At 44.6% G+C, this 286,273-nt stretch overlaps 7 protein-coding genes, 1 long non-coding RNA gene and 1 other non-coding gene across 13 annotated transcripts; 6 read left to right on the top strand and 3 right to left on the bottom strand.

The window, feature by feature from the left end:
- Nucleotides 1–61,411: 61,411 nt before the first annotated feature.
- rnf7 (ring finger protein 7) lies at nucleotides 61,412–65,175 on the top strand. The gene is made up of 3 exons (XM_041875840.2): nucleotides 61,412–61,705; nucleotides 62,183–62,230; nucleotides 64,768–65,175. Exons 1-3 carry the CDS (start codon nucleotides 61,531–61,533, stop codon nucleotides 64,884–64,886), a joined length of 342 nt encoding a protein of 113 aa, XP_041731774.1. The 5' UTR covers nucleotides 61,412–61,530; the 3' UTR covers nucleotides 64,887–65,175.
- Nucleotides 65,176–68,234: 3,059 nt separating this feature from the next.
- LOC121564553 (rhodopsin kinase grk7a-like) lies at nucleotides 68,235–75,888 on the top strand. Its single transcript, XM_041875832.1, has 4 exons — nucleotides 68,235–68,969; nucleotides 70,700–71,137; nucleotides 74,160–74,437; nucleotides 74,641–75,888. The coding sequence occupies exons 1-4, from the start codon at nucleotides 68,376–68,378 to the stop codon at nucleotides 74,975–74,977; spliced, it is 1,647 nt and encodes a 548-aa protein (XP_041731766.1). The 5' UTR covers nucleotides 68,235–68,375; the 3' UTR covers nucleotides 74,978–75,888.
- A 52,189-nt stretch (nucleotides 75,889–128,077) lies between these two features.
- LOC121564545 (frizzled-9) lies at nucleotides 128,078–131,069 on the top strand. The gene has a single exon (XM_041875825.1). The coding sequence runs from the start codon at nucleotides 128,586–128,588 to the stop codon at nucleotides 130,338–130,340; it is 1,755 nt and encodes a 584-aa protein (XP_041731759.1). The 5' UTR covers nucleotides 128,078–128,585; the 3' UTR covers nucleotides 130,341–131,069.
- A 27,802-nt stretch (nucleotides 131,070–158,871) lies between these two features.
- baz1b (bromodomain adjacent to zinc finger domain, 1B) lies at nucleotides 158,872–186,182 on the bottom strand. Of its 2 annotated transcripts, XM_045213333.1 has the most exons (21): nucleotides 185,400–186,182; nucleotides 183,897–184,013; nucleotides 182,475–182,619; nucleotides 182,061–182,271; nucleotides 180,375–180,496; nucleotides 179,902–180,099; nucleotides 178,540–178,719; nucleotides 176,813–178,346; nucleotides 175,681–175,819; nucleotides 175,295–175,440; nucleotides 171,067–171,181; nucleotides 170,798–170,896; nucleotides 170,427–170,607; nucleotides 169,990–170,175; nucleotides 169,148–169,295; nucleotides 165,351–165,491; nucleotides 164,437–164,584; nucleotides 163,976–164,094; nucleotides 162,078–162,214; nucleotides 161,845–161,951; nucleotides 158,872–161,552 (listed from the first exon to the last, which is right to left on the bottom strand). In XM_045213333.1, exons 1-21 carry the CDS (start codon nucleotides 185,516–185,518, stop codon nucleotides 160,913–160,915), a joined length of 4,932 nt encoding a protein of 1,643 aa, XP_045069268.1. In that variant the 5' UTR covers nucleotides 185,519–186,182; the 3' UTR covers nucleotides 158,872–160,912. The 2 variants fall into 2 exon arrangements, with proteins under 2 accessions (XP_045069268.1, XP_041731703.1); XM_041875769.1 differs by lacking the exon at nucleotides 165,351–165,491.
- An 11,732-nt stretch (nucleotides 186,183–197,914) lies between these two features.
- LOC121564666 lies at nucleotides 197,915–199,470 on the top strand. The gene is made up of 3 exons (XR_006000226.1): nucleotides 197,915–197,941; nucleotides 198,411–198,539; nucleotides 198,722–199,470. It is a non-coding gene; the product is annotated as an uncharacterized LOC121564666 (long non-coding RNA).
- A 2,965-nt stretch (nucleotides 199,471–202,435) lies between these two features.
- Nucleotides 202,436–205,031, bottom strand: LOC121564593 (B-cell CLL/lymphoma 7 protein family member B-B-like). The gene is made up of 6 exons (XM_041875837.1): nucleotides 204,853–205,031; nucleotides 204,352–204,427; nucleotides 204,132–204,219; nucleotides 203,095–203,265; nucleotides 202,797–202,900; nucleotides 202,436–202,655 (listed from the first exon to the last, which is right to left on the bottom strand). The coding sequence occupies exons 1-6, from the start codon at nucleotides 204,942–204,944 to the stop codon at nucleotides 202,584–202,586; spliced, it is 603 nt and encodes a 200-aa protein (XP_041731771.1). The 5' UTR covers nucleotides 204,945–205,031; the 3' UTR covers nucleotides 202,436–202,583.
- An 11,903-nt stretch (nucleotides 205,032–216,934) lies between these two features.
- LOC121564486 (huntingtin-interacting protein 1) lies at nucleotides 216,935–259,266 on the top strand. Of its 4 annotated transcripts, none has more exons than XM_041875787.2 (32): nucleotides 216,935–217,192; nucleotides 232,806–232,869; nucleotides 233,553–233,695; nucleotides 234,803–234,859; nucleotides 239,105–239,185; nucleotides 239,632–239,708; nucleotides 240,052–240,113; nucleotides 241,192–241,332; nucleotides 241,612–241,669; nucleotides 241,845–241,920; nucleotides 242,155–242,304; nucleotides 242,594–242,694; nucleotides 242,991–243,063; nucleotides 243,230–243,413; nucleotides 243,789–243,877; nucleotides 244,231–244,347; nucleotides 244,479–244,490; nucleotides 244,787–244,888; nucleotides 245,736–245,930; nucleotides 246,036–246,183; nucleotides 246,443–246,529; nucleotides 250,139–250,246; nucleotides 250,690–250,826; nucleotides 254,019–254,129; nucleotides 254,293–254,351; nucleotides 254,592–254,685; nucleotides 255,651–255,751; nucleotides 255,960–256,065; nucleotides 256,273–256,396; nucleotides 256,651–256,712; nucleotides 256,791–256,908; nucleotides 257,056–259,266. In XM_041875787.2, the coding sequence occupies exons 1-32, from the start codon at nucleotides 217,073–217,075 to the stop codon at nucleotides 257,064–257,066; spliced, it is 3,168 nt and encodes a 1,055-aa protein (XP_041731721.1). In that variant the 5' UTR covers nucleotides 216,935–217,072; the 3' UTR covers nucleotides 257,067–259,266. The 4 variants fall into 4 exon arrangements, with proteins under 4 accessions (XP_041731721.1, XP_041731727.1, XP_041731729.1 ...); XM_041875795.2 differs by lacking the exon at nucleotides 216,935–217,192 and adding an exon at nucleotides 217,696–217,927; XM_041875801.2 differs by lacking the exon at nucleotides 216,935–217,192 and adding an exon at nucleotides 223,355–223,638.
- Nucleotides 246,600–246,735, top strand: LOC121567221. The gene has a single exon (XR_006001072.1). It is a non-coding gene; the product is annotated as a small nucleolar RNA SNORA16B/SNORA16A family (small nucleolar RNA).
- A 6,520-nt stretch (nucleotides 259,267–265,786) lies between the features above and the next one.
- LOC121564651 (protein yippee-like 2) lies at nucleotides 265,787–282,882 on the bottom strand. Its single transcript, XM_041875842.2, has 5 exons — nucleotides 282,746–282,882; nucleotides 277,801–278,038; nucleotides 276,266–276,309; nucleotides 275,892–276,000; nucleotides 265,787–267,676 (listed from the first exon to the last, which is right to left on the bottom strand). Exons 2-5 carry the CDS (start codon nucleotides 277,915–277,917, stop codon nucleotides 267,587–267,589), a joined length of 360 nt encoding a protein of 119 aa, XP_041731776.1. The 5' UTR covers nucleotides 277,918–278,038; nucleotides 282,746–282,882; the 3' UTR covers nucleotides 265,787–267,586.
- Between the last annotated feature and the right edge of the window lie 3,391 nt (nucleotides 282,883–286,273).

The following is a 286,273-nucleotide window of genomic DNA, read 5'->3' as shown; positions in this document are numbered from 1 at the left end:
CAAGACCTTTAAACAGGTCAACATTCACAAGGCCGCGGGGCCAGACAGATTACCAGGACGTGTACTGAGAGCATGCGCGGACCAACTGGCAAGTGTCTACACTGACATTTTCAACCTCTCCCTGACCGAGTCTGTAATATCTACATGTTTCAAGCAGACCACCATAGTCCCTGTGCCGAAGAAAGCGAAGGTAACCTGCCTAAATGACTACCGCCCCGTAGCACTCACGTCAATTCGCATACCGCCCCAACAGATCCACAGATGACGCAATCTCAATCGAACTTCACACTGTCCTTTCCCACCTGGACAAAAGGAACACCTATATGAGAATGCTGTTCATTGACTGGATCCTGTACTTCCTGAAGGGCCTCCCCCAGGTAGTAAGGGTAGGCAACAACACATCTGCCACGCTGATCTTCAACACGGGGGCCCCTCAGTGGTGTGTGCTTAGTCCCCATCTGTACTCCCTGTTCACCCACGACTGCGTGGCCAAGCACGACTCCAACACCATCATTAAGTTTGCTGACGACACAACAGTGGTAGGCCTGATCACCGACAACGATGATGTGGTGCCAGGACAACAACCTCTCCCTCAATGTGAGTAAGACAAAGGAGCTGATCGTGGACTACAGGAAAAGGAGTGCCGAACATGCCCCCATCGACGCGGCTGTAGTGGAGCGGGTCGATAGTTTCAAGTTCCTTGGTGTCCACATCACCAACAAACTATCATGGTCCAAACACACCAAGACAGTCGTGAAGAGGGGACGACAACACCTTTTCCCCCTCAGGAGACTGAAAAGATTTGGCATGGGTCCCCAGATCCTCAAAAAGTTATACAGCTGCACCATCGAGAGCATCCTGACCGGTTGCATCACCGCCCAGTATCCACGGGGGGCCAGTATGATTATTATTATTTTTAATTATAATAATGTATGCACTCACTAACTGTAAGTCGCTCTGGATAAGAGCGTCTGCTAAATGACTAAAATGTAAATGTAAATGTAGTATGGCAACAGCTCAGCATCCGACCGTAAGGCACAAGCTTCCTGCCATCCAGGACCTACATACTAGGCGGTGTCAGAGGAAGGCCCATAAAATTGTCAAATACTCCAGTCACCCAAGTCATAGACTGCTCTCTCTGCTACCGCACGGCAAGCGGTACCGGAGCGCCAAGTCTAGCTCCTTTACAGCTTCTACCCCCAAGCCATAAGACTGCTGAACAATTAATCAAATGGCCACCTGGACTATTTACATTGACACCCCCTCTCCCTTTGTTTTTACACTGCTGCTACTCGCTGTTTATTATCTATGCATAGTCACTTTACCCCTACCTACATGTACAAATTACCTCGACTAACCTGTACCCCTGCACATTGACTTGATACCGGTACCCCCTGTATATAGCCTCGTTATTGTTATTTTATTGTGTTACTTTTTATTTAATTTTTTACTTACATTTATTTAGTTAATATTTTCTTAACTCTATTTCTTGAACTACATTGTTGGTTAAGTGCTTGTAAGTAAGCATTTCACGGTAAGGTCTACACATGTTCTATTCAGGGGCATGTGACAAATAACATTTGATTTGATTTGATGTCTCTCTCGAAGGAGATCCGCGCCCTGACCTCGTTTACTTTATTGTCCAGGGCTGAACGTTAGCGAGTAATATACTCGGAAGCGGTAGATGGTATGCACGCCACCTGAGTCTGACTAGGGCCTCACTTCTTCCTCTTCTCCTGTATCAGTGTTTTGATCCAGGTCAGGGATATTTAATTTCTGCTCTAATTTCTGGTGAGTGATCACCGATCTAATATCAAAAGTTATAAACGTTCTGAGCGTATAAGGTAAGAGAGAACACCCCAAAAATGTTTTACTGCAAAGTTGGCTAGGAGCTAGAAACAGGGCAACCGTGTCTGTTGGTATGAAACATTTATGCACACACTAAGTCGCTCTGGATAAGAGCGTCTGCTAAATGACTAAAATGTAAATGTAAAATGTTGGCACCATCTTGTCATTATTCCGTTTCTTGTTGTTCAACAAAAAAGCAAACTGTTTACAGTGCATTCGGAAAGTATTCAGACCCCTTAACTTTTTTACACATTTTGTTACGTTACAGCCTTATTCTTTTCCTCATCAATCTACACACAATACCCCATAATGACAAAGCGAAAACAGGTTTTTAGAAATGTTTGCAAATGTATTAAAAATATATAATAAAAATACCTTGCACACACCTGTCTATATAAGGTCCCACAGTTGACAGTGCATGTCAGAGCAAAAACCAAGCCATGAGGTCGAAGGAATTGTCCGTAGAGCTCTAAGACAGGATTGTGTCGAGGCACAGATCTGGGGAAGGGTACCAAAAAATGTCTGCAGCATTGAAGGTCCCCAAGAACACTGTGGCCTTCATCATTCCTAAATGGAAGAAGTTTGGAATCACCAAGACTCTTCCTAGAGCTGGCCGCCCGGCCAAACTGAGCAATTGGGGGAGAAGGGCCTTGGTCAGGGAGGTGACCAAGAACCCGATGGTCACTCTGACAGAGCTCCAGAATTCCTCTGTGGAGATGGGAGAACCTTACAAAAGGACAACCATCTCTGCAGCAATCCACCAATCAGGCCTTTATGGTAGAGTGGCCAGACAGAAGCCACTCCTCAGTAAAAGGCACATGACAGCCCGCTTGGAGTTTGCCAAAAGGCACCTAAAGGACTCTCAGACCATGAGAAACAAGATTCTCTGACCTGAATGCCAAGCGTCACGTCTGGAGGAAACCTGGCACCATTCCCTATGGTGAAGCATGGTGGTGGCAGCATCATGCTGTGGGGATGTTTTTCAGCGGCAGGGACTGGGAGACTAGTCAGGATCGAGAGAAAGATGAACAGAGAGATCCTGCTCCAGAGCGCTCAGGACCTCAGATTGGGGCGAAGGTTCACCTTCCAACAAGACAACGACCCTAAGCACACAGCCAAGACAACACAGGTGTGGCTAAAACAACTTCTATAACTGGTAAAACTATTTATTTTATGTCCCTCAATTTGTTATTTAAATCAGAAAAGTTTGAGAGGACATATTGAATATTCAAAACCCTCACAGCCTACTTTTATAAACTGAAATAAAATGTGATAATGTATAGAGTAAGAACAGATTATTTGTTTAATCCCAATGCCAACCTATTAGTATTATTTGATAAATGCAATTAAGAATTGTCATGTGTGTTTCAACTTTTCAAACTACCAATAATTAATAATTTGTCATTTTGACATGGCGGAATGGCATTAAGTAATACTTTCTTATAAACTGCTTATAAAATGGTTCTAAACACAATTGCATGTTTTATTAAGCATATAATTAAGGAAGATACATGTAACACCTGTTGTTTATGATTTGTAGATGATTATAGGTCCTTTAATTAAACTGTATTTACTGTTGTTACTAAATATATGAACACAAGGATGTAACAATTCCAACAATTTTACTGAGTTATAGTTCATATAAGGAAATCAGTCAACTAAAATAAATTCATTAGGCCCTAATCTATGGATTTCCAATTCATGGGCAGGGGAGCCAGGCCCAGCCAATCAGAATGACTCTTTTCCCACAAAAGGGCTTTATTACAGACAGAAATACTCCTTAGTTTCATCAGCTGTCCGGGTGACTGGTTTCAGATGATCACACAAGTGAAGAAGCCAGATGTGGAGGTCCTGGTCTGGCTTGGTTACACGTGGTCTGCGGTTGTGAGGCCGGTTGGACATACTGTCAAATTCTCTAAAACGACGTTGGAGGTGGTTTATGGTAGAGAAATGAGCATTACATTCTCTGGCAAAAGCTCTGGTGGACATTCCGGTAGTCAGCATGCCAATTGCATGCTCCCTCAAAACTTGAGACATCTGTGGCATTGTGTTGTGTGACAAAACTGCACATTTTAGAGTGGCCTTTTATTGTCCCCCGCACAAGGTGCACCTGTGTAATGATCATGCTGTTTAAACAGATTATTGATATGCCACACCTGTCAAGTTTATGGATTATCTTGGCAAATGAGAGTTGCTCACTAACAGGGATGTAAACAAATTTGTGCACAAAATTTGAGGGAAATAAGCTTTTTGTGCTTATTTCTGGGATCTTTTATTTTAGCTCATGAAACATGGGACCAACACTTTACATGTTGCGTTTATATTTTTGTTTAGTATAGTTAAATTAGTAATTAAACTACATTTTGTAGTAGCTTGGTGGTAGTTGAAATAAATTCAAATCTAGTGTTTTCAGTAGTATTTACTTTTTTGCCATGTAGTGGTGTAGCTAACTATTGGAACTTTAAACATATAAAATAAAATATGGGTGAAGAACTGCCTAATTCTCACTTGAAACATAGTTTTTTTGTTTAATAGGCTAAATTACACATTCTGTTAACATCTGACTCCAGAGTGATCTGTTCTTTCAATTTGTATTATATGAAATTTCAGATTTAGATATGACAATTTTACACAAAGTAGTTTGAATGTAGTTAACTACTTTTTTTAAGTAAACTATATAGCTTTAGTGTAGCTTAACTCATTGTGAAGTAATTGGTAGCTTGGTAAACTATATTTTCAGAGTAGCTTCCCCAACACTGGTATTTAATCATTATAAATAAGCAGTTTAATAGGACCCTCTATTAAAATAGCACTAAATAGGCCTAATTTTATTTTAATCTAATAAAGAAAATAAACAACAGATACTGTATTTATGTTACATTTTCATGTCACGGGGAAAAAAAGGTTGCGCTGGGGCCCCGTGTAGCTCAGTTGGTAGAGCATGGCGCTTGCAACGCCAGGGTTGTTGGTTCATTTCCCACGGGGGGCCAGTATGAAAATGTAAGCACTCACTAACTGTAAGTCGCTCTGGATAAGAGTGTCTGCTAAAGGAGTAAAATGTAAATGTAAATAATATGTAATTGCTGCCGTATGTATGTACTGTATGTCCACTGAGTGTACAAAACATTAAGAACACCTGCTCTTTCCATGACATAGACTGACCAGGTGAATCCAGGTAAAAGCTATGATCCCTTATTGATGTCACTTGTTAAATCCACTTCAATCAGTGTAGATGAAGGGGAGGAGAGGTTAAAGAAGGATTTTTAAGCCTTGAGACAATTAAGACATGGATTGTGTATGTGTGCCATTCAGAGGGTGAATGGGCAAGACAAAATATTTAAGTGCCTTTGAAAGGGGTATGGTAGTAGGTGCCAGGCACACTGGTTTGTGTCAAGAACTGCAACACTGAGTATCAAGAATGGTCCACCACCCAAAGGACATTCAGTCAACTTGACACAACTGTGGGAAGCATTGGAGTCAACATGGGCCAGCATCCCTGTGGAACGCTTTCGACACCTTGTAGAGTTCATGTCCCGACAAATTGAGGCTGTTCAAATAAAACAGGTGTAGACCTTACCATAAAATGCTTACTTACGGGCCTTTAACCAACAATGCAGTTTTTAAAAAGTAAGTAAGAAAAATGTGCTAAACTAAAAGAAAGTTAAGTCTTATGTAGAAACATTAGAAATTGTATTTTTTACATTGGTTACAAGTACAGACTCAGAGCTACAAAATTGTATATCTTACACTGCAGTTGAGGAACAATGGGAAAGTAATTCTGCTTTGAAAGTTGATAAACTTGTAACCCCACTTTTGAGAAAATTGCAAAAAAAAAATTCAGCTCATGAAACATGGGACCAACACTTAACATGTTGTGTTTATATTTGTCACGCCTACTCCTGCTCTCTCCCTCCGGCGCTCGACATCACCGGTCTACTAACCACCGGCCCTGGCAACTATGATTACGCACACATGATTACGCACACGTGCTCCCCATCATTACGCACACCTGGTCATCATTATCTCTGCGATTACTCCCCCTTTATTTAGCCCTCAGTAGACATCAGTCATTGGGTAGTATTGTTTTCTCTCACGTTATGTACGATGCTCATGTTTTGGTCATCTGCAACGATTCATTATTAAACTCACCTTCTGCACCTGCTTCCTGACTCCCGGTGTATAACTTTACAATATTTTTGTTCAGTGTAGAAAGTGTCATTATAAAAAATACAAGAACAAAAAGTATCAATAACAATATCAGTTATACTGGTGATAGATGAGGTGGTTATATGCATACAATCAGGGATAAAGTGGCTGAGCAGCAGAATAAAAAAAAAAAGCAACGTATGGTTGTGTTAGGAGCGAGTCATCTGAATGTGCATAGAGGCACCGCAGATAGTCTGGATGACTGGGAACTCGCCCCCAGTGATGAACTGGTCTGTCTGTACTACGCATGAACAAGGGAATCTATATTCGGAGAGCCTGTTTCTGTCCTTCCCTTGACTTTGGTGCAGGCCATGTGATGTCCAAAACTCCCTGATCTTCTCAAAAATATAAGTTTGTCTAGTTGTGTCCAGTTCAGGTGGTGCTTGAACAGGCATCTATGGGAGGAAGGATGTCAGCGTTAAAACCTGGTCCAGACGGAGTCTGAATGCTCCTTGGCGACAACAACACCAGGCTCCAGAGCATCGAAGCTGTAAAACAGGAAAATTGAGAAGACATTACAATCTTGCATAACATAAATTCACCTCCCAAGTTTAGATAATAAGAATAACCTCATACAATGCAATTAAAATTATATTCCCCTGAAGTGCTGGTACTGCTTGATCTGTGGCAGTGGCCTGAAGTATGGAGTCAGGTGTTGTTGCCAGCCATAGCTTTCCACCAGCACTGTACCATCATCCAGTCCAACCAGCTGTGGGATGTTGACCCGTCACAGTGCTGTCCTTCACCACAACAGCAATCTCTGACAAAGGGTTCACTCTGGTTTCTCTGAAGTGCTGCTTGATGAGGCCGAAGCACCAGTCAGGGGCAAACGTGAAGTGAAGTGAAGGTCCAGACTGTAGTGGAGCTTGTGCATGGTACAGTATTAGCAATACACACATCAATATAAATACAAAATGCATGCAGAAAGAAATGCATCCTGATGTCTTTGCTTGCTGGTTCAGTAGGGACCCCCGGAGACAACTGCAGGTCTTGCAGTCAGCAACCATTTTGTGGTAGAGAGACCGCTAACTCTGAACACGCAGGAGATGCTGCTCTTGCTTCTTCAGCTTAGCTGATTTAACAGCTTCTGGCAGATTGGCAGATCTGAAGACCTGATAGTTGTTCCACTGGCACTGCCAGCACAGGTCTGTCCTGGGCTTGGTGCTGGAGATGTGGGGCAGTGATTTTCTCCACAGATTCCTCCACAGAAGGCAGACAGCCCGACTGCATGTATCTCTGGAAAATACACAAATCAGGTGACTCAATGGCGCCGGAGGAGATGGCTGCCGTTTTAAGGGCTCCTAACCAATTTAGCTATTTTGTGTGTTTTTTTGTACTTAATGTTTCTGCCACCGTCTCTTATGACCGAAAAGAGCTTCTGGATATCAGAACAGCGATTACTCACCTCGAACTGGACAAAGATTTTTTATTTAACGAGTCGGACGCGAAGGATTTACTGCTGATACCGGACCTGGCCCAAATCCCTGTCATTCGCATGAAGAAGAGACACCGATACAGGGGATGCAGGTCCGGGTGCCATGTGAGAATTCGTCGGCGAGTGGGTAACCTGCCTCTACCATCCGTCCTATTGGCCAATGTACAATCATTGAATAATAAAGTGGATGAGCTCCGTTCAAGACTATACTACCAACGGGACACTAAAAATTTTAGTATCTTATGTTCCACGAGTCGTGGCTGAACGACGACATGGATAATATACAGTTGGCTGGGTTTTCTGTGCATCGGCAAGACAGAACAGCTGTCTCTCGGTAAGACAAGGGGTGGTGGTCTGTGTCTGGTGCACAAAATTGAATATTAAGGAAGTCTCAAGGTTTTGCTCGCCTGAGGTAGAGTATCTCATGATAAGCTGTAGACCACACTATTTAGTATGGATGATTTTCTATATATGGATGATTTTCTAGTACATATGTTGTAGAATTAAGCACCTATATGCCTTAAATGCTTATGGATTGAGAACCAGTTGAAGGGTTAAAACAGAGCAGAGACATTTCTTTAGTGCAAACGCTGTGCTTTTGATAACTCCCTGCAGCTGGTCTGGGTATGTCAATGACATGTGATGGAGATACAACTCCTCGTGGTGGCTGTGTGGAGATTGGAGTAACAATGGAACTAGTGTTATCATTTGTTTGTGCTTATGACCTGACACATAGCCACATACACATAGTCACAAGGAAAAACCATAGCGGCTCAGGGTCCTGGGAGGATGCTTTTTGGGATTGGCTTAAATGTATGTGGTTGAGAATGGGTTATGGCCATGACATGTTTAAACCATGTTTAAGTATTCATTGATATGTTTTATAATGTGTTATGAAATGATAAAGGTAAAACAGAATGAACATGATTGATACTTTGTACTCCAGATGCATGTCTGGATAGTGAATATAGTCAATACAGAGTGTGATTGTTCTTTAACGTACGTATGTATATAATTTTTTGAGTCACGCCACTAATAAGAGACAGAAGCCCCACTTAGAGAAATGCACGTAGCCTCGTGAGTAGCCAACATGTGATACTGAAAGATGTTATTAATTCACATAGAGAGGAGTAACTATGTATGTTGTATAAGCATGACTATGCATTTGTGTCTGTATAAAAGGAGAGCTCCGGGTCAGGGCAAGCAGTTGTTCCATGGAGCAAGCTCGGCTTTGTTACGCAATAATAAAGTCTAATTTTTGGATTCACAAGCTCCAGTTTCTTGAGAGATATTTTTGAGTTGACTACTTTTGAGTCAAATATTTCTACGACATTAGCAAGAGAGTTTTCATCTATATTTTTCGTTGCTGTCTATTTACCACCACAAACCGATGCTGGCACTTAGACTGCACTCAACAAGCTGTATAAGGCCATAAGAAACAAGAAACTGCTCTTCCAGAGGCGGCGCTCCTAGTGGCCAGGGACTTTAATGCAGGGAAACTTTTTACCTAATTTATTTTACCTAATCCATTTTACCTCATTTCTACGAGCATGTCACATATGCAACCAGAGGACAAAAAACTATAGACCACCTTTACTCCACACACAGAGACACGTACAAATCTCTCTCTCGCCCTCCATTTGGCAAATCTGACCATAATTCTATCCTCCTGATTCCTGCTTACAAGCAAAAACTAAAGCAGGATGTACCAGTGACCCACTCATAAGCTACAGGACTGTTTTGCTAGCACAGACTGGAATATGTTCTGGGATTCATCCGATGGCATTGAGGAGTACACCACATCAGTCACCGGCTTCATCAAGAAGTGCATTGATGACGTTGTCCCCACAGTGACCGTACGTACATATCCCAACCAGAAGCCATGGATTACAGGCAACATCCACACTGAGCTAAAGGGTAGAGCTGCCGCTTTCAAGGAGCGGGACTCTAACCCGGACGCTTATAAGAAATCCAGCTATGCCCTCCAACAAACCATCAAACAGACAAAGCGTCAATACAGGACTAAGATTGAATCCTACTAGCGTACAACCCCGTATTATCAGCATATTCAACAGCGTTTAAGAAATATATGACCTTCAACCGTGTTATCTTGTGATCAAGCCATCAATGTTATGTGATTATTGGTGTCGTAAAAATGTTAGCTAACGGGTTAGCAATTAGCATGTTTGACATTTCAGTGGAAATACTACTATTATCAGCTTTTTGATAAGCGGTTTAGAAATAAATACGTCCCGTATTATCGGCATACGGTCCCCAGTTATTGGCCACCTTACTATTTTGTTCAATTACAATATATATCCATTTAATTTTGTTCAAAAAAGAGACACCAACCACGTACCCGTAGTGTTTACTAGATAGTTGACTAGTTGGCTAGCCTTCCGGTAAAAACGAATGACTTGCCTGTCAACTTTTCATTGCGTAGCCCGGTGAGCCCTCCTGTGGACTCTTAAAAAATGGTTCTTCACCAACATATTCAGTGTTGTAACCAAATAATGTCTCATAATTTGTTTTACAGATTAATCTTATGTTTTGAGAAAGTAGATAACAGTTGAATACTAAAATATGTGTATTAATAATTTACATCAAATAAATCTTTAATTTCAGTTATGTGCATTGACATGAACAATGAAAACACTGTTGGAGTTTGTGTTGCAGAGGTGCACTTGGAAAGTAAAGAAAGAAATACACAAGATGGGTTGAATAAAGATATATATTATATTTTAGACATTTATTTTTTGTACAAATAAATAATTTCATATGAACACAAACAAAACAAACAATTAAATCTCACCTCCATCCCTATATTATCACAAAAATCACAATAAAAATCCAGCTCCACCGCTACCTCTGGATCCCACTGCACACACCTGCAGTGGAACCAGTGCTGGCAGAAGTCACAGCACACCCATGGCACCTCGGATCTACACTCCTGAGGGGAGCTTGCAGGCGGATCATGCTCCCCGCAGCGAGCACAGCAGGTGGTGTCTTCTTTTATAAAAAATAAAATAATAATAAAATTGATTCATATGGTTTTGCAAAATGTAGAAGTTCTTCAACAACAATAGTAATTGATACAACTGAGAGAGAGAGAAAAACAGATTATGAAGTACCTGAGAGTGGTGCCATGGGTGGCGTGACAGACGTGACCGGTGGAGCTTTTCTCTTCCTTTTCTGTGCTGCAGGTTGAGAAAAAGTAGTGTTAGACAGAGCATGTTGCATGAAAACCCTTTTTAACTTTTTTACATCAATACCTCTGGAGGTAATTGCACTGAAAATCGGTGGTCAGCTAGCTAGGAGGGTGTCTTTAGTCGCAAAACTTACCGTTATTTTCCAGTCCATTTAAATGTTGAGCTTGAGGTGATTTAGTCCTCCAACCGCTAGAGAGTGTCCGAAGTTAGGGGGTGTCCGATGTTGGGGGGAAATTAGCTGCACTGGCTCCGACGCTCGTCGGATGTGGCAGGGCTTGCAAACTATTACGGACTACAAAGGGAAGCCCAGCCGCGAGCTGCACAGTGACACAAGCCTACCAGGCGAGCTAAATGACTTATATGCAAGCTTAGAGGCAAGCAACACTGAAGCATGCATGAGAGCACCAGCTGTTCCGGACGACTGTGTGATCACGCTCTCCGTAGCCGATGTGAGTAAGACCTTTAAACAGGTCAACATTCACAAGGCCGCAGTGCCAGATGCATTACCAGGACGTGTACTCAGAGCATGCGCTGGCCAAATGGCAAGTGTCTTCACTGACATTTTTAACCTGTCCCTGACCAAGTCTGTAATACCTACATGTTTCAAGCAGACCACCCTGTGCCCAAGAACACCAAGGTAACCTGCCTAAATGACTACCGACCCGTAGCACTCAAGTGCTTTGAAAGGCTGGTCATTGCTCACATCAACACAATCATCCATGAAACCCTAGACCCACTCCAATTCACATACCGCCCCAACAGATCCACAGATGACACATTCTCTATTGCACTCCACACTACCCTTTCCCACCTGGACAAAAGGAACACGTACCTGAGAATGCTGTTCATTGACTACAGCTCAGCGTTCAACACAAAGCTAAGGACTAAACACCTCCCTCTGCAACTGGATCCTGAACTTCCTGACGGGCCACCCCCAGGTGGTAAGGGTAGGCAACAACACATCTGCCACGCTGATCCTCAACACAGGGACCCCTCAGGGATGCGTACTTAGTCCCCTCCTGTACTCCCTGTTCACCCATGACTGTGTGGCCAAGCGCAACTACAACACCATCATTAAGTTTGCCAACGATACAACGGTGGTAGGCCTGATACCCGACAATGATGAGACAGCCTATAGGGAGGAGGTCAGAGACCTGGCAATGTGGTGCCAGGACAACAAGCTCTCCCTCAACGAGATCAAGACAAAGGAGATGAATGTGGACTACAGGAAAAGGAGGGCCGAGCACGCCCCCATTCTCATCGACGGGGCTGTAGTGGAGCAGGTTGAGAGCTTCAAGTTCCTTGGTGTCCACATCACCAACAAACTATCAAGGTCCAAACACACCAAGACAGTCGTGAAGAGGGCACGACAACGCCTATCCCCCTCAGGAAACTGAAAAGATTTGGCATGGGTCCTCAGATCCTCAAAAAGTTATACAGCTGGACCATCGAGAGCATCCTGACTGGTTGCATCACCGCCTGGTATGGCAACTGCTCGGCCTCCGAACACAAGGCGCTACAGAGGGTTGTGCGTACTTCACTGGGGCAAGCTTCCTGCTATCCAGGACCTCTATGCCAGGCAGTGTCAGAGGAAGGCCATAAAAAATGCCAAAGACTCCAGCCACCCTAGTCATAGACTGTGCTCTCTGCTACCGCATGGCAAGCGGTACTAGAGCACCAAGTCTAGGTCCAAAATGCTTCTTAACAGCTTCTACCCCCAAGCCATAAGACTCCTGAATAGCTAATCAAATGGCTACCCAGACTATTTGCATTGACCCCCCTCTTTTTCACGCTGCTGCTACTCGCTGTTTATTATCTATGCACAGTCACTTTACCCCTACCTACAGTGCATTTGAAAAGTATTCAGACCCCTTGACTTTTTCCACATTTGTTACGTTACAGCCTTATTCTAAAATTGATTTCTTTTTTAATCCTCAATTATCTACACACGATAGCCCATAATGACACGATAGCCCATAATGACACGATAGCCCATAATTTTTTTTTTTCGCTAATTTATTAAAAATAAAAACGGAAATACCTTATTTACAGAAGTATTCAGACCCTTTGCTATGAGACTTGAAATTGAGCTCAAGTGCATCTTGTTTCCATTGATCATCCTTGAGATGTTTCTACAACTTGATTGGAGTCCACCTGTGGTAAATTCAATTGATTGGACATGATTTGGAAAGGCACACACCTGTCTATATAAGGTCCCACAGTTGACAGGGCATGTCAGAGCAAAAACCAAGCCATGAGGTCGAAGGAATTGTCCGTAGAGCTCCGAGACAGGATTGTGTCGAGGCATTGATCTGTGGAAGGGTACCAAAACATTTCTGCAGCATTGAAGGTCCCCAAGAACACAGTGGTCTTCATCATTCTTAAATGGAAGAAGTTTGGAACCACCAAGACTCTTCCTAGAGCTGGCCGCCCGGCCAAACTGAGCAATTGGGGGAGAAGGTCCTTGGTCAGGGAGGTGACCAAGAACCCGATGGTCACTCTGACAGAGCTCTAGAGTTCCTCTGTGGAGATGGGAGAACCTTCCAGAAGGACAATCATCTCTGCAGCATTCCACCAATCAGGCCTTTATGGTAGAGTGGCCAGACTGTAAAAGGCACATGACAGCTGCTTGGAGTTTTCCAAAAGGCACCTAAAGACTCTCAGACCATGAGAAACAAGATTCTCTGGTCTGATGAAACCAAGATTGAACTCTTTGGCCTGAATGCCAAGCGTCACGTCTGGAGGAAACCTGGCACCATCCCTACGGTGAAGCATGATGGTGGCAGCATCATGCTGTGGGGATGTTTTTCAGCGGCAGGGTCTGGGAGACTAGTCAGGATCAAGGCAAAGATGAACGGACAACAAGTGCAGAGAGATCCTTGATGAAAACGTTCTCCAGAGTGCTCAGGACCTCAGACTGGGGCGAAGGTTCACCTTCCAACAAGACAACAACCCTAAGCACACAGCCAAGACAACACATGAGTGGCTTCGGGACTTGTCTCTGAATGTCCTTGAGTGAACCCGATCGAACATCTCTGGAGAGACCTGAAAATAGCTGTGCAGCAATGCTCCTCATCCAACCTGACAGAGCTTGAGAGGATCTGCAGAGAAGAATGGGAGAAACTCCCCAAATACAGGTGTTCCAAGCTAATAGCGTCATACCCAAGAAGACTCGAGGCAGTAATCGCTGCCAAAGGTGCTTCAACACAGTACTGAGGAAAGTGTAAATGTAAATGTCTTATAAGATCAATTAAAAGTAGTGCCAATCATGTTGGAGGTAAATGAAAATAATCAAAATGTGTTGTTTATGCTTTACATACTAAGTGTTGTCATCGATTTCTTGTAGAGATGCCACACCGCTGCTTTTGTCACATGAGATGGCAGCAGCTTTCCACCGAAGTGTTTGTGTCCTGGGTGGCATCCTGGTAATACTATTGCATTATCCTCTGCATAGTTGTTGATGAAGTTCACAGCTCGCTGCAAGTCCTCATGCTTCAGGTGTAACCTGTGCTTGCTTAGGCCAACTCTCTTTTTGATGGGAGGCATTAGACCATTCTCCTTGTATGACTGGTGGAGGAGAGTCAGGCGTGTTCTGCTGATGCTGAAAGACAAATTCCAGAAAAAAATATTTTAGCATTATTAGATGAGTCTTACCCAGACACACTTCTCTAAGTTGATGGGTAATGTGAAAGAGAGGCTATAACCACCCCCCAGCCACATCTAGCTAAGTGGATGGGTCTCTATTGTCTAGACCTGTTCACATGTTCATGAAATACAATATATGGCCATAATCACCCTAAGACACACCTGACTAACTTGATGGGTCATGTAATCATCGGGCAAAGTGGAGTCTTTTGTTTAGACATGTAAATTAGCTAGCTAGCTAAACAACTAACCATAATCCTAATCCATACAGTACTAGCAATACAAATCGATTGTCATAGCTAGCCACCATGCATGAAATGCTGTATGAATCTGCAGGTTGCTAAAGCTAACCAACTAGGTTCGATTTTAGCTAGCTAGCTAACGTTAGGCTATAACTAGCAATGCAAATGGATTTCTGAGATACAAATAATATTACTAACAGTAGACAGATCATACACGTAACATTAACTAGCGAGCCAGCCAGCTAACTTTAGCTAGCTAGCTAGCAGTATGCTTTAACTTGCAATGAAAATAACTTTCTGACAAAACTAGAAAATTCCACTGATTTCAAAACTCTGTCAACTTCTTCCGTGACAACAACACTGTTGATCGCCATTTCTTCCCCATCACTGTCATAAGAAGACTCTACGATGTCTGGTTCAATGAAAATGTTTTAACCTAAATCAGGGATTTCCTCATCGTCTGATTCATTTTCAGAGTCAGAGAGAGTCAGCATGGCACGATTATCCTCCAGAAAGTAGTCCATCACAACTTTTCCCCACTGATAATGCCTGATAAATTCAGGGCAGCAATGTTGTTGAGAGCAGTAGCAACACTTTTGCAGTTCTCCATGATATCTTTCAAAAAACCAGCGATAGAAAGGATTATCTACACATACTGAGCAGCTCATGTTATAGACAGAAGCATGCTACATGGCAGACCAATCCAAATTAATCTCTCGGCATGTCCAGCCCATTCATTATCTCAGCCAATCGTTGCTAGAGGGAAGGTTCCTGTCTTTTTCCGTGGCTAAACCCACTAGGCTCATAATTTAACAATATTATTTGTATTTACAGATGGCATACAAGTTTGTTCCAGGAGGCAGTTCTGCCAAAAAACGATTTTTATTACAAAATATATATAATTACGTTCAAATGCCTCTCCTGGGAAGTAGTGACGTGTGACATACAGTCGTGGTCAAAAGTGTTGAGAATGACACAAGTATTGGTCTTCACAAAGTTTGCTGCTTCAGTGTTTTTAGAAATTTTTGTCAGATGTTACTGTGGTATACTGAAGTATAATTATAAGCATTCCATAAGTGTCAAAGGCTTTTATTGACAATTACATTACGTTTATGCAAAGAGTCAATATTTGCAGTGTTGACCCTTCTTTTTCAAGACCTCTGCAATCCGCCCTGGCATGCTGTCAATTAACTTCTGGTCCACATCCTGACTGATGGCAGCCCATTCTTGCATAATCAATGCTTGGAGTTTGTTAGAATTTGTGGGGGTTTTTTGTCCACTCGCCTCTTGAGGATTGACCACAAGTTCTCATTGGGATTAAAGTCTGGGGAGTTTCCTGGCCATGGACCCAACATTTCGATGTTTTGTTCCCAGAGCCACTTAGTTATCACTTTTGCCTTATGGCAAGGTTCTCCATCATGCTGGAAAAGGCATTGTTTGTCACCAAACTGTTCTTGGATGGTTGGGAGAAGTTGCTCTCTGAGGATGTGTTGGTACCATTCTTTATTCATGGCTGTGTTCTTAGGCAAAATTGTGAGTGAGCCCACTCCCTTGGCTGAGAAGCAACCCCACACATGAATGGTCTCAGGATGCTTTACTGTTGGCATCACACAGGACTAATGGTAGCGCTCACCTTGTCTTCTCCGGACAAGCTTTTTTCCAGATACCCCAAACAATTGAAAAAGGGATTAATCAGAGAAAATGACTTTACCCCAGTCCTCAGCAGTCCAATCCCTGTACCTTTTGCAGAATATCAGTCTGTCCCTGATGTTTTTCCTGGAGAGAAGTGGCTTCCTCGCTGCCCTTCTTGACACCAGGCCATCCTCCAAAAGTCTTTGCCTCACTGTGCGTGCAGATGCACTCACACCTGCCTGCTGCCATTCCTGAGCAAGCTCTGCACTGGTGGTGCCCCGATCCCGCAGCTGAATCAACTTTAGGAGACGGTCCTGGCGCTTGCTGGACTTTCTTGGGCGCCCTGAAGCCTTCTTCACAACAATTTAACCTCTCTCCTTTAAGTTCTTAATGATCCGATAAATGGTTGATTTAGGTGCAATCTTACTAGCAGCAATATCCTTGCCTGTGAAGCCCTTTTTGTGCAAAGCAATGATGACGGCACGTGTTTCCTTGCAGGTAACCATGGTTAACAGAGGAAGAACAATGATTTCAAGCACCACCCTCCTTTTAAAGCTTCCAGTCTGTTATTCTAACTCAATCAGCATGACAGAGTGATCTCCAGCCTTGTCCTCGTCAACACTCTCACCTGTGTTAACAAGAGAATCACTGACATGATGTCAGCTGGTCCTTTTGTGGCAGGGCTGAAACGCAGTGGAAATGTTTTTTTGGGGATTAAGTTCATTTTCATGGCAAAGAGGGACTTTGCAATTAATTGCAATTCATCTGATCACTCTTCATAACATTCTGGAGTATATGCAAATTGCCATCATAAAAACTGAAGCAGCAGACTTTGTGAAAATTAATATTTGTGTCATTCTCAAAACCTTTGACCACGACTGTACACCTAGCTTCTTGAAACGGGTCACATATAGTAACACAATAAAATAACAATAACGAGGCTATATACAAGGGGTACCGGTACCGAGTCAATGTGCATGGGTATGGGTTAGTTGAGGTAATTGAGGTAATATGTGCATGTAGGTAAGGGTAAAGTGAATATCCATAGATAATAAACAGAGTAGCAGCAGCGTATGTGAAGAGTGGGAAGGAATGTGAATATATATATATATGTGTGTGTGTGTGTGAGAGGCGTCAACATGCATGTGTGTGTGTGTTTTGTGTGTGTGTCCGTGTGTGTTGGAATGTCAGTGTAGTATGTGTGAGTGTGGTGTTAGAGTCCAGTGAGTGTACACTGAGCCAGTGCAAGAGAGTAAGTGCAAAAAAGAAGAATAAATACAAATAAAATAAGGGGTCAATGCAAATAGTCCAGGTAGCCATTTGATTAACTGTTCAGCAGTCTTATAGCTTGTGGGTAGAAGCTGTTACCCCCTTTTTCTCCCGAATTTCATGATCTTGTATCATCACTGCAACTCCCCAACGGGCTCGGGAGGACGACGCTGGGCCAATGGTGCGCCTCCCTGTGGGACTCCCGGTCACGGACGGTTGTGTGTCACGCCCTGACCTGGAGAGACTGTTATTCTCCAGGTAGTTTGGTCAGGGTGTGTTAGATTTTCTATGTTTAGGATCTAGAATTGTATTTCTAGGTTTGGCCGGGTGTGATTCCCAATCAGAGGCAGCTGTCGCTCGTTGTCTCTGATTGGGGATCATACTTTAGTAGCCTGGTTGCCTACCTTAGTTGTGGGATCGTGTTTATGTTCCTGTTAGGCTGGTATGTGTATAGCCCTTTGGACTTCACGTTACATTGTTTTGTTGTTTTGTTGTATGTTTATTTGAGTTAATAAACATGTACGCTTTTCACACTGCACCTTGGTCCGACCCGTCTCTCAACATTCGTGACATTGTGACACAGCCTGGGATCGAACCCCAGGCTGTAGTGACGCCGCAACACTGCGATGCAGTGCCTTAGACCGCTGCACCACTCGGGAGGCCTGTACAGTGCTTTCAAAAAGTATTCATACCCCCTTGACTTATTCCACATTTTGTTGTGTCACAGCCTGAATTCAAAATTGATTAAATATGTATTTTTCTCACTCATCTACACACAATACCCAATAATGACAAAGTGAAAACATGTTTTTAGAAAGTTTAGCAAATGTTTTGAAAATCAAATACAGAAATATGTAATTTACATATGTATTCACACTCCTGAGTCAATACTTTGTAGAAGCACCTTTGGCAGTGATTATAGCTGTGAGTCTTTCTGGGTAAGTCTCTAAGAGTTTTCCACAAAGTATTGCCTTTTACTGGATTGTGCAACTTTTGCCCATTATTATTTTCAAAATTCTTCAAACTCTGTCAGATTGGTTGTTGATCATTGCTAGACAACCATAGATTTTGAAGTATATTTAAGTCAAAAATGTAACTTGGCCACTCAGGAACATTCACTGCCTTCTTGGTAAGCAACTCCAGTGTTGATTTGGCCTTGTGTTTTAGGTTATTGTCCTGCTGAAAGGTGAATTAATCTCCCAGTGTGTCACGACTTGGGCCAAGGCTGCCTCCCCTCCTTGTTCGGGCAGGCTTCGCCGTTCGTCGTCACTGGAGTACTAACCACTGCCGCCCCAATCATCATCACAATTGTCTTGTCTCGTTATCATACACACCTGGTTCTAATCCCCGAATTAGTCTGTGTATAAGTGTTCCCTCTGCCCCCTTGTCCTTGTGGGTGATTGTTAATTGTGAAGGTTAGTGAAGCTCGGTGGAGCTCGTGTATTTTGTTCGACGGGAGTATTTTCCTGTGTGCCCTGGAGTGTGTTTGACGCAATTCTGCATAAACCTGTATTTTGCGGATTAAAGCCTGTTTTTCTGTGATTCACCCTCCTGCGCCTGACTCCTTCAACACCACCACATCACACAGTGTCTGGTGGAAAGCAGACTGAACCAGGTTTTCCTCTAGGATTTTGCTTGTGCTTAGCTCCATTCCGTTGCTTTTTATCCTGAAAAACTCCCCAGTCATTAACGATTACAAGCATACTCATAACATGATGCAGCCACCACTATGCTTGAAAATATGGAGAGTGGTACTCAGTAATGTGTTGTATTGGATTTGTCCCAATCGTAACACTTTGTATTCAGGAAAAACAGCTAATTGCTTTGCCACATTTTTAGCAGTATTACTTTAGTGCCTGTTGCAAACAGGATGCATGTTTGGGAATATTTTTATTCTGTACAGGCTTCCTTATTTTGACCCTGTCAATTAGGTTAGTATTGTGGAGTAACTACAATGTTGTTGATCCATCCTCATTTTTCTCCTGTCACAGCCATTAAACTCTGTAACTGTTTTAAAGTCACCATTGGCCTCGTGGTGAAATCCCGGAGCGGTTTCCTTCCTCTCCGGCAACTGAGTTAGGAAGGACGCCTGTATCTTTGTAGTGACTGGGTGTATTGATATGCCATCCAAAGTGTAATTAATAACTTCACCATGCACAAAGGGATATCCAATGTCTGCTTAATTTTTTTTACCAATAGGTGCCGTTTTTTGCGAGGCATTGGAGAACCTTCCTGGTCTTTGTGGTTGAATCTGTGTTTGAAATTCACTGCTGGACTGAGGGACCTTACAGATAATTGTATGTGTGGGGTACAGAGATGAGGTAGTAATTTAAAAAATCATGTTAAACACAGAGTGAGTCCATGCAATTTATTATGTGTTTTGTTAAGCACATTTTTACTCCTGAATTTATTTAGGTTTGCCATAACAAAGGGGTTGAATACTTATTGACTCAAGACATTTTAGCGTTACATTTTTTATGAAATCGTATAACAATTGAAAAATATAATTCCACTTTGACAATATGGGGTATTGTGTGTGACAGAAAATGACAATCCATTTTAAATTCAGGCTATAACACAACAAAATGTGGGAAAAGTAAAGGGGTGTGAAACATTTCTGAAGGGACTGTACTTATATATAATTTTTATAGCTAATTATTAAAGATTAAATGGGGAATGTGTTATTTAACACCATGACCAAATTATCCTAGTTTTTATATTAATCCCCTTTATTAAGGATTAAAGGGTGAATGTGTTAATAACTTTCAACAGGGTGCCTCCCGAGTGGCGCAGCGGTCTAAGGCACTGCATCACTACAGCCCGGGTTTGATCCCAGGCTGTGTCACAGCCGGCCGTGACACCCATGAGGCGCCGCACAATTGGCCCAGCGTCGTCTGGGTTAGGGGAGGGTTTGGCCGGCCAGGATTTCATTGTCCCATCGCACTCTAGTGACTCCTTGTGGCGGGCCGGGCGCCTGCAAGCTGACTTGCGGCTGCCTTCCGGGTTAAGCGAGCAGTGTGTCAAAAAGCAGTGCGGCTTGGCAGGGTTGTGTTTCGGAGGACGCCTCTCCCGAGTCCGTAGGGGAGTTGCAGCAATGGGACAAGACTGTAAATACCAATTAGATATCACGAGGAGAAAAAGGGGTAAAAGTACAAAATAAAATAAAAGACCATGACCAAATCATCCCAGCTTTGATGCTTTTTTGTTTTCTTTACTTTTGAATTCAAGATGAAGGGATGTGGTTGTAGGCCTGCACTTGGTAATATTAGGCCTACAATTGGTTATAGCTCTCATGACAAAAAATATCCCAAATCAATGTCTCAAAAGTGAATGTATATACTTCTCTCTTCACTCAAAGTAAGACGTTTCAGAGAAACCATGTCAAAGGGGACCCAGCCGAGGAGTGTGAGTGTGGGTGCATCACGGTCCCAGACACCAACCAAACAAGGAGGACCCTTTGGCAGACTGCGCAGGCTTCTGGAGATGTACCAGCTGCTCTGCACAGAGACCAACAGCCATTGGTACAGCACCTTCTCCAGAACAGCTGTTGACCAAGGTGTGCCTTAGGCTGTATTTAGTTACCACTAACACAATCATATTCAGACCTTGGCCTCATCCAGTTCATCAAACCCCAAGCATATTACAAACTCTTAGTATGAAAGTGCTTACAACTGTCAAACTGAATTATGCTTTGTACTTTTGAAAGAAACAAGCTTAAACAATGTATGTTGTTTTATTGTTGCCTTGAGAGAAGTTGGAAGTTGGAAAAGTAACCATATTTTCCATTAAATCTCATCTTTGGCAGTATGGCCAATGGCCATCCCTATTACATGGCTTTCAGTCAATTCAATTCACTTCCAGGTGTCTAAATATATTGCCAGTTGGAAGTTGAAAGAAAGGAAGCAATTCTTTATGTATAAAACAGGATTTTGTCATGGTTTTAGATCCATCATCAATCTGGATCAACTAAACAGAATGTCAGAGTATTACTGGGCAGTGATGGATTGGAAGAACTAGATGTCATGCCAAATATTACAATCACAACTCAGCAGCAACTTCTTAATGCTAATACCCAATAGCAGCGTTCATCACAGCCCACTGAGCCAAAACTGGTTGAATCAACGTTGTTTACACGTCATTTCAAACAAAAATATCTGTGTGATGACGTTGAATCAACATGGAAAACTGATTGGATTTGCAAAAAGTCCTCAATGTAAGGGCATTTCGTCTTTTGTTTCACCCAACTTTTTACCTAAATCCAATGACATGGTGACATTTTTGTTGATTTCACATTTAATTCACATTGAACTCAACCAAATGTAAATCAAAACTAGACGTTGAACTGATGTCTGTGCCTAGGGGGAGGTGCTTATATTCAACCAAAACAGTTAGACAGACAGACAGACAGACAGAAAGAGAGAGAACTCTGTATTTCAGATGCTCAGCATATGTTTGTCTCTGCTGTACATCACTAGTATTTCCTGACAAGAAAGGTCAGGTGGGAGAAGCCCCGCCCAGTCTGCAGCCTCTACTCAGAGCAGTACGGAGAGAGGGCTATACCTGCGGACAAGAGCTGCATATCTGGGTCCTCTCCTTGGGACACAGGGACATTGCAGATCTCGTGAGTCACTCACTAACTTTCTCACACACACACACACACACACACACACACATCCCAACGTTATCTCAGTGTATTAGCCAGGACTACTGCTTGTGTTCTGACCACATCCTTCAGACACATGACAAATGTAGCGGTAGAATAACCTGGAAACGTACAGACATTTTCAAAGATGAGTAGTCTTGAGGTTAGTGAATTGGATGAGTCCACTGGTAGTTGATCATGTCAAAGATATCCAGATTAAAAACATATTTAAACACTCTTGGAAGACAATAGAAAAACACTTATTTATTATTAGAGGCTGAATACCTTTCACACATATCCAGTTTGCTCCTTTATTCATGGAACCAGAAGGACAGGCTATCACCATGATATATTTAAACTAGGCTATGTGTAATACAAAGAAAAGAAGATCCCACACACTGTATTTACAAAGCGTCACTCATGTGCCAATATCTCGGCCTCATGGCCAACAAACACTGTCTCCTTACATTTACACACACGTTGGCGCTAAGACAAAGTTGTTTTACGCACAGACACACATCCATAAATACTTTTTAACTTTGAGCAGCCAGTACTTCACAAGACACAAAACCTAACGAGACACAAATGGGGAAATTAATAGGACATAGTATGACTGTTCGATGAGTGTGCAATGAGTTGGTTCAATGCTTTTCAATAGACATTGGTGAGTTACCCAATAGATCTGAGTTCAGTCCAGCACTCATGGCTCTTTTTTTAATCCCTTTTTTCATGAGTCATGTTTGCTATTTCATTGCAACACATCCAGATTTTAGAAGCCAGTGGGGAGTTCTTGAACAGTCTACTTACCCAGTCATGTTCAAGCTATACTCTGTATGATGCTCTGACGTTCAATACACTCACAAACCGCATGTTTACTTCTGCATGGGATAAGAGAAGTAAAGCCACAAATGGATGCTTATGTAACCAAGAGGTTTGTGAATATGTCCTGAATTGAAAGGTTTGAATGAATAAGAATACCTTGTATGTTGTCTGATTGATAGAATTACTTTCATTTAGATTATTAATTAGGGATAACAAGGGGATTTTCTTTCTTTCAGTCCCGGCTCTCTCATTAGATTAGCAATGCATCAACAATGATGATTACTGCTCCTTGTTTGTCCAATGACAAAGATCAACAATCTGGAAGGATTACAGTATGTATGGAGGAATGGTCTAAAATCTCTCCCAATGTGTTCTCCAACTCATTTTAGAAAAAGGCTCAGTGCCGTTATCCTCGCAAGGTGAGGTATTGAAAGTTATTGAAAACAGAGGTGTCAATAATTTTGACCCCTAGCTTTTTGAGAGAAAAAAAGTATTACTTGTTTTGCCTGCCTGCCTGCATGCATGCGCTCCTGCATGCATGTGTGTTTATGTGAATATGAAAAACAGCTATCATCCGGTATACAGACATTTTGAACACAGATGTGCCCGGCGCACAATAAACACCTAACAAATAGCAGAACTTCTTGTTCGCCCAATAGAGGAGTAAAGTATCTTGGTCCGACTCAGGACGCTAAAGGAAATGGGAGAACTCTCTGAAGAGTTATTTTCCCATGTCAGATGATTTACAATGGAGTGGAATGTGATTCAAACAGTAAATTGTTGTATAGCCGAGTTATCAGAACAGCCTGAATTTGTCGGGGCATGGACTCTACAAGGTGTTCGACAGGGATACTGGCCCATGTTGACTCCAATGCATCCCACAGTTCTGTCAAGTTGGCTAGATGTCCTTTGGGTGGTGGATCATTCTTGATACAAACAGTAAACTGTTGAGTGTGAAAAACCCAGCAGCATTGCAGTTCTTGACATAAACCGACAGTGTTGTGTTCGAGACCACCTAAAGCGAGACCGATTCAAGACGCAGACCGGAGCAAATCGAGTCAAGACCAAGACCGGAGGGGTGGGTGAGACCGAGTCAAGACCGAGACCGGGAGGGGGACGAGGTCCGAGACCGAGTCAAGACCGAGACACAGAAAAATGCAAGTCCAATTCAAGACCATGATTGTAATTTTGTCAAATCACCACTATAATAAGAGTTCAAAATGTCCAGTATTTCTGTGTTCATATTTCAGAACAACATATGGATTCTTTAGACATTCAAAAGAATGCATGCTGAGAGAAAATAGACCCACTCTACAAATTATTACTAACCCAAACACAGTGGGGAACAACGGGCCTTCTACGCCTTCAGAGAAGGGCTAAGGATTTATAAAAGAATGATTATAATAATATTATAATTATAATTATATTATTATTTTCAATGATGTTCTGATTTAATCTCTTCAGTTTTTGTTGGAAAGGAAAGGGATTTTTCTTTGCTGGTCTCTGGGGAGATACATCTAGCTAACTAAGTCAGCCATTGGCTAGACCATCAGTAGCTAGATAAATGCATCTGCCATTCAACTGTATTTGGGAAAAATTTTGGAGTGACAGTGGAATCAACCAATCACATTTTGACTTAATGGTTGGGACCATTTTTAGAGAACGTATGGAAACTTCTCCCTTCTTGAAGGCCAACAGGTCACTGTGTAATAGAGAGCAGTAGTTTTCCCATGCTCTAGGTATCTTTTATTGTTGGCTAGTTTGCAGCAGCTGCAATCAAAGAGGATGTTGTTGCTAATTTGTTAGCTTCTCCCTTTTCAAGAATAACTTCAAGAAGTTACATTTCAAATGATCATCATCTGATGAGTGGAACTGTGTTTTTTATTGCTTGCTGTTGTTAGCCATCTCTTTGAAAATAACTTATATGTGTGAAACATTGTTGCGTTTAAAGTGGAGCGACATCATTTTAGCAACATTAAATCTTATTAAAATCTGTTTATATACACCCCCAGGAAGAATATGACACTTTAAAAATATATATCTGACAAGCGACCACTTTTATATATGGTAATTTTCAGTTTTCCATAAATTCTTAGAACGTTTGGGAATTATGTATACTAAGGCATTTGTGAAAATTCTATAAAAAGATAAAGTGGGAAAGCGGCCATGTGTTTGAACAATTAATATGACTGAATAAAAACATATGTCTTGTCCAGGACCAATCAGAGCTACAGTAAGCCTTTATACAAACAATCCATTTGCCATACGGGCCTGCCATCATTCACTTTGAATTGGACTGTGTGTTTACAGGCAGTTGCAACAGCGCAACTTTAGATCATTAGAACGCATTTTCCAAAAGCCACAAAATACACCTGAATGGATAAGTATTTCTGCAAGTATGTAAACACCATGGGAGTCCTCTTACATTTAGTAACTTTACAATCCTAATGATCGAACAACGATGAAAAGGTAGGCTCTCTCTCCCTCAGTTATGCACAACAACAGTTATCATCAACAACAAGATCAACAGCTAATGCTAGCCAAAGCAAGATGAGCTTAAATCTAATGAAGGAACATTAGATAAACCCTCTCAAACTTTTTAAGCTAGTTGGCTGTCAAAATTGCACTGATAAACGATGGGGAATTGGGTAGAAGGATTACTTTATATTCCAGGTATTCTTTAAAGAGGTAGGGTTTCAAGTGTCTCCGGAAGGTGGTCAGTGACTCCGCTGTCCTGGTGTCGTGGGGGAGCTTGTTCCACCATTGGGGTGCCAGAGCAGCAAATAGCTATGACTGGGCTGAGCGGGAACTGTGCTTCCATAGAGGTAGGGGAGCTAGCAGGCCAGAGGTGGATGAAAGTAGTGCCCTCGTTTGGGTGTTGGGTCTGATCAGAGCCTGAAGGTAAGGAGGTGCCTTTCCCCTCACAGCTCCGTAGGCAAGCACCATGGTCTTGTGGTAGATGCGAGCCTCAACTGGAAGCCAGTGGAGTGTGCGGAGGAGCGGGGTGACATGAGAGAACTTGGGAAGGTTGAACACTAGACGGGTTGCAGCGTTCTGGATAAGTTGTAGGGGTTTAATGGCACAGGCAGGGAGCCCAGCCAACAGCGAGTTGCAGTAATCCAGACGGGAGATGACAAGTGCCTGGATTAGGACCTGTGCCGCTTTCTGTGTAAGGTAGGGTCGTACTCTGCGAATGTTGTAGAGCATGAACCTGCAGGATCGGGTCACCGCTTTGATGTTAGTGGAGAACGACAGGGTGTTGTCCAGGGTCACGCCAAGGTTCTTTGCACTCTGGGAGGAGGACACAATGGAGTTGTCAACCGTGATGGCGAGATCATGGAGCGGGCAGTCCTTCCCCGGGAGGAAGAGCAGCTCCATCTTGCCGAGGTTCAGCTTGAGGTGGTGATCCGACATCCACACTGATATGTCTGCCAGACATACAGAGATGCGATTCGCCACCTGGTTATCAGAAGGGGGAAAGGAGAAAATTAATTGTGTGTCGTCTGCGTAGCAATGCGAGGAGAGACCATGTGAGGATATGACAGAGCCGAGTGACTTGGTGTACAGAGAGAATAGGAGAGGGCCTAGAACTGAGCCCTGGGCGACACCAGTGGTGAGAGCACGTGGTGCCACGCCACCTGGTAGGAGCGACCTGTCAAGTAGGACGCAATCCAAGAGTGAGCAGCGCCGGAGATGCCCAACTCGGAGAGGGTGGAGAGGAGGATCTGATGGTTCACAGTATCAAAGGCAGCGGATAGGTCTAGAAGGATAAGAGCAGAGGAGAGAGAGTTAGCTTTAGCAGTGTGGAGAGCCTCCGTGACACAGAGAAGAGCAGTCTCAGTTGAATGACCAGTCTTGAAACCTGACTGGTTTGGATCAAGAGTTTTGGAGAGAAAAGAAAGAAGGGATACTGGTCTGTAGTTGTTGACATCGGAGGGATCGAGTGTAGGTTTTTTGAGGAGGGGTGCAACTCTCGCTCTCTTGAAGACGGAAGGGACATGGCCAGCGGTCAAGGATAAGTTGATGAGCGAGGTGAGGTAAGGGAGAAGGTCTCCGGAAATGGTCTGGAGAAGAGAGGAGGGGATAGGGTCAAGCGGGCAGGTTGTTGGGCGGCCGGCCGTCACAAGTCGCAAGATTTCATCTGGAGAGAGAGGGGAGAAAGAAGTCAAAGCATAGGGTAGGGCAGTGTGAGCAGGACCAGCGGTGTCATTTGACTTAATAAATGAGGATCGGATGTCGTCAACCTTCTTTTCAAAATGGTTGACGAAGTCATCCACAGAGAGGGAGGAGGGAGGGGGAGGAGGAGGAGGATTCAGCAGGGAGGAGAAGGTGGCAAAGAGCTACCTAGGGTTAGAGGCAGAGGCTTGAAATTTAGAGTGGTAGAAAGTGGCTTTAGCAGCAGAAACAGATGAAGAGAATGTAGAGAGGAGGGAGTGAAAAGATGACAGGTCCGCAGGGAGTCTAGTTTTCCTCCATTTCCGCTCGGCTGCCCGGAGTCCTCTTCTGTGAGCTCGCAATGAGTCGTCAAGCCACGGAGCAGGAGGGGAGGACCGAGCCGTCCGGGAGGATAGGGGACATAGAGAGTCAAAAGATGCAGAAAGGGAGGAGAGGAGGGTTGAGGAGGCAGAATCAGGAGATCGGAGGGAGAGGATTTAGCAGAGGGAAGAGATGATAGGATGGAAGAGGAGAGAGTAGCGGGAGCGAGCGAAGGTTGCGACCGCACATTACCATCTGAGTAGGGGCAGAGTGAGTAGTGTTGGAGGAGAGCGAGCGAGAGAGAAAAGGATACAAAGTAGTGGTCGGAGACTTGGAGGGGAGTTGCAGTGAGATTAGTAGAAGAACAGCATCTAGTAAAGATGAGGTCAAGCATATTGCCTGCCTTGTGAGTAGGGGGGGACGGTGAGAGGGTGAGGTCAAAAGAGGAAAGAAGTGGAAAGAAGGAGGCAGAGAGAAATGAGTCAAAGGCAGACGTAGGGAGGTTAAAGTCACCCAGAACTGTGAGGGGTGAGCCATCCTCAGGAAAGGAACTTATCAAGGTGTCAAGCTCATTGATGAACTCTCCAAGGGAACCTGGAGGGTGATAAATGACAAGGATGTTAAGCTTGAATGGGTAGTGACTGTGACAGCATGGAATTCAAATGAGGAGATATACAGATGGGTCAGGGGAAAAATAGAGAATGTCCACTTGGGAGAGATGAGGATTCCTGTGCCACCGCCGCGCTGACCAGATGCTCTCGGGGTATGCGAGAACGCATGGTCAGACGAGGAAAGAGCAGTAGGAGTAGCAGTGTTTTCTGTGGTAATCCATGTTTCCGTCAGCGCCAAGAAGTCGAGGGACTGGAGGGTAGCATAGGCTGAGATGAACTCTGCCTTGTTGGCCGCAGAACGGCAGTTCCAGAGGCTGCCAGAGACCTGGAACTTCACGTGGGTCGTGCATGCAGGGACCACCAGGTTAGAGAGGCAGCAGCCACGCGGTGTGAGGCGTTTGTATAGCCTGTGCAGAGAGGAGAGAACAGGGATAGACAGACACATAGTTGACAGGCTACAGAAAAAGGCTACAATAATGCAAAGGAGATCGGAATGAAATTAACTAAACATCTGGGAAAGCGAGAGAGCGGGGCCTCCCTCACTTACGTTTCACTGAAACACTCAAATATAACTCTCCCAACTTCCACTTTAGAAATTATAATTGTTGTAAACTACAGCGGTTCAATGTTTCTAGGAATAGACTCTAACTTAGTTTATTCAGCTAACTTGGTACAGTATACTTCCGTGAAAACCGTCCAGGGCACCGAATCATGTGACGCCAACTAGCATGCCAGCCTCCAATAACACGGTTTAGCACCAATACTCGGTTACAACAACCACCAGTGTGTTAGCACGCCAAGCAGATCATTTGTGTCCGTGTCTAACGTTGTATAACGTTTTGGGTTAGTTTTGATAGTTTGAGTGAGTTAATTAGCTAGAATAGTTAGCATACTAGCTAGTCATTGCTCTCTGCATATGAGAGAAAAAAGTCAGTCACTCACCCACTCCTCCAATGGCATGACATGACATCCTCCTAGCAGCTAGCTAGCTATCTAGCTAACGTTAGGCGCCGTGTTTTCAGCTTGCTACATAAATAGATATGCTAGCCTATTAGCCACGTTATGACTAACTTGTGATCATTGCCCTTGCTAGTTTGATTGTATTGACATTCCCAGCCTTAGTTACATTCGTCCGCGTTTGTCCAGAATATTGAGTCATTGAAACTGAAACAGTGTGTCACGCCCTGGCTCTGGGGACTCTTTAATGTTGTGCCAGGGTGTTAGTTTCTATGTTTAGTTTTCTAGGTTTATGTTCTAGATCGTGTGGATCTATGTTGGCCAGGGTGGTTCCCAATCAGAGGCAGCTGATTCTCGTTGTCTCTGATTGGGAACCATACTTAGGCAGCCTGTTTGGCACAGTTAATTGTGTGATCATGATCTGTATAGGTTTGTGGTGTTTAACCTTTAGACTTCACGTATCGTTTTGTTGTTTTGTTGTTATTGTTAAAGTACTCATTAAAAGATGTACGCCTATCATGCTGCGCCTTGGTCCGGTTCTTACAACGATCGTGACACAGTGCATCCCAAATGGGAGGCAGCAAACAATGTACCAGGCCAGCTGTGATTTGAAACCTGATTGCTATATTTTTTGGACTACCAAGAAATGTATTGGTGAATTATATTAATCATGCATTGAACTGCATCCATCTATTCTACCAACAATGCCTTAGTGTATGTCATGGAACGTTGAGTCAAATATAAACTATTTTTGAAACCTCTTATAAAGTTGGTTTTGTAGCATAAACTGGGAATTTGATTGTCTGTTTGTTTCATATCTACAAAGTAGTTAAAACGCTGTCAGTTCCACTGTAAACTTTAGGTCACTGGTTACTTTGTGTGCTAAATGTGAAATGTTTTTTGCAATGGGAAGTAATAATTCGATTGGAAAATGCTTAATGGTTGTGTTTTTGTATTCTTATGATTGGGACCTACTGGCTTACTATGTCCACGTTTATGGACTGCTTATCCTTTAACATCATGCTGTGATTGCTGTCTTATGCAGTGGTGTAGTGGTGCCTGGAGAACTGGGTATACTCAAATCTTGCCAATAAGTTCCCAAACGGCCTGCCCAGCTAAGGAAAGGCACCCTGTGTGAGAATTCCTAGGTTTTCATATGTTCTTTATGAGTTTTCCTATACATTTTTCAGATTTTCACTCTCAAAATCACCTTTTGTTTAATAGAAAGAAATACCACAATTTGATGGTCGAAGTCCACAACAATGCTTAAACCACATCAATCTGATTGGGTGGGCCTGTCAGGGCCTGGCTCCCCAGTGGGTGGGCCTCTGTCCACCCAGGCCCATCCATGTCTACGCCCCTGATGCAAACAGCACATGATGACAATTGCGCATCACTAATAGCCTACTAACCAATACCTGGTTTGCATACCCATTGTTGCCTTAGTTAGCTTTTACTGGTAGATATCATAAATTGAAACGTGTTTCCTACCCTACCGGCTACTGATGTAATTCTTCTGTGAGCTGCTCCATGCCTCAAAAAAGATGAGAGCTGCACACTCTTGCTGCATGCAGATGAAATTCCGCTGAAACTAGGCTATGTGTGCAGCGCACATGTGAATATATTTAACGTGCTTTGTGATTGTGTACGCTACTTTGTGCAGATTTCTCTATTGTACTACATAATTGATAAATCGTATACCTCCACTACACTACTTGATACTCATCAATTGGGATTAAGAAAGAAGTGGGTATAAGGCTTATACCTCCGTATAGCCTCCAAAAAGTGCACTCTCCTACATGAGTGCGCTGGTATTACGGTTGCTGTCCTTTCAGAATCACGAACCTGTCACACACTGAAGGCCTATAGGTTCGCCACTGCGCAAACATGTCTATAATAGATATAAAGGCTGTTAAGATACTCTATTAATGTTTCAAGAAATTAGTTTATATATTTGGCCTGGCTAAGCGGTTTTATGCGCTGACTGAATGGAAGCTGATAATTATGAGTTTTTTACTCTGCTGGACCGAGACACTCAATATGTGGTCTCGAGACCAGACTACACTGCAAACCGGTGCTCCTGGCACCTACTACCATACCCCTTTCAAAGGCACTTAAATATGTTGTCTTGCCCATTCACCCTCTGAATGGTACACATACACAATCCTTGTCGCAATTGTCTCAAGGCTTATAAATCCTTATTTAACCTGTCTCCTCCCCTTCATCTACACTAATTGAAGTGGATTTAACAAGTGACATCAATAAGGCATTATGGCTTTCACCTGGATTCACCTGGTCAGTCTGTCATGGAAAGAGCAGGTGTTCTTAATGTTTTGTACACTCAGTTTTGTAATACTTTACTTAACCTCTGAGTCGTTGGGCTAAAATATTGAATTTGGTCTTTACTACTATAGCCCATAGAAACGCATTGAATAACATTCATAAATGGCTAAAAAAAGACAGTCAAAAAATATATCATAAGGAATAAGGCTTTGAAATGTCTGTCCTATATCTGGGAGAACACCATCGTGTTCGTGAGAGTCTCCCCTTTCCAAAGTGGGGTCATATTAGTTTGTAGCTCAAATGGTTCGAAGCTACAGACAGTTGACACATCAGCTTTACTGACTTCAGAAGACTGATTTTTGGGATGTCTCATGGTCTGACAAACACCGCTGTAGTTCGGCCACCTTCCACCACAGATGCGGGAGGCCAACATAGGCATTTGTGGTGGATTGAGACGCAGCCCATACAAAACTGAAGGATTTTGATGGGGATGTTAGATTGACGCAGACTTTTAAGGAATAAAGGGATATTTCACCCAAATTACATATTTACATTTTTGTTTTCTTACCCTGTAAGTCAGTGGTCACCAACTGGTCGATCACGAAAGTGTCTGAAAGACAAACTCCGCCTACCCGGCAGACCGGGAGAGCTGTGGCTAAATCAAGTGTGCCTACTGTGCTGGCCAATTGGATAGCTCAAATCACTGTGCCTACAGCGTCCACAACCCCGGCCACAGCAATGTTTGATGCTAGCCTACTTCACATTTCATAACTTTTAAAACAATGAAGAGAGAGACTGTCAAAGAATAGAGAAAAAATATGAGTGAGTTCATGTTTTTATTCAGCAATGTCAACACTGTTTTTATTCAATTATTTTACAAAACATAAAATGCACTTCTCCCTACTTCCACTCGCACTGCAGCTGAAATGAATGAGTAGCCAAGTGTATCGATAGGCCTGCATTTTTATTCTTAGCAGCTCGTCATATCTATTTTAATATCGAGGAATATTTCACTTTCTCTGGTCATAGGAACAACATGAATTTGTGCATGAGGCAGATGCGCATGCGGTGCGAATCGAGTTTCGCCATCAGGTGGAAGACGGTGTCTCCTCTCTATGGTCAGTCTCAACTGACTCCTGTCTCCTGAGTGGCGCAGTGGTCTAAGGCGCCGCATCGCAGTGCTAACTGTGCCACTAGAGATCCTGGTTCGAATCCAGGCTCTGTCGCAGCCGGCCGCGACCGGGAGACTCATGGGCGGCGCACAATTGGCCCAATGTCGTCCAGGGTAGGGGAGGGAATGGCCGGCAGGGATGTAGCTCAGTTGATAGAGCATGGCGTTTGCAATGCCAGCGTTGTGGGTTTGATTCCCACGGGGGGCCAGTATAAAAATAAAAAATAAAAAATGTATTCACTAACTGTAAGTCGCTCTGGATAAGAGCGTCTGCTAAATGACTAAAATGTAAATGTAAACTGAGAAATGGAGAGAGCAGGGACCATGAGAGGCCGACCTTCTGCTGCTCTCTCCCTCCCTCCGCTCAGACTAATGCTGTGTTCAAAACAACTGGGAACTTTCAAATCTCTGACTTCAGTGCGTTCAAGACAACTGGGAACTCAGGAAAAAAAGAGCTCAGACTGGAAATAATTGTTTTGAACGGTCATCCAACTCGGAATTTCAAGTCAGAAACTTGGGCATCTTTCTAGAACTCTGACCTGAAGATCACGGACATCATGATTTGACCTCGTTAATTTTCTGAGTTCCCATGATCATCAAATGCAGGTACCATCAGTCCAGTAAAATAAAAAAGCTAATTATTTGCAAATTATTTCAATTTATGCTACACGAACTGATCTATTTTGTTATTAAAGCTCAAGTTTTGAAATATGATATGGTCTGAGAAGAACAATTTTGGCGGGCAAAGCATATGCTGTGATAATGTATTAGGCCTACTGCACAAATCTCATTCCTACAGAACAGTTTTAATAGGTTAATGTTACATTTAAGTCACGTTTAAAAAAAATCGGAGCTGTAGATCTCGGCTTGCTTTTAGACTGCGAAAGTAATCTTGACTCAGAAAAAGTTGATGATCACTGCTGTAAGCAGTCTTTGGACAATGAGAAACAGCAATCCATCCTTTGGAGTCCCTTCCAAGATTTCGCAGGGATTTTCGGTGATATTTGTAGGCAAAAATGCTTGATTTTGCTCTCGCAATTCTGACATTTTGCATGGCAATATATAATTATTTTGCCCAATTTGTCGTGAAAATGTTTGTTGACAAGTGGCTTGATTTAACCGTATTATGCGGTAAATGTGCGGTGATTGGTTGAAATTGAGAGCCCTCTTTTTGTACTGAGAATATGGGCACAGATGTCAGTTCAAGTAAATTCAACGTGAAATCAACAAAACATTTCACCATGTCATTGGATATAGGTTAAACGTTGGGTAGAAAAAAGACTAAATGCCCTTATGTTTAAGATTTTTTTACAAATCCAATCAGTTCTCCACCTTGACTCAACATCATCTTATTGATTTTTTGGGGTTGAAATGACGTGGAAACAACGTTGATTCAGCCATTTTTTGCTATAGACATTAAAACCAGTAGATAGTGATATGCTGACATCATCCACGTATTCCTATGCAAAACTCCTGATTGCGCATGAAGCCGGAAGTATTTGAATTTGAAGTCCACCATATTGCTGAATGGGGCTGAATGGCACAAAAACATTTTTTTTGCTAAGGATCATGGTGAAAGTGGCCATGACTAGCAAAAGATCATGGGCGATATAGTCGTTTTCATCCTACCTAAGATAGTCAACCTTAATGTCTATGGCATGAGGGCGCGAGCCTCCTCGTAGCCTGCTGGCCCGTGATTGGTCTGTGTCAGCACGTGGTCCTGTGTGACGACAAATGTAGTAGTCAGAATGGATCACTATTTAATCAAATATCTCGATTTGTAGTAAACTTTAAAATAATTCAGCGTGGGGATCGGTGATAAACTAATTTTAGTGTCATGAACCCTGCGTCCTGAGTCGGTTCCTGCCTGTGTTGCCGTTTTTCTGCTCTGAATCTCCTGTTTCCTGAAGGTTCTTGAACGCTCCCTGCCTGGTTGCCGGGCGACGTTGCTAGGCGGGAGATCTCCCGATTACCCGCACCTGCATCTCATCAGCTATCGGCACACCTGGTCCTGATCATCACCCTTCATAAGCTCTGACCTGACATCCATTCCCTGCCGGATCGTTAGCCATGAACAGTATGTTTGTCAGCGTATCAGCCTCTGAGTTACTAGCGTTAGTTTTGTTGTTTTGCACCTTGTTGGCTTGCCGTGCCGTGTACTTACCTCCGTTTGTTTCTATCTACAGTCATTCTCCCGGAACCTTCACCCAACCCCTGCCTGGTTGTTGGCGGCTGCCGAGCCATCATTGGATCTGCCACTTCACCTCCACCAACTCATCTCCGCCACCCGCTCTGTCCCCTGGATTATTCTGCATCGTTTTTTGAATCTGTTAATAAATACTCACCTTCGTTCAACTCACCTTGTCCTGGTCTGCTTCTGGGTTCCGGCTTAGAAAACCGTGACATTTAGAGCACAAAACATCGTAATGTACATAGGCTTTCTAGGGCAGACCAGGGCTTTTGGCACTGCTAGGTTGCTACGTAGTAGCCGACCAGCAGAGCTTGTGACATCACGCTCCAGAACGGACACTGGAGGCCCGGTGGTAAGGCTGTGGGTGGTTGTGGTGAGTTTGAAGATTTCCCAGTCTGCAGCTTTGTAGTTGTATTGTATTATTCTGCTTATAGACTGGGCTAGGATGGGGAGTTGATCGCTCCCCACATCTCCACATACTGAGAACATGGTAACCTTGGCTGCTATTGGGAGGGTGCAGAGGTCTAGAGTGTTGACAGAGTTGTAGGGGGATTAATAGTGGGTTGGTTTATCATTCTGAGGATGGTGTTCAGTGCTGTACCGGTTGGGTTTGTGGTTTTATTGTTGAAGGTGGGGTGTTTGGCATTGAAGTCACCCATGATGACGACCTTGTGGGGATGGGATCAACCCCGGGGGACAGTAGATGGAGGCCAGAGTCAGCCTTGTTCTGTTGGACTGCATGACTCGGTGTGATTAACTCATTTTGTTTAGTTTGATCCGGGGTTATTGCAATGAAGGTCTTGTTATATGAAACACATTTGTTATATATGACTACACAGTGTGAGTTCCCTAGGATTTATTGGACTGTGTTTGTTAGTGTGGGTGGGGGGGGGTCTGGGGGAGGGGGTGTGTGTCTGCCTGCCTTCCTGCCTTCCTGCCTGTGTCTTTCTCTCTCTCTCACACTGTGTATTTGTCTTTGTCTGTCGGTCTGCTGGTGTGTCTGTCAGTCTGCTGGTGTGTCTGTCGGTCTGCTGGTGTGTCTGCTGGTGTGTCTGTTGGTCTGCTGGTGTGTCTGTCGGTCTGCTGGTGTGTCTGTCTGTCTGCTGGTGTGTCTGTCGGTTTACCATCTGTCTTTCTGTGTATCTGCTTCTGTCTCTGTCTGTTTTGAGTCTTTTAGTCATTGGGTCTTTGTACAGTCACGGTCAAAGAGATGCCCCTCCCAGTGTACTCTGTTCTCTGAACATGTACAATGCAGCAAGGGGGCTGTATTTCATGCAATACCATTATTTTGGCATCTCCACATTGTATACACTGCATGGAGGTTCGGATGGCTCTACTGGGGCCTTCAAGGAAATTCCTAGAAACAAATGTACAGATGTTTGCATAGAAGACGGGCCTCCCAAGGCCGCTGATCATATTCACATTCTTCAACAGCAGCCTCAGTTTTATGGTTCAGATTTTTATTGCCTCTCTATTGCGTTGTGTGTTTGTAGAATGTTTGTATGTTTGAATAGGTGATGAAAATGTCACGCTGAATAGGATTTACAACTATTTTGGGTCATCCTTCTCCCTCCCTCTCTCTTTCAATTCAATTCAAATACGTTTTATTGGCATGAATGGGTACCACTGTTACCAAAGCAATGCAATTATAGTATTATAGTTCATTCATACATTCAGTTCAATTCAACAAATGAAATTACTTACAGTAAATACACTATATATACAAAAGTATTTAGACACCCCTTCAAATGAGTGGATTCGGCTATTTCAACCACAACCTTTGCTGACTGCTGTGTATAAAATCGAGCACACAGCCATGCAATCTCCATAGACAAACACTGGCAGTAGAATGGCCCATACTGAAGAGCTCAGTGACTTTCAACGTGGCACCGTCATAGGATGCTACCTTTCCAACAAGTCAGTTTGTCAAATTTCTGCCCTGCTAGAGCTGCCCCGGTCAACTGTACATGCTGTTATTGTGAAGTGGAAACGTCTTGGAGCAACAACGGCTCAGCCGCGAAGTGGTAGGCCACACAAGCTCACAGAATGGGACCGGCGAGTGCTGAAGCGCGTAGCGCTTAAAAATCGTCTCTCCTTGGTTGCAACACTCACTGCCGAGTTCCAAACTGCCTCGGGAAGCAACGTCAGCACAAGAACTGTTCATATGGAGCTTCATGAATTGGGTTTCCGTGGCCTAAGATCACCATGCGCAATGCCAAGCGTCGGCTGGAGTGGTGTAAAGCTTGCCGCCATTGGACTCTGGAGCAGTGGAAACGTGTTCTCTGGAGTGATGAATCACGCTTCACCACCTGGCAGACCGACAGACGAATCTGGGTTGGGCGGATGCATAGCCCCAATACATAGTGCCAACTGTAAAGTTTGGTGGAGGAGGAATAATGGTCTGGGGCTGATTTTCATGATTCGGGCTAGGCCCATTAATTCCAGTGAAAGGAAATCTTAACGCTACAGCATACAATGACATTCTAGACGATTCTGTGCTTCCAACATTGTGGCAACAAAGGAAGGCCTTTGCCTGTTTCAGCATGACAATGCCCTCGTGCACAAAGCAAGGTCCATACATAAATGGTTTGTCGAGATCAGTGTGGGAGAACTTGACTGGCCTGCACAGAGCCCTGACCTCAACCATATCGAACACCTTTGGGACGAATTGGAACGCCGACTGTGAGCCAGGCCTAATCGCCAAACATCAGTGCCCAACCTCACTAATGCTCTTGTGGCTGAATGGAAGCAAGTCCCTGCAGCAATGTTCCAACATCTAGTGGAAAGCTTCTCCAGAAGAGTGGAGGCTGTTATAGCATCAAAGAGGGGGTCCAACTCCATATTAATGCCCATGATTTTGGAATGAGATGTTCAATGATCAGGTGTCCACATAATTTTGGTCATGTGAAGTATGAATGTTATCAGGGTTTCTCTCTCTCTATATGTATTATTTTCTATCTCTCTCTCCATAGCCCCATCACAACATCCCTAACCGATTACTCTAGCATTGGAGTAGGAGGACTGAGGTGGCTACAGTCTGGCATGGACGGAAACACCTATTTGCTGTCCCTGAGTGTGTGTAACTGTGGTCTTAGTGCAGAGCAGGTCAGAGGATCTATCCTGGCCTCTCTGGTCACTACCTGCGCTATAAAGGTAGAGATGACCACAATTCACATCTGTGGTTATTTTATGTTGCAATGAACTTGTTTACAGTGTTATTTATTGGTAACTAACTAGTTACTAACTGGTTATTGGTTATAAAGACACAATCTGAATATTGCCATGGATGGACAGTGAAGGGACATTTTAAGACGGAGCCGTTGCTATGGTTACTCACTGTAAAAAAAAAAAAAAGAAGAAGAAAAAAAAAGGCCGTCCTGCTCCTCTCCTCTCTACCTAAATTCCCCTCACAGTCCCTTTAATTTCCCTTAAGTCCCGTTAGTTTGGCTGCTCAGCCTACCTTAGTTATCCCTCACCCATCATAGCCCTGCCATTCCCAACCAATCAGAGCGCTTGGAAATGGGCATCTGGACACTGCACCCGCCCACTCAGGTCAGAGTGTTATCGTCATCCGTAGGGAGAAGATGCACATTTCTGAGGACTTTTTATTGTCGACAGTAACACGAATGTCTGAATGTTGTTGCAAGGGTGGTTTATTGGAGATTTGACTAATTACTTAATGTTACTTCGATAAGTTTCAGCCATATGTTCTACTTTATGGCTGTTAGTATTCTTTAATGTTAGAGTTGCCAATGCTGCTTTGCGTATTGTTTATCATATGTAGTATTATTCCGTACTGCCATAAGTGTTTTTATTGCATTGGTTGCACAAGTACTTTTGCAGAAGTGGTTTAAATTGTTGTGTTGGTGGACATGGTATTTTGCATGCACACGCTACCACAGCGTTTTCCATAGTGGCATTTATTAAGGTGTTCTATTGCGCTGCCATGTGCGAGCTTCTAGAGTCATCCCAGACAGTTCTTGGAGCTTGCTCATGCGCAGAGTAATTTATGACCCTGTGGCCCCAGGGCAGATCTGATAAGGTCTCAGCCTGGCAGATTCTTACACAAGGCTGGAGAGAGAGGGTGCCATAAATCTTGACCCTTTGTCAATCCAAGTAATTTGTTTCTCTCTCTCTCCAAGAGGTGAATGTTTAAGAGCGAGTGACAGACAGAGCAGCTAATGGATTTACTAACAGAGGAAGTTGTTTTGGGCAGGGCCAGGCTCTAAATTTGGCAGAAGTAATCGGGCCTGGGTAGGGTAGGGCCTGAATGTCACTGGCAATGGGTAGGGCTTGGGCTTAAAATTCATGCCCGTTCAGGGCTCTAACCCACACTGAGTTCCAAGCTCCAAGTTAAAGGGTGCTCGCTAAGTATATAAATAGTGCAATGATTAATATGGAGTGGTGGGTGTCTGACGGGTATTTTCTTCTCACAGACATAGCAAATCAAAGAGGAGCGGGAAGAGTGAAGGCAAAGACCAAAGGTAGTGCTGAAGAATCTCCACAGGATCCAGTTCGTCCTTGGCAAACCGAGATAGGGCTGGGGAGATGGATCACATCAGGGTCAAAGATATCATGAAAAACAGTCATGCCTATGTTCTGTTGCGTTTACAGCTTCATATAGAATTACATGATGGAAAGGTTCAAAGAGTTTATATGAATACACTTATAAAACACTTAAAAAAACAAAACACACCTGCACGCACAAAAACACACGCGCACACACATTTACTTGCACACACAGTCGAGTGGAATAGGAAACACTCTATCATCCACTTCTAACGCCACTGAACCCTGTTATAGTCTTGAACTCTACTCAGGACTGTCAGTGTGGTTCTCTCCTATCATTCATCAAATACCAAGCTATATTGTATGCCAAAAAAAGGGGGAAATTATGTTATTTTATACTAATACAATTGCTCAGAGAAAAAGAAAGGAACAAAATAAATAAAACATCTCAAAAAGATAGGTGTCAAAATGATTAACACCCTTAACATTGTTATAAATTAAATCAAACAATTAAATCTGCATTAACATTCTACTTTTTTAAGTTAATCTTCGTTAGAATCCTTAATTGAAACAATAACAAAGCGACCATTCCTGCCTCTGTTTTGGTAAAAAGCTGAGGAATGGGCCTGGAGAAAGGACTGAGCATCTATGATATCAAGATTATAGTTTTAACCATGTTTTGAGGCTATACAGTGTTTGTTAACATTTATATTGTTTACAAACATTGGAGTAAAACGTGCTTATATTTTGGATTCTGATGGGTACGACAGTTGAACCATGCTCATGAGGCATTTTATAAGTTATATTCTTCAAGAATCAATGGGTATATATCATTAATTTAAAGTCCAAAAATGGATGTAGCAATTAAGGATTCTATCTTTAAGGCAGTGCTTCCCAACTCCAGTCCTCGAGTACCCCCAACAGCACACATTTTTGTTACAGTCCTGGAAAAGCACACCTGAATTTTTTTTTTTTTATCCACAAAGAAATGGTTAATTGACCACAAAATCAACATTTTCTAATGGCCATTTCAGTCTCCGGACATGAACCACATTGAAGACCGATGGATACGCGCAGACCGAAGGATATCAAGGATCTGGAAAGATTCTGTATGGAGAAATGGTCTAAGATCCCTTCCAATGTATTCTCCAATCTCATAAAACATTATAGAAAAAGGCTAAGTACTGTTATCCTCGCAAGGGGAGGGTGCACAAAGTATTGAAAACATGAGTGCCAATCATTTTCACCCCTATCGTTTTCTCTGCGCAACTGTATTAGTATAAAATAATATCATTTTCAAAAAACAATGCGCATAGAATATAGCTAGGTATTTGTATTACTTATTTTATTATGTCTTTTTTGGTCATCTTTATCAAGGATGCCAATAATTTTGGAGGTGACTGTATTTCACCACCCCCTACTTAACCGTCTCCACTAGGCATGTAGGCGTAGGGCTGGGAGGCCAGATGAGACAGATGTCCTCTGTGTGAAAGGTGAGAGAGAGAGGAAGCTTCCTCTCTCTGCAGTGGGGCCAGGTTGAGACCAAGGGTCCTCTTCCTATCTTAGGAACACAGAGGTGAGGTGAGATACAGTACAGGCAAGGCTTAAAGAGATTGAACGGGATCTTAAGCACTTACAAATTCGCAACATATTGTGAAAATTGGAATTTGTAACATATAAAATATGTTTTTCTGCAGGACGTAACATATACAAAAGGGATGACGTTGTACACAATTGTGCACCATTTTCGGGGATGCGTTTTAGCTTGTGAGCGCTACTTTCTAAACTACTGGCTGAAATGATACAAAACCTTTATAAACACATCTTTATATTAGAGAGAGAGGCTTCACTACAGGAACTGTCTTTCACCCAATGAACAGTAATTCCTCTCAACAGGTTGCAGTGAAATGTTGCAGGTGTTTCTTTTTCTTTTGTCCATTTCATGCTACTTTTTTTTCTCTCGAGGCCGCTCTGGTTGTGCTCTGCTGCTTATGTAATATTTTCTTCAATAGAAAAATAGCATGCAAATATATCTCATGACAGAGAGGTTTTGTGTAAACAGTTATCATGTGTTCTGGGGAGTTTGAAGCCACTGCATCCTGTTCCCTGCCCCTCCTCCGGAAAGCAGCGGGATCCTCTTTAAATCCTCCGGAATCCTGTCCAAACAAACCGACCCGGGGCTTTTGTCTGTTCCTCATTTTAGTTTTTATGTTTTTTTTCACACAGAGGTCTCATCCCAGACCCTCCCATCCCCACCTACTGTTACTGGGAAGCATTTCTAACCCATGGTGGTCCGTCGTGGCTTTCATTATGGTCTATGAAGATCCTGATTTACAACTCAAACAATTCATGTTAAATCAGGCTAAACAGAGCGATTTACAGCGTGTTTCTGTTCAATTCTGTCAGAGGCACCAAGATTGAACACTTATTTGGAGAGATGCTTCGGGGCGTTAGCCCCTCATTCAATTAGGGATTAGATGTCTTTATTTGGCCATCAATCAGGATGATGAAGTGGTTTGACACCTGCCACGTTGACAACCTAGTTTGTTCTCATGGCAACTTGACCTTGGTTTTATTATTTCGGTATTATATCATTTAATGAAGGCTAAAGTTTTGGGTCACTGTCTAAAGGCAGAGGAAGAAAGGAAAGAAGAGGGGGAGCATTAGGACTGCAGAAGTTGGTATTTGGCTTGAGAAGCTCCACTAAGTCTGGACCAGAAGGTACCAAGGGACTACTGAACTTCATGCAGGTTATCTGCCGGCGAGTCTAAGAAATGTAATTGCCAATGTCTGCTTTTCCAGGACATGACACAGATGCACATGTACAGTGGGGGAAAAAGTATTTAGTCAGCCACCAATTGTGCAAGTTCTCCCACTTAAAAAGATGAGAGAGGCCTGTAATTTTCATCATAGGTACACGTCAACTATGACAGACAAATTGAGGAGAAAAAATCCAGAAAATCACATTGTAGGATTTTTTATGAATTTATTTGCAAATTATGGTGGAAAATAAGTATTTGGTCACCTACAAACAAGCAAGATTTCTGGCTCTCACAGACCTGTAACTTCTTCTTTAAGAGGCTCCTCTGTCCTCCACTCGTTACCTGTATTAATGGCACCTGTTTGAACTTGTTATCAGTATAAAAGACACCTGTCCACAACCTCAAGCAGTCACACTCCAAACTCCACTATGGCCAAGACCAAAGAGCTGTCAAAGGACACCAGAAACAAAATTGTAGACCTGCACCAGGCTGGGAAGACTGAATCTGCAATAGGTAAGCAGCTTGGTTTGAAGAAATCAACTGTGGGAGCAATTATTAGGAAATGGAAGACATACAAGACCACTGATAATCTCCCTCGATCTGGGGCTCCACGCAAGATCTCACCCTGTGGGGTCAAAATGATCACAAGAACGGTGAGCAAAAATCCCAGAACCACACGGGGGGACCTAGTGAATGACCTGCAGAGAGCTGGGACCAAAGTAACAAAGCCTACCATCAGTAACACACTACGCCGCCAGGGACTCAAATCCTGCAGTGCCAGACGTGTCCCCCTGCTTAAGCCAGAACATGTCCAGGCCCGTCTGAAGTTTGCTAGAGTGCATTTGGATGATCCAGAAGAGGATTGGGAGAATGTCATATGGTCAGATGAAACCAAAATATAACTTTTTGGTAAAAACTCAACTCGTCGTGTTTGGAGGACAAAGAATGCTGAGTTGCATCCAAAGAACACCATACCTACTGTGAAGCATGGGGGTGGAAACATCATGCTTTGGGGCTGTTTTTCTGCAAAGGGACCAGGACGACTGATCCGTGTAAAGGAAAGAATGAATGGGGCCATGTATCGTGAGATTTTGAGTGAAAACCTCCTTCCATCAGCAAGGGCATTGAAGATGAAACGTGGCTGGGTCTTTCAGCATGACAATGATCCCAAACACACTGCCCGGGCAACGAAGGAGTGGCTTCGTAAGAAGCATTTCAAGGTCCTGGAGTGGCCTAGCCAGTCTCCAGATCTCAACCCCATAGAAAATCTTTGGAGGGAGTTGAAAGTCTGTGTTGCCCAGCAACAGCCCCAAAACATCACTGCTCTAGAGGAGATCTGCATGGAGGAATGGGCCAAAATACCAGCAACAGTGTGTGAAAACCTTGTGAAGACTTACAGAAAACGTTTGACCTGTGTCATTGCCAACAAAGGGTATATAACAAAGTATTGAGAAACTTTTGTTATTGACCAAATACTTATTTTCCACCATAATTTGCAAATAAATTCATTAAAAATCCTACAATGTGATTTTCTGGAGGAAAAAAAATCTCATTTTGTCTGTCATAGTTGACGTGTACCTATGATGAAAATTACAGGCCTCTCTCATCTTTTTAAGTGGGAGAACTTGCACAATTGGTGGCTGACTAAATACTTTTTTTCCCCACTGTAACTCCCAAGCATGGCTTATTATTTGTGGTGTGTCATGAGGGTCAGTGGGGAATACATTTCTGTCAGAGATTTAGTCTGAGAGCCATAACTCTTATGGTCTTCCAGAGGGAGAAGTTCAGAGGAACAAAACAACCGCATCATTCAGGGTCTTGCCTGAAGACCTTAACTCTTTAACGGCATCATTTTATTTCCCACCTCCACCCTGCATCTCCACACCAGGTGCACTCCTCTGTGAACACTTAAACCAATTTACCTCCACTCCACTCTAGTGTTCTTACTGGAAATGTCTGATGCAATTAATCTGGTCAGTTCTTGTTGCTATCCAGCTAGACGTTTTCCTTCCAATAGCAGGAGGTTAAGTGTTCTCAGGGCACTCGTAGCATGCTCTACAAATAACCCCTATTCCCAGAGCATTTCTCCAATGTGTTATTTCTTATGGCCCCAGCTGCAGCACGTGGATAGGAGCTGCATACTTATATCCATCTAGAGGCTTCTGCTGCAGGCACGTGCACAGATAGGGCACATGCCCCTTTTGCCCTTCCAGTCTCCAAAGTGCCCTTTTCGGTGGTGGTATAATTTCACCAAACATGTTCGTTTTTTTTTTTTTAATAAAAAGGTCTTCATAAAATTCTCATCTATGCTTCAGTACCAAAAAGTTGAGTGTCTTGATTGTTGACCAATGACCAGTCATCAGCATTGGGTGCGCATATCCAGATTAGTGACCAGAAAGAACTTGTTTGCCTGCCAATAACAGAGTAGGCCTCCGTTTATCATCCATATAAAATACAGTTTAGCAATCTACTACTGTCATGTTGCCAGAGTAATAGGCTACCTGGTGATTTGATTGATCATTTTCATATTTCAGATAGGGTGGCTACTGGCTATTTGTTTGGGTAGCTACTGGCTATTTGTCGAAAGATAAGCAGCTGTAACTGTCACGGTTCAGACAGACGACAAGAGGACCACAATTGCGTCACACCAGAAAGTTTATTTAAACTTAAGGGGAAAGGGATGTAGGGAGTGAGTGAAGGCTCCAGGGGTTATCCCGTCCGATGTGCTGGGTCTGTGCCTCCCCCCAGTGGCAGCGATGCGTCCGATGACGCCGGTGGTTGGTGGTCCAGAAGTCCTGGGGGGAGGAAACACAGACACAACGGGCGGAATGAAACCAGGCAGCAGTACAGTTCAAGGGAAATCCAAAATACGTAGTAGCAAGGCAGAAGGCTGGTCAGAGTTACCGGGATTGAAGAGTAGTCAGGAGTCGTAATGGCAGAAGCAGGTCTGGATCTCCTGAGGCAGAAGAGTATCCCAAAAACAGGCAGGTCCGGGGACACAAAACCAGGGTGAGCCAGAAGCGCGAGCAAACAGGTTCCGGGTGTGAGCTTTGCAGACGATCTGACACCGGAGAGCTGAAAGACAGGGCCTTAAATACTGGGAGAGGTTAGTGGGTAATGCAGCGCAGCTGGCAGAGTAATTAGAGCCGAGCAGAGCAGGGACAGGTGGAGCTAGTTAGGCTGAGTAGAGAGAGGGAGGTGAGCAGAGTGGAAGATAGTGGAAACCAATTAAGGTGGTAACCCGGTGGAGTGAGAGGGCTCATGACAGAACCCCCCAAGGGACGGCCCCAGAAGTCCCAAGAGCAACACCACGCCGGGCGGGAGGAGGGGAGCCGGAGGAGGGCTAGAACTCCTCCGAACGGTCCGAGTGAACGTCCTCATCCTCGGAGGAAGCCGGAGGGCCGTGGTCGGGGAGATGGGACAGGTCCCGAGACAGGATCAGGCACAGGACAGGAAGCCGAGCGGGCCGGACGGTTAGGGACCCCTCTGGGGCGGCCCCTACGGATTGCAGGTTGATCAGGATGCCGTTGGTGGAAAGCGGTGATGAGAGTCCTATCCACAATCCGACTAGCTGGCACCCAGGTCCTTTCCTCAGGTCCGTAGCCCTCCCAGTCAATGAGGTACTGGAGACCCCTACCCCTCCGTCTGGACCGAAGCAGGCGGCGGACGGTGTAAACCAGACCACCATCGACGAGCCGTGGAGGAGGAGGACCAGGCGCAGCAGGGACCAGCGGACTCCTGGGCACAGGCAGGGGCTGCAGCAATCCGGCTGGGGGGCTGGCAGGACGACTTGTGTTGGTTGCAGATGGGGCAGGCTTGGACGAATTCCCGTACATCCTTCCTCAGAGAGGGCCACCAGAACCTCTGGGCGAGCAGGTTGTAAGTGCGGGTGGAGCCAGGGTGACAAGCTAGGCGGGAGTCATGTCCCCACTGAACGACCTGGGACCTCAGGTCTTCGGGGACAAAAAGGCGGTCAGCTGGGCAAGTGCTGGGACCTGGCTGGTTACGGAGAGCCTCCAGCACCTGTTCCTCAACAGCCCAGGTCAGAGCTGCAACGATGCAGGGACTTGGCAGAATCGACACAGGGTCCTTGGAGGGGTCAGGAGCGGAGTTAGTAGGTACTGGCCGAGGGGGTAGTGCGGCAGCAAGCAGGCAGGTTCGGTGGCAGTCCTCTCCCCACTCCCTGATCACCCCGGTCACCCAGTCGAGCTGAGGGTTGTGCCGGCGGAGCCATGGGTAACCCAGGATGAGGGGTTGGCCTGGAGAGGGAAGCAGGTGAAACTGGATAGTTTCTTGATGGTTTCCGGACAGACCCATCGAGACCGGGGCCGTGACATGAGTGACCGATCCGAGTAAGTGTCCGTCCAGTGCCCGGGCAGGAATAGGAGGTGTCAAACGGAGGTTCTCCAGTCCCAGTTGGCGTGCCAGCTTGATGTCCATTATGTTGGCTTCGGGCGCCAGAATCCACCAGAGCAGCCAGGGTGTGAGTTGAGTCAGAGAGGCGGAGGTGAACTTGCAGCAGGGGTTTGCGGTCGGAGGACTGGATGGTCATTGAACTCAACCGGACTCCCCTATGCCCGGTGAGCTTCGGCCCTTTAAAGGGCAGGTTACCACACGATGTCCATCACCTCCACAATAGAGGCAGAGGTTTGAGGTGAAGCGTCGCTGGCGCTCTGCAGGAGTGAGAGAGGCTCGCCCAATCTCCATAGGCTCAGACTGATCAAGCTGACCTGGGTGAGTGGCAGTAGATGACAGGAGCCCAGTCGGATCTCTCCGAATGCCGGTAGTAGGTGGACCTTGGCGCCCCCCTCTCACGACGACGGGTCTGTATCCCTCTGTCGATCCTGACAGTCAGTGCGATGGCTTCATCAAGAGTGGAAGGCAGTTCATGGGAGACCAACTCGTCCTTGATATAGTCAGCCAAACTATGGAAGAACGCGTCCACCAACGATGGTGTGTTCCAAGAACTTCGTCTAGCCAGGGTTCGGAAGTCGATGGAATGGTCTGCGACTGTACGTCTGCCTTGTCGAATACTGAACAGTTCACGAGACGCCTCTGCGGTTGGTGAATCCAGGTCAAACACCTTCAGCATCTCCTCAGCAAACAGGTCGAAGGTTGCACATGCGGGGGTTTGACGTTCGAACTCTGCTGTTCCCCAGAGTCGAGCTCGGCCCGTCAGGTGAGTGATGGCATACCCAACTCTAGCCCCCTCCGTGGCGAAGGTCCTTGGCTGCAAGGAGAACTGAAGTCGGCAGCTAGTCAGGAATGGCCGGACCTGGGTAGAATCGCCGTTGAACCGCTCGGGGTTTCCAATCTTGGGTTCCGGAGCAGCGGCTGCAATGACCGGGGCAGGTAACTCGGGGGCAGGGCTGGTGGGCAGACTGGCTGGGGTCAGGTTGGTGAGGAGTTGAATGATCATGGCGAGTTGTTGTTGCTGCTGCTGGGACTGCTGCTGGTGCTGCTGGAACTGCTGATGCTGTTGGTGGCCGACCTGAAGCAGAGAGGAGATGACGCCGCTCATGCGGCCTAGCTCTCTCTCAGTGTGTTCCAGGCGTAGCATGGCGGTGGGTTGCTCAGGCTCTTCGGTTTCCATGTCGGGGGAAGTGTGCGCTGAGTCCATGATGGTCAGATCGTACTGTCACGGTTCAGACAGACGACAAGAGGACCACAATTGCGTCACACCAGAAAGTTTATTTAAACTTAAGGGGAAAGGGATGTAGGGAGTGAGTGAAGGCTCCAGGGGTTATCCCGTCCGATGTGCTGGGTCTGTGCCTCCCCCAGTGGCAGCGATGCGTCCGATGACGCCGGTGGTTGGTGGTCCAGAAGTCCTGGGGGAGGAAACACAGACACAACGGGGCGGAATGAAACCAGGCAGCAGTACAGTTCAAGGGAAATCCAAAATACGTAGTAGCAAGGCAGAAGGCTGGTCAGAGTTACCGGGATTGAAGAGTAGTCAGGAGTCGTAATGGCAGAAGCAGGTCTGGATCTCCTGAGGCAGAAGAGTATCCCAAAAACAGGCAGGTCCGGGGACACAAAACCAGGGTGAGCCAGAAGCGCGAGCAAACAGGTTCCGGGTGTGAGCTTTGCAGACGATCTGACACCGGAGAGCTGAAAGACAGGGCCTTAAATACTGGGAGAGGTTAGTGGGTAATGCAGCGCAGCTGGCAGAGTAATTAGAGCCGAGCAGAGCAGGGACAGGTGGAGCTAGTTAGGCTGAGTAGAGAGAGGGAGGTGAGCAGAGTGGAAGATAGTGGAAACCAATTAAGGTGGTAACCCGGTGGAGTGAGAGGGCTCATGACAGTAACATCACACTGCCTTCAATATTATGGGATAAAAATATGTTGGGCTAAGTTATTACAATTTGTGTGAGGAATAATAGGGCTACTCAGCTGGCAACGAGCACTCTGCAGGCAGGCTGCCCTCCAAAGTGACAGAACATGCTTTCCATCTGATCCTGCAACCTCCACTACAAGTATGCCATTTGATTTTGTTTGCTCTGGAAGTGGAAGTGACACTCCAACTCAATCATCAAGTTTGCAGACAACACAACAGTAGTAGGCTTGATTACCAACAGTGAGTGCTCTGGGAGTGTGGTGCCAGGAAAATAACCTCTCACTCAACATCAACAAAACAAAGGAGATGATCGTGGACTTCAGGAAACAGCAGAGGGTGCACCCCCCTATCCACATCGACGGGACCGCAGTGGGGAAGGTGGGAAGCTCCAAGTTCCTTGGCGTACACATCACTGACAAACTGAAATGGTCTACCTACACTGACAGTGTGGTGAAGAAGGCGCAACACAGCCTCTTCAACCTCAGGAGGCTGAAGAAATGTGGCTTTGATAGGCCTACACTGAGTATACAAAACATTAAGAACACCTGCTCTTTTCATGAGAGACTGACCAGGTGAATCCAGGTGAAACTTATGATCCCTTATTGATGTCACTTGTTAAATCCACTTAAATCAGTGTAGATGAAGGGGAGGAGACAGGTTAAAGAAGGATTTAAGCCTTGAGACAATTGAGACATGGATTGTGTTTGTGTGCCATTCAGAGGGTGAAATGGGCAAGGCAAAAAATGTAAGTGCCTTTGAATGGGGTATGGTAGTAGGTGCCATGCGCACTGGTTTGTGTCAAGAACTGCAACGCTGCTGGGTTTTCCACGCTCAACAGTTTCCCGTGTGTATCAAGAATGGTCCACCACCCAAAGGACATCAAGCCAACTTGACACAACTGTGGGAAGCATTGGAGTCAACATGGGTCAACCTGGTGGGGTGCAACTCAATATTAGGAAGGTGTTCCTAATGTTTGGTATACAGTTAATATTATCTGCTAACATGATTGACTTTCAGCTCCCAATGCAGGTGTAAAAGGCAGTTTATATCTTGCTTTTTAAAAATGCATCACCGTTTATGGCTGTAATGGCAGGCTACATTTGCTCAGCAATTGTGCGCACATGTTCGCATGCACGGGGGTCGCAAGTTTTGTACAACTCCTTTTTTGGGGTCGCAGGTCAAAACGTTTGAAAACCACTGGGATACATGATAATGGCAACAAATGGAGTTGGGTTGGATATAAATTTAGTAATCGTAGGCTACAGTATTTCTTACAATCTTCTATTTTGACTGGAAATGTGTTGGTCATTGTTAATAAGTGCAGCATTTATTCCACTTCAAAATAGTTTAGCTAAATACTTTACTCATCAGATGGTGCTGCTTTCCCCTCTTCTTATAATAATTGCTCAAAGAGTCTGTGACCGCTGGTTGCGCACATGCTCCCCAAAAGGTCTGTGCATGGCCCTGTTCTACTGTGACATATTTGTATTGTGTTGCTGGTATTTACATTGTTCTGTATGCGTGATTTAAATATTGCTGAGAGCATTGATATTGTACACGTTAAATCTTTAGATTCTGGGCTGGTTTCCCCGACCCAGATTAAGGCCATATCTGGACTAAAAAGCCAATTTAATGCATGAAGATTCTCCAAGGAGCATGTTTTTAGTCCGAAGTAGGCTTAGTCTGGGTCTGGAAAACCGGCACTATATCTGACAGTAATTCAGTAATTCATATAAAAACATAATGGTCTGCTGCTATTCTTCTTTGCAGTCGTGGAAAAAGTACTAAATTGTTATACTTGAGTAAAAGTAGAGATACCTTAATAGAAAATTACTCAAGTGAAAGTCACCCAGTAAAATACTACTTGAGTAAAAGTCTAAAAGTATCTGGTTTTAAATGTACTTAAGTACAATGGTGGAAAAAGTACTCAATTGTCAAACTTCAGTAAAAGTACAACGTAAAAGTAAATGCTATACATAAAATTCCTTATATTAGACATACCAGATGGCATGCTTTTCTTTTTATTTACGGACAGCCATGGGCACACTCCAACACTCAGACATCATTTACAAACGCAGTATGTGTTTAGTGATTCTGCCAGATAAGAGGCAGTAGGGATGACAACCCGTTATATTGATAGGTGTGTGTGAATTGGACCATATTGCTGTCCTGCCTGAGCACTCAAAATGTAACGAGTACTTTTGGGTGTCAGGGAAAATGTATGCGAGTAAAAAGTACATATTTTCTTTAGGAAGGTATTGGAGTTAAAGTAAAAGTTGCAAAAAATAGAAATAGTAAAGTAGAGTACAGATACCTATAAAAACTACTTAAGTAGTACTTCACAGTATTTTTACTTAGTCACCTGAAAGAATAGGACCTTACCGAGAACGACATTGGAGATATTGGAGAGAAACTGGCTGGCTGATGAGCTGACGAATCACCTGGCAAGATGGAGTGGACTGGCTTTAGTACTCCAGCAACAATATTCTAAATACTGTGAGCATGCGTTGGTTGGAGTCTCTTCAGAGTGTAACATTTTGATAGGTCTCTCCAGTTAGCCAGCCTGATTTCTCACAGTGTGTTGTATTTTCTATTATGCCCTGGCTTTCCCTAGCTAAACTGCATCCTTTAAAAGTCAGTGAGCACCAACATATTTGCTGCCATTTCAAAGATTGCCATGGAAGTGAAATCTTTGAAAAATAAACATCAAAACAATGTATAGTGTACATACAGTGCTTTCAGAAAGTATTCACACCCCTTGACCTTTTCCACATTTTGTTGTTACAAACTGAATTTCAAATGGATAAAATGTTGGGGGTTTTTGTCACTGGCCTCCACACAATACCTAATAATGTCAAAATGGAATTACAGTTGAAGTCGGAAGTTTACATACACTTCGGTTGGAGTCATTAAAACTAGTTTTTCAACCACTCCACAAATTACTTGTTAACAAACTATAGTTTTGGCAAGTCGGTTAGGACATCTACTTTGTGCATGACACAAGTAATTTTTTACAGACAGATTATTTCACTTATAATTCACTGTATCACAATTCCAGTTGGTCAGAAGTTTACATACACTAAGTTGACTGTGCCTTTAAACAGCTTGGGAAATTCCAGAAAATGATGTCATGGCTTTAGAAGCTGCTGATAGGCTATTTGACATCATTTGAGTCAATTGGAGGTGTACCTGTGTATGTATTTCAAGGCCTACCTTCAAACGCAGTGCCTCTTTACTTGACATCATGGGAAAATAAAAAAAAATCAACCAAGACCTCAGAAAATAAATTGTAGATCTCCACAAGTCTGGTTCATCCTTGGGAGCAATTTCCAAACGCCTGAAGGTACCACGTTCATCTATACAAACAATAGTACGCAAGTATAAACACCATGGGACCACGCAGCCGTCATACCGCTCAGGAAGGAGACGCATTCTGTCTCCTAGAGATTAACATACTATGGTGCGAAAAGTGCAAATCAATCCCAGAACAACAGCAAAGGACCTTGTGAAGATGCTGGAGGAAACAGGTACAAAAGTATCTATATCCACAGTAAAACGAGTCCTATATCGACATAACCTGAAAGGCCGCTCAGCAAAGAAGAAGCCACTGCTCCAAAACCGCCATAAAAAAGACAGACTACGGTTTGCAACTGCACATGGGAACAAAGATCAGACTTTTTGGAGAAATGTCCTCTGGTCTGATGAAACATAAATATAACTGTTTGGCCATAATGACCATCGTTATGTTTGGAGGAAAAAGGTGGCAGCTTGCAAGCCTAAGAACACAATCCCAACCGTGAAGAACGGGGGTGGCAGCATCATGCTGTGGGGGTGCTTTGCTGCAGGAGGGACTGGTGCACTTCACAAAATAGATGGCATCATGAGGAAGGAAAATTATGTGGATATATTGAAGCAACATCTCAAGACATCAGTCAGGAAGTTAAAGCTTGGTCGCAAATGGGTCTTCCAAATGGACAATGACCCCAAGCATACTTCCAAAGTTGTGGCAAAAAGCTTAAGGACAACAAAGTCAAGGTATTGGAGTGGCCATCACAAAGCCCTGACCTCAATCCTATAGAAAATGTGTGGGCAGAACTGAAAAAGCATGTGCGAGCAAGGAGGCCTACAAACCTGACTCAGTCACACCAGCTCTGTCAGGAGGAATGGGCCAAAATTCACCCAACTTATTGTGGGAAGCTTGTGGAAGGCTATCCGAAACGTTTGACCCAAGTTAAACAATTTAAAGGCAATGCTACCAAATACTAATTGAGTGTATGTAAACTTCCGGAATGTGATGAAATAAATAAAAGCTGAAATAAATAATTCTCTACAATTATTCTGACATTTCACATTCTTAAAATAAAGTGGTGATTCTAACTGACCTAAGACAAGGAATTTTTACAAGGATTGAATGTCAGGAATTGTGAAAAACTGAGTTTAAATGTATTTGGCTAAGGTGTATGTAAACTTCCGACTTCAACTGTATGTTTTCGGGAATTTTTTAAAAATTAATACAAAATGAAAAGCTGAAATGCCTCGAGTCAATAAGTATTCAACCCCTTTGTGATGGCAAACTCTGTGTGCAATAGTGTTTAATATAATTTTTGAATGACTACCTCATCTCTGTACCCCACACATCCAATTATCTGTAAGGTCCCGCAGTCGAGCAGTGAATTTCAAACACAGATTCAACCACAAAGACCAGGGAGGTTTTCCAATGCCTCGCAAAGAAGGACACCTATTGATAGATGGGTAAAAATAAAATAAAAAAGTAGACATTGAATATCCCTTTGAGCATGGTGGTTATTAATTACACTTTGGATGGTGTGTCAATACACCCAGTCACTACAAAGGTACAGGTGTCCTCCTAACTCAGTTGCCGGAGAGGAAGGAAACCGCTCAGGGATTTCACCACGAGGCCAATGGTGACATTAAAACAGTTACAGAGTTTAATAGCTGTGATAGGAGAAAACTGAGGATGGATCAACAACATTGTAGTTACTTCACAATACTTACCTAATTGACAAAGTGAAAAGGAAACATGTACAGAATAAAAAATATTCCAAAACATGCATTCTGTTTGCAACAAGGCGCTAAAGTAATACTGCAAAAAATGTGGCAAAGCAATTAACTTTTTCTCCTGAATATAAAGTGTTCTGTTTGGGGCAAATACAATACAACGCATTACTGAGTACCACTCTCCATATTTTCAAGCATAGTGGTGGTGGCTGCATCATGTTGTGGGTTAGCTTGTAATCGTTAAGGACTGGGGAGTTTTTCAGGATAAGAAAGAAAACTGAATGGACCTAAGCACAGGCAAAATCCAAGAGGAAACCTGGTTCAGTCTGCTTCCACCAGACACTGGAAGATGAATTCACCTTTCAGCAGGACATTAACAGGTCAAATCTACACTGGAGTTCCTTACCAAGAAGACAGTGAATGTTCCTGAGTGGCCGAGTTACAGTTAACTTAAATCTGCTCCAAAAGCTATGGCAAGACCTGAAAATGATTGTCTAACAATAATCAACAACCAATTCGACAGAGCTTGAAGATTTAAAAAAAAGAATAATAGGGATATTTTGCACAATCCAGGTGTGGAATAGCTCTTAGACTTACCCAGAAAGACTCACATCTGTAATCGCTGCCAGAGGTAATTCTAACATGTATTGACTCAGGGGGTTGAATACTGATCTAATCAATATATATTAGTGTTTATTTTTACATTTTAATTTTTACAAATGTTAAAATTATTCTTCCACTTTGACATTGAGTATTTTGTGTAGATCATTGACAAAATGACAATTAAATCGATTTTAATCACACTTTGTAACAAAACAAAATGTGGAAAAAGTCAAGGAGCGTGAATACTTTCTGAAGGCACTGTATTGTTTAGATATGGTTACATCTACGTAGTGTCAAATACATGTTTGGAAAGGCCTTTGCAACAATCTGACAATCAGCCCTACAGAATATACACTAACTGTCATGAGCCCTCTCACTCCACCGGGTTACCACCTTAATGTGTTTCCACTATCTTCCACTCTGCTCATCTCTCTCTCTCTACTCAGCCTAACGAGCTCCACCTGTCCCTGCTCTGCTCGGCTCTAATTACTCTGCCAGCTGCGCTGCATTACCCACTAACCTCTCCCAGTATTTAAAGTCCCGTCTCTCAGCTCTCCTTTGTCAGATCGTCTGCAAAGCTCACACCCGGAACCTGTGTGCTCGCGCTTCTGGCTCACCCTTGTTTTGTGACCCCGGACCTGCCTGATTCTTGGATACTCTTCTGCCCCAGGAAAACCAGACCTGCTTTCTGCCATTACGACTCCTGACTACTCTTCGACCCCGGTAACTCTGACCAGCCTTCTGCCTTGCTACAACGTATTTGGATTTCCCTTGAACTGTACTTCTGCCTTGTTTCATCCGCCCGTTGTGTCTGTGTTTCCTCCCCCCCAGGACTTCTGGACCACCAACCACCGGCGTCATCGGACGCATCGCTGCCACTGGGGGGGGGCACAGACCCAGCACATTGGACGGAATAACCCCTGGAGCCTTCACTCACTCCCTACTTCCCTTTTCCCTTAAGTTTTAATAAACTTTCTGGTGTGACGCAATTGTGGTCCTCTTGTCGTCTGTCTGAACCGTGACAGTACGATCTGACCATCATGGACTCAGCGCACACTTCCCCGACATGGAAACCGAAGAACCTGAGCAACCCACCGCCATGCTACGCCTGGAACACACTGAGAGAGAGCTAGGCCGCATGAGCGGCGACATCACCTCTCTGCTTCAGGTCGGCCACCAACAGCATCAGCAGTTCCAGCAGCACCAGCAGCAGTCCCAGCAGCAGCAACAACAACTCGCCAGGATCATCCAACTCCTCACCAACCTTACCCCAGCCAGTCTGCCCACCAGCCCTGCCTCCGAGTTACCTGCCCCGGTCATTTCAGCCGCTGCCCCGGAACCCAAGATTGGAAACCCCGAGCGGTTCAACGGCGATTCTACCCAGGTCCGGCCATTCCTGACTAGCTGCCGACTTCAGTTCTCCTTGCAGCCAAGGACCTTCGCCACGGAGGGGGCTAGGGTCGGGTATGCCATCACTCACCTGACGGGCCGAGCTCGACTCTGGGGAACAGCAGAGTTCGAACGTCAAACCCCCGCATGTGCAACCTTCGACCTGTTTGCTGAGGAGATGCTGAAGGTGTTTGACCTGGATTCACCAACCGCAGAGGCGTCTCGTGAACTGTTCAGTATTCGACAAGGCAGACGTACAGTCGCAGACCATTCCATCGACTTCCGAACCCTGGCAAGACGAAGTTCTTGGAACACACCATCGTTGGTGGACGCGTTCTTCCATAGCTTGGCTGACTATATCAAGGACGAGTTGGTCTCCCATGAACTGCCTTCCACTCTTGATGAAGCCATCGCACTGACTGTCCGGATCGACAGAAGGATACAGACCCGTCGTCGTGAGAGGGGGCGCCAAGGTCCACCAACTACCGGCATTCGGAGAGATCCGACTGGGCTCCTGTCAGCTACTGCCACTCACCCAAGTCAGCTTGATCAGTCTGAGCCTATGGAGATTGGGCGAGCCTCTCTCACTCCTGCAGAGCGCCAGCGCCGCTTCACCTCAAACCTCTGCCTCTATTGTGGAGGTGATGGACATCGTGTGGTAACCTGCCCTTTAAAGCCGAAGCTCACCGGGCATAGGGGAGTCCGGTTGAGCTCAATGACCATCCAGTCCTCCGACCGCAAACCCTTGCTGCAAGTTCACCTCCGCCTCTCTGACTCTACTCACACCCTGGCTGCTCTGGTGGATTCTGGCGCCGAAGCCAACATAATGGACATCAAGCTGGCACGCCAACTGGGACTGGAGAACCTCCGTTTGACACCTCCTATTCCTGCCCGGGCACTGGACGGACACTTACTCGGATCGGTCACTCATGTCACGGCCCCGGTCTTGATGGGTCTGTCCGGAAACCATCAAGAAACTATCCAGTTTCACCTGCTCCCCTCTCCAGGCCAACCCCTCATCCTGGGTTACCCATGGCTCCGCCCGGCACAACCCTCAGCTCGACTGGGTGACCGGGGTGATCAGGGAGTGGGGAGAGGACTGCCACCGAACCTGCCTGCTTGCTGCCGCACTACCCCCTCGGCCAGTACCTACTAACTCCGCCCCTGACCTCTCCCATGTCCCAGAATGCTACCATGGTCTCAGAGAAGTGTTTAACAAAGCAAGAGCCACATCTCTGCCCCCCTCACCGACCGTACGACTGTGCCATCGACCTCCTCCCTGGAACAGCCCCTCCAAGGGGCCGTCTTTGTTCGTTGTCTGCTCCTGAAAGAAGGTCCATGGAGGACTACATCAATGACTCTCTGTCCACAGGATTGATCCGTTCATCTTCATCTCCGGCTGGTGCTGGCTTCTTCTTTGTGGGGAAGAGGGACGGATCTCTTCGCCCCTCATCGACTACAGGGGACTCAACGACATCACAGTGAAAAACCGTTACCCTCTCCCTCTGCTCACCTCTGCTTTTGAGTTGCTCCAGGGAGCCACTGTTTTTACCAAGTTGGATCTCAGAAACGCTTACCACCTAGTGCGGATCCGGGAGGGAGATGAATGGAAGACCGCATTCAATACACCAACAGGCCACTACGAGTATCTGGTTATGCCTTTTGGCCTCACCAATGCTCCTGCTGTGTTCCAGGCTCTAGTGAATGATGTACTGCGGGACATGTTAAACAAGTTTGTCTTCGTTTACCTGGATGACATCTTAATCTACTCCAGAAACCTGTCTGAACACACCCGCCATGTCCAGCAAGTCCTTCATCGTCTTCTGGAGAATTCCCTCTACGCCAAGGCAGAGAAGTGTGAGTTTCACGTCAAGACAGTGGCCTTCCTGGGGTACATAGTGGCAGAGGGAAGTATCCAAATGGATCCTGCCAAAGTATCAGCAGTCACGTCATGGCCAGTTCCGGAGAACAGAAAGAAGCTGCAACAGTTTCTGGGGTTTGCTAACTTCTATAGAAAGTTTATCCGGAACTACAGTACCGTTGCTGCCCCTCTCACTGCTCTAACCAGCACCAAGCAACCCTTCACCTGGACCCCAGCAGCCGACAAGGCCTTCAGTACCCTCAAGGTAAGGTTCACCTCCGCTCCCATCCTCCAGATGCCTGACGTGGACCGGCAATTCATTGTGGAGGTGGACGCCTCGGATGTGGGAGTTGGTGCTGTGATTTCTCAGTGGGCTGCGGAGGATAGGAAGCTCCATCCCTGTGCCTTTTTCTCACGTCGGTTGTCCCCCTCTGAGTGCAATTACGACATAGGGAACCGAGAGCTGCTGGCTGTGAAGCTTGCCTTGGAGGAGTGGCGTCACTGGCTGGAGGGGTCCACCATTCCATTTCTCGTTTGGACCGATCATAAGAACTTGGAGTACATCCGCACGGCCAAACGGTTGAACTCCAGGCAGTCCCGCTGGGCCCTGTTCTTCACCAGGTTTAATTTCACTCTGTCATACCGGCCTGGATCACGCAACACCAAGCCAGACGCCCTCTCCCGTCAATTCCAGAAGGATGACAACCCCTCCAAGGATCCTGTGTCGATTCTGCCAAGTCCCTGCATCGTAGCAGCTCTGACCTGGGCTGTTGAGGAACAGGTGCTGGAAGCTCTCCGTAACCAGCCCGGTCCCAGCACTTGCCCAGCTGACCGCCTTTTGTCCCCCGAAAACCTAAGGTCCCAGGTCGTTCAGTGGGGACATGACTCCCGCCTAGCTTGTCACCCTGGCTCCACCCGCACTTACAACCTGCTCGCCCAGAGGTTCTGGTGGCCCGCTCTGAGAAAGGATGTACGGGAATTCGTCCAAGCCTGCCCCATCTGCAACCAACACAAGTCGTCCTGCCAGCCCCCAGCCGGATTGCTGCAGCCCCTGCCTGTGCCCAGACGTCCCTGGTCTCACATCGCCCTTGACTTTGTCACGGGGCTGCCCCCCTTCAAGGGGCAAGACCGTCATTCTCACCATAGTTGACCGATTCAGCAAGATGGCACACTTCATTCCCCTCCCCAAGCTCCCAACCGCCAAGGAGACCGCCCAGGTGGTCCTGGAACACGTCTTCCGGATCCACGGACTGCCAAAGGATGTAGTTTCTGACCGTGGTCCACAATTCTCCTCCGCTTTTTGGAAGGAGTTCTGTCACCTGCTGGGAGCCACAGTCAGTCTGACTTCCGGATTCCATCCCCAATCCAATGGGCAGTCAGAGCGGGCAAATCAGGAGCTCGAGAAGGCACTGCGATGCATGACTTCACGCAACCCCCACTCCTGGTCGCAGCAATTGACATGGGTGGAGTACGCACACAATTCTCTGACCTGCTCTGCCATCGGTATGTCCCCTTTCCAATGTGTTTATGGATACCAGCCTCCTCTATTTGCCAGTCAGGAAGGGGAGGTTACTTGCCCATCTGCACTTGCGTTTGCCCGTCGATGTCGCCGCACCTGGTCACAGGCCCGAGCCACACTTCTCAGATCCGTTGCCAGCTACACTACCGGGGCCAACCGTCGGAGAATCCCTGCTCCCACCTACCATGTTGGTCAAAGGGTGTGGTTGTCGTCAAGGAACCTGCCACTCAGGGTGGAGTCGCAGAAGTTGGCACCTCGGTTCATTGGCCCATTCCCTATCATAAGAGTGATTAGCCCAACTGCTGTCCGGCTCCAACTGCCTAATTCCATGAGGGTGCACCCCACTTTCCATGTGTCTAAGATTAAGCCCATTCATGAGAGTCCGCTGGTCCCTGCTGCGCCTTGTCCTCCTCCTCCACGGCTCGTCGATGGTGGTCTGGTTTACACCGTCCGCCGCCTGCTTCGGTCCAGACGGAGGGGTAGGGGTCTCCAGTACCTCATTGACTGGGAGGGCTATGGACCTGAGGAAAGGACCTGGGTGCCAGCTAGTCGGATTGTGGATAGGACTCTCATCACCGCCTTCCACCAACGGCATCCTGATCAACCTGCAATCCGTAGGGGGCCGCCCCAGAGGGATCCCTAACCGTCCTGCCCGCTCGGCTTCCTGTCCTGTGCCTGATCCTGTCTCGGGACCTGTCCCATCTCCCGACCACGGCCCTCCGGCTTCCTCCGAGGATGAGGGCGTTCGCTCGGACCGTTCGGAGGAGTTCTAGCCCTCCTCCGGCTCCCCTCCTCCCGCCCGGCGTGGTGTTGCTCTTGGGACTTCTGGGGCCGTCCCTTGGGGGGTTCTGTCATGAGCCCTCTCACTCCACCGGGTTACCACCTTAATGTGTTTCCACTATCTTCCACTCTGCTCATCTCTCTCTCTCTACTCAGCCTAACGAGCTCCACCTGTCCCTGCTCTGCTCGGCTCTAATTACTCTGCCAGCTGCGCTGCATTACCCACTAACCTCTCCCAGTATTTAAAGTCCCGTCTCTCAGCTCTCCTTTGTCAGATCGTCTGCAAAGCTCACACCCGGAACCTGTGTGCTCGCGCTTCTGGCTCACCCTTGTTTTGTGACCCCGGACCTGCCTGATTCTTGGATACTCTTCTGCCCCAGGAAAACCAGACCTGCTTTCTGCCATTACGACTCCTGACTACTCTTCGACCCCGGTAACTCTGACCAGCCTTCTGCCTTGCTACAACGTATTTGGATTTCCCTTGAACTGTACTTCTGCCTTGTTTCATCCGCCCCGTTGTGTCTGTGTTTCCTCCCCCCCCAGGACTTCTGGACCACCAACCACCGGCGTCATCGGACGCATCGCTGCCACTGGGGGGGGGCACAGACCCAGCACATTGGACGGGATAACCCCTGGAGCCTTCACTCACTCCCTACTTCCCTTTTCCCTTAAGTTTTAATAAACTTTCTGGTGTGACGCAATTGTGGTCCTCTTGTCGTCTGTCTGAACCGTGACACTAACGAATAGCAAAGACAAATGACTTAATTCATGTCTCCTCATCATATCAGATGTCTTGCACTCTATTGTTTCTTCCCATCCACAAAATTGACATCCAGAGAAACATGAATACTCCTTTAATATATTTTGTCTATATAGTATTTGACTCAGTTTCTAACCCAACTTACCCACATCCTCAGAAAATGCTACAGGGATGAACCCCATGATCATAAAAACAGTTTTTGTATTACCCTCTCACTAGTAGGATGAGTACATATACACCATGTTTTAACAAAACGTTACATACCATGTACTTTATAGTTCTTTATTATTTATTCTAGGCTAAAAGCAAATGAATGAGTGAAACTCTGTGGGAAGAAGTCAATCGAGGTTTCTCAAGGGACTGAGGCAACAGGAGACAAAATCACAGTGCAGAGCATGACAGTCGTGTGGTCCTCTGCGATTGAGTAGAGGACTTGGAGGATGATGGGGTGTAATTGCCTCAAAAGTATACAACCCTGTGAACGCAAGACCTGACTCAGCTGTACATCAACATTCCTAGTCATGCTATGTTTTGGAAAATAATAAATTGGGTTATGGCACGTATGTGCATCAGGCTGGAGTTTTTTTGGATGAAATTGCAGTTTTGATTGCCTTCTATTGACGTTTTCTTTCCTTCATTAGGACCTTGCATAGATAAACTAGGTTATTGGAAATAATTTTCCTGTTGCGCTACAGTGACTTTGAAATCCAGCATTTCCTGATGAAATAACCTAGTTTGATTATTTCATACATATGGCTTATACATATATCACTTCACATAAGGAGAGAGGACACCACTGAGATCAAAACAGAGCTGTGTGTATGAATAATTTGAGAACAGTGGTTAGATTTAATTTAATTGTCTCCAAACATCTGTATTGAATTTTGAGAAAGTCTGGTGTGGATACAGTATTCTGTCAAATAAGCAATATATACAACCTAAAAGTTGAGTACCATTATTAGTTTAACTGTAGGCATTTCAAGTGTGCTTTTTTTTACTCAATTCATTGCAAAAGTACAACTGAGAAACCGTAGCCATACAGTATATAAAAAACTAAACACACACACAGCAAAATAGCCAGAACAGAACGGTGCACAATACACAATAAGAGCATCTGCTACCTTTCTTAGCTACTTGAGGAGACCTACACTGAAGTATTTTATCTTCATTCACAGTTGGCTACCTTTTAATCTTTGGCTCCGCCATCTGTTTGTTTGGTAGTACTGCAGATGTGTTTTAGCGCACGCTGGTTTGTTTGCTCTGCTGGGCTGGCTACAAAATCGTAGCTAAATGCTAACACCACGGACTAGCTAGCTTCTTTCGTCCATTTTGTTTAGCTGTTAGCTAGCCTATTCTATGGCAGAGATGGAAGACGGTGAAGAGCCGGGTTTAGTTCACTCTCACAGCTCTACTTCTGGGTCAAAATCGAGTAGTGACAAGATGTTTTCTCTCAAGAAATGGAATGCTGTGGCAATGTGGAGCTGGGATGTGGAGTGCGATACATGCGCCATTTGTAGGGTGCAAGTTATGGGTAAGTTTGTTTGAATCAGTGATTTAGCTAGTCAGCTACCGTAACAGTAGTATACCCATAGCCAACTCTTGATGTGCATTAAGCTAGCGAACAACAACAAGATAAATACAGTAGCTTAGTGGTCAGACAGTCACCTAAGCTGATTAAGAGATGACCGTCATCATGGGCAGACCGAGAATGCTTCCTAGTTGGATAGCTTAGCTTGCTAGCTACCAAATAGAAAACTAACGTTAGCTAGCTACCTAACTAATATAGCTAACGTTAGGAGGTTAACGTTAGAATTCAGAAAACATGGCTCAAGTCATTGCAAGGAGTCAAGTTAGCTACAGTAACTAGCTAACCTCGCCTGGGAGGACGGAATTGCTATCAAATTAGACAGCTGTATCAGTCCATTTGTCACCATACAGGAATGGTCAGCGACAGCTGTGCGCTAGTTTAGTTAGCAAAGTTTCCTTGATATGTACCTTCTCTCCACAGATGCATGTTTGCGGTGTCAGGCTGAAAATAAACAAGAGGACTGTGTCGGTAAGCCACTTTAAACGTCTTAGCCCAACATTAATAAAGCCCCAAAGACACCAGACAGTATAATTTTGTGTTATCAGACCAGCGGTAGGTATGACCCTGGGTCTGCTCCAGTGTTTGGGAAACCTGGATACTAATGTTATAGATCCTGAACCTGGCCACAACTCCTACTGGTCTCACAGCAGGAGATGTGTATGTGACAGATATACCTGGGTTCCTAGTCTGGTATATGGGGTTACAATTTGAAAACGGCAAGCTATCTTAACATTGGTAAAGCAGAGTTTGTCCTGTGTATGCTGAACACAACGCTAGCGTTAAGTGCGCTCGCCTTGCAAAATATATGTTTATTCGATGAGGTTTAACGGCGGTTGGCATCAATTTGTTGCATTACCGCCACCTACTATATTGGAGTACAACTCCCTTATATTTTGATTGAAAAATAAAATTAAGAAATAACACTACACGCACAAATGCAAAAATATTATTAATAATTAACACCACCCTACTCCACTATTTAAATATATTCATTCCTACCTCATGCCCTCAACCTGAAATGATGGGACATCACCACTTAACACTCCCTGTAACTCTTCTGATGTCAAGTCTCGCACACCCAAATACCTCTCTGCAGCTGCCACCACAACCTCAATTTTCTTTGACTTATGTTCCATCCCTGCAGTACAATTAATAACCATTGCTAAAAATGCTAAAAATCCAATCTTACTGAAACATATATCACTTGTTGCCTATCCCTCTGTACTGGTACATAGCCACTACTCTCACCACTCCTCCCCCTTGACCCATCTTCCTCTACTTTCTTCACTGCCTCAGCATATGACTTCTTCACTACTCTTACTCTGGAAACCTCAACCTGCCTCTTTCGCACAGGACATTTCTGATCCCCAGCCCCATGGGCACCCCTACAATTAGCACATACCACAACTTTCCCCAATGCTACACATTCCTTTGTCTCATGCCCTTCTGCACACTTCTCACACCTTGGAACCTCCCTCCTACACACTGCTGCCACATGCCCATAAGTTTGACATCTGTAACATCGTAATCCATTCGGCACATAAGCTCGTACAGGATAACTTATATATCCTAACTTCACTTTGTCAGGCAAAGTCACGCACCAAACGACGAGCATCACAAACACCGGGAATCTTCCCCTTCAGTTGGTCAACTTTTACATTTACTGCTACCCCAGTAATCACTCCTTTCAATGGCGCCCTTTTCTTGAGCGCGAAACAATTCACAATTCTTTCCCCCATTTGTTTAACTCTGAGCGCCTTCTCCCTCTGACCAACAGAAACACAAACAATTATCACTAGACCACTTCTGGTTACCCTCACCGATTCCACTATACCCAACGCTTTTTTCACCCATCCTGAAATCACAAATGGATCAGCCAAAAGCCAAGGGTCAATTTTTCCAAAAACTTCACTCCTACTGTCACAGACTCATCTTTATCCTGACCCTCTGTGCAAGCCTCGGGCTCCGAGTACTTCACCACACCTACCACCTCCGATACTTCACCCTCATTCACTTCCATTTCTCCTCCTGTCTTCAGCTTACTTTGCTTACATTTTCTACCATTCTTCTTTAACAAACCTTCTCCCTTTTTTCTGCCATTTTTTACCGACTCAAGCTCAGTCTTCCTCCCTCTCTCTCTCTTAGACCTCCTCTGCCTCTCTTTTTCCCTCCATTCCTCCTCCGTCATCCAAGTATACGTCTCCTTATGATAATACTGCACTTCTCCTAACATACATCTGTTTCTTGCTTTCTCAAGGGACGCCATTTACCGGAACTCAAAATAAATGTACACGTTATTCAATCGTTTCATCCAAACTGCTCGCTCTCGTCTGCGTAGCCAGGCGCTAAAATAGAACTTGGTTCTATTTTGGATGCTTGACGCGCTGCAAGTCCCGCCTCTCCCATCTCCTCATTGGCTTTAGGAACATATAGCCACGTGGGTGATTGAAAGATTAACTGGGGTCCACACTCCAGTCCAGTAGGTGGTGGTAATGCACCTTAAAGTTGGTTGCCAATCGCCATATAAAGTCAGAAGAAGAAGACTGAAGGAGGAGAGATTACTAGAAACTAACTAGGTTTACCCTTTTATCTGTGGATTAATTGTCCGAGTAGAGGACCTTGTGTATTTCAGGTAAAATAACAACCCAATGTTTATCTCAGTACAAATTAGCTAGCAACAGCAAGCTAGTTAGCTAAATTGCCATGAATGTTTCATGCATTTCGACCTGTCCCCAAATTGATATAGTTGGTTCAGAGTTTGTTTTGATATTTCAACCTGCGTGTCCTGATCGCGTCTGGTGTGGATGGACAAAATTAGCATGCGTGCTATGGCGCACGCCCGCGCGTACCCGATCTAGTCAGCATGTTTGGATACAAATATTGGTTGTGTGTGTACCAACATGCATTACCATGTATTCTGCTCTTCTGCTGACATGCTGAATTTGAAAATACCATGTAGCACACAATTTCATAGTGTGCTTCTGTATCCCCTCTCTCTTTCACAGTGGTATGGGGAGAGTGCAACCACTCTTTCCACAATTGCTGCATGTCTCTCTGGGTGAAGCAGAACAATCGCTGTCCACTGTGCCAGCAGGACTGGGTCGTGCAGAGAATCGGCAAATGAAGTCCCTCTAACTTCCCCATCCCACTGCAAGTTTGGACAGGAAACCGGAACCTTCTATGTACATGTCTGTGCATGCTGCTGTCATTCCTTCGACGTTAAGATATAGAATGAATGGCCAATATCCTGGTGAAGATGTCCTTGCCCCACTGTTTGATGGAAACGTTGGCAGGTGCAGGGCAATGCTGAAGAACTCTGAGGATAGGTGCTGCGCTTGGTGTCTTTAACTTTTTTGTGTCGTCCAAGATGTTTTTGTGAGAAAGTAGTTATTAAAATAAATAATCTAAGTTTAGTGTTGTTATTTCTTCCTTTAGCATTTTAATGTGATGGTTTATTGTTATGGTTGCATCCCCTCAGAAGTCTGAACTCAGACCATGAGGTGTCTGCTTTCCTTGCTACCCGGAAGAGCCCATTTGAAACCTCACCTACTTATCAAGACAATGTTTACAGAATATCTACTATTGCCTCTGCATCGTGTGTAGGCTATTGGGGTTTGGATCCTTGGTGCTGCAGGGACTGTATTTAGTCCCGGCAGACGCAACCAGCAGGAGAGGAGCACTCCGAGTCAGTCAACCAATCAGAGAACTTCCCAGATTCCATAATTGGGGCATTATAATTGCCTAATACATGCCAATCATACATGTCACACATGTCTATAAGAATAGTCAAATTCAACTGATGAAATAATCATGAGTTAAACTTTAAATACTATATATTCCGCTTATATCATAACATGCATTTCATTTTGATGGATATTTGCATGCCTATAGCCAAAGTTTGGAAGCATTTTCCTTCCTGATCTTGTCTATGGTAACAAGCAGCCATGTATGTTGTGTAGGAATGAAACACCCAGTAGCTTCCATGTGGGAAACAATTCAAATTAGACCTGTAGCAATGCCCACTCTGTACAACACACCTTTTCCTATGACTGAACATACCATGCTCTGCTTCTTCAGCAACTTCATGTAACATTTCATAGACAAAAACGATTTAATTCACTTTGTGTATACATGCACAACTCCTTGCATTCAAAACAGCTCCTGTAGTTGTGCTGATTTTGACTGAGTTGGCAAGAAGATATGACACAATACCTGTGTTGCGTAATAGCTGAGATGATGTATATCCAGTGCAAAAACATGAAGGAAAATAAGCATTTGTGTTTCACTTTGATACTGTACATATATACACATTTTACAGTATAATATATAGTCATAATCCTGCCTGTTTTCTGCTCTTCAGCCAAAGCACACCTGTTTTGGCACAACAGAGCTTTAAATAGACCCAGCTTACCTACATGTTTTATCAAACTTGGCTACTCCTCATGGTTTTAGGCTATTATACTTGGCATTGATCTTGCCTATAGTGCTGTCTATGGGCTATCTTTAGGGCTTAGCAGAATGGCAGCGATCTCCAAATGCAGCTCTCTGTTCCTTTTTTAGTCCCAGGTCAGGATTTGTGGAAGTCATCCATGACTTCTGCCTGACTCCTGACCTGTGGCTAACCTTTACTAGACCTCTCAGAAAGCACTTGAATAATCTATACTTCACCATCATCATCACTAAATAACAGGAGCAGTATAGCCTAAACACGAGCAATCTGCAGTTCAAATAACAACAAAGTAAACCACCTGCCACTGTTTCGGTAAACAGCCGAGGGATGGGGCTGTAGAAATGTAACCACTTAAATTCATAGACAAAGCTATGAATGCGAGGACTGACCATCATTGAGATACAATGTTTGTTTACAATTACATTGTTTACAAACAATTGAGTAAAACAAGCTTATATGGGTTCTGATGGTGTATGACAGTTGAACTAAGATCATGATGCATTTACATTCTTCAATACTCAACGGGTATTGTACAGTATCAATTAGAAAGTCAAAAAATGTATGTGCCAATCACAGATTGCATACAGTAATGTTGTATACTGTACTGTAGGTTAAAATGGTAATAAGCCTAGACAATAAACTGGGCAGGCCAATGCTAATATGTGTACCTGAAGCCAACAGGAGCCAATGCATTATGAAGCCAATGCATTATGATGTGGTTGTAATGCATTGTAAGACTTATCATAAGTACAGTATGTGTATGATCCCCTTAAAATGTATTGGTATCATCAAATAATGATCCTGACTAAATAACATACTTTTTTATATGTTGAAAATGTGCTACATAGAGACAATTTATTATAAACCCTATTATTAGACATAGAGTACATGCCTGTAACAAGTAATAATGCATTATACATCTCGGTAAAATGTTACCAAAAGGAGTATCTTTCTGACTGCCTTTTCCTGGTAAGACAAAGAATACCTATGTCAATACCCCAGAGGTTAGCAGTACACAGATGCACAGATTACATGGTGTGCTATAATGGTTGAGTGAGCTCATCTTTGAGTTTCAGTAAGAACACTTCCCTCAGAACAGTTCAGAGTAGACCTATTAAGCTTGAGTGACATGTTATTTAACCTGATAACCTGAAGGTGAGAGAGCCACTCCACTGGGCACTAGCAGTCACAGGGTGCTGGAGAGGATCTTACAGTTATGTTTAGGCTACACCTAACAACCGATTACTACACACCCTAGCCTACTAGCCTACACCTGAGAGAATTAGTGGGTCTCAGACACGTTTGACCCTAGACCCTGGCCTGATCAAGGCTATGTATTTGCCTTGATTTGATTACATCAGAGATGATTGTGATCTAGTGTAAAACTTGATTAATCCGAATGTGTTCTCCTACGATTACATCATTTGTAGGTGTTTAGAATGTTCCTCATGCTTTTTGGCATATTGACATAAAGAATAGGCAGAATATGAATATAATGAAAAATGCTTTTATATTAAAAGTCTGGTGGAGTAAATGAATGTGTTCTCTTCTCATAACAGAATAGAAATAGCCTATAGCTGAAGTGGTTATTCTAAAGAGATCTTTCACTACTTCTTGAGAGAATTGAATACACAGTAGGCCTATGTCTATGTCATTAAATCCATTGATCTCCTAAACCAAACATTGTCTTCAGAAACGTAGTATTTTATCACCTCGATGTGTAGCCAAATTGATTTGAACTCTTAGTTTACATCTTTCTATCCATAATATTATGACACCCAGGTCAGCACCTCACTACAGTTACGCTGGCATTGTCCCTATCTAAGTTGGTATCCTGCTAAATATAGACCGACCAAAGCTTCTTAAGTAAGAAACTACATAAGTTCCTTTCCGTGAGCAGCGTCCATGAATGAGCACACACACACTTAAGAGAAAATCCCTCATGTGCTATTTAATTCTAGATGAGGCATTACGTGATTGAGTTAGAGAGAGTGTCTTCTCGTGTGGCGCAGGTGTCGGAGCTGCTCAGTCACACCAGTGACCTGGAGAGAATTGGACACACTACAGGGAAAGAACACAGTCTCAGCATCACTTTACCGCAACCTTAGCTCCCTGCTCAGCCACACTGTGTAGTAGGGACAACCCAACACAGCAGCCGCCAACATGTGTGACATGGGGGGATTGGATAATCTGGTGGCGAACACGGCCTACCTTAAGGGGGGTGATGAAAAAGAGATGCGGAAGAGGCGGCGCAGCCTGTCCCTGCCCAAACCAGAACAGTGCACGTCCATCCGCGCCGCGGTGGGGAAAGATTTTGAGATGCTCTGCGAGAGGCAGCCCATAGGGAAAAAGTTTTTCCGGCAGTTCCTCCTGGAGTCCAACCCGCAGTACGTGGCGGCCGCAGAGTTCCTGGACGAGCTAATCGACTGGGATCTGGCGGAAGGCGCTGGCAAAGATAAAGCGAGGATGAACATCATCAACAAGTTCTGCAAGGCTGACTCCAAGAGCTTTCTGTCCTACCTGACGGGAGAGGTAGCGGACAAGTGCAAAGCAGTGTCGGACAAGGACTTTGAAGACGTGATGATGGGCAAGGTGAAAGATGCCACGCGGGAGTACCTGAAGGAAAAGCCCTTCACAGAGTACCAGACCAGCCCTAACTTTGACAAGTTCCTGCAGTGGAAAGAGTACGAGAAACAGAAAATCACTGATAAGTATTTCTATGAGTTCAGGACCTTGGGAAAGGGAGGCTTTGGAGAGGTAAGTAACGTTTACAGTGCAGCTGCCTAACTGAAAACGGTAGTGAAATATTATAGTTCTAAAATGTAAACTTAAACTGTTTTAGCACTGTTTCTAAGGGTATGCAACAGTTACAGTGAGAATGGGGATGGTACAAACACAAATGATAAGGGATGATAAAGAAGTCACTAAAATTGATAATTGTTTGTACCTCATCTAACTACATACTGCCCAGCTAACACATTTGGTTCCTTGGAAGTTGTGGGAATGTTACGTTTTTGGTTTCCAATTGGTTCTGAGAACGAAGCCATAAGTTTCCTGACCAGTAAAACAGAATGTTTTTTTTTTACGTTCTGAGAACAGAATTTAAAATGTCACCTATTCTGGGAACTTACATTTTTAGGTTGCAGGGAGGTTCAGAGAAAATTTTACTATAGTTCCCTAAACGTATTCCTGGGAGGTTTTATTAACGTTCTGAGAACATGTTTCAATAAGACTTTTAATAACAGTGCTAGCTTAGTTTGGGTTAACTGTTTTGAACTCCAAACACAGATAGGACACATGGAAATTCCTTTGCTTAGGCATTAATCATGCAAACACGTTTATTTTTTGTTGTGGCACGGCGTCAGTGAGATTATTTTGTTCTTCTGTTCTCTATCGATGGAATTAGTCCACTGTGCCACCAGGATGGAGCTAGCATGCCATGTTTTTTTTCTAACTCATACAAAGCTGTTCATTTTAGTCTATTCAAACAGACCCCATTTCAAAGGAAACAGGCACTCATTAAGATCACATGTGGGCGCGGGAAACCTGTAGGAAATGTTATGCTGTAATACTGAAACTCCCACAGAAGAACGTTGTTTCTAAACGTCCTCAGAACAATGTGAGAACATGACTTGAAGTACAACCATGAGGAAATCTGTAAGAAACATTATGCTGAAGTACTAAAATTTCCACAGAAGAATGTTGTTTCTTAACATTCTCTGAACTATTTGAGAACATTCCCAATGTCAAACCAGTTGGACAATGTTCCTAGAACATTTCCAACATTTTAATTAAATGTAACCATGTTTTAACTTTTAGGAAACGTTCTGTTAAATTAATGAAATACCTAGAAAATATTTGTTTTGTGTCAAGTTCCTTAAAGGTTGACTTCGGTTAAAAAACCCAAAAAGAATGGCTTAAAACTGTATAACTGATCAATGCACCATCATACCAGGTCATTTAATGCTTAAAAACAAAAACAAAATGGATAAATAAGATATTTGGCTACAGAAGTGCCATTTCTTACCGATCTCTACAGCTTCCGTCCAAAAACAAACCCAGTGAAATGACGTCAACACATACTGGAGGAATTCCTGGCTAGCTAAAGTGGCTAGCTTAGCTAACGAACTAGCTATGTTGGTCGCGGCGTGCATGACCAGAATGGCACATCGACGAACCACCAAAGACGCACCCCATTTCTTGTTGAAAAATTGAGAAAGGGGCAGATCATTTTTCGTGCCCAAAGACTACCATTAAATGTGCTGAGAATGTTCCAAAGCTAAGCAACTATCCTGCACCATTCCCAGAAAGTTGTGTAAAGGTTGTATGCAAAATAACCATAGAACAACCACGCTCTCACCAAGCTCTAAGAAACATGTGGTTCTCAGAACGTTTTGTGCTAGCTGTGTTATGTGCTAGCTGGGTGATCTTATCATGCATTTATCAAACATATTCGTTCTAGTCTCTCTCTATCTCTCTCTGCATAGGTGTGTGCCGTGCAGGTGAAGAACTCAGGCCAGATGTACGCCTGCAAAAAGCTGTGCAAGAAGCGTCTGAAGCAGAAGAATGGTGAAGGCATGGCGCTACTGGAGAAGCAGATCCTGGAGAAGGTCAATAGCCTGTTCCTGGTCAACCTGTCCTATGCCTACGACACCAAGACCCACCTGTGCCTCGTCATGACCCTGATGAATGGCGGCGACCTCAGGTACCACATCTACAACATTGGCGAAAAAGGCCTTGAAATAGACCGCATCAATTACTACATTGCACAGGTCACCACAGGAATCCTCCACCTACACGCCATGGATATAGCGTACCGAGACATGAAGCCGGAGAACGTGCTACTGGACAGCTTCGGCCAATGTCGACTCTCGGATCTGGGGTTGGCCGTGGAGCTGCCTGGCGAAAAGACCATCAATCAAAAGGTAAGTGCTCTGATAGGCTGAGATGAACTCCATCCTTGTTGTTTAATGACTGTATGTTAACAACAATGATTCTGAGTTGTTTTTAGAGCTAGGGTGAGATTACATGGTATTTCAAGTGAGATGACATGGTATTATGGATAGGGATATATCTACAGTGAGGGGAAAAAATTATTTTATCCCCTGCTGATTTTGTACGTTTGCCCACTGACAAAGAAATGATCAGTCTATAATTGTAATGAGATGTGTGCAAACCTGGTGGCCAACTACAAGAAACGTCTGACCTCTCTGATTGCCAACACGGGTTTTGCCACCAAGTACTAAGTAATGTTTTGCAGAGGGGTCAAATACTTATTTCCCTCATTAAAATGCAAATCAATTGATAACATTTTTGACATGCGTTCTTCTGGATTTTGTTGTTGTTATTCTGTCTCTCACTGTTCAAATAAACATACCATTTAAAATTATAGACTGATAATTTCTTTGTCAGTGGGCAAACGTACAAAATCAGCATGGGATCAAATACTTTTTCCCTCACTGTATGGATAGGGATCTATCCATAATACCAGGGTTTTACATCATTACCATCCCACTGGGCACAAACTGGTTGAATCAACGTTGTTTCAAAATAATTTGTCAACGTATTGTGATGTGGAATCTACGTGGAAAAAGTCATCAACTGTTGTTTTGAGGGTGAAATTTCAACCACATGATTATGTCATCATGGAAACCAACTATCAACATAGACAAACCATGTATAAAATATGTTGAATTTGTACCTTTAAAACAACGTCAGATCTTCAACGTTATATCCATTATCAGACAAAAAAAATAGGCTGGGCCACACCTCCTACTGGAGAATTGATCTATCTACAGCTACCCTTTGGGCTCCCATCCAGGGTTTTAACCAAGCCCAGCTATGACATTTGTCACTGACTATTACCAATGTGCTATCTTGAGTGATTGTTGAGAGATCTCCTCTTAAAAACTAGATAGATTCACTGTTGCTATTGAAGTCATTCCAAAGGGTATAGATTTAACAGAGCAAATGAAATGTGACCATACTTTATCACTCATATATCATTAATCATGCTATTTAGGCCTATATAGAATTTGCAAAGTCATCAACAACTATTGATTCAATTCAACCCAGAATTCAACTATAAATAGACAATACAGTAGGCCTAGTGTTTCAGGCTCTGGTTGATTTCAAATGTTATGATATTTAGTTATATTGAATTGTGTTTTGTTGCCAACACAACCAAATATCAACATTTGAAAGAGATGTATCTTCTGCTTGGAGAGTTCCATCTGTGCCACTGATTTTAGTCTGGCTGTAATTCCAGTTTGTCTACAAAATAATAATTGACATGTTGAATTCTCAAACAAAAATCTAAATTAAAGAATAGGACTAAATCAAATCAAACTATTTAAAGTGCATTTAAAGTTTGAATTGATTTAGTCTTCTTCTTTAACTTAGATGTTTGGTTGAGATGGAGACGTGAATCCAACATATATAAATTATTAATTTGTCAACAAACTGCAATTCAATTCAGTGGCACAGATGAAACTATCCAATAAGAAGATACATCTCTGAAATACAACAAATAGCCTGTTAACTTGTCGACAAATAATATGTTGAATTCACGTCTCCAACTCAACGAAAAATAAAAGTTAAAGAATGGGTTTAAGCCAGTGGCTCAGATGGAACTATCCAAGCAGGAACTATCCTTTAAATGTAATAGTATAAAGCGTGCATGTTCAAGATAGCATGCATAGGTCGTCGCAGGTCTGTGGAGATCTTCACAATTGCTGTAATAATCTGTGAAGAATCTCAAACGGAATTGGTCATTTGCACAATGTAATTTTAATGTTATTTCTACTGCAATCCAGGTCATTTGGTTCTGCTATTAGATTAAGCACAGTGATAACACATTAGTCTGATGTATAAATAAACTAAATATCTGACATTGTTTTCCCAGGTGAATTTTGCTGTGCTTTTAAGTGGTTGAAAGCGCAGTGACATTTGGGTGACAACTAAACCAAAATTCAGACATTGTTTTTCCATTGGATTTTGGTTGTGCTTTTAGGTGGTTGAAAGAAAGCATAGTGATAACACATTGGAAATTCAACGAACTTTTGCCTGTCTTTTTGAGTGGGTGAATATAGGTTGTAATCTCATTGATCAACGTCTCAACCAAATATTACCCAATTATCAACATTGAAATGACGTTGGGTGGCCAGTGGGATGTGACCTGTTCCACATTAGTTACCGTCCATGACATTGACCTCTCTGTCACCCTCTACGACTCAGGCTCCCTATTGAGCCATAGGAGGGACACTTCTATCCACACTCATATACAGTCGACTCCTGATTAATGCAATGACCTCCAAATATCTGAGAAGCCAATAAAAAGGTTAGCCTATATTTGAATTGAAACTGGTCCGTGAACTACAACACACTTCACTCTCATTTACCTGCAGTCACTCACTCACTGTTGAGTGAAACATTGGGCCCTAAAACAGGCTTGTCCCATTGGGGATTGCCCTTGACCAGGGGCTCAGAGCGTTAGCCCCCAGCCCACTAATCTTAGCATTACTCAGAGGTGGCTGGGATCTGTCTGCGAGGAGAGGCTCAGTCCCAGTAGGTATCCACTCAATGGAGAGTGGTGCAGCCCAGGGGGGGCTTAGGTCAGTGGTGCTGATGTAACAAAAGAGCTTTGGTAGAATTCAGGGATATTAGGTCTAGCTATGGTGAGCATAAGGGTAGATTCACGTATGTAAGGGTGGAATCAATCAATCAATCAACAGTTGTGCTATGCCACAACCAATTTGCCACTGGTTAGCTCAACTAAGTGAAGTATTGTGCTCTAGTCCACAGTTGATTTAACACTGAACATTTTGTTGCTATGGTATGGAACCCTAGAACTAGGCCTAACCCCTCACTTCTTTTTCTCTGTTTCCTTCTCTGTCATCACACCTCTGTCCTCTCCTCCTCTCCTCCTCCCCTCCTCCCTCTCCTCAGGCTGGCACAAGTGGCTACATGGCCCCAGAGATCCTGAAGAAAGAGCCTTACCGGATGTCAGTGGACTGGTGGGCACTGGGCTGCAGTATCTACGAGATGGTGGCAGCTCGCCTGCCCTTCAAGGACTATAAGGAGAAGGTGCAGAAGGAGGAGGTGGCACGGCGCACCCTCGAGGATGAATGCAAGTACGAGCACAAGAACTTTGACGAGGGCACCAAAGCCATCATAGACCTCTTCCTCAAGAAGAAAATTGAAGAGCGTCTGGGATGCAGGACCAAGTAAGAGCTGACCACAGTTTCAGCCCAGAGATATTCCTGACTACATGGCCAGACCAGAAACAACTCTAGGGCCCTCTAGAGGTTTTCCTGGTCAGGTCACATGTTCAGGAAAAACACCTGGTTGTAGGTTCTAGGTATCACATAAGGTGGTTTGGGGGGGAATGTATATTTCTCTGACTTCAGTGTGTTTCTCTGTCATCCAGGAACGAGGACCCAAGGAAGCATGAGTGGTTCAAGGGCATTAACTTCCCTCGACTGGAGGCGGGGCTGATCGACCCACCCTGGGTTCCCAAGCCCAACGTGGTCTATGCCAAGGACACGGGGGACATCAAAGATTTCTCAGAGATCAAGGGCATCGTGTTTGACGACAAAGATGACAAATTCTTCAAGGAGTTCAACACGGGGGCGGTACCCATTGCATGGCAACAGGAAATGATTGACAGCGGACTTTTTGAGGAGCTGAACGACCCCAACAGGAAAGAGTCGGCCGCTGGATTGGACGACGAGGAGAAGAAATCAAAATCCTGCACACTTTTATAAAAGCCCCCCTATACTATAGTTAGCTTTGAAAATGACAAAAGTCCAATCTCATTAAGAACATTGTAACGATAATCATATCCACAAAAAAAGATGTGAAGTGGTAGTAAAATCCAGGAACAGGTCAAGACGGGTCCTACGGGGGGCCAGTATGAAAAATAAAAAAAGAATGTATGCACTCACGGAATTGTAAGTCGCTCTGGATAAGAGCTTCTGCTAAATGACTAAAATGTAAATGTAAGACACATATTTCCACCTTTTTTGTGGATATGATTATTCCTGCTCTCCTACATTGTAATGATCATGATAAACCACAGCACTTACGATGATATCAGGAATCGATAAGGTGATATAGGTCATTTTGCCTATATCATTGGGCAGGGTCAGTGTCTGTGGTAGAATCAACAGGAAAAAGCTAGACTAGAGCTAGAATGGGGTCTGTGCTTTACAGGCACTGGCAGAGTTGCAGTAGCAGGCTTCTACCACAAGGTGTCCCCAGATATCTAGATATGTGAATATTCACAAGACAGTCTTCTCAATATTGACATGCGTGTAACATCTTGCCTTTTTTTTAAATGCATATGGGAAGATCACCTGTTCATTTTTGAGTGAGATGTGGTTTTATTGGATTGCAAAGCTTTAACTCTTAAAGCCTTAGAGAGCATGAACTCTCACTCCTTCACAAGTATATCCCAATGACCAACAAACGCCCAAACTACATTTTAATAAATGTATAAAATACCTATAAAATGAATCTTACTGTGTTCAGTCTTATAAGCTATTTGTAATAGTATTATGTAGGGTTTCTTTCAAGTGCACTATGTCAATGTATATGCTAACTTATTTTCACCCATTAATTACATTTAAAGGCCCAATGCAGCTGTGTTTATATCAATATCAAATAATTTCTGGGTAACAATTATGTACCTTACTGTAATAGTATTCCATTGAAATTGACAAAAATAGCTTTTTTTGCAAATAACTATTTCTCAAGCAAGAATGTTGCTAGGACTGTATGGGAGTGGTCTGAGTGGGGAGGGGAAAACTGAAAACTAGCTGTTATTGGCAGAGAGGTTTGTAACTCTCTTTGTTATTGGTCTATTAATTAATGTATCACCTGGTGATATCACCAGGCAAGCCAATACTCCCGCCCATGCAAACCTGCTGATTAGTTCCTGTGTAGATTGTATTTTCAACAAGCAACTATCAGGAAATAACACTGATCAAATTGTGTTAGTTTCATCAGCTGTTGTACGATATGATACAAAACACAGGAAAAACATAATTTTGACTGCACTGGGTCTTTAAGAATGTGTGCGCACCATAATGCACCTTACTAATTAAGTATGTTAATTTAATTAAGAGACTGAGATGATCATAGAGGATTTTGGTGTCTGTATGGAAGGTTTATTATAGTCTGTGTATGAGTTGAATGGATCTCACAAGAATGTCAAATCAAAAGCTGGTCCTGTTTTGTGCTTGTGTCTTTGTTACATTGAGCTTCTTGAAGTGACATTTGATTTGCATTTTTTTTGAAAGGATTGGGGATGCTTGTGGTATGTGTATGCTGAATGGAAAGGTGATATGCGCAATAGGACATTGTTGAAAATCAAAGAAATAATGAATGTTTTTTGTATATTTATCTTTGTGAATGTTCTTTTTATATCCCTGTATAATCTGTGTAAAATCTGTTTAAATTTAACCTCAAGTACCCTTTTCTCTGCCTGAATTTCTCCCACTTGACTTGAGAGCCGGTATGCTTAATGTCACAGTCTTTTGCCCTAGCGAATTAATCTCCAACTGCCTCAATTCTCACAATACAGATATAATCTACCCATGCTAATTGCATCTATCTTCCCCCATTCAACACTCAGATCAGATGTCAAGCAGTGTATGTTTTCATAACATATTACTGCCAGGGCTCCATTTTGTATCCGATAGATATCCTTTACTAATGTATTGAAACCCAAACTCTGGCGTGTAAGTCTTACAGTTTGGCGAAACACAGACACATTTGTGAACAGGTTTTTAATGTGTGGAACATAAACATTTGCGGTGCTAAGTCCTGAGAGAAGCGACCTAACAGGACTGAGGTGTTCTGTTGGTGTGTGTCTGCCGTGGGATTAGAAGTGGTTTAGATGGAAACCCAAGACACAACCGGAGCCTCATCACACGTAATGGCAGATGAGGGAGTCATCTGTGGACGACGTGTTGACAAAATCAACCCGTTGTCAGGTCTTGTGGAACATGGTTTTTACCAGGCACCTATGACCTTCAGCCAATGTTTAGTTCCAGGGCCTTTTGGAGCAAGGAGTGCAACTGTGGCCTTCCAAAACGGCCCTGCTGCAACCTCGGCCCCCACATATACACACTCCTGTCCTACACACACACACACACACACACACACACACACACACACACACACACACACACACACACACACACACACACACACACACACACACACATACACTTGTTACCTCTGTTGTGGGAGTGGGTATTAGAGATCAAAGCGGGACAGGGTGTAATTTGGGATGTGTGTTTGTTACATGCTTATGCTCAGGATTAACTTCAAAGGGCTGCAGCACACTTCATGCCAGGGTGGTATCACCCCCTTCTCCTCCTGAGGAATCAGTGTGTTTGCGTGTGTGTGTGTGTTTGCCCCGTGTGTGTGCGCATGCGTGTGTTTATAATATGCACATGAGCGTGTAGTATAGGTGAGAAATGGGTAAACAGTAGACACAGAGCCTGTTGTCTGTCCAGAGGGAGAGCCCAAGCCAAGCGTGTGGGAGGATGAGGAGGAGGGCTGGTCATTGCTCCCTGTCTGACTCTCCACTCCAGGCAGTTTACTTTACCACAGGGGAACTGTTTAGCTTTTGGTTTACATTCAATTTCTCCAGCTTCATTACTTGAATTTTTCACATTTCCACAAATAAGTGAATTCCTCTGTGCCATCCAACAGAAACATGGTGTCTGTGTTTGATGTGCTTCACCCTCTGAGGCCCAGTGTGCTGTATCCATGGAGCCAGACCTCAGAGCCAGGGTGGAGAGGAGGTAGGAGTAGCAGGCCTGGGAGACACACAAAACCATGCGAGTGCGCGTACACACACACATACAGTACAGTACACACACACTGCATCCTCTCTCTACCATGGTCCCAAATTACATCCTCCCTCTGCCACCATCACCTGTCACTTACAATAGAGACCTTTCCGTCAAACACCAAATCCCAAAGAAACGGGTTGGTTGGAGCTCATCAAAAGTTATTGAACTGCAGTGTACTGCTTACTGCTGTGTCTTGCCTCCAGACTGTAGGGTGGCAGAGGAACAACACATCAAAAGAGTGAGAGAGGATATATAATGATAGAGATACGGTATTGAGGAAACATTTTACGACATATACTCCTTTTCCTGAGTGCTGAGAAATGATGATGCATGTGTTAATGTACTTAAAGGCAGCATGCTGCCTCTGGGGTTACTAGCAGAGCATTCCTTGCCAGTTAAGTGTGTGTGTGTGTGTGTGTACGTGCGTGTGTGTGCGCGCTTGTGCGTGCGTGCATGAGAGATAGTCATAGTGTCTTGGACGCAGGTAAGATTCCTCCCTGTCGGATCTGTCTCCCATAACCATTACACACAGTAATATAAGTTGTCAGGTACCATGCCTCTCCAGTTGTATTTTAATTATGCATTCTTTGTTGCGGTAGTAATATGACTGATGGTTGGCACAGCAGGCGGTCTGAACTGGTTCCAAGGCCATCGCAGTGTGTCTACTCAGATCATGTCCCCTCACCTGTCTCTACCTCACTTAACTTCACAGTGTGTGTGCATGTGTGTGTGTGTGTGTGTGTACTCAGATCCTGTCCCCTCACCTGTCTATTCCTCACTTAACCTAACACTGTATACCAATTGACCCAGGCAGCCTCACAGTTGAAATACACAGATCTATTTTAATTTAATTTCAATCACAGTCCATTCAGGAAATTTGATGGAAATTAAATTAATGAATTTAAAAAAAGTGTTAATCTGTAACTACAGATCATTTTCTGTGCTTAAATAGATTTCATCCCATCTAGGAGCTGTTTTCCATGTCCATGGGTGAAAACAAGTAGGCCAAAGTTGATGATCCTCAACCACCCTTTAAGGCTTTACAGTGCAGTACCGTGCCCCAGACCTGAATTAAAAAACTATTTGAAACCTTTCAAATACTTTGAGCATTTACTCTAGCCGGCCATTACGACGGCGATGACGTGGATGTCGATTAAGGCAGCCCCCCGCACCTCTCTGATTCAGAGGGGTTGGGTTAAATGCGGAAGACACATTTCAGTTGAATGCATTCAGCTGTACAACTGAATAGATAACCCACTTTACCTTTCCATTAGTGCCATGTGGCCAGGGTTTGCCATTTTGGGAATAATCTATTGGTCTGTTAAGCCAGAAATGCTCAATAAAGCTCAGATAAAGTATTTGAAATGATTTGAAATTGTATTTGAACCAAGGTATAATCCTCAGTCCCCTGTTAAGTTTACAGTTGAGAGGTCAGGAGCAGTACAATGCCCTCAGGGGTACTCTGTCTTATTTTGACAGACACACTCATTTAAGAATCACTACTTTGGGCTCTGTGGCCCCGTCTCGCTAGACTGTCAATCAGTTGGTATTTAGGTCCGTCTGAGCTCAAGTTGCCTTTTCAATCACTGTAGCCGAACGCCTGTTGTAAATACTTTCACTGGTAACATACCAATACCACATATCTAAACTATGTGTAACTCAATCTGTCATATTTATAGTTCTGTTGAATGACATTTTACATGCAAAGGCAAGCAAAGATACAGTAGTGTGCTCTACAGATTAATGAACTAGACAGACCATTTTATATGAGAAACCACACCACACACACACACACACACACACACACACACACACACACACACACACACACACACACACACACACACACACACACACACACACACACACACACACACACACACACACTGAGCCCAGATGTTACTGGACTTCCTATGTTTATCGCAGCATGCATAGTTGACTCTTCATGTCCTGCAGAACATTATTCGGCCCTGTGCACTTTTCCACTGTACCTGTTTTAAACTACAACTCCCATCAGGTCACCATCCAGCCCTCTTAGAAGAGGGCATTCTCCAAACAGCAGCTCTAGTCACATGCTTTGTCAAGCCATTATCATATCAACATCTTCATGGGTTGCTTGGCTGAGAAGTTGGAATAAAAGGTGTACTGGATGGATCAGTTTGGCATGGTCACACACACATGTATGCATGTACACACAAGCACACACACACAAACTTCCCTTCCCTGCTCACAACACATACACACACACACATATGCCACGGCCCTGGCACCTCTGAAAGCAGCCTTTCGATGCCGTGGCTTCTCATTTGCCGTTTGGGTTGGCATCGGACAGGCTCTCCTCTCCCATCCCGTGTGGGCCCAAGGCCCCTCCGGCCCCCCTCTGAAAGATTAATGTAGCCTGCAGGGAGTCAAACTGCTCTCACCTGTTGTCTCTGGCAGCCCGAGGGGAGACGATTAGCACCCCTCGCTGACAATATGCTCTTTGTTCTCCTTCCCTATCTCACTCGTTTTCACTGCCCTCGCGCTCGCTTCTCGCACTGTCTGCCCCTCTCTCTCGCTGTGTCACTCTCTCTCCCTCTCTCTTACTCGCTGTCTTTCTGTTACTCTCTCTCATTCACTCTCTCTCTCTGTCCTTTCCTAATGCCCTTGTGGGCAGAATGTGCAGTGTGTGGAAAACAGTTGAGCACTTTATCGCAGATCATCGTGGTAATCCTGTACAAATAGATTGTGTGACGGGGCGGCACATATGCTGCGGAGGTCTCACCATCCTAGCTTTAACTCATCTCAGGGCAATTTTATGAAGATTTAGAGGTTGAACGCTTAGTTTTAACATTAGTTTCATGGTACATACAGTAGATTAGGTCAAAAGTTCCAGAAAATCTGCTTCCTGAAACACTGTTCCATTCTGAATGTATTAGCATCCATTAGAGGGGACTACCAGGCCTCCCATAGATATCTGTGTGGTGGGAATGTGTGAGAGGGCCTGTGTCCCTTATGGCCAGGGAGGGCATGAGGGAGGGCGTGCACGCACGCACACACACACACACACACACACACCGGCCAGGCAGAGCATGCATGTGTGCTGTGCTGAGAGCATAAAGTGTGTGATATTTCCACTGCAAAGGGTCAAGGCTTCACAGCTGTATAAGGAAGAACTCTGTGAGATCCGGGTAAGCTGATAGGCTCCTCTTTACATATAGTGTATAGAGCATAGTGGAACCCATTGAAGGATATTGGTTCCCTAGAGGAACATACCACATTGAAGGAGTGTGTGTGGCACATTATGGAGAAACTTGTCTGATGTCAGTCTGTTATCACCCTCAGGGTAGTGTTGTGTGACTGTATGTAATACTGTAAATTACCACCATACATATTATCAAAATATTCCCTCTTTCACAAGTTATTGTTCCCCACGATGAAATTGGGGAGGGGACTGTGGATCTGTCGCCGTCCGTTAATACGTTTGTACGTTTGTTTGTCACACTCGAAATCTCAGACAGCACTGGCCTGATTTTGACGAAACTGATGAATGATGCGTCTTGGCATAGAGATCCATCGTTTACAAAATTACACTGATTGGCCTAAGGGGGGCGCTGCATCATTCGTGGGGAAAGACTTGTTTATTGTTGCCTTGTTTACCATTTTGAGAGTTCACATTACTCATGCGGCAACCCTATGGCCTGTATACAATGTAAATCGATATGACATTTCATTGTAGTGATTAGGGTTAGTCAGTTTGGTTTAGAATTACATGATAGAACATCAATCACTGTTATATCATTTTGCTGAGTCATACTGATTAGTCATTCACCCAACCCTTAACAAAATAGACACATTTGTATTAACACATCTCCATGCTGTTTGTGGAAGGAGCTGCAGGCCTTCCTCTGAGTGGAGGAGAGCAACCCAGGAGAGGCAGTAGCAGATCTCCTGTCAGCATCAATCTGTAGCAAATGTTGCCCCTGTGGGCCATTAGGAATACAGCCATCGCCATGCTTTAGGGCGCCGCAGATAGGCCCTGACAGATTGAGTCCCCCTCTGGAGCTCAACCTCCCTGCTCTCAGACATACTCAAGCTTTATTAGAACTCCAATCTCCCCCAGAGGAACCGCGTTTCCCAGCATGACCTGCTCCACTCTTGGCTCTTGATTGGCTGACGGCCCCTGACGCTCTCCCGCCCATGGCTCTGATTGGTCAGGGGCTATCCCGGCCGTGGGCACAGCCAATCCCGCGGCAGAGGAAACGGGTAGGACACATGTGCAGTAAATCAGACGGTCCTGGGTGTACTTCCAGCCAGGACAAAACACCCAAGGAAGCAAATGAGGTAATCAGTCTGCGCAGCAGCATATCATCTCCTTAACTGAGATACACAGAGGTCTCTGTATGGAGGTCTCTCTCAGCCATACTGTAGCACACAGTACAGCTATGCCAGAAACTACTTTGTGTGATCAAACTACCGGAAATCAGTCAATTTCAATGGAAGACGGGGACGCAAGGAGACATTGAGCGATTGAACCGTTGGCGACGAGACCAGGCGACCACAGATTGTCAAAGCTGAACACTTGATAACCAATCGGAGGAAGGAAGGTCTTGCAAATTAGCTTTGACACCATGCTGGAAAGGCTTACAACCACCATGCTGTTTTTTATCCTGTACCCACAAAGGGAGATCTTGGAGGTTCCTTGCTACAAAGTATAGCTTCTGGTATAGCCGTACTGTTGGGAGGGTTTAGCCAATCTACACTGAAGTGGGTGTCTGGCCTGATGACAACCTGAGCCATGACTGATTATTGGGCAGCGTTGATATGATCCTATCTCTGACAGGAAGGTTTAACACCGACACACTGAGCTGTAGGGCCCACTCACCTAAACAGGATAGACCACAGAGTGAGATATCTATTGGATAGACACTTTAGTCTGTCATAAGAATAGAATTATGCTTATACAATAATACTTTTATAGGATCTCTACGGTCATAAGCTTGATCTCTGTCACCTTACCAGGATCTGTGGTCCATCAGATGGTAACTTGTTCCGGAACCTCTGGGGAGTCACAATGGAAGCTACAGTAACACACAGAGTGGTCAGGATGTGAGCAAGTCTTCCTTCCCTTCCTCTCTCATTGACTCTGTCATGTATCCAGACTCTCTTTGTATACTGTAGGTCTACTGTATCATATGGGTGTAGAAAACCAGACCATGATATGCAATGCTATGAGATTTGTCTGCCAAGGAAACCTGAAACTGCAGCTTTTAGCCCACTGTTATCTCTGAGATCTGCTTCCTGTGTTGTACAGTATGTTATAGGGGTGCTCTATCTCGCTCTACCCCCCTGTGGTGGTGCATATGGGAGGAGGGGATGAGGGTCTGAGGAACTTTCTTACATGCGTCACGCTAGACCTCCCTCGCTGCACACACAAAGCTTAAAAAGCACTGTTCTGTTCTCTGTGCAGTTAGTTACATAGTTACTAACAGATTGAACACATGAGGGGTCACTGTTCAAGGGCCTTTCCAAATTAAGACACCTTTGAATTACAATGGCTTATGATGGATATGTTTTAGGAACAGTCAAAGCCACGTTGTGGGCTTTGACTGTGTCGGTGCAGCAGTTTCCTCTCCTTTGATGAAGGTGTGTGTTTCTGTGTGTGTCTCTGTGTGTGTGTGTGTGTGTGTGTGTGTGTGTGTGTGTGTGTGTGTGTGTGTGTGTGTGTGTGTGTGTGTGTGTGTGTGTGTGCGTGCGTGCGTGTGCGTGTGTGTGTGTGTGTGTGGAGGGACGAGGGGTGCTGCATGTTCTATAAGCATGAGAGATTGATGTACAGTTGAAGTCGGAAGTTTACATACACCTTAGCCAAATCCATTTAAACTCAGTTTTTCACAATTCCTGACATTTAATCCGAGTAAAGATTCCCTGTCTTAGGTCAGTTAGGATCACCACTTTATTTTAAGAATGTGAAATGTCAGAATAATAGTAGAGAGAATGATTTAGTTCAGCTTTTATTTATTTAATCACATTCCAAGTGGGTCAGAAGTTTACATACACTCAATTAGTATTTGGTAGCATTGCCTTTAAATTGTTTAACTTGGGTCAAACATTTCGGGTAGCTTTCCACAAGCTTCCCACAATAAATTGGGTGAATTTTGGCCCATTCCTCCTGACAGAGCTGGTGTAACTGAGTCAGGTTTGTAGGCCTCCTTGCTCGCACACGCTTTTTCAGTTCTGCCCACACATTTTCTATAGGATTGAGGTTAGGGCTTTGTGATGGCCACTCCAATACCTTGACTTTGTTGTCCTTCAGCCATTTTGCCACAACTTTGGAAGTATTGTCGTGACGTGACTTACTTTAATGTATGACTGTTATTTATCAAATCACCTAACTATGTTTAATTGTTACTCGATTAAATTAATCATGTAACAATTAACTCATTAGGAATTTGGGACACCACAGAATACGTTTTTTAACGAATTATCATCTCCCGAATTAAACTCTTAGAAGATATACATGTTATATATCGATAACAGTCACTTGTTAAATAATTACCTCTTATCAGTCTCATTCTTAACGTCGCATAATTGTTGAACCTGCAAGAACCCTAACCTTATTGATGAATCAGCAATACACAAATTAATTATTTATTTACTAACTAACTAAATAATAACACAATACACACATAGGTTATTGATTACTAACGTAATACAATGAAAACTGGTCCCTAGTGGACTGGACAGTAATCAATGCTTGGGTAGAAGGAGGGACAGAGTGGAAGGGAGAGAGAGATTCAAACTATCGTGGTTACTTTGGAGACTATGCTCACAGTAATCATAATACCTATGCACCCGAATAACGCTAATTCGGATTAGAAATGCAACATGTATTTATGTGTTGCTGTCTTCGATAGTTGAGTTGATGATGTAGGACTCTGGTTTGCCCACCAGAGATCTCAATGTCCTTGGTAGAGTTTCTGGTCATAGTGGTAGTTAGAATGGATACTTCAGACGTACCAGCAGTTGTCGGAGAGGGATTGTCCTTTCCAACTCGTGTCTTTAGTGAAAGTTCTCTAGACGACTATACATACCAGCTGCAGACTGAAATGATAAGGTCTTGTGCATTTCTTCTTCTTCACCTCGTGTAGAGGTTGAGAGTTTCAGAGTTTCTCCATTTCAAACGTGTCGACTAACATCTCACGTTTTCTGGTCTTTCTAATCTAACCATTTTGTAACGTGTAGCTTCACGCTTCTTGGTCTTGTAGAGTGTCAACCATTTTGAGCCGTGGGGCTTGCTGGTCTGGTAGAAATTAAACCTTTTGCAACGTTTAGCTCACGCTTCACGTCTGCTGGTCTGAGGTGAATTTCGTCACATGGCTTTTTATGCACTCGGGGTAAAAGGGGCATTCCATCATGTTTGTGCTCATCTGGGCGTGGCCACTGACTGAGAACAAATCAATATGGAAAACAATCATCTCATCTAGAATGCTAAAATCACATTGTTATCTTCACAAAAGTATTATTATACTTAATCATTCGTTTTATACAACAAATAGATGCAAACCTCATAACTGGGAAGTTTACCCCCCCAGAGAAACAGTTATGTTGTTCCACCGTCTTTAATGACATCACAACATAGTAACGAATTTGACATGATTGTTCTTTAAGTCCCCACCAACCATTTCCCACATACTTTTAAGTAGGAATGTTGTTTCATTATCCACTTTTGGATGTTGGAGTTTTGGCGGGAAGACTTCCTTTGTTAACAAAGGGGTCCTTTCTCCCAATACTTCATGGCAAGGAAGAGAAAGTCTCTGCAAGGAATTTATGACCGGTCATAAAACTGTCCCCCAGGAAAGGGGGTGTTCAAACCTTTGCCTAGCAGGAATCTTTGATCCTCAGCCTATGAGGGCAAGTCATGACAGTATGCTTGGGGTCATTGTCCATTTGGAAGACCCATTTGCAACCAAGCTTTAACTTCCTGACTGATGTCTTGAGATGTTGCTTCAATATATCCACCTAATTTTCCTTCCTCATGATGCCATCTATTTTGAAGTGCACCACTCCCTCCTGCAGCAAAGCACCCCCACAGCATGATGCTGCCACCCCCGTGCTTCACGGTTTGGATGGTGTTCTTTGGCTTGCAAGCTGCCCTCTTTTTCCTCCAAACATAACGATGGTCATTATGGCCAAACAGTTTTATTTTTGTTTCATCAGACCAGAGGACATTTCTCCAAAAAGTACGATCTTTGTCCCCATGTGAAGTTGCAAACCGTAGTCTGTCTTTTTTTATGGCCGTTTTGGAGCAGTGGCTTCTTCCTTGCTGAGCGGCCTTTCAGGTTATGTCGATATAGGACTCGTTTTACTGTAGATATAGATACTTCTGTACCTTTTTCCTCCAGCATCTTCACAAGGTGCTGTTGTTCTGGGATTGATTTGCACTTTTAGCACCAAAGCACGTTAATCTCTAGGAGACAGAACGCGTCTCCTTCATGAGCGGTATGACAGCTGCGTGGTCCCATGGTGTTTATACTTGCGTACTATTGTTTGTACAGATGAACGTGGTACCTTCAGGCATTTGGAAATTGCTCCCAAGGATGAACCAGACTTGTGGAGGTCTACAATTTTTTATTCTGAGGTCTTGGCTGATTTCTTTTGATTTTCCCATGATGTCAAGCAAAGAGGCACTGAGTTTGAAGGTAGGCCTTGAAATACATCCACAGGTACACCTCCAATTGACTCAAATGATGTCAATTAGCCTGTCATAAGCTTCTAAAGCCATGACATCATTTTCTGGAATTTTCCAAGCTGTTTAAAGGCACAGTCAACTTAGTGTGTGTAAACTTCTGACCCACTGGAATTGTGATACAGTGAATTAATCTCTCTGTAAACAATTGTTGGAAAAATGACGTGTGTCATGCACAAAGTAGATGTCCTAACCGACTTGCCAAAACTATAGTTTATTAACAAGAAATTTGTGGAGTGGTTGAAAAACAAGTTTTAATGACTCCAACCTAAGTGTATGTAAACTTCCGACTTCAACTGTATATACAATGGGGAAAAAAAGTATTTAGTCAGCCACCAATTGTGCAAGTTCTCCCACTTAAAAAGATGAGAGAGGCCTGTAATTTCATCATAGGTACACGTCAACTATGACAGACAAAATGAGGAAAAGAAATCCAGAAAATCACATTGTAGGATTTTTAATGAATTTATTTGCAAATGATGGTGGAAAATAAGTATTTGGTCAATAACAAAAGTTTCTCAATACTTTGTTATATACCCTTTGTTGACAATGACACAGGTCAAACGTTTTCTGTAAGTCTTCACAAGGTTTTCACACACTGTTGCTGGTATTTTGGCCCATTCCTCCATGCAGATCTCTTCTAGAGCAGTGATGTTTTGGGGCTGTCGCTGGGCAACACGGACTTTCAACTCCCTCCAAAGATTTTCTATGGGGTTGAGATCTGGAGACTGGCTAGGCCACTCCAGGACCTTGAAATGCTTCTTACGAAGCCACTCCTTCGTTGCCCGGGCGGTGTGTTTGGGTTCATTGTCATGCTGAAAGACCCAGCCACGTTTCATCTTCAATGCCCTTGCTGATGGAAGGAGGTTTTCACTCAAAATCTCATGATACATGGCCCCATTCATTCTTTCCTTTACACGGATCAGTCGTCCTGGTCCCTTTGCAGAAAAACAGCCCCAAAGCATGATGTTTCCACCCCCATGCTTCACAGTAGGTATGGTGTTCTTTGGATGCAACTCAGCATTCTTTGTCCTCCAAACACGACGAGTTGAGTTTTTACCAAAATGTTATATTTTGGTTTCATCTGACCATATGACATTCTCCCAATCCTCTTCTGGATCATCCAAACGCACTCTAGCAAACTTCAGACGGCCTGGACATGTACTGGCTTAAGCAGGGGGACACGTCTGGCACTGCAGGATTTGAGTCCCTGGCGGCGTAGTGTGTTACTGATGGTAGGCTTTGTTATTTTGGTCCCAGCTCTCTGCAGGTCATTCACTAGGTCCCCCCGTGTGGTTCTTGTGATCATTTTGACCCCACGGGGTGAGATCTTGCGTGGAGCCCCAGATCGAGGGAGATTATCAGTGGTCTTGTATGTCTTCCATTTCCTAATAATTGCTCCCACAGTTGATTTCTTCAAACCAAGCTGCTTACCTATTGCAGATTCAGTCTTCCCAGCCTGGTGCTGTAACGATCCCGGCAGTCTGAGTCGGGTCCTGTCTGGTGACTAGTTTTTCCTGTTCGTGATCTCCAGTTTCCCGAGGGTTCGGGAACGCTCCGGGGAGCTCTCTTGTTTTCCGCACCTGCATCCCATCAGCAATCTGCACACCTGGTCCTGATCATCACCCTTCTTAGGCTCTGGCCAAACATCCAGTTCCTGCCGGATCGTTAGCCATGAACAGTAGGTTTATCAGAGTATCAGTCCTAGAGCTTCTAGCGTTAGTTTTGTTGTTTTGTACCTTGTTGGTTTATTGTTGACTTACCTCCGTTTTTGTTCCATCTCCAGTCACTCGTCCGGAACCCTCACCCTACCTCTGCCTGATGGTCGGCGGCTGCCGAGCCATCATTGGACCAACAACTGCACCCTCAACAACTCATCCACGCCGCCCGCTCTGTTCCCTGGATTATCCTGCACCTTTTTGAATCTGTAATAAACCCTCACCTTCGTTCAACTCTCCTTGTCCTGGTCTGCTTCTGGGTTCTGTCTGAGGGAACCGTGACAGAACGATCCGGCCAGTAATGAACCCAGCGGACCTGGACTCTGTTCGCCATGCCATTACCCATCAGGAGAAGATGTTGGGCCATCATAGCACGGTACTACAGGAGATCGCGTTGTCAGTTCGGAACCTTTCTACCGGTCTGACGGAGGTCCAGAACCAACGCAAGTTTCCGGTGGAGGATCCACTACCGGTTTCACCCATCTCGCCTGCCGCTTCTGGAGCTGTGTCCTTCCGTGAGCCCGAGGTTCCGACGCCGGATAGATATGAGGGGGAGCTGGGAAGATGCCGTTCCTTCCTTATGCAGTGTGGATTAGTGTTCGATCTACAGCCCTACTCTTATGCCACAGACAAGGCTAGGATAGCCTTTGTGATTGCGTTGCTGCGTGGTCGAGCGCTGGAGTGGGCTTCAGCCGTTTGGGAACGACAAGACCCCTGCATGGCTTCATACCAGGGGTTCACGGCCGAGATGAGGAAGCTCTTCGACCATTCCGTCCGAGGGAGGGACGCAGCTAGGCGCCTGTTTTCGCTTCACCAAGGAACTCGCAGCGTGGCCGACTTCGTGATCGAGTTCAAGACGTTGGCGGTGGAGAGTGGGTGGAACGAGGAGTCTCTGCAAGCGGCCTTTTACCAGGGTCTGTCGGAGCAGCTCAAGGATGAGTTGATCTCCTATCCGGAGCCTAGTGACCTGGACAGCTTGGTAGCCTTGTCTATTCGGGTGGATAATCGAGTCCGAGAGCGAAGGAGGGAGAAGCAATGGGGTCCGTCCAATCGATCAGCTTCTCAGTTCCCAGTCGGGTCGGGTGGTGGACCAGAACACGTCGATCATTCTCCACCACAATGGATTAGTGGAGAGGTCCTCTCTCCCGATTCTGAACCCATGCAAGTGGGGCGGCACGGGTTAACCAAGGAGGAGCGTCAACATAGACGTAAGACCAACTGCTGCCTCTACTGTGGTAGCTCGGGACATTACATCTCCACTTGTTCCCGGCGGTCGTCAAACTGCCCGGCTCGCTAAAGTTGGGAGGACTTTTAGCGAGCCAGTTTCAACCTCTCAGTACCTCTGTCAGACCCCGTTTCCCGGCTACCCTTGTGAACAGGAATCAGAGCTTAGCGCTTAACGCTTTTATCGATTCAGGTGCCGATGGAAGCTTTCTTGATGCCGAGTTGGTGGAACAGCTGGGGCTTTCCAAGGAGCAATTGCCGGAAGCCATTGAAGCGACCACTCTGAACGGCAGTAGTCTGGCACGTATCACGATGAGGACTGAACCGGTTAAGATGCGGTTGTCGGGGAATCATTCTGAGATGATTTCATTCTTCATTCTGCCGTCTTCCCATGTTCCTCTGGTCCTTGGATACCCCTGGCTGAAGGAACACAATCCCACGTTCGATTGGGTGACGGGCAAGGTAACGAGTTGGAGCCTTGATTGTCATGCTAACTGTCTCAAGACTGCCTGCCCCCATTCGGTTCCCAGTCAGGTGATTGAGGCTAAACCCCCAGATTTGTCCCTGGTTCCCGAGACATATCACGATTTGGGGGAAGTTTTCAGTAAGCAGAAGGCTCTGTCACTCCCTCCCCACCGACCATATGATTGTGCCATCAACCTGGTTCCTGGAGCTGTCTACCCCAAGGGAAGGTTATACAGTATCTCCCGACCTGAACGTGAGGCGTTGGAGACCTACATCAAGGAGTCCCTAGCTGCTGGTCTCGTTCGGTCCCTCGTCATCACCCCTGGGGGCAGGATTCTTCTTTGTGGGTAAGAAGGATGGCTCTCTTCGACCGTGTATTGATTATCGGGGGGTTGAATGACATCACGGTCAAGAACAAGTATCCCCTGCCCTTGATGAGTTCTGCCTTCGACTCCTTACAGGGTGCTACGGTGTTCACCAAGCTAGACCTACGCAATGCGTATCACCTGGTCCGGATCAGAGAGGGGGACGAGTGGTTGACGGGTTTCAATACACCGATGGGTCACTTCGAGTATCAGGTGATGCCGTTTGGACTGACCAATGCTCCAGCGGTATTCCAGAGTATGGTGAACGACGTCCTGAGAGATATGATCGGTCTCTTTGTGTTTGTTTACCTGGATGACATTCTGATCTTCTCGAAGGAACCTTCCGACCACGTCCAGCATGTCCGGCAGGTTCTGCAGCGATTGTTGGAGAATCGCCTGTTCGTGAAGGCCGAAGTGCGAGTTTCACGCCCACACGACATCCTTTCTCGGGTACATCATCTCCAGGGGAGAGATTAGGATGGACCAGGAGAAGGTTAGAGCGGTTCTGGAATGGGCCCAGCCCGGTACGAGATTGCAGCTCCAGAGATTTTTGGGGTTTGCGAATTTCTACCGCAGATTCATCCGGGATTACAGCCGTGTGGCCGCTCCATTAACTGCCTTGACTTCCAGTATCAGGACCTTCAAGTGGAATCCGGAGGCGGATCGAGCGTTTCTGGATTTGAAGAGGCGATTCACCAACGCACCGATTCTCTCTCAACCGGACACGGCCCGTTCAGTTCGCCGTTGAAGTGGACGCGTCTGATGTGGGAGTTGGCGCCATCCTGTCGCAGCGATGCTCCACGGACAGTAAACTCCATCCCTGCGCCTACTACTCTCGTCGCCTTTCGCCTGCGGAGAGGAATTACGATGTGGGTAACCGGGAGCTTCTCGCGGTGAAACTTGCCTTGGAGGAGTGGCGCCACTGGTTGGAGGGGGCGGAGCAACCGTTTATTGTCTGGACTGACCACAAGAATCTTGCTTACGTGCAATCGGCTAAACGCCTCAACTCCCGTCAGGCCAGGTGGGCGTTGTTTTTCGGACGATTCAAGTTTTTCCTGACGTTCCGACCTGGATCTAAGAACGGCAAGGCGGACGCCTTTGTCCCGGATGTTCTCCAAGACGGAGGAGAGTGGGTCCAAGACCGAGACAATTCTCCCCCGGAACTGCGTCGTGGGAGCAGTTATGTGGAAGATTGAGGAGGAGGTGCTGGCGGCCCTTCGGACTCAGCCCGGTCCCGGTAACGGTCCACCCGGTCGGTTGTTTGTGCCTGAGTCGGTTCGTCCTGCTGTCCTCAAATGGTCCCACGCCAGTAAGATGGCTTGTCACCCTGGCGTGGCTCGGACAATGGCGTTTCTTCGCAGACGTTTTTGGTGGCCTGCCATGGCCGAGGATACTCGGGGTTTTGTTGCTGCCTGTCCAGTGTGTGCGCAGAATAAGAGTACCAATCGGCCCAGCTCTGGACTACTTCACCCCCTTCCTATTCCCCGCGACCATGGTCGCATCTGGCCCTGGACTTCGTCACTGGGTTGCCCACTTCTGAGGGGAACACGGTCGTTCTGACTATCGTGGACAGATTCAGCAAGTTCGCCCACTTTGTGCCAATTGCCAAGCTTCCCTCTGCCTCGGAGACGTCCGAGATCCTGGTTAGGGAGGTTTTCAGGGTCCACGGTTTGCCCAGTGATATCGTTTCCGACCGTGGCCCTCAGTTTACCTCTGCTGTCTGGAAGTCCTTCTGTTTGGCCATTGGAGCTACAGTCAGTCTCACATCTGGTTTTCACCCCCAATCCAATGGTCAGGCGGAGAGAGCCAACCAGAAGATGGAATCCACGCTACGCTGTCTGGTCTCTTCCAACCCCACCTCCTGGGTCTCTCAGTTGCCTTGGGTTGAGTATGCCCACAATACTCTCCCTACATCTGCCACTGGGATGTCTCCCTTCCAGTGCCTGTATGGCTACCAACCTCCCTTGTTTCCTTCTCAGGAGAAGGAGCTCTCAGTGCCTTCTGTTCAGGCCCATATTCGTCGTTGCCACCGGACCTGGCATCGGGCCAGAAAGGCACTCCTTAGAGTTTCGGACCGGTATCAGCTCCAGGCGAATCGTCGCCGGATCCCCGCTCCCACCTACACCATCGGAGATAGGGTCTGGTTGGCCACACGGGATCTTCCTTTACGGACTGAGTCTAGGGAAGTTGTTACCGAAGTTCATTGGTCCGTTTGTGGTGGAGAAGGTGATCAATCCAGTGGCAGTTCGACTCAAACTACCGAGGACGCTCAGAGTCCATCCCACCTTTCATGTCTCCTGCCTCAAGCCTGTCTTCCTCAGTCCTCTGTTGCCTCCTCCGCCTCCTCCTCCTCCTCCTCGGATGATCGGAGGTGGTCCTGCCTACACGGTGCGTCGCATCATGGATTCCAGACGGCGGGGCCGGGGTTTCCAGTATCTCGTGGACTGGGAGGGGTATGGTCCTGAAGAGAGGAGTTGGATTCCGCGGCGACAGGTCCTAGATGCTGACCTCATCAGTGATTTCTACCGCCTCCATCCTGGCGCTCCGGGAGGTCCGCCCGGTGGCGTTTCGTCGGAGGGGGGTACTGTAACGATCCCGGCAGTCTGAGTCGGGTCCTGTCTGGTGACTAGTTTTTCCTGTTCGTGATCTCCAGTTTCCCGAGGGTTCGGGAACGCTCCGGGAGCTCTCTTGTTTTCCGCACCTGCATCCCATCAGCAATCTGCACACCTGGTCCTGATCATCACCCTTCTTAGGCTCTGGCCAAACATCCAGTTCCTGCCGGATCGTTAGCCATGAACAGTAGGTTTATCAGAGTATCAGTCCTAGAGCTTCTAGCGTTAGTTTTGTTGTTTTGTACCTTGTTGGTTTATTGTTGACTTACCTCCGTTTTTGTTCCATCTCCAGTCACTCGTCCGGAACCCTCACCCTACCTCTGCCTGATGGTCGGCGGCTGCCGAGCCATCATTGGACCAACAACTGCACCCTCAACAACTCATCCACGCCGCCCGCTCTGTTCCCTGGATTATCCTGCACCTTTTTTGAATCTGTAATAAACCCTCACCTTCGTTCAACTCTCCTTGTCCTGGTCTGCTTCTGGGTTCTGTCTGAGGGAACCGTGACAGGTGCAGGTCTACAATTTTGTTTCTGGTGTCCTTTGACACCTCTTTGGTCTTGGCCATAGTGGAGTTTGGAGTGTGACTGTTTGAGGTTGTGGACAGGTGTCTTTTATACTGATAACAAGTTCAAACAGGTGCCATTAATACAGGTAACGAGTGGACAGAGGAGCCTCTTAAAGAAGAAGTTACAGGTCTGTGAGAGCCAGAAATCTTGCTTGTTTGTAGGTGACCAAATACTTATTTTCCACCATAATTTGCAAATAAATTCATTAAAAATCCTACAATGTGATTTTCTGGATTTTTTTTTCTCAATTTGTCTGTCATAGTTGACGTGTACCTATGATGAAAATTACAGGCCTCTCTCATCTTTTTAAGTGGGAGAACCTGCACAATTGGTGGCTGACTAAATACTTTTTTCCCCCACTGTATGGTGTCCTGCAGATAAGTGGACTACGGCATAACAAGCCATAGGGAAACACATTCTTGAATAAAGACTGTCTGTTTAGCAATATATGTTTGGCAATCCTGTATGTATGGAGATTGTAACTGTGGTTGTCAATAGTTCCTTTGGATGTGGGTTTGATGTGGAGGTTTCAATAATCAGTCATACAAACACTTGCTGGAACAAGTCAGAGGAAAGAGATTCAGGTACACATATTAAACTTGAGGTGTAGTTTTTCCAGGAGCAGGTTGAAGGACAAGGATGAGGTGCGAAAGCATCCAGCAGGCTTTGGGACAAAAGAAACAGTCTAAAGCAGATTTTATATGTCCCAATGCAACCGAAAAACCCTGTGTCCTTTGGCTGCCATTGAATGTGTGCTTCATACTCTCACACCTTGAAGAATGAACCATTTATTAATGGTGGGGGTGTACTGCCAATCATAGGTGTCCATACTTTGGAACGAACACACAAGTCGTCAGTTAACGCTGTGTATTGCTCCACATTCAGAATATTGGGATAGATTCATCTGGGATACTTGCAAAGGTAGAGATATCAATTGTGGTGTGTCAACAAGGGATTTTTCCTCTTCAGAGAATTAACTGATTTCGTCTCACATTATTGTTGTTCCAACCCTCTTTTCGTGTCAGCCCATCTTTAATCTCATCCTGATTTTGGATGTTTGTTAGAGCTCAAGAAGTAGCAGCCTGTATTCGGCTACGTTTAGGAGTCTTTCCTGGTCAGTTATTTGTATTTATTATGGGACTACTCTTCCTGGTGTCCAGCAAAATTAAGTTATACATTTTTTTAAACATTACAATACATTCACAACAGATTTCACAACATATTAAGTGTGTGCCCTCAGGCCCCTACTCTACTACCACACATCCACAAAATCCATGTGTACGTGTGTGTATAGTGCATATGTTATCGTGTGTGTGTATGCATGTGTCTGTGCCTATGTTTGTGTTGTTTCATACTGTCCCCGCTGGTCCATAAGGTGTTTTTTAAATCTAATTTTACTGCTTGCATGAGTTACATGATGTGGAATAGAGTTCCATGTAGTCGTGGCTCTATGTAGTACTGTGTGCCTCCCATAGTCTGTTCTGGACTTGGGGACTGTGAAGAGACCTCTGGTGACATGTCTTGTGGGGTATGCATGGGTGTCCAAGCTGTGTGCCAGTAGTTCAAACAGACAGCTCGGGGCATTCAACATGTCAATACCTCTCACAAATATAAGTAGAGTGAGGGAAAAAAGTATTTGATCCCCTGCTGATTTTGTAAATTTGACCACTGACAAAAACATGATCAGTCTATCATTTTAATGGTAGGTTTATTTGAACAGTGAGAGAAAGAATAACAACAACAAAATCCAGAAAAAAATTGATTTGCATTTTAATGAGGGAAATAAGTATTTGACCCCTCTGGTCGAGTATTTGACTACTGTTTTTCTGCAAAGGGACCAGGACGACTGATCCGTGTAAAGGAAAGAATGAATGGGGCCATGTATCGTGAGATTTTGAGTGAAAACCTCCTTCCATCAGCAAGGGCATTGAAGATGAAACGTGGCTGGGTCTTTCAGCATGACAATGATCCCAAACACACCGCCCGGGCAACGAAGGAGTGGCTTCGTAAGAAGCATTTCAAGGTCCTGGAGTGGCCTAGCCAGTCTCCAGATCTCAACCCCATAGAAAATCTTTGGAGGGAGTTGAAATTCTGTGTTGCCCAGCGACAGCCCCAAAACATCACTGCTCTAGAGGAGATCTGCATGGAGGAATGGGCCAAAATACCAGCAACAGTGTGTGAAAACCTTGTGAAGACTTACAGAAAACGTTTGAGCTGTGTCATTGCCAACAAAGGGTATATAACAAAGTATTGAGAAACTTTTGTTATTGACCAAATACTTATTTTCCACCATCATTTACAAATAAATTCATAAAAAATCCTACAATGTGATTTTCTGGATTTTTTTTCCTCATTTTGTCTGTCATAGTTGACGTGTACCTATGATGAAAATTACAGGCCTCTCTCATCTTTTTAAGTGGGAGAACTTGCACAATTGGTGGCTGACTAAATACCTTTTTCCCCCGCTGTAGATAGGTAGGGTACAGTGTACAGCAGAGGGCTCTGAACGAGTGTGGGTGTTCGATACCTGGGGTGATGTGAGAGTGCCCTGCCTGCCGCCTCCAGACCCAAAAGAGCGTTGACGACTACGTGTGGTGTACTTTCCCTTCGTGCCACCAGAGTGGCACTGTCGCTGTCGTCCTCCGCTCTCTCGGATGGCGGCTCCCCCCAGCTTCATCAGCTCAGGATCCGAGTCAACCGGGGTGGAAATGGGCAGACCCCTAACAGGACGTCCTCTGGCTGCCAGCAGGTTATCCAAACGAATGGCCATGTCCACCAGTTGCGTGAAAGACAACATGGTGTCCCGGCAAGCTAGCTCCCGTCGGACGTCCTCCCGCAGATGGCACCGGAAATGGTCGATCAGGGCCCGCTCGTTCCACCCAGACCCCACTGCAAACGTCCGAAACTCCAACGCGAAGTCCTGCGCGGTCCTCGTCCCCTGCCTCAGATGGAACAGCTGCTCGCCCGCCTCTCGAACGGGTGATCGAAGACCGCCCGAAAGAGGCGAGCGAACTCCCCGTAGTTCTCCAACGCGGCTCCTCCTTCGTTCCAAAGCGCGTTGGCCCACTCCAGGGCTTTCCCCGAGAGGCAGAAAACGAGGACGGACACCTTCTCCTGCTCTGTTGGGGCCGGCCTGAAGCTGGAGAAGTAGAACTCCAGTTGGAGGAGGAATCCTTGGCAGAGCGCCGCCGTCCCGTCGAACGCCCGTGGTCGGGATATCTGGATCCCTCCGGGTGCTGGGGTGTAGGTGGCTGGATCCGGTTGGCCAGCTGGTCTCGACAGATTGGGTCCTGTCCTCTCCAGGCGTTGGACAACCTGAAGAACCCGATCCATCGCTTCCCCCAAGCTGGCCAGCATCGTGGAATGCTCCTGGACCCGTGCCACGACTCCAGGCATGCACTCCTCTCCCGCTGACTCCATAGCGGGTGGGTGATTCTGTGATGAGTGTGATAGAAGGAGTCAGGCACAGGAGGGTAAATCACCAAATACAGAGTTTATTCCGTCGTACACAAATGCGCTGGATAGCGACACACAAAAACAGGCACAGGGGAAATATCTACCCCGGCAATACAAAGGGAGAGTAGCTCCACCGAGCTACACTACTCTCACAAATAACAATCACCCACAAGGACAAGGGGGGCAGAGGGAACACTTATACACAGACTAATGACGGGATAAGAACCAGGTGTGTGTAATTGACAAGACAAGACAAATGGAATTATGATATATGGAGCAGCAGTGGCTAGTAAGCCGGTGATGACGAACGCCGAAGCCTGCCCGAACAAGGAGGGGAGGCAGCCTCGGCGGAAGTCGTGACATATACAGTGGGGGAAAAAAAGTATTTAGTCAGCCACCAATTGTGCAAGTTCTCCCACTTAAAAAGATGAGAGAGGCCTGTAATTTTCATCATAGGTACACGTCAACTATGACAGACAAATTGAGAAAAAGAAATCTCCAGAAAATCACATTGTAGGATTTTTTATGAATTTATTTGCAAATTATGGTGGAAAATAAGTATTTGGTCACCTACAAACAAGCAAGATTTCTGGCTCTCACAGACTTGTAACAGGCCTCTCTCATCTTTTTAAGTGGGAGAACTTGCACAATTGGTGGCTGACTAAATACTTTTTTTCCCCACTGTACACTATATTAGGCCCAGCCTTTGGAACTTTGGTTTTCCTAGATATGGCTACTATATTGTGATCACTACATCTGGTGGATTTGATCTGCAGCATAAGTAAAGATGTGATCAATACATGTTGATGATTTAATTCCTGTGCTGTTTGGATCTACCCTGGTAGGTTGATTGATAACCTGAACCAGGTTGCAGGCACTAGTTACAGTTTGAAGCTTTCTCTTGAGTTGGCAGCCTGATGAAAGCCAGTCAATATTTAAATCACCTAGAAAATATATATCTCTATTGATATCACATAAATTATCAAGCATTTCACACGTTATCCAGATACTGACTGTTAGCACTTGGTGGTCTATAGCAGCTTCCCACCAGAATGGGCTTTAGGTGAGGCAGATGAACCTGTAGCCATATTACTTCAACAGTATTTGACATGAGATCCGCTCTAAGCTTTACAGGAATGTGGTTCTGAATATAAACAGCCACACCTCCACCTTTGGCATTACTGTATTTTCTGTAGATTGTATAACCATGTATTGCTACCACTGTATCATCAAAGGTATTATCTAAGTGAGTTTCAAAGATTGTCAGAATATCAATGTCATCTTTTACTAGCAAATTATTGATTTCATGAACCTTGTTTCTTAAGCTACATATGTTGACGTGGATATTTTTAACACTTTTCTGGGATTCTTGATTGTTTTTCTTGCTTTACTGGGAAGCTTAACAGAGGTAGAAATGCTCAAGTTATTTATGTCAGTGCTAGGGCACACCGCCTCAGTGCTAACAGCATAACTCTGGTTCATAGGCACATTACTGCATACAATAGCTGTAGGATCAGCAAAGGTATTCAGGGCAGTAAGAGGGACATAAATTAGGTTGCTTACATTGTGTCTTCCAACGCTCCTGGGATAATGTACATTTGCTGAAGCATTATGACAACTCACCGACATAACGGTAGGGATTAAACGGTAGGGATTAAACGGTAGGGATTGCTGGGCTTTGGTCATTGATAAGTCATTGTCTCAGCGCAGCCTTATAATGCTGTCATGTGGTCTGGAAAAACTCATGGCCCTACGCTTAACCTCTGCAGCCATGGTTGATGCTAGCTCTCTGCTAGCTCTCTCTGGGGAAGCCTGTATTGACTCTGAGGTAATGCTCGCAGGCACAGCGGCAGTAAAGTGATCCACAAGCTATCAGCAGGCGATCAGATAGAAGAAGGGATATCAGTGCCATCTCAGGCATGTTCCAACTCCTGGGTTGGGCTGCATTCTCTCCATTACATTATACTATATCTTGGGTAACGTTACGATACTACAACTCAAAATCGGACCAGGGTAAATATCATAGAATCAAAGATGAAGACATTAATGTAGACTGTCAGACTGCCCATCAGGAGAGTGACTCTGTTCATCTTTGTGTTTTGTAGTTGCTTTTTGTTTCTCTAAGTTTCCCTCCCTCCATGCCACCCAAACTAGATGTAGCAGCGCTATCTAGCATTCCCTGTCAACACAAATCAAAGAATATGACTCTGAGATGCAGAGTTTCCCAAACCTGAAATATCCAGGCACGTTGAAACACAAACTGCCGCTCAGATTCTATTCAGATAGCATAGGCCTGGTCTTGAATAAAACACAATTTCTTTCTGCTCCAAACTTTTTGACACTTTTTAAGAACAAGGCATAACACTGTCTGACCTGGCCCCCACCACCATATGCCAAAAATGATCATACAAGTTTCTCTTTGTATCCACTTTTAAACATTAAGGAGAAGAATTGAGCCTTTGTATGAGGGAGGTTGTGTGTTTATACAACAGCGCCAGCACCAGGAACAAGAGAAAGACCCCATTGCTGCCGGTAGAAGAGGGAAAGACTTGGAGTCTGGGGGCTGGGGAGTAGAGGTGGAAGATGGAGAGAGAGAAAGGAAACCTTTGAGTGACAGTAATTTAGGAACCTGGGCTTTTTATGACTTTCCTGCTTTAAGGAAAACATGCAGTTCTTGGTACAGCATTTCGGACTAAATCAAATGGGCCTTTTTCCTCGTCAGATTTTGTGTGCAAGGGTTTTACATCTCCTGTCTATGTGTGTGCTTGTGTGTGTGTGTGTGTGTGTGCGACTGTGCGTGCGCTCGGGGTGTGTGTACATGCATGTGTCTGCCGATGCATTTGTGTGATGTGTGTGTACTCAAAGAGATTAAACACTTTGTCAAAGAGTGTGGAAGCATGAAAAACTCAAGACTCGCATTATCATGTTCATCTGGGTCCCCTGGTCTTGATACATCAAAATGTAAGCATGTACTGTACCACAGTTCTTTGAGTCATGAGAGGTTCACACAAACTGCTTGTAAAATTGTAATACATCTGAGTGTTTTTATCCTAGCATAATCACGTTGTGTCCCTCACTAAAGTGAAAATGTTCTGACCCATGTTCAGCTGCACTGAAGAAAATTATTTTGTTTTCTATTATCTTGCAGACAACAGAAATGTGTATTTTGCTCACAACCCAATTTGTATTTTGCTTACAGCCCAACATATGTAAAAGAGGAGATATATTTTTCAAGTTCAGCATATTCATGCCTACTGACAGTGCAAATAGGATTTACAGTACAAAAGCCCTGTATAATCTCACAGGAAGCTGTCACCACCTCAAAATGTTGAAATTCCACCGCCAACAAATTATCGCGAAGGGGAACAATGTGTAACAACAAGACATTCCCTTAATGGCTCCACTGATTGATTTATGTTTTCATTCACGTCGAAGCAGTCGAAGAAATGAATAGGAGCCCTCATGACCCTCTCGCCTCAGCCCGCCTCAGCTTCGTGCATACAGCGCTCAGGGAGGCTTGAGGTTTCAAAACCACAGTGACCTTTTTTCTCCCTCTGCTTAATTTCTGGAGTTTTTCCCCCCGAAACGAGACACTGGATAAATTATGTTCAGTATGAAGGCCTCCTTGTTCACTCAAAATAAGAAAGAAAGAAAGACACCCTGGTCTGGTAACAGAAGTTCCAGAAGTTCCAAATAAATTCCCCTGAAGCATGTACTTTTGGGCACACTAGTTGGTTGCAGTAGGACTAGTGGCTGGTATATGTGAGATGGAGAGGACTAGTGGTGGAGAGGAGAGAAGGGGAGCCTGTCTCATTTCTCCATGATGGATGAGCCTATTAGCTGTTCGGAGTAAGTCCAGGTTTAGCCTTACACCTCACAACCAGCGCCTCGTGACAGATATGTGTTGATTATGGCAGGTGAAATGAATGGAGGATGAATTCAGTGGTTCTGGAGGTTTGGACAATGCAAAATGGTTGGCTTTTATACTAAGATTGGGAGAGCCCTTCAGTCCGGTGTGACATATGACAAACAGACCCAACTAAACAGATTCTATATTCTACTACAGTGCCTTCAGAAAGTACTCACACCCCTTGACTTTATCCACATTTTGTTGTTACAGCCCGAATTTAAAATGATATTTTTTGTCACTAGCCAACACACATACCCCATAATGTCAGAGTGGAATTATGTTTTTGGAAACTGTTACAAATTAATAAAAAATGAAAAGCTGAAATATCTTCAGTCAATAAGTATTCAACCCCTTCGTTATGGCAAGCCTAAATAAGTTCAGGTGTAACAATTTCCTTAATAATGTCACATAATGACTTCCAACGACGATGTGGTGAGGAGCAGCAGCTAACTATAGAGGCTGTGTAGCTCCAACTATATTTTAACTAATTATTCAACGCCTAGTTACACATTTTGTTAACTAATTGTCCAAAATATCAGTTATATGGAAAAACGACTTAGAAACGCACAAAAACAGACACCTTTGACGAAAACCACAAAGCGTCGTCTCTAACTGCAGCTAGCAAGGAAAATGGTGAGAAGAACAGCCTGATGACCCAGTTCTAAATGAGATTCGCAAAATGAACAAAAATCTCGAAGAGAAAATTGTGAAAGTGGGCGAAGGTATGGCTGAAATAAAACATAGAGTGGGTGCACTGAAAACAAATGTGGAAACTCGACAACCAAGTTACAAACGCAGAAAAGAGGATATCAACCCTGGAGGACAAGAACACCCGCCTAAACGATACTGTTGAAAAAATGGAGACTGTGATCGAAAAACTCGAAGAACGACTTCAATACCAGGAAAGTTACAGTCAGAGAAACACACTTCGGATCAGAGGGGTTCCCGAAATCCACATAAATACGGGAGATTGTGTGAAAGACATTTTACGCAACCTATTTGATAACACACCGGAGGATGTTAACAACATGACCATCGAGAGAACACATCGGACACTGCACCCAGGACCAGTCCCACGCAACCCCGGGCCTATACTGGTGAAATTCTTACGATACACCGATAGGGAGAAGGTCCAGCTCAGAACTAAAGAGCTCAGGCCTTTTCACTGGAAAGGGTCAAGGGTGGAGTTTTTCACTGACTTTTCCAAGGAGGTTCAGGACAAGACAAATGGGTTCACGGAGGTGAGGCATATGTGCATGAAACGGGGACTGAAATACTTGTTGCAATATCTTGCCGTGTTCTGGGTTACTGTGAGAGGATCACTACGTCGTTTCACAGACCCAAAGGAGGCAAAGAAGTGTGTCATGGACGTCAATGAGGCCGAACAAATTGAGTAGCGTGGAAGGCTATGGAAGATCCGCATGGTGGCAGTGGTTCATTACGGATGGACAACCATTTTTCTTTAAGGGGATAGAACCTCCCATGTTGTGAGTAGTAGTCTCATTGAGTGTTTATGCTACAAATGCTGCCTATAATTTATTTTTCTGGTTTACAGTTGACATCATTATAGTACTAGATTAAGCAGGAATATAGTCCAAGCATATCATTCTGTATTATGGTTATAGTAGGGATAAACATATATTATTTTAAGTTTTCACTCTAATAACAGCAATAGTGGGTCAATATAGGCCATAACAGGCGTGTTTGTGCCATGCGTGATGAGCACAACCCAAAGTGTTAGTCAGTTTATTTTATCATTATTATGACCTATACCGGTCTCCCTTGTGTTTGACCTCACCTTACATCCCTGTCTTTTGGAATTAGACAGTTCATGTATCAGTCTACATGAGAAAGGTAATCTCTTCTCTTTGCGAGAATAATAATCAGCCTGTCTTTATGTTCAATGTTTTTGGTTGATCTATGTCATCTCTATGACATGTCATCTCTGTAATTTCAAAATGTAAATGGTCATGCTTATATTTGGTGTTGGTAAAACGTTCTTATTCTAGTTGGAGCGTCAGTGCTTGGAAGACCTCAGTACACTTCACACGGATGAAGGCCTGGTTTAGGGGGGAGGGAGATTTTTCTTTTGTATTTTATTTTTTTTGTACCGTGTGGGGTTGGGATATGTTTATGACATATTGTTCTATGGGAAGTTTAGTGTTCTAGGTGGAGGGCATTACCAGTCATTCACTTTCATTGATTCGCTAAGCAGTGGCTATCAGAAACGCATTGATTTAAAATATTATAATGCTCGCACGTTTTGGTAATAATATATTTACAACCTTTCAGATATAATGACCAATGTGATTAAAGTTACGTCGTGGAATGTGAACGGATTAGGTTCATATTTAAAAAGACGTAAGGTATTGAATTATCTTAAACAAAACAATTCAGACGTGATTATGCTCCAAGAGACCCACCTGCTGGAAAAGGATGCTCCTAGGGTGGGAGACAGATGGGTGGGCAGTGCTTCCCATAATACATTCAACCCAAAAAAAGAGGTGTCTATTCTATTTTCCAAAAGTATACATGTTCAAGTGGAAAAAGAGTTTAAGGACAAAGAGGGACGAATGTTGATTTTACTTGTAAAGATTTCAGGACAAAACATAATATTGGGAAATATTTATGCTCCAAATGAGGAGGACCCAGACTTCTTCCTTCAATTTAACAAAATAATACTGGATTTCTGTGATTTTCCTCTGGTACTAGGGGGGGATTACAATCAGGTCACTGATGCTTTTTTTGATAAATCCAAAACTGGTCTAACCAGGACCTCAAAAACTCAAGAAGCAGTTAAAACACTGTGTAAAGATGCTGGTCTTTATGAAATTGAAGAACAGCGCCGGAGAAGATGGCTGCCGTTTTACAGCCCTCTAACCAATTGTACTATTATGTGTGTTTTTCCACGTTATTTGTAATTTATTTTGTACACAATGTTTCTGCCATCGTCTCTTATAACCAAAAAGAGCTTCTGGATATCAGGACAGCTGTCACACCCTGGCTCTGGGACTCTATATGTTGAGCCAGGGTGTGTATATTCTATGTGTTGTATTTCTGTGTTGGCCAGAGTGGTTCCCAATCAGAGGCAACGAGTGTCAGCTGTTGCTGGTTGTCTCTGATTGGGAGCCATACTTATAGAGGCTGTTTTCCCACATTAGTTGTGGGATCTTGTTCCTTTCGGTGTGTTCCTTTTGGCCATCGGCAGGATAGAACGGCTGATTCCGGTAAGACAAGGGGTGGCGGTCTGTGTATATTTGTAAACAACAGCTGGTGCACAAAATCAAATACTAAGGAAGTCTCGAGGTTTTGCTCGCCTGAGGTAGAGTATCTTATGATAAGCTGTAGACCACACTATTTACCAAGAGAGTTTTCATCTATATTTTTCATAGCTGTCTATTTACCACCACAAACCAATGCTGGCATTAAGATTGCACTGAATGAGTTGTACAAGGCCATAAATCAACAGGAAAACGCTCATCCAGATGCAGCGCTTCTAGTGGCCGGGGACTTTAATGCAGGGAAACTTAAATCCGTTCTACCTAATTTCTACCAGCATGTTAAATGTGCAACCAGAGGAAAAAATACTCTAGACCACCTTTACTCCACACACAGAGACGCATACAAAGCTCTCCCTCGCCCTCCATTTGGCAAATCTGACCATAACTCTATCCTCCTGATTCCTGCTTATAAGCAAAAACTAAAGCAGGAAGCACCAGTGACTCGGTTAATAAAAAAGTGGTCAGATGACGCAGATGCTAAGCTACAGGACTGTTTTGCTAGCACAGACTGGAACATGTTCCGGGATTCTTCAGACAGCATTGAGGAGTACACCACATCAGTCACTGGCTTCATCAATAAGTGCATCGATGATGTCGTCCCCACAGTGACCGTACGTACATACCCCAACCAGAAGCCATGGATTACAGGAAACATCCGCACTGAGCTAAAGGGTAGAGCTGCCGCTTTCAAGGAACGGGACTCTAACCCGGACGCTTATAAGAAATCCCGCTATGACCTCAGACGAACCATCAAACAGGCAAAGAGTCAATACAGGACTAAGATTGAATCGTACTACACTCGCTCTGACGCTCGTCGGATGTGCCAGGGCTTGAAAACTATTACAGACTACAAAGGGAAGCACAGCCGCGAGCTGCCCAGTGACACAAGCCTACCAGACGAGCTAAACCACTTCTATGCTCGCTTCGAGGCAAGCAACACTGAAGCATGCATGAGAGCACCAGCTGTTCCGGATGACTATGTGATCACGCTCTCCGTAGCCGATGTGAGTAAGACTTTTAAGCAGGTCAACATTCACAAGGCCGCAGGGCCAGACGGATTACCAGGACGTGTACTCCGAGCATGTGCTGACCAACTGGCAAGTGTCTTCACTGACATTTTCAACATGTCCCTGACTGAGTCTGTAATACCAACATGTTTCAAGCAGACCACCATAGTCCCCGTGCCCAAGGACTCTAAGATAACCTGCCTAAATGACTACCGACCCGTAGCACTGACGTCTGTAGCCATGAAGTGCTTTGAAAGGCTGGTCATGGCTCACATCAACAGCATTATCCCAGAAACCCTAGACCCACTCCAATTTGCATACCGCCCCAACAGATCCACAGATGATGCAATCTCTATTGCACTCCACACTGCCCTTTCCCACCTGGACAAGAGGAACACCTACGTGAGAATGCTATTCATTGACTACAGCTCAGCATTCAACACCATAGTGCCCTCTAAGCTCATCACTAAGCTAAGGATCCTGGGACTAAACACCTCCCTCTGCAACTGGATCCTGGACTTCCTGACGGGCCGCCCCCAGGTGGTAAGGGTAGGTAACAACACATCTGCCACACTGATCCTCAACACGGGGGCCCCTCAGGGGTGCGTGCTCAGTCCCCTCCTGTACTCTCTGTTCACCCATGACTGCATGGCCAGGCACGACTCCAACACCATCATTAAGTTTGCCGACGACACAACAGTGGTAGGCCTGATCACCGACAACGATGAGACAGCCTATAGGGAGGAGGTCAGAGACCTGGCCGTGTGGTGCCAGGACAACAACCTCTCCCTCAACGTGACCAAGACAAAGGAGATGATTGTGGACTACAGGAAAAAAAAAGAGGACTGAGCACGCCCCCATTCTCATCGACGGGGCTGTAGTGGAACAGGTTGAGAGCTTCAAGTTCCTTGGTGTCCACATCACCAACGAACTATCATGGTCCAAACACACCAAGACAGTCGTGAAGAGGGCACGACAAAGCCTATTCCCCTCAGGAGACTGAAAAGATTTGGCATGGGTCCTCAGATCCTCAAAAAATTCTACAGCTGCACCATCGAGAGCATCCTGACTGGTTGCATCACCGCCTGGTATGGCAACTGCTTGGCCTCCGACCGCAAGGCACTACAGAGGGTAGTGCGTACGGCCCAGTACATCACTGGGGCCAAGCTTCCTGCCATCCAGGACCTCTATACCAGGCGGTGTCAGAGGAAGGCCCTCAAAATTGTCAAAGACTCCAGCCACCCTAGTCATAGACTGTTCTCTCTGCTACCGCACGGCAAGCGGTACCGGAGTGCCAAGTCTAGGTCCAAAAGACTTCTCAACAGCTTCTACCCCCAAGCCATAAGACTCCTGAACAGCTAATCATGGCTACCCGGACTATTTGCACTGCCCCCCCCACCCCATCCTTTTTACGCTGCTGCTACTCTGTTAATTATTTATGCATAGTCACTTTAACTCTACCCACATGTACATATTACCTCAACTACCTCAACTAGCCGGTGCCCCCGCACATTGACTCTGCAACGGTACCCCCCTGTATATATAGCCTCCCTACTGTCACTTTATTTTACTTCTGCTCTTTTTTCTCTCAACACTTTTTTTGTTGTTGTTTTATTTTTACTTTTTTTGTAAAAAATAAATTCACTGTTGGTTAAGGGCTGTAAGTAAGCATTTCACTGTAATGTCTGCACCTGTTGTCTTCGGCGCATGTGACCAATAAAATCTGATTTGATTTGATTTGATATATGGAGATTGATCAATCCAACCGCTCGTGATTACACATTCTTTTCAAATAGGCACACTGTTTATTCACACATCGACTACTTTCTGATCTCACATTCTCTCATAGATAAAGTGGGTGCTTGCAGTGTAGGCACGATAGCTATGACAGATTATGCACCCATTGATCTGGCTGTTGGAATAGGAGAAGAAAGAGAAACATGTAAATGTTGGCGAATGAACACCAGCCTCTTACTGGACAAGGCGTTTTGTGAATTCCTTAAAACACACCTTACGATATTCTTTGAAACAAACAACAATAGTACAAAACAGGTACATGGGAAGCTTTTAAAGCTTACATACGCGGAGTAAGGATACAACGATCAGCTACTATTAAGAAACTAGATAAACAGAAAATTGAGAAACTTGAAACAGAGCTCAAAACGCTGGAGAGGGAATATTGGTCCAATCCTAACAACATTTCTCTGGTAAATCTGACGAAAACCAAATACGAGCTGAATACTTTATTCAGTAAAAAACCTGAATAGTCACTGTACAGGCTGAAGCAGAGATGGTACGAATCAGGTGAAAAGGCAGGAAAACTGTTGGCCAGTCAATTGAAATCTAGAGAAACAGATTGGCAAGTATGTGGAATCAGAAATAACAGGCAAGCTAAACTAACAGCGGAAGACAGGAATTGGCTCGACCGCCCTATTACTTTAGAGGAATTGACCGAAACTATAATACAAGCACCCAGTGGTAAAACTCCAGGGTTGGATGGAATACCCCGTGATTTCTATAAAAGGTTTGCAGAGCAGCTTAGCCCAGAAATATTGAAAACATTTAACACATTGATTGACACAGGTGAGCTCACACCTTCTATGAGTGATGCAGTAATCACCCTAATCCTCAAAAAGGGAAAGGATCCCCATGAGTGTGGGAACTACCGTCCAATTTCTTTGATAACATTTGATGGAAAGTTGTTTACAAAACATCTGGCTATGAGGGTAAATCAAATCATTAAGAAAATCATAAATCCAGACCAGGTGGGATTTGTAAAAGGCAGAACTTCATCTGATAATCTTAGATGCCTATTGCATGTCATCTGGAAGGCAAAATATTTGAATACTTCAGTGGCAGCCTTATCCCTAGATGCAGAGAAAGCCTATGATAGGGTGGGCTGGGACTACCAGCATTATAAAATAAATACATTTGGATTTGGACAGGGCTTTCAGAATATTATTAAACTTACGACCCCATGTCACGCCCTGACTCTGGGGACTCTTATTTGTTGAGCGAATAGCGATGTCACAGGTGGGCAAATGGTGGTCATGGGAGGAGATATTTGCGGGGAAAGGGCCAATGGGCGAAGGTAGATGCCCAGGCAGTAGAGGAATAACGGTGCCAACCGTGCCGACGACGGAGACCCGAGAGGCAACCCCAATAAATTTTTTTGGGGGGGCACACGGGGTGGATGACGAGGCTACAGGAGGCTAAAAGGGAGAAGGAAGGTGTAGAGGCACGGCGAGAGGAGCTGGTTAGGCAGCAGAAGGAGCGGGGGTTAATAAAGGAACCCAGTCCCGCTCCTCGCACCAAGCAAGTGGTGCGTGTCGCCAGTCCGGTCCAGCCCGTTCCTGCTCCCCGCACTAAGCCAGTGGTGCGCGTCGCCAGCCCGGTCCGGCCTGTTCCTGTCCCTCGCACCAAGCCAGTGGTGCGCGTCGCCAGCCCGACCCGGCCTGTTCCTGTCCCTCGCACCAAGCCAGTGGTGCGCATCGCCAGTCCGGTCCGGCCCGTTCCTGCTCCCCGCACTAAGCCAGTGGTGCGCGTCGCCAGCCCGGTCCGGCCTGTTCCTGTCCCTCGCACCAAGCCAGTGGTGCGCGTCGCCAGCCCGGCCCGGCCTGTTCCTGTCCCTCGCACCAAGCCAGTGGTGCGCGTCGCCAGCCCGGTCCGGCCTGTTCCTGCCCCTCGCACCAAGCTAGTGGTGCACGTCGCCAGCCCTGCCCGGCCTGTTCCTGCCCCTCGCACCAAGCCAATGGTGCGCGTCGCCAGCCCGGCCCGGCCTGTTCCTGCCCCTCGCACCAACCCAGTGGTGCGCGTCGCCAGCCCGGTCCGGCCTGTTCCTGTCCCTCGCACCAAACCAGTGGTGCGCGTCGCCAGCCCGGCCCGGCCTGTTCCTGCCCCTCGCACCAAGCCAGTGGTGTGCGTCGCCAGCCCGGTCCGGCCTGTTCCTGTCCCTCGCACCAAGCCAGTGGTGCGCGTCGCCAGCCCGGCCCGGCCTGTTCCTGTCCCTCGCACCAAGCCAGTGGTGCGCGTTGCCAGCCCGGCCCCGCCTATTCCTGCCCCTCGCACCAAGCCAGTGGTGCATGTTCCTAGTCCGGTTCGGCCCGTGCCTGCTCCTCGCACCAGACCAGTGGTGAGTGTGTCCAGTCCGGCACGACCCGTGCCCGTTCCACCGGTGCCTGGTCCGGCACCAGTCAGCAGCTCCAGTCCGGAGTCAGAGCAGTCCGCTCCACCAGTGCCTCATCCTGCTCCGGTAAGCTGCTCCAGTCCGGAGCCAGAGCAGTCCGCTCCACCGGTGCCTGATCCAGCTCCGGTCAGCTGCTCCACTCCGGAGCCAGAGCAGTCCACTCCACCGGGGCCAGTCCAGCTCCGGTCAGCGGCTCCACTCCGGAGCCAGAGCAGTCCGCTCCACCGGTGCCTGATCCAGCTCCGGTCAGCGGCTCCACTCCGGAGCCAGAGCAGTCCACTCCACCGGTTCCTAGTCCAGCTCCGGTCAGCGGCTCCAGTCCGGAGTCTGAGCAGTCCGCTCCACCGGTGCCTGGTCCAGCTCCGGTCAGCGGCTCCAGTCCAGACCCAGACGTCAGCCCCTCTCCAGGTTCGGGGTCTCCCACACCAGGGTCCAGACAGGGCTTGGAGTATAGTGGGAGGAAGGAGAGGGGAAGCAGCGCACCGAGGTCCAGACCAGACCAGGGGCGCAACAGGGAGGCAGAGAATAGGTGGTGGTCATGCCCGGAGCCGGATCCGTCTCCGAGGCGGAATGCCCACCCGGCCCCTACCCTGTTAAGTAAAGGTTGTGCGGTCGGAGTCCGCACCTTTGGGGGGGTACTGTCACGCCCTGACTCTGGGGACTCTTATTTGTTGAGTCAGGGTGTGACTTTCATTGGTGTGTATTTTCCTTGCTGTGTTTGTCCATGTTGTACATTCTAGTATGTATAGATCTATGTTGGCCTGTGTGGTTCCCAATCAGAGGCAGCTGTCGCTCGTTGTCTCTGATTGGGGACCATACTTAGGCAGCCTATTGGCACTAGTGGGTTGTGGGATCTTGTTCCAGTTAAGGTATGTTGTGTTGTGCTGCCTTGGACTTCACGTTTCGTTTTGTTTGTTATTTTGTCGTTGTGTTTAATATTTAATAAACATGTACGCATATCACGCTGTGCCTTGGTCCGTCCCGTCTGTAAGCGAACGTGACACCCCAAATCCATAGTAGTCACTAACGGACTACGATAATCTCCATTTTCAGTAGGACGAGGCAGGAGACAAGGTGACTGTCTCTCGCCCCTCCCCCTGGGGATCGCTTTAAATCCTGGTCTAGAGAACATGATTTCTGAAAACCTTGACCCACTATTGAACAAAATTCAACTCAATTCAACTAAAACAGTTTAAGAGCTGGGATAAGCTACAAATCTCATTATGGGGTAGGATACAGGTTATAAAGATGGTCATAGCTCCTAAACTGAATTACGTCATCAGCATGTTACCACTGTCCATACCTGTCTATACTTTTAAATCCATAGACAAAATGATTATTGAGTTCATTTGGGCTGGTAAAAGGGCCAGGATGAAACTAGCGAGATTACAGGCAAAGACTGAGAAGGGAGGATTAAAGCTCCCTAACATGCAATTATATCAAGAACCCTTTGTAGCTGCCCAAATAGGCTCTCTTTATTGAGAACTCAACTAGGCCAATTTGGGTGGACATGGAAGAGGAACTTAATGCCCCATTCGGAGCATCAGATTGTTTGAGTCAACAGAAATTGGGACTACAGAATACAATGTACCATACTAAAAATATATGGAGCCAGATTCTTAAGAGAGAGAGATCTTTCTTGACAAGCTCTGCTTCGTTATGGAACAACCCTAAATTTAAAATCGGGGGACACAGGTTTTCTGGAAAGACTGATATAGAAAGGAGATAAAGAACATTGGTTGTCTGTTTCAAGAAAAAACTTTTACCTCTTTTGAAGAACTGTGAGAGTGTGATTTGAAGGAGTCAGGCACAGGAGAGTAAATCACAGAATACAGAGTTTATTCCGTAGTACACAGTTACGCTGGATAGCGTCAACAGTCCAGTGCGCAAAACAGGTGCACTGGAACAAATACAGGCACACAGGGAAAATATACCCCGGCAATACAAAGTACAGGTAGCTCCACCGAGCTACACTCATCTCACATGAAACAATCACCCGCAAGGACAAGGGGGCAGAGGGAACACTTATACATGTACTAATGAGGGGAATATGAACCAGTGTGTAATTGACAAGACAAGATAAATGGAATGATGAGATATGGAGCGGCAGTGGCTAGAAGGCCGGTGAGGACGAACACTGAAGCCTGCCCGAACAAGGAGGGGAGGCAGCTTCGGAGGAAGTTGTGACAGTACCCCCCCCCCTTGACGCGCAGCTTCAGCAGCGCGCCGACCCCGTCCAGGAGGACGCGGAGCAGGGCGAGCCGGAAGGCCACGGTGGAAATCCCGCAACAAGGAGGGATCGAGGATATCCCTCACCGGGACCCAGCACCATTCCTCCGGACCATACCCCTCCCACTCCACGAGGTACTGAAGGCCCCCCACCCGACGCCTCGAATCCAGGATGGAACGGACAGAGTACGCCGGGACCTCCTCGATGTCCAGAGGAGGCTGAGGGACCTCCCGCACCTCAAAATCCTGGAGCGGACCAGCCACCACCGGCCTGAGGAGAGACACATGAAACGAGGGGTTTCATGTGTCTCCGGCTAATCAGGGGGGAGTAATAACCGATAGGTAACCTTGTTGATTCTCCTCAGGACTTTGAACGGCCCCACAAACCGCGGGCTCAGCTTCTGGCAGGGCAGGCGGAGGGGCAGATTCCGGGTCGAGAGCCAGACCCGATCACCCGGTACGAAGACGGGGGCCTCACTGCGGTGGTGGTCAGCGTTGGCCTTCTGACGACGCACAGCGCGTTGGAGGTGGACGTGGGCAGCGTCCCATGTCTCCTCCGCGCGCCGAAACCAGTCAACCACCGCAGGAGCCTCGGTCTGGCTCTGGTGCCATGGTGCCAGAACCGGTTGGTAACCTAAAACACATTGGAATGGCGTTAGGTTAGTGGAGGAGTGACGGAGAGAGTTCTGGGCATATTCGGCCCATGGCAAGAACACCGACCACTCCCCCGGCCGGTCCTGGCAGTAGGACCGCAGGAACCTACCCATATCCTGATTTACCCGTTCCACCTGCCCATTAGACTTGGGGTGGAAACCAGAGGTCAGGCTGACCGAGACCCCCAGACGTTCCATGAACGCCTTCCAGACCTTGGATGTGAACTGGGGACCTCGGTCAGACACTATATCCTCTGGTACCCCATAGTGCCGGAAGACGTGTGTAAACAGGGCCTCCGCAGTTTGCGGGGCCGTGGGGAGACCGAGCAGAGGAAGGAGGCGGCAGGCCTTGGAAAAGCGGTCCACAACGATCAGGATAGTGGTATTACCTTGGGAGAGGGGAAGATCAGTCAGGAAATCAACACTCAGGTGAGACCATGGCCATTGTGGAACTGGTAAAGGCTGTAACTTACCCGCTGGGTAAGTAGAATAAGTTCAGGAGAAATAACAAACAAAATGTAATTACTGTAAAATTGACTGTGTCCATAAAATGTAGATAGTGGGTATGGGCTGGAAGTAGAGGCCTAGGCGTTGTTGTTCACTAGTTTACTCCAAGTGGGGAAAGGGTGGCGGGGTTGGAAAGTAATAAAGGGGAATATATATATTTTTAAAGGATATGTATGTGTATGTATGTATGTATGTATGTGTGTGTATGCGTGTATATGTGTATGTATGTGTATGTGTATGTATACACACTGCTCAAAAAAATAAAGGGAACACTTAAACACAATGTAACTCCAAGTCAATCACACTTCTGTGAAATCAAACTGTCCACTTAGGAAGCAACACTGATTGACAATACATTTCACATGCTGTTGTGCAAATGGAATAGACAACAGGTGGACATTATAGGCAATTAGCCCAATAAAGGACTGGTTTTGCAGGTGGTGACCACAGACCACTTCTCAGTTCTTATGCTTCCTGGCTGATGTTTTGGTCACTTTTGAATGCTGGCGGTGCTTTCACTCTAATGGTAGCATGAGACGGAGTCTACAACCCACACAAGTGGCTCAGGTAGTGCAGCTCATCCAGGATGGCACATCAATGTGAGCTGTGGCAAGAAGGTTTGCTGTGTCTGTCAGCGTAGTGTCCAGAGCATGGAGGCGCTACCAGGAGACAGGCCAGTACATCAGGAGACGTGGAGGAGGCCGTAGGAGGGCAGCAACCCAGCAGCAGGACTGCTACCTCCGCCTTTGTGGAAGGAGGAGCAGGAGGAGCACCGCCAGAGCCTGCAAAATGACCTCCAGCAGGCCACAAATGTGCATGTGTCTGCTCAAACGGTCAGAAACAGACTCCATGAGGGTGGTATGAGGGCCCGACGTCCACAGGTGGGGGTTGTGCTTACAGCCCAACACCGTGCAGGACGTTTGGCATTTGCCAGAGAACACCAAGATTGGCAAATTCGCCACTGGCGCCCTGTGCTCTTCACAGATGAAAGCAGGTTCACACTGAGCACATGTGACAGACGTGACAGAGTCTGGAGACGCCGTGGAGAACGTTCTGCTGCCTGCAACATCCTCCAGCATGACCGGTTTGGCGGTGGGTCAGTCATGGTGTGGGGTGGCATTTCTTTGGGGGGCCGCACAGCCCTCCATGTGCTCGCCAGAGGTTGCCTGACTGCCATTAGGTACCGAGATGAGATCCTCAGACCCCTTGTGAGACCATATGCTGGTGCGGTTGGCCCTGGGTTCCTCCTAATACAAGACAATGCTAGACCTCATGTGGCTGGAGTGTGTCAGCAGTTCCTGCAAGAGGAAGGCATTGATGCTATGGACTGGCCCGCCCGTTCCCCAGACCTGAATCCAATTGAGCACATCTGGGACATCATGTCTCGCTCCATCCACCAACGCCACGTTGCACCACAGACTGTCCAGGAGTTGGCGGATGCTTTAGATCAGGTCTGGGAGGAGATCCCTCAGGAGACCATCCGCCACCTCATCAGGAGCATGCCCAGGCGTTGTAGGGAGGTCATAGAGGCACGTGGAGGCCACACACACTACTGAGCCTCATTTTGACATGTTTTAAGGACATTACATCAAAGTTGGATCAGCCTGTAGTGTGGTTTTCCACTTTAATTTTGAGGGTGACTCCAAATCCAGACCTCCATGGGTTGATACATTTGATTTCCATTGATAATTTTTGTGTGATTTTGTTGTCAGCACATTCAACTATGTAAAGAAAAAAGTATTTAATAAGATTATTTCATTCATTCAGATCTAGGATGTGTTATTTTAGTGTTCCCTTAATTTTTTTTAGCAGTGTATATAAAAACATGGGGGATTGGAAGTGATGCAGACAATTACATTGATGGAAGTTACAATCTATCTGCAATATTAAGCTGATCTACCCCCCCCAAAAAAAAACGTACCCACTGGGAGGTGCCTAGGTGCCTTACTCTGGGCGCACACCGAGCAGGAGGAGACATACACCCTCACGTCCTTAGACAAGGTAGGCCACCAGTACTTTCCAGGCAGCGCACTATACGACCGATACCTGGGTGACCAGAGGAGGGGGGCGTGTGTGCCCTGCAGATCAGATGATCACAGATAAGAGCAGGCACGTACTGCAGCCCAGCTGGACACTGAGGTGGAGATGGCTCTGTGCGTAACGCCTGCTCAATATCCGCGTCCATCGCCCATACTACCGGCGCCACAATACAGGAGGACGGGAGTATAGGGGTGTTGTCTCTGGGCCTCTCCTCTGTGTCATACAGCCGTGACAATGTGTCTGCCTTCATGTTCTTCGTACCCGGGATGTATGATAGTGTGAAATCAAACCGGGTGAAGAATAGGGCCCACCTGGCCTGGCGAGGATTCAGCCTCCTCACTGCCCGGATGTCCTCCAGGTTACGGTGGTCCGTCCAGACGAGGATAGGGTGTTTCGCCCCTTCGAGCCAATGCCTCCACACGGTCAGGGCTCGGACAACAGCCAACAGCTCCTGATCACCAACGTCGTAATTCTGCTCCGCCGGGCTGAGCTTCTTAGAGAAGAAGGCACAGGGGCGGAGCTTGGGTGGCGTGCCCGAGCGTTGAGATAGGACAGCGCATATCCCTACCTCGGACGCATCCACCTCCACTACGAACGGTAGTGATGGATCGGGCTGGGCCAGTAACAGGGCTGAGGTGAACAGACCCCTCAGGTTACTGAAGGCCCTGTCAGCCTCAGCAGACCAGCGGAGCCGGGACGGCCCACCCTTCAACAGAGATGTAATGGGAGCTGCAACCTTGCCAATGCCCCGGATAATCCTCTGATAGTAGTTGGCGAAGCCAAGAAAGCGCTGCACCTCCTTAACTGTGGTGGGAGTCTGCCAATTACGCATGGCTGAAATGCGATCTCCCTCCATCTCCACACCTGAGGTGGTAATGCGGTATCCGAGGAAGGAGACGGACTCCTGGAAAAACAGACACTTTTCTGCCTTGGCATAAAGGTCATTTTCCAACAGTCGGGCCAGCACTTTGCGAACCAAGGACACATGCTCGCGCGTAGCGGAATACACCAGAATGTCATCGATGTAGACCACTACACCGTGACCAAGCATGTCCCGAAACACCTCGTTCACAAAGGACTGGAAGACGGATGGAGCATTCATCAAACCGTAGGGCATCACCAGGTATTCATAATGCCCCATGGTTGTGCTGAATGCTGTCTTCCACTCATCCCCCTCTCGGACACGCAACAGGTTGTACGCACTCCTGAGATCTAATTTGGTGAAGAAGCGCGCCCCATGCATTGACTTGATCACTGAGGGGGAGAGGATAACTAAATCTTATCATCTCCTTGTTCAGTGGTCGATAATCAATGCAAGGGCGCAGACCGCCGTCTTTCTTCTTCACAAAAAAGAAACTTGAGGAGGCAGGTGAAGTGGAGGGACGTATATACCCCTGGCGCAGGGACTCGGTGACGTATGTTTCCATAGCCTCCATTTCAGTCTGTGACAGGGGATACACATGACTCCTGGGAGGCACAGCGTCTATCCGGAGGGACGTCCTCCCGCAGATGGCACCGGAAGTGGTCGATAAGGGCCCGCTCGTTCCACCCGGAACCAGCTGCTAGAGTCCGAAACTCCAAGGCGAAGTCCTGCGCAGTCCTCGTCCCCTGCCTCAGGTGGACCAGCCGTTCACCCGCCTCTCGTCCTTCGGGCGGGTGATCGAAGACAGCCCGAATGAGGCGAGCGAACTCCCAGTAGTTGTCCAACGCGGCTCCTCCTTCGTTCCAGACCGCGTTGGCCCACTCCAGGGCTTTCCCCGAGAGGCAGGAGACGAGGGCGGACACCTTCTCCCGCTCCGATGGGGCCAGCCTGATGCTGGAGAAGTAGCGCTCCAGTTGGAGGAGGAATCCTTGGCAGAGAGCAGCTGTCCCGTTGAACTCCCGTGGTCGGGATATATGGATCCCTCTGGGTGCTGGGGTGTGGGTGGCTGGATCTGGTTGCCAAGCTGGTCTCGACAGATCAGGTCCCTCCCCTCTCCAGACGTTGGACGACCTGAAGAACCCGATCCATCACTTCTCCCAAACTGGCTAGCATCGTTGAATGTTCCTGGACCTGTGCCACGACTCCAGGCATGCGCTCCTCTCCCACTGACTCCATAGCGGGTGGGTGATTCTGTGAGAGTTTGATTTGAAGGAGTCAGGCGCAGGAGGGTAAATCACAGAATACAGAGTTTATTCCGTAGTACACAGTTACGCTGGATAGGCACACAGGGAAAACATACCCCGGCAATACAAAGTACAGGTAGCTCCACCGAGCTACACTCATCTCACATGAAACAATCACCCGCAAGGACAAGGGGGCAGAGGGAACACTTATACATGTACTAATGAGGGGAATATGAACCAGTGTGTAATTGACAAGACAAGACAAATGGAATGATGAGATATGGAGCGCAGTGGCTAGAAGGCCGGTGAATGCCGAAGCCTGCCCGAACAAGGAAGGGAGGCAGGGTACCACAATACTAGCAAATCGTGATTTGTTATTACTAAATATCACTAAGGATATTGATAGACTGAGAAGCTCATGTTTAAACTGGCTAAAAGTTGCTCTAACCACAGCCAAAAGAGTCATATTGAGACACTGGAGGGAGAAGGACCCTCCCTCATATAAGGAATGGTATGTAGCCTTGGCAGAAACAGCTTCATACGAAAGATTGATTTATAAAATTAATGGTAAACTCGATACCTTTTTTGACATCTGGGGACATATTCTCTCAGAGATAGAAAGTGAAAACAATATGTAACGGTCCGATAGACTACAGACATACATAGACGACTTGTAGGGGTAGGTTTTTAGTTGTTATTTTATTTATTTATTATTATTATTAATATAATTATTTTGGTTTGTTTCGTTTTTTTCATTTTGTTGTCATAGTTGTTATCGGGGGAAGGGGGGGGGGGGGATTGTGGGTGAAAAATGAAACGTTTGTTTCCTTTTCCATCTTTATTGTGCGTACGGTGCGTTCAGGGGAGTTCACTCCCTTTGAAGTTTTCCGTATTTTGCTGCGTTCTAGAATGGATTAGGTAGCTTTTTTATTTGGTCCATTTTGGAGTGGGGCTGTGGCGTGTGGGGGGCGGGGTGCTTTCCAGGTGCACTGTATATTCATGTCTGTCATATTATTGTTTAATGCCAAATGTAATTCAATTGCATTGTTGTTATATAGTGAAAGGAAACAATAAAAACTATAATTACAAAAAAGAAGTCACACAATAAGTTGCATGGGACTCACTCTGTATGCAATAATAGTGTTTAACTTTATTTTTGAATGACTACCTCATCTCTGTACCCTACACATACAATTATCTGTAAAGTCCCTCAGCAGTGAATTTCAAACAGATTCAACCACAAAGACCAGGGAGGTTTTCCAATGCCTCGCAAAGAAGGGCACCTATTGGTAGATGGGTAGAAGAAAGAAAAATAAGACATTTCATATATTTTTGAGCATGGAGAAGTTATTAATTGCACTTTGGATGGTGTATCAATACACCCAGTCACTACAAAGATACAGGCCTGTTTCCTAACACAGTTGCCAGAGAGGAAGGAAACCGCTCAGGGATTTCACCATGAGGCCAATGGTGACTTTAAAACAGGAGTTTAATGGCTGTGATAGGAGAAAACTGATGGATCGATCAACAACATTGCAGTTACTCCACAATACTAACCTAATTGACAGAGGGAAAAGAAGGAAGCCTGTACATAATACATATATTCCAAAACATGCATCCTGTTTGCAACAATACACTAAAGTAATATTGCAAAGAAATTGGCATAGCAATTAACTTTTTGTCCTGAATACAAAGCCTTATGTTTGGGGCAAATCCAATACAACACATTAGTAATCACTGCCAAAGGTGATTCTAGCATGTATTGAGATATTTCTGTATTTAATTTTTTCATTTTCTAAAATATTGTTTCCATTTTGTCATTATGGGGTATTATGTGTAGATGGGTGAGATAAAAAAAAATCCATGTAATTCATTTTTAATTCAGGCTGTAACACAACAAGATGTGGAATAAGTCAACGGGTATGAATAACTTTATGAATACCTTGTGAAGGAACTGTGTATATTCATTCAAATAGTCTATGCTGCGCATGTGTCACGATCGTCTAAGGAGGAGGACCAATGCGCAGCGTTGAAGGTGAACATATTTATTTAGAGAATGATCACACGATCAAAACAACAGACGATAACGTGATGTCTACGGTTGAACACAAACCAAATAAGAACAAGAAACCACAATGAATGAGTGCCAAACGGCTACCTAAGTATGACTCCCAATCAGAGACAACGAGCTACAGCCGTCTCTGATTGGGAGCCACCCTGACCAACATAGAAAAGCAAAACTAGACCCACAACCTACAACACAAAACATAGAAACTAACACCCTGGCTCAACATACGAGAGTCCCCCGAGCCAGGGCGTGACAGTACCCCCCCCCCTAAAGGCGCGGACTCCGACCGCGCCAACCAAACACAACAGGGGAGGGACCGGGTGGGCACTCCGCCTAGGCGGCGGATCCGGCTCCGGGCATGATCCCCACTCGCTCTCTAACCCCCCAAAGTACCCCTGGTCCGGTCTGGCCCTGCTGACCGGAGCTGGACTGCACACTGGTGGAGCGGATTTCTCTAGCTCCGGCGTGAAGCAGCTGACCCGTGCCGAACCAGGCACCAGTGGAACAGGCACGGGCTGTGCCGGACTGACGACGCACACCACTGGCTTGGTGTGGGAAGCAGGGACGGCCCGAGCCGGGCTGACGAAACGCACCCCTGACTTGGTGCGGGGAGCAGGAGCGGGCCAAACCGGGCTGACGAAACGCACCACTGACTTGGTGCGGGGAGCAGGAACGGGCCGAGCCGGGCTGACGAAGCGCACCACTGACTTGGTGCGGGGAGCAGGAACGGGCCGAGCCGGGCTGACGGGCGCACCACTGACTTGGTGCGGGGAGCAGGAACGGGCCGAGCCGGGCTGACGAAACGCACCACTGACTTGGTGCGGGAGCAGGAACGGGCCGAGCCGGGCTGACGGAGCGCACCACTGACTTGGTGCGGGGAGCAGGAACGGGCCGAGCCGGGCTGACGGGCGCACCACTGACTTGGTGCGGGGAGCAGGAACGGGCCGAGACGGGCTGACGAAGCGCACCACTGACTTGGTGCGGGGAGCAGGAACAGACCGGACCGTACTGGGGACACACACCACTGGCCCTACCCCGGGATCTGGAACGGGCCGGACCGGACTGGTAACACACCCCAGTACCTCTCGCCGTGCCTCTCCACCTTCCATCCCCTCTTCGACCAGTGGCCCCCGTAACCTGGCGGCCTCCTCTGCCAACCCACTGGACCGCTCTATCGCGGCCTCCTGCTGCCCCGACGTCGTGAGCCCCCCCCTAAAAAATTTCTGGGGGTCTCTCCTCCCCGTGGGCCAGGCCTCTATAGTTCTCGCCCAACTCTCGCTCTTCTGTCTCCAACTCCCGCTATTCAGCTCCTCAATGGGCTTGACCCAGTCGAAGCTCTTCCTCCATTGTTCCCAAGTCCACTCTCTCTGCTCTTCACTCGGCTTGACCCAGTCGAGGCTGCCACGGAGATCTGCTAGGGATTTCCCTGGCGATGGCTCCTCGACTCGCTGCTTGGTCCAGTTGTGGTGGTTTCTTCTGTCACGATCGTCTAAGGAGGAGGACCAATGCGCAGCGTTGAAGGTGAACATATTTATTTAGAGAATGATCACACGATCAAAACAACAGACGATAACGTGATGTCTACGGTTGAACACAAACCCAATAAGAACAAGAAACCACAATGAATGAGTGCCAAACGGCTACCTAAGTATGACTCCCAATCAGAGACAACGAGCTACAGCCGTCTCTGATTGGGAGCCACCCTGGCCAACATAGAAAAGCAAAACTAGACCCACAACCTGCAACACAAAACATAGAAACTAACACCCTGGCTCAACATACGAGAGTCCCCCGAGCCAGGGCGTGACAGCATGTGTCATTCAGTCATGCACACATATGCATGTTGATTATCTTACTGTTGTTACTCTGTAATATAATACTTGATACTCAAATAATTATCAAGGTTTAAGATATGGATTGAAACAGCCCACTTTCCTCTCTGGGAGATGTTGGTGGCAGGTGCCCCTACCCCCATTGATTGTGTAAGGACCGGACAGTCTTGTCCAGTATAGAAACACATTAGTACAATGTAACCAATCCCTTCCTCATGCACATGTACATGCAAACCTCCACCTCACACACATGCGTGTGCACACAAACACACACAAGCACACACACACACAGTTTATTAATAGACCTTGTTTGGCCCGTCAAACTTGCTGGTAATCCTTAGGGGGCAGGAGTGAGAGGGAGTCTGGGTGGGGGTGGGGGGTCTGAGAAGGGGGTTCAAAGATAGATGCCGTCCCACCCGCTGCTTGTCCTCCAGCCGATCCCTCCCTCTGCCCTCTACCCCTTTACCCCCTTGCCTCACTGTTGCACTTTTCCTCCAGCTGGAGATGGTGCTAGGCCACAGGTAACAACAACCATGAGATATTACACTGTTGGTTACACTGATACAGTATCTATCTCTATGCTATTGTACCTCTTCTGTAAGACTCAGGGAGACTCTGAGGATCTTCACAGGATCTGTGAGGACACTGATTGCTTTGATTGCCATGGCCTAGTCCTCCAGACTTTTACACCAATAGGAAGGGAGTGGGGGCAAATTCTGTCATTCAATCGCCACATGATTGGCTTGTTGGCCTGTCTGTCAACCTTTCACTATATAGAAATCCTCAGATATAGTTGAAGTCATCTGATGTCCTTTTATCTCCCCAGACATCAAAGTGAGAAAGTATGATTGAATAGGGAGTACTGGACACACACAGATAGTGGCCTTGTTTTCCCATGTACGCTGCCAGGTTGTGATGTATAAATAGGTGGGCTGTGTCAGTGTGTGTGACCAGGGCGCCAAGGGGGGCTGTGTGTGTGACATGGGGGAGGGGGCTGGGGAGTTGTGGCTAGGGTAGGGGGGCTGGCGGTGCTCTCTTATGTGCTGAGACCCGAGAAGCCACCCCGGGAAGGTGGTGACGGGTGGCCAGAAGGGCACGGATTCAGAGTATTTGGGTGTTAATTGAACTTATTGGTCCGCTATTCACAGCCTTGACGTGACGGTGATTTAAGAGAATAGTGTGAGAGAGAGTGGGATAGAACAGGCTCTCTGATGATCGTGGCTCCTCAGAGGTGACTGGGGCACAGCAAGGCTGGGAGGGCGAATAAATGTAGCCTCCATTTTGTTAGCGACAAGATAAGGAAATAACTTACTTACTGCTTCATGCCACTCTGATAGTACACTGAGTGTACAAAACATTAGGAACACCTGCTCTGTTCATGACATAGACTGACCAGGTGAATCCAGGTGAATGATCCCTTATTGATGTCACCTGTTAAATCCACTTAAATCAATATAGATGAAGGGGAGGAGACAGGTTAAAGGATTTTTAAGCCTTGAGACAATTGAGACATGGATTGAATGGGCAGATGGTGAATGGGCAAGATATTTAAGTGCCTTTGAACGGGGTATGGTAGTAGGTGCCAGGCGCACCGGTTTGAGTGTGTCAAGAAATGCAATGCTGCTTGGTTTTTAATGCTCAACAGTTTCCCGTGTGTATCAAGAATGATCCACCACCCAAAGGATATCCAGCCAACTTGACACAACTGTAGGAGGCATTGGAGTCAACATGGGCCAGCTTCCCTGTGGAACGCTTTTGACACCTTGAGGTCAAATTGAGGCTGTTCTGAGGGCAAAAGGGGGTGCAAATCAATATTAGGAAGGTGTTCTACTCCTTTTCTCTCAAACTCAGGTTCATTCTAAAATACAAAGGAGAGAAAGGTATTTAGAGGGGATATTAGAAACTAGAAGTTCATTTGAGATGTATCGTTTTTACTATGTCTGGGGTTTTTCAAGCAGTGCGTGACAGGTCTTGTGAAGAGATGGCAAATGCTAGTTTTACATTGATTTAGGAATATTGCTTATTACTTCAATAGCTACACCTGACCCTCTTGGCTCCATTCCCTTCCAGTCCAATTTTAGTCCTTCCACCTCAGCCTTAACACTGGAGTAGTTTACTCCTGCACTCTGACCCATAGTGAAATCTAACCAAGCCTAGCATTCACTATAACGGAGAATGCCTGCTGAGAATTCATATTCCGGGAAAACAGAAAATAATATATTCTCCATTTATACGACCTTGGCAAACAGGCATTGTTTTTCTGTTACCCGTCCACAGAAATGTGAATAATCCAAGTTTGCGAGTTGCAACAACAAACTAAGCGATATCATTTGTATGCCCCCCTTCGAAGAGTTATCTTTACACTCTTCCAAAGCCTTTCTAACCCCACTTTACCGCATTACAACCATACAATCACTCAAAACACCCCCGTTCCCCTTTCACTAGGCCTGCGACCACACAGTAGTATTGCTTTCCATTGCATTGCTCCCCCGGGAACAGTGAAAGTAGACGTGTGTATGCCAAGAAAGTTCCGCTTTTAAAAACAAAGGGGAAAAGGTTAACGCTCACAAATTGAGCTATTCAACATCAGGCTTCCCTTTCCTACCTCTCTTTATTACAAATATCTGTCACAGACTACACACACGCACGTACACAGGCAAACACACACACACACATGCACACACGCAAACACACAAAAATGAATGAATGCATGGACACACACAATTAGACATGTATTGCATAACTCCGCGAACACACACACACACAAACACACACACATTCTCTCTCTCTTCCTTTCACTTTGGACATGGTTAAAGGATAGATGAGAGTCAGGAGTTGCGGATTGGAATCCCTGTTTGTAGAGAGATTATATTAAATCTCCTTTAGTTTTCTCTACAGTATCTGATATCACACGTATCTTGACATAGTGTGGTTGGATGCTTTTGTTTGGACCCTTTTAATGAATCCCTCATACAGAACTGAGACCCCCGTTTATTTTTGAAATCCTTCTAAAATATTTGCTTTGCTTGGCACCTCACATTCTATCAATGCTTCTGAGGAGCCTGTCTGTGCTGCCTAGGTCCCTTGATTTGGAAAAGTGCTGGGTTTTGCCTACCTCGTTAAGTGCCTGTGTTCCCTCCCCGCCGATCGAGGGATATGAGAGAAGAGGACAAGGAATAGAAAGCCCTTTGCTCATTTTGTCTACCTGCCATCCCCAGAGCTATAAATAACATTATATTTCCACATCACTGAGAGATGGAGAACACAGATGGGTTGTGATGATGAAAGAATTTGTTCCTTACAATTCTCTTAACCAGTTTAAGAATAGCATGACAATAATAGTGCAATACTGTAGTTCTTGAGAGTTCACAATATTAATAGTGCAGTAGTGCAGTAGAGCATAACAGTTGGTTTGTCACCTTTGCACTCACCCACTGCAGTAAATTAGGTAACATATTTCCTGCTACTGAAATGGTTCTGAAACTAACTGAGAGCCGTGCCCAAACATTCAGTAAACACTCTACCCCACCCACACCTACAAGGGATGGCCCCTTATTCTATACGGTGAGACTTAGCTAAGGCCAGGGTATCAGAGCAGTAGAGGATTGGGACTGAATGAGCAAAGAGTTAATTGCATGATCCGACCTCCAACAATATGCCATTGTGCTCCCTGTCAAAAGCAGTATGGCCGTCCAAATGTAGTGCTTTAAGTGAGAGGTGTCTCTTATTACACCCATAACGACCTCAGACAGCCAGCGTCTCTGGGAGAGTAATGTCAACCTAAGCTGTGGCAAGCTCTCCCATTGTTCTCCACAGTGTGTTTATGGCTTGGTGTCTGATATATGATAATCAATAAGTAAGAGGAGTAATAATTACAAGGCCCACACGTTGGATCGTCTGATTACTGATGGCGGGTTTGTTTGAGGCTAGTTATTATAAAGACATACAAAAACCTGGCAATGGCAAGCTGTGTTATATTGCAATGTTGGAAAAGGGGGAGTGCGTGTGTGTGTGTGTGGGTTGGGGTAGTGTGTGTGTGTGTGTGTGTGTGGGTTGGGGTAGTGTGTGTGTGTGTGTGTGTGTGTGTGTGTGCGTGTGTGTATGAGGGACTAGAATTAACCTCAACATTTGTACTTTCTTCCAAGAAGTGGGAAATCAATTCTCTGGTTAGGTGACACCCCCCACCTCGCTCATGTTTCCCTGCTTGATACGTCATTCCAGTTACTGTGCCTTTCTAATGGGTTCCATGGACCTAGTATTTCAAATGGACTCACAACTGTTCTACTGTGTGCGCTTTACCCCCTGAGAAGCTATATCTAGATAAGTATTTTTTTGTTAAGCCTTTTTGACTCTTAGGCCCTCTCACTTTGCCTCATGGCTTTGAAACCTGGGCTTTTTAGAAGGGCTAACACGTGAATGCATAAGCTAAACAATGACGTGAAAGAACTGTGAAGTATCATACTAGATTTACCAAAAGCATCATGCTGATGTGGAGCAAGATAACATCTCTGTGTCTGGAATGCACTTCCTCTCTGGCTAGATGAGTATCAAGCCCCAATTTGAAATTGAAGGCAAGGTGACAGCATATTTACCAACTGCCAAATCTGATACAGCACCACATTATAACACCAGGGGTTACATGGTTTTATTGCCTACCTTCACCACCATTTGTCAGAAAAGAAAGCAAAATAGTAAAAGCTTTCTTCCCTCTCTCTCGATTAAGAGGAGTTCAAAGACAATCCAGGCTTGGACATTGCCTTTGATGCAGAAAAAGCACTGCTGCAATGGACTAACAATGAAAATGCATTCATTCACATCTAAAATGACTTCTTGGTGAGATCTTTTTCAAATATATGCGGCTGATTTCAGGAAACATTTTCATAAACTCAAGTGTTGGTGAAGCTGCCTATTTAAATATTTGATGCATTTTATACATATCTTTCATTTAGCCTTGAAAGCTCAAACATCTTAGATTTAGCATAATGTGTCGGAGGTGCACCTAGTTCATGGGCCTAATGTGCACCTAGTTTTTGAACATGTCTGATATTATTGCCAAGACCATGACGTATTATGCTGTGTGTCACTGTCATATTATACGCTGTTGGATCATACTACAAATACCTAGGTGTCTGGTTAGACTGTAAACTCTCCTTCCAGACTCACATTAAGAATATCCAATCCAAAGTTAAATCTAGAATCGGCTTCCTATTTCGCAACAAAGCCTCCTTCACTCATGCTGCCAAACATGCCCTCGTAAAACTGACTATCCTACCGATCCTTGACTTCGGCGATGTCATTTACAAAATAGCCTCCAACACTCTACTCAGCAAATTGGATGTAGTCTATCACAGTGCCATCCGTTTTGTCTCCAAAGCCCCATACACTACCCACCACTGTGACCTGTACGCTCTTGTTGGCTGGTCCTCACTACATATTCGTCGTCAAACCCACTGGCTCCAGGCCATCTATAAATCACTGCTAGGCAAATCCCTGCCTTATCTTAGCTCATTGGTCACCATAGCAGCACCCACCTGTAATCTGCGCTCCAGCAGGTATATCTCACTGGTCATCCCCAAAGCCAACACCTCCTTTGGCCGCCATTCCTTCCAGTTCTCTGCTGCCAATGACTGGAACGAATTGCAAAAATCTCTGAAGCTGGAGACTCTTATCTCCCTCACTAACTTTAAGCATCAGTTGTCAGAGCACCTTACCGATCACTGCACCTGTACACAGCCCATCTGAAATTAGCCCACCCAACTACCTCATCCCTATATTGTTATTTATTTTGCTCTTTTGCACCCCAGTATCTCTATTTGCACATAATCTCTTGCACATCTAGCATTCCAGTGCTAATACTAATTGTAATTATTTTGCACTATAGCCTATTTATTGCCTTACCTCCATAACTTGCTACATTTGCACACACTGTATATATCTTTTCTGTTGTATTTTTTGACTTTGTTTTTTTACCCCATACGTAACTCTGTGTTGTTGTTTTTATCGCACTGCTTTGCTTTATCTTGGCCAGGTCGCAGTTGTAAATGAGAACTTGTTCTCAACTGGCTTACCTGGTTAAATAAAGGTTAAATAAAATAAAAAATTAAATAAATACTGTCTCTTTGATATTTTCTGGTCTCTCTTTGACCTTTCCCAAGATAGCCTCGTCAATGGGATTTTGTGCATGAGTAGAGTCAGCTATATCACAGTGAATGGCGCAGTGGTCTAAGGCACTGCATCGCAGTGCTAACTGTGCCACTAGAGATCCTGGTTCGAATCCACGCTCTGTCGCAGCCGGCCGCGACCGGGAGACTCATGGGCGGCGCACAATTGGCCCAGCGTCGTCCAGGGTAGGGGAGGGAATGGCCGGCAGGGATGTAGCTCATTTGATAGAGCATGGTGTTTGCAACGCCAGGGTTGTGGGTTTGATTCCCACGGGGGGCCAGTATAAAAAATATATATGTATTCACTAACTGTAAGTCGCTCTGGATAAGAGCGTCTGCTAAATGACTAAAATGTAAATGTAAATGAATGAAAAGATCAAACACTTATTTGAGCTGTCAAAGGGGACAATTGTAGCTTACCATTCAGCCACTAGATGGTAACAATAGTCTTTTACCTAGGCACAATCACTGGCCACATAACTTCTGCCATGTTAGTGATACCAAAGAGAATAATATACATTGTGATACTGTATGATAAATAGTGACCATTTCACTACTCACTTAAACCATTGCAGAAGCAGAAGATTTGTAGCCTATCATAAGATGCCTTATAAACTATTTGGACAGAATGGGACATAGCCTATTGTAAAAAGAAAACAGTAGCCTAAGGATCATGATCACTAGGTTAAATTATAAGATTAACATTTATCCAAACCTCACTCACCACTTTCAAATTCCCAAATAAAAAAATGTGGAATCAATTTAGTTGTGCATGCGCTTAAAGACGCTTCTCAGGTCAGTGGGCGGTGCGAGATGAAAGCGTCGTGTCATGGAAATGCCCACCCTCGCACTGGGTAAGAGCCGTAGATAGAAGAGAAAGTTCAGTGTTCTCAAACGATGGATGGAGTGCGGTTGTCGGAGGTAGAGTGAAATATATCTACTGCTGCAAACAGATGCACGGATTCAGCTTTAAACAGTTTTTATTCAAAACTAAGAAGTCAAGGATAAGGAGTAAACACTTTCTGTAATGAACGTTATTTGAGCTCACCACCGTTATTTTCTAATTTCATTGCGAACTTCATTTTCAAGATTGAACTCTGCCTTGCTCGAATTGGCTCGGAGTCTTCCCTTCTAAGAACATTTAAACATCTAATTCCGGGGAAGCTTTATATAAAAAAATATATTATAGACTAGTGTTTACTTACTGTAATTATTTGTGTTATATTTTACCTGCATTTGCGTTGTGTATCAGCAGGAAATGAATTTGTAACAACGGATTTATAACGCTACTTTTTGGGACTGTGCTTACAATGGTAAAATAATATGGAAATATCATTTTTGGTCTGAACAAATACAACTATTTCTTACACTAAACATATGACTGAAAATAAGCATGGAGGGGTCTCCTTTGAAGATACTGATTTCTCTCTGGTGTCAGCTAGTGGTTGCTGCCTACAGTGTGGAGCTAGGAACATACGACCTGGAACGAGGCAGACCAGCCAAATGTGAACCCATAGTAATTCCCATGTGCCAGGGCATTGGCTACAACATGACCAGAATGCCCAATTTTATGGACCATGAAAACCAAAAGGAGGCTTCCATCAAGCTGAATGAGTTTGCACCTCTATTGGATTACGGCTGTGATGTGCACCTTCGTTTCTTTCTCTGCTCCCTCTACGCCCCGATGTGCACTGATAAAGTGTCTACCTCCATCCCAGCCTGCAGGCCCATGTGTGAGCAGGTCAGGCAGAAGTGCTCTCCCATTATGGAGAAGTTCAACTACGCATGGCCTGACTCGCTGGATTGCTCCAGGCTCCCGACCAGGAATGACCCCAACGCGCTGTGCATGGAGGCTCCAGAGAACGACGTCAAGACGGAGAGCAAGAAGGGAGAGGACTTGCATTTTGTTCCCCCTCGGCCCAGGCAACCGGGTAGCAGTAACGGGCGCTCCACAGGCAGTCTGGGTTCCTGCGAGAACCCAGAGAAGTTCCATTACGTGGAGAAGAGCCAGTCGTGTGCTTCCCGCTGCTCCTCTACAGTGGACGTGTTCTGGTCCAGACGGGACAAGGACTTTGCCTTCATCTGGATGACGGTGTGGTCAACGCTCTGTTTTGTCTCCACGGCCTTCACCGTTCTCACCTTCCTCCTGGACCCCCACCGCTTCCAGTACCCCGAGCGGCCCATCATCTTCCTCTCCATGTGCTACAACGTCTACTCTGTGGCCTTCATCATCCGCTCGGTGGCCGGGGCCGAGAACATCGCCTGCGACCGGGAGAATGGCGAGCTCTACATCATCCAGGAGGGGCTGGAGTCCACAGGCTGCACCATCGTCTTCCTCATCCTCTACTACTTCGGTATGGCCTCGTCCATCTGGTGGGTCATCCTCACCCTCACCTGGTTTCTGGCCGCTGGCAAGAAGTGGGGCCACGAGGCCATCGAGGCCCACAGCAACTACTTCCACATGGCCGCCTGGGGCATCCCAGCTCTGAAGACCATCGTCATCCTCACCATGAGGAAGGTAGCAGGGGATGAGCTGACGGGTCTGTGCTACGTGGGCAGCATGGACTCTGGCGCGCTCACCGCCTTTGTGCTCATCCCTCTCTCCTGCTACCTGGTCATTGGCACGTCCTTCGTCCTCACCGGCTTTGTGGCTCTATTCCACATCCGCAAGGTGATGAAAACCGAAGGCACCAACACAGAGAAGCTGGAGAAGCTCATGGTGAAGATCGGCATCTACTCCATCTTGTACACGGTGCCCGCCACCTGCGTCATCATCTGCTACTTCTACGAGAGGCTCAACATGGACTACTGGAAGTTCAGGGGTCTGGAGGGCAAGTGCGGGTCGTTCCCCGGGCGCCGGAACAAGGACTGCTCCCTGGAGGCGTCGGTGCCCACCGTGGCAGTGTTCATGCTGAAGATCTTCATGTCTCTGGTGGTGGGCATCACCAGTGGTGTGTGGGTGTGGAGCTCCAAGACCCTGCAGACCTGGCAGGGCCTGTGCAGCAGGAAGCTGGCATCAGACAGGACTAGCAGGAAGCCCTGTGGCGGCGTGAGCTGCAGCAGCACACACTGTCATTACAAAGCCCCTGCCGTGGTGCTCCACATGGCCAAGACAGACCCTTACTCAGACAGCCTCACACATGTCTGACACTGACAGACAGTATATTACCAGTATGCAGTTCATTCAATGCTCTGTCTAAATGCATGAAGCTTCTGGGGTGACATTGTAGTATATGGAATAAGATTGAGAGGAAGAAGTTATAATTCAACTCTCAATTGTTGCTTTTCTGTGCATAGGGAGAAAGCATAGGCTACAGTATGGAAGCGGAAACAGCTTTCCTTATTTCAGTGTTGATGGGAAATGTTCAGTATTGCTCTTTATAGACACACAAGATGTGTGGACTGTATTACATAGACATGCTCAACTGCAATGCAGAAAAGGACTTGCATGGACATTTTAAAGGAGAGGCATTGTTCTCCCCTGAACTAGGTATAAATAACTTCATAAATATGTTTAAATGTTAAACAGTCTATTTATTGTATATATATTTAATTTAAGTTTACTTTGGTTTCTCACAAGTTTGATTGGAGTGCATCCATTAGGCTAAAGTGTAAACTCTTGAGAATCAAGGAAAATACAGTGCCTCTTATCAAGTTCTTAAGAATAATAAAATGGGGTATACATTTTTTAACTGCCTTTTAATTGTATGCTTTTGATAATGGTTTATTTACTATTATTACATTGAGTGTGAATCCTATACATGTTTCAATATGGTTTAGCTTCATTGCATTGATTGAGGAAATTATATTTAGAGCATTTTATGTTCTCTTTGATAATAATTTGGCTCTATAATAAATAAATACAATTCTCACAAAATGAGAACTTTGTTAGATTATCTATGGAATAAATCAGATGTGCAAATGAAAGGTGGCCTGATTCCTATGGTGATGCCAACATGCAAAAATCAACTGTAATCCTTTCGAGCATTTTTCTCAATACAATAGGCTACATCCTGGAAGCAACATCGACACACTATTCCTCAAAGAGAATTGGAGATGAATAGAGTGACAATCCATGATAAATAGTCTCAAGGTTTGGGTCATCATCTTGAATGAGATACTTCGTGGTTTTGGCAATGAAGCCCTTTATCTACTTCCCCAGAGTCAGATGAACTCATGGATACCATTATGTCTCTGCATCCAGTATGAAGGAAGTTAGAGGTAGTTTCGCGATCCAATGCTAACTAGTGTTAGCGCAATAACTGGAAGTCTATGGTATCTACTAGCATGCTAGCAGTTACCATAGACGTCCAGCCATTGCGCTAGCGCTAGTTAGCAATTGCGCTAACGCTTGTTAGCAACTTTCTTCAAACTGCAGGCATAGACATACAAATGGTAGGCCTATCCAAGAGTTAATCTGACTCTGGGGAAGTAGATATAGGGCTTCATTGCCAAAAATATATTTAATGGGTGTGCTAATCCTTTCCCCGAAACACTATTGTGCCCTCTCCCTCTCCTCCTCTCTGTTTGATCCACATGCAAATACACGCACTTTGATCCAGGAGGACGAATTTGAAGTAGGCCAAATAGATCTCAGCACTAGTCCAACTCTTTAGACCTAAATTGGGAGGAAATTACTTGAAGTTTTGTATTTGACCAAAAAGTTTCACAAATGTCATACTACATCCTATATATTGGTCATTGGTTGCATGGTTTTGTCTCAGTTTGAATTTGGGACATTCAAGCCTTATGTTGACAGTAGACCGTTTTCAGTAGATTACACACACACACAATTAGGGTGTCAATGTCAGTTATAAGCACACACGAATATAAGAGACCATTTGTTTCACAGCAGGCTTGCTGGGATGTACGGTGTTTGACAGAAAATGTAATTGTGTATTATGTCTGTGTAATTGTGTTCCGTGTCAGGCAACATATGGGGTGATGGCATAGATAGATGTGAGGACCAGGAGTTACATTTCACTTGTGGTGTCATTACATCATCAGACTGCTGCTCACTTTAACGTTTAGATTTTTTCAAGTTTTAAAGATGGTTGTGTTGTGTTTGGTTTTTAATTTAACCTTTGTTAGACACCATCAACTTTGTGATTACCGCAATTTAAACAAAAGCATTTACATTCAGAAGATTGTGGAGCGTCAAAACTAAAGGAATTTACTTATCACAGTCTTTGCAGAACAGAGTATTGTATTATAGTGTGTGTGTGTGTGTGTGTGTGCGCGCGCACATGTAAGGAGGAAGAGGTAGATGGGGGTTAACCTCTGTGTTTTCTTTGCTTTGCCATTGTAGACATTGTCCATTGCTTGGCAGAGAGAGCTGAAGTCTGACATTGCCAACCACAATTAACTATTAAAAATGAGTGTGTGTTTTCTTTGGAGCATGTCGCTGGGACACAGTAACTGGAGTTAAAGCCACATGCACCAGTTCACGTACAGTTGAACGAGCTGCTGGCTTCCTCTCTGGTTTACGCTCTGCGACATGACCCAGTGAGGTGAAAAACAGCAAAGAAAGCGAGTCCCACCTGTGTTTTCTGTGATTAGATAGGAACTGCAGTCTGTTTAGGACATGGGCTGAGTAAGGAAATATGGAGGTGCTTGATTTATTTGTGTGGCTGGATAGAGAAAACAAATCCCCAAAGACAACATGCAGTGATTGGAGGAACAGGGAGCATTTGCAAACGTTTGTTGTTTATAAACTTCGCTCAATGCGGCTTGTTCAATGATTGAATGCTGTCCGAACATTTTAGTGCCAGTAGCTTGGGTATTTTCTAGCTGTTCTGTTCTATCTCCAGAGGAAAAACTTGTTCAGACTCATAACACTACTGAACTTCTATGTAGATGGAAGTGAGGGGGAAGGTAGTATGGGGCTGGGCCCAGAATACCTAAAACAGGGGACCAGTCTGGATAAGAGCGTCTGCTAAATGATTAAAATGTAAATGTAAATGTTTGAGCTGTGTGTCCTGTGGGGCGCCATACCTGTGGTCAACAGTGTAAAACTGAATTTAAAATTCATCAGAGAAATCCAGTAAAAAAAAACATCCAACGTGCTGACTGCTCCGAACTCTAATTCAAAACACACACCTCTGGTAACACCTGCCCTCCACACAGACACACTCCTGAGGTCAGCACTCTATAACCTGTGCTAGCCAATCAGCACAACCCTGGAAAGAATCCCCACACCCTTTTTTTTACAGAAATGATCAATTTCAAGAGTGAGTAAGCTTGGCCTTGGTGGAAAGATTTTGCTTGGCCAAGGCACCGTGTTTTTTTCAACCACAAGGCTCAGGGGGTTAACCTGAGTTAGCATCTTTCTCTAACGGCAGTCTGTGGGACAGAACGGACTCAGTGACTGTCTCTGCACCTATCTGAAAAAGTCCAAAATTAGAGGGGACCTTGTCTATGTCTCTAGCTTTCTCTCTGTTGGGACAGACGCAAACTGGCTGAATCGATTCAGTGGCTAGCTTTGCACTTAACTGGCTAACAGTAGCTACTAAGGGTAAGTTATAACCTACATTTATTTTACATTTTAGTCATTTAGCAGACGCTCTTATCCAGAGCGACTTACAGGAGCAATTAGGGTTAAGTGCCTTGCTCAAGGGCACATCGACAGATTTTTCACCTAGTCGGCTCGGGGATTAGAACCAGCGACCTTTCGGTTACTGGCACAACGCTCTCACCCACTAAGCTACCTGCCGCCCCTACTCATTTTTGTTTTGTTTTTACATACTGGTAACCAGAGTCGTTCAAGGTAATTCGGGACATGGGTGACTAGTTAAGGTTAGCTTGGCTCTGTGTGTTTCGTGCCGTGGGAGGAGGGGTTGGTTCGTTGGCAGAGAGCAATGGCTAGCTAGTATGCTAACTATTCTAGATAACTAACTGGCTGAATAAGTTGACGACGTACTCACTCAAACTGTCAAAACTAACCCAAAACTTTACATGTTAGACACGGACACAAATGATCTGTTTGGCATGTTAACACGCTGGTGGTTTGTTGTAACTGAGTATTGGTGCTAAACTGTGTTATTGGAGGCTGGCATGCTAGTTGGCTATGGCGTCATAGGATTCGGTGCCCTGGGCGGTTTTCACGGAAGAATACTGTACCAAGTTAGCTAGCTGAATAAACTAAGTTAGAGTCTATTCCTATAAAACATTGAACTGCTGTAGTTTACAACAATTATAATTTCTATAGTGGAAGTTGGGAGAGTTATATTTGAGTGTTTCAGTGAAACGTAAGTGAGGGAGGCCCCGCTCTCTCGCTTTCCCAGATGTTTAGTTCATTTCATTCCTATCTCCTTTGCATTATTGGAGCCTTTTTCTGTAGCCTGTCAACTATGTGTCTGTCTATCCCTGTTCTCTCCTCTCTGCACAGGCCATACAAACGCTTCACAACCCGTGGCTGCTGCCACTCTAATCTGGTGGTCCCTGCGCGCACGACCCACGTGGAGTTCCAGGTCTCCGGCAGCCCCTGGAACTGCCGTTCTGCGGCCAACAAGGCAGAGTTCATCTCAGCCTATGCTACCCTCCAGTCCCTCAACTTCTTGGTGCTGACGGAAACATGGATTACCACAGAAAACACTGCTACTCCTACTGCTCTTTCCTCGTCTGACCATGTGTTCTCGCATACCCCGAGAGCATCTGGTCAGCGTGGCGGTGGGACAGGAATCCTCATCTCTCCCAAGTGAACATTCTCTCTTTTTCCCCTGACCCATCTGTCTATCTCCTCATTTTAATTCCATGCTGTCACAGTCACTAGCCCATTCAAGCTCAACATCCTTGTCATTTATCGCCCTCCAGGTTCCCTTGGAGAGTTCATCAATGAGCTTGACGCCTTGATAAGTTCCTTTCCTGAGGATGGCTCACCCCTCACAGTTCAGGGTGACTTTAACCTCCCTACGTCTGCCTTTGACTAATTTCTCTCTGCCTCCTTCTTTCCACTCCTTTCCACTTTTGACCTCACCCTCTCTCCGTCCCCCCCTACTCACAAGGCAGGCAATACGCTTGACCTCATCTTTACTAGATGCTGTTCTTCTACTAATCTCACTGTAACTCCCCTCCAAGTCTCTGACCACTACTTTGTATCCTTTTCTCTCTCACTCTCCTCCAACACTACTCACTCTGCCCCTACTCAGATGGTAATGTGCCGTCGCAACCTTCGCTCTCTCTCTCCCGCTACTCTCTCCTCTTCCATCCTATCATCTCTTCCCTCTGCTAAATCCTTCTCCCTCCGATCTCCTGATTCTGCCTCCTCAACCCTCCTCTCCTCCCTTTCTGCATCTTTTGACTCTCTATGTCCCCTATCCTCCCGGCCGGCTCGGTCCTCCCCTCCTGCTCTGTGGCTTGACGACTCATTGCGAGCTCACAGAAGAGGGCTCTGGGCAGCCGAGCGGAAATAGAGGAAAACTAGACTCCCTGCGAACCTGTCATCTTTTCACTCCCTCCTCTCTACATTCTCTTCCTCTGTTTCCGCTGCTAAAGCCACTTTCTACCACTCTAAATTTCAAGCCTCTGCCTCTAACCCTAGGAAGCTCTTTGCCACCTTCTCCTCCCTGCTGAATCCTCCTCCTCCTCCCCCTCCCTCCTCCCTCTCTGTGGATGACTTCGTCAACCATTTTGAAAAGGAGGTTGACGACATCCGATCCTCATTTATTAAGTCAAATGACACCGCTGGTCCTGCTCACACTGCCCTACCCTATGCTTTGACTTCTTTCTCCCCTCTCTCTCCAGATGAACTCTTGCGACTTGTGACGGCCGGCCGCCCAACAACCTGCCCGCTTGACCCTATCCCCTCCTCTCTTCTCCAGACCATTTCCGGAGACCTTCTCCCTTACCTCACCTCGCTCATCAACTCATCCTTGACCGCTGGCCATGTCCCTTCCATCTTCAAGAGAGCGAGAGTTGCACCCCTCCTCAAAAAACCTTCACTCGATCCTTCCGATGTCAACAACTACAGTCCAGTATCCCTTCTTTATTTTCTCTCCAAAACTCTTGATCCAAACCAGTCAGGTTTCAAGACTGGTCATTCAACTGAGACTGCTCTTCTTTGTGTCACGGAGGCTCTCCGCACTGCTAAAGCTAACTCTCTCTCCTCTGCTCTTATCCTTCTAGACCTATCCGCTGCCTTTGATACTGTGAACCATCAGATCCTCCTCTCCACCCTCTCCAAGTTGGGCATCTCCAGCGCTGCTCACTCTTGGATTGCGTCCTACCTGACAGGTCGCTCCTACCAGGTGGCGTGGCGAGAATCTGTCTCCGCATCACGTGCTCTCACCACTGGTGTCCCCCAGGGCTCAGTTCTAGGCCCTCTCCTATTCTCTCTATACACCAAGTCACTTGGCTCTGTCATATTCTCACATGGTCCCTCCTATCATTGCTACGCAGACAACACACAATTAATTTTCTCCTTTCCCCCTTCTGATAACCAGGTGGCTAATCGCATCTCTGCATGTCTGGCAGACATATCAGTGTGGATGTCGGATCACCACCTCAAGCTGAACCTTGGCAAGACGGAGCTGCTCTTCCTCCCGGGGAAGGACTGCCCGCTCCATGATCTCGCCATCACGGTTGACAACTCCATTGTGTCCTCCTCCCAGAGTGCAAGGAACCTTGGCGTGACCCTGGACAACACCCTGTCGTTCTCCGCTAACATCAAAGCTGTGACCCGATCCTGCAGGTTCATGCTCTACAACATTCGCAGAGTACGACCCTACCTTACACAGAAAGCGGCACAGGTCCTAATCCAGGCACTTGTCATCTCCCGTCTGGATTACTGCAACTCGCTGTTGGCTGGGCTCCCTGCCTGTGCCAATTAAACCCTTACAACTTATCCAGAACGCTGCAGCCCGTCTGGTGTTCAACCTTCCCAAGTTCTCTCATGTCACCCCGCTCCTCCGCACACTCCACTGGCTTCCAGTTGAGGCTCGCATCTACTACAAGACCATGGTGCTTGCCTATGGAGCTGTGAGGGGAACGGCACCTCCTTACCTTCAGGCTCTGATCAGGTCCTACACCCAAACGAGGGCACTACGTTCATCCACCTCTGGCCTGCTAGCTCCCCTACCTCTACGGAAGCACAGTTCCCGCTCAGCCCAGTCAAAGCTATTCGCTGCTCTGGCACCCCAATGGTGGAACAAGCTCCCCCACGACGCCAGGACAGCGGAGTCACTGACCACCTTCCGGAGACACTTGAAACCCTACCTCTTTAAGGAATACCTGGAATAGTATAAAAGTAATCCTTCTTCCCCCACCCCCCATAAAAAATAAAAATAAAAAGTTGAATGCACCAATTTGAATGCACCAATTTCTGGATAAGAGTGTCTGCTAAATGCTGTAAATGTAAATGTAGCTACTCTCTGGAACGCTACAGTGTATTGACTCAGAAACATGGTATAGGGATCTGTGTCTGGTTTGTTTTTGTGTGGGAGGAGGTTGATTTATCACACAGTGGAGTATTTCATTAACTGTTTATGCTGGGTGAATAAGATTTATTTTCAAGGTGGGTTTATTGAAAGTTAAGGGACTACTGAGCTGACAGTGTTTATGTGATTGTCTGGGCGGTCAGTGTGAATAGAAATCCGCCTGTCTGGTCATGCGTCAGATTAGAGAGGCGATCGTTATGGCACCGAAGCCCATCCCTCCTTGCCCTAAACCGCTGCCTACCCCTGGGGGGGAGAAAAGAAAGCATCCTTCATTACCCTGCTGCTGTTCCCTCCTCTGCCCTCCCCCACTCCCCCTCAGCACTATCCCTTTCCTTGGCCGTTTTGATGTGTAAATGAGTGCATTGAAAACCTGCAGGCCCCAAAGAGATGCTTTCCATGAAAATGCATCAGTCTGAGCACAGCAGAGTTCACACAGCTCAGACCCTTCACTACTGGCCTCCCACTGGGCTCCCAGTCTGCTAGTTCAACACAGTCTCTCTAGCTCTCTCTCACCAACACACATTCACTAACCAGCACACACACACACACACACACACAGTTGTAACTATTTAATACACATACAAAAACATAAACATTTTCATATACTGTATACAGTACATACAACGTCCAACAAAATCCAATCCTAAACTTCTGATAAAGAGAATAGTGTGAAAGAAGAACCTTACTGTAGCCTGGGTTGAAAAAATAGCATAATTTCAGAGACCAAGCCATATCTCAGACTGCCCAGCTTAATCTTTTATTTTTATTGGCCAGTCTGAGATATGGCTTTTTCTTTGCAACTCTGCCTAGAAGGTCAGCATCCCGGAATCGCCTCTTCACTGTTGATGTTGAGACTTGCGGGTACTATTTAATGAAGCTGCCAGTTGAGGACCTGTGAGGCATCTGTTTCTCAAACTAGACACTCTAATGTGTGGCAAACTAGACACTCCCACTCCTCTTTCTATTCTGGTTAGAGCCAGTTTGCGCTGTTCTGTGAAGGGAGTAGTACACAGCGTTGTACGAGATCTTCAGTTTCTAGGCAATTTCTCGCATGGAATAGCCTTCATTTCTCAGAACAAGAATAGACTGACGAGTTTCAGAAGAAAGTTATTTGTTTCTGGCTATTTTGAACCTGTAATCGAACCCACAATTGCTGATTCTCCAGATACTCAACTAGTCTCAAGAAGGACAGTTTTATTGATTCTTTAATCAGCACAACAGTTTTCAGCTGTGCTAACATAATTGCAAAAGGGTTTTCTAATGATCAATTAGCCTTTTAAAATGATAAACTTGGATTAGCAAATACAACGTGCCATTGGAACACAGGACTGATGGTTGCTGATAATGGGCCTCTGTACGCCTATGTAGATATTCCATTAAAAATCAGCAGTTTCCAGCTACAATAGCCATTTACAACATTACCAATGTCTACACTGTATTTCTGATTAATTTGATGATATTTTAATGGACAGAAAAATGGCTATTTCTAAGTGACCCCAAACTAACAAGGACATTTCTAAGTGACCCCAAACGTTTGAACGGTAGTGTATGTCTTTACAATATGATGCTGTTTTTCCAACAACACGATAGGTATGAACAATCATAACTCATTATAATGTAATGTCTTCTTTACACATCTGAAAGCCCTGATATCTTCACATTGTGAGAAGCCTCAATCTCAACCATCATCTCTGATCCTCATTCCTGTCATCCCAATCATCAACACGTGAGACATGCATACCAATGGAACAGTCAAATTTGATGTCAATATGAGAAATTAACTCTAGAGCCGATAAGGATCAGTACAAAGAGCATACAGGAACATTTACCACATATAGCAGTTTAGTTGGATTCGGAACAGACAACTCCATTATTGTAATTAGTTGGAATTTTCCAGACAGACAACTCCATTATTGTAATTAGTTCGAATTTTCCAGTTTTCCAGTTTTATTTTTTGCATGTTTTTTTTCACAGTCTTTGATCAATAAATCCGAGACAGAACTCTAAAAGCATCTCATCCTTTTTTCTCCTGCCTCTGGACTGGTGGATGAGTCAGAGAAGAGAGGGAGGTTCCGCCTCTCTTGCTGTGAAGCCGCTAATAAGCTAACAGCATTGCTGGGATCATAATCGTCTTTGCCGTCTTCTCAGATACATTGATTTCATTGCATTTTCATTTCATTGCATGTTCATTTCATTTCAGTGTTGCTTATACTCATCCTCTATTTAGATTTAAACTCATCCTTTGATATGACCCGGGGTGCAGTGACTCGGGGTGGAGGCTAGCAATGGCAAGCATTTGTTTGAGGGTAAAAAAATAATTTTGCCCCTTTCATCGTGTTGTTGTGTTGCGCCATAGATCAGAGGCTTGGGATTATGTAGGTCAGGCGTTTGAGAGAGAGAGAGCACCCCTTTTGTAGCTGCCATTTTGAATCGGTTGCTAGGCAGCACCCCTCTCTAATTGCCAGTACCATAGTCTCCTTTGAGAGGAGATAAAGAGAGCAGGAACTACAAAAGACAACAAAATCAACAACAGCAACAAAGAACACAAAACCATACTGCATTACGATTTGCTTTATAGAAACACTGAAAAGGAGAAGGGAAGTGTAAAGGACAGGATGTGAGTCTGAGTCTTCACCCTGCATACCTCTCTCCACTACCCTGCTTTGTATGTCTGCCTGCACTTTACGCCTCTCTCTGTTTGTCCCCATTACTTTCAAATGCGACAACACAACCCCGTCTGTCACACTAACTGACTCTTACCTCCTAATCCCAGGAAACAACATGACACACCATTTCAAAATGGCTGGCAGGTGTGTGTTGACAGGTGGGTGAAGAGGAGGAGAGCTGCTTGCATCTCTGTTGGCTGGCAAGTGTGGCTGTCACACTGTTACCTTGTCCTAAAATGTGCTCATGTCACGCTCAGCCATCAAAGGCTGGCCCCACGGGTCTGTGTTCCTCTTAGAAAGCCAGCCCAGAACAGCTTTCCTCCTCTCCCAAGGGTAGACTAAAATCTTCCATTTTTTTCTTTATTTTCTTTATTTAACTAGGCAAGTCAGTTAAGAACAAATTCTTATTTACAATGACGGCCTACATTGGCCAAACCCGGACCAATTGTGCGCTGCCCTATGGGACTCCCAATCACGGCCGGTTGTGATACAACCTGGAATCAAACCAGGGGGTCTGTGGTGACGCCTCAAGCACTGAGATGCAGTGCCTTAGACCGCTGCGCCACTCGGGAGCCCAAGTTCCTCTCCCTTTGAATTCACTCCACACTTTGATTTGAACTTTTTTAATCTCTGAGCGTTGTTTCATATTTATGGACTCCAAGGAACATTATTTTAGTCAGAGCATTTTCAGAACCACCTGAAATACCACCTTAGAACTAAGGTCTAAATTTTTACATATTTTGTGAGGTTGCCTTGGCACGCTGACCCAGCAGTGTCGCTAACAAACCAGAAAGAACAATGCATTGCAATTGAGTGACTGAGATGAATGAACTTAGGGGTACTGAAGGGTTTTCAGCAGTGGTGTTGATGTTCAGCATAGCAGAGGTGTGTGTTGGTTGATTGGGATCTCCCAATGGGGCACACACACAGAGGAGTGATTTTGCCCACTAGACCTGGAGGCCTATAGACCCATTGTGTTCTCTGGCCCATTGTGAAGCGGCTGGTAGCTTTATAGAGGGGTGTAATGAGAGCGACCTCCCCCACCTCAACAATACCAACCCCAACCCCCCAACACAGGGAGGGCAGAATGGGGACTGGGGAGGTGGGGGGCCTACTTAATTAAGCACACCCCCAGGTGGAAGGAAGGAGTAACGGGATGGTGGGGGGGGGGGGCCTTATTGTCGCCCCTCTGTACCAATCTAACCAACCAGTGGAGTATGACTGTTCCACTAGACATGCTCTGCGTTATGTTCTCTGTTCCATGCCACTACCAGTAAACACCCTATACACAGCTGAAGTCGGAAGTTTAAATACACCTTAGCCAAATACATTTAAACTCAGTTTTTCACAATTCCTGACATTTAATCCTAGTAAAAATTCCCTGTCTTAGGTCAGTTAGGATCATCACTTTATTTTACATTTACAATTTAGTCATTTAGCAGACGCTCTTATCCAGAGCGACTTACAGTTAGTGAGTGCATACATTTTCATACTTTTTTTAAGAATATGAAATGTCCGAATAATACATTTACATTACATTTTAGTCATTTAGCAGACGCTCTTATCCAGAGCGACTTACAGTTAGTGAGTGTATACATTTTTCATACTGGCCCCCCGTGGGAAACGAACCCACAACCCTGGCGTTGCAAGCGCCATGCTCTACCAACTGAGCTACAGGGGACCTAGACCTGGAGGTAATAGTAGAGAGAATTATTTATTTAAGCTTTTATTTATTTTACATACACTCAACTAGTATTTCGTAGCATTGCCTTTAAATTGTTTAACTTGGGTCAAACGTTTCGGGTAGCCTTCCACAAGCTTCCCACAATAATTTGGGTGAATTTTGGCCCATTCCTCCTGACAGAGCTGGTGTAACTGAGTCAGGTTTGTAGGCCTCCTTGCTCGCACACGCTTTTTCAGTTCTGCCCACAAATGTTCTATTGGATTGAGGTCAGGGCTTTGTGATGGCCACTCCAATACCTTGACTGTTGTCCTTCAGCCATTTTGCCACAACTTTGGAAGTATGCTTGGGGTCATTGTCCATTTGGAAGACCCATTTGCGACCAAGCTTTAACTTCCTGACTGATGTTTTGAGATGTTGCTTCAATATATCCACATAATATTCCTTCCTCATGATGCCATCTATATTGTGAAGTGCACCACTCCCTCCTGCAGCAAAGCACCCCCACAGCATGATGCTGCCACCCCCGTGGTTGGAATGGTGTTCTTCGGCTTGCAAGCACCCCCTTTTTCCTCCAAACATAACGATGGTCATTATGGCCAAACAGCTATATTTTTGTTTCATCAGACCAGAGGACATTTCTCTAAAAAGTACGATCTTTGTCCCCATGTGCAGTTGCAAACCGTAGTCTAGCTTTTTTATGGCGGTTTTGGAGCAGTGGCTTCTTCCTTGCTGAGCGGCCTTTCAGGTTATGTCGATATAGGACATATATTTACTGTGGATATAGATACTTTTGTACCTGTTTCCTCCAGCATCTTCACAAGGTCCTTTGCTGTTGTTCTGTGATTGATTTGCACTTTTCGCACCAAAGTACGTTCATCTCTAGGAGACAGAACGCGTCTCCTTCCAGAGCGGTATGACGACTGCGTGGTCCCATGGTGTTTATACTTCTGTACTATTGTTTGTACAGATGAACGTGGTACCTTCAGGCGTTTGGAAATTGCTCCCAAGGATGAACCAGACTTGTGGAGGTCTACAATTTCTTTTCTGAGGTCTTGGCTGATTTCTTTTGATTTTCCCATGATGTCAAGCAAAGAGGCACTGAGTTTGAAGGTAGGCCTTGAAATACATCCACAGGTACACCTCCAATTCACTCAAATGATGTCAATTAGCCTATCAGAAGCTTCTAAAACCATGACATCATTTTCTGGAATTTTCCAAGCTCTTTAAAGGCACAGTCAGCTTGGTGCATGTAAACTTCTGACCACTGGAATTGTGATACAGTGAATTATAAGTGAAATAATCTGTCTGTAAACAATTGTTGGAAAAATTACTTGCGTCATGCACAGAGTAGATGTCCTAACCGACTTGCCAAAACTATAGTTTGTTAACAAGAAATTTATGGAGTGGTTGAAAAAACGAGTTTTAATGACACCAACCTAAGTATATGTAAACTTCCGACTTCAACTGTAGGCCTACATCTTTTAGCCCAAAACCTCTCCTTAAATACCCCCAGCCATTTCACCTAGTTGGTCTATTTCACACCTGATTCAACTAATCAAGGGCTTGATGATTAGTTGAGCAGTTGAATCAGATGTGTTGGTGGTACTGAAGTAGATCAAAGTGGAACGGCTAGAGGTGCTTGAGGAGGTTTGGGAAACATTGCTTTAGCCCAACACACTGCCTCTTCCCCCTGCCAATTTACCCATCTGTGTTTCATGGGCAACGAGAACCTGAGAATTCAACAGCCCGTTTATACCTGGTGCTAACATGGGTCATTTGTCCTGATCTTGTCCACATTCTGATTGAGCCCACATTTCCAGAAATGTGTCTACACATGGTATTAAAATGTTTCTTTTATCCGTCCACTGTATCTGCATTGTGACCAGATTTCCTGGTTCCTTCCTTTATGCAAATTATTTCACAGCTATTCTTTCAGAATAATATTTATTGTAAAGACACATATTGATGTAATTAGTCAATGGTGCCACCTGTCAAGAGGGGCGGAATAATGATGATTTACTGGTTTCTCTGTCCAGATCTGTCTAAAACAATGCGTGTCTGACTACTTCCGGAGGTGGGCAGGATGATCTGATCACTGTCAGATCACAATGTGTCTTTTGATTGTCTACACCTGTCTAAAATTGTGGCCACAATCAGAATGTGGACAAGATCAGGACAAAGGACGCAATTTAGAACCAGGTATAAACGGGGCTATTGAGACAGTTCTTTAGGCAGTTCAGACATATTGGCTCAATTAAGCCCGTTCTCCGGCCAGGGGTGTTGACTTAGGCTGATCACTGCACATTAGACTGCTCAGCACTAAGAGGAACCAGCTGACTGCCTATAGGCCACAGTCAGTCATACACACACTGGACCTTTTTTGTACCGCAAATGAAGGAATGCTCGACCACCCCAAACCTAAAGAAAAATCTGTTATTGCATGAGGGTTATTCTTTATGTTAAGACGAACATGGTTCTCCATTGTGGCGTGGCGAACATTACATGCCAGCTCAATGTAGAACTGAAATCAACTGCCAGCCAATATAGGCTTTGGAAACAGTGAGGTGGTTGGTCAGTGATGATTTTGGCAGCAAGTGATGCTTGGGTGAGTTTTCGAGTCTACCTGCAGCATTTGCGATCACTAAGTTTGATACCTCAGTCTTCAATTTCTCTGTCGTCACACTTCATCCTGCGTTGGCATGAGGCATGTTGTTCTGGTAATAAAACATTTCCTGTGTATTTGGTCTGCTCTGCATCTGGCCTTGTTTACAGGCCAGAGAAGAGCCTCATTAAGGCTTACACACCGCTGGGCGGATGTGTCCATAAAGTACCTATTAGTGGCTCCAGACTGCAGGCCAGAGCCACAGTCACACTGGGCCAGCCTCTAGCTCTATTACACCATGCCAGGCCATTCAGCACCAACAGGGAACATGGCTAATATTGTTGTCCAGCTGTAGGGTGTCAGGGATAGGACTGCATTTCTATTGTTAGGTCAAGCGTGTTTGTGTGTGTGTGAGAGAGAGATTTCCGAGTGATACCCTGAGAAAGAGAGAGAGAGAGGGCACTCTGAGACAAAGCCCTCAGTGAAGCCTGTGAGATGAATTCCACAAGTGTTTTCAGTTTGAAGTGTCACAAAATGACCGAAAAGAGCTTCTGGACATCAGAACAGCGATTACTCACTGGTCAAATAATTGTTCTTTAATGAGTCGGATGAGAGGGATTTGCTCCAGACACCCGAAAGGGCCCTCATCCCCGTCATTCGCAGTAGAAAGAAAAGGAGATATAGCGGAAGGAGATTGGGGTGCTTGGTAAGGAGCTGGCGACGAGTGGCTAATCTGCCTTCGATACTATTGGCCAATTTACAATCACTTGATAATAAAGTGGACGAACTACAGGCACGCATATCCTACCAACGGGACATTAAAAACGGTAATATCACATGTTTCACCGAGTCATGGCTGAACGAAGACATGAGTAACATACAGCTGGTGGGTTATACACTGTATCAGCAGGATAGAACAGCAGCCTCTGGTAAGACAAGGGGTGGCAGTCTATGTATATTTGTAAACAACAGCTGGTGAACGATATCTAAGGAAGTCTCTAGGTTTTTCTCACCTGAGATAGAGTATCTCATGATAAGATGTAGACCACAATATCAACCAAGAGAGTTTTCTATTATATTCTTCGTAGCTGTTGTCACGGTTTCGGCCGAGGCTGCTCCTCCTCCTTGCTCGGGCAGGCTTCGGCGGTCGTCGTCTCCGGAGTACTAGCTGCCACCGTTGGATGTGTTCGATGTTCGTTTGGTTTTGTCTAGTTGTTGTGCACCTGTTCCCTGTTAGTGTGATTATGTACCCTGTGTGTGTGTAATTGTTTTCCTGTCGTTTGGTGCAGTGCTGTTTGCTAGACTCTCTTTGTTTTACCGTCGCACTATTGTTCGTGCGCAGTTCGGTTTGGGAGTATTTTACGCACTGTGGCGTATGTTTCGCCTCCGGGTTGTTTGACCCGTGTTATGATTTTGGATTTTCTAGTAAAGTCTGGATTAACTGAGCTCCTGTGTCCTGCTATTGATTCGCACCACATCCGCATCAGAGTTCGTGACAGAATTACACACCTTACATATGGAATCAGCAGGAGCAGCAGCACCTGGGTCGCTTGAGGAGCATGTCCGCGGCCAGGATGACCAGATCCGACAATTGGGGACTGCTCTGCAGGACGTCATCAACACCCTGCACCGTTTGGAGTCCAGAGGGGTACCCACACCTCCACCTACCTTACCACCACCATCGGTCCGCCCGTCCCAGGCCCGGAACCCAGTGGGATTCGGCTCTCACTCCCGAGGGCGTATGACGGTACAGCTGCCGGGTGTCAGGGGTTCCTCCTGCAGGTGGAGCTCTACCTAGCCACTGTACACCCGGTGCCCTCGGGACACGAGAGCGTTTCCGCCCTCATCTCCTGTCTCACGGGCAAGGCATTGGAATGGGCCAACGCCGAGTGGAGGAGGATAGACGCCACCACCATCTCCTACGCGGAGTTCTCCCGTCGCTTCAAAGCCGTTTTCGACCATCCACCAGAGGGCAAAGCGGCGGGGGAGCGTCTGTTCTACCTCCGACAGGGGAAGAGGAGCGCACAGGCGTTCGCACTGGAGTTCCGGACTCTAGCGGCAGATGCAGGGTGGAATGAACGGGCCCTCATCGATCATTTTCGATGTAGCCTACGGGAGGACGTTCAACGTGAGTTGGCCTGCAGGGACACCTATTTCACCTTCGACCAGTTGGTCGACATGTCCATCCGTCTGGACACCCTGCTGGCCACCCGTGGACGGTCCGAGTGGGGGCCGTCCATTCCATCCTCCAGCACCTTCGAGCCGAGTCCCATGGAGCTCGGGGGTGCTGGCGCTAGAGAAAGGAGGAGAAGGAGCCCGAGGGGGGCTGTCCCCTGCACCAACTGCGGCCGTAGAGGGCACACTGCGGCCAGGTGCTGGGGAGGGTCTCCAGGAGGAGGGGACGACAGGCCATGCACTGGGGAGACCTCCCAGGTGAGTAGACGCCCCACTTACCCAGAGCTCTCTGTTGGGCACTTTTGTATACCTGTTAGTTTCCCACAGGTTGCACCTCATTCCCAGCATAAGGCGCTAGTATATTCAGGCGCAGCTGGGAATTTTGTTGACCGGAAGTTTTGTTTAGAGTTAGGGATTCCCCTCCTGCCTGTCGACGATCCTTTTCCCGTTCATGCGTTAGATAGCCGCCCGTTGGGGTCGGGGTTGATTAGGGAAGTCACAGCGCCACTTAGGATGTGTGCGCAGGGGGGTCATGAGGAGACTATTCAGCTATATCTGATCGACTCCCCTGCGTACCCGGTGGTGCTGGGAATTCCCTGGTTAAGTACCCATAACCCTGCCATTTCATGGCAACAGAGAGCTCTTAAGGAGTGGTCTGCTCAGTGTGAGGGGCGATGTCTGGGTGTTTCCGTGGGGGCGACCTCGGTGGAAAGTCCAAACCAAGTGCCCGCATTGCACATTCCACCTGAATATGGGGATTTGGCACTGGTGTTCAGTAAGGCGAGGGCGACGCGGTTGCCTCCTCATAGACAGGGGGATTGTGCGATAGACCTCCAGGCAGGAGCAGCGCTCCCACGGAGCCACGTGTATCCTTTGTCTCAAGAGGAGAGAAAGGCTATGGAGACTTACATAGCCGAATCTTTGAGACAGGGATACATACGGCCCTCCACTTCCCCTGCGTCCTCTAGCTTCTTTTTTGTGAAGAAAAAAGATGGAGGGTTGCGCCCGTGCATTGATTAGGTGATGCAGAGGCTCTGACAGGTGTCATCATTGATGAGCTCACCAGCGCCGGACTCAGCACGGACAAAATCCTGAGTCAAGTTTATGATGGCGCATCATTCATGTCTGGCAGGCATGGTGGTGTGCAGAAATTGCTCCAAAACAAGCTGGATCGTAACATACCATATATTCACTGCTTTAATCACCAACTTCATCTGATTGTGATTCATGCCATGTCCAGTGAAGCAGCTGTCGATGATTTTTTGGAGTATGCAACATGCTGTACAACTTCATCAGGAAGCCAACCATGGCTATTCTGTACAAAGGCGATACCCTGAAACGTCTCTTGAACCAGAGATGGACTGGTCACTTGGCAACGGTCAAAGTTGTGGTGAAGAGTTTTCACGACATATCCACATTACTGACTGAGGTGGAAAACACACGAGGCCTTGGAGCAGAGGTGCGCGTCGAGGCTACGGGCTGCTTCGTGCCATTACGCAGCGCAGTTTTCTTTTCATTGCGCACCTTGTTATGAAACTGTTGTCACTTTTCGAGCCGCCTAACAGACTACTACAGGCCGAAGATATGGACTTGTTCACTGCGTTGACACTTGTGAACAGCGCTTCTGACTGCGTGAAGACGCTGCGTGAAGTTTTCTGCACTGTGGGATCTCTGCGCTCCTCCAGCATCGGCCACCGAGGCTGTGCCGGTGATCGACCCTGGTCCAAGCAAGAGAAGACGCACAATTAATAAGAACCTCTGCGGATTTGCAGTTGAAGAAACAGTTGGTCAGCCACAAAGTGACATAGATGAAAAGACTGAGTTCATGAGATTGTTTTACAGTGTTATCGATGCTGTGCAAGGAGAGATTAATGCGCGTTTTGGAGAGCGCAGTAGCGAGCTCATTGGCGCACTGGCTGCTTTGAACCCAGAGGCAGAGGATAATTTCCTGGACCCATCAAAGGTAACCCCTCTCCTGGTATTAGCTGGAACTGATGTGGTTGAATCTGAATATACTGTGGCTCGTGAGTTCCTGGTGAAGAAAATGACTGACACCCCGGTTCCCCCCGAAGATGGAAAATGGACAATAGCCAACATCCTCAGCACATTCAACTGTGCACTCCAGGCTATGCCGACTGTTCTCACAGCCTACACACTTGCCCTAACTTTAGGAGCTTCCACAGCAATGCGTCTTCTCAGAGCATCGGCGCAGTATGCTGCACAGACGCAAGGCCCGGCTGATTCAGCTTGCTTTTGAAAAGGACCTCACTCACAAGTTTAAGTCTGAGTGGAAGGATACTTTGATGAGGAGGTTCTGCTCGGAGAAACGCCGCCTCCCGCTGTACTGACAGGAGGGACTGGAGAGAGGACAGCGCTGCCTCCACTCAAAGTACCGGTAGGTTCAAAGTCTCTGTGTGTGTGTGTATATGCGTGCGTGTGTGTGTGTGTGTCTCATGGCAATGCGTATCCCTCTGTTGACTGCTTTAAAATGCAACGTTTGAGAGATGCTTCTGGTGTTACATCTAATTTGTTGTATAGTCAAGTGTTTTATGGATATTCATAACATTGCTTCTATGTAATGTGGTGTAGGCTATAGGCTACCTGGTCATATTGCTGTTGGTTATGTTTAATGTGATGATTACGTGCTGCGCAAATAGAGTATACGATTATTATAAATATACGTACTGTAGGCTAATAATAATAATTGTGCCCTGCCCTCCCATGCATTTCATATGCCCCCCTTAAGACTGAGGTCTGGCGACGGGTCTGCCCTAGCGGCCGGAGACTTTAATGCAGGGAAACTTAAATCCGTTTTACCTCATTTCTACCAGCATGTTAAATGTGCAACCAGAGGGAAAAAACTCTAGACCACCTTTACTGACGATTACAAAGTTCTCCCTCTGTTTGGAAAATCTGACCATAATTCTAACCTCCTGATTCCTGCTTACAAGTAAAAACTAAAGCAGGAAGCACCAGTGACTCGGTCAATAAAAAAGTGGTCAGATGAAGCAGATGCTAAGCTACAGGACTATTTTGCTAGCACAGACTGGAATATGTTTCGATGGCATTGAGGAGTACACCACATCAGTCACTGGCTTCATCAATAAGTGCATCGATGACGTCGTCCCCACAGTGACTGTACGTACATAGCCCAACCAGAAGCCATGGATTACAGGCAACATCCGCACTGAGCTAAAGGGTAGAGCTGCCGCTTTCAAGGAGCGGGACTCTAACCTGGAAGCTTATAAGAAATCCCGCTATGCCCTCCGACGAACCATCAAACAGGCAAAGAGTCAATACAGGACTAAGATCGAATCGTACTACACCGGCTCCGACGCTCGTCGGATGTGTCAGGGCTTGCAAACTATTACAGACTACAAAGGGAAGCACAGCCGCAAGCTGCCCAGTGACACGAGCCTACCAGACGAGCTAAATTACTTCTGTGCTCGCTTTGAGGCAAGTAACAATGAAACATGCATGAGAGCTTCAGCTGTTCCTGACGGCTGTGTGATCACGCTCTCCGTAGCCGATGTGAGCATGCGCTGACCAACTGGCAAGCGTCTTCACTGACATTTTCAACCTCTCCCTGTCTGAGTCTTTAATACCAACATGTTTCAAGAAGACCACCATAGTCCCTGTGCCCAAGAACACTAAGGTAACCTGCCTAAATGACTACCGACCCGTAGCTCTCACGTCTGTAGCCATGAAGTGCTTTGAAAGGCTGGTCATGGCTCACATCAACACCGTTATCCCAGAAACCCTAGACCCACTCCAATTTGCATACCGCCCCAACAGATCCACAGATGATGCCATCTCTATTGCGCTCCACACTGCCCTTTCACACCTGGACAAAAGGAACACCTATCTGAGAATGCTATTAATTGACTACAGCTCAGCGTTCAACACCATAGTGCCCTCAAAGCTCATCACTAAGCTAAGGACCCTGGGACTAAACACCTCCCTCTGCAACTGGATCCTCGACTCCTGAGGGGCCGCCCCCAGGTGGTAAGGGTAGGTAACAACACATCCGCCACGCTGATCCTCAACACGGGGACCCTCAGGGGTGCGTGCTCAGTCCCCTCCTGTACTCCCTGTTCACTCATGACTGCATGGCCAGGCACGACTCCAACACCATCATTAAGTTTGCCGATGACACAACAGTGGTAGGCCTGATCACCGACAACGACGAGACAGCCTATAGGGAGGAGGTCAGAGACCTGGCCGTGTGGTGCCAGGACAACAACCTCTCCCTCAACGTGATCAAGACAAAGGAGATGATTGTGGACTACAGGAAAAATAAGAGGACCGAGCACGCCCCCATTCTCATCGACGGGGCTGTAGTGGAGCAGGTTGAGAGCTTCAAGTTCCTTGGTGTCCACATCACCAACAAACTATCATGGTCCAAGCACACCAAGACAGTCGTGAAGAGGGCACAACAAAAGAAAATATTTGGCATGGGTCCTCAGATCCTCAAAAGGTTCTACAGCTGCACCATCGAGAGCATCCTGACTGGTTGCATCACTGCCTGGTATGGCAACTGCTCGGCCTCCGACCGCAAGGCACTATAGAGGGTAGTGCGTACGGCCCAGTACATCACTGGGGCCAAGCCTCCTGCCATCCAGGACCTCTATACCAGGCGGTGTCAGAGGAAGGCCCTAAAAATGGTAAAAGACTCCAGCCTTAGTCATAGACTGTTCTCTCTGCTACCGCACGGCAAGCGGTACCTGAGCGCCAAGTCTAGGTCCAAGAGGCTTCTAAACAGCTTCTATCCCCAAGCCATAAGACTCCTGAACATCTAATCAAATGGCTACCCAGACTATTTGCATTACACCCCCCTCCCACCACCCCACTTTTACGCTGCTGCTACTCTGTTTATTATTTATGCATAGTCACTTTAATAACTCTACCTACATCTACCTACCTCTATGTACATATTACCTAAATTACTCAGTACCGGTACCCCCTGTATATAGCCTCTCTATTGTTATTTTTACTGCTGCTCTTTAATTATTTGTTACTTTTATTTCGTATTATTTTATTGTATTTTTGTGTGATTTTTTTTTTTTTGTTGTTAAAACTGCATTGTTGGTTAAGGGCTTGTAAGTAAGCATTTCACTGTAAGGACTACACCTGATGTATTCGGCATGTGACAAATAAAATTTGATTTGATTTGAAAATAGTTCCTTGGGGGGAGACAGAAGGGAAGGAGGGATTAGCAGTACTCCCTGAGCTCTCACGAGCTGCGGTCCTGCTCACACACACACACAGTGTAACCGACAGCACTTTCTAACACTCACAGAGTGTGTGACACACAACACAACCAAGCACTCCTCCAGGGGCTCTGCTACTAAAACAAACGGCCGCGGGGGAGCTGGGAACTCTGCAGCCACAGAATGCTGCAGCAGAGGTGGAAGTGATCCCCATGTTTGACACTTAACACAGGGGCCCCCCAGGGGTGTGTCCTCAGCCCTCTGTCGTTCACCCACGACTGCGTAGCTTTGCAAAACACCAACTCCATCATCAAGTTTGCTGACAACACCACGGTTGTAGGCCTGATAACCAACAACGACAAGTCAGCCAATAGGGAGGAGGTAATTGAACTGGCATTGTGGTGCCAGGACAACAACCTCTCCGTCAACTTCAGCAAAACAAAGGAGTTGATTGTTGACTTCAGGAAGCAGAGGAGGGAACATGCCCCGATCCACATAAACGGGACTGCAGTAGAGAGAGTCAGCAGTTTTAAGTTCCTCTGCGTCCACACCGAGGACTTGACATGGACCAACAACTCCACCACTCTTGTCAAGAGGGCACAACAGCGCCTCTACTTCCTAAGGCGGCTGATGAAATTTGGCATGCCACCCCAGGTCCTCTCCAAATACTACTGCTACACCATCGAGGGCGTCCTGACCGGTTGTATCACGGCCTGGTACGGGAAATGCTCCGCAAGGCCCTTCAGCAGGGGGTGAAGACAGCCCAGTACATCACTGGGACCGTGCTCCCACCCATCCAGGACATCTACTCGAAACGGTGCCTGAAGGAGGCCCGCAGCATCATCAAGGACCTGTTCACTCCCTAACCGTCGGGCAGAGAGTATCGGAGCATGAGGTCTGATACCAACAGGCTCAGAGACAGTTTCTATCTACATGCAATCAGACTGCTGAACACTTGAACTGGACTGACCACCTGCTCTGATCCTCCGCACCTTTGCACATACAGTATGTACACACACACACACATTTACATTTATGCTACACACACACACACACATCACAACTGCTGCTACCAGACTCTTATTATGATTGCTAAATACTGCACAATTTAAACACTTGCCCCCAAATCCCTCCTTCCACAAAAACACGTGTTAATATTGAACTTTAAATTGGCCTTCTGTATTATACTTATGTAAAAATGTTTATTCTATTCTACTGAGCCATTTACTTTATGTTCGTATTCTTATCTTTTATTATTTCTTATTGTTGTTGCATTGTCGAGAAGGAACCTGCACATAAGCATTTCATTGGATGCTGTATACCATGTATATCCCGTAAATACAACTAATAAAACTTGAAACTTGAAGTGAGGGGAGGCTGACGCCTGGGGTGTTTACACAGAGCAGTTAGAGAGTGGGAAATGCCACGGGAACACAATCCAATCCCCATGTTTGCCTTACCCTCGTTAATCCGACAAACGACAGCGAGCAGATTGCCTTACAGAGAAAGCTGGCACTTGGATATTTATCCGAACTAAGGCAAACATCTGGCCTGCCGGCTCCACTTTCTCTGTGAGGCAGAAATGAGGGGGCAGTGGGGTGGCGATCCGCTCGGCCAAATTTATTTTGGGTGTTAAGTTTTAATTCAAAGTGAAAGTGATGCCCGGCAGTGAGATGAGGTGTACCCTGGGTCTTTGTTTCCCCCTGGGTCCCATCTGTGTGGAGGGACAGAGGGGCGTGAAGAGAAGTTTGTGTGTGTGTGTGTGTGTGTGTGTGTGTCGTGAGGGACGGGGTACGGGGGGGTGATACACAGAAGGTGCTGATGGTGTGAAACTTCCCTCCTGGTTGTTTGTTTTCATTATCGGTCAGGCGAAGCGGAACACCTTGGGTCACAGACAATGCCCAATAACGCCCCCCTCTCCTCTCCCCCTCACTGGGAGTAGGATATCTTACTATCGTGTTAAATTGGAATTATGGCACTCCCATTCTAACCTCATGAACTGTAACTGAACATTGTACTAGGGATATCTTCACAGGAGTGAGACCTGTAATATTACTACTAATGTACCGTATTTCACTGCTTGTCCCATATTTCACTGCTTTTCCAGATCAAAGGAATCACAGGATTAAAATACTTTCAGTTTGTTTGTACTTAGTTGTAAGGTACAGCCAGTGTTTATTGTACTCTAGTCAAAGGTGTTTGAATCACCTGTCTCCCCTGTGATCACCTGGCCAAAGTGGCCCCATTGACAGATGAGGTGTGTGAAAGTGAACAGGCCCTCTGTGTTACATGGCTCAGTGAATGGTCTGAAAGATGATCTTACCTGGCCATGTCACCTTCGCGGCAGCAGCTCAGTTCAGATGGCGAACGTATCGTGTGTTACCTGGCCATGCTAACGACTTGAGAGGATTTTAATTGGCCAAGAGGCTCCATCCTAGCCCCCGCTGGCATCAGAGCCAGGAGACGTGGCATAAAACCTACATAAAGCCTAGACCTCCAGACTCGGTGGGTTCAGAGAACCAGAGTGTCTGCGCGCTGTCTGGCTGCCTCCCCTAGACAGGGCTCCTGTCGCTTGGCTGCGGAGGGCCACTCAACCTGGGCAGATATTCTTTCATCCACATCTGCTGTGTATTAGCCAGAGCCCCACCATTCAAAGGGTCCTTTATGGAGCCGTCTGCAGCCCCTCTGACTGGTTCCTATTAAAACACAAACACAAGCACACACCAGAAGGGCTCTGTTGCATATGCTCACACCTCTGAAAAATCCCTCCCTTTTCTTTTACAGGAATCTGACCTCCTGCAGGACACAACAGCTGCAGCCTGTTTTTTTATGAATCACCAGTGTTTAGTTCTGCTGTGTAGGAGGTGAGAGTCCGGGGGTGGTTATTACGCTGTTACACACTTTAATGGTTTTCTTTCTGATTGAAGTCTTCTATCTGCCAAGAGCACACTCAGGATTAGTTTAACTCAGGACTTAGCGGAACTAAATCAGCAGACAAATAAGATGAAGACTATGTTGAAGAGCAGATGTGTTTCTCATGACACGTGTACTGTCATATGAGTGAAACACAAGGAAAATGTTGTAGAACAGAAACCAGTTGACAAGTGAAGAGACTGGTCTAAAAACTGTATTGAAACTATTGTCATTTGTTTTCACACCTTAGACAGGCTTTCAATAGCAACCTGAACTGCTATTCTTATCCTGCCAATACAACAGCTGTAACATGTCTAAAAAGCCAAATTATCAAAGTGCAAGGATGTAACAAGTAAAACACCACAGCACCTCCAAGACAGGAGTGGACCACTTCTCCGTTCAACTTTTCAAATGGATACTGTAAGGGTTGGTGTGAGGTGTGACCCAGGTGCAGTGCAGGATATACAGTAGACAGTAGGCAGAGATGGTGAAACAAGGATCTTTACTGGTGTTCCCGAAGCCAAAATACAAAATAACGGACATATCACGATAAAAGAAAGGCGGAGCAAATAAGTCTCCAAAAACTGGCTGACAGCCAAAATACGAAATACTACCTAAGACTGAAACAAATAACGAAACAGGGAGAACACTTCTCAAGTACCTGTACATAGGTCTCTGATCAGACACTGAGTAGTACTGCTGGACATAGAGAAACTAACAGAGAAAACTGAGCAAGGGAACACAGGGAAGTGAGGGCATAAATACACAGGTGAACAGGTAGACACAGGTGACACCAATAGGATACTGATTAGTCCAGACTTTGAGTGAGGAGGTGCCTAAGGTTGTTGAGGATGACACCTAGTGGGTCGCTCCGGAACTGCGACCCCCCTCCTGTAACAGATTAAGCCAGTAAGCAGGCCAAGCCTGTCTGATCTGATGTGGGCTGTTTATTATCCGTCACTTTATTCCCAGTTTTATGTACATATCTACCTCAACTACCTCGTACCCCTGCACATCGATTCGGTACTGGTACCCCGTGTATATAGCCAAGTTATCATTACTAATTGTGTATTTATTCCTCGTGTTATTTTTCTATTATTTCTCTCTGTATTGTTGGGAAGGGCCCGTAAGTAAGCATTTTGCTGTTAGTCTACACCTGTTGTTTACGAAGCATGTGACAAATAAAATGTTATTCGATTTTATATAAGTGTCTATTTCCAGATCCAGCAGGGCATAAATCAGTGATGTAAATGCTGGGTGAGTTTGAACTAGTCTGGGATGAGGGAGGAAGATTTCAGAGGAGAAAAGAGACTCCCATCGGGATGATGTCCCTGTCTTTCCCCAGGAGGAAGCTCAGCCTCAGAACTTCTCTATTTCTGCATGCTGCAGTTTTTTTTTTAACATAGTTTTTTTATAATCAAAGGGAGAGGAGGACGCTCTTCTGTCGAGAAATTTGGGGTAAAGGAGTATAGAGTAGAGGGCTGTTTTGTGAATGGTGCATTAGTAATCCTCTGAGCTCACATTGAAAGGGAGAAGGGGATTTAATTGGGTGCATTGATGTTGCTGATACAGAGGTCTTGGGAGTTGGTTCGGTCTCTCGTTTTCAGGTCATTTTTGTCCTTCTGTATGGTTCTGTGGTTCTGTGGCTCAGTCTGCCTTCAGTCTGCACAGTCAGGCTGTCAGGATTTGTCTTGTCTGTTTATTTTGTTCCACAGCAAACGTTTCATCACCAGCCCTTATATGAAGATTTATACCCACCAAACCACAGCCACAAACATGTACACACAATCCCCTGTGGATTCACCTATGAAATATTTTTGTTTGCTGCTGCCAAATGCCCTCTGCACTGAGCAGGACCTTGGACAGAAGTTGTGGGTCAATATTTGCTGGGCGCCACACTGCCCCCAACACGCACAGTCCGTGGCTCGCTCGCTCCAATTGGCAGTTTGCACAAGGCATGTTGGGTCAAAGGTGACCCTGCACGTGGCGACTGTTTACTTGCCGATGGTGATATCTGCCTCTTGTTAAACCTGGGTAATGTTCATTAGGCCCCAAACGGAAGAAAACGGACTGAAAAAGGAAAGGACTACCTGGTCTTGTCTAATAAGAAACACTAAGTTTCACTTCCTGTTGCAAAACGTTTTTAAAACATTTTCAGTTGAGTGCCCTAATGAACACAACTTGCTCTGTAAAACTTTAGATTTCATGATGTCTGCAGCTTGAAGCCCTGCTAGTGTGTTTACATACTTTAAAGGTACTGTTTGCTTTAGCTTTTGCCCTGGTGACCTAATGGTGTAGTCACACTTTCAGATGGAGAATATTGTTCTGACTGTACTTTATAAGGGGGTCACATTATTGTAATGAAGATAACATTGACATCCATTCTCAGTTTAATAACACCCTATGGAGAGTGAAACCCCAACCGATACAATATCCCTACCGGGCACCTGGTCATTAGAATGTTATGCAGAGTCTGGCCACAGCAAAACATATGCTACAGGTAGGGCCTGCAGTAACACAGAAAAACTCTGGGCCCTATTCTAGTTATATAGCCTATAACATTAGAGCCTAAAGTCCTTCCTGGTGAGGTCACATCATGGTCAACCTACATAAAGGCCTAGAACCAGAGAGCTATAAGCTACAGGGTTTGTTTGCTCCATCCTCTCATTACTGGAAGATGTCTGTAGAAGACACTGGATTTAGAAAGACACTGGGTTTAGAAATGAGCATACTGTCTGTCTGAGCATACATTTCTTTTCCAAGTTTCATCTTGGCTAATTTACAAAAAACTACAGTGTATTCAGGTACAGTACATTCCATCTGAGTTTGGTCAGTTTGGCTCTGAGGAATCACAGGGCTTGACCAGACATACCAAGATGCTCAGAAGATGTGTAGAGTAGACCCACACCAGTAAGCAGACTCAAGTGTACACCGTTTGGTCTGGCTTGACCAAACAGAGTATAGTCTCTCTAGACAGACGGGTTGCCTCCTACAGTATTCTGTTGCCCTATGTCTGGGGTTTCCGAGATTAGAGTGAATTTGGCTGAAGTTATTCCATGGCTGAACCACAGTACACTGGATGAGGACTGAGGAATGCTCTTACCTTTAAGGGAGTCTTTCAGATCCACTGACACATCCCAAAGGATTTGGGGAGGTTGGACAACCCATCTTGAATATAAACAGAAGCCATGATGAGATATACCAGATACAGAACACTTGAAGTATATCAACAGTGGTCTTCATAAGCACTGGGACAGTGAGGTCAAATAATGGGTACTGGCAGTACACTCAATTTGGATTTAGTATCAATGAGGAGTACAAAATGACCTTATGTCTGGATAATTCCCTGTATGGTTAACCATTCTTGAGTCTCCAACTAGAAACTGAACCTATCACTTCCTTAACCACATTATCCAGTCCATATCTCCCCACTATCCCCCCTCTCTGCCGCAGGACCTCTCCCTCCATGCAGCAGTGGAAAGTCTGGAGCCTGTGTGCCTCGTGAGTGACTAGGGATAATTACCTGGTGCCACCTGAGAGGTCCAAGAACAACATGAGTGTCTGTAATTAAGAATGGCATGCTTCTCTGGGTGAGAGAGCGCAAGCCCGGTGAGACCAGACCAGAGAGCCCGACAGCAGACAGACTGATGAAGCCCCACGTCAGCATTCCAGCCGTACCAACGAGACAACGAAAACCCTACAAACCCCAGACACAGAGTTTCACTTGACTCGACACTTGACTTAATAGGACAGTCTTTCAGGGAAAGTCTTGTCCCCCCTCAGATGACTGGAAGCAGTTTTAATTCTGCAAGGTATCTTCAAACTAAGCATACATGTACTGGGTTGTAACCATCTTTTACAATGCATAGGACATTTATCAACATTTACATTTCAGTCATTAAGCAGACAACTTAGAATCAGTGCATTCAACCAAGGAAGGTAAACCAACCACAAAGTATAAAGACGACAGAAATAAGCAAGACACTAGAAAAGCGATACCATTGTATGATGTTTTATTAAAAAGTAAAGAAAACATACGTCAGCCTGGCTAACTCCTCCCCACTAGCAATTATTGATCAGAAGGTTTACCATTGGCAGTGATGGCTGGGGGAATACTATTTACCTCAAAACAAAGAAAAAAATAGAAGATCTAAACTTCAAATCCATATCCTTTATTGGAAAATCTTTACATGTGAGCCCCACACCTGTCCAACCAATCCCGACCCCAGTTGAGACTACTAATATAAAAAAAAAAAAGCTGTGTAAAATACTTTAGTTCCTCTGGAAAGAAAGAAAGCATTTACAACAGACAGGTATTCTACTGAGGAGGGCAGTCACTTTTGCAATTGTTTAGATTTGCTCTTCCATCTATATATTCAATGTAATTGAACAGCCAACAATGAAATCTCAATCATCTCAGATACAGGAGTTGAGTAGTACAAACAAAAACCTCAAAGCGCTTTTTAAAACTGCCCAAATTATAAGAACCAAATGAAATCAGATCGTAGGATTGATGATTCAATGACAGTGTTGGAAAACCTCCAACATACCGCATAGAACTGTACATACAGAACAGGCCATAATCAAGACATCTGCATTGTATATCACTACCTAACCTGCAGTCTGTACATAGCTACCCCAACACCACATCTGAGAATTACTACAAGGCCCTTAGCGCTCTCCAAGGTGTGATTATGATACACAGTATGGTACACACTCTAGCGAGAGGGAAGGGGTGTTTTAACACCTATCCTACAGTAGAATGTGCATGAGGTTGTTTAAGGCGATATGAACACCACAAGAGGTTCTCATGGGACCACGGCTTGCACTTTGCTGGTTAAACGTGCAGGAGTATTGCGCCACCTGGTGCTAATGGATTTGAACCTAACAACACTTCCCATGGTCCATGAACCCTCCTCCACACACAGACCACCTACCTCGGACTAGAACCCAACCAGACCTTGTATGGATGACATAAATAAAGGTGACCGCTGACAAATCTTTGTGAAGGAAGTGGCTACAGCTCACAAGTATTTCATACACTGCCTTTGAATCAAATTCAGCCAAATGTGCAACAAAACAATCACTAAACATGAAAATCCCATTTAAGTCAAACACGTTTCCATGCATTTAGAACATGGCTATGCTTGTATGTGGTTTAAAATAATAAATGCCTATAATGTCAATGAGACAGTAGACATGAAAACATAGGCCTAGTTTTACAGGGAGAGAACTACAGGGCTGAGTTTAAGGGGAATCATCTACTTAACCGGAGGACATTAAGGAGGTGAAAGGTTGGGCAACGTGGTGGACCAGGAATGAGACACTGCAGATAAACGTGTTGCTGCAACCACAACAGAGTCCTCTGTGGAGAAGGAGGAGGCTAAGATGTACTGTTGTTTTTACAATAGGTCTTTCCATTGTCAATAACACTGGAAACTGAATTGCATATGTAAAAACCTGGATTATCTGGTTCAATGCTTAGGCAGAGTGATGGCTAGGCAGTGTGCTTGTGTGTAGCCTGAAGGAAGAATTCAGACGTATATGCCAAGTGCTTTGGTGCCCTCACATGGCTGGGTTGCCCAAAGGCCAGTTGTTCAGTCACGTCAAAAAGCAAAACCAGAGAATGATGACACTGTACATCGACATAAATTAGTTATATCCTGGACAACGGTTACCAGCCCATCTCTCACAGCCCAAGCCGCACAGAAGCTAAATTACAAGTTTAAACTTGGGAGGATGACCAGAATGTTAGGTGTGGAAGGGGATAAATTCACATTAAAAAGTCTAAGAGCTCTGACAAATCCTCTCGTCTTAAATGTAAATGTCTTGGTTTGAAAAAAGTATAATATTAAATCGCATTACAAATATAAATCAGTTTCTTTTTTTACTAAAAAATATTAACATAAAACCAAAATCACAAAAAACTCCATCTGAGAAGTTGAGTACCATTTCCTCAGAATTGGGAGATGGGTTCTGTTTTCATTTAGGGGCAGAAATTTGAAAAGACAAAACAGAAAAAGCACCCTGGACTTCATTATGAGCGTTTTTGCCGCTTGGAATGTCGGTGGCTGGCCCGGTTCTCCTCGTCACTATCCCCGCCATCGCCCCCCCGCTGCCCAGTTCTCCGGTTGTCGCACTCCTCGCCATCGCTCTCCTGCTCCCGGTAGTCCCTCCGGCTGGACGTGGCCACCGCCCGCTTGCTCTTCCTCTTTGCTCCGCCTTCTTCCTCGCTCTCCTCCTCTTCCCTTCTCCTTCCTTTCCTCCTCTGCTCCACCACTGCTTTCCTGGGCCGACCCACCTTGCCTTTCGCATTCTGCATCTTCCGACCCTTCGGCGTCTCCTCCTCTTCTTCCTCCTCCTCCTCTTCATCCTCCGAGACCTGAGGGGTCCGACTGACTCTCTTCCGCTGGCGGCGGCGCAGGTAGCTGAGGCCGGGCAGCAGCTTGTGGAGCAGCTCGGTGAAGCACTGCTCCGTCTTGGCCATGCAGGAGAGCACCGAGCTGCCCGGCTGGTTGTACTCCTCTGCGTTGGAGAACACCAGCTTGACGTCCTCCAGGAAGTCCTGGGCGTGCCGGTACTGGCCCTCGCTGAACTTGGCCTGCATGGTCTGGAAGTCCATGGGGCTGGAGATGATGTCAAAGTAGTCCTCCGCCTCCTCTACTGACACCGGCTCTCTGGAGAGAGGACGGCGAGGTTAGGGGTCAGGTCTACTGTCTCAAATCTAGTTAGCTTGTTACCATTGCCATGGAATTCACATGGACACCTACATTGAACATCTAATCAACTGTCTGATATCTATATAGTTTGGGTCAATGTATGTTGTTACATTGAGATGGGACTATCTGTCCAAAGTTAGTTGTGCCAGTCAAGCCATAGTTGAAACACTTTCAGGAGGCATTTCCCAGCTTCACAAATGTTTCACTGCATGCCAGTCTAACTAAGAGACTAGTAGTGCATCAGTCTCACCTGAACGGCCAGCTGTAGCGGAATTTGACCAGTTTCTGCAGGATCTCCTCACTCCTCTCCAGCTCCAGGGCCTGCCGACGCACACCTGTCTTTGAGCTCTGACGCACCTGCAGCAAACCAAACACACCATATTAGTGTTGGGAAGGGGTCAAATGATCTGCATAGAAGCTGGCTTGCACCAGTGTGTCTTTGAGTCACCAGACCAAAGTCTTTCTAACCATGCGTGTTCTCACCATCTCGTCGATTTCTGCAGGGCTGCTAGGGGCGGCCCTCGGTTTACTGGGTTTACTGGGGGGAGAGTGCTTCTTAGAGCCACCCTTACTAGACGCCTTCGATGCTTTAGAGTGCTTGGTCTTCTTCCTTGATCTCACTGGGAAGCAGAAGAGTCTAGGTAAATACACAGACCATCAGGAAAACATTTCAGTCAGCCCCATTTGTTGTACCTGTATGAACTAAGAATAGTGATGAAGCTATAATCACAAGTAAAATGTTAACATTCAGATTCTTTTTTAAATCTCTCAATAGACATCTTAAAACAGATCTCCTCCGTTCTACTAGGTTCATCAACAAGCCCAACTTCTCAGAGGGAGGGAGCCATGTCTAGTCACGAGACCTCAAAATGCACTAAGCCGTATCCTCTCTGTTTGGTTTGCAATGTTATTGCAGTACTATAACCACCAACCACCACTCTCTTCCAAACCCAATTGTGTATGGTTACCTTACGTGCAGGCCAAAAATCACAGAGGATCACTCTGCCACATACTGTCAGCCAAGCCGGGGGTGAAAAGCCCGCCAGATCAAAAAAGGGGGGACAACACTCAGACAATGAAGGAGGAAGAGAATGGGCTCCGAATACTGCACCACATTTCTGTCATCCCCATCCCCCTCTGCACCCGTGAAATGGAAAAGTGTCCATTGTTCAAGCTGTTCAGAGTTTTCCCTGGTCTGCTGGTCAGGATAGGAGAAACTCACTTCAGAGTGTAAGGGCTTCTGGGTCAGCACTTATACCCAATTCAATAAATATACAGTGGGTATCATAGATAAGTATGAGTTGGGATTGAAATATATTTCATTGTGAATTTGTCATTGATCTACACAAAATACTCCATAATATCAAAGTGAAAATAACTAAATGTGGAAGAGGTCAAGGGGTGTGAATATACTTTCTGTAAGGTCCCTCAGTCAAGTATTACATTTCAAGCACAGATTCAACTACAAAAACCAGGGAGCATTTCAGTAGCCTCAAAGATGGGCAGTGATTGGTAGGTAAATGGGTAACAATAACAAATCAGACATTAAAATATATCTTTAAGCATGGTCAAGTTAATAATTATGCTGTGGATGATGTATTAAACCACCCAGACACAAAGATACAGTCGTCCTTCTGAACTGAGCTGAAGGACAGGAAGGAAACTGCTCAGGGATGCCACCATGAGACAGTAGGTGATGGGAGAAAACTGAAGATGGATCAACATCGTAGTGACTCCACAATAAAGACCAAAATGACAGAGTGAAAATAATACAAATATACATAATACAAATATTCCAAAACATGCTTCCTTTTATCACAGCAAAGGAATACAAAGTTTGGCCTAAATGAAAAGCCTCATGTTTGGGGCAAATCAAACACGTCATTGAGTAACCGCCTCCTTATTTTCAAGCATGGTGGTGGTTGCGTCATGGTATGGGTATGCTTGACATCCGCAAAGACTGGGGAGTTTTTCAGGATAAAAACAAAACGGGATGGAGCTAAGACCAGGCAAAATCCTAAAGGAAAACCTTCTTCAGTCTGCTTTACACCAGACACTGGGAGAGAAATTCACCTTTCAGCAGGACAATAACCTACAACACACAGCCAAATCTACACTGGAGTTTCTTACCAAGAAGACAGTGAATGTTCCTTAGTGGCCAAGTTACAGTTTTGACTTAAATCTGCTTGAAAATCTATTGGCAAGACTCCCACTAAATTGTAAAAAATTGTTTTAAAAAGAAAATGTCGCCAAGGGGGTGAATACTTATGATAGACACTAGGCTGGAACAAAACCCTGCACGTTGGCCACCCTGCTCTCGTCAGTACTGTTACATTGGGTTATGGTAAGTAAGGGTCCCTACAGGAGTCAATAATACTCACAGCTGTGGCCCATGGCCTTGTAATCCTTATCCTCCTCGTCCTCTTCATCAGAGTCCTCAGATTCAGACTCCGCTTCATCCTCAGAATCCTCCTCTTCCTCAGTGTCCTCGTTGTAGTTTCTGGAACAACAAGTAGCCATTAGCATTCTATGTTAAAGAGCGTTCATCCAATTGGTACCCAACAACCACATAACCAGTGTTCTAGCAAAACCCGCTTCTTTCTTTACACGCTGTAGGTTTGGAAGAACATCTGAAACATGGAACAGAATTGTATGATTTTGGGAGGCTCATCAGTGGAGTCAAAATAATAAAACACTAGAGTATTTTCCAAGTGGCTTATACAGCACCATCTTTAGATTGAAACGGCTTGCTCGTCGTGTTTGACGACGAACCAGAAAGTGTAGACACAGCTAAGTCTTTAATCCTCCAGTGAGGTGATGCGTGTTATTGTGTGACCCCTACCTTTCGCGGGAGCAGCGTCTTTGCACGGCGGGCTGGCAGGCGGGGCACAGCCACTCCCCTTGAGGGATGCGGTAGAGGGCGGGGCGCAGACAGAACAGGTGGAAGGCCTTGTTGCACTCGTCACACAGGATGAGCTTGTCATCCTCACCTGAAGAAAGGATGGAGGGGAGAGGAGAGATCATCACAAACAGACTCAGTAAGTAGTCATTAACTCAAGACAATGAAATGTGTAAAGTCATTAAGACCAGCAAAAGTTATTCATGTAAAATATTAAATAAGGAGAACCCTCTCTGAACGGACTGCGCGTGCAAAAGCTACAACTGAGAAAACGAACAACGCCCGTGCTGCATCCTTCACCGCCCAGGACCCACAGCTACAAGTTAGGGCCAGAGGTGGTTAATGATTAGAGGTGTAGGAACTATTTTGACAGGGACAGGTGTGAGAAAAAAACCCTGAGTGGTACACAAAAGGGCTAGGGAGTAGGGGATGATATGGGATTGAGCCAAGGAGCTGCCCCAAGACATCCAGGGTCATTTGGCTAGGGCTCCGTTTACAATGAGACAGCTGGTCAAAACCCCAGGGAGAAGGGTCCCAGAGTGACTTTTGTTTCACTCATTAGCTCACCCATTAGATCTACTAAAACAAGCATTCATCAAAATAATTTATAACCTATATAAATCTGTCATTTCCAAATATTTGTAGTTCAAGATAAGGCTACAAGTCATGGCTGACCTGAAATCACTGGGTAGGTTTCCACTACACCAACTCTGCTAATGTCAGATCTGCTACATGGATAGGAGGGAGCGGTGTATTTTCATACAGGACCTTGCGTATTGTACTTCTACTAATTGGTGCTTATATTACTTCAATACTTATACAGGGCCTTATACTGTAGTATCCTACTGCTAGTTCACCTGTAGTGTGGCTGTGTGGCAGTGTGTGGTACACCTGCACCTGTCTGACACTACCCTGTCCCTGCTCTGGGCTCGTCCCCCTGCCCTGCCTGGGACTAACCATGTCCCGCAGCACGAGGACAGGTGGCATCAGCCCTGTCCCTGGAGAGAGTACAGGTTGTTATTGGAAGAGAGAATGTGTTCCAATAACATAACTGGTTAAATCAAGGTAATACATTTACTAGAGCAAAGCTCAACACATAGCTGATAATAACTTCTCTTAGCAACTTCACTTCAGTCATTCAAAGATTCTATTATATTAATTATGTATTTCTGCCTGTTCGAGAGGTCTGACTCAAAGGCCAAAATGTGAAAAATTGTCCTCTATCCATCGCTTTCTGAGTTTTCTATGCTCCCCAACTATCTAGCTTTGATTTCGATGACTGTAGCAAGCTGCACTGAGCAAAACACCACATTTCACTGCACCTATTGGGTGTATGTGACAATAAAATATATATTTTTAAAGAAACTAAATGTAGGTGATTATTTCTACAGTTTCAATTTAGTTTTAGTCATTTCAATGTCGATTAAGATCGTATTTCCACTGAAATGTTTGTTAATAAAACATTTTACTCAAACCACCTCGCGGGCCGGATTTGATGGGCTCGCGGGCCTTGTTTGACACCCCTGCTTTAGTGGCAAGTTGTTTGGAATGCAAGATGATTTGTGGATCGCTGAGTCTTCACAGCACCTTGCTCAGGCGGATCATCTCCAACAGGCAGAAAATGACAGTCAAATGCTGTAGTGTAGATCAGGTTTCCCAAACTCTGTCCTGCCCCCCCCACCATCAAGCTTAGATTATTTGAATCAGCTGTGTAGTGCTAGGGCAAAACCCAAAAAACTTGCACCCAGGGGGCCCTAGGACCGAGTTTGGGAAACTCTGGTGTAGACTCAATACTGTGAAAGGTTTTCTTGACGAAACTTTGGGGCACGGTGCTCTACCGCCACCTAATGATAGATTTCAGCACAACATACAGTGGGGAGAATAAGTATTTGATACATTGCCGATTTTGCAGGTTTTCCTCATTCCAAAGCATGTAGAGGTCTGTATTTTTATCATAGGTACACTTCAACTGTGAGAGACTGAATCTAAAACAAAAATCCAGAAAATCACATTGTATGATTTTTAAGTAGTTAATTAGCATTTTATTGCATGCCATAAGTATTTGATCACCTACCAACCAGTAAGAATTCCGGCTCTCACAGACCTGTTCGTTTTTATTTAAGAAGCCCTCCTGTTCTCCACTCATTACCTTTATTAACTGCACCTGTTTGAACAAGTTACATCTGTAGCTCAGCTGGTAGAGCACAGTGCTTGTAACACCAGGGTAGTGGGTTCGATCCCCGGGACCACCCATACACAAAAAAAAAAAAAATTATGCACGCATGACTGTAAGTCGCTTTGGATAAAAGCGTCTGCTAAATGGCATATTATTATTATTATTATAAAAGACACCTGTCCACACACTCAAACAAACAGACGCCAACCTCTCCAAAATGGCCAAGACCAGAGAGCTGTGTAAGGACATCAGGGATAAATTGTAGACCTGCACAAGGCTGGGATGGCCTACAGGACAATAGGCAAGCAGCTTGGTGAGAAGGCAACAACTGTTGGCGCAATTATTAGAAAATGGAAGAAGTTCAAGATGACGGTCAATCACCTTCAGTCTGGGGCTCCATGCAAGATCTCACCTCGTGGGGCATCAATGCTCATGAGGAAGGTGAGGGATCAGCCCAGAACTACACAGCAGGACCTGGTCAATGACCTGAAGAGAGCTGGGACCACAGTCTCAAAGAAAACCATTAGTAACACACTACGCCGTCATGGATTAAAAACCTGCAGCGCACGCAAGGTCCCCCTGCTCAAGCCAGCGCATGTCCAGGCCCGTCTGAAGTTTGCCAATGACCATCTGGATGATCCAGAGGAGGAATGGGAGAAGGTCATGTGCTCTGATGAGACAAAAATAGCGCTTTTTGGTCTAAACTCCACTCGCCGTGTTTGGAGGAAGAAGGATGAGTACAACCCCAAGAACACCATCCCAACCGTGAAGCATGGAGGTGGAAACATCATTCTTTGGGGATGCTTTTCTGCAAAGGGGACTGGATGACTGCACCGTATTGAGGGGAGGATGGATGGGGCCATGTATCGCGAGATCTTGGCCAACAACCTCCTTCCCTCAGTAAGAGCATTGAAGATGGGTGGTGGCTGGGTCTTCCAGCATGACAACGACCCGAAACACACAGCCAGGGCAACTAAGGAGTGGCTCCGTAAGAAGCATCTCAAGGTCCTGGAGTGGCCTAGCCAGTCTCCAAACCTGAACCCAATCGAAAATCTTTGGAGGGAGCTGAAAGTCCGTATTGCCCAGCGACAGCCCTGAAACCTGAAGGATCTGGAGAAGGTCTGTATGGAGGAGTGGGCCAAAATCCCTGCTGCAGTGTGTGCAAACCTGGTCAAGACCTACAGGAAATGTATGATCTCTGTAATTGCAAACAAAGGTTTCTGTACCAAATATTAAGTTCTGCTTTTCTGATTTATCAAATACTTATGTCATGCAATAAAATGTAAATTAATTACTTAAAAATCATACAATGTGATTTTCTGGATTTTTGTTTTAGATTCAGTCTCTCACAGTTGAAGTGTACCTATGATAAAAATACAGACCTCTACATGCTTTGTAAGTAGGAAAACCTTCAAAATCGGCAGTGTATCAAATACTTGTTCTCCCCACTGTACATATACACTACCGTTCAAAAGTTTGGGGTCACTTAGAAATGTCCTTGTTTTTGAAAGAAAAGCTATTTCTGTCCATTAAAAGAACATAAAATTGATCCGAAATACAGTGTAGACATTGTTAATGTTGTAAATGACTATTGTAGCTGGAAACGGCTGATTTTTAATGGAATATCTACATAGGCGTACAGAGGCCCATTATCAGCAACCATCAGTCCTGTGTTCCAATGGCACGTTGTGTTTGTTTATCATTTTAAAAAGGCTAATTGATCATTAGAAAACCCTTTTGCAATTATGTTAGCACAATATATATTATTGGTATTTTACCCCCTTTTTTGCCCCAATTTCGTAGTATCCAATTGGTAGTTACAGTCTTGTCCCATCGCTGCAACTCCCGTACGGACACGGGAGAGGCGAAGGTCGAGAGCCGTGCGTCCCCCAAAACACAACCCAACCGAACTGCTTCTTGAGACAGTGCCCGCTTAACCCGGAAGCCAGCCTCACCAATGAGGAAACACCGTACACCTGGCGACCGAGTCAGCGCGCACTGCGCCCGGCACGCCACAGGAGTCGCTAGTGCGCGATGGGACAAGAACATCCCTGCCGGCCAAACCCTCCCCTACCGTGGACGGTGCTGGGCCAATTGTGCGCCACCCCATGGGTCTCCCGGTCGCGGCCGGCTGCGACAGAGCCTGGACTCGAACCAGGATCTCTAGTGGCACAGCTAGCACTGCGATGTAGTGCCTTAGACCACTGCGCCACTCGGGAGGCTGTATTTCTGATCAATTTGATGTTATTTTAATGGACAAAAATGGAAGGACATTTCTAAGTGACCACAAACTTTTGAACGGTAGTGTATATTTTCTACATCTAATTGACTTTAGTGTTAAAATTAGATCCACTTTTAGGATAATTTCTGCAATTGTTTCTTATCAATTGGCATGCGCTTTCCATTGACACCATTTTAAATTCCCCCTTCAGTTTTCGGACTCCCTCACACAGCTCCAGGACATTGAGGATCACTCACCTTTCTTGCGGCAGACCTTGCAGCGTGCGTTCTCTGCCGACATGTCCCACTTGATGCAGGCGTCCAGCATGCCCAGCAGCACGTGCATCCGGGAAAAGGTCTGGGCCTCGCGGATCGCCGTCTTCCATTTCTCGACTGCTGTCGCCACCTGCACGGCAGACAAATTACTATTATTGACTTTTGTTTTTTTAATCTCTTTTATTGTATAGACTTTTACAGAAAAGTATGTGTTTAAAATGCATTTTAAATAAACATGTATTTGATTTGAAAAGACAGTCCTCCTTAAACTCAAATACAGCTTAGGATAGAATAAGCTCTTTAAAACCAGATCAAGGATCAGATTACCCTAGCTTCAATCCTATTCTTAACCATTAGCAGGAAGAAGAAACATTGGATTCTGGATCAGTCATTAGTAATACCCCTTTCATAAATAGACAAATCCCACTTTTTTACCATACCATCTTCTTTATACCATCTTTTGTTTATATCTGAAAGGGGTAGGGGGTAAAAAAAACAAAAACAAAAACATGGTACATTACAACCCACCTCGAGACCTAGTCATGAAACCTTCATTTTCTGACCCTGTAACCAAAAAACTGGTAATGGGCTGTGAGAATAGATCTGTTGTATGCAGGTAAATTCAATGACACCTTCCTAATTTGAATTGCAAACAGGCCCCATGGTTTAACCCCCCCCCATCGAAATTGCCGATTACACACTGACATGTATAAAAGGGGTTATACTTGCAAGAAAGTGATAAATAAGGGGCTGTTTGAAAGGGGGTTGCCTTGTTTTTATTATAGGTAACATACCATGTTCTGTCTAAAATAGGTATTACTCACCCTGGCCTCCTCCGCCAGCTTCTTCTCCTCATCCACCTCCTCTGTCTTCCTGCTCTCCTCCCCTTCCTGCTTCTTCTTCTTCTTCTGCTTGGGGGCCATGAAGCCCTGCAGGAACTTCTTGATGACGCAAGCCTGGAGGGTGATGACACACTCCCCAAAGTCCTTCAGGTTCTCCAGGTCACGCACCTGAACACACAGAGAAAGAGACAGGGGTCAGAGGGGAAAGGTCAAGTTCAGATGTCATACTTTGCTGAATGTGCAACACACAAATAAAAATACAGGTAAATGGGCATTGAGGAAGCTCTTGAAAAGTTGGTAGATACAAAATAATGTGTACGGCCATTAGTTTTTCCTGACCATATGACCTGACCAGATAAGTGATCAGGATAAACTCCTGATTCAAAACATGTGAATTGATTGTATGAATAAATAGTTACCTTCTTCTCAAACTCATCCATGCTGTCGTCCATGTAGCCCAGGCCGCCCTTCTGGAGGCGCGAGGCCACCTCGATGACGTCGCTGCGCAGGTACTTGAGCAGCTCCTGGTGGCCATCGCAGCTCCTCAGCCCCGGGTTCCCCTTGCGGGCCAGGTTGATAGAGTGGAGGATGTCCTGGTACCTGTCAGCGTACAACACCCAGTCAGTCAGTCACACTTACCTGATTCATGTGACCTAACCAGGAAAAACTCTGGGCTATTTGCATAAATTGGACAACTTTTAAAAAGTGTGGAGTCGCTCACAAGGCAGTCATTGGGTGAGTGAGTGAATTCATGGAGGGTTTGTAGAATGTAAGGCTCACGTCTCCTCACCTGACTTGCAGCTTGGTCTTCAGCTCGCTTTCTCTCACACCCTGTGCATGGAGGCTCTCCACCAGGTCATCGAGGTCCCGTGGAGCATCACACACAAACCTTCAACACAACAAACACAAGCTTGGTGTAAACACATAGTATGTCCAAGCACAAATATAATCATCTGCTCTCTGGTGTAAGTATTGTTTCAACATTGTTATTGAAAGACACACAAATTGTTTTAGTTATCAAGTCAACCAATGACCATTCTCTGCTAGTGAGTTTCTTACCAGAGGTTCTGTCCCTGGTTGGGAGTGGTGGTCTCGATGCAGACAGCGGCTGGCGCCCCCTGGTGGGCTCCCTCGCTCAGAGCACCATCTAGACTGCCACCGTCCTCCTCAACATCTGCAGGACCAGTAACAGAACAGGGTAGTGTTCAGTAGGCACAAAACCGAAGAAAGTGAGGGACTATCTGAACTTGACCAATAAGTTTATATGTTTTTCCTGTTGCACTACGTTTTTCTACGGTGTGCCCTAATGAATACGACCCAAGTTTAACGATGCAACTACAACAAAACCATCTACAACTAATAATACCAATAAATTATATTTTGGGGTTCACAGCTAATTCTAAAAATGTTTTTGACATGGTCAAATAACTCAAGCATAGATTGGTAACTTGGTTTCTAAGTTGGCACACAGAAACCACAGGGCCATGAGTAATGTAGTCAAAAAGAATGGCACTGACTGGCCTATAGGTGGCACTGTTGTAAGAGGTGTCACTTAAACCCTCATATCAGCCGCCCTGTTTGACCTAGAGACTAAACTTTGTATGTAGGCGTCTTTTACATGCTGAACAAATGTGCTTCGAGGACCCATAAGGTCCGTAGGCCTCTCTTAACTTCAGGGTTCATACACATTTTGACAGATGGAATTTCATTACTTTTAACCAAATTTCCATGACCAACCGTTAGCGTAGTCTATGTGCGTATAACAAAAGTATGCGTAATGTGGTATTGACACAGAGGCTGCTCTCTGTACCATCTCCTGTCGTTGTGCAAGGCACTTAACCCCCCACAAAGTAGAATACCAGTTAGGCAACTGTATAACACGTGGTCAACACTCTGGGTGTGCAGGCTTTTGATCAAGCTCTGCTCAAACACAGAGGGGGACTGGAATAAAAGCCTACACACCCACTAGCTGTCCTGTATAACATTGCAACCAAATACGTTACGCCTTTTGAAATAATTCACTAATTTAATACATCAAAGATCAAAAATGGCTATGTTAGGCTACAAATATTTTTATTCAGCTGAAGCAAGCCCACAAATTTTCTTCAGTAAATTTACCTTTTTAGTTTAGTCATACCTTAGAAGTGTTTACTTTGCAGGCTGACTAGAATTTATTGAGTTACAATGTCCTATACATTGGATGCCCAAATCAACTGGAAGTATCTCCAAAAGTTTTGAAGCCACATAATCCAAAAGAAAGGCTACATCTAATCTTTTTTTCCACCTAATATTACTGTTTGCGATTCACACATTTTAATTTTTATTCACATTCGATTCATCGTGATTGAACCAAATCCCAACTAATACAATGGCGAAGTGAATCGCTTGTTATAAACAATAATTGTTTAAATGAATCAACTTTGTATGGCCTTGTTCGCAAGTGTTGGTGGAATGTTTTTTGGGACATGACGAAAACATACATGCTAATAATAGCTAAACCGTTAACTACAGGGTAAATATGTTTTAAATTGGCTACCTATTATTAGTCTGTTCTCGATCATATTTTATAGGCTATATATAGGCCTACCTGCTGCTGCAATGTCTGACCGTCTCTCTTTCCTTGAGCAACTGACCACTCCTCTGGCATGCAAGTGATGCGCGCAAACAGACGCGCTAAAGTGTCATTCTGATCCTGGCTGATATGTTGATTTTAATTTGATTTATAAAATATTTAACAGTGCCTAAATAAATTACATTAAGTGAAATTATTAAATTAATTTCCATGACTTTTCCAAAACCTTTCGAATTGTATCATTTTCCAAACTTTTCCAGGCCTGGAAAACATTTAAAAATTTCATGACTTTTCCAGGATTTTCATGACGTACGAACCCCGTAACTTAGTTTGAGAAAAGCTAAGGGATTGGTTAAGACAGCGGTTCTCAAACTAGGGCTTGCCGGATATAAAAATGGGGTCGCGGGAGAATTGAAAAATGTATGCTATTGCTAGCAATCAAGAGGAAAATGACTGAACGACTCAAACACCCCAGCTTATACTCTCCAAATGGACGTTAGCTGTGAGGGTCGAGATGCCCATGCATTGACTTATGTTCACTATACATGTTGGATGCTATTCACGAGGACATATTGTTCTATCTCACGATTCCCAAGCATGAAACGGTACAGGGGATGTTCAGTGTGCTGCATCACTATATTGACGAAAAACAGATTCCATATGGGATCGAATGATGTGCTTTTGCACCGATGGGGTTCAATCTATGGTGGGATGGCGGGCAGGCCTGTGCACTCTAGTTTTAATGCGTCTCCCTCTGCCATACGGACGCAATGTATGATACATGCAACTGGCAGCACAAAAGCCGAGCACAGAACTCAGAGATATACTGCAGCAGGTAACTTAGATTCTAAACTAAACAAACCCACTGTGCGCACGCCTGTTCGCAAAACTATGTGGAGATATGGGATCAGAGCATGACAATGTTCTATTTCATACCGAGGCTTGGTGGTTATCGAGGGGGAGTGTTGGAAAGATTTTTCACATTGAGAGAGGAACTGTTGTCTTTCACAATGGGATCACAATTTCTTTTTTTTACAAAAAGACTTGGTTGACTTTCTGTGTAATGAAAATAAAATGTGTATCCTTGCTTATGTAACGTACATATTTGGGAAACTGAATGAACTGAACACAAGCTTGCAGGTGTTTTGGTTCCTGACTCAAAGGGAATACCCTGCCGTCTCCCCCTGAGCATTAATGCCATGTTCAAAACAACTGGGAACATCGGAAAAAACGAACTCCGACTGGGAAAAATAGTTTTGAACGGTCATCCTACTCAGAATTCCAACTCGGGAGCTCGGGTCTCTTTCTAGAACTCAGACTTTCTGAACTGAAGATCACTAACGTCATGATTTGACCTCATATTTTTCTGAGTTCCCAGTTGTCTTGAAGCACCATAAAACTCATGGGTGAAGCTGGATTAAGTGCTCTCGTCTGCATTAAAACCAAACATTGATCCGGGTTGGATGTGAGAGCAGAGATGAGGTGTACACTGTCGACCACACTCCCTGACTTTGAAAAGCTCCGATGCGACATGCATCAAGCACACCCATCTCATTAGTAGTGGTGCGATGCGATACATTATGTCAGACTAATTTGCAATTGACTGTCATAGCCCCACATTAAACGTATGTGATGGTGATTTGAGAAATACTGTTAGAATGTTTTTCAATTGACTGCCATATCCCCAAAGGAAAAAATAAACATTGGCTGTTAATAATTACATACTTTTTCCCCCAACATGGTTGGAGTCCAACATTTTCAGATATGAAAACCGTAGGTTTAAGAGATGGCTGATTTATTAATAAATAAGGAAAGCAGATTTTACATGTTCATTTAAATCCTTTGTAAATCCACTCCACAATGCCTTATCAACTTGAAACTAAGTTTGGCATTGATATGTTAAAAAATAAGGAAACTAGTAACAATTCACTTTGACTATGTAACGCTAATGCTCAAAATAATCATTTAAAAAAAATCTTCTCATGGACTAAAAGTCAGATTTACTCCAAATGTAGTATTTTGACTCATCACAATAGTCCCTAAAGAGTTTAAGAAAATAATGTTGACGTATTCAAAGATTGCCACACTATACCAGTAGATGCATATTAGCACATACAGTAATATGCAAAAAATACTTCAAAAATCTTCTCATGAACCAAAGAACCAAATAACATGTAGGCCCATGGTACATGTCTTACCTTAGTTTAAAAACAGCTAAGGGTTTGGTCAAAATATGGCTGAGTTATTGACAAATCAGATCTTGTGTCCATTTAAACCACTGTAAATCCACTCCACAGTGGTCTATCAACTTGAAACTTGTTGTCGCTATCATGAATGTCCCTAAAATGAACCACACTGAATTTGGGATTGATATCTAAAACAAGGAAACTATAAGCAACTCATTCTTTGCATATGTAACGCTAATGCTCAAAATCCTCATGAACCATACGTCAGATTCACTCCTGATGTTGTATTTAGATTCATGATTGCACATAAAGATAGTTCCTACATGATAGAGTGCTTGCTTTGTTATTCAACTGATCATGTCCTTTCTGTCATCCTGGGAGCCCAGTTCATTGTTGCTCATAGATATATTTATCAATTATATTTCTTTACTCTTCAGGGACATGAGGCACTATACCTAGCTAGTGAAGAGCATAAGCTGTACTAGTACTAAGGTTTGCAGACTCTCAGCTGTGATGACAGTGTTCTCACCATTAGTCTCCTCTTTGGTGGCCTCCTCGTCCTCAGGCTCGGCTGCAGCCTCCTCCAGGGGGAGGGTGTAGCTGTAGTCAATGCTGTCGTGCACCCAGCCCTTCTCTATGTACAGGCCAGGCACCACATCAGAGAACAGCCAGTACCTAACACACAGACACAAAGAGTTGGATGGTCAATACCGACGGTAATATAAACCAATAGTGACATTAAATCAACTATGTGGTAAAACGGTTTACATTTTACATAGTTGTCGATTTTCTAATATATCCAATGTCTTGGGACCGTTGAGGATGCATGCACTAAACCATACAACTTATGTGCATGTATCAAGAGTCAACTTTAAATGAAACACCTGAACCATTGAAGTGTGCATGCTGGCTGACCTGTTATGGTTTCGATCAGTTCCCAGTGGGATTCTCCTCAGCACCAGTTTGGCTTTGGCGATGCCGTCCTGGAAGGCCCTCTCTGCTGCAGCCTTCTGCTTGCGGACACGCTCCTCCTCCGCCTCCTTCTCCATGCGCTCTGAGGGGAGAGAAACAATTATTTGAGCCTGTGACACTTTTTATAGGCACATCATTCATAACAGAGCATTCCCATTGCATAAATGACCTAAGCAATCATGGACACTCAGCCTTGTTTGGCTCAAATTCAACCATGGTTATCTTATCCTTTCTAATTGTCCCCCACGATGAAATCGGGGAGAGAACTGTGGATCTGTCTCCGTCTGTTAGTACGTTAGTCACACAATCTCAGACCGCATTGGCCCCATTTTGACTAAACTTGTGTGAATGATGAGTCTTACCATAGAGATCTGGCATTAACAAAATTACACTGATTGGTCAGATGGTGGCGCTGTAACAAGAGATTGAAAATGCAAACTTTGAAAGGTTAAGCCCCTCACCCTGTTTGACCTAGTGTCGTGAAATGTGGTACATAGGACCCTCTCCTTACACAGAACATATTTGCCTCAGGGACTCATAAGGTCTGTCATGATGGAATTTCCGGCATTTTGAATTTGTGAAAAACACTTAAACACTACTCTTCTGGCACCGAATGACCGAACTGCACAAAACTTCGTATGTGGCATCTATGGACAAAGGTCTCTCAACGCAGTCTTCTCCAGACTATTGACCAATAAACTTTCATGTGGTCTGGCACAAAGGACATTCATATTGTAACAACATTAGGTACACAGGTTGCAAACATTGTCAAGACAACATATGCAAGAACATTCATATCGACCACACGGTGGCGCTATAACGGACACGTTTATATCTCTTAATCTGTTTGACTCAGAGTGATGATATTTGGCACACATGCTCAGAGATGAGTCTAGCTAACCAACGAGATCTCAAAAACCAATGGCCCGATTTTGACTAAACTTGAGTGAATGATGCATCTTGCCATAGAGATCTGGCATTGGGGGGGTGCTGCATCATTCACGCCTTTGTTAAGAAATATTTTTCTATGACTAGTGATAGTCTAATGACCAACAACACTTCCGGCTGTCCTTACCCTTGTTCTGTCTGTCCTGCTCCTCCTTTTCCTTCTTGGCCTGGATGGACATCAGCCTCCTACTCTTCACTGTACTGATCATGTCTTCAGGCTCTGCGGCCACCGGCTCTGCTTTCACCTTCTTCACCTCTTTCTTGGCACTACCCTCTTTCTTCTTCTCCATCTTGGCGGTGGCTGACGGCGTATCGCCATTGGCAGCCTCCTCGCCTTTGACCTCGGCTTGTTCCTTGCGCCGCTGCTTCTCAGCCCGCTTGCGGTCGTTGACCTCCTTGAGCGAGGCCAGCCTCTCCTTCCACAGCTCGGCCGAGCGCTGCTGCATGGAGTCCACATGGTCCTCCACCGAGTAGGTCATGAGGATGCGGTGGCACAGTGCCACCAGCAGGCTGGCCTTCTCTGTCGACGTCAGCTCAAACACCTCCACCGCCTCCAGCCGCTCGAGGAACTCGCTGCTTACCACCTGGTCGAAGCCCCCTAGGGGGCCCCAGTCATCCCCCCCAGAGCCCTGGCCCGAGTCATCGCCGTGGGCGTCGCACGGCCGCAGACACAGGCGCACCAGCTCAGAGACAGAGTGGAGCGTGAGGGGGATCTCCGACAGGGGCATGTCCAGCTCGCTGTAGCCCTCGGCCAACTCATCCTGCAGCAGGGTCTGCAGCAGCACCACCAGCACACGGTTCAGGTAGAGGAAACCTGCCTTCTCCCCGGCCAGAGCCTCCATCAGGGCCACTGCCGTCACCGGGTACTGGTCATCGGGCATCAGCAGGCCCGCGTAGCAGTTGAGGAAGTCTGCCACCATGGCCACGTCTCCGAACAGGGAGTTGGGCAGCCCCTCTGGCATGTCGACCAGCTTGAAGACAGGTAGTGCCTTGCCGCCCTCGATCTCCAGGTCCTCATAGCGGCGCTGCTGCTCTCGGCGCACCTGCAGCTCCTTCTCCCGCCGCTCCTTGGTCTTCTCCCGGAGCTTCTCCTTGATCTCCTTACGTTTCTTCCTCATCACGTCCTGCTTCTCCTCCTCGCTCATGGCCGCCCATTTCTTCTTGTGCTCCAGCAGCTCCCAGCGCTTCAGGACCAGGTCACGGAGCTCCTCGGGCAGCCGGCCCCGGTCCTCAGGCGAGAGGGCCTTGGCCGCCTTGGATATGAGACAGGACATGGCGTTCCTCTTGTCCTCCTTGCCCTTGTTCTCCTTGTAGTAGCGCAGCAGGTGCAGGGCCATGGGGTGCAGGGCCTTGCCCAGTTTGGGGGTCCCTGGGCCAGTGCTCCGGGCTCTCTTCTTGGGGCTTCCGGCGGAGGGAGGGCTCTTGGCCAAGTCCAACAGGGTCATCTGCTTCATCTTGGGCTTCTTAGCGCCCCCACACTTTTCATCCTTTTTGGAGGAAGCCTTCTGACTGCTCTTGCCGGGGGTCTTTTTGCCAGCAGCAGATTTCTTGTCCCCAGGTTTTTTGCTGGATTTTGGAGAGGAGAGGACAGAGGCCCCTCCCTCTCTTTTCTTGGGGGTTCCGGAATTCTTTACCTTCAGAGGCGAGCCATTCATTTTCATCTAAAATATAAATGGATGCATTATTGAATCAATCTAATGCAACACACTAAATATGCAAATTCAATTGAACAACATTTAAATTCTCAAACCCTGTGTCCTATTCCAGGTGAACTCAGATTCTTTATAAAACCACTAAGCCAGCTAAAAATATATGCAAATGAGATTACATCAGCATACATAAAATTTGACAAACCTGCATGTGGCCCCAGATTGTAGGGCTCAGGGGCATGCCGAGAGAATCCTTCTTTTTCTTCTTCTCGTTCCCCGAATTCACTCCTCCTGGGGTGTTCGAGGTCTTCAGCTTCTTACTGGGTTTGCCCTCCGTTGAGCTCAGGCTCTTGCGCTTGGTTGAGACGGGATTCTCTGCAAAAAACTAGAAGGCAAACAAAACTACTAGTCACATATTTAAAAACAAATGTAATATAAAATCTTAAATACAATGCCTTCAGAAAGTATTCACACCCCTTGACTTAAGTTGCATGGACTCAACCGGTGTGCAATAATAGAGTTGATGATTTAATGACTACCTCATCCCTGTACCCCACACATACAATTATCTGTACGGCTCCTCAGTCGAGCAGTGAATTTCAAACAGATTCAACCACAAAGACCAGGGAGGTTTTCCAAAGCGTCGCAAAGAAGGGCACCTATTGGTAGGTGTTTATTTTTTTTTTAAAGCAGACATTGAATATCCCTTTGAACATGGTGACGTTATTAAATCACACTTTGGATGGTGTATCAATACATCCAGTCACTACAAAGATACAGGCTTCCTTCCTAACTCAGTTGCCGAAGAGGAAGGAAACCGCTCAGGGATTTCACCATGAGGCCAATCAATGGGGCCTTTAAAACAGTTACAGAGTTTAATGGCTGTGATAGGAGAAAACTGAGGATGGATCAACAACATTGTAGTTACTCCACAATACTAATTGACAGAGTGAAAAGGAAGCCTGTGCAAAATACAAATATTCCAAAACAAGCATCCTGTTTGCAACAAGGCACTGAAGTAATACCGCAAAAAATATGGCAAAGCAATTCACTTTTTCTCCTAAATACAAAGTGTTCTGTTTAGGGCAACTCCAATACAACACATTACAACACATTATTTTGAAAAGAATAAATTTTAAAAAACAGCCAAATGTTGCACAATCAGGTGTGGAAAAGTTTTATAGACTTACCCAGAAAGACTCACAGCTGTAATCGCTGCCAAAGGTGCTTCTACAAAGTATTGACTCAGGGCTGTGAATACTAATTTAAATGAGATTTCTGTATTTAATTTTCAATAATGTTTTCACCCTGTCATTATGGGGTATTGTGTGTAGACGGGTGAGATAAAATATATTTTGAATTTAGGCTGTAAGAACAAAATGTGGAATAAGTCAATGGGTATGAATACTTTTTAAAGGCAATGTATGATGCCGTTTTGTCTTACTGTTGTATTTTATCTACATGTTCATTTTTCATCACATAATCCAGAGCTCCTATATCAACAGGAGATTATGTGGAGGTTTTTGGACCAAAAAAAAGTACAAACACCATATAAATCTAGGTTTACCTTGTGTGGATCCAGGAGGAAGTCGCTGAATTTGCTGGGCAGGTTGAACTTCTTCACCAGTTCATCCTCCACCACCCAGGGGGCCGTCTCTCCTATCCCAAGCCGGAGTGCATAGTGGCGGATGAAGTAGCGCATGATCTCCTTGGTCGGAGGGCGCTCAGTCCGGAAGAGGCTGTCCACTGGGACATCACTGATGACCTGTTGGTGTAGGGTTTAAAAATGTATATAAATTACATAACATAGACACCAGTGTTGTGTTCATTACAGCATGCAATGGAAAACGTTTTAAATCTATTTGGTAACAGAAAACAAAAATGAGTGTCTCTATTCAACAAGTTCAAGTGGCCCTTCCTGTTTCAATCCATTTTCTTCCATTTTGTTACCAATGAACACGACCCAGTTACCTAAAACATATACACTTGATGGCCGGAGGTGAACAACAGACATTTTAAAGCAGTGGAGAGGACACCAACCTTGTCCTCACTGATCAGCTTCACGTCGTACTTGTGTGGCAGGAACTTTGGCATCACCCATCTCTTCTTCTCCTCCTTCATAGCGGTGGGAGTTTTCCTGGGGGAGCGCCGTGCTCGGTCACCTAATGGCAAACAAGCACCCAGTATATTTTAACACTCATGTACATTTTTGGGATCAGGTCAGTGTGGATCCTATGCTATTTTTACATGTACATTTTAATTAAAACAAAGTTTATCCAGGTTTGTCCAATTGACATCAAATCTCTTTAATATGTGAAAATAGCCGTCTCTAAACTAGCCCACGTCTTAAAGCTTCATGTGCTGTGTTGTAGGGATGTAACTTTTTTTTGTTGTACATTTCAATCAGGGGTGCCAAACTCATTCCATGGAGGGCCTAATGTCTGCTGGTTTTTGGTTACAATTAAGACCTAGACAACCAGGTGAGGGGAGTTCCTTACTAATTAGTGACCTTAATTCATCAATCAAGTACAAGAGGGAGCGAAAACCCGCAGACACTCAGCCCTTCATGGAATGAGTTTGACACGTGGTTTAAACTGACACGTTATTTTATTTTTTTAATCGATTTTCCGTTTAAACCAAGAAATCAATTCAATCAATTCACAATGAAGCTGCCAGCAAGGGTTTGGGTCGCACAGTGCGTCCCTTTCAGATGGTTAAGCATTGCACCTGTACTACTGTACCTCAATGCCACCTCTCAAAGTTTACTAGCGTCTGCTAAATGGCATATTATTATTATTTACATTTCCTTCTCATAGTATTGCCATACAGGACTTCTCTGCTGGCGCTTGCCTCTCTGCTATTTTCCCCAACATAACGATGACGTAGTGGCGGCTAGTCGATTCCAAAATAATTGATCTCTCGACTCCTTGCACGTCGACTCCCATTTCAGAGTGTCAAGATTAGATTCCGCTAGGAATCAACTCCTAAGATCCAGTACTTTTGGAACGGAGGAGACTGATTAGTTGCCGTACTTCCGAGAACACAAACACTTGCATCTTTCATAGCGAGCTAGCGAGGGACGGAAAGAGAGGGGAGGGGCACAGTATAGGCAGGTCGGCCACCAGGCAGACAGAGTCAGAACCATGCACTAGGCCTATCTACCGGCAATCAAAAGCTGTATCTCGCAATGGAATGCTGTAGTTCACCATTTCTTCACTTCTGTAAAGGGCCTATCAAAGAATAGGTTAGGATCGAGATGAGCACGATGCAACACGTCGCTCTCATACAGTCACTGCGCATCTTCACGGGTTCGCTTCACACTGTTCACAGCGTGGTAGCCTGGGCACCAAAACAGTGGCGAAGTTGAGCCTTGCGCTTCAACGCTCTTAGTTGTTGCATAAATTTACCCACTATGCTGTTTACTTTCTGCATCTACTTCATATCGCTGAGTCTACCTTTAAATTTACAAAACTTTCCCCAGTCCTTTATAGCCTATCGTCTAGTTAAGGCTATAACCGAGAAATAAATGTTTTGTTATAACTGCACTGTAATTTACATTCTGTAGGGAAAAAAATAAAAACGGTCAGGGATTTTTCTTAATGTGAAGGATCCCAATTTCGTTTTAAACTTTTACACCCCTACTGTGTTGTGGATTTTGGTGTAGGTTACCCAAAATCTAATAATTTTATTTGTTAGCACAACATGACCCAAAGGTGCTATACTCACTGAGGCTCTCTCTCCTGCTTTCCCTGGGGCTCTCCTCCTCTCTGGGCAGCTGTTGTTCCTTCTTCTGGTTCTCCTGGCTGGCATTCTCCTTGTCGCTGGAAGGAGAGTCGCAGGCTCCCTCTAGCTTCTTCTCCGACGTTTCGCCCTCAGCATTCCCCTCAAGGGGGTGTATCTTCACGACCTTAACCCGCAAACTCTTTTCCTTCCCCACCTAAAAACACCAAAATGAATTGGGGGAGGGGGGTAAAAAGGTATTTCAGATCAAATACGTGCAAAAATGTGTAAAATTGGGTGCATTTCATTTTCTATCAACATATTTTCCATTAACAGTATTTCTTCCACCTTCATTGACTACCATCTCACCACATGAAAACAAACATCCACAGCATTAGACCAAAATAAAAAGAACCTCACCAGAAAGTCACACTCTTCGTCTACGGCGTATTTGGTGAGGATCTCCACCCAGGCCTGGTCCACCAGCTTGTCCAGGGAGACCGTGTTGTGATGAACCATCTCCAGGACGGGCTTCTCGAACCATAGTGGGTACTCCTCCTGAAGCCTGGACATAAAACACTCATGTCAAACATCTCATTTATCTAACAACACTCAATTTAAAATTAGTGCTAACTGGGTCCCGTGTAGCTCAGTTGGTAGAGCATGGCGTTTGCAACACCAGTGTTGTGGGTTCGATTCCCACGGGGGGCCAGTATGGGAAAACATTTATATATATATATATATATATATATATATATATATGCACTCATTAACTGTAAGTCGCTCTGGATAAGAGCGTCTGCTAAATGACTAAAATGTAAACTGATTTGGGTTTATTGGTGAACTTTCACTCAACTAATTTTGACAGATTGCGGCTTTGTGTGGCTATTGCTATTTGCACTATTCACACTAATCTAGTATGATACATGCCATTTAGCAGACGCTTTTATCCAAAGCAACTTAGTCATGCGTGCATACATTTTTACGTATGAGTGGTCCCAGGGATCAAACCCACTACCCTGGCGTTACAAGTGCCATGCTCTACCAATTGTGCTACAGAGGACTGCAAATGCTTTCATTTCATTCATAAACATGCACGCAGCAGTCTGAGCCGAGGAATACATACAAATGGTAACGCCTCAATGAAACAGACTGTACAGTGTACACAACCACTTCTCCAACAGGGGGAGACAATTCAAACCCTGACTTCCCTGCTTGGTATAAATAGACATCTTTAAATACGGCTGCTGATCCTGCCTGGCCTGCGCCGAGGGTGCTGGTGGAGCACAGCCTGGCTGTGGCACTAACCTGAGGTCATTCGTGTACACACAGAACTCACAAAGTTTCACACCCTCCCACAGCGCAGCACTTAATGCCACAGCAGCCAATCTGGACACACTGTACTGAAACGTATCAAACGAGAGAACCTAGACCTTGTCTATAAACATTCCCTAATCAAATCCCTTCAGATGGACACAAATGCCTAGGGTTTAGGGGGGGGGGTGAAATGCTAGGGGTTGTTTCTGGACCAGACCACACACTTATTTTGCGCCCTCCTCATTTCATTAAATAAAATGAAGGCTTTCTCCCTGTCACTGGATTCCAGGATGACTCAATCTATACGTCCTGCAAAAAGAAAGGAGGCGCACAGGGAACGTCCAATAACAACACAGCTGTGAATCATGTGACCTTCAACGGGAGACAGTGAGCTGTGGGTGCTACAGATGGAGCTGCACTGATATTTTTTGCATTGTATGTAATGACGATTTATATTTATTTTGAAACAGGGCATTTCTGTTAGCGGTCGTAATGTCGCTCAAGCTAGACTTGCTTGTTACTCACAGTTCAGTGACTTCTTGCTCCTCCTCCCAGGCCTCCTTGTGTGTGAGCTGGTTGCTGCCGGTACTCTTGCATGTCCAGATGCGTTCGGCATATCTCTGCAGGCGCGCCTCATACTCTCTGTAGCCATTTCATCAGGATAACAACAACATATATTCTCCTCAAATTATCATACAGTCTCATAGTGTGAGTACTAGGATACAGGATAGGAACAGCCACTTAGTCACTTGACTCAGTTAGCTCTACGGCAAACCCAGAGTCCCCCCCATTCATAATTAATTAATAATGTTAGCAGCAATTGATCTCAATAATTTAAAAGGGTGTGAGGGACGTCCCACACCAGACATACATTCGGGATCCTTTCATAACTGAGCCAAAGTGCAGGGTAATCACCATAAACACTGTGCTCCAACTGAGACTAAATCTGTAGGGACTAAGCAATGTGTTAAGTCGTGTCCTGATATCATTATCACTTTGGCATCTATAACCCCAATGGCTATAGGCTAGATGTTTAGCAGTACAAACTTTACTCATTATATTACACTGACTGAGAAAATGCAGAGCACAAACGTTTTGGGTTGATGATGCTGTGCACTGGGATAGTAGTATTAGGGTTTGCTTACAGGTGGCACATAATTTGCTGTTTATCAGATAAGGTTATTGTACTGTACCTTTAGACTAGAGACAAAAAATGGTGATGATGGCCTAGTGAGTTATGCAGCCTCAAGGAGCAATACATTATGTCAAACTCACGTGGGGCACCAAAATACTTCTGTAACTATTGTATTGAACTGCATTGTTATTACACAGTTGAACAACCTGAACGATGCATGTTTAATATCAATAGGGCATGCCAGGCAGCCATGCATCAGCTACACTTGATTGGAAAGTGATTCACGAACACGTTTGCTTTTTTCTTACAAGTCATATAACAACAGTTGTATTTCCAACAAGTCAAACTTGCCAGTTTTTTCTGCAAGTCAAATCCGACCGATTTGATCATGAGCTAGTGTCAGAACTGACGTGATGTAATCTGTGACGTTTTCTGTCTGTAGTTAGCTGCTTGCTCTTCAGTCTACTCTGTAAAGTTAGCTAGCTATGCTAACAAACGCGCCACAGAGGCGACATGACAAACTCAAAGAGACCGTGAGAATCACCCAAACCAGTTATGCATAATCAACTAGATAACTGGATTGTGCAATTCTCAAATAATATTATTAGTAGTTAGCCACCGTTTGTCTAGTTAGCTAGTTTTAAAAAGAGAACACAACTTTGGCTACGAAATAACAATGTGTGCTCATATTACGACACAGGGAAAACAATCCCAAAGAAGCACAACAAATTCAACATAGCTACAGTATTTAGTTATTAAACTTCAGGAGGTGAATAACATTTTAAATACTGACAAAATGCAATGTCCCAATTAGTGTGCATAATGGTTGTACTTTGATAGTCAGCTAGCTAGCTGGTGAACCGAGTCGGCTTTGCCATAATGTGAAAGGATACTCTTTGTTCCTGAAGGCCTCCTTGGTGTGTTCGATGATGTAGACCTCCTCCTCTGGGCCTGGCAGCTCGGCTAGCGGCTTAATCAGCGGGTAGGGTTTCCGGCCCAGCAGTGGTGCCATCCTGAGTACGAAACGGCAGCGATGACGTCTTTAAAAATAAAACTCCTAGCACAAAACTACGCAAAATATGACAATATGGCCTTAGCATGTAGTCAAGTATCCACAAATATTCCAGGAGCATTCAACGTGTAGCATCTAGCTAGCTAACCTAGCAAGCTAGCTAGTCGGCTAAATCTTCGCTGCAAAACAATAACACAGCACTTCTTGCTAGCAGTCAAATCGCATTCTTGTTCTGTTCGCTGGTAGTTGTGTCATTGTTTATCAACAGGAACTTGTCAAAAACAGCTGTTTAAAAATGTACACTGAGAATGGACTCTTCGGGTAGGCTACACGGATAAACTTCTGCTAGCTAGTCCGAAAGGAGGATGGAGAGGCGAGCTGACAGGATTCTCGAACTCGCGGCAACAGCGGAGGTTCCCGTCAGGGGGTCTGGCGCGCTCTCTACACTCCGTTCTCCAAAGACTAGGCCTCTTCTCATGGAGTGAATTTGTTTGACTCGCAGTTTCCGTCCTTGAAAGTTGAAGTTGTTACAATAATAGAAAAGGGTTGTAATAACTTAATTGAAATATGCAAGAGGTTAACACCTGGGTTGAAAAAATGGCGGGAGTTCCCGCCCGGCAAAATTCTGCACAACCCCCAAAACTCAGTTCCCCCCGCAGCAAACGGCGTCGTATGGATTTAACCCGCCCCTCTCTCTTTCGATTGGTCTCACAAAGAGCGATCCTATTGGCGTCTTCTAGCTTGTGTTTGCATATTTCCGTTAGGGAACGCCTACTCTGTGCAGTGCGCGTGTGCAATAACTCACTTCGCCCTTGCACTCGTTCTAAACAACGCACATTTTTTATAAACTTTGGCAAAGGGTAAAATCTACTAAATTTAGTCCACTCTGTTCGTAACAGATTTTCGTTTTGGGGAACAGAAAACTGTATTGAGATTAAATGTTTATTCGGTGAGAAGATTAGCATAATGTCGGCCAAAATCCATCTCGCTCCATCTTCTCCCGCTGCCGGCACTGGGCTTCCTCTCATCACCATATATTGTAGGGATTGGAAACGCCAACCGGATGCATCACATTTACACATCCGGTGAAATATCTGTCTCATTGTTAAATCTGTGACTACAAACTGGCGAGGTCTAGCACAGATAGAATAATGAGACAGATATTTCACTGGACGGACATATGCAAATGAGGCTAGTACGCGCCAATAGGACCTCTCTAGATCGTGCTTGGCTCTGCCCACCTCCTTGCTTCTTACCATTATGACTCATTTGTTCGCGTTTAAAATGACAGCTGTGGTCTATCCTGGTTATAAAAAATCTTTGGCTCTATTGTTTCCAACCGTACTTCAAAATGATGCCCTCCTCTGGAATGAAACGTCGTGGAGCCAGTTTCATAACCCCAGTATACCGCTGTTGTGTCAACATATTATTTCAAATGACAAGTAATTTTAGACACGCGATTTATTGATTTTAATTGTTCATTTGTCACTATCTTGGGTTACTTATAAAAAATCTTTGTTGTAGTCCTAAAACACGGAAATGACTTACCTCAGGTTCGTTCGGCCACATTTTCTAAACAACATTATAATCACCTCCAACAATAATGTTATCGGTTGAATATTTGTTTTTCAACTACGTTAAGACTTTACTAATAGATGTTAGAATAATATTGTTTTTTGACCGTATGGTATAACCATAACTATTTACCAATATGGAATGTGACCCTTTACATTCGAAAACAATAATTATCCAGTGACCCTCATCATCACACCTGCTTTCTAAAACTACCTGGAAAACGCCACACCAGTAGAATGAGATGAGCCATGGCTAAAAATGATCTTGTCACCCCATTGTGAAGTCCAACATTTTAAGTCAGCATCTGAGGAATGTGTCTCTTGAAATAAAAAAACAATTGGACATTAATTAATCTTTACAAAAACAAAAAATAGCCTTGTGTTTTGTATTGTTATGTAAACCCCTGGTGTTCAAGGATAAAAAGGAAAGATAAATGTTGAACAGAAGAGTATCCAAGAAAAATAGTTGTCTAGAATAAACAGGGACCATTATTCTTTCCTTTTGTTTTGATAATGACGAGATTTTCTAAAGCATACTGGAAATGTTACTCTTTTCTTTTGAAGAATGAGTCATTTTGTTTACAGTCTAAAGCTCTTATCAGAGAGACCTGTCTCCATGCTGCTCTTTCTTCTACTAACAAATGGGAAATTATTAAATTCAGAATTTGATGTCTTGCCATCACTACTGGTAAAATGCTAGCTTGGAAAAGATTCTCCAAGCAGATGGATATTATTGTTGATATTAACAGGCTGAGCAATAAACTTGATTTAAATGAAGATGAAAAAGCAGAGCTTGCTAAATGCCAATGTGAACTGGACGACATATACAACGATAAGGCACAGGGTGCCTTCATCCGTTCAAAGGCCAAATGGATTGAGAAGGTGAAGAAAACACTATTTTATTATTTCTTTAATTTGGAGAAGAATAGGCAGACTAGGAATAGTATTTCATCCATTTACGTAAATTACACTATATCTGATGATCTTGAAGTGATTAATAAGAAAATACACTCTTTCTACAGTACACTGTATCAATCTCATCTTTTGGAAGGCGACTTGGATTCCTTTTTGATTCAGTTAATAACTCTGTTAAGCCTATAGAAGAAAGGTTTAAGAAACTCTGTGATTCTGATATAGATATTACTGTTGGACCAAGCCATTAAACAAATGCCTATAGGTAAATCTCCTGGACTGGATGGCCTGACTCCTGAATTCTATCGACATTTTTGGTTATTGCTTTCGGTCTTATTGCTTTCGGTCTACAAAGAGGGTATTGCTAATGCTATCTTACCTCCTTCTTTAAGACAGGGACTAATAGTTCTTATACCAAAACCAAAGAGGGACTCTCTTTACCTGGACAATTGGAGACTATTAACGTTGTTGGTAACTGACTATAAGTTACTAGCCCATGTCTATGCCAATAGGCTGCAAAAAGGCCTTGATGATATAATCAGTGAAACTCAATGAGCCTTAATTAAATATGCCATTTAGCAGACGCTTTTATCCAAAGCGACTTACAGTCATGCGTGCATACATTTTTGTGTATGGGTGGTCCCGGGGATCGAACCCACTACCCTGGCGTTACAAGCGCCGTGCTCTACCAGCTGAGCTACAGAGGACTCCTTCATTAAAGGAAGGAGTATTCATAACCATATACGATTGGTTTTTAGATATTTTAGATTACAATGAGTTCATAGAAGATGATGGCTTTATATTGTTAAAACATTTTTTTAAGGCTTTTGAAACTTTAGAGCACAACTTTTTATTTAGAACTCTCTACTTTTGGGTTTGGGGAGAATTTCTGTAAAGTGATAAGGATTATATATAATGATATTAGCAGTTCAGTGACTATGAGTAATGGCACATCCCCTCGTTTCTCTATTACTAGAGGAATTAGACAGGGTTGTCCAATCTCCCCTCTTTTATTTATTTTAGCCACAGATTTACTAGCCGTATTTCTTAACAAATCTGAGAATTTAAAAGGGATCCGCATTTTTGGTAAAGATATGAATATCAGTCAATTTGCAGATGATACTGCCCTTTTCCTAAAGGATAGGGCGGCTATTCCCTTGGCTATTGACAGAATCAAGAAATGTTCTATGGCCTCTGGGTTGACCCTCAACCTTAACAAATGTGATCTCATGCCAATTCATTGGTGTGACTCCATCAACATTGCCTCCATATCTGTTATTTAGGAATTGTTATCACTAAAAACGTTTCAGAAAGAGAATCTTTAAACATCGATAATAGGATTAATTCCATGAGAGTTTCATTAAGTCAGTGGCTGCAACGTGATATCTCAATTTTGGGTCTTTTGTCCAAGACTGATGGTTTATCTAGAATCATTTACCCAAGTCAGTCCCTTTTTCTTTCTTCTAATAATGTCAAAAAAGTCAATTCTGTTATATTTAGATTTGTTTGGAGGAATAAAACGCATTATATTTGGAAATCTCAATTAGTGAAAGACTATGATCATGGAGGTTTACAGGCTATTGATTTTGAGTCGTTAGTGGGTACTTTTAGAATTAAATGGTTGAAATGATGTCTGTCTAATCCTACCTCTATGTGGTATCATATCCCCAACAGTCTGTTTAATAAACTTGGTGGACTTGAATTCCTAATTAAATGTGATTTTGACCCTCCAAAGTTTCACCAGCAAATTTTATGTTTCTGGAAAATGATATTCAAGCACCATTTCCCCCCCCATAAAACATTGATTTGGAATAATAGAGTTATTAAAATTAATAGGAAATCCATTTTCAAAGGCCTTTGTTTTGACAAGGGTATTCATTTTGTATGTGATTTGTTAGACAACAATGGGGAGTTTCTGCCGTTTGATGAGTTCATTGGTACATTTTAGGTAATTATTACTCAGAGAGAATATATGAAGGTTTGCAAAGCAATTCCACTTCCTTTACTTGGACTTATTAAGAACTTTTTGTTATATTATGATGTTGTTCCCACTTTTCCAAGTTGAAAAATGAATGACTTTAACCTTTTGGATAAAAAATTCAACAATAAGTGGATATGATTGGCAGTTAATTAAGTAATTTTTGGTGATTATAATTCAATATATTGCTATGGAAGTGACCAACCCATGCTATGGTCAAAAGCGACTACCCAGGTCTGTGCCCAAACAGTTTGAGCTTCTAAAAATCCACCTTTCCAGAAATAAGTCTCTCACTGTTGCCGCTTGCTACAGACCCCCCTCAGCCCCCAGCTGTGCCCTGGACACCATATGTGAATTGATTGCCCCCCATTTATCCTCAGAGTTCGTACTGCTTGGTGACCTAAATTGGGATATGCTTAATACCCCGGCCATCCTACAATCCAAACTAGATGCCCTCAACCTCACGCAAATTATCAACGAACCTACCAGGTACAACCCTAAATCCGTAAACATGGGTACCCTCATAGATATCATCCTGACTAACATACCCTCTAAATACACCTCAGCTGTCTTCAACCAGGATCTTTGCGATCACTGCCTTATTGCCTGCGTCCGTAACGGGTCCGCGGTCAAACGACCACCCCTCATCACTGTCAAACGCTCCCTAAAACACTTTAGCGAGCAGGCCTTCCTAATTGACCTGGCCCAGGTATCCTGGATGGATATAGATCTCATTCCGTCAGTAGAGGATGCCTGGTTGTTCCTTAAAAGTAATTTCCTCTCAATCTTAAATAAACATGCCCCATTCAAAAATACAGAACTAAGAACCGATATAGCCCCTGGTTCTCCTCAGACTTGACTGCCCTTGACCAGCACAAAAACATCCTGTGGCGTACTGCATTAGCATCAAATAGCCCCCGCGATATGCAACTTTTCAGGGAAGTTAGGAACCAATATACACAAGCAGTCAGGAAAGCAAAGGCTAACTTTTTCAAACAGAAATTTGCATCCTGTAGCACTAACTCCAAAAAGTTTTGGGACACTGTAAAGTCCATGGAGAATAAGAGCACTTCCTCCCAGTTGCCCACTGCACTGAGGCTAGGAAACACTATCACCACCGATAAATCTACAATAATCGAGAATTTCAACAAGCATTTTGCTACAGCTGGCCATGCTTTCCATCTGGCTACCACTACCCCGGCCACCAACTCTGCACCCTCCGCTGCAACTTGCCCATGCCCCCCCGCTTCTCCTTCACACAAATTCAGACAGCTGATGTTTTGAAAGCGCTGCAAAATCTGGACCCCTACAAATCAGCTGGGCCAGACAATCTGGACCCTTTCTTTCTAAAACTAGCCGCCGAAATTGTCGCAACCCCTATTACTAGTCTGTTCAACCTCTCTTTCATAACGTCTGAGATCCCCAGAGATTGGAAAGCTGCCGCGGTCATCCCCCTCTTCAAAGGGGGTGACACTCTTGATCCAAACTGCTACAGACCTATATCCATCCTGCCCTGCCTTTCGAAAGTATTTGAAAGCCAAGTTAACAAACAGATCACCGACCATTTCGAATACCACCGTACCTTCTCCGCTATGCAATCCGGTTTCCGAGCTGGTCATGGGTGCACTTCAGCCACGCTCAAGGTCCTAAACGATATTATAACCGCGATTGATAATAGACAGTACTGTGCAGCCGTCTTCATTGACCTGGCCAAGGCTTTCGACTCTGTCAACCACCGCATTCTTATTGGCAGACTAAATAGCCTTGGTTTCTCAAATGACTGCCTCGCCTGGTTCACCAACTACTTCTCAGATAGAGTTCAGTGTGTCAAATCGGAGGGCCTGTTGTCTGGACCTATGGCAGTCTCTATGGGGGTGCCACAGGGTTCAATTCTTGGGCCGACACTTTTCTCCGTGTATATCAATGATGTCGCTCTTGCTGCTGGTGACTCTCAGATCCACCTCTACGCAGACGACACCATTTTGTATACATCTGGCCCTTCATTGGACACTGTGTTAACAAACCTCCAAACGAGCTTCAATGCCATACAACACTCCTTCAGTAGCCTCCAACTGCTCTTAAACACTAGTAAAACTAAATGCATGCTTTTCAATCGAACGCTGCTGGCACCCGCCCACCCGACTAGAATCACCACTCTCGACGGGTCTGACCTAGAGTATGTGGACAACTACAAATACCTAGGTGTCTGGTTAGACTGTAAACTCTCCTTCCAGACTCACATAAAGAATCTCCAATCCAAAGTTAAATCTAGAATCGGCTTCCTATTTCGCAACAAAGCCTCCTTCACTCATGCTGCCAAACATGCCCTCGTAAAACTGACTATCCTACCGATCCTTGACTTCGGCGATGTCATTTACAAAATAGCCTCCAACACTCTACTCAGCAAATTGGATGTAGTCTATCACAGTGCCATCCGTTTGGTCTCCAAAGCCCCATACACTACCCACCACTGTGACCTGTACGCTCTTGTTGGCTGGTCCTCACTACATGTTCGTCGTCAAACCCACTGGCTCCAGGCCATCTATAAATCACTGCTAGGCAAATCCCCGCCTTATCTTAGCTCATTGGTCACCATAGCAGTACCCACCCGTAGTCTGCGCTCCAGCAGGTATATCTCACTGGTCATTCCCAAAGCCAACACCTCCTTTGGCCGCCATTCCTTCCAGTTCTCTGCTGCCAATGACTGGAACGAATTGCAAAAATCTCTGAAGCTGGAGACTCTTATCTCCCTCACTAACTTTAAGCATCAGTTGTCAGAGCACCTTACCGATCACTGCACCTGTACACAGCCCATCTGAAATTAGCCCACCCAACTACCTCATCCCTATATTGTTATTTATTTTGCTCTTTTGCACCCCAGTATCTCTATTTGCACATAATCTCTTGCACATCTAGCATTCCAGTGTTAATACTATTGTAATTATTTTGCACTATAGCCTATTTATTGCCTTACCTCCATAACTTGCTACATTTGCACACACTGTATATATATTTTCTGTTGTATTTTTGACTTTATGTTTTTTTACCCCATATGTAACTCTGTGTTGTTTTTATTGCACTGCTTTGCTTTATCTTGGCCAGGTCGCAGTTGTAAATGAGAACCTGTTCTCAACTAGCTTACCTGGTTAAATAAAGGTGAAATAAAAATAAATAAATAAAAATTGTCCAGTTATCCCAAAAGTTAAAGAAACTATTTAAAAAATATACCCGTTTAATGATTTCTTGCACAAAAGATTCAATTTTGGCAAAATGCCTTGTGTTTTTTGTTCCTCTGATTCAGAATATATAGAGCATTAATTTAATTAATAATTTTTTTCATGCTGCCATTCTAGTGAACTATGGATTGAAATTAATGAATGGTCGTGTATAAAATCTCCAGAATGACATATGTTTACCTTTGATGATGTTAAATGGCATTATGCTTATCCTTGTAATTCCGATCATAACTATTTTATTAACATGACTGTAAGTCGCTTTGGATAAAAGTGTCTGCTAAATGGCATATTATTATTATTATTATTATTATTCTCTTGGCCAAATATTATATTCACAAATGTAAATGGGGTGGAAAAATTCCTTATTTTGTAGTTTTTTTCATTGAACTGTTAAAATTTTATAAATCCCTTAAACTTGTGAAACTTAAAAAGTTGGACCAGACCGGAGTTTGGGGCTTGAGAAGTGAATGAGAGAAGTGGAAAATCAGTCCTTAGTTGTTAATTTTCTTGAAATTCAAAGGCACAACATAGATTCGAGCCAATGCCTTAAGTAGCTGAACATGTTATTACTCCAACCTCGTGAAAGTGACAAACTAACACGTTTTAATTTTCGCAAAAACAACTTTATATAGGAGTTCCTTTGAGTTGACGGCTTGCACATGCGCAGTATGGCGTGGGACGACCATTAGACCCGATGGCGTGTTTCTGCGCATGAGTTTAGCAAGCCAATGTCGCCATGACATCTCCTACAAGCGTGAATAGGGATTTCTATTGGAGAAGCAGTTTCTACATATCTTCATACTAAACCATCTTTGGTTCAGCCATCCCTATGGAAAAAATGAAGGGTGAAGGAATAGGGGTTTTGAATAAACGCGAAAATAATGTCTGAGGTTAATACAGGTTTAGGAGATCTTATACGTTTTGTTCTATTAGACAATAGCAGTCAGTTAACATTACCTCTATGAATTATGAAGCCTTTATGTGATTTATGTGTTTTTTATTATTACATAATTTCAAAAAAAAAAAAAATCACAAAAATTGGTATTAGCTGATGAAGATTACCTGATAGAACAAAATGTATAAGATCTCCTAAGCCTGTGTTTACCACATACCTTATTTTCAGCGTTTATCCCAAAACCCTACAAAAACGCCATTAATTTTCCTCATAGGCTTCCTCCAACGAACCATGGCGGAGTTAGTGACTACCAAAAGACGCCGTTACTATTTCTCTCTATAAAGTCTGTGGTAAACACAGTTTTAGGAGATCCAATGAGATAATCTTCATCAACTAACGTCACTTTTTGTGAATTTTGAAGAATTTATGTAATAAAAAAACATAAAGGTCATGTTAACTGACTGCTATTATCTCATAGAACAAAACGTATAAAATCTCCTAAGCCTGTGTTAACCTCAGACCTTATTTTCGGCCCTTTATTCCCAAACCCTGTTCTTTTGCCATACATGTTCCCTATAGGGAATGCTGAACAAACCAGACCTAGCTCATTTCCGGGTTTTAGGACTACAAGCTGGTGAGCTCTATTGACTGATCAACAAATCACCTGGCTTGCATCCTAAATAACTACTCAATATTATTTGTAGATCAGTCAGTCAGTCACAATTTACCCATGCTACATCATGGTCTTGATGCTCTTGAACACTGCCACCGTCGATGGTATATGCAGATGGCACTTTAAGACCTTTTTAATAAATAAAATTATCGGGGGATATGTAATCAAAAAAATATATATATTGTACTGTAGCAGCATGTGGATAGCAGCTGCTACTATACTGTAAAATTCCATCAGCCACTGTAAATAATGTTGTATCTACAGTGTAAGTACCATAATCAGGATTTGAATAGAGTACCACAGTATGTCATAATACTCATAAAACCTAGCGGACAAACACGGAAATGGTTCCAATCGATTTTCCGCCATTCATTTTTCCCATAGGGGATTTTAGAAACACTTCAAATAAGGGCTGTTATCACGTTTCAGGAGAAGACCCAGATGCAGACAATGTCAAAGTAACAAAAGTTTATTACAAAAACAGGGGGCAGGCAAACGACAGGTCAAGGGCAGGCAGATGTCAGTAATCCAGATCAGAGTCCAAAAGGTACAGAATGGCAGGCAGGCTCAGGGAAGGCAGATGTCAATAATCCAGGGTGGTGTGACAAGGTATAGAACGGCAGGCAGGGTCAGGGCAGGCAGAATGGTCAAAACCGGGAAAACTAGAGAAAGACAGGCGCAAGGGGGAAACCGCTGGTCGGCTTGGCTTAACAAAACAAACTGGCAACAGATAAACAGAGAACACAGGTATAAATACACTGGGGATAATGGGGAAGATGGGCGACACCTGGAGGGGGGTGGAGACAATCACAAAGACAGGTGAAACAGATCAGGGTGTGACAGCTGTGTTTTGTGTAGGCTTACACTGACATGACGTTTTGATAACTGTGTAAATCTCTCTCATACAAGGTGACTTTTATCAGAGAGGAAGAGGAAGAGAGAGGCCCAACTCTGCAGAAAATCTGTCTCCCTCCAGCAGGTGGTTGTTTTTCGTTGTTTTGGCCACCAAGCATGGCGTTTTTGTATAGAGGTCAATGACAGTGTTGAATTTGCTCAACAAAAAAATGAATGGCTTATTTGCTACGTGAGGTTTATTTGATCTAATAGAAGTTTCGTAATGCTTAAGTTGTTACGAGTGTACTGATACTGTTCTTTGAGAAAAACATACTTTACATCGGAGTTGTCTCGAGATGGCTATGCATTTTCATGTCATGAGGCTAGTAGCCTCACATTTCTCTCCATTGAATACTGGCGGTTGACGTCAACAACCCTCATCGAATATTTAAAAAAACATTATAATAATGAGATGTAGCCATCAATCCAAAGAAATGATAGGCGGGAGCTGAGAGAGCCCACCGTGCCGCTTTGAGGACAACGACTCCCATTGTTAGGGTGGAGAGACGTGTATCTTGTCAGTATATCCATAATCTTTGCTTTTATCAATATATAAGCCTGTAGTTAACTAACTAGCTAACTTAGATGGTGAAGCTAGGCGTTCTTGATAATGTTTGTTTGTGTCTGTGGGTGTCACGCCCTGACCTAGAGAACTCTTGTTGGTTGGGTCAGGGTGTGAGTTCAGGTTGAGATCTATGTTATTAGATTCTATGTTTAGGATCTAGAATGTGTATTTCTATGTTTGGCCGGGTGTGATTCCCAATCAGAGGCAGCTGTCGCTCATTGTCTCTGATTGGCGATCATACTTAGGTAGCCAACTACCTTAGTTGTGGGATCTTGACTCGTGTTTGGCTTGTTAGTGTGTAGCCATTGTTTGAGCTTCACGTTACTTTTGTTGTTTTGTCAAGTGTTTATCGTCATTAATAAATATGTACACATACCACGCTGCACCTTGGTCTGACCCGTCTCTCAACGATCGTGACAGTGGGTGAGGGGTGGGTAACCTACTTCAACTACTACTTGACTTGTAGTTGCCCTAGCAAGCTGTATTATTTTGGTCAGTGGTGGAAAAAGTACCCAAATGTCATACTTCAGTAAAATTAAAGATGCCTTAATAGAAAATGACTCAAGTAAAAGTGAAAGTCACCCAGTAAAAGCATTTGGTATTAAATATACTTGAGTATGAAAAGTACATGTAATTGCTAAAATATAAGATTGTAAGTAGTAAAAGTATAAATAGTTTCAAATTCCTTATATTAAGCAAACCAGATGGCACCATTATTTATATATTTTTTTACATTTACGGATAGCCAGGGGCACACTGCAACACTCAGACATCATTTACAAAAGAAGCATGTGTTTAGTGAGTCCTCCAGATCAGAGGCAGTAGGGAAGTTCTCTTGATAAGCATTTAAAATGTAACAAGTAATTATGGGTGTCAGGGAAAATGTATGTAAAAAGTACATTATTTTCTTTAGGAATGTAGTAAAGTAAAAGTTGTCAATTTTAATAGTAAGGTAAAATACAGATACCCCAAAAAAACACATAAGTAGTACTTTCAAGTATTTTTACTTAAGTACTTTACACCACTGATTTTGGTCTGGCTTTTTGAGAGGTTTCAGAAATGGACTTGATTATCATCCTCTCTTGAGTCAACAGTGTGCTTACTTTACTACAGGAATAAATGGATCTGTTTGCTGTTACCCTCTGGACAGCAGATCATTAGAATAGCTAGTAGGCAAGGTTATGTAACATTATGTAGTCCTACCTGCTATGGTGGGTTTAAAAATAATTGGTATTCACAGGTTTGTTTTTTTAGGTAGAATTACTGTCATGTTATTGATACCAAATTGCAAACCTTATTTGTACCTTTTCTATTCCAGAACCAATGGGTGTTGTCTCCTGAGTGGCGCAGTGGTCTAAGGCACTGCATCGCAATGCTAACTGTGCCACTAGAGATCCTGGTTCGAATCCAGGCTCTGTCGCAGCCGGCCGCGACCGGGAGACTCATGGGCGGTGCACAATTGGCCCAGCGTCGTCCAGGGTAGGGGAGGGAATGGCCGGCAGGGATGTAGCTCAGTTGATAGAGCATGGCGTTTGCAACGCCAGGGTTGTGGGTTCGATTCCCACGGGGGGCCAGTATAAAAAAAAAAAATGTAATCACTAACTGTAAGTCGCTCTGGATAAGAGCGTCTGCTAAATGACTAAAATGTAAATGTAAATGTAAAATGTGTGCCTGAGTCTTATTACCTCTCAACTAGGTAAACTGTTTCAACCTGGAACACTATTCTCCTGCTTTGGTCTGTTTCAGTCATTGCAGGGTCCTGAAGAGCAGGAGTGTGTGAAGGGTTTTGTCCCAGCCCAGCTCTAACACCTGACCTAAATAATCAAAACGAATCACCACGACAGGCTATGTTTTGTAATCAGGTATGAGCTGGGCTGGAACAAAAGCTTATTCACACTTCTGCTATTCATATCTGGAGCTGTCCACCCTTTAAAGTCATTATTCTGTATTATGGGTACAGTTGAACTTGTTGACTGATACTGTATGTGCTTTTAGGTTACTCTCTATGTGTAGGCTATTGTACTGGCCTGTGTGGTACAGTCTTTAATATGTGTAGTAGTTTGTTGCATCGTATTGCTTAGTTGATTATTTGTGTCAACTTTGAATTCAATCTAAGCCACAGATTGTTAACTTCCTCCATGTTGTACTTGACCTTTATACAATAGATGCAAACCAGAAGACATTCAAGCAGCACTTTGAGAGCAAGCACCCCAAGTCTCCAATTGTCCCAGTACTGGTTGATGTGCAGGCCTACTGTAAATAACCACATACACTCAAATGGACCTACAGCTGGGGTAAGACTCTTCCATCATTCACACACAGTAGACATAGTATAAACCAGGTTGTCAACAAAATGCTGTCCTCAATGCTTAAGTTGTTGTCAACAAAATGCTGTCCTCAATGCTTAAGTTGTATTGTGTATGGCTCAATTTGTGGAAATCCTGTGATCACTCATCTTTAATTTTGTGATTCAAAGACACTTGATGACCACGATTTGAATGACGTTGAGGGACACGCTGAGACCCAGAGTACAACTGGACATGGGACGGATATTTGAGACAATGACTTAAAAGGCATGCAGAAGCACACCAGCACCCCATTTGATGTTTATTCCATGGCCAACCATACCTCTAGCTACCCCCTATTCCACATTGCCTTTTATGCCCCATGGTCCCTCAACTTCGAACATTTTGGAACTCTCCATCTTATCTCTATAAACCCACCCTACCTTCACCCATCTTCCCAATGCTGCTTCCTTAACTTGTTCTTCTCCCGATTTGATAACATCTAGACTCAGTAACATGTTTAAATGTATTGTGGTGTACTGTTTTTGCTACCTTTTTTTCACCTGTGTAATGCTGTCCTCCTGCGTATTCTGGGGTTCAGACTGAATGCAGTGGTAAATGTGCTGCTCACAATTGACAGCAGCAACATTAAATTGACAAGAAGGGTGTTGATATAGCTGGGTTTAGGCATGGCTTCCTTGTTTTGTTTCTCATTCTGCTGGAGTTGACCTAGTATTTTATATTAAACCTACCTTACGCATCCAGTTGTTTCTCCATTTGTAACTCACCCACCAAAAATCACAATATGCTGTTTTACATTTTGTGTTATTTGTGCTGGTCTAATTGCTAAAATGGAAAAGCAGAAGAATCTGTGCGCTCTCTGATAGTAATAATAGTTCATATGGTGCTCTTCAATGTCCCAGGTTTGTGGCATTGATGAATAAATCATTAAATGTTTACTTTAAGTAAGATGTTTATGTTATTTATAAAAGGCTTATGTATGTATTGTTTACAATTTTGATTTCTTTAAAACAATGTAATTGTTGGAGTTCAGGTGTTTGAGGTGATTGATGGGTGACTTGGTGCATTCTTGTCAAATAAATATGCTTTTTCATTTCTCGATTATGTATACATTCCGCAATTAATTAATCTCGCTTTGAGTTTGCAAGACTTAACAGAACATGTCCCCAAGTTAGTTCTGAATTGCTTTAATACAGCAGTGCATTCTGACACCATGAATTTGAAATAGATTTCTCCTCATTCATATAGTTGGCAGAAATTATAAGGGATTAAATATAGACCTCCACTGGCTGAAGGAGAAGAGGATCTTGTAAAATAAGGGTATGCTGCTATTATCATTTAGGTAGCTAGCTAGCTCGCTTCTTTGCAAAAAAAAATAGCCTAGTATTCATGGCACATTGTAAATATCTGACTGCTACTAGGATAGTATTCTGTACAAGACACAAGACCAAATGCATAAATAAGACAAATAATAGTAAATGAAAATGTTCAATATATTTTGTTTTGGATCAAGGTAGCTAGTAGCTATCTAGCTGACAGCACAGGTCTAAGCTATAAATGAAGTGCAGGAGCTTGTAGTCTTGCATGATGTCTACTTTGATGCTAATTAGCATTTTCGAATCTGAGAGTAAATAGAGCTGAATATATTTCTAAAGGTCACCTTGTCCGAGATTGATTCACATTCTTATCAAAACGTCACGCCAGAGAAAGCCTACATGAACCACAAACCTTGTTTGAAGTGGTTCTAAAATGCCCTATGGGAAAAATGAATGGTGAAAAAAAAAGGTTTGGAACCATTTCCCTGTTTGACCGCTAGGTTTTATGGGTATTATGATGCATCCACTGTGGGGATCTATTGCAGTGGTTCCCAACCAGGGGTACTTTGACTATCAACAGGGGGTACTTGAGAAGACTCATGAGACCATAGGCCTACTGGTAGAATGCACATGAGGGGGTACTTCAGAGGTACTCCTGGCAGATCAAAATTCAGTTGGTGGTACAGTAACCAAAATAGTTGGAAACCACTGCTCTATTGCTTGGGTGGGCTGGGCACCCCCATAATTGTCAAATATATTGACATTGTTGGGCCCCTCTAGAAAGAGAAAGAAATGTGTTTGTGTGTTTTTTTAAACATAATTTCCCTTTACATTTAGATTCAATATCCCTGTCTGAAGACTTATTGTATCCATTACAATTTTGAAAAGTCACCTTATTCCCCTATAATCCACAAAAAATGAAAACACTAAAATCACCCTTTTACACTAATTTATACTGAAATTACATTTCCTACTGTGATAGGAGTTACTCACTTCCCATGGATTTTTACGTTCAACCAAGAATAATTCTATCATCTCTATCAGGTGTCATGAGTTTATTTCATGGACTGCTTAAAAACCCACAGTGCTAAGTCTGGAGACTGATGGCCAGTCACGGCCCAAGCTTTCTATGTATAGATTGAGGGCTCAAGGCCATGGATTTGCAATCTGATCATTTCCATGAAAGAGTGTTGATAAAATGCAACCAGGTCAAGTGGTCATCCTATAGGGTGAACAACATTTCTGCCAATTATTTGAGATTATGGGAGTCAAAAGATGCAAAACACTGCAAACAGAAAACACAATATCGACAACCATATTTTACTACGGAGAAGGGTATATTCCAGCATGTGCATCACTTTTGCAGCACTTGAGAGCAATACCCACCTGACCATAAGAAATCATCTCTGAATTACAATACAAGTGTATTTTACACAAAGGTCTTGAACTACTTTTCAACCTCGTTCACCATTCAAACTCATGCTATGCCAGTCACATCCAATGCCCTATGAAAATGTAACAAGCAAGATACAGTATATCAAAAAGGATAGACATGACAAACAGTTTTCTAATCTTATTTGCAAAGCGGAGTACAAATGTAAAAAATGATTTCAAAAACTTCAGCCCATATTCAATCAAATCCAGTGACCGTAATAGGTTTCCCTCATACTTCCTTTGCTGCTTGGATAAAAACTTTTTTTTTTTTTTTTGAAACAGTGCTAACAGAGTGAAACAAAAAAAACTCTACAGAATATTGATTAACATATGCTCAACTTCATCCCTCAGAATTAACAAACCGATTTGATTGAATAGGGGCCATAATTATTTATATCTGTGCAATTTATACGAATAGCATAATATGAGACACTTGGCTGACAGAAAATAAATAGTGTATATTTCAGAGCGATAGGCACTTTCTGTGAGCACGTCTTTATGTACAGTGTAACGCATTAAACGGCTTAACATTCCTTTCAAAGTTGAGAAAGTAAAATTGTATTTAAAAAACAACTTAAAACTGTTAAAACAATAACTTAAACTTTCTTTTTAAATGTATTCCATTTGTAATTACTTGACTAACATAAATGCATATTTTATAATAATAATAATAATAATAATATGCCATTTAGCAGACGCTTTTATCCAAAGCGACTTACAGTCATGCGTGCATAAATTTTTGTGTATGGGTGGTCCCGGGGATCGAACCCACTACCCTGGCGTTACAAGCGCCGTGCTCTACCAGCGGAGCTACAGAGGACAACGTACATATAACTGCCAAAATAAAGTAAACACCAACATGAAGTGTCTTAATAGGGCGTTGGGCCAACACGAGCCAGAACAGCTTCAATGCACCTTGGCATAGATTCTACAAGTGTCTGGAACTCTATCGGAAGGCGGCGACACCATTCTTCCACAAGAAATTGCATCATTTGATGTTTTGTCATACAGTACTATGGGGGCATTTCCATGGTAGCCAAAAGACTGGCCATAATAATGGCCTGTCCAGCATTTTTATACATGACCCTAAGCCCGATGGGATGTTAATTGCTTAATTAACTCAGGAACCACACCTGTATGGAAGCACCTGCTTTCAATATACTTTGTATCCCTCATTTACTCAAGTGTTTCCATTATTTTGGCAGTTACTCGTATGTCCCATTTGAAGCCTTCAATAAAGAGAGAGTGCATAGGTTGCATGCATGTCCATCCAGTCAACTAGTTATCTCAGTACAGCCTTTTTTTCAGTGCAAACTTTCTTCAGTGGAGGGGCTCCTGATCCTTCCTCTTCTTCCTGTTAGAAATATTGGTGATTTCTTTCATGTTATTATTAAGAGCTGAAGCAATTACCAATCACAACTTTTTTGCAGCAAAAATTTTTTGTTAAAAAATAAAAAAATTGTCATATCCTTTATTAATATAGAAAATGACTTACCTCTGTGCATGGAGCTCTTACTCTGACACCAAGGGGCAAAACCAGGTCCTCTTTGATCAATGTAGGAGGCTCATCAGCAACTTCATGTGCTGGCTGGGCCGGTTCTGCATATAGAGTGAAACACTTAAAAGGCATTGAGATATTAACTGTAATATAGCCAATAGAGTATACCTCAGTTACATTAGTGACATAATAACTAGGGCCCTGAGTTTTTCCTAGTCAGGTTACAGGGTCTGGAAAAGCTCCTCGCCCTACATGGGAAACACTGTGATGGTGTAGTATGCTAGGCCAACTGTACCGTCCACACTCTCCTGGCCCAGCATGGGTGGTTGAGCGTCTTCGGTCGTGCGGAGGGTTGTAGTGTGGGGGAGAGGACTGACTGCCTCACTGGCATGCTGGGAGCTGGAGCTGCTGCTGTCCATTTTGGGCTGGTAAACATCAGACAGGAAACTCTGGTTGCTGCATTCATCTGCGGTGAAGAGAACAGGAGCAGTCTTGGTTTCGAGTCAATAATTTTCAATTCAGGAGGTAAATTAAAATTCCAATTAAAAAGTATGTTACATTTTTTAAATCTGCATTGAGTGAATTTCCATGGAATTGCCCTAAACCCTGTTATTAAGAGTATTGCAGTGCTGTAAAACCTGCTCCAAACACAGTGCTGCTTGTGCTTCTGTCGTAGTAAATATTAAAATGTTATAGCTTGGTCTGACTAAAATCTTGTGCATGACCCATTTTAATGTTAGGAGCTTGTTTTCAATCAATGCTGTTCCTATGCAAGAACAATGGACAGAGCCAATATCTTCTCAAGGACAACTCCCACGCCACAGGCCACAATCTGGTTGCTCCCCACGAGACTTTCCTTTGAGAACATACACACATTCACACACACATCTCCATGCATACGCACACTCATCCTCATGCCTCACGAGTTACGCACACACACACACTGCACTTTTTTCTACTGGTCGGGTGCCTAGGGCAGAGGACTCTGCCGTGCACAAAATGGGGCTTCTACTCTGGACAGAGCAGACCCGCCTCCTACGCCTCCGGAACCAATCAAGGGACTAGAAGAAGGACCCCTTCCTTTGTGTTGCATTGTATAAAGTAATGCTGAAAACTCTGTTTTTGATCCCTTCTCAACTGTCTCCATAAGAGGCAACTGAAATGGGTCCATGCATTGGGCCCATGCATGTAGCTTGAGCAGTACCAGCTATCTCTGTGTTTAATAAACTGCCTTTTGCTTAAATATATTCCTCTCCGTCTAGCGTCGTTGGTTCTGAACTTCCTCTCCTGTATGGTTTCACCAACACTTCTCATAGTCAGTCAGTGCCTCACCTTGGAAATCCAAGGTAGAGCTGGTGTTTTCCAACACCACATCTTTTAGACCTCGAACCTCTCCTGTTATGGATTTGCTCCGGTATATCTGAAAGAGAGAAGGAGAGAGAGAGAGTAAAATAGAGCCAGCATAGTGTGGTTGTTCCATACACAAACTCATTAAATTAATTAATGAACCATATAATGGCCAGAGGCAGTCATCTATTATAAGATAACATACCTGTTTAGTGTCTGTCACAGGCACCCACTTGAATATGCGTAGGGATGTGTCTCCCACTGTTACCCACTTCTTCTCCCTGAAAATGAAATGTAATAGAACAGAGAATACATCTACTACATTCAGTAATACAAAGCATGAACCAAAGATTCTGCTGGCGTTGGCTCATTTATTGGTGGAAGTGCATTTTCTGCCTAATATTCCTGAACCTCGCCGAGGGAAACTGCTCAGATGGACGATGGATATATTTTCAATGTGGGTCACACAGTTATATCAGAATGCGTAACATCGTAACAACATGTGGACAAGTGTAGCCATTTTGACAGATTGTTAAAAATTCCGATAGTCCCGCCCATAGAATTACCGGGCTTCGGCAGCCCAGTCTCTCCATTGGCTGTTGTTTCAGTCATTCACCAACCCTCCTAATATTTTCCGAGTGAAGTTTGTTGTGTGGCGTTGCAGATGTTTACATTTCATTTACATAATCCCCGCGGTTTTACTTACCATTTACGCACTTTTTCAATTGCTGCCAGCACCTTTTTAATGTCATCTTTAGCACGACTTCGTGTCTCCGCGCGACCTGATCGTCCGGACATCTTTAGTCGTTGTTACTTTTTGGAGATGTCTTTTCTTGCAACTCCAAATTTGCAGTGTGCCTACTCTTCCAATAGGCTAATATTCTCGCGAGGTTTTAACACCCATTCTCTTTTCCTAGTGGTTGGTTTGTCTGTTTTCTTCATCCTCCCATCATCTTTGAACTGACGTCATCACATTACCATTGACAGTAAAATAATAGGTTGTTATGACGGAAATGATGGATATGTGGATATTTTAACCCCATAAATAACAAACATAATAACTTACATGAAGTTCATTATATGAAATTGGATATAGTTTTGATTTTACGAAGTTGATTTGCAAATGATTTACAAAGTTCACTACCAGATTGAAAGGGATGACAATCCTTGGGTATGAGAGGAAGTGAGGGGGATGAATAAACTACAATAGAAAGGGAGTGATGAAATCCAATTATGTACAGCTGGAGCTCCCTCCCTGCCTGCTATCAATCATATGGCCAAAGTATGTGTTATTATGGGCCTATCTTTTTAGTCTTGCAGAGGGTAGCACTGACCAATAAACACTGATATGGCCTGCATTTGTAAGCTTGGTTCTATTGAGCAAACCAGTGCTTGACTTGGACTGAAATTGGTGTCGGTACTCATTTTGTGTGCCGGTACTGTTTATATTTAGGTGCAGGAACTCTGCAATAGTTTTAAGACAATATTCTAACAGAGGTGCAGGAACTGAAGCAGTAGAACATTTTAGGTGCCGGTACTCAGTTCCGGTGAGCTCTGGAGCAAACAAATATTGGTTGGCAGGCTCAATCAGCAGGGTGAGATATTTTGTGTAACTTTAATGTATTCTGATCTTATAGCTGTGGCTAACTACCTCAACTAGGACTAGAAAAGACCCAGAACAGCGTAGGAGAAGAGCTGACCTGGATTCAAATACTGTATGTATAATACTATGACTGTGCTTGATTTAGTTTGAGTGGTACAATGGAACCAACAGGAAAATCCTCCAAGCTCAGTCAAGCACACCTCATTTGACATTTGACCAAGGCAGATCAAATCAAATTAAATTGTATTCGTCACATGCTTAGAAAACAACAGGTGTGGACTAACAGTGAAATGCTTACTTACGGGCCTTCCCAACGATGCAGAGAGAAAGAAAATAGAGAAATAATAGAAAAGTAAAACACGTAATAATAAAAGTCATAATAGATACACAATGAGTAACGATAACTTGGCTATATACAAGAGGTACCAGTACTGACTCGATGTGCAGGGGTGCAAGGTAATTGAGGTAGATACAGTATGTACACTACCGTTCAAAAGTTTGGGGTCACTTAGAAATGTCATTGTTTTCGAAAGAAAGATTGAGTGAGAACGGCAATAACTGAGGAATGCAGAGAGTAGGCTATGATAAGAAAGTGTGTATGTATGAGTGTGTGTATGCATGTGTGTGTGTGTATGTATGTATGTATGTGTGTATGCATGTGAGTATATATGTGTGTGTGTGTGTGAACTGATGGTCAGGAGAGCAGTTTTAGAGTGGAAAACTACAGCCCGCCTACAGAGGGGAGGGATTTTTTTGTATGACGTATGAGTATAAAAGATGGACTCTGAAATTGTGATGGCAGAATTCTCAATGAATAAATATCTCTGACTATGCAGACCGGGACTCTGTCCGTTACTTAAATCCCAAAAGACTTACAACCTTTTGGGAGACGCACAGAGACACTGAAATAGTTTGTTAAATAATTCACATAACACTATTTAATGAAGCTGCCAGTTGAGGACCTGTGAGGCGTCTGTTTCTCAAACTAGACACTATAATGTATTTGACCTCTTGCTCAGTTGTGTACCGGGGCCTCCCACTCCTCTTTCTATTCTGGTTAGAGACAGTTTGCGTTGTTCTGTGAAGGGAGTACTACACAGCGTTGTACGAGATCTTCAGTTTCTTGGCAATATCTCGCATGGAATAGCCTTCATTTCTCAGAACAAGAATAGACTGTTTCTGGCCGTTTTGATTCTGTAATCTAACCCACAATTGCTGATTCTCCAGATACTCAACTAGTCTCAAGGCCAGTTTATTGCTTCTTTAATCAGCACAACAGTTTTCAGCTGTGCTAACATAATTGCAAAAGGGTTTTATAATGATCAATTAGCCTTTTAAAATGATAAACTTGGATTAGCAAACACAACGTGCCATTGGAACACAGGACTGATGGTTGCTGATAATGGGCCTCTGTAGATATTCCATAAAAAATCAGCCGTTTCCAGCTACAATAGTCATTTACAACATTAACAATGTCTACACTGTATTTCTGATCAATTTGATGTTATTTTAATGGACAAAGAAATTGATTTTCTTTAGAAAACAAGGACATTTCTAAGTGACCCCAAACTTTTGAACGGTAGTGTACATATACAGTGCATAAATCTGGACCCCTACAAATCAGCTGGGCTAGACAATCTGGACCCTTACTTTCTAAAATTAGCCGCTGAAATTGTCGCAACCCCTATTACTAGCCTGTTCAACCTCTCTTTCGTATCGTCTGAGATCCCCAGAGATTGGAAAGCTGCCGCGGTCATCCCCCTCTTCAAAGGGGGTGACACTCTAGATCCAAACTGTTACAGACCTATATCCATCCTGCCCTGCCTTTCGAAAGTATTTGAAAGCCTAGTTAACAAACAGATCACCGACCATTTCGAATCCCACCGTACCTTCTCCGCTATGCAATCTGGTTTCCGAGCTGGTCATGGGTACACCTCAGCCACGCTCAAGGTCCTAAACGATATAATAACCGCGATCGATAAAAGACAGTACTGTGCAGCCGTCTTCATCGACCTGGCCAAGGCTTTTGACTCTGTCAATCACCGCATTCTTATTGGCAGACTAAATATCCTTGGTTTCTCAAATGACTACCTCGCCTGGTTCACCAACTACTTCTCAGATAGAGTTCAATGTGTCAAATCGGAGGGCCTGTTGTCTGGACCTCTGGCAGTCTCTATGGGGGTGCCACAGGGTTCAATTCTCGGGCCGACTCTATTCTCTGTGTATATCAATGATGTCGCTCATGCTGGTGGTGACTCTCAGATCCACCTCTATGCAGACGACACCATTTTGTATACATCTGGCCCTTCATTGGACACTGTGTTAACAAACCTCCAAACGAGCTTCAATGCCATACAACACTCCTTCCGTGGCCTACAACTGCTCTTAAATGCTAGTAAAACTAAATGCATGCTCTTCAATCGAACGCTGCTTGCACCCGCCCGCCTGACTAGAATCACTACTCTCGACGGGTCTGACTTAGAATATGTGGACAACTACAAATACCTAGGTGTCTGGTTAGACCGTAAACTCTCCTTCCAGACTCACATTAAGCATCTCCAATCCAAAGTTACATCTAGAATTGGCTTCCTATTTCGCAACAAAGCCTCCTTCACTCATGCTGCTAAACATGCCCTCGTAAAACTGACTATCCTACCGATCCTTGACTTTGGCGATGTCATTTACAAAATAGCTTCCAACACTCTACTCAGCAAATTGGATGTAGTCTATCACAGTGCCATCCGCTTTGTCACCAAAGCCCCATATACTACCCACCATTGTGACCTGTACGCTCTTGTTGGCTGGCCCTCACTACATATTCGTCGCCAAACCCACTGGCTCCAGGTCATCTATAAATCACTTCAAGGCAAAACCCCGCCTTATCTTAGATCACTGGTCACCATAGCAACACCCACCCGTAGTATGCGCTCCAGCAGGTATATCTCACTGGTCATTCCCAAAGCCAACACCTCCTTTGGCCGCCATTCCTTCCAGTTCTCTGCTGCAAATGACTTGAACGAACTGCAAAAATCTCTGAAGCTGGAGACTCTTATTTCCAACACTAACTTTAAGCATCAGTTGTCAGAGCAGCTTACCGATCACTGCACCTGTACACAGCCCATCTGTAATTAGCCCACCCAACTACCTCATCCCCATATTGTTATTTACATTGTTATTTATTTTGCTCATTTGCACCCCAGTATCTCTATTTGCACATCATCTTCTGCACATCCATCACTCCAGTCTTAATACTAAATTGTAATTATTTTGCACTATGGCCTATTTATTGCCTTACCTCCATAACTTACTACATTTGCACACACTGTATATAGATTTTCTATTGTGTTATTGACTGTACGTTCTGTTTTTGTTTATTCCATATGTAACTGTGTGTTGTTGTTATTAATCGTACTGCTTTGCTTTATCTTGGCCAGGTCACAGTTGTAAATGAGAACTTGTTCTCAACTGGCTTACCTGGTTAAATAAAGGTGACAAAAATAAATTAAAATTGATTAAATAGTTTGTGTAAATAAGGTATCTGTTTTTAATTTTTAATAAATTTGCTAAAATTTCTAAAAACCTGTTTTCGATTTGTCATTATGGGGGTATTGTGTGTAGATTAAATTTAATAAATTTTAGAATAAGGCTGTGGCCTTATCCTCCCGGGTGGAGCAGCGGGGACTCCCGAGTGGCGCAGCAGTCTAAGGCACTGCATCGCAGTGCTAGAGGCGTCACTACAGACCCTGGTTCGATCCCAGCCTGTGTCACAACCGGCCGTGACTGGGAGTCCCATAGGGCGGCACACAATTGGCCCAGCGTGGTCAGGGGAGGGTTTGGCCGGGGGAGCTTTGCTTGGCTCATCACGCTCTAGCGACTCCTTGTGGCGGGCCGGGCGCCTGCAGGCTGACTTCGGTCGTCAGTTGAACGGTGTTTCCTCCGACACATTGGTGCGGCGGGCGGGTGTTAAGGAGCGCGGTTTGGCAGGTCATGTTTCGGAGGATGCATGACTTGACCTTCGCCTCTCCCAAGCCCGTTGTGGAGTTTCAGCGATGAGACAAGATCGTAATTGAAATTGGGAGAAAAAGTCATAAATAAATAATAAGGCTATAATGTAACAAAATGTGGAAAAAGGGAAGGGGTCTGAATACTTTCCGAATGCACTGAACATATAACTAGGAATAAAGTGACAGATAGTAAACAGTAGCAGCGTATGTGATGAGTCAAAAAAAAAAAATGGGGCAAAAGGGTCAACTATTTAGCAGTCTTATGGCTTTGGGATAGAAGCTGTTTAAGGTCCTGTTGGTTCCAGACTTGGTGCATCGGTACCACTTGCCATGCTTTAGCAGAGAGAACACTATGACTTGGGTGGCTGGAGTCTTTAACTATGTTTAGGGCCTTCCTCTGACACCGCCTGGTATAGAGGTCCTGGAAGGCAGGGAGCTTGGCCCCAGTGATGTACTGGGCCGTACGCACTACGCTCTGTAGCGCCTTGAAGTCAGATCCCAAGCAGTTGCCATACCAAGCGGTGATGCAGCCAGTCAAGATGCTCTCAGTGCTGTAGCTGTATAACTTTTTGAAGATCTGAGGGCCCATGCCAAATCTTTTCAGCCTCCTGAGGGGGGAGAAGCGTTGTCATGACCTTTTCACGACTGTGTTGGTGTGTTTGGACCATGATAGAGCCTTAGTGATGTGGACAACGGGGAACTTGAAGCTCTCAACCCGCTCCACTACAGCCCCGTCGATGTGAATGGGGGCATGCTCGGCCCGCCGTTTCCTGTAGTCCACGATCAGCTCCTTTGTCTTGCTGATGTTGAGGGAGAGGTTGTTGTCCTGGCACCACACTGACTTCTTCCATATACACTTTCTCATCATTGTCAATGATCAGGCCTACCACCGTCATGTTGTCTGCAAACTTAATGATGGTGTTGGAGTTGTGCAGAAGGGCACTAGCGTAGCGGATGTGTTGTTGCATACACTCACCACCTGGGGGCAGCCTGTCAGGAAGTCCAGGATCCAGTTGCAGAGGGAGGTGTTCAGTCCCAGGGCCCTTAGCTTAGAGATGAGGATGGAGGGCACTATGCTGTTGAACACTGAGCTGTAGTCAATGAACAGCATTATCACATAGGTGTTCCTTTTGTCCAAGTGGGAAAGGGCAGTGTGGAGTGCAATAGATATTGCGTCAACTGCGGATCTTTTGGGGTGGTATGCGGATTGGAGTGGGTCCAGGGTGTCTGGGATGATGGTGTTGATGTGAGATGACCAGCCTTTCAAAGAATTTCATGGCTACGGATGTGAGTGCTACGGGGCGATAGTCATTTAGACAGGTTACCCTGGCATTCTTGGGCACGGGGACTATGGTGGTCTGCTTAAAATATGTAGGTACTACAGACTGGGTCAGGGAGAGGGTGAAAATGTCAGTGAAGACACTTGCCAGCTGGTCAGCGCATGTTCTGAGTATGCGTCTTGGTAATCCGTATTGCCCTGCGGCCTTGTGAATGTTAACCTGTTCAAAGGTCTTACTCATATCGGCTATGGAGAGCATGATCACATAGTCGTCTGGAACAGCTAGTGCTCTCACGCATGGTTCAGTGTTGCTTGCCTCGAAGCTAGCATAAAAGGCATTTACAGTTGAAGTCGGAAGTTTACATACAGTGAGGGAAAAAAGTATTTGATTCCCTGCTGATTTTGTACGTTTGCCCACTGACAAAGAAATGATCCGTCTATACTTTTAATGATAGGTTTATTTGAACAGTGAGAGACAAAATAACAACAAAATCCAGAAAAACGCATGTCAAAAATGTTATAAATTGATTTGCATTTTAATGAGGGAAATAAGTATTTGACCCCTCTGCAAAACATGACTTAGTACTTGGTGGCAAAACCCTTGTTGGCAATCACAGAGGTCAAAAGTTCCTTGTAGTTGGCCACCAGGTTTGCACACATCTCAGGAGGGATTTTGTCCCACTCCTCTTTGCAGATCTTCTCCAAGTCATTAAGGTTTTGAGGCTGACGTTTGGCAACTCGAACCTTCAGCTCCCTCCACAGATTTTCTATGGGATTAAGGTCTGGAGACTGGCTAGGCCACTCCAGGACCTTAATGTGCTTCTTCTTGAGCCACTCCTTTGTTGCCTTGGCCGTGTGTTTTGGGTCATTGTCATGCTGGAAAACCCATCCACGACCCATTTTCAATGCCCTGGCTGAGGGAAGGAGGTTCTCACCCAAGATTTGATGGTACATGGCCCAGTCCATCGTCCCTTTGATGCGGTGAAGTTGTCCTGTCCCCTTAGCAGAACCCCCCCCAAAGCATAATGTTTCCACCTCCATGTTTGACGGTGGGGATGGTGTTCTTGGGGTCATAGGCAGCATGCCTCCTCCTCCAAACACGGCGAGTTGAGTTGATGCCAAAGAGCTCCATTTTGGTCTCATCTGACCACAACACTTTTACCCAGTTCTCCTCTGAATCATTCAGATGTTCATTGGCAAACTTCAGTCGGGCATGTATATGTGCTTTCTTGAGCAGGGGGACCTTGCGGGCGCTGAAGGATTTCAGTCCTTCACGGCGTAGTGTGTTACCAATTGTTTTCTTGGTGACTATGGTCCCAGCTGCCTTGAGATCATTGACAAGATCCTCCCGTGTAGTTCTGGGCTGATTCCTCACCATTCTCATGATCATTGCAACTCCACGAGGTAGATATTGCATGAAGCCCCAGGCCGAGGGAGATTGACAGTTCTTTTGTGTTTCTTCCATTTGCGAATAATCGCACCAACTGTTGTCACCTTCTCACCAAGCTGCTTGGCGATGGTCTTGTAGCCCATTCCAGCCTTGTGTAGGTCTACAATCTTGTCCCTGACATCCTTGGAGAGCTCTTTGGTCTTGGCCATGGTGGAGAGTTTGGAATCTGATTGATTGATTGCTTCTGTGGACAGGTGTCTTTTATACAGGTAACAAACTGAGATTTGGAGCACTCCCTTTAAGAGTGTGCTCCTAATCTCAGCTCGTTACCTGTATAAAAGACACCTGGGAGCCAGAAATCTTTCTGATTGAGAGGGGGTCAAATTCTTTTGTCCCTCACTGTACACTTAGGTTGGAGTCATTAAAACTAGTTTTTCAACCACTCCACACATTTCTTGTTAACAAACTATAGTTTTGGCAAGTCGGTTAGGACATCTACTTTCTGCATGACAAAAGTCATTTTTCCAACAATTGTTTACAGACAGATTATATCACTTATAATTCACTGTATCACAATTCCAGTGGGTCAGAAGTTTACATACACTAAGTTGACTGTGCCTTTAAACAGCTTGGAAAATTCCAGAAAATGATGTCATGGCTTTAGAAGCTTCTGATAGGCTAATTGACATCATTTTAGTCAATTGGAGGTGTACCTGTGGATGTATTTCAAGGCCTACCTTCAAACTCAGTGCCTCTTTGCTTCACATCATGGGAAAATCAAAAGAAATCAGCCAAGACCTCAGAAAAAAAAATTGTAGCCCTCCACAAGTCTGGTTCATCCTTGGGAGCAATTTTCAAACACCTGAAGGTACCACTTTCATCTGTACAAACAATAGTACGCAAGTATAAAACACCATGGGACCACGCAGCCGTCATACCGCTCAGGAAGGAGACGCGTTCTGTCTCCTAGAGATGAACGTACTTTGGTGCGAAAAGTGCAAATCAATCCCAGAACAACAGCAAAGGACCTTGTGAAGATGCTGGAGGAAACAGGTACAAAAGTATCTATATCCACAGTAAAACAAGTCCTATATCGACATAACCTGAAAGGCCGCTCAGCAAGGAAGAAGCCACTGCTCCAAAACCGCCATAAAAAAGCTAGACTACGGTTTGCAACTGCACATGGGGACAAAGATTGTACGTTTTGGAGAAATGTCCTCTGGTCTGATGAAACAAAAATAGAACTGTTTGGCCATAATGACCATCGTTATGTTTGGAGGAAAAAGGGGGTGCTTGCAAGCCGAAGAACACCATCCCAACCGTGAAGCACGGGGGTGGCAGCATCATGCTGTGGGGGTGCTTTGCTGCAGGAGGGAGTGGTGCACTTCACAAAATAGATGGCATCATGAGGAAGGAAAATTATGTGAATATATTGAAGCAACATCTCAAGACATCAGTCAGGAAGTTAAAGCTTAGTCGCAAATGGGTCTTAGCTCAAAAGTATTGTGGAGCTCCTGCACCTAAATATAAACAGTACCAGCACCCAAAATGAGTACCGGAACCTATTTCAGTCCAAGTCAAGCATTTACACTGGATCAGAGCATGCCATTTTTCCCTTTCATGCTGAGTGGTTATCGAAAGGGAGTTGGTTGGAAATATTTTTCAAATACATTGAGGTACTATTGTCATTCTTAATGGATGTTGCTGTTTGAGGTGAAGAAAACATTACTTTGAGAAGCTCCACTGGTCATTAGTGGTGGTGCTTTAAGCCAATCAGAAATACTATCAGATCCCCATATGCCTACATTTGCAAGTAGGCCAGGTAGCCTATAGGCCTACTTCTATGCGCACGCATCCTTACTCAACATTGACAGGAGCACTCCAAACAAAAGACAATGACTAAATTGACAGAACTAGTAAATGGAATTAAATAAACCAAAACGTATCTCACAAGTGTAACATAGGTTGTGCACTCTGCAAACAATGTGTCCACTCCAACAATGAGAACAGGAAGACTGGAATAATAATATTGAATGTATTAAAATAAATGACTGTAACCAAAGTAACAGACATTGTAGATTAGAAATTATAGGAATTAACGGTAAATGTACTAATGGTGATATATGTGATGCGGAATTGATACACTAACAATCAAACACAAACAATTCACACAATGAATGTGCACAAATTGGCGGGAGAGAGCGCATTCTGGAGAGAGAAGTGCATTGTGCATCTGGGCGCATGGTCAATCCGACATCTGCATTGGCCATGCAGCATTTACGGTGATATGTCCTCAGCAGAAGTCAGAAGCATTTACGGTGATATGGCCTAAACAGAAATCAGGGCAAGAATGGCCTCAGCAGAAGTCAGGGCATACATACTTATTGTGCTTCGCGACGCAGAGCTGTTGTCAAGGAAGTGAGTTTGTGTTTATACAGGATGTACCGCCCCCACCTACCGTCAACCAATCATGTCAATGTGGAACTAGACAGAGCCCTCCGCATGGCGATGCGGTACGGAGCTCGATTTGGCCTCTGCATGCCTCTGGAGCTCCGCAATTGCGTCACAGCCTCTATATGGAGCCTCCAACCACATTTTCGAATCAAGCATAAATTGGCTTTTAGTCTTGGCCTTCGCAATGGATTAGTTCACTGAGATGGGCGCAAATATATATATATATATATTTGTTACTGCTCTACTAAAACAATCTCGGTCGACCAAACAATCAACCTGTCGACTAATTGGGGTCAGCTCTACACCAGCGGAATTCCAGTCAGTTATTGACATTTCTGGGAGGAGTCTGTGACGGTTGCAGCTGGGCCATAGAGAATGATAGAGGCATCTAGTGGCCAAAAGGCCTAGCCAAAAGACCATATTAGCATGGGCAGCGCCATTGAGGGCGTCCACCATTTAAATGTGGTCAACTGGGTGGGACTTTCCAGCCTGGTCTCATAGACTAGATGTAACATAGTAAATGTAAATCTGGGATACTCAAATTAGTAAGAAATGTTAAAGGCAAAGGTCTAGTGAATGTCTAGGAACCCAAAGGTTGCGTGTTCGAATCTCATCACAGACAACTTTAGTTTTTTAGATAATTAGCAACTTTGCAACTATTTACTACTTTTTAGCTACTTTGCATGTTAGCTAACCCTAACCTTAACCCTTTAACCTAACTCCTAACCCTAACCTTAACCCTAACCTAGCTAACTTTATCTACAACAAATTGGAATTTGTAACATATCATTACATTTACATTTTAGTCATTTAGCAGACGCTCTTATCCAGAGCGACTTTACAGTTAGTGAGTGCATACATTTTTTTTTTTTCATACTGGCCCCCCGTGGGAAACGAACCCACAACCCTGGCGTTGCAAGCGCCATGCTCTACCAACTGAGCTACACGGGGCCATACGTTTAGCAAAGTTGTTACATATTGTGCAAATTACAATTCGTAACATATCATAAGAATTGGAATTCGTAACATATCATACAACATGGATGATGGACATCCACAAGGTAATACCTACCATACGAAACATAACATATCATACTAATTGGTGTGCCCTGGATTTACATGTACTATGTTATGTTGACCTCTGAGTCCAGGTTGGACTTCCAACTTCATTGGCTGATCCCTCCTGGTGACTCTGCTGGAGTCATGTCCAACCGGGTCATCAGGAAGGATCAGCCAATCGTGAAAAATAAAATTGACTACTTCAAAATGGAGATAGCCTCAATGGCGCTGCCCATGCTGTCACAGACGCAATAGTGGCACAGATACAAAAATGAGTCTTCTATCTATCTCTATGGTCTGAGTAACTGTTGCCCTAGTTCATCAGTGTCAAAACAGTGCGGCACCTTCGCAAAAAAGCTGATTTAGACTGCATAGGGAGAAAAGGTAATCAACATGAGAGCATGGGGATTATATTTTAAAATCAGCTTAGTGCAACCAGCAACGCCACTGTACATCAGGCGTAATACTGCGTTCGTAACCAAGTGGGGAGTGGGAATTTACCACATACGACTGGGGAAAATCCACTTGAACGGCCCTCCAAATGGTAATTATGAACAATTTATGCACTCACTAACTGTAAGTCTCTCTGGATAAGAGCGTCTGCTAAATGACTAAAATGTAAAAAATGTAAAATGTAATTACTAGTGGGAAACTCCTCTATCATCCTGAGCTCCCATTTCTCCCACATGCTGACCTCTGACGTCACCTACTAAGAAAATGACCTTGATAACAGCATTTGGGCAGTTAAATGCGAAAACAAAGCCTTGTTTATAAAAAGCAATCTATTAATATGTTTTCTGAACACTATCATTTGTTTACAAGCATGATAGCTGTACTTCTAGTTTATGGTCTACACAGCTTGTTGGGCATTAGCCAATCTGAGTTTCTCAACTAATTCAAAGCACATGAATGTATCCAACTGTATTTACGACTTCGCAACTAGTAAATTCCTACTTCCTACTTGGTTACGAACGCAGCTTAAAAACATGACATCGCCGACAGAGGGAGACGCGGTGGACAGGCGAAATGACCTTCTGAATTGGTTGACTGCATGGACTATTATTGTCAAATTTATAAATAATTGGACGATATCTTTGTAGAAATATTATTTTTCAGTGGAAATTCTAAAGAGACACAATGGACCGAGTGAAGAGCTCCATGCAGCAAGTACCGAACCCAATTCCCAAAGCGCTGATTCGTCGGACCGGTGGTGCCAACAGTTTAGAACTTGAAAAGGAGAACTTTGAACGCGGTCAGGTAAAACACTTGTTTAGTGGGAACTTGGGGGAATTCGGGATTTCTTGTACAGAATTAGAAGGGACTACGAAATGTGAACATATTATAATAGTTCTGGTAAAGCTTCGAGTTGGAACCGTCCGTTGTGTTGAAGTTGGCAATGATCCGTTCAGCGTGAAAACGTGTGGCAATATCATGATTCAGCTGCTTGACTGATTGGTGCTTCTTCGCACGTTCGAATTTCCATGTAATTTTTTAATTTTTTGTGAACATTTCTCATGATCCGTGCGCGAAGGTGTGTGCGCGCCAACTTGACCTAAATGAGCGAGTGTTTACAGAAATGCATTGTTTACGATGTTTGTAGTACAATGCAGTACTATAGTACCACCACACAACAGCAAGCTAACATCATCCCCCCTCATTCTTAGCAGGGGGTAACATCGCTGATATGAGTTTTTGATGGCTATGCCTCAAATAGCCTACCACCCGTAGGAGCAGAGAGAAAATATGTCGTCACATAAAGTTGACGTTACAAAGATTATAGAGACATGACATCAGTGCTGGGTCTTCAGTGCAAGATAAAAATCTGTTGAAATGGGTCAGTCCTAAGAGCACAGATGTAGTCCTTTTGAGGAATTCTGCCTGATAAACAACAGAGGTCTGATTTACCATATCTCAGGAGAGGTGACGCCTACATAACTGTGGAGAGAGAGAGAGGCAAAATGCTGTATGTGTCTGCCTGGACTATTCAGAGAGGTAGGAAAAAATGCTGAATGTGTCTGCCTGGACTATCCATAAATACCACTACCATGTATCGAACTGCAGTAAAAGGCTTTTAATGACTCCTGGACACAGCACTAGAACCAATAGCCTGAGAGATATTGTGATGGGTTCTGGAAAGTACAATCGGCCTACATACTGGGGTGTGTGAGAGTCCCACCCAGCTCTCTATCATTGTTGCTTTTATACAGGGAAATAAATTGGGAGAAAGGGTGGAACTGAGCAGCACTGTTTGTTGATGTCCTTTAAAGGGACAATCCGCAGTTCAAACAATAACAAAGCGTTTCGGTAAAAAGCTGAGGGATGGGGCTGGAGAAATGTATCCACTCTCAAATTCATAGACAGAACTATGGATGCAAGGACTGACCATCCATGATATCAACATTTTAGTTTTAATCATATTTTGAGGCTATATCGTGTTTGTCACATTTACTTTGTTTACAAACATTGGAGTAAAACAAGCTTATATTCTGGGTTCTGATAAGGTAGGACAGTTGAATTAAGCTCATGAGGCATTTGTAAGTTATATTCTTCTAGAATCAATGGGTACATAATTCATTTATAAATCCAAAAATGGATGTAGCAACTGCAGATTGCTCCTTTTAATGGTTTGGATGTTCTATGAATTATACATCCCATATAGCTGACAGGCTGTTACTCAAGAGCTGAAGTCCAGAAAAAAGCATGCTCATTTTTCATGCACACTTCTGAGCTGTGTGGACAAGACACTTCCTGCTTGGCGGTCTCTCCCCCCTCTTCCCAGACCAGACCAGTCAAAAAGTAGGTCAGACGAATCAAGCCTCTAAATTGCCCTGCTCTGCTGGATGATTTATTTTTCAGCGGTGGCTGCAACCTGCTTTTCCCATCTTCTACTACGACCACTGCTAAATTAGTCAATGAGCTTTTGAGCACTCATTTGCGGGACTGAAGATTGATCCAGAGAGCAGAGTTTGGCTGTGTCTTGTAGTCGTAGTGTGCTGTGACATTGATTTGAGATGAAAGCCTAAACTTGAATATTTAGCCTATCACACCACATTCCTCTCAAAATTGTGCAAATTGGATATGATTCCTAATCTGGTTATGGTAGTTGTTTTTGTTATGGTTGATTTTTGACGGCAGTCCTAAAGCTGTTCTGCGGCGGAGGGAGGAATCAATGAAATCTTGTTTGTGCTTTAATACAGGGATCAGCCCCAAGTTAATCTGATCTGATCTGTTGTGGCTCGGATCTGCCTGAATCTGCTGGCTTTCACCACTGTCCCAAAACCACCAGTCTGGCTCTGCTCTAAGACCTCTTTCCAGCTCCTCTGTTCAGGCACAAGCACTCTAATACAATCTAGCCTGGTCCCAGATCTGTTTGTGCTGTTACACCAATGACCATAGGAGTTGGCAAAATGCAGTCTTTTTATGGTGTATAGAAATGTGCATTGACACAGAGCAAGTCTCTAGAGTAGAGTGCTAGTGGTAAGGGTGAAGTAATGGGGTCCCAGGTCTCCTCTCTTGGTGAGGCTTAGAGCCTGAGAGTCGGGTAAACAACAAGGGTGTGTTCAGACTCTGAGTCCTCGTGCTGTCATTTTGTCCGCAGAGTTATAAAAATACCTTGCCCAGGCCCAGATAACACATACAGCATGCTTGTAATGACATGTTTAGAGACCTGAAATAAGTAATGATCTCTCTAGTTGGAGATTGAATTAATCTATGGTGTGCTTGTTTATGAAGGACTGCCATTCCTCTCTCTGGAGTCACAGTTGTACTGCTACGTAACTGTTTCTCATCGGTCATGAAACGTAACGGCACAGTTGTTAAAAATGAGCTCAATGACCATCTTGAGATAAACTATTTTAGTCGTTTCAGCAGTCCACCTCCATTTGAACACCGTACCACTTTAACTAACCATTTAACTTCCAGGGGAGAGCTGCTATCCATCTCTTTCTCGTCTGGAATGACAGGCCTGACTTTGTCTTGAATCACAATAAAAACTTCCTGGTTTCATTAGTTTCTTTCTAGCTATTCCTGAAATAGGCTAGTAGGCCTAGACTACATGGTGATGTTTTTCTATCCATCTTCCCTGGAATGCATTATGGTGATGATGAACACCACTGATGTGGTCAGAAACCATAGCTAAGTACAGCCTGCTACAATGACAGCGTGTCTGTCTGGATAGTCGTCTGAAATTAGAGAAACATGGCTGCGTCTGTGGGAAGGCTACTTCCGTTCAGCCCGGCACCCCACTTTAGAATCTCTCCTGGGTCTCCCAGTTCCCAGACTGGGCTTTCTATTGTGGGATACATCCTGAGAGTGACTCCACCACACAGCATTGTGGCAACATAATTAAGGCCTTACATTTAGATCCAGATCCTTCCTGCCTGCCTCCTGCATCCCACAGCTCTCCAAGGCAGGCTGCCTCTGGATATTCAGTATGGGTCGTTCCATGTCATTTCAGCAAGCCATGACACCCACCATCTCAGATTGTTCTGAAATTGTTTCTGTTAGAAACAGATAAGATTAGCTTTCCTGCAACATTATTTGGTTGAAATATAATTAGATATCTGAGAAATGAAGCTAATTGATTGCACCCAAATTGGCCATTTGAATTTATAGGATTCATATAATATTCAATAAAGAATCCAAAGAAATGGTTAAAAGCCGCCCACAGAACCTCAACACCCGATCCCTTTAATATTGCGCAATCATCTGGAACAGCACCATCTAGTGGCCAGAACCTGGTAATGTCAGGACTGGTAACTTCAATGACTTTCACTGAACAGGGGACAAGACATCACCAAATTCACTGGGAATACATTACATAGGATGAAGAAACCATACTCTGAGCCGCAGTTCCATACTACTTGTCAGACATAGAGAACTGATACTATATACTCGTTGTTGGGGTGGGATTGACATGGGGTGTGGGGTGTGGGGGGGTCCATGGGTGACAATTTCTTTGGATTCCTCATGTATTACTCATTGTTAGAAAACAGTTTGGTCCAAATCGGATGTTAGGTACTATATTTATTGAATATTATATGAATCCTATAAATTAAAATGGCCAATTTGGGTGCAATCAATTAGCTTAATTTCTAAGATCAAATTACATTTGAACTAAATTATGTTGCAGGAATGCTAATCTTATCTGTTTCTAACAACAGAAACAATTTCAGAACAATCTGTTGAAATCCTCTGCTTTTGGAGAGTAAGAGTCATTCTGACACTTTTGGAGGATGTTAACAGTTTGCTTCTTAGATCATGTACCTTAGTTTGACTAAGAGATAGCCTGTGCCCTCTTTAGTGGGGCACGGTGGTGCCCTGGCAGCTGTGGAATGTCCCTTGGGCACAAGCAACACAGCAGGGCGGACTCTCTAATGTCTCTCTCTCTCTCTGTTACAAACACTCTTGGTCTTCCTTTTTCTCTTCCTGCCTATGTAAGTTACCCCCACCCTGTGCTTGTACCCTGTCATTATAACCAGAGAGAGGTAGTTACACACACACACACACACGCACAGGGAGAGCGAAAGCGGCCCAGGACCATTAAAACCACTGAGGCAGCAAAAACAGCAGGCACTGGCCTGTGGCCTCATTGCACCGGCTTTAAATAGAAAAAGTCCTGGACATGAGTGGCAGGTCAGCCATTGGAACAAAGTGCAGAGATAAGATCACAATGGCATTAACTCTGTTTTTAATTTGGAGTGGATTAGATATTTTACAACCTGAAAAAAGTTAATTGGACATTGGATGCTTAGGTTACATCATCACAATGCCCTACATTTGTATTATTGTTACAATAATACTTTTGATTTTAGATCTAATTTCTAACTTTATATTATTACTGAGCAAAACAATTATAGCTTAGTGGATATTGTTCACACACAGTAGCGATATGCCCTGAGTCTGGCCAACTGGCTAGAAGGGCCTACTCAGCAATTAAATGACATTGTGACCTACCAGTAAGTTGATTTTTGGTCTGGAACGGTTTTGTCTCAGCCACGTTCAAGGCCATTATATAAACTTTGCCCACAGAATTGAGACAGAGGGGATTTTCACCCTTGAAACTTGGTGTGTGGTGTGATTGTGTGTGTGCTCGGCACCACCATCACTAAGGTGGAATCAATCTATGGGGACCCAAATTAAGAGAAACTCAGAAGTTTTGCAAACAATCAATATTCTACAACTGACTACAATATAAACATGATACTCATAAAGGCCTAGAGTAGTGTATGTGAGAATTGCAGCCTCTCCATAGAGCTGTGCTCGGTGGGTCCACCCACACCATTGGCCCACACCGTACCAGGAAGTGAAGAGACTGTGGTGAAGAGCAGGCTTTGTCTGAAGAGTGACTGTTTGTGTGGAGTGGCCAGTCAGCCAGCAGGAGAATGGGTCACCTATTGATTACCGTGGACTTGCACCTCAGTTGGCCCTAGTAATAATAATAGTAACTTTATTTGTTAATGTGCTTTTCATGCATGACGTGCAAAGAATTCAGATAAAATACTTAATTTAATGTGTTCGGTACCACATTGCTGAGGTTATTACTAAATAATGATATGCTTGGTCAAATATTGACTTGTTTGTGCTTTGACTAGTTTGTTTTTTCTATAATTAAGGAGCCTACCCTTTGAATAGTAATCTGAAATTATCTGAGCTGTTCGATTTTTTTTGTGAAGACTCCAGACAGTGAAATCATTTCATAATTCTGATATAAACCTCTGTCTCAGAGTAACCAGAGGAGGGCACTATTTACCTAAAATTACTCTGATGTAGGCTAAAGTTTATAGCCACATTGCCTCAGCATAGTTGAAGACTGTAATCGGCTCCTTTTTGCAGTAGTGTCACCGCATAACTTTGATATTGACAGTGACTTACTTTAATTATGCTACACTTTTCGTATAGCACATCCTATTTCAATATGGCCCATAGACATAGGCCTACATCAGAGAGTAATGTCATGGCCACATGTAAGCAGTCACCCAATCACTGATTATTTGTTATACTGTTGCACTGGTGATACAAAGTTACATTGTTTACCATCATGATAATTTCCAGTGTGCCTGAGCCACGCTGCTCTGGTGTTTTCGCATTCTCATCATTTCTTTGATAGTGTTTTCAGGATTGTATAATTTGTTACATGGTGATGTACGAGGTTAGTTTGGGCGGGGGTTTGTGCCATCCCTAGTCTGCACCTATTGTCTCACAGTGAGAGCATGCTGTTGCTTACACAAAAGCCCCGGACAGATATTAAATTCACGATGTTTAGAAACTCAGTCACCATGTCGTTTTAAATATTGCAATCTAAAATGGTATGAAGCATATGTGAAAAATACACGAGAGGCAGCGTACCATACACTTTCCCGTGTGTAGCCTACTCTAGGGGTAGACTGTCGTTTTCTAGACAGTTCGGTTCCGCTTCTCGACAGTCGGATGCTGTGGCTGGGAGCCCCCACTGTTAACTGAGCACGTAGGACCCGGGAGAGGAGAATGGACACGGAAGGAAAGGAATTGGAGAGCATTTGATACCAAATCGGGACACATGTTGAGTTAACGGGCTCACTCCACCACCCTCCCCCTCATAAGCTTTCTAGATTTCTCATTTTCCAGTTGTAGACTATTCTGTCGAAGTATTGCCAGCGACCCGCTTCGTTTTTGATCTCACAGCCACCCTACATTTTTCTGGGACTATGGATCTTAGTAAAATGGTAGGTTTCCAGATATCGATTTATTTTTCCAGTGAGCATTATTGCGGAAAAGGCGCAACAGATATGTATGTTTGGGGTGGGAGCGAACTAATTTGTTACCAGGATTGTTTCTTTAGGAAATTACAAGTTAAGATACTGCAGTCCGGCTATATGTTCATGGTGGCTCTAAATCAGTTGATGATCATGCAACTGTATCGACGTGGTGTTTTTTTAAATTGGCCGTGTATGCTATGGTTTGTTATAGGATAGTCCAGACTCCAGTCAGATGCATGTTTTAGTGTAGGCTATTACTAGTGAATTGGGCTATAGTTTGCTAACGAATTTCCCCCGACTGATCAGATGTTTCACCTTTTATTTCTTCACAGTAGCCCGTTCTCTATGGTCATTAGATAACGTAATCACGCGTACGTTTTTCACAGTGACTAGAATGTGAACGAGCTATCTGACTGTAGTGTTGTTTTCTTGGACGATAACGATGTCAGTCAGACTTAAGGTAGCCCAGCTGCTTTGCAATGTGTGTCATTGTCAGCTAAATACTTTCTGTAAGGCTACTAGAGACAGCAGCATATCTAGTAATAGGTTGGATTGCACCATATTTTACTAAACACCAGGGACATAAGATACAGCCTTACAAAACAAAACAAACAATGCATGATTAGTTCAGACTAATAATCACTCTTATTGATACACAACCATCACATTTTTATTACAGCATGAGTGTCATTGCAAATATCATGGATTATAGTGGTAGAGGCTATGCATGCTGTTGTGAATGATTGATCATGAATGGCCTACAACAGCAGATGGAGAACATTGATTAGTAATTTGTGAATTGGGGAATCCCCACTTGAGAAATCCCCTCAGGGTCAATTCAACACTGGCAGGACTTGGTGTGAGAGTTCTGGCGCAGGTGCACTAGCAGGGCCAAAGCACCAAGACTGCCCTTTCAGTGCCAACACAGTGTCGGCTACTCTGGCTCCGTATAGAGGGGTGGGGGAAGGGGGCTGATACGAAAGCATCTCCAGGGGCTTTGTGCTCTTCCTGAAAGCTCATTAGTGTGGAGGTAGCTGTTGAGGACACACAACAGTTTGTTTGAGACAGACACTTGTTGTGATGGAAAAAGCTACTCAGTTGTTCTTGGAAGCACCACCAGTTGCTCAAAGTCACGTTATAAATATGTTATTGGAGCGCTGTTCATCGCTCTGGATCAAACAGACGAAGCCTCAAGGCTGCTCTCTGAGATGAGTTCCTCTCTCTCAGCCAGAGGAAGATAAAGGCCTGCCTGCCTGCCACCTGCCTGTCAGTGTCCTCTTAGCTCAGACGCCTCTGCTTTGGTCATTCATGTCATGCACTGAGAGACAACGGTATGAAAACATCAACAGTCTTGGCAGATGCAAGAATCAAAAGCAGATATCGAATGGTTCTCAAAGAGGGCCCAGAGAAAAGCCATGTCGTTTTCATCTTGGGTATAGGCCCTACTATTGTTGTTAAGGCGAACTAAAACCTAGTCTTGTAAGACTGTATTACATTTCTACAGTGTCATAGCATCTTTATCAAGGTTAATTAGTGTAAATGTGCATAGAGAAACCACAAACTAATTCAGCAGCAGATGTGCTTGCCCTTTTACAGTGCTTTTATGACGTCAGCACTCCTTCAGGAAGTTAGTTACACTAGTTACACAAAGCAGATAGGAGGCCTCCCTCACAGGAGGTTGCAGAAAGCTGTCTTGTCAAAGGAGGCTTGTAAACGGACCATGGGGTTTAGATTTGATTATACTAGCCATGGCCTTTGGACCCTAGAGTCCACACTCCGGCCAGTATTTCTCTTCAACCACCTGCTGTCCTGTCTTCCAGCCCAAGCCCCCCAGGAACAAAAGCCTGCTGTCGGTGAGGTCATAGACTTTGACTAGCTCAATGCTGGAGGTTTTGAAGTGATAATGGAGTCTTAATAGGCATGAGACAATGAGAAGTAGGGAGACAATACAGTAGTATATACCTATTCAGTGTAAAAATATTTAGGCCGACCAGTTTGATTCTGGACAGCTTTATATTCACAGTATTTTGTCATACTTTGGTAAGGTCCTGAGTTACATGAGTCCTTACATGAGTAAGGTCCTGAGTTATTTTCTGAGCACATGACCTGACCAGGAAAAACTCTTGACTTGAACGGGGAGGGACTACCTAAACTTGTCCAATAAGAACACTCATTTTCTTTGCGAAACATTTTGCTACGGTGTGCCCTAATGAACACAACCCTGGTCTAATCCATGTTGTCTCTGTTCATATAGACAGGAAGAGTGGCCATGCTGGAGGGATTGTCTTTTGTGTTTCCTTTCCCCATCGTGCCAGGCTCTTAAAGGTGTAGAGTGAGTGTTCCATGGGAGCGGATATCGAAGTCAAATTTGTAAAACAGTCCTTTACCAAAACAAGTAACACAGAGGGCCTTTTTTAGAGTGCTGACCTTTTTTAAAAGGGGTGGAGTTCAAACCTGAAGAAATAATATAACATAAACCCACTTGCTTTTACACTCTTATGGCTTTTACAGCTTGTTGCTTTGAGGGACGTTAGTCATATGCTAGGTTTTCACATTTGCTTCCTAAAAAGGTGTGTTTTTTTAAAGTGCATAGTAGGATGACTTTTCAGTCTGTCTAGTGTGACGTAATGTGAAGTGAGTAACTTTTCAGGAAGTGGCTAGTAGGTATGATTAGTTATTTCAAAATGTCCATCTAAAGCAATCGTTGTCAGCAGGAGAGCATTATTAGTGTCAAACAGCTACAAAATGTGTGTGTGTGTCTGTCTTCGGGTAGGGGATAAAAGTTTTAAAGTATGTCCAATTGATCTTTGGGGCCACCTGGAAGAGGCTGGCAAAGGAAACTTTAAAAAAAAGGGGAGCTGGAGCTGTGAGGTCTGTTTGGGTTGGCACCGGGTACTAGGCCTGAGGTGGAGGAAGAGGGGAGGAGCTGGGTGCATTTTCGGCAGGCAGGAAATGGGCAGGACAGGGTGTGCCAAGACAGGAAGCCTGACTGAGCGCCCCCCTCCCCCTGCTCTCTACCCCCCCCAGACCCACTGACCCTCTCCCCACCACAGCACCTCTGTGTACGGTGCCGACGCATTCACAGGCAGTGATCCATGATTCCTGTTTTCATTCACTCGCTCCAGCCTTCCCTGTTTACCCATTCCTCTTGAAGTGGTGGGCAAATCGTAGCAGTACCACCGCAGCAGCCCGCCATGCACCTCCAGTCCACGGTGCCTGAATCTCCTCATACAGTGCATTTGAAAAGTATTAAGACCCCTTCCCTTTTCCACATTTTGTTACGTTACAGCTTTATTTTAAAATTGATTTTAAAAAATGTTTTCCTCATCAATCTACACACAATACCCAATAATGACAAAGCGAAAACAGGTTTTTAGAAATGTTTGCAAATTGATAAAAAAAATAAAAAACATAAATACCTTATTTACGTAAGTATTCAGACCCTTTGCTATGAGACTCTAAATTGAGCTCCGGTGCATCCTGTTTCCAAGCTTGTAGCGTCATACCCAAGAAGACTCAAGGCTGTAATCGCTGCCAAAGGTGCTTCAACGAAGGACTGAGTAAAGGGTCTGAATACTTATGTAAATGTGATATTTCATTTGGTTATATTTTTATACATTAGCAAAAATGTCTAAACCTGTTTTTGTGTTGTCATTATGGGGTATTGTGTGTAGATTGAGGGGGGGAAAAACAATTTAATCAATTTTAGAATAAGGCTGTAACGTAACAAAATGTGGAAAAAGTCAAGGGGTCTGAATACTTTCCGAATGCACTTTATAAGATAACAACAACACAAACTCTCCCCTTTTCCCCCCCCACTGGGCCCACCCCATAATCGGTGAGTTCATCGTACCGTTTGATCGCTGTGAAAATCGGTGATATCCTGATTTTCATGTGTTTTTTTAAAAACTCATTATCTTCTTCCGAAAAAGGAATGCGAGGAATCTACGAAGAGATGTGGCCAGATAAAAGCACTGTACTGTGGGAACAGGGAATAGTGTGTGCTGCTTGGGCCCTACTTGTGTTTTGGTGTGGTTTCAGCAGATATTTATCAAGACCACCACCAGAAAAGCACTCTTCTTCCCTGTCAGCCATGTAGGTCATGCAAGGATGGCAGCTCCCCAAACTCGTGAGAACCCAGGCTTCTTTATTTAGACTATTATTTTGATTGGATTGATTGCGTTAATTGATTGATTCAATCGATCAGAATTTTGGTTGCACAGGAGTAGAGGGTGCCATCTCTAAATGCAGATGTTTTTGGACCATCATTAAGTTTATTCTGCAGATGTTTTTGGACCATCATTAAGTTTATTCTGCTCTTCAACAAGTTTCCTAGAGCAGTGATAAGAATATACTGCGTTGTCGTCATAATCATCTAGTGTCCTAGTACAGATATATCTGCAGGAAAAGCTTGGAATAAAAAAAAAATCCCCATTATACCATGGGATGGGTCGTTAGTCATGTTCATGTGAAGCAGTCAAAACCATTATTCAAATGCTTTCTTTGGGCAAATGACTCATTAATGTGAGATCGCTGCATTATTAAACAGGCACTGACTGGCCGGCTTTTAAGGCACCGGCTGGGTCCTGCACAGTACTAGACAACACAGGCTCATGCTGAATCCCAAATCCAACCCTAAGGCCTGGGCACTCCTGTAGATCTCAAATGATCTGATAGGTTTAAGCAGTATGGTAATTCCTTCACCTTGCCTTCTGATAGGCTGGGTGGATTTTTCACCATATTGCTTGCACCTATCCTTTAAGATCAAGTGTGTAGGCCGTTAAGGTTTGTTTCTTGACAGCTAGGCGAGGACTAGCATACCAATGGCGACAGGAGAGGCCTCTAGAGTTCTCTGTGCATGACATAGGTGGGCCCAGTCCAGACTAGTCTGTCTGTGTGGCAAGCCTCATCCTCTGTCTAATCTCCCCAACCCCAACACACCCACCACCACAGTCTGTTTCTCACCTCCTAGTTAAATTTGATAGCAGTCATCATCTCACTTCATCGGCTGCCCATGCTGCGATGAGATGAGTTAATAGGCCTGTCGATGCCAGCGAGCCGCTCCAACTTCCAGTCCCATTGGCTTGCCAGGAGTCCTGGGCAGCTGACACTCTCTTTCAGACGGACGACAAAGTCGCTCTGTGAACTAATTGGGTCGTTCCTGTGTTGGAACCGCTTGCACAAGTGCTGGGAGCCTTTCATGGTTCCTTGGTTTTCAGAAACTTTTTTTTTAGGGGAAAAAACATGGGGAGTTTTGACTGAAATGTAAGGGTAGACACGAGTGCTATTTTTACACTGAACAAAAATATAAACGCATTTACACTGAACAAAAATATAAATGCAACATGTAAAGTGTTGGTCCCATGTTTCATGAGCTGAAATAAAATATCCCAGAAACGTTCCAAACGCGCTAATTTGTTTACATCCCTGTTAGTGAGCATTTCTCCTTTGCCAATATAATCCATCCACCTGACAGGTGTGGCATATCAAGAAGCTGATTAAACAGCATGATCATTACACAGGTGCACCTTGTGCCGGGGACAATAAAAGGCCACTCTAAAATTTGTAGTTTTGTCACACAACACAATTGGCATGCTGAGTGCAGGAATGTCCGCCAGAGCTGTTGTCAGAGAATTTAATGTTAATTTCTCTACCATAAGCTGCCTCCAACGTCGTTTTAGAGAATTTGACAGTGCGTCCAACCGGCCTCACAACCACAGACCACGTGTATGGCATTGTGTGGGCGTGCAGTTTGCTGATGTCAACGTTGTGAACAGAGTGCCCCATGGTGGTAGTGGGGTTATGGTATGGGCAGGTATAAGCTATGAACACAATTGCATTTTATCGATGTTAATTTGTATGCAGAGAGATACCGTGACGAGATCCTGAGGCCCATTGTCGTGCCATTCATCTGCCGCCATCACCCCATGTTTCAGCATGATAATGCACAGCCCCATGTCACAAGGATCTGTACACAATTCCTGGAAGTTGAAAATGTCCCAGTTCTTCCATGGCCTGCATACTCACCAGACATGTCACCCATTGAGCATGTTTGGGATGCTCTGGATCGATGTGTATGACAGCGTGTTCCAGTTCCCGCCAATATCCAGCAACTTTGCACAGCCATTGAACAGCCATTGAAGATGAATGGGACAACATTCCACAGGCCACAATCAACAGCCTGATCAACTATATGCAAAGGAGATGTCGTTCTGCATGAGGCAAATGGTGGTCACACCAGATACTGACTGGTTTTCTGATCCACTCCCATACATACAAAAAAAAAAGATATCTGTGACCAACAGATGCATAACTGTATTCCCAGTCAGGGGAAATCCAAAGATTAGGGGCCTAATTAATTAATTTCAATTGACTGATTTCCTTATATGAACTGTAACTCAGTAAAATCTTTGAAATTGTTGCATGTTGCGTTTATATTTTTGTTCAGTATCGAAGATGCTATAGACTATATTTGCAGTATTTCTATCCAAGTGGAATCTAGATATGAGATATTGTCTTTTGTCCAGTCTTCTCCTGAGCGGTTATCAATAAGTCTCATCCATCCTGCAGTGGATTCTAATAGACAAACAATGGTGACACTTGAAAAGGTCAAACATTAGCTTATCTGTCGTTGTCAAAGGAAACCACAGGAGACTTTGGACAGATACATGGCTCTGTGTGCAGTGTTGACATAATGACACACACATCTCTTGGCTTGTGCTTGATTATGTAACAACAGGTGTTCCACCTGTAACACCAGTGTCCATGTCAACCCTGCATGTATGTTTTAATGATCGAAGGCATGGCTATACCATCTGAGCATGGTTTGTGGTTCATCCTCTGCAGGGGTACAAGCTTAGCACAGACATGGATGGAGTGGAATTTGAACCAGGGAGCAGTGTGTGTTGAGAGATGTTGGCCAGCTCTGCATTCCTCTCTTCCTCCTCGTCCTCCTCCTTCTCCTCTTCAGAAGGCACAGCTGTGACTTAATTAGACAGTGGCCCTGTGAATCGATCCTGTCAATACAAAGCCTGTCTTTGTCACCTTGAGCTGTGAATATGCCATTTGTAATGAGGCTGAGAGAAAAAGACAGACAGAAACGTAGGCTATTTTGTCTACTCTCGTCATGACTCTTGCGCCCCTAGTGTCTGTATACAGTTTTGTTGATTTGATCATTATAGAAACAATCTACATGTCCAAATGAACAAGGTGTCCAAATAATCACCCAGTATATACATTTTTGGGGTTCGACTTGTGACTTCCTCCATCATACGCTTCTGGTGTGCACTTTACTCCAACCAAGCATGAATATGTAGTGTACTACTCCTAGGCTATTCCTCTGAATGCCATGGTCAGCAAGTTCTTCCTTTGTGTGAAACCAACACACTTCCTGCGCTCCCAGTGAACCACCAGTGAAGTGGACCTGTGATGATTTATCACCCTCTGCCTCCCCTCCCAGAGAGGACTCAGGACATCTGGGGGAAGTGAGATTATTCAACCTGGCCTGTCCTTTTGTGACCCCCAGCCACTCCACTTCAGACCTCCATATCACTGTTCTTTATCGGAGAACATGCTAGATTTACCCAGGTATTCATTTAAAGCAGGGATGGGCAAGTGGTGGCCCGCCCATCTTTTGTAGGCCCACAGATCAAAACGTTTAAATATAGGAGCTCAGTCGGGTTCGCAACTTACTGTTGAGAGTTAGAATAGTAGAATACACAAGGTGCAATTTCAAAATTTGGATGTGCATCTGAAGTCTCTTTCTCTTTTTATGTCAGTCACTGACAGTCACTCAATTAGCCCATGTCAGCCAAAAATGTTTTGATTGGTAAGTTAGTCTAGCCAGCTATATAAACTTGTAGTAATCATGGTCGAATAATGGACCGGGGAGGGGCCCCATTGATTTTGTAAGTCACTCTCACTCAGATATCATATTAACATGGCATAAATCAGGGCAACATTTGTAGAATTGCAGGAAATAAGTTTAAAAACTGCAAATATTTCTCTCCGCCCCATGGTAAAATGTGTAGAATTGCATCAAACTTGCTTTAAAACTATGACATTTTCTCTTCGCCCCTTGGCAAAATGTGTAGAATTGCAGGAAATTAACTGTAAAACGTTCTTTCCACTGTGGGGGGCCGTTAAAATGTTTTTCAAGTTGGGGGGCATTTAGCTTAGGGCCCCCAAAAGGCTAGGGCCGGCTCTGACTGCATGTGTGGGTATGGATGTGGGTACACAGATCCGCGAGCCACTGCGGCCCCTCATGATATGTTCAGATTTTTTGTGATCCCATCAAAGTTGCCCATCCCTGATTTTAAAGGCCCCGAGAAGAGGAGGTGGAGTTGCATAGAGGGGCTGCATTTCCTCTCAGATGGAGACCGAGATCAAATGGGCCTATTTGGAGTATCCCTTTCAGGCCTATCACTAAATGTAAAAGGGAGAAAGAATGTGGCTCTTTACACAGAAGTTAAAAGAATGTCTCCTGAATTGAAAAATGATAACCCTGAAGTGAAATGATTCTTCATCTTTGTGGCTGGTGGTATTTTAGTGGGGCCCATTGTATGGAAGGCTTTCTGGGAGTGTGTGTGAGGAATCAGATGTTTACCTGGCAGATGGCTGATGGGGTTGTGATGTGTGTGTACATGGCATTTGCTCAGCCGTTTTTGTTTAACCCTCTCAGTACTGGAAGTAGGCCTACCACCACCCTATGCAACTGGACAAGCCCACACTGGGCCAGTTTACTGAGGATTGCTTTCTTGAATATTCAGAACAAGTAGGCTACTTGTACAAGTAGGCTACAAGTATTCTCTTTTGTTACTGATTTATTTATTTATTATATAGTTGCTGTCACTGTGTGTGTGTGTGTGTGTGTGTGTGTGTGTGTGTGTTTCTAATGGTTCAGTTAGAGTATGGTGTTTGAAACATCAGGGTTAGGCTTTGATTGCCACATCATGGGCTACATAGACCTGTAGCCTACTGAATGTGTTAAAATGTAATTCACTTTGGCGTCTGCTAAATCATCTAAAAATAAATAATTGTGTGTGTGTTCCTCAAGTGAGGAGTGAAAAGCATTGCCCTGATTTGGTATTTTCTGTTTCTTTCCTCTCTCCCTCTCCACTTCCTCCTCTGCACAGGCTGTGAGCATCAACAAGGCCATCAACACGCAGGAGGTCGCCGTCAAAGAGAAGCATGCCAGGAATATCCTCTTTGTGGAGCCGGGTGTGTTGCTGTGTGTGTGGCGCTGTATGTGCGGTGTCTATGTTAGTTGTGTGCGTAGTGGTAGCGCGTGTGTGTGTTGGATAGAATCTGCTTTCCTCTGACTTTTATTTATTTTTATTTTTTATTTAACCTTTATTTAACCAGGTAAGCCAGTTGAGAACAAGTTCTCATTTACAACTGCGACCTGGCCAAGATAAAGCAAAGCAGTGCGATTAAAAACAACAACACAGAGTTACATATGGGGTAAAACAAAACAAAGTCAAAAATACAACAGAAATAAATATATATACAGTGTGTGCAAATGTAGCAAGTTATGGAGGTAAGACTATAGAGATGTTGATTCCCATGTGTTTGTGGAAGCTCTTAAGTGTTCCTTCATGACAATAATGTAACATGACCCTGGTGTCTGCTGGGATCAGGCCATTAATTTGTGTGTGTTTGTGAGAAAGAGACTGAGAGACAGACTGCTCTGGACGGTCTTTCTGTGAGATATGTGATAGGTTTTCAGCCCCTCTTGAGAGAACAATGGATGTTGACTAGGCAAGCAAAACACCTCTATGTTAAAACCCCCCTTTGCACATTTTGTCATAGCAGCCTTCGTCAGAGTGTGTGTGCTTTCTCTGCCATCTCCTGTGTGTTTCTCCTTGACTGGTCCGTCTCACCCTGTATCCTGGGGACCCACCATGAGAAGGGCGCCCACACTTTCTGGGCGGCGGTCAACCGGCTGCCGCTCTCCAGCAATGCGGTGCTCTGCTGGAAGTTCTGCCACGTCTTCCACAAGCTGCTGCGAGACGGCCATCCCAACGTAAGTCTGAACCCACCAATACAGCCCTGATGGGACACATACCTGGGTTGCAATCTTTAAGGCATGCAATAGAAAACCCTTTAAAACCTTTTGCAACGGAAAGCGGAAATTAGCATTTGTTATTGAACAAGACTCGGTAGTCCCTCCCTGTTTCACTCAATTTTCTTTCTTTTGGTGCCTAATGAACACGACCCTGAACATACTGCATGCCAGGGACATGCCCAGCTCTCCATAGAGTTGTGCTCAAGAGGTCTCAAATGATACAATATTCCCAGTTTATTACTCTGCTGGATTTGGTTTGAAGCTAAGCAGGGTAGGGCCAGGGTTGGGCTTGAATGGGAGACCAGATCCTGCTGGAATTTAAACTGACATTCTGACGCTCTGTGATCACTAAGATCCCACAACACTTATCCCAAGACTAGGGGTGTTAACCCTGGTCGCCCTGTCTTAATTCCTAATCTGGCCCTCCTCATCCCCCAGCTTCCAGTTGGCTAATTTCAACCCCTCTCCTGTCCTCTCCCCTGCAACTCTTCCCCAGGTCATTGCTGTAAATATGTTTTCAGTTAACTTCCCTGGTAATATAAGGTTTAAGTCAACTAAATATAGGGGCGGTTTCTTGGACACAGATTAAGTTTAGTCCTGGACAAAAAACTATTTAAATGGAGATTCTCCATTGAACATGCTTTTTAGTCCAGGACTAGACTTAATCTGTGTCCAAGAAACCGGCCCATAGGGAATATCATTTGAAGTCGAATTGTCATTGTCATGCCAAACGCAAACAGATCTGGGGCCAGGCTACATAGCCTCTACTTCTATTAATATATCCTACTGTACAGTGTTTAGCCACAGTAGCTACAACCTCCAATGACTAGCATCATGCACCATGCAAATGATCAGCATAGTGCTGTTCACACACCCCCAGACACATTCATTCACTTCTGAGAACCCAGGCAATTGCCCACACACTGGCCTTCTTGAACACACCCACACAATGCATACAGTACAACTTCACATGTAGTGCTCTCTGTTGAATCAGCAACATTCTGAACGTTTGGCTTGTGGCTACAGCCTTGTCTAAATTCTCTTTCTGTCTCTGTGTGTGTTCAGGTGATAAAGGACTCGATGAGGAACAAGGCTGACTTGAGTGACATGAGCAGAATGTGGGTAAGGACCAGAACACAGCACCGATGGTTGCCATTAGAGTCCTAAGGCCAGGAAAAACTCTCAGCCTCAGTCATCATGTCTACCACTCTTAACCGGCAGGCTGTCATGGACACATTGTCTGCGTCGGAAATGGCACCCTATTCCCTATATAGTGCACTAAGTTTGACAAGAGCCCTAAGGGCCCTGCTCAGAAGTAGTGCACTATATAGGGTAGGGCTGATCCCAATTAGTCGTTTGGTCGATATGTTGGTCAACCGCAATTTGTTTGGGGTTGAGTAGTAGCAAATAGATATCAATTTTTTTATGGCACATGAGACTCCTGTCTTATTCGCGCCCATCTCAGTGAACTAATCCATTGCGGAGGCCGAGACTAATCCATTGTGGAGGCCACGGGGATGGCACAGTCTAAGAAGAAGGAGAGTGTGGCTAAGATGCACAATGCACGTCTCTCTCCAGAATGCGCTCTCCCGCCAATTTGTGCACATTCATTGTTTCATAACTTCATTGTGTGAATTGTTTGCATTTGATTGTTAGTGTATATAAATTCCCCATTACATACAGTATATCACCAGTAGTACATTTACTGTTAATTCCTAGAATTTTTGAATCTACAATGTTTCTTTGGTTACGGTAATTTCTGTTAATGCATTCAATATATTATTATTCCAGTCTTTTACCGTTCTCATTGTCGGAGTGGACAACCTATGCTACACTTGTGAGAAACAAGTTTTGGTTTATTTCATTCCATTTACGAGTTTTGTCAATTTAGTCATTGTCTTTTGTTTGGAGTGCTCATGTCAATGTTGAGTAAGGACGCACACCTGATTACTCATAGAAGTAGGCCTATAGGCTACCTGGCCTGCGCACAAATATAGGCATATAAATGGGGATCTAATAGTATTTCTGATGGGCTTAACGCACCACCATTAATGAGCTGTGGAGCTTCTCAAAGTAATGTTTTCTTCACCTCAAACAGCTAGCAAGCAAAGTATGTTTTTACATTCATTGAGAATGACAATAGGCATGCTCTGATCCAGTGGAAAATAGGCCTACCTGATTACTACTTATCCCTTGCTCAAATAGCCTACAGCTGTGTCTGTCCTGAGCTCACTGGTGCAGGAAACCTGAGGGCCCAGAATATGTTATATAATGTTGCAAGTACGTTGCACACAGGCCATGTGTAGCCAATATGATTTATACTCTTATTTATTTTTATCAGGATATTTCTACCTGCAGGCTGCAATGTTTTTATTTGTTGGCTTTATATGTAGGCTATTTTTATGTAGTTGGCAATGGCAATAGAAGTTACTTTTTAGGGTTGTATAATTTTCACGTATATTTGGATAGAGTTTTGATTAACCACTTGACAATGATTTTGAGATATGAAGACGTTATTATAAATGAAATGAAACTGTTCCACAAAAATGTGCATATGAAAACCATAACTGGCACGCAGATCGGTAGAAATGGTAAGATAAATTGGCATTCCACATGAGAAAGGTTGCCAACTCCTCATGTAGCCTATTACCGGCAATTTCAGGAGAGTAATGGCAGAATCTGCGAAAGCCAGCAGGAGCGGGGGGAGGATGGTCAGGTTAAGGTTTCTTTCTTCTGGTTATCTTGATCTCTGGCTCCCTCTTGAGTAATTTGTTTTTTATTTTATCGAACGGTGCTCTTAAAGCATCAGACAAGCTCAATGCATATAATTTATTTTATTAAAACACATAGGGTGTGTCTATATATTGAAAAATACACCTTTTAAAAATGTCGACCAATCAATTGGTCGAAAAAACAGACTACTTTGGACCAATATTTTTTTAAGTTGGGGACAGCCCTAATATAGGGAATATGATGTGATTTAGAACACATGTCATATACAGTGACTGGGGGGTAAAGTCATGATCATCACCATGTCATCATTATTATCAGTGTGGTGTGTCCATGCCGGTCTGCTGTCAGTTAGTGTTGCCATCGCCATCGGTGAGACAGATATTCTAATAGGTGACAGTCACACAGCAATGTGGTTCTGCTAAACCTGAGTCAGACTAAACAACACACATGTTATGGTATCCTAATGGTGCTACTGTGTATAGACTATAGCTTTACACTCTTTTTTTTTGGGGGGGGGGCTGACTGTGGACTGAAACAAATGTTTCCATCCAGTTGAATGATTGATTTAGGACTGTTATTTTTACTTGAAATAACCATGTTTCAACAAAAGAGTTGCCTCTTGGTTGCAACAGTACAGTGGAAAAGCCTAACCGTTTACTGCCCATGCATTCAGTGAGCAGGATGAGAGGGGAGTAGTAGGGACTAGTAACCTTTTCCTAGAAGTACACTTAGTTGGGTCTCTCTTTGTATTTTCTGATGGTACAACATATACTAGGACTTGTGGAGAGTGACATTGATGACCAGTACTGCTTCCTTCCTGTAGTGACATCACACTGAGGGCCCAATGAAAGGGAAGTGAGATAGAAGCAATTGACCTCATAGCTGGCTATTCACTTTGACACTCAAACATATATATATATATATATATATATATATATATATATATATATATATATATATATATATATATATATATATATATATTTCATACACACACACACTAGTGATGCGTGGGTTGACTCATAACCCGCAGTCCCCGTGGTTATATCTGCGGGTGGGCGGGTTTAGGGTAATTCAATATGTTCGTTTCCCACGGGGGACCAGTATGAAAAATGTATGCACTCACTAACTGTAAGTCGCTCTGGATAAGAGCGTCTGCTAAATGACTAAAATGTAAATGTAAAATGTGTGACTGAAGGGCGGCTGGGTGGCGGTCGGGTTGAATATAGAGAAACAACACCTTAAAATTCCATCAATGTATCATTCTTGGGCAATTTATATCTATAGGCTACATTTAAGTTTTTCTTTCATTATGTTAGGCTATCTGGCATTCGTGCTTAAGCAAGCCTAAGCTTTAGGGCCTAACTGTATGCGTGCCTTAGACCTTCAAATAGGCCTATGGCATGTCAAGGGAACTGCTGTTCAGATGGGATCAATAGAAACTGAAATCTGGACACTGACTGTAGGTCTATAACATCTCACAGCCTTAATATTAACTCCTGCAGAATTAAGCATTACTTACAGTAACATGATACACCAAATGTAGGCAACATTTTGAGTCAGGAACAAGATTGATTTATTTCAGTATCTTCAAAGAATGCGAATGTGCAGTTAGCACCTCTACAGACGGTATATGTCTTCATATAAAGTTGTCTATAATGTCTATAGTATATGAATATAATGTATGTAAACTTTGTTTAAACTCAGCTGTCTGTCTCTAAATGTGGTCTTTCACTAGCAGCACCATATCGCCAAGTAAAATTCTGAGTATGTGTAAATATACTTGGCAAATAAAGGTGATTCTGATCAGCATCATAAAAGCTGATTTAGTATTTCAACCACATAAAATATGCATCTGAGCCGAACTGAAATCGAATCAGAAACATGTTGGGTTGTATTCACAGCTTTCTATTTCCTTACAACCGGTCAAACTGATGCACAGAAAATTGTCTTTTTTTTTAGTTATTGCATTTTCTCCCCGGTCCCTGAACGTCTTTGCTCCGCGAAAGAAGCAGAGATGACATGGAGAACTTTACCGATGTCAACTAGATTAAACATTGATTCTATCGATTTATGACATTATTCTGGTGAGCAAGAGTTTATTTAGTCTTCCAGGGCAACATATAATGAAAGAAGAGAAGCTGCATGTATTTAATTATAGATTCAAAAAATTATAAGCAGAAACATATCTAAATCAGGCTAAATAAATCCTGCACCCCCTGTCCATTTTTTTTAAACGCCGTCTCTGACTGTAGCCTACAATGTATTTTCTATATTAGCGGGTTAGGGTCTGGTGTGGGGCTCAGATTTTCACTTTATCACATATAGTCGGGCGTTGCGGATGGGTTAGCAATCGCGAGCGGGTGCAGGTGAACAAAGAGCTGACCTGCGCACCACTAACACACAAACATACATACCATGCACACACACATAGGCCTGCACTCATACAGTGCAAGACTTTGCAGAAGCAGATCCATTTGATTTAATTAGAAAATTCCTTCTGCAACGTCAGCAACTAGCGACTCCTTTGGAAATCTCCCAAGCCTCTGGAGAAGTCCATGTCTAGCTCACTTTGATGTGATCTCTCTCTCAGGCGTCTCACTCCATCTGTTCCCCTTTCCCCTCTGCCCTCAGGGTCACCTGAGTGAAGGCTATGGGAAGTTGTGCAGCATCTACCTCAAACTGCTTATCACCAAGATGGAGTTCCACGTCAAAGTGAGTAGTGGCCAGCCTGTATGACCAACAGGCAGACCAGTCTCTCTCTCTCTCTCTCGCTCTCTCGCTCTCTCGCTCTCTCTCTCTCTCTCTCTCTCTCTCTCTCTCTCTCATATACCCTTCTCTAGGGATATTCCTCACACAGACACACTTCTCTAAAACTAATGGCCTTTTAGGAATCAGTAGTTCATAGATGGCTAAGCTTAGTGAAATACTGCAGGCAGCAGACTTGGTGTTGCTCTGTTCCTGATTTAAATGGAGATGCCTACTGGTGGAAAAACCTAGGGTAAATTTCAATTGTATTTCCTTGATTCCTCATGTCCTCTCTCCTCGTCTCCTTCTCCTCCGATGCGTTTTGAGAAGGAGGCAAGGAGAGATGAATCAAGGAAGTATAATTGAGATTCAGCCCCATTTCTGATATGACTCGTTCTTCTCTCTTCCCCCAGAATCCCCGTTTCCCCGGCAACCTTCAGATGTCAAACAGGCAGCTTGACGAGGCAGGAGAGAACGACGTCAACAACTTGTGAGTGTCGCTTGCCTTTGTTGTTCCCACCGAATCACAGCGGGCTGGATCTATAATGATACATGTTCTAATATATCCCCAATGTTCCCGTTGATTATGATTACAAGTATTGAAAATGACAAGAAAATGCATAATGTTTTTGTTATTGCCTTCTATTAGATCATCTCTATATAGAGCATATGACTCTTGTTATATGTATACAAACCAACTCGGGTTCATTGCTACATGGGTCTTACAGCCTCTGTATGTGTGATGTGTAGGCTACTCCTCCACTTTGTACATGCTGTGAACCCTCCAATCCAACCACTCTGTGTGTGTGGGTGGGTGTGTCCTCTCACTACAGCTTCCAGTTGACAGTGGAGATGTTCGACTACCTGGAGTGTGAGCTCAACCTCTTCCTGGGTGGTAAGCTATTCCTGTCTCTCTCTCTCTCTCTCTCTCTCTCTCTCTCTCTCTCTCTCTCTCTCTCTCTCTCTCTCTCTGTCTCTCTGTCTCTCTCTCTCTCTCTGTCTCTCTCTCTCTCTCTCTCTCTCTCTCTCTCTCTCTCTGTCTCTGTCTCTGTCTCTGTCTCTGTCTCTGTCTCTCTCTGTCTCTCTCTGTCTCTACTCTGCAACTGCGCTTATCTAAAGGTGTTGTGACATAACATGGCCCTCAACGTTCACACACAACCAGATTCTAGCTTTTAAATGTCAGGGTCATGTTCATCCGTGCACACAACGGAAAACGTTTTGCAACAGAAAACAAAAATGAGCGTTTCTTATTAGACAAGTCCAGGTAGTCCCTTTCTGTTTTTGTCCATTCTCTTCCGTTTGGTGCCTAATGAACATGACCCTGGTTTTGGCTTCATAGGCTACGTCCCAATATCCACACTAGCATACCACTTAGAATGTGTGCCCAATACATTGCTTCATTCTAAGTAGTATACTAGTATGGACATTACAACAGAGCTATACAGTACTCTCCTGTCTCCCTGCCACTATTAGCTCTTCACAAAGTAAAACACATATTCCATCTTCCATCTATCTCAACATGATTGCCCTTCTTCCTCCATTTGAACACTATCAGTAGGACTCATTTCTACCCTGTCTCCTTCTCACACACACAGACCCTTTGCCTCCCATCAGGAGGGATGCTTTGCAGGCTAAAGCATCACGTCACCCAGGAGCTGAGAGGCCTGACTGTGTGTGTGTGTGTCTGGGTTTGGCTGCACAGGAAACCACACCTCTGTGTTGGGGTCTGTAGGGACTGGCATCAGAGTGGGAGGGATGGACTGAAAGAGAGCTGTAATGAGAGAGGAAGAAAGAGAGACACTGTTGGAGTACATGCTCATTGGTTGATTATCTAGAACAGCGGTTCCTAACCACCTGCGTGCACATACGCACGTACACACTGTGTGTTTCTTTTTTTGTGTATGATAGTCGTGTGTGTGTGTGTGTGCGCGTGTGAGAGAGATGATCACTGATGTGTGTCTCTTCCCTTGCAGTGTTCAGCTCCTTGGACATGTCGCGGTCTGTGTCGGTGACGGCGGCGGGCCAGTGTCGCCTGGCTCCCCTGATCCAGGTCATCCTGGACAGCAGCCACCTCTACGACTACACCGTCAAGCTGCTCTTCAAGCTGCATTCCTGTGAGTCCAACACACGCCCCCTGCTGGACAAATAGCAGAGTGACAGCCTGGATACCTCATACTTGGCTACTAATCTAAGGCCAACAGTTTTTCCTGTGGCCTTCCCAGATAAACTGTGGCTATTCCAAGGAAACGTAATTCACATAATTGTCTTGGTCATATCATAGGGTTAGGAAATGCCTAAAACCTTAGTACACACACTGTAGTACACACACATTCTCAGTAGTTTCACATACACTCACATTCCAGAACTCTGATCTGTTTGTCTGTCTGTTGCAGGCCTTCCTGCTGACACACTCCAGGGCCACAGAGACCGCTTCCAGGAGCAGTTCAAGAAGTGAGTTCGCACACAAGTCATGGGTAGCGTCCCAAACGGCACCCTAATCCCTATATAGTGCACTAGTTTTGACCAGGGCCCATAGTGCTCCATCACCTGACCTAACTAATTCCAGTGCTGAAGGTGTGATGATGAAGGTGAGGTGTTTAATCTGTGTGTTTGTTGTCTCTGCCAGGCTGAAGAGTCTGTTCTACCGCTCCAGTAACCTGCAGTACTTCAAGAGGCTCATTCAGATCCCACAGTTACCCGAGGTAAGAGTCCTCCTGAACTAGCCTGCAGAATAGACAGGATCTGTGCTGTGTATTATCAAGTAAATACTGTATCATTCACACACGCATGAACGTAGTCTCCCATTTTCTCCGTTGCCCTTGCTTGCTCTTGAGGAATTTGGGCCCAGGTTGCTGTTCAGCTACTTGGGTTAAGTGCTATACAAATACAATTTGATTAATTGTGCTCTTTTTCTCTCTTGCTCTATCTGCTGTCAGAACCCACCTAACTTCCTGCGGGCGTCGGCGTTGTCGGAGCACATCAGTCCCGTGGTAGTCATCCCAGCTGAGTCGTCCTCCCCCGAGACGGAACACATGGTGGACCTGGTGACAGAGGACCTAGTGGACACCGACATCCCCGTCCAGCCGGTAGCCCATCTGAACATGTCCCATTACTGCTTTCTTATGGGGCGCCGTTTGTAACACCTTATTGTGTGTAAAAGATGAATTTCCTGCACTAGCTGACTCACACATATCCCATTCCTGTGGCATGGAATGCATTTTTTTCACAAAATATGGCATGTTACAAACGGTACCCTTCCTGTGCTCTGTCTTAATTGTGCTGTCTCTGTGTCTGTCAACTGAACCTAATGAAACCTAAAGCCTATAGACTGACTGGCTGACTGTCTGTCTGTCTTGCTGTGTTTGTTCCGACTAGGCTGCTGTGGTAGAGCCCAGGTTTGACGACCTCTTTGGCACATCCGCCGCCACGGACCCCTTCAATTTCAACAGTCAGAACGGGATGCGCAAGGATGACAAGTAAGACACCAGAACCAAACTGCTACACTCTGGATGATTTGTAGGATATCCTTGGTCTGTATAGATTGTCACACAATTCAGACCAAACTGACCTCCAATAGAGGTACACAGAGGGATTGAAAGCCCTGCAGCTGAGGTATGACCTGGGCACACCGTACCAAAAATGTTTTGCAATGGAAAACCAAAAATATACTTTTATCATTGGCCACGTCCAGGTACTTATTTCCCTGTTTCGGCCTGTTTTCCTCCATTTGGTGCCTAATGAACACGACCTTGTCCTGTGCTGTTTCCATTAGGGACCGCCTGATCGAGCAGCTGACACGGGAGATCCAGGCCCTCAGGGAGGAACTGGAGTCCTTCAGATTGGAGGTGAGGAGGGGGGAGGAGGTTTAATGAGGCACTTGAGCCACTACAGAGGCAATTCTCCATAATGCCTAAACTTCTGAGGCAGTGTGTTTACACACTGTTGAACCATAACACTCTCTCCCTCCTCTCTCTCTTTCCATCTCTCTCTCGCTCTGCCTCTCTCTCTCAGAGTGGGCGTCTGTGCCAGGCGCTGCGGGGGCGTGTCAATGAGCTGGAGGCGGAGCTAGCAGAGCAGAGCCACTTGAGAATGCAGGCATTGGGAGAGAGCGAGTTCCTGAGGGTGGAGCTTGACGACCTGCGCCGGGTCAAAGAAGACACGGAGAAAGAGCAGCGAAGCCTCACCGAGATCGAGAGTGAGTCCAGAGACAGCCCTGGCACATCTGCACAACTCCACCTTCTAGCAGTTACCCACTACCATCCGACACTCCAGTACCCATCTATACCACTTGACATGTGTTTTGTTAGTTAACTTGTGTTAGAATGGTGAGACTGGGATTTGATCCCATGCAGACACAAGCATAATGTGTAGAAGCTGGCAGTGCTAATTACTTGACCAATCCCAAGCCACAAGATTTACATGAGTCACTCAAATGTCTTCACTTACTGTACCTTTAAACTGATATCAATGCCTACACGAACATTTGAATTATGTGTGCATATCTCAAGTCGGGATTCAGCCCTCTGTGACTGTTCTGATAGTAACAGCACTGTCTGTCCGTGTCTCTCAGGGAAAGCGGTGGCCAACGAGCAGCGCTACACCAAGCTGAAGGAGAAGTACACAGAGCTGGTGCAGAGTCACGCTGACCTGCTGAGGAAGGTAGGCCCATCTAGACCCCTTATGATGGAAGAACCTCACCCCTCAGACTCATGGTGCAGGCTAACTCTGACCCGTCTCAGCCAGTCCCATTTTGCTCCCTTCCCCTTGGCCCAAACCCGTCCATGTTTGCAGATCTGAAGGGTGTGAGTAGTGTAGTGGTAGAGCTTTCACCATATTGCTTCCACCTTACAGATCTGCAAACATCAGAGGGTTTGGGCCAAGGGAGGGGGGAGGAGTAGCGTGTGAACAGGGACCCGCTATCTATTCTGTACTATAACATTTCTTTGGAGAATACACTACTACCAGCAATGCTCACACATTTCCTCCACCTGTTTTTCTGTTTCTGGCTTTAGAATGCGGAGGTGACTCGTCAGGTGACGGAGGCGCGGGCGGCTCGGGACGAAGTGGACAGCGTGAGGAGAGAGATGCAGGAGAAGGTCAAGGCTGCCCAGGAGGCCACAGAGAGCCGGGTGAGGGCAAGACACACACTCCCACAGGGATACACACTCTCCTGAAATACTGTGTGTGTACAGTCTGTATCACCCTCTTTCTGTTTTCTCTCCCTTCCCCTTTTCCCCCTCTCTCGCTTTCTTGGACACAGATGACTTCAAATGTAATATACTTCACTTCTTCATACTACAGTACATTTCAACTTTCTCTCCATCTCTCTCTGATCATTTCATTGTGTAACTGAGATGCCTTGCTGTACATGTGGGTGTTAGAGAGGTAGAAACCCCTCCAGAATAAACTGAGGTAGAGCGATGGAGACCTAGCAAATAACATGAGTCTCTGTTTCTCTCTCTCTCTCGTTCTCTCTTTTGCCCTCCCCCCTCTCTCTCTCCCTCTCTCTGTTCTCTCTCTGTCTCTCTGTTCTCTCTCCCTCTCTCTGTCTCTCCCGTCCTCCTTCAGGAGCAGGAACAGGTGGAGCAGCTGCAGGAGCTGCAGAGAGAGCTGATCTCCAGCAGGGCGGCGCTAGACACCCTGAAAAGCACCATGGCCTCGTCCCAACAGGTAGCCAACTCTCTAGCCTAAAACACCCTTGCGTCCTCTACCCAACCGTACACTCCTCATCTCCTCTCCACCCTAAACACTCACCCAACAGTACATTCCTCCTCTCCACTCTACCCCACTTGACCTCACCCTGACCCCTGACACCTTCAAATGGTCTCTACTCTGTCTTCTATCTTTACATTCCCCAACTCCATGTTACTCTTCTACCCATCTCTGTCTGTGTTTGTGTGTGTGTTCTGTGCGTGTGTGTGCGTCCGTGTGTGTGTGTGTGGAGAGAGGGTTGTGTGGAGCGTCGGTGCAGACCTGGATCTCTGGGTGATCCCGACAGTGTGTAGTCCTACTAGGCCATGACGGTCCAATTACCATTCTTCCTCACCATCTCCCACCCCTCTCTCCACTCTCCCACTCCTGTCAACCCTATTTCTGAATCGACTCACTTATCTCTCTCACCACCCCCTTCTTTTCTCATTCTCTCTCACAACCACTCCCTCCGGTCCGCACATACATACTCTGTCACTTTGTCACACATTTCACAAACTCTTTCTTCCCGTCTCTCGTTCACATTCTTGTTGGCATGCTCAGGAGGGTGCCCACAAACAGGTGAGGGAGAGTAGAGGAATGGCAGTTGTCATATCCACATCTCATAGCACTTGTGGCATTGTCACTATTAAAAGGTGGCATTAGAGCGTATAGTGTGTGAGCCTTTTCGTTCATTTTAGCAGAGAAACACAGGGATATGTAAGATCCTAAAATACTGTGTATGTGTGTCACACTCTTTCTCCTTTCTCTTCTATCCCCCCCTCACTCACTTTCTCTCTCTCCGTCTCTCTCTCTCTCTCAATCTCAGTCGAGTGAGGAGCTCAGTTCTCAGCTCTCGACTGTGGAATCGGAGAAGGTGGAGCTAGCAGAATCCTTGTCGAAGAAAGAGGAGGAGCTTGCAGGCCTGGGGGAGGAGCTAGAGCGTGTTCAGAGCAGCCTGGCCGGTGAGAGGGAGAACGGAGTGAAGACTGCCGAGGCCCTACAGAACCAACTCAATGAGAAGGTGTGTTTCAGGGGAGGTAGCCGTGTGTGTTTGTGTGCGGCTGTGTGTCAGCCTCTCAGTGAGAGTGTGTGATATCTGATTCTCTCACTGACCCTGTATGTATAGGAGAGCAGGGAGCAGGCCCTGGAGAGCCAGCTGGTGGCAGCCCGCTGGTCCACCCTACAGGGGGCTGTGGAGGAGGCAGAGAGGATAGTCCAAGACTCACTGGCCCAGCTTGACGACCCAGCACACATCAGCTGCACCAGCTCTGCAGGTCAGCCCCTAACCCTCTCCAACCTCTGTCTTATGCACACATGACTCCAGCTTTGTTCCTGTCTGTCCGTCCGACTGTCTGAGATGATGCCACATTGTGAAACCCATGCTGGGTGTGTGTGTGATGCCTCAATCTACTCATGCATGTGTGTTTGTGTTCCAGGGTGTGATGTAGGATGATGTCCCCGCATAATGGTGTGTATGTGTGTTTGTATGGTGAAAGATGCCTCCCCCTCACTGTGTACCCTCCTTGTGTGTAGACTACCTGGCGTCCAGGTGTCAGGCCTCTCTGGACTGTATGGACAGACTTCACTCTGCCAGAGACGGCTACCTGGCAGACAACACAGGTCAGACTCTGAACTGCTCTCTTACTCCCTTAGTCAGCTTTGTGCAATCACACACACACACAATCTACTTTCAGGCATCTATTGAAGACGTCGTTGTTCTTCTGTAGTAGACAAGGTCAAAAGGCAGCCAAAAATGTTACTTTCACCGACGGTCGCTGTGCAGTTTGACAGGAACTAACTGGGCAACATTAACGTGAAGGACACCTGATATATTTACATATGGAATCATGTAGTAACTAAAAGGGGGTTCAACAAATCAAAATACATTTTATATTTGAGATTCTTCAAAGTAGCCACCCTTTGCCTTGATGAGAGCTTTGCACACTCTTGGCATTCTATCAACCAGCTTCACTTGGAATGCTTTTCCAACAGTCTTCAAGGAGTTCCCACATATGCTGAGCATTTGTTGGCTACTTTTCCTTCACTCTGTCGTCCGACTCATCCCAAACCATCTCAATTGGGTTGAGGTCGGGGGATTGTGGAGGCCAGATCATCTGATGCAGCACTCCATCTCTCTACTTCTTGGTCAAATAGCCCTTATACAGCCTGGAGGTGTGTTGGGTCATTGTCCTGTTGAAAAACAAATGATAGTCCCACTAAGCCCAACCAGATGGGATGGCGTATCGCTGCAGAATACTGTGGTAGCCATGCTGGTTAAGTGTGCCTTGAATTCTAAATAAATCACAGACCGTGTCACCAGAAAAGCACCCCCACACCATCACACCTCCTCCACCATGCTTTACGGTGGGAACTACACATGCGGAGATCCTCCGTTCACCCACACCGCGTCTCACAAAGACACAGCGGTTTGAACCAAAAATTTAAAATTTAGACTCCAGACCAAAGGACACATTTTCACCAGTCTAATGTCCATTGCTCGTATTTCTTGGCCAAGCAGGTCTCTTCTTTTTATTGGTGTCCTTTAGAAGTGGTTTCTTTGCAGAAATTCGACCATGAAGGCCTGATTCACACAGTCCCCTCTGAACAGTTGATGTTGAGATGTGTCTGTTACTTGAACTCTGTGAAACAGTTATTTGGGCTGCAATTTCTGAGGCTGGTAACTCTAATGAACTTACCAGAGGTAACTCTGGGTCTTCCATTCCTGTGGCGGTCCTCATGAGAGCCAGTTTCATCATAGCGCTTGATGGTTTATGCGACTGCACTTGAAGAAACATTCAAAGGTCTTTAAATGTTCCATAGTGACTGACCTTCATGTCTTAAAGTAATGATGGACTGTCGTTTCTCTTTGCTTATTTGAGCTGTTCTTGCCATAATATGGACTTGGTCTTTTACCAAATAGGGCTATCTTCTTTATACCCCCCTACCTTGTCACAACACAACTGATTGGCTCAAACGCATTAAGAAGGAAAGAAATTCCACAAATGAACTTTTAAGAAGGCACACCTGTTAATTGAAATGCAATCCAGGTGACTACCTCATGAAGCTGGTTGAGAGAATGCTAAGAGTGTGCAAAGCGGTCATCAAGGCAAAGGGTGGCTATTGGAAGAATCTCCAATATAAAATATATTTTGATTTGTTTAACACTTTTTTGGTTACTACATGATTCCATATGTGTTATTTAATAGTTTTGATGTCTTCACTATTATTATAGAAAAAATTAAGAAAAACCCTTGAATGAGTAGGTGTGTCCAAACTTTTGACTGGTAGTGTATATATACGGTTGAAGTCGGAAGTTTACATACACTTAGGTTGGAGTCATTAAAACATGTTTTTCAACCACTCCACAAATTTCTTGTTAACAAACTATAGTTTTGGCAAGTCGGTTAGGACATCTACTTTGTGCACGACACACATAATTTTTCCAACAATTATTTCATTTATAATTCACTGTATCACAATTCCAGTGGGTCAGAAGTTTACATACACTAAGTTGACTGTGCCTTTAAACAGCTTGGAAAATTCCAGAAAATGATGTCATGGCTTTAGAAGCTTCTGATAGGCTAATTTACATAATTTGAGTCAATTGGAGGTGTACCTGTGGATGTATTTCAAGGCCTACCTTCAAACTCAGTGCCTCTTTGCTTCACATCATGGGGAAAATCAAAAGAAATCAGCCAAGACCTCAGGAAAAAAATAGTAGACCTCCACAAGTCTGGTTTATCCTTGGGAGCAATTTCCAAACGCCTGAAGGTACCACGTTCATCTGTACAAACAATAGTACGGAAGTATAAACACCATGGGACCACGCAGCTGTCATACCGCTCAGGAAGTTGACTCGTTCTGTCTCCTAGAGATGAACGTACTTTGGTGCGAAAAGTGCAAATCAATCCCAGAACAGCAAAGGACCTTGTGAAGATGCTGAAGGAAACAGGTACAAAAGTATCAATATCCACAGTAAAACGGGTCCCATATCGACATAACCTGAAAGGCCGCTCAGCAAGGAAGAAGCCACTGCTCTAAAACCACCATAAAAAAGCCAGACTACGGTTTGCAACTGCACATGGGGACAAAGATTGTACGTTTTGGAGAAATGTCCTCTGGTCTGATGAAACAAAAATAGAACTGTTTGGCCATAATGACCATCGTTATGTTTGGAAGAAAAAGGGGGTGCTTGCAAGCCGAAGAACACCATCCCAACCGTGAAGCACAGGGGTGGCAGCATCATTCTGTGGGGGTGCTTTGCTGCAGGAGGGACTGGTGCACTTCACAAAATAGATGGCATTATGAGGAAGGAAAATGATGTGGATATATTGAAGCAACATCTCAAGACATCAGTCAGGAAGTTAAAGCTTGGTCGCAAATGGGTCTTCCAAATGGACAATGACCCCAAGCATACTTCCAAAGTTGTGGCAAAAGGGCTTAATGACAACAAAGTCAAGGTATTGGAGTGGCCATCACAAAGCCCTGACCTCAATCCTATAGAAAATGTGTGGGCAGAACTGAAAAAGCGTGTGTGAGCAAGGAGGCCTACAAACCTGACTCAGTTACACCAGCTCTGTCAGGAGGAATGGGCCAAAATTCACCCAACTTATTGTGGGAAGCTTGTGGAAGGCTACCTGAAACGTTTGACCCAAGTTAAACAATTTAAAGGCAATGCTACCAAATACGAATTGAGTGTATGTAAACTTCTGACCCACTGGAAATGTGATGAAAGAAATAAAAGATGAAATAAATCATTCTCTCTACTATTATTCTGACATTTCACATTCTTAAAATAAAGTGGTGATCCTAACTGACCTAAAACAGGGAATGTTTACTAGGATTAAATGTCAGGAATTGTGAAAAACTGAGTTTAAATGTATTTGGCTAAGGCGTAGGTAAACTTCCAACTTCAACTGTATCAACTTCAAGAAAAGTTCATTTTTCAGTTTCTTTTCCACATGAAAGATCTAGATTTATATTGTCTTATTTGATTTCTTCCCAATAGAAGAAAATAAATCCACTTGAATATAATTGAGTATGTGAGAGGGATTCATTATTCAGCCACTCTTTGTGGCCAGTGGAAGTTGATAGTAAAGTGCTTCTTTATTGTTAAAATACAGTGTTTTTCAGCATTACAGCCTTCAAGTACTTGATATAAAAGTAACATATCCTGTTGATTGTATTTGGACTTTATATTAGTTTGACCTTTGACCCTTGGTTCTCCAGGTTTGTCGGAGCTGGTGCGGGCAATAACCCATCTTGCCCACCTGGTGGGCGACACCATTGTTCAGGGCAGTGCCACCTCTCACATGGTACCAGTGGAGCAAGCGGACGGTGAGTGTGAGCTGTCCCTGTGTCTTTTCAACTAAAATGTGCACTCACACATCCAGGACAGGAAAGCTCCATGATTTTAAATAGTTTGATTTGACCCATGTCTTATAAAAACCTCTACATCCCTATATACATCTGTTAGAGAAGTACTGATAATGCACAGACAGGCAACGATAGCCTGGTCCCTGATCTGTTTGTGCTGTCTGTCATCGGGTGACAATGACCATCGGCGTTGGGAAGACTGCACAAACAGATCAGGGACCAGGCTAGCGGTTAGCCACCCACTTCCTCTAAGTCTCCATACTGTGTCTGTATCTCTGACCCTCCTCTCTGTCCCCCCTCTCTTTCCACAGCGCTTTCAGACAGTGTGGTGTGGTATAGTGGGAGTAAGTTTAGAGTCTCTGACCCTCCTGTCTCTCTCTCTCTCTCAACCCCTTCCCACACAGCGTTGTCAGACAGTGTGAAGGCGTGTGGGGCCGAGGCCCTGACCCTGCTGGGTCAGATGAAGGAGCAGGAAAGCCTGGCTACGGCAGACAGCGCCACACTGAGGGCAGCACTGGATGGCATCCTGGCCACCGCAGAGGTCAGTCCAGTCTTTATGGTCATACAAGTTTTGTTGTTATTGTTGCAGCTTTATTCTTAAGAGTAAATATGAGTACATAGTACAGTTTAGGTGCAAATTACAGTAATTTTATTTCATGAAAACATTAGATTATTACACAATTACTAGCGAGTTAAAAGGAGGAGGGGGGGTTGGGTTAAGGGAAGGTGTCATTGAGTTCCACAGTTGCAGAAAATATTAGGTCCAGGGGTCTAGTGCTGTCATACCGCACCGGAGCGACACGCCCCCACTACTCAGAATTGTGGTTGTTTAATAAAGTTTAGATCAAAGCTGAATCAATGTCTCGGCAAGATCACTTAATGATTAATTAGTATTCTATACAACAGACCGAATTTAATAGCATAGTTTAATGTTAGTGTTAGACCAAAAACAACATGTAATTTCTTATGAGATTTTAGGATGATTGTGCTGAATGGTCGTGTTAATTGAAACAAAATACAGGTACACTACATGACCAAAAGTATGTGGACACCTGGTCGTCGAACATATCATTTCAAAATCATGGGCATTAATATGGAGTTGGTCTCCCCTTTGCTGCTATAACAGTCTCCACTCTTCTGGGAAGGCTTTCCACTAGATGTTGGAACATTGCTGTGGGGACTTGCTTCCATTCAGCCACGAGCATTAGTGAGCTCTGTGCAGGCCAGTCAAGTTCTTCCACACTGATCTTGACAAACCATTTCTGTACGGACCTCACTTTGTGCACAGGGGCATTGTCATGCAGAAACAGGAAAGGGCCTTCCCCAAACTGTTGCCACAAAGTTGGAAGCACAGAATCGTCTAGAATGTCATTGTATGCTGTAGCATTAAGATTTCCCTTAACTGGAACTAAGGGGCCTAGCCCGAACCATGAAAAACAGCCCCAGACCATTATTCCTCCTCCACCAAACTTTACAGTTGGCACTATGCATTGGGGCAGGTAGCGTTCTCCTGGCATCTGCCAAACCCAGATTCATCCGTCGGACTGCCAGATGGTGAAGAGTGATTCATTACTCCAGAGAACGTGTTTCCACTGCTCCAGAGTCCAATGGTGGCGAGCTTTACACCACTCCAGCCGACACTTGGCTTTGCGCATGGTGATCTTAGGCTTGTGTGCAGCTGCTCGGCCATGGAAACCCATTTCATGAAGCTCCCAACGAACAGTTCTTGTGCCGATGTTGCTTCCAGAAGCAGTTTGGAACTCGGTAGTGAGTGTTGCAAATGAGGACAGACAATTTTTTACGTGCTATGCGCTTCAGCACTCGACGGTCCCGTTCTGTGAGCTTGTGTGGCCTACCGCTTCGCGGCTGAGCCATTGTTGCTCCTAGATGTTTCCACTTCACAATAACAGCACTTACAGATGACCGGGGCAGCTCTAGCAGGGCATCAATTTGACGAACTGACTTGTTGGAAATGTGGCATCCTATGACGGTGCCACGTTGAAAGTCACTGAGCTTTTCAGTAAGGCCATTCTTCTGCCAATGTGTGTCTATGGAGATTGCATGGCTGTGTGCTCGATTTTATACATGAAATAGCCGAATCCACTAATTTGAAGGGGGTGTCAACATACTTTTGTATATATAGTGTATGTTAACACCATCTGCTCAAAAATTTGCTCAAACAGTAGTTACTTACATCATTCAAGAAGATCTAAATGCATATTCCCATGAAACTGATTGAGATCAAATGGTTGGCATGCAGATGCAGCTTGGACGTTTCACCCGTAAAACGTGAAGAATTATCATTCACAATTGACATAATGAAATTAGGTAGGCCTAATTTGGTATTTGTGTGGGTCAGGGAGGTGACCAAGAACCCGATGGTCACTCTGACAGAGCTCCAGAGTTCCTCTGTGGAGATGGGAGAACCTTCCAGAAGGACAACCATCTCTGCAGCACTCCACCAATCAGACCTTTTATGATAGAGTGACCAGACGGAAGCCACTCCTCAGTAAAAGGCACATGACAGCCCGCTTGGAGTTTGCCACAAGGCACCTAAAGACTCTCAGACCATGAGTAACAAGATTCTCTGGTCTGATGAAACCAAGATTGAACTCTTTGGCCTGAATGCTAAGCATCACGTCTGGAGGAAACATGGCACCATCCCTACGGTGAAGCATGGTGGTGGCAGCATCATGCTGTGGGGATGTTTTTCAGCGGCAGGGACTGGGAGACTAGTCAGGATCAAGGCAAAGATGAACGGAGCAAAGTACAGAGAGATCCTTGATGAAAACCTGCTCCAGAGCGCTCAGGACCTCAGATTGGGGCGAAGGTTCACCTTCCAACAGGACATTGACCCTAAACACACAGCCAAGACAACGCAAGAGTGGCTTCGGGACAAGTCTCTGAATATCCTTGAGTGGCCCAGCCAGAGCCCGGACTTGAACCCAATCAAACATCTTTGGAGAGACCTGAAAATAGCTGTGCAGCAACGCTCCCACTCCAACCTGACAGAGCTTGAGAGGATCTGCAGAGACAAATGGGAGAACCTCCCCAAATACAGGTGTTCCAAGCTTGTAGCGGCATACCCAAGAAGACTCGAGGCTGTAATCGCTGCCAAAGGTGCTTCAACAAAGTACTGAGTGCTTCAACAAAGTACTGAGTAAAGGGTCTGAATACTTATGTAAATGTTATTTCAGTTTTTTATAAATGTGCTAAAATTTGTTAACCTGTTTTTGCTTTGTCATTATGAGGTATTGTGTGTAGATTGATGAGGGAAAAAAACTATTTAATCAATTTTAGAGTAAGGCTGTAACCTAACAAAATGTGGAAAAAGTAAAGGGGTCTGAATACTTTCCGAAGGCACTGTAGGTCTACTAAATTTACCGAAAGTCCACACCCTGCAATCATTCTGAGAACCTCAACTTCTTCATAATGCCCATTTTGTGCACATTTAAACCAGGGGATGTCATCATGATAAGATGAGTCTCAGTGCCTCTTATCCTTTCAACAAAGTATGTGACCCATGGAGGCCAAGTCACAACACTGCTTCTGGTAGAAGTTGACCTTGGGCACAGGTCAGCACCCCCTCCCCATATCTTTAAAAACATTTTGGGGAAATGTCAAACTGACAGCATCTAGGGGCACCACCAAAACAACAAGTCCAATGCCATGTCTCTCTTTTTTCTCGTATCTCTCTCGCTCTCATTCTTCTCTCCCTCTCTCTGGTCTGTAGAAACTGCGCCCTCGGGGTCTGGAGCTGCAGCAGGGGGAGCTGGGAGATCTGGTGGAGCAGGAAATGGCTGCCACATCGGCCGCCGTGGAGTCAGCAGCCGCCAGGATAGAGGTAACCAGCTCAACGTGTGTGTGCGTGTGTGTGTCATCACCAAGGAGGACCTAGACAAAAACAGAAATGTGTGTGTGTGTGAAAAGAATCCTCTGGTTTCATTTTACAGTAGTACCAACCAAAAGGTGTCTAATTTCCTCTATCTGTTGTATCCCATTGACAGGACATGCTCAATAAGTCGCGTGCAGTCGACACAGGGGTTAAGATGGAGGTCAACGAGAGGTGAGTCTCCCACTCCTGGGTCGTGTTCATTAGGCACCGAATGGGAGAAAACGGACTGAAACAGGGAGGGACTACCTGGGCATGTCCAGTAAGACACGCTAATTTTTTAATCACGTGCCCTAATGAACACGACCCTGGCTTTGAGAATCACATAACTTTCCAAAGAGTGAAACGTTTCAGATCAAGATGTGTTGCACAGTGGAGCTGCTGAACGAATGTGTCCTCTATCGCCCCCCATAGGATCCTGGCCTCCTGTACAGACCTGATGCAGGCCATCAAAGTGCTCGTGCTGTCTTCCAAAGATCTGCAAAGGGACATTGTAGAGAGTGGCAGGGTGAGAGACAGAAACCTATCATATGTGCATCATAATATATAATAATATACGGAGTGGCTGCGGTTCCGGTTTTTCTGGAACCCTTTCTTGCCGTGTCTATTGATATGGAGGTCTATGCGCATGAACTGTCTTAATTTTTTTATGTAGCTGCTGCCCTCTCTGCTGCCTATGTAGCTTCTGCACAGTGCTCCTACTGCATCACTGCTGCTTCCCCTTCATTGACATGGAGGGGGAAACTTCATTTATGTACACTAAAGATATGGTCGACATGTTCGACCTATGCATTCCATGACTCAAGCGCGATTTCATGTTTTTTTTTCTCCAGGGTTAAGGCTACATGCCGATATCATGTTGTACAAGAAAGACATGATCGACATGTTCTTACAAACTTTGTTGTCTGTTGTAACAGTATACACTGAGTGTACAAAACATTAGGAACACCTTGCTAATATTGAGTTGCACCCCCTTTTTCCCTCAGAACAGCATCAATTCATCGGGGCATGGACCCTACAAGGTGTCGAAAGCGTTTCACAGGGATGCTGGCCCATGTTCACTCCTTCCCACAGTTGTGTCAAATTGGCTGGATGTCCTTTGGGTGGTGGACCATTCTTGATACACACAGGAAACTGTTGAGCATGAAAAACCCAGCAGCGTTGCAGTTCTTGACACATTCAAACCGGTGCACCTGGCACCTACTACCATACCCCGTTCAAAGGCACTTCAATCTTTTTTCTTGCCCATTCACCCTCTGAATGGCACACATACACAATCCATGTCTCAAGGCTTAGCAATCCTTCTTTAACCTTTCTCCACCCCTTTATCTACACTGATTGAAGTGAATTTAACAGGTGATATCAATAAGGGATCATAGCTTTCACCTGGTCAGTCTGTCATGGAAAGAGCAGGTGCTCCTAATGTTTTGTACACTCAGTGTATATTCCAATATAATATATTTGTTCCACCAGGGGGCAGCATCCATGAAGGAGTTCTATGTCAAGAACTCTCGCTGGACAGAAGGCCTGATCTCAGCCTCCAAAGCCGTGGGCTGGGGCGCCACAGTCATGGTGTAAGTAGTATCACCCTTTCTCTTCTAACTTAACCTTGTATTACTGCACCGGAGTATTCTGGAATATACTCATTTAGGCCAGAAGTTTTTCCTGACTACATGACCTGACCAGGAAAAACTCCAGCCCCTACTGTATAGCCTATAACCGTTGTAATGGTAGCATGATGTACTACAGTACCCATAATGCTCTACGTATTGTATCCCATAGAGATGCAGCAGACCTGGTGGTGCAGGGCAAGGGCAAGTACGAGGAGCTAATGGTGTGTTCGCATGAGATCGCAGCCAGCACTGCACAACTGGTGGCCGCATCCAAGGTGAGACGGTACTTCTTGTGTAGTGATATGTGGTAACTGAAACTGTGTGCGTGCGTGCGTAAGACACTCAGTCACAACCGGATCTACATACGCCAACCTACATCTCTCTTATCACTTGGTGTGTCAACCATATCTCTACACGTGTTTAAGACACACCCATGACCCATTCCCGTTGGTAACCCAGCCACTCTCTGGTCTGTTGTGCAGGTGAAGGCAGACAAAGACAATGCCAACCTGGGCCGCCTGAAGCTGGCATCCAAAGGGGTCACACAGGCCACCGCTGGGGTTGTAGCCTCCACCAAGTCCGGGAAGTCCCAGATTGAGGAGAAAGGTGAGTGGATTAACAGTAGTGTGCCCATGGATTTACACTGTGAGAGATCAACATGACATGTATTGTGACTGAATGTTTTGTGACTGAATGCTGAATTTCTTTCTCTCTCTCTCTCTCTCTCTCTCTCTCTCTCTCTCTCTCTCTCTCTCTCTCTCTCTCTCTCTCTCTCTCTCTCTCTCTCTCTCTCTCTCTCTCTCTCTCTCTCTCTCTCTCTCTCTCTCTCTCTCTCTCGCTCCTATGACTGTGTGCTTCAGACACCATGGATTTCTCCAGTATGACCCTCACTCAGATCAAGAGGCAGGAAATGGACTCACAGGTAAGAGAAATGTGGGGTGGCTGAGTGTGTGTGTGTGTTACGGGTCTAAGTAAACCGTGTTTTTGTGTGGGTTGTCAGGTTTCGGTTCTAGAGCTGGAAACAAAGCTGCAGAAGGAGCGAGAGCGTCTTGGAGAGCTAAGGAAGAAGCACTACGAGCTGGCCGGGGTGGCCGAGGGCTGGGGGGAGGAGGACGAAGGTGCGTATGTGTGTTTCAACATGATTACTCAGAGGCACTATGGCAGAAATAACGATTGTGTGTGTGATTGCTTTTTGGCCTTTTTGTACCATGTGTTTAATTGGTTGTGTTGAAGTCCAGTCTAATATCCTTCTACTCTCCTCACAGGTACAGGTTGAGGTCTGTTCCCCACTACTCCTCCAACCACAAGACTGACTTCTCTCTCGCTCTGCCTCTTGCCCCATTTATACACTCTTCGGTCTTTCTCTTCCTTTATTTTTATGAAAGCCAAATAAAAAGGTGCTTTTTAAAAATGATCTTCTTGCGCCCAGCGGCTTCTAATTGGACAGTGATGAGGAGGGAAAGTAAAGGGGGATGGATTGACTACCTGCCTGGCCCCTCCCACTCGACTGTTGAGGAATAGCACACCTGCTGATGGATCCTCTGTCTTCTACCAAGTATTTATGTCAGTTCTCCAACGGTTCCCTTTGTCCCAGTCGGAGCACCACCAGTGTGACTGTGGCGCGAACCACCACGAGCACAAGTTCTTCACTACCAGACATCCTAGGATGCATTGCACAAACGCCAATCCCTCATTAGAGGGAGACTTGACTGATTGCCACTTAGGCCGCACCCCTTGCCCTCCCCCTGTCTACCCATGTAGACAGGCGCGTGTTTTTCTCCCACTAAACGGTTGTGCTGTGTTGTTATTCTAAGTCCTAGGGTTGTTAACTTGTACCCTGTGTTAGAGGGAGAGTGAATCCTTTCCTTCCCTCCCTGCCTCTCCAGTTCTCTTTCCTCTCACTGTGAGATTTTACCTCTCTAACCCAAACCCCATCTGAGCTATACGCCCACCGGGATACGGATGATGCCTTTTCGCCTCCTGTTTTAAAGACCATGATGACTTGTTGTTGTTATTATTATTATTATTATTATTATTATTATTATTAGAGTTGACTGTTTAGACACCCAGCTACCCTGAGGATACACAAAAAAAGACCTGGCCCTGCAGTGAGCTCTCTGTTGGAATGAATGTGGCGTGTCTGAGCAGCCAGAGAGGACTGTTGCTGGAGTTTAAGCTAGAGATGAAGTGGTGTGTGTGTGTGAGACGGTCTGGGGCTGCTTTGAACCGCTTGTTGTGTTCATTAGGCACAACATGGAAGAAAACCGAGTGAATCGAAAAGATACTACCTGAACCAATATCCTGTCCAATAAGAAACGCTTGTTTTCGCTTTCAAAACGGTATGCTACGCCGTGTGGCTCTGAGCTTCCTGGTCTCTGTAAAGTGGGTGGAAAATGGACTTCCATAAGCTGATGTCTGATCATATACCCTTCTCCGAGGCACTCCCCCTCATTGATTTGAAAGGAATGTAAGAAATATGGTGGAGTGAACAAGTAATATGCAGAAATGTAGGGAATTGGAATGCAGCCCTACACACCCACACTGCTGGGTTCTTATCAGCTTCCCCAGACGACGTAGCTGTAAAGCCTAGACAGGGGAACTGACAACTTCCATCATCACCATCCGTCTACACTAGCAATAACACCTGGGCCGTGTTCATTAGGCACCAAACGGAAGAAAACGGACTGAAACGGGGAGGGTATACCTGGACCTGTCCAATATGTTACATTGTCACAAGAGCGCAGTGTTTCACAGCAGAGCTACCACATTACAGAGACAAATCATACATTCTCCTCCTTCTCTCTTGCCAGTAGTCACTAGTGCTCTTCAATCTGGCTTTATGAAAAGAAATGGGAACATCGTATGTTGTCGAGTACACCATGAGTTAGATTAGTAGGGTTTCATCCAGTATTTGTTTTTCTTTCAAATACTTTAGCTGTGCTTGATTGAGCTTGCCTGGCGCAATGGAACCAATGAAATAGTCCCAAATGTGCTTCAAAACACACCCATATGGCACTCCAGTCAGGCTCAATGAAACACAATGCAATGCAATTCAAAAAGTATTAAAAAAAAAGATTCCTATTTGGACCCAGATCTGGTTTAATCACAGTAAACTTTCTCTGAGAGTGATGCTCTTTGAGTTTGTCTTCCTGCGTGTCTTAATGCCGCTTTTTTTATTATTCTGCTCTGCTTTTGGCTGTTTAATATAAAAAGTTGTGACACTGGGTATTTAATGATGATTTAGCGGTGTACTTCCGTCACTACTTCCTGGTTATTAACCTCTCACCCTTTGGTTTGTGTCTGTAGTCCAACCATCTCACTCAGCCTTTCAAACTGCCGCTCACTGTAGTCAATGAGAAACAAACAGTACTCAAAATAACATTGAAATAATGTCTTTGTATGATATACTAAAAACTATGTATGTGGGTTTGTTTAATTTTTTCAGTTTTAAAAATAAATATTTCAACTCATTAATATGACAAGCTTGTTTGTAAATGTTTTGCTCACTTCAATGCGGACTGGTCAAAGTCCTTGATGTTCATGAAAATGTAATTAGTTAATGTTTAATTCATGAACCCTTAAGTGATTAGGAAAATGTATCATTCAAATGATTAAGTGAGTGACTCGTGGGTTATTTCCAGATAGCCCATCCCATTCCTCTTTTAGGACGTTATCTCATCATGTACTCTTTCTAAGGATTCTATGTGATGTAATGCACTTGGGGAGATGGGGATAATTATTCTGAAACATTTAATCATAGTGATTGATACAGGAGCTGTAGGATGTATGTCTGGCTCTGTACTGTTAGGAACGGTCTAGAGTGGATTAATGTCTAACATTTTAATAATAGTTTAATGTAGCAAGATGAACTAAGTTCCTTCTGTGTGAGTTGTACAGTAATACTGTTATATAAGCGTGATTAGTTGTGAACGGAACACTGTGTTGTTTAATGTCAAGACAATGAGACTAAAGGTGGGGTGGGGGGGGGCACTATTTCCCAGTGTCGTGGAGAAATGCCCAGAATACCACAAAACAATTTTTACTTTGTGTCAAACCATAACTTTCATATCACTTAATCTATTCAGCACAGTATTGAATAGTAGGCGTATAGTATTAACATCCATTCATCGCTACCATTGTTACTGCTATACTATAGTACACACTATGAACCATAATATTACATTATGCCTGGACTGGAGAAAGAACATATCCTCTTTCAATGTTCAGCTATAGCCTTTGTGGAGAGGATTGATTTGATTTGATTTCTTTCATGGAAAAACAAATTTGTGGCCCTTTAAACCGTCTTCCATTTATCTGAGAAGACTAAAGCCCCATTATCCCGCTGTTTTTTCCATTCATTAAAGAAAGGCCTGTTTACAAATACCAAGAAACGGACCTGATTCAAGTCAATTCCTTGACGTCTGTATTTAATAGGACATTGCTGTCAACATCAATGCCCAAGAAAGTACACTGTTGGTTTAAGTTATGTACAGCCGTTTAGCATTTGCATTCTTTGAACACCGCTCCTTATTGTAACACAAGTCTTCTGTGAGGTTGCCTGTCATGTAGAACAGGAAATCGTGTCTGTCTGCTCTATTCATTATATTTCTGCAACATTCTAAACGTTTCACCTCATGGAATAGACCCCAGTATCCAGCATAATAATTAGTCAATCCTAATCTGATCACCCTTCATTATATTTGCCAGCTAGACTGCATGGCAAAGAAGTCCTACAGTATCTCAATCTGGGTATCACTGCAATTCCACCGAACCCTCAGCCCTTGTCAGTCCTGGAGGGAAGATCTGGTTCTGCATGTGTATATGAGTCCCTTTCACACACGCACAATCTAAAAATATACATTTCAAAGGGGAAATTGAGCGTGAATCAAAGTGTATAATCTAAGACAAATGTGGAGATTACAACAATCTCTAATCTAGAGGGAAGGTATGAACCTGCATTAACTCCTGAATCTGTTTTCAATCTCCCACACACACTTCTATACTGCATACACAGACAGTAGTACAGTACCAGTGAAACCCACCATGTATTGCTAATTTGTGTTCATTAGGGTACGCAACGGAAAGCATTTGTTTTTGTCCATTTTCTCCCATTTGGTGCCAGGAGAGCATGCTGGTGATCTTTATTTCAGTGTTCATTGTGAAAAGGTGTCAGGCCTTACATGTTGTCGTCTCTCTGTGGGTGTTTCTGAGCAACTAGAGGCAAACCCCCCCCCCTACTATGCTGTGTACAGTACTGTAGGCCTCAGCTATGGGTGAGCTGTGTTGGGATCTCTTCCTACCTGAGACCAGACCCGAGCACCCGGCAAAGACATCTGGCTACACACCACAGTGTCTGTGTTCCGTTTTCTTTTTTGACATTAACCAGAGTTTACCCAATGTATTCATTATCAATGTCCTGAACAACAATGTGGAGGATTCTGTTTGCCTGATTTGTGTTGTAGGCTTATGCAGTGTTGTGTCCTCTCTAATCCATTACAAGCAGTGAGGGGAGGAGGAAGGGGAGGAGTGATTCCATGGCTCCAAGAGAGGCGGAGCTATTTTTAGTTCCCTGCGGTTGGTTGGGAGCGGAGCAGTCCGCTGTGAAAGAGAGAGAGCTCTCCCGCTATCCTCCGATGACTGAGGTTCTCGTCATGAGGCCTGGATGGACCCCATGTCCCAAACAAACAACACATCCATTCAGACACACTACAGCCCCCTAGTTGCTGTCATCACAGATGTTAATCTTGATAGGTTTAATTTTTTAGTAAACAAGGTCTGGGTCCTTTATCATGTCATGTTATTTATCAGATAGTGACTGTGGTTCTGTTGCATAGTGCTTTGGATATATGTGGAAAACGATATATCCCACTGAGGAAAACTGGACAATAACAGTAGAACAATGCCCATAACAGCACATGTAGAATCACATGCTAGCTCATTTATAGGATGCGTGTGATCTGTTATCAGTAGTGCCAGGAGTTTTTTCCTGACCACATGACCTGACCAGGTAAAAGTCTTTGTCTAGCTGCGTCACAAGACTTTACTGTAGAGTTGACCTTTTCCTCTACTTGGCGCCAGGAGGAGCTATAGTCTTTGTGTGCCTTTACAGGGTTAAAGCCCTAAAAAGGAGCCCTTATTGTGAAGCCAGGACTCTTAATGTGAAGCCAGGCCATGTGAAAGTAGTCACTGTTCAATGTTTGTGTGAATAAGGGTGTCAGCCATAGGAACAATAAACTATGATCAAACCCAGCCTGCCTAACTGGAGGCCTTTGATTACATTGTTTTAGCTTGCCTTGCACATTGAACACCAGTCATTGGCTCGCAAAACTGCCTCTAACTTCCTTCATACTGGACACAGAGACATAGACATAGAATTGGTATCCACAAGTTCATCTGACTCTGGGGATGTAGATAAAGGGCATTATTGCCAAAATCCCGAAGTATGTCTTTAAGAGACTGATACAGACATGAGGTCACTGGACAATAAAATAAAGAGCTTTCCCTCTCTCGATCTCTCCTTCAAGCATTTTGCTACACCCGCAATAACATCTGCTAAACACGTGTCTGTAACAAATACAAATTTGATTTGAAGGGCTGTGGTTCTTGAAAGCAAATAAACAAAATGCAAATGATGCTGCTTTCTCAGGGGCGATGATGTTTCACCAACATAGACTGAGACAGTGCCTCCTGTTCATTGGACAGTTTTTAGAGGTTAGCCGAGTCCCCGGTGAGCTCCTTATGGTGAGATATCACACCAAAATACCCTTTAACAGCTAGGAAAGCAGTGTTGCTGTTCGTTTTTATAAACTTCCAATAAAAACCATACATCTTTAAGTTCCCTGCCATAGTCACAGTTCAGACATAGGATAGTTTGAGTGTTGTTTCTGTTCACAGAAAGATGATTTGACGCTTGTGGGTTTGTGGTGAAGCCTTGTACGGCTTCTTCTTTCCCTGCTATAGACAGCCAGTCTGTGTGGGTTGGTTTCTGTCCTCAGGCTGGGTCAGGGAAACAGTAGGAGCAGTGAAATGTCAGGAAGCGAGTCCTAACTCGCCCTCTGCGTCGGCCGAGGTCTGTATGGAGGCTGACTGACGTGAGGATTGGGAAGGTGATGATCATACAATTATATGAATTAACAAGTCCAATCATTCATTCAACCTCTTCAGATGTGTGCATCCTCTTTCTGTAATGAAGTGGTACAGTATGTATAGTAGGCAGGGGCGCAACTTTGGTTTTAGAAGTGGGGGGGACATAATATACTTCAAACAGCCTACCCGACCACTCGGAGGCGTCCGCATGGTCCTAAAGCTCACCATTGCCTCGGTTTGTATCACATTCCAATGATAAAACTGGGGGGGACAAAAATGCAATTTCAGAATGTGGGGGGGACATGTCCCCCCCGTCCCCAGTGAAAGTTGCGCCCCTGGTGGTAGGCAACACAGTACCTTCACGAAGGCTGTGTGAGTGATACAGTATGGCTCACATACTTTCATAACAGTACTGGGCCAATAGCTGATGGCGCAATTGCAGCCACAGGTTAAACTAAAGTACTTGGGAGAAGCAAATGCCTTGTGCTTTCTTTCTTACTTTATTCATAGAACAGAATAACTAATACGTTTGTTTCACAATGCCATGTTTATGGCCCATTAGTCTGAGACTGGGCGTAAAGGCCAGGTCCAGACAGACAGACTGTGCACGGCACCAGCTCCTACCACCGTGCCACAGCTCCACGAAATAGAGCCTGTGCGGTTGCTAAGAGAACGGGCCCAATGCAAACACAGCAACATCTACTGCAATGATCTAAGAGAGAGGCGGACCGGCCGGGCAGTGGAGCCCCGTCTCAGCCTGGCACCAAGCCTCCCCTGGAAACCCCTCCACCAGGGGAGACGAGTTGGAGTTGGAGGGGGAAGGAAAGAGTGAATGATAGGAGGGCGAGGGAGAAGATCAGGAAAGTGAAAGGAGAGGGATAGGAGAGGGAGAGTGAGATAAAGGAGAGGAGGGGATGGGTAAGAGAGATACAGAAACAGACAAATTGCAGGTGTGAAATCAGCCCACACACTCGCCCCTGAAATCTGTTCCCCTCCCAACGAAAACAGCATGGGTTTCGAGCTAAAATAATCACATTTGTTTTTGATGAGGCTAGAAGTTGTGATGTATAGTCAGTCAAGAGCTGTTATAGATAAGGTGAAACTGCCATTTAGTTTTTCCACTATTTATATGTATGTACAGTGCATTCAGAAAGTTCAGACCCGTTGACTATTTCCACATTTTGTTACGTTACAGACTTATTCTAAAATGGATTACTTTTTTTCTCACCAATCTACACACAATACCGCATAATGACAAAGTAAAAAGTGTTTTTCATAAATTTTTGCTAAAATTAAAACTAATATCACATTTACATGAGTATTCAGACCCTTTACTCAGTACTTTGTTGAAACACCTTTGGCAGCGATTACAACCTCGAGTCTTCTTGGGTATGATGCTACAAGCTTGGCACACCTGTATTTGGGGAGTTTCTCCCATTCTTCTCTGCAGATCCTCTCAAACTCTGTCAGGTTGGATGGGGAGCATTGCTGCACAGCCATTTTCAGGTCTCTCCAGAGATGTTCGACCGGGTTCAAGTCAAGGCTCTGGCAGAGCCACTCAAGGACATTGAGACTTGTCCCGAAGCCACTCCTGCATTGTCTTGGCTGTGTGCTTAGGGTCGTTGTCCTGTTGGAAGGTGAACCTTTGCCCCAGTCTGAGGTCCTGAGCGCTCTGGAGCAGGTTTTCATTAATGGTATCTCTGTCCTTTGCTCCCTTCATCTTTCCCTCGATCCTGACTAGTCTCCCAGTCTCTGTCACTGAAAAACATCCTCACAGCATGATGCTGCCACCACCATGCTTCACCATAGGGATGGTGCCAGGTTTCCTCCAGACGTGACGCTTGGCATTCAGGCCAAAGAGTTCAATCTTGGTTTCATCAGACCAGAGAATCTTGTTACTCACCTTTTGGCAAACTCCAAGCGGGCTGTCATGTGCCTTTTACTGAGGAGTGGCTTCCGTCTGGCCTTTCTATCATAAAGGCCTGATTGGTGGAGTGCTGCAGAGATGGTTGTCCTTCTGGAAGGTTCTCCTATCTCCACAGAGGAACTCTGGAGCTCTGTCAGAGTGACCATAGGGTTCTTGGTCACCTCCCTGACCAAGGCCCTTCTCCCCCGATTGCTCAGTTTTGCCGGGCGGCCAACACTAGGAAGAGTCTTAGTGATTCCAAACTTCTTCTATTTACGAATGATGGAGGCCACTGTGTTCTTCAGGACCTTCAATGCTGCAGACATTTTTGGTACCCTTCCCCAGATCTGTGCCTTGACACAATCCTGTCTCGGAGCTCTACGGACAATTCCTTCGACCTCATGGCTTGGTTTTTGCTCTGACATGCACTGTCAACTGTGGGACCATATATAGACAAGTGGGTGCCTTTACAAATCATGTCCAATCAATTGAATTTACCACAGGTGGACTCCAATCAAGTTATATAAACATCTCAAGGATGATCAATGGAAAGGATGCACCTGAGCTCAATTTCGAGTCTCATAGCAAAGGGTCTGAATACTTATGTAAATAAGGTATCTGTTTTTTTATTTTTAATACATTTGCAAAAATGTAAAAAAAAACTGTTTTTGTTTTGTCATTATGGGGTGTTGTGTGTAGATTGATGAGGGGGAAAATAATGTAATCCATTTTAGAATAAGGCTGTAACGTAACAAAATGTGCAAAAAGTCAAGGGGTCTGAATACTTTCCCAACTCACTGTACACTGTATTAGCATTTGTATACGAGATGTAGGCTATTGTATATGCCTGTATATATAGTTCTGGTCTGTCCTTAGCCTATGTCACTATCATATTCTATGTCACTATCATATTCTGTTCTATATAGAAAGAACATGGACCCTGATACTTGATACATTATGGTGATGTATATCCAAGACCAACATAGCACGCAGAACACATCCAATACGGGTATCAAGGTGATGCTTTAATTGACCAAGTTCCAATGATATTGTCACTCCTATCTCCTCCTTTACAAAAGACACTAAAATTGAAACATTTTCAAAGAGTAAAAAAGTAGTAAATATCGTTCAACCGACGAGGGCTATACCAGAGAGAAAGCATGGCAAGAATCCAAATCATATTCATGACGATCATAGATAAAATATACATATTACTATTTACATTTAGTAACACAGAGATTGACATCAATTATAATATATGTATATATTAAGATCTGTCATTTACAAAAATCATAATGCATTATATCACAGAGAAAGGTTATCCATAACCTTGGCTTTCAACAACAATTCTCAACCCCACGTTTTGCAACACTCTGACCCAAGCAAAAACATATATAATATTGTGTTTGGTCAATTTATTCTAGATGGGTGGTTTCTTTCGTTGTGCAAGGGCCTTCTACAGCCTCTGATTGGAAGTCTCGACTGCCAGTCAGTTGCCGTGGATATCAGGGAGATTAGTTTGATTAGTTGTGTTGCTTAGTTTGCTTCTGTTTCGAAAATCCACACGTCTACTGTACGGCTTTGCTGTTCAGTGTTTTAAGTGAGGGCCAGGTAGTAAATTAGTGTGTAACAATCTATAAACTGCTATGGTCATCCCAGACTGAAAGAAAGCTTCAGAACGTCAACCTTTCAGAGCTTCATAAGAGCATCTCCTAAAGGCCTCCACATCCCAATTGCTTTCAGTTACCATACCAGGCCAAAACACTAGAACCAATCTCCAAGCCTGTTCAAGTCAGAGCTTCAAAAGTCAAAGATTTCCATAGTTCAATTTAATCCAAAGTGGTGATGGTAGATGTATCATAACTTACATCAGACACAACACATGAAGGATCCAAACATCACAAGACATGATTTCGGGCATCTACAGATGATGGAGAAAGCCAAAGCACTGACTGATCAGATTCTTCTCAGAGTTTAGACATATCCTTGAATCCTTTCACACTCCCTATCATCCTGACTCTCAAAACAAAAACGTCTTCCACTAAACCCTGGAGTGGATCACACGGCTGTGCAACCAGCTGCTACTACAACCCCACAACCAGGGTGGACTAGAATCCAGAATCAGGACCTGCCCTCTCTCTGACCCTCCTCCCCTCAACCCTTCCCCCGCCCAGCCCCTACAGGCCTCAGTGCCAAACCTTAACACCAGGCCTCATCACTGTCCCAGCTGGCACGGCCTTGGGTGGATTAGATCAGCTGGATTTGGGGATAATCATCTTAGGCCATCTCATTCACACACACTGACGAGAGCTCCCATCAGCTCTTTAACCCAAGGCTACTGACCCTGCAGGGCCTGGTCCCTCCTCACACGGCAGGCCAGCCAGCCCTAACATAGATAGTAACACAACAACACTGGCTTTGGCCTGGCTCTCTATCTGAAGAGCTACCCATCAGGCTGGGATGTTGGTCTGGGACATGCATGTTTGTTTGTTTGTTTGTATGCATGTGTGTGTTTGCTTGCCATTGCGCGTGTGTCTGGTGGTGTCCATCCATCCCCAGTGACATCCTCCTCCAGTCCAGACACACACAGAGCGCAGAGGGGCAGGTCAGGCTACTCCTACAGCCTCACCCACACTCCTCTACTACCTCCACTCTGGAGGCTGCTGGGGTGTGTCATCAGGAGGGGAGGGGAGGACAGAGGTCCATGGTAAATCAAAGTTGCACACTCACCCACACACTCGCCTCCCTCCCTCCCATCCACCCCCATTCAATCCCCAACCGAGTTACGGACGACGCTTCGTCTTTCAGTCCCAGCCGTTGTCCTTGATCATGTGGGCCAGCTCGATGATGAACTTGCCCTCCTTGTACTTCTGACTGCTCTCAAAGGCATGCTCCTGTGGGGGAGTGTCAGGGTGGGGAAATAGACGGGGTGAGGGAGGGAGAGAGGGGAAAAAGAGGGAGGGGGAGAGAGGGAAAGGGAAGAGAGAAGAAGGAAGGGAGAAAGCAGATGAGGCTTTTCCAGGATGAGAGACTTCACACTCATTGCCACTGAAAACAAATGTAGTCAAATGTGTTTTTACTGTACATCTCAATATCCTATTTAGTCTTTCCTATTCAAGCAGAGAGAGGCGTTATCAGGTTTCACGGTCTGGAAGTCCACTGGGTCAAGCGTCTGTGGAACTTGGACGACGGTGTAGAAACAACCGTGTCAGGGATATTAATGGCCTCGCCCCGCGTTTCGTTATATCTGGGCAGACGTGTGAGGTATGTGTGAGTCATAAACCCCCCCACACACACACACACACACACACACACACACACACACAGGGGTCTGAGGGGGAAGTGGCAGTGAAGCCATGCTGATAAACGGGACAGCTGGTATGTGGAGCGGCTGTGTGTTCCACATTGACCTGCTGCTAGAAATTACACCTTTTCTAAGTACTAAACATGGATGCACAATTATATTTCAGTGCAAATATAAAGCTGTCCACATCTATTAATAATATATATATATATATATATATATACACACACTGCTCAAAAAAATAAAGGGAACACTAAAATAACACATCCTAGATCTGAATGAATGAAATAATCTTATTAAATACTTTTTTCTTTACATAGTTGAATGTGCTGACAACAAAATCACACAAAAATTATCAATGGAAATCAAATTTATCAACCCATGGAGGTCTGGATTTGGAGTCACCCTATAAATTAAAGTGGAAAACCACACTACAGGCTGATCCAACTTTTATGTAATGTCCTTAAAACAAGTCAAAATGAGGCTCAGTAGTGTGTGTGGCCTCCACGTGCCTGTATGACCTCCCTACAACGCCTGGGCATGCTCCTGATGAGGTGGCGGATGGTCTCCTGAGGGATCTCCTCCCAGACCTGGACTAAAGCATCCGCCAACTCCTGGACAGTCTGTGGTGCAACGTGGCGTTGGTGGATGGAGCGAGACATGATGTCCCAGATGTGCTCAATCGGATTCAGGTCTGGGGAATGGGTGGGCCAGTCCATAGCATCAATGCCTTCCTCTTGCAGGAACTGCTGACACACTCCAGCCACATGAGGTCTAGCATTGTCTTGCATTAGGAGGAACCCAGGGCCAACCGCACCAGCATATGGTCTCACAAGGGGTCTGAGGATCTCATCTCGGTACCTAATGGCAGTCAGGCTACCTCTGGCGAGCACATGGAGGGCTGTGCGGCCCCCCAAAGAAATGCCACCCCACACCATGACTGACCCACCGCCAAACCGGTCATGCTGGAGGATGTTGCAGGCAGCAGAACGTTATCTACGGCGTCTCCAGACTGTGTCACGTCTGTCACATGTGCTCAGTGTGAACCTGCTTTCTTCTGTGAAGAGCACAGGGCGCCAGTGGCGTATTTGCCAATCTTGGTGTTCTCTGGCAAATGCCAAACGTCCTGCACGGTGTTGGGCTGTAAGCACAACCCCCACCTGTGGACGTCGGGCCCTCATACCACCCTCATGGAGTCTGTTTCTGACCGTTTGAGCAGACACATGCACATTTGTGGCCTGCTGGAGGTCATTTTGCAGGGCTCTGGCAGTGCTCCTCCTGCTCCTCCTTGCACAAAGGCGGCGGTAGCAGTCCTGCTGCTGGGTTGTTGCCCTCCTACGGCCTCCTCCACGTCTCCTGATGTACTGGCCTGTCTCCTGGTAGCGCCTCCATGCTCTGGACACTACGCTGACAGACACAGCAAACCTTCTTGCCACAGCTCGCATTGATGTGCCATACTGGATGAGCTGCACTACCTGAGCCACTTGTGTGGGTTGTAGACTCTGTCTCATGCTACCACTAGAGGGAAAGCACCGCCAGCATTCAAAAGTGACCAAAACATCAGCCAGGAAGCATAGGAACTGAGTGGTCTGTGGTCACCAACTGCAAAACCACTCCTTTATTGGGGGTGTCTTGCTAATTGCCTATAATTTCCACCTGTTGTCTATTCCATTTGCACAACAGCATGTGAAATGTATTGTCAATCAGTGTTGCTTCCTAAGTGGACAGTTTGATTTCACAGAAGTGTGATTGACTTGGAGTTACATTGTGTTGTTTAAGTGTTCCCTTTATTTTTTTGAGCAGTGTATATATACACAGTGGGGAGAACAAGTATTTGATACACTGCCGATTTTCCTACTTACAAAGCATGTAGAGGTCTGTAATTTTTATCATAGGTACACTTCAACTGTGAGAGACGGAATCTAAAACAAAAATCCAGAAAATCACATTGTATGATTTTTAAGTAATTAATTTGCATTTTATTGCATGACATAAGTATTTGATCACCTACCAACCAGTAAGAATTCCGGCTCTCACAGACCTGTTAGTTTTTCTTTAAGAAGCCCTCCTGTTCTCCACTCATTACCTGTATTAACTGCACCTGTTAGAACTCGTTACCTGTATAAAAGACACCTGTCCACACACTCAATCAAACAGACTCCAACCTCTCCACAATGGCCAAGACCAGAGAGCTGTGTAAGGACATCAGGGATAAAATTGTAGACCTGCACAAGGCTGGGATGGGCTACAGGACAATAGGCAAGCAGCTTGGTGAGAAGGCAACAACTGTTGGCGCAATTATTAGAAAATGGAAGAAGTTCAAGATGATGGTCAATCACCTTCGGTCTGGGGCTCCATGCAAGATCTCACCTCGTGGGGCATCAATGATCATGAGGAAGGTGAGGGATCAGCCCAGAACTACACGGCAGGACCTGGTCAATGACCTGAAGAGAGCTGGGACCACAGTCTCAAAGAAAACCACTAGTAACACACTACGCCGTCATGGATTAAAATCCTGCAGCGCACGCAAGGTCCCCCTGCTCAAGCCAGCGCATGTCCAGGCCCGTCTGAAGTTTGCCAATGACCATCTGGATGATCCAGAGGAGGAATGGGAGAAGGTCATGTGGTCTGATGAGACAAAAATATAGCTTTTTGGTCTAAACTCCACTCGCCGTGTTTGGAGGAAGAAGAAGGATGAGTACAACCCCAAGAACACCATCCCAACCGTGAAGCATGGAGGTGGAAACATCATTCTTTGGGGATGCTTTTCTGCAAAGGGGACAGGACGACTGCACCGTATTGAGGGGAGGATGGATGGGGCCATGTATCGCGAGATCTTGGCCAACAACCTCCTTCCCTCAGTAAGAGCATTGAAGATGGGTCGTGGCTGGGTCTTCCAGCATGACAACGACCCGAAACACACAGCCAGGGCAACTAAGGAGTGGCTCCGTAAGAAGCATCTCAAGGTCCTGGAGTGGCCTAGCCAGTCTCCAGACCTGAACCCAATAGAAAAATCTTTGGAGGGAGCTGAAAGTCCGTATTGCCCAGCGACAGCCCCGAAGGATCTGGAGAAGGTCTGTATGGAGGAGTGGGCCAAAATCCCTGCTGCAGTGTGTGCAAACCTGGTCAAGACCTACAGGAAACGTATGATCTCTGTAATTGCAAACAAAGGTTTCTGTACCAAATATTAAGTTCTGCTTTTCTGATGTATCAAATACTTATGTCATGCAATAAAATGCAAATTAATTACTTAAAAATCATACAGTGTGATTTTCTGGATATATATATATATACACACACACATATACACAGTTGAAGTCAGAAGTTTACATACACCTTAGCCAAATACCTTTCAACTCAGTTTTTCACAATTTCTGACATTTAATCCTAGTTAAAATTCCCTGTCTTAGGTCAGTTAGGATCACCACTTTATTTTAAGAATGTGAAACGTCAGAATAATAGTAGAGAGAATGATTTATTTCAGCTTGTATTTCTTTCATCACATTCCCAGTACGTTCATCTCTAGGAGACAGAACGAGTCTCCTTCCTGAGCGGTATGATGGCTGCGTGGTCCCATGGTGTTTATCCTTGCATACTATTGTTTTTACAGATGAACGTGGTACCTTCAGGCATTTGGAAATTGCTCCCAAGGATGAACCAGACTGTCTGTAAACAATTGTTGGAAAAATGACTTGTGTCATGCACAAAGTAGATGTCCTAACCGACTTGCCAAAACTATAGTTAGTTAACAAGAAATTTGTGGAGTGGTTGAAAACGAGTTTTAATGACTCCAACCTAAATGTATGTAAACTTCCGACTTCAACTGTATATATACATACACTATCAGTCAAAAGTTTGGACACACCTACTCATTCAAGGGTTTTTCTTTATTTAAATTTTTTTTTACATTGTAGAATAATAGTGAAGACATCAAAACTATTAAATAACACATGGAATCATGTAGTAACCAAAGTGTTAAACGAATCAAAATTTTGGATGTTTCCACCCCCATGCTTCACAGTAGGTATGGTGTTCTTTGGATGCAACTCAGCATTCTTTGTCCTCCAAACACGACGAGTTGAGTTTTTACCAAAAAGTTATATTTTGGTTTCATCTGACCATATGACATTCTCCCAATCCTCTTCTGGATCATCCAAATGCACTCTAGCACACTTCAGACGGGCCAGGATTTGAGTCCCTGGCGGCGTAGTGTGTTACTGATGGTAGGCTTTGTTACTTTGGTCCCAGCTCTCTGCAGGTCATTCACTAGATCCCCCGTGTGGTTCTGGGATTTTTGCTCACCGTTCTTGTGATCATTTTGACCCCACGGGGTGAGATCTTGCGTGGAGCCTCAGATCGAGGGAGATTATCAGTGGTCTTGTATGTCTTCCATTTCCTAATAATTGCTCCCACAGTTGATTTCTTCAAACCAAGCTGCTTACCTATTGCAGATTCAGTCTTCCCAGCCTATTGCAGGTCTACAATTTTGTTTCTGGTGTCCTTTGACAGCTCTTTGGTCTTGGCCATAGTGGAGTTTGGAGTGTGACTGTTTGAGGTTGTGGACAGGTGTCTTTTATACTGATAACAAGTTCAAACAGGTGCCATTAATACAGGTAACGAGTGGAGGACAGAGGAGCCTCTTAAAGAAGAAGTTACAGGTCTGTGAGAGCCAGAAATCTTGCTTGTTTGTAGGTGACCAAATACTTATTTTCCACCATAATTTGCAAATAAATTCATAAAAAATCCTCTTGGAAGCCTCCCTGACCAGTTTTCTTCTAGTCTTTTCATAAATTTTGGAGGGACGTCCAGTTCTTGTTAATGTCTCTGTTGTGCCATATTTTATCCACTTGATGATGACTGTCTTCACTGTGTTCCATGGTATATGTAATGCTTTGGAAATTATTTTGTACCCTTCTCCTGACTGATATCTTTCAACAATGACATCCCTCTGATGCCTTGGAAGCTCTCTGCGGACCATGGCTTTTGCTCTGAGATGCAACTAAGAAAATGTCAGGCTGATATTTATTTGTGATTAATCAGAGTCACTTTAAATGATGGCAGGTGTGTAATGACTTCTATTTAACATGAGTTTGAATGTGATTGGTTAATTCTGAACACAGCCACATCCCCAGTTATAAGAGGGTGTGCACACTTATGCAACCAGGTTATTGTAAGGTTTTTATTTTTCATTTTCCCCCCTCGAAGATTTTAGTTTGTTTTTCAGTTGAATTGTTCACATTATAGGTCACATTAACAGTGGAAAAAGTTCTGACATGATTTATCTCATTCTTTTACATCACAAAAACATGGCATTTTAACAGGGGTGTGTATACTTTTTATATCCCCTGTATATACATACACACACACACACACACACACACACACACAGTACTAGTTCCACAAATTTCACCTGGTGCTAGAAATATCGCCTTCACCAAGTACTGGAGGCACACTAACTGTATGTACTGTAACTGTTGTTCTGTTTCAGTACAACTCAGATTGATGTCCACATCTATATCCTTATATACAGTGGGGGAAAAAAGTATTTAGTCAGCCACCAATTGTGCAAGTTCTCCCACTTAAAAAGATGAGAGAGGCCTGTAATTTTCATCATAGGTACACGTCAACTATGACAGACAAAATGAGAATTTTTTTTCCAGAAAATCACATTGTAGGATTTTTTATGAATTTATTTGCAAATTATGGTGGAAAGTAAGTATTTGGTCACCTACAAACAAGCAAGATTTCTGGCTCTCACAGACCTGTAACTTCTTCGTTAAGAGGCTCCTCTGTCCTCCACTCGTTACCTGTATTAATGGCACCTGTTTGAACTTGTTATCAGTATAAAAGACACCTGTCCACAACCTCAAACAGTCACACTCCAAACTCCACTATGGCCAAGACTAAAGACCTGTCAAAGGACACCAGAAACCAAATTGTAGACCTGCACCAGGCTGGGAAGACTGAATCTGCAATAGGTAAGCAGCTTGGTTTGAATAAATCAACTGTGGGAGCAATTATTAGGAAATGGAAGACATATAAGACCACTGATAATCTCCCTCGATCTGGGGCTCCACGCAAGATCTCACCCCGTGGGGTCAAAATGATCACAAGAACGGTGAGCAAAAATCCCAGAACCACACGGGGGGACCTAGTGAATGACCTGCAGAGAGCTGGGACCAAAGTAACAAAGCCTACCATCAGTAACACACTACGCCGCCAGGGACTCAAATCCTGCAGTGCCAGACGTGTCCCCCTGCTTAAGCCAGTACATGTCCAGGCCCGTCTGAAGTTTGCTAGAGTGCATTTGGATGATCCAGAAGAGAATTGGGAGAATGTCATATGGTCAGATGAAACCAAAATAGAACTTTTTGGTAAAAACTCAACTTGCATCCAAAGAACACCATACCTACTGTGAAGCATGTGGGTGGAAACATCATGCTTTGGGGCTGTTTTTTCTGCAAAGGGACCAGGACGACTGATCCGTGTAAAGGAAAGAATGAATGGGGCCATGTATCGTGAGATTTTGAGTGAAAACCTCCTTCCATCAGCAAGGGCATTGAAGATGAAACGTGGCTGGGTCTTTCAGCATGACAATGATCCCAAACACACCGCCCGGGCAACGAAGGAGTGGCTTCGTAAGAAGCATTTCAAGGTCCTGGAGTGGCCTAGCCAGTCTCCAGATCTCAACCCCATAGAAAATCTTTGGAGGGAGTTGAAAGTCCGTGTTGCCCAGCGACAGCCCCAAAACATCACTGCTCTAGAGGAGATCTGCATGGAGGAATGGACCAGCAACAGTGTGTGAAAACCTTGTGAAGACTTACAGAAAACGTTTGACCTGTGTCATTGCCAACAAAGGGTATATAACAAAGTATTGAGAAACTTTTGTTATTGACCAAATACTTATTTTCCACCATAATTTGCAAATAAATTCATTAAAAATCCTACAATGTGATTTTCTGGAGAAAAAAAATCTCAATTTGTCTGTCATAGTTGACGTGTACCTATGATGAAAATTACAGGCCTCTCTCATCTTTTTAAGTGGGAGAACTTTCACAATTGGTGGCTGACTAAATACTTTTTCCCCACTGTATTGGCTACATTATATATAGGCTACATTAGATATAGGGTACATTATACAGTATATAGGCTACATTATATATAGGCTACATTATACAGTATATAGGCTACATTATATATAGGCTACATGACATATAGGGCCTACTTATTCTGTATATATAAAAACAGATTTTATATTTTTGAATGAATTCTAATCCTTTGTCTAATTTGTGATTGGATAAGCAGTTGTTCTTGTTGCTGGTCAAACTGGTCTTGAATCACTACAGTTATCTCAGTGTGGACAGCCCAGCTCTGGTCCATCATGAATGGCCACCATCTCTGAACTAGGAGAAGGAGGTCAAGTTGGTTGAGTACTTCGAAAATGAATAGGCCTACATCATGAGAAATATCCCCCTTAGATCAAGATTGGGACTGCAAGGAATCCCTTTACTGAGTCAGCCTATGTACTGTAATGTTACACTGATGTTAGGAATGATGGGCCCAAAATAGTCTTGGGGTCCAAAATGAAGACCAGAACTCATCCATGTCAATACGATAACATGAAAAGTGAAGTAGGGCCTGCACACTCAATTGTTCCAAAACCTTTATTAGTTAATAGCGTTTCAATCCTACAATGATCTAATAAGGTAATAAAGGTAATAATGTGCCCGTGCCTGTCCTCTCTAACTCTAGGTACAGTATCTGCCATTGTTCTAACCTCCCCTGACGTGCACACTCTTACTCACATATTTCCAACCCAGAGTTGTCTTGCAGTTCTCACAGTAGATATCTGCCACAGCATGCAGCCCCGTGAGCAACACCCTCTCTTCCGCCGGCCCACACCCCACGTTCACCCTAAGAGAGAGCGAGAGAGAGAAGGGAGAGAGAGCGAGAGAAAGCAAGCTCATCAGCTGTTCGATTCGTAAAGGTTGCCTGTCTGTACTGAGTCATAACACGCCCACTCACACACTAGATATTATTACCCAAAGGCACTTCATACTGAGCTAGATAGGGACCATGTTCATACAGTAGAAATGAGCATCTTCATTTCATACTCATTGTGAGCTGAGGACTGGATCATGGCTGTACTGTAACTATATGCAGACACACTGATACTCACACTGAGTTGAACAGATAAGCTCTCCCTTGGCTGCCCTGGAAAGACTGCAGGAAAATATGATAAGTAGGTTAAAAAGGAGGAGGAGTATCCTCAGCAGTCAGCATTAAAGCCACAATCTGGAGTTTTTGTTTCAGCCCCGCCACTTCATTGACATGATCATTAAACAGCAGGAAATATCCCAGATTTTGCCTTTAAAGTAAGACTGACTGACTGACAGACATGTGCTTTTTGTACAGGTGAGGGTTTACTTTACATAGTGTAGCACATGGGAAAAGTAATATTCTAACACACACACACAAGCTGTAGAAGTAAGATGGCGGTGAAATGAGCCACACAGAGGTGCAGTAGGCTCGTTTCCAGTCTGAAAGTGCAGCATCAGCTGTAATACTAGGTCCAAGTGTGAAGGAGTCTGCCAGCAGAGCTTTAAGACAGACGCAGCAAGCACTCAATACCTTTCTAGTTATTACAGTGCGATTCATTGAATGTTCAAATTAATCTATAAAAAACTACAGTATTTATACAGTGTATCCTTTATTTAACCAGGGAAGTCAAGTAGACATGGACATCTCTTTCAAGTAAGCCCTAGAGCCCAACAGTAGCATGTTCTCTCATGCTCTCTCTTGGGAATGACTTGTACATTAGGGCAGTGTTTCCCTTACATACCTGATTCAGCTAATCCCCAAACCCTTGATTAGTAGAATCAGGGTCAAGTTCAAAACAGTGTCTACCTGGACTTGTCAAACAAGAAACACTCATTTTCTGTTGTAAAACGTTTGGAAACTTTTTCAGTTGCATGCCCTAATGAACACCACACAGGTGTGTTAGTGCTGGGCTTCAAAGAGTGACTGCCTATAAAAAGCAACAAATCTCTTTGAAAACGGCCTATGTGGCATCGATATGAGTCAGATACAGTTATTCTAGTGTCTAAATTGACTACAAAGTGTAAATAGGATCATTTTGGTTATAAAGTCAGTCTCGTCTAAAATGGAGTTTGGAACATCCGTGCGTCACAACGGGTAAATTACAATGTCTATTTGCCCACTAACATGGGGTGAACAGCTGTGGTGATTGCTCTTAATCCAATAGCATAGACAGTGAGACAGACCTGCCCAGCAGCTCTGACTGTTTACATAAGACAACACTTCGCGCATTTTCTTACTTGAAAAATACTGCACCAAACACCTTAGATGTAAAATTGCGCAACTAAAACATCCTCGGCAAAAACGTCAAACTTAATTACAGATTTCTTGAGTTATCTTAGATTCATTCTGGGGATTTTGAGGAAAGTTAAATAGGCTTCAGTGTCTCATAGGGGACAAACATCATTAACCAAACGCGGAATCGGTCAGGAAACACACCTCCAAGACTGAAATCTAGTTTTTCTAATGAGCAACAGAAAAACGTATGTGCCATTAGGGGTGTTCAGTGGCTCTTTAAAGGAAATGTGGAATAGATTGAGGGAAACACTATTAGAGCAAGCAGTGTCATTAGGGGATGGACGGTTGTGGTCGGTATGTTAAACAGTCAGTGTTCACCTTGGAGATGAGCTCATCGTGGTTGGCCAGGTGCGCTCTGCAGTGGATGCAGCTGTAGGTTCGGTGGCAGCTGGGCAGGTAGGCCTGGAAGGTCTTGGAGCGCGTCATCCTGACCATCGGGTGGGGCGGGGTGGGGGGGCGGTGCAGAAAGGGGCTGCCGGCCCAGCTAGGCTCGCAGGGGAAGCACCGCAACACACAGGTGAGGGCCGTGGTGAGGGGCGGGGCGGGAGGCACACACCTGGTGAAGCGGAGCACAGGAGATACACACTGATGAAGCTGGTCTATAGTCGAAACCTCGTTGTTGTTTTTTTATCTAATCCTTGTGTAGATTGTTGGCAACACAGCACAAACATATCTGGGTCCAGGATCATCCATGTGTGGATATAAAGAGATTTTAACTCAAGTGCCTTGGATTTTTGATATATGAGTTCCCACAGGGATACCTTTACATTGCTGCATAATGCATATCATTGTCTATCTTTAGATACTGTAAGATATGAAAATCTGTTAGCCTCCATTTGTTCTCTGCATATGAATTCATGTTCAGTAGGCAAATTACTTTGCAGTGGAGCATGTCAGAGCATGAATGTGTATGTAGCCTATGATAGATGAAAAATGTCAGGTATTCTTTACTGAGTCAAGCATAGACTGATCTCATGATCATTGTATTATACTGAGAGACAGTAGCCTAAAAATAATTGAACTTTAGACTGTTAACACAAAGAGGCTTGTGAGGGAAAGACTGTGTGCTATAAGCCTTTAAGACATGCCCTTGTTTTCTCTGTAGGCTTCTGCCTCTGAGCCAACAGTGTGGGACCGGGGCATAAAGAGACCACTCAAAGGTCTTGCGCGCACACACACACACACACACACACACACACACACTTTAACCCCAAAGCCTTTTCCTTTCTCTCTGTCATTTTAGGACAGAAATGTGAGGATAAGGCTAAAGCACAGCTTAGCACAGATCCAAGTAATCTCCACAATCTCCATAGACTCCAATTAGGAACAGGTTGTTACTCTAAACCAGGGTTGTGGTCAATTCCATTTCAATTCAGGAAGTAAACTTGAAATTCCAATTCCACATTTACCTCATTGAAACGCATTAAGGAATATTGGAATGAGAACTTCCTGAATTGACCCCAACCTTGCAGTAAATGAGGTTGCAATGAGGGGGCAATGAGGTTAACCTAGTCAAACAGCCTTGGTTAGAGACATGTATATCTGTCATCTAGCAGGTTCAAAGCCTGCCCTGACATTATCTTGAAATATGGAGCTAAATACTGCTCCAATGTATTTAGTTACAGTTTACTATCAAAGCAATTATGTACTCTATGAATCCAATATATTCCGGCGCTAATGGATGACGTGTCAACCACACTCTGTAATGGGTGGTTTGATTACCTAGGTCTATTTCTGATTTGATTACCTAGGTCTATTTCTGGTTTGATTACCTAGGTCTATTTCTGGTTTGATTACCTAGGTCTATTTCTGGTTTGATTACCTAGGTCTATTTCTGTCTCATGGGGATATCTCACACACACACACACACACATAGAAACACACACTTACAAAGCAGTGTTGATATAGTATGTTGATATGGGAAAATCAAGTATTGTGAAAGAGAAGCCTTATGTCACTGCCTTTTGACTCACTGAGTCACTTTCCCACTTTCCTTCCAAAGGATCCATTCCCAAGCTTTTCCAATGTATGTCAGTGACTTGAGAGATGAAATGAGAGCGGAGTCTCATGTGCATTACAAACGGAGAGACCAGCTTGTCTGCACAAATCACATTAGCCTTCCAAATCACCTCCATTGGTAATGATTTTCCACCCTCGACTCATATAGAAAAATAATTTGTCCAGGTCTCTCAGTTATAAGACATATTATAAACTGGGTGGTTCGAGCCCTGAATGCTGATTGGCTGACATCCGTGGTATCTCAGACCGTATACCACAGGTATGACAAAACATTTATTTTTACTACTCTAATTACGTTGGTAACCAGTTTATAATAGCAATAAAGCACCTTGGGGGTTTGTGATATATACCACGGCTAAGGGCTGTTCTTAAGCACGACACAACGCAGAGTGCCTGGATACAGCCCTTAGACGTGGTATATTGGCCATATATCACGAACCCCTGAGGTGCCTTATTGCTATTATAAACTGGTTACCAACGTAATTAGAGTAGTAAAAATAAATGTGCATAAGTAGTAAAAATAAATGTGCATAACTCCCGAGTGGTGCAGTGGTATAAGGCACTGCATTGCAGTGCTAGCTGTGCCACTAGAGATCCTGGTTCGAATCCAGACTCTGTCGTAGCCGGCCGCGACCGGGAGACCCTTGGGGCGGCGCACAATTGTCCCAGCATCGTCCAGGGTAGGGGAGGGAATGGCCGGCAGGGAAGTAGCTCAGTTGGTAGAGCATGGCATTTGCAACGCCAGGGTTGTGGGTTCGATTCCCACGGGGGGCCAGTATGAAAAAAATAAAAAATAATGTATGCACTCACTAACTGTAAGTCGCTCTGGATAAGAGCGTCTGCTAAATGACGTAAATGTAATAAGAACAGCCCTTAGCCGTGGTATATTGGCCATATACCACACCTCCTCTGGCCTTGCTTAATTACATCTCCATGTGACATATGTATAGAAAGAGTGTAACAGATATAGAAATAGCAGGTGAATATATTCACTTGTATCTAACATTTTATAGTTCAACTCAACGTGTTGCACCTGTTGTTCCTTAGGTGAGAGGCTGACCGACACATTGAAGAATCCTCCACTAATTTTCATACACCAGATCATCTTTTGATGTGCTCATCTAAAAAAGGATCTCTTTCAAGACCCAGCATTTGTTTGTAGACTAAATGCAGCCACTACAACAACACAGCACAGCAAGTAGAGGCTCTACCCTGCTTTGCACCAAAGCCTCTTTGTTTCATATCACAGAAGAAAATCTAAGACAGCTAAGAATAAGTCCAAAGACTAACCAAGACAAATTCTCTCCCTGTCAAATAATTCTTCAAAGATAACAGAGATGGGATCCACCAATGCTGTCTGAGCTTGCAAAAACTGTCAGCGTGTTTTTCTGACACATTATCATCACCTTCTTCTCCCGTTTCTGTCTGCCTCACCCCTGAAGGCTGATGTTCTGAGCTGTCTGGTATTGGTATAGTCTGGGTGCCACGCTACATGCCACATCACTTACCAGCCAAAAGGTCCTCGCTCGTATCACAAAAACAACCTTGCTTATGTAACCGGAGAGGAGCTGCTGCGGTCGCTCGGTCGAACAGTCAGAGGGACAATGATAGTGATAGCAGCCGGGGGAGAGAGAGAGAGACGGACCGGGGAGCATGCGTCCTTGTGTTTGGGGCCCTAGCTGTCCTTCATAGCACACAGCCCCACAGCTCCAATGGGAGGCTTTATGTAGTTTCCTCTCTCTCTCTCTCAATCAGTGTTTCAGGGGCAACAGACAGCATAGTGATGTGTTACATCACTGACAGCAACAGACCAAATCTCAAATCCCCTTATCTGATCTTGAGGGTGGACAATGTAATCCTTTGGGGTTTCCCCTTATTTGATCTGTATGAGCCTTCGAGGGGCGGACATAACTGTTATGGTGCGTGTACCTCTGCATATTATTGTTTCTATGATTGTCAGAAACCAATGAGTAGCCTGTTAGTCTACCTACCCATTCATACATTGAAAGTGGTGGTGGACCGGTGTGTGTGTGCGCGCGCACATGTTTGTGCATGAAATCATGTGTCCAGGTGTCACGTGTGTTGTTGGCTGTGTGTCTGGTTGGGGGCTTGTGTATTTGCACACATGAATCTGGTCAGACAGTGGCTGCCTGGATAACTGTATGTAGGGCAGACCTTTAGCCACCACAGATGGTGGGGATGCCTCAGTTTAGCAATGCAAGGAAGTTGATTCAACATACACACACGCCTGCAGGCACACACACACATATACACATACACACCTTGTTCATGAGTGTGTTACATGATCCAAAATGTTGTCTTGTGTTGTGTGTACAGTAACATGTCATTTTTTGAGAAAACATCTGTCTTGACATTTTGATGCAGAAAAAGTATTTACTCAGCATTGCCTTTTATCATCACACTTGGAATAGTCCTATTCAGGAGTTGAAGTGCTATGTTAAGGCGACACGTGTCTATTAGCGCCAGTTGTCTATAGGATACATGCAAATAAATAACTTGACAACGGTCAACTAGAGGAATAGGCTACAGGCGATTCAACACCCAACACAGAAGCCATAATACACATGACCCATTTAGCGACAATGTACCGATTGGCTACAGCAACCGGCAGGCCAAACCTTTGCTAAAAATGCGCCCTAGGGCAAGCAACCTTAGATTAATGTTACACCCGGTCATTTAACTCCCAGGAACTCTCCCTTATTGCCTTATGTTCACTGGCGTAGCACACACCCCGGGTTTGGGGTCCCACCGGAGGTCGGGCACCCTCAGATAGCATGATTATCATTTTTTAATTACATGAAATTAGTTTTAAAACTGCAACATGTACTCTCAGCCTCATGACAAAATGTGTAAAATAGCATGAGATTAGCTATACAACTGCAAATATTTCTGCATATGACGATATTGATATTGTCAGCAGGCTGAATTATGTTTACGCACTCGATGCTCCCATACCGTATTCCTTCCTGCGGCTGCTGGTGGCGCAGGATCAGGCCACGCGTAACGTGTAATAATAATAACAACCAGCTCCACTGCAGACCTCGAGATCCCATCCATGCCCGCAACATAAACAACCAGCTAGCAACATTCTGAATTGCATTGGGCAATTCAATTATAATAGCCTATTCAACCATAATATATATTATGGCAAGATATATATATATATATATATATATATATATATATATATATTTTATTATGGCAAGGATTTACATAGATTTACCTCTGACTAGAAGAAAAATGTTGATCACTTAAGAAGTCGCACCTCCTCGTTTTCCTCGTAGCAATGCCAAACCTAAATCCTTCTTCGCATTTCTTTCTAGGTAAATTTCCTCTCCAGCCCTGGCAAGTCGTGCACACGCAATGTTTTTAAGCGCGCAGTGCCCAGACCGAGTTTGATGTAATTGCACAGAACCACACTGTACTTCGTCTGGAGACAAATTGACAGCCGTACCCGCCAACCAATATAGCGATAAGGCATAGCAACACTGCGCTTATTGGTTATGAATAGACAGGAGCAACCAATACTCTAGCTTGTACTGTTAGGCTGGCTACCTGCAGTTCTATTCAGTTTTAGGACAGAGACAGACCTGTATTGAAAAATTTGCTGAGGAAATATATATCATTCAGAAATTGTGTTGAAATTATGTAAATAGGCAGAATAGGCACAGCAATGGACTTCAACAACTCAACTTTTGATCCAAGATTAACCCTTCATATTACTTGTTTTTACGTTCGGTGGGCTCTCCTTGTACCCTACTTCAGGGTTTACCAAATTCGGTCCTGGGGGCACGTTTTCTTTTTTGTCCTACCACTATACAGCTGATTCAAATAATCAAAGGTTGATGATGAGTTGGTTATTTGAATCAGCTGTGTAGTGCTAGGGCAAAACGGATAGTTTGTTTACAATCTTTATTTAACTGATTGCTGCCTCCTAGTGGTGGTTTTAAACCACACTCACGATAAGAGGTTAAAGTAAAAGTTGTGTGTGAAAACAGAGCAGCGCCATCTGATGTTTATACTTGGGGACGTGCTGTTTGATAAACAATCTAATTTCACTCCAAATGGCTTCAACATCTATAAACTTGACCTGAGTTTAACGGTAATTTAGCCGGAATCTTGAGAGACATGAGACATAGATGCGTTGCTTTTTCTGTTGATATGCTTGATTGGTGTATTTTATCCATTGTGTTTTAGATTCTGTTGTAAATCTTTACTGACTGATGTCTGGAGATTTTTTGTTGTAACATACCATATCTCCGGATGTTAGAGGGATTTAAAGCCTAGCGGTTAAGAGCGTTGGACCAGTAACCGAAACGTCGTTGGTTCGAATCCACGAGCCGACTAGGTGAAAAATCTATCGATGTGCCCTTGAGCAAGGCACTTAACCCTATTTGCTCCTGTAAATCGCTGTGGATAAGACCGTCTGCTATATGACTAAAATGTACATATACATTTCCAACTATTTCACGTGTTGGACTTTTATTTTGAAACTGGAAAATGGCACAAGAAGTCGATATATGACGTGCTAGAGAAGTTCTAGAAGCACCAAGGTTGCCATTTTTGTCTGGTGAGATGAGCAAAGGGGTCATCAAAAAACTTTTGATTCAGCTAGCTATCTTACTGGAAGTCGAATAAACTTGTTAATTTTAGTATTAGATTGAGGACACAATTTCAATGGATTATGAGTGGTTTTTTGGGGTGTCTGTACTTTACTATTTATATTTTTGACAGCTTTTACTTAACTATATTCCTAAAGAAAATAATGTACTTTTTACTCCATACATTTTCCCTGACACCCAAAAGTACTAGTTACATTGTGAATGCTTAGCAGGACAGGAAAATTGTCAAATTTACGCGCTTATCAAGAGAACATCCCTGGGGGGTCGGGGTGGGTGGGGCCCATGGCAGCACCCGCTGCTCGTTGAGAAGAGTAAGAACGATACGTGCTTTCACGTCAGAGTCTCCAATAACACCAGAGAAAGTCGCTAGATTTGTCGCTAGCCGCTTTTTTGAAAATGTGTTGCTAGAGGGGTCTGAATACTCGCTAAATATAGCGACAAAGTCACTAAGTTGGCAAACCTGCTCACTAAACACACATGCTTCATTTGTAAATGATGTATGCGCGTTGGAGTGTGCCCCTGGATAACGTACATTTAAAAAACAAGAAAGTCATGATTCAAAGGACGCATGACTCGACCTTCGCCTCTCCCGAGCCCGTTGGGGAGTTGCAGCGATGAGACATGATCGTAATCACGAAATTGGGGAGAAAAATACTAAATAAATCACATTTACATAAGTATTCAGACCCTTTACTCAGTACTTTGTTGAAGCACCTTTGGCAGCGATTACAGCCTCAAGTCTTCTTGGGTATGACGCTACAAGCTTGGCACACCTGCATTTCCTGCCATCCAGGACCTCTATACCAGGCGGTGTCAGAGGAAGGCCCTCAAAATTGTCAAAGACTCCAGCCACCCTAGTCATAGACTGTTCTCTCTGCTACCGCACGGCAAGTGGTACCGGAGTGCCAAGTCTAGGTCCAAAAGACTTCTCAACAGCTTCTACCCCCAAGCCATAAGACTCCTGAACAGCTAATCATGGCTACCCAGACCTAGGCGTTACTCTTGACCCTGATCTCTCTTTTGACGAACATATCAAGACTGTTTCAAGGACAGCTTTTTTCCATCTACGTAACATTGCAAAAATCAGAAATTTTCTGTCCAAAAATGATGCAGAAAAATTAATCCATGCATTTGTTACTTCTAGATTAGACTACTGCAATGCTCTATTTTCCGGCTACCCGGATAAAGCACTAAATAAACTTCAGTTAGTGCTAAATACGGCTGCTAGAATCCTGACTAGAACCAAGAAATTTGATCATATTACTCCAGTGCTAGCTTCCCTACACTGGCTTCCTGTTAAGGCAAGGGCTGATTTCAAGGTTTTACTGTTAACCTATAAAGCGTTACATGGGCTTGCTCCTACCTATCTTTCCGAGTTGGTCCTGCCGTACATACCAATACGTACGCTACGGTCACAAGACGCAGGCCTCCTAATTGTCCCTAGAATTTCTAAGCAAACAGCGGGAGGCAGGGCTTTCTCCTATAGATCTCCATTTTTATGGAACAGTCTGCCTACCCATGTGAGAGACGCAGACTCGGTCTCAACCTTTAAGTCTTTACTGAAGACTTATCTCTTCAGTAGGTCATATGATTGAGTGTAGTCTGGCCCAGGAGTGTGAAGGTGAACGGAAAGGCTGGAGCAACGAACAGCCCTTGCTGTCTCTGCCGGGCCGGTTCCCCTCTCCACTGGGGTTCTCTGCCTCTAACCCTGTTGCAGGGGCTGAGTCACTGGCTTGCTGGTGCTCTTTCATGCCGTCCCTGGGAGGGGTGCGTCACTTGAGTGGGTTGAGTTACTGACGTGATCTTCCTGTCTGGGTTGGCGCCCCCCTTGGTTTGTGCTGTGGTGGAGACCTCTGTGGGCTATACTCGGCCTTGTCTCAGGATTGTAAGTTGGTGGTTGGGGATATCCCTCTAGTGGTGCGGGGGCTGTGCTTTGGCGGAGTGGGTGGGGTTATATCCTTCCTGTTTGGCCCTGTCCGGGGTTTCTTCGGATGGGGCCACAGTGTCTCCCGGACCGCTCCTGTCTCAGCCTCCAGTATTTATGCTGCAGTAGTTTATGTGTCGGGGGGCTGGGGTTAGTTGGTTATACCTGGAGTACTTCTCCTGTCTTATCCAGTGTCCTGTGTGAA

This window comes from Coregonus clupeaformis, chromosome 5, assembly GCF_020615455.1.
Source record: "Coregonus clupeaformis isolate EN_2021a chromosome 5, ASM2061545v1, whole genome shotgun sequence".
In the NCBI taxonomy this organism is placed as follows: domain Eukaryota; kingdom Metazoa; phylum Chordata; class Actinopteri; order Salmoniformes; family Salmonidae; genus Coregonus; species Coregonus clupeaformis.
The sequence above is the reverse complement of the archived record's forward strand: the minus strand, read 5'-3'. Positions and strand labels throughout refer to the sequence as shown.

Bases quoted from the DNA above. Each gene is read 5' to 3' on its own strand.
- LOC121564651 (XM_041875842.2), bottom strand. From the start codon at position 277,917: ATGGTCAGGATGACGCGCTCCAAGACCTTCCAGGCCTACCTGCCCAGC. The intron at 276,001-276,265 runs GTGAGTATCAGT...GCTCTCTCTTAG, and splicing joins GCTTATCTGTTCAACTCAGT to GGTGAACGTGGGGTGTGGGC. The intron at 267,677-275,891 runs GTGAGTAAGAGT...ACTCCCCCACAG, and splicing joins CAACTCTGGGTTGGAAATAT to GAGCATGCCTTTGAGAGCAG.
- LOC121564486 (XM_041875787.2), top strand. From the start codon at position 217,073: ATGGACCGAGTGAAGAGCTCCATGCAGCAAGTACCGAACCCAATTCCC. The intron at 241,670-241,844 runs GTGAGTTCGCAC...TGTCTCTGCCAG, and splicing joins TTCCAGGAGCAGTTCAAGAA to GCTGAAGAGTCTGTTCTACC. The intron at 241,921-242,154 runs GTAAGAGTCCTC...ATCTGCTGTCAG, and splicing joins AGATCCCACAGTTACCCGAG to AACCCACCTAACTTCCTGCG.
- LOC121564593 (XM_041875837.1), bottom strand. From the start codon at position 204,944: ATGTCCGGACGATCAGGTCGCGCGGAGACACGAAGTCGTGCTAAAGAT. The intron at 204,220-204,351 runs GTATGTTATCTT...TCTCTCTTTCAG, and splicing joins CTGTGACAGACACTAAACAG to ATATACCGGAGCAAATCCAT. The intron at 202,656-202,796 runs GTAAGTCATTTT...TATTTCTAACAG, and splicing joins TAAGAGCTCCATGCACAGAG to GAAGAAGAGGAAGGATCAGG.
- LOC121564553 (XM_041875832.1), top strand. From the start codon at position 68,376: ATGTGTGACATGGGGGGATTGGATAATCTGGTGGCGAACACGGCCTAC. The intron at 68,970-70,699 runs GTAAGTAACGTT...CTCTCTGCATAG, and splicing joins GAAAGGGAGGCTTTGGAGAG to GTGTGTGCCGTGCAGGTGAA. The intron at 71,138-74,159 runs GTAAGTGCTCTG...CCCTCTCCTCAG, and splicing joins AAAAGACCATCAATCAAAAG to GCTGGCACAAGTGGCTACAT.
- LOC121564545 (XM_041875825.1), top strand. From the start codon at position 128,586: ATGGAGGGGTCTCCTTTGAAGATACTGATTTCTCTCTGGTGTCAGCTA.
- rnf7 (XM_041875840.2), top strand. From the start codon at position 61,531: ATGGCAGAGATGGAAGACGGTGAAGAGCCGGGTTTAGTTCACTCTCAC. The intron at 61,706-62,182 runs GTAAGTTTGTTT...TTCTCTCCACAG, and splicing joins TTGTAGGGTGCAAGTTATGG to ATGCATGTTTGCGGTGTCAG. The intron at 62,231-64,767 runs GTAAGCCACTTT...TCTCTTTCACAG, and splicing joins TAAACAAGAGGACTGTGTCG to TGGTATGGGGAGAGTGCAAC.
- baz1b (XM_045213333.1), bottom strand. From the start codon at position 185,518: ATGGCACCACTGCTGGGCCGGAAACCCTACCCGCTGATTAAGCCGCTA. The intron at 170,897-171,066 runs GTAAGAAACTCA...GTTGTGTTGAAG, and splicing joins AACCAGGGACAGAACCTCTG to GTTTGTGTGTGATGCTCCAC. The intron at 164,585-165,350 runs GTGAACTAGCAG...TCCTTTCTTCAG, and splicing joins GCCACACAGCCACACTACAG to GTGAGGATGACAAGCTCATC.